Source organism: Aythya ferina (assembly GCF_964211825.1).
Source record: "Aythya ferina genome assembly, chromosome: W".
Lineage (NCBI taxonomy): Eukaryota > Metazoa > Chordata > Aves > Anseriformes > Anatidae > Aythya > Aythya ferina.
This window is the reverse complement of record NC_140313.1, coordinates 7,234,370-7,510,738: the sequence shown is the minus strand read 5'-3', so window position 1 is coordinate 7,510,738 and position 276,369 is coordinate 7,234,370. Positions and strand designations below refer to the sequence as shown.

General features: G+C 44.1%; 1 protein-coding gene and 1 pseudogene across 9 annotated transcripts; both read left to right on the top strand.

Moving 5' to 3' along the window:
• Positions 1–33,025: 33,025 nt before the first annotated feature.
• On the top strand, positions 33,026–142,130 carry LOC311426276 (kinesin-like protein KIF2A). Of its 8 annotated transcripts, none has more exons than XM_084502534.1 (21): positions 33,026–33,064; positions 73,986–74,080; positions 83,247–83,366; positions 83,775–83,829; positions 86,987–87,130; positions 87,653–87,753; positions 92,190–92,285; positions 92,777–92,831; positions 96,192–96,354; positions 100,933–101,023; positions 101,167–101,230; positions 101,621–101,712; positions 101,951–102,093; positions 102,950–103,154; positions 106,192–106,302; positions 116,784–116,851; positions 121,694–121,807; positions 122,634–122,784; positions 124,362–124,463; positions 129,823–129,958; positions 139,692–142,130. In XM_084502534.1, exons 2-21 carry the CDS (start codon positions 74,003–74,005, stop codon positions 139,775–139,777), a joined length of 2,175 nt encoding a protein of 724 aa, XP_084358660.1. In that variant the 5' UTR covers positions 33,026–33,064; positions 73,986–74,002; the 3' UTR covers positions 139,778–142,130. The 8 variants fall into 8 exon arrangements, with proteins under 8 accessions (XP_084358660.1, XP_084358658.1, XP_084358659.1 ...); XM_084502532.1 differs by lacking the exon at positions 33,026–33,064 and adding an exon at positions 33,553–33,838 and having other exon boundaries at positions 87,008–87,130; XM_084502533.1 differs by lacking the exon at positions 33,026–33,064 and adding an exon at positions 33,553–33,838 and having other exon boundaries at positions 121,694–121,777.
• Positions 142,131–217,244: 75,114 nt separating this feature from the next.
• On the top strand, positions 217,245–220,165 carry LOC311426301 (very low-density lipoprotein receptor pseudogene; annotated as a pseudogene). The gene has a single exon. The product of its transcript is annotated as a very low-density lipoprotein receptor pseudogene (transcript).
• The last annotated feature ends 56,204 nt before the right edge of the window (positions 220,166–276,369 follow it).

The window sequence follows — 276,369 nt, the reverse complement described above, 5'->3', positions numbered from 1 at the left end:
GAAGTTGAGTATGTGTATCGAGTTTCTCTTAAAGGAGGAGATCGAATGATGTTGTGTGAGGAAGAGGCGGGAGGCTTTTGGAGACCTGGAGTATTTTTAACCACCACACCAGGAGCTGACCTGGATGTAGCAGTACAGAAAGCAGCCTGCATTCAGGCAATATATGAAAGAGATGAATTAACGAAATCCCCGATGTTAGCTCCTATTGACCCGGTTCGATTAACCCCTCTCATCTGTGGACTCCCTGATTGTCTTCTTAAGATGTTTGTAGCAAACACCCAGGATCACATGCTAGCTGCTTGTAGGGATGATGATAGTGATTGTAGGCAAAATCTGAACTCCCCCATTCCCACCTGGAGTGAATTGGTACAAGACATAGATAAGTACGGACAGTGAATGGGCTGGATAAGTTCTTCCAGTATTAAATCCCAAGACCACTCTTGGCGAGTCCACCAAATCCACACTCAAAATCCCAGATACCCCAAATTCAAAGAGAGGTTCAAACCTAATAGGGAATGAGGTGAGTTGTGGTGTCAGCAAAAAAACTCCTATCCCCGGGGAGGGCAGTGAGCCACTCTGCTCGGTGGGTATTAGCAATTCAATGGCTCTCTAATGAACGCTCTGATCCTATCATTGCTATTCCTGTTGAACCCCAAAAAATATTGGTAAATTTTCTTATTGACACCAGGGCCCAAATGTCAGTAATTACACATGAGACAGCACAAACCCTGAGCATAACACCTGGTCGACACAGGGTTAAATTCACAGGAATTGATGGTGTGGAAAAACAATGCCCCACTGCAAAAATTTCACTCTGGTTGCTGGAGGAACAAAAATTAACCAGGGTAGAAGTATTAGTTGGTGCTGCATACACTAATATTTTAGGATTTGACATACTGCATGGGCGAATGTAGAAACTCCCTGATGGAACTGTGTGGAGTTTCGCGACACATCAAAGGGGTTCAGGCACCGTGAGACTGAGCCTGTTACAAACATCCATACCCTTATTCCCCGCTAAAATCATTAATGTTCAGCAATATCTGTTGTCAGCAGCAGCACTTATGGGGATTGACGGGGTGGTAACAGAATTGGAAGAAAGAGGCATTATTAAAAGGACCCACTCACCTTACAATTCACCAGTGTGGCCGGTAAAGAAACCAACCAGGCAATGGCATTTTACAGTGGATTACAGACAGTTGGATGCTAACACTACACCTTTGACTGCCACAGTTCCAAACATGGCAGAGATAGTGAAAGCCCTCTGTGTATCTAACGGTAATAATAGTGCTAACTACTCCCAAATATTTCTATGCATGGGAAATCAAAGATTGCTATTTCACCCTCTTTCTAACCCTGCCGGTTGAATACAACCGAGCATATTTTATTTTCTTTTGTGTTCACAGGAACCCTGAGCGAACTGTATATGCACAGCTGGAAGATGATGAATCAACAGTTTGGATTAATAATGCTATGCTTTACCCTGACCTTGATGCAATTACAGACCTTAAAGGAAAGTTAGCTACTGTGGCTGCGCATGGAGCTGAGGTGTTTCACCATGGCATCTAACTATGTATTGTCACAGTATAGCACAGTCACTGGAACATCTCAAAACAGAAAGGACCTAAATCTCTCTACTTTAGTTCTACATGGAAACAAAATATTTTCAAAAGATGAATGGAGTTGAATGATTCTCTAAGAATGGCTGAACTTCAAGCCATGTCTGGACAGACGATACAAATTGGTTGCCGAACAACTAACCGATCCACTTATAATCGGCCGACTGAAATTAAGACAGTTTCCAAAATAACTGAACCAAATTTTGATTGCTGGTACAATTTTACTTTCACCAAACCTATAATTGTGTACTGTCTTTGGGGTTACAGAGGCACAGAATTTCTATTTGAATTCATGGTTAATATAGAAACATCATCGACTGCAAAGGATAAGAAGCCTCTGCCCCTGCAGATATTTGAAAATGAACCTACTCAGCCTCCTATTGGTCTAACTCCTTCCGTCTTCAATACAGGTCCTTACATAATTCAACAACAAATTCTCTTTGACTCTAGTTGGTCCCTAAAAGAGGGCCACAGGATGCAACTAGGTTATGAGGTCCTAATGAGTAGAATAACTGCTACTACAGATGACCTAAGGAAATTGGAACAACCAATAAAATCATCCTTATTGGCTTTAGGAGAAAATCAATGGCTTCTATCAAATGTTTTGCCCCATTGGGAACAAATTGAGGAAAATGATCATCAATTAATTGTAAATGCCCTTGGAAAAACCCAAGGCAATACCTCCCTTGCCTTGAGCTGCATCCAAGCGCAGTTATGGATACCATCTGTAGCAGCAGCTATTATTAGAGAGGGAGAAGGAAAAACTTTGCCCACTGAAATTCGAAAATTGATTTGGGATAATGCTTCAGAATTTGAAAAAGAGTTTCAAGCTTGGTGGCAATTAGGCCTTTATACTTACTATAAGTAACGCCACCGTATACAATGTATATCCAATCATTGCAGTAGGACTCAATCAGAATGGAACTATGCTCCTTAGGATAAAGCATAAATTACGGGCCCATAAAAAGGGAGGAAAGTGGCAAACAATTGATGTAAATGCATGTATTGTGCGTGAACAAAAAGGTTTCATTTGTGAAAGTAACACGCTGGAATCCCAAGACATTTGTCTTGACACTGAACAAAATATTTGCCACTTTGAGATACATCCTAATGAAACCCTTGAAACTGTACTTGTATATTTTGGGAAAGGTTGTGTTTGCATGAGAACTCATTGTGATTCTATAGCCATAGATAATACAATGGTAGATACCAGTAATCACTCAAATGTTTGTGTTTGCAATTTTACCAAAATTCTAGGACGTGATTTTAAATACTCAGCTCCTGTCACTTCTTATCAACTTATTGCATCTAATTATATTCTGCTTCATGAACTGCTGCCTACTCCTATTGGAATGAACCTCACCTTGGTGAAGAAATTGCTGGTACATGAGGACCTGAAGCGGCTGATGACACCAGTTCGAGAAAATGGACAAAAGACGCTGATTACTGTCCATCATGATGCACAAGAAATACATTGAGTGATGGAAAGAGTAAAGAGAGATGAGAGACACCGTTGGTGGGACACTTTGTTTGGATGGTCACCAGCTGCCACGGGAATCTTCAACAAGATGCTTCACCCTGTTATTGTTCTGTTAATACTCACTGTATTATGTTTTATACTGACAATTACTTTGTATGTTAAACTCTGGTTTATGATGAAATGTTAGCATCCCTACACAATGTACATACATAAACCTCATCCCAAGAATGTATGTGATATCCCCGACATATTCCAAATGTCGTGAAGCTTGAGCGACTATAGTCACGGGGTGGATTATGTGGTGTAATTGCCCAAAGTAACTAGGAAAATAAAACTAACATTCACATTTTTAAGGAAAAGGTACAGCATTGAAGAGGCTTTCAGGGTAGGGCATAGCTGCATTACCTGAGTGTTCCCTGGGCATCCAACCTTAGATGCTATCGCGCTGGGGAAACTTGGTGTGCTAGCCCTAAGAAACAGCACGGAGTGTAGAGTGGAGTGGAGACACCATGGCTAGGCTCTGTAACCAGGTGGGGACTCGGTTGTTCTTGTGCACACCAAGACCGATAAGCTGCACTTTTGCCACCCTGAGCCAAGGACCTGTCATGTTTTGACAAATGCTGTACCCTAGTGTACTTTTTGCTCATTATAATATCATTATAATACCAAAACACACTTCCATCCCAAAAGCTACCCGCCTCCAAGGTGCGACCACCCCTCACTGAGCATGTGCTCTGAATTTCTTGGAGCCTATTACTTTAAACGGAGACGGGAGAACTTTTCACCAATCATAACTAAGATATGCTTGACTAGAGCCACTCAAGCTCCACCTAAAACATAGAAAATAATATAAATTGGCCCAAGAAAGAGGGAATGTCAGGGAAGATACCACCGTCAGGGGAGATACCATCCCGAGGAAATACAACATCCTTAGGACCTCCTGACTCCTGGGATCAGTCGACGGGCTGAGCCTCTCTTCCCCCCCCCCATTGGGACGCCTTTGGGTGAGATCTGAATACTTGCTTATATCCTTTTAACGCGTTTATTTCTAGGCTGTGCACCTGTAACACCTGTAACACCTGAATATTTCATGCATGATAGCTTGCTTTTGCAGACAGTCACTATCGCCGGCAATCCAAAAGAACCTGATTATCTGTTGCTGTAATAAACCATACTTGATTGCATTGTGATAGCTCTCATTAAATGCAACTAGGGTAAGGGTGGTTATCCGTGATAGTTCAGTGTTCTGAATCCAACCAGACCCCCAGACGGTCAATGCGTTGTTGGTGAATGTCTGAATGGACCCCCATACAGTTAATGCGTTGTTGGTGAATGTCTGAACAGACCCCCAGACGGTTAACGCGTTGTTGGCGAATGTCCAACTGGTTCAGTACCCTGAATCCGACCGGGCCCGTAACGGTTAATCAGCTATACCCCTTAATGCGACAACGGTATATACAGATGCTGGTGCAATAAGTAGAAAGGCCGTGTGTGTGTGGTACGAGAATGGAACTTGGGAGAACTACCTAACTACGGGGATGACGGGATACATTACAAACACTGGAATTGTCTGCAGTTGTTTGGGCTTGTCAACGCTGGATGCATGAGCCAATTAATATTGTTTCAGATTCTCTGTATGTTGTCAACGTGGTGAACCGGATCGAGGATGCCTTGATACGGCAAACTAAGAGGGATAGGTTATTGTCATTATTTCTGCAATTGCGAAATGCCATTCAAGGAAGAACTGCACCCTACTGTGTTATCCATATAAGTAGGCATCAGTTCTCGATCGGGTTAGCAGAAGGTAATTCGCAAGCAGACAAATTGGTGAGTGTAATCACAGCAGAACCTGAAAGTGATTTTACACGTGCACGAGTGTCGCATGAGATGTTCCACCAGAATGCTAAAGGTCTTTGAAGAATGTTTGGACTTACTTGGGCAGAAGCGAAAGGAATAGTAAGAGCATGCCCTTCCTGCAGTCATCATGGACTGGGTGTCCTGGTTTCAGTTAGAACAGAGTTAATTTTCTTCCTAGTAGCTGGTAGAATGCTATGTTTTGGCTTAGGATGAGAAGAGTGCTGATAACACCCCGATGTTGTAATTGTTGCAGAGCAGTGCTTACACCAAGCCAAGGACATCTCAGCTTCTTGCTCTGTCCCGCCAACGGTCAGGCTGGGGGTGCAGCAAGAGCTGGGAGGGGACAGACCCAGGACAGCTGACCCAAACTGGCCAAAGGGGTATTCCATACCATCTGACGTCATGCTAAACAATATATAGGGGTGGCTAGCCAGGGGAGGGGGGCCGGACTGCTTGGGGCTTGGCTGGGCATCGGTCAACGGGTAGTGAGCAATTGCATTGTGCATCACTTGTTTGTACACATTATTATTAGTAGTACTATTATCATCATTGTTTCTATTATTGTTATTATTATTATTGTTATTATTATTTTCCTGTCTTATTAAACTGTCTTTATCTCAGCTCTCGGGCTTCACTTTCCGTTTCTCTCCCTCGTCCCAGAGAGGGAGGGGGGAGGGTGAGCGAACGGCTGTGTGGTGTTTAGCTGCCGGCCGGGTTAAACCACGACAGTCCTTTTGGCGCCCAACATGGGGCTCAAAGGGTTGAGATAACGACAGATCTGACCAGAGTGTGTTAAACTAAAATTGGTATAAGTATTAGACCTGCTTAATAGTTGCTAGTCATAATGCTGATTGCTTTAATCTCAGGTCTGCTGTGCCTGTTTTCCAAATTGAGTATTATAGCACGTTGTTTTCCGTATGTGCTCTCTATCATGTTGTTTATCTTCTCCGGGCCCTGGTTTAAGATCATTATGGTACTGTGTGTTTTAACAGTGGCTTATGAGACGATGAAATTTCTGGTCATGACTCTAACCTGGTATTTGTACTCAGTAACATCGTCGACTCTATACTTTGGAAACCGTATCTTGGAAACTATTAGCAATTATACCTGTTGCCTTTTTTCATCAGGGAGTCAATCTGTGGAGGGGAAAGGGGAAGATATTTTTTCTTACTCGTTCACTCTCCCTTTCTCCTTCACCACCCTCTTATCCTCCGAGCTTGTTACAATAGCTCTCCAAGATGTTGAATATCCTTGGGATACTCAGACCAGCATGGTCTTGTTGTTATGCCTCCTGAATGTGCTTCAGGTTTTGCTTAAAGTTAAACAACTACTTAGGAAGCTCATCCAGAGATCTGTCCTGAGACGGGATAGTTTTGAGTGGCAGGGAGTGTGGGAGGATATGGGCAGGCATCTAGAGCAGTGGGCACCCCCAGGGTTTTGGAAATTCACCCTTGAACAACTGCAAAATCCTCAAAAACTGGCAGAATGCTTGAAAAAAAGGTGTCATGACTCTGGCAGTTCCAAAGTAACACAAATCATTGTAACGTGCTGGGGCCTGGCTCATGCCTATAGAGCTGCAATTGATACTACTATCAACTTAGTGACAGACCCTGTGGCAACTCCAAGTCAGGTGACAGATCCAACGGCCACTCCGACCCCTACGGTGGACTCTACAGCCACTCCAGCTCCTACAGCAGCTCCAGTTCCAGCTCCTGCAGCCACTACAGCTCCTGCAGCCGCTCCAGTTCCAGCTCCTGCAGCCGCTCCAGTTCCAGTTCCTGCAGCTGCTTCAGCTCCAGTTCCTGCAGCCGCTCCGTTTCCAGCTCCTGCAGCCTCTCCAGCTCCTGTGGCTGGGTCAGAGAAACGAGCTGTAGCAGTTCAAGTTGCCCCTGTAGAGAAGGTGAAAAAATGTTATAGACATTCAGGTCATTTAGAACGCAGAGAGTCTTCTGCCAAATCTATGTATAGAGACGACGATGCTGGGCCATCAGGGATTCAGGAGGAGGAAGATGAGGATGCCGAAAAATCAACAGTAACTACCCGAAACCTATACGAGCGTGAGCTACGAGATGTGCAAAAAGATTTTGGTCATTGTATAGGTGAACAGCTTGTCACCTGGCTGCTCCGGTGCTGGGACACGGGAGCCAATTGTGTGGAATTAGACGGCAGGGAAGCCAGACGACTGGGATCTCTTGCTAGAGACGCAGGCATTGACAAAGCAATTGCAGATAGAGCACAATCTCACAGCCTCTGGAGGTGTCTCCTCTCAGCTGTGAGGGAAAGGTATCCCTTCAAGGAAGAACTTTTATGTCTACCAGGCAAGTGGACCACTATGGAGAAGGGAATCCAGTACCTGAGGGAATTAGCCATACGGGAAGTGATTTATGAGGATCCAGACCTCAGACAAACATCCACAGATCCAGATGAAGTCAGGTGTACACGACCCATGTGGCAGAAGTTTGTACGGAGTGCACCATCATCATATGCCACCTCATTGGCAATAACGGCCTGGAAAGAGGACGAGGAACCCACAGTGGATGAAGTGGCTAAACAACTCCGGCAGTACGAAGAAAGTCTCTCCTCTTCCTTACAGGCCTGCGTCTCAGCTGTGGAGAAACTTTCTGAAGACTTCCACCAACACAAAGAGAACCTATCTTCCTCCCCACATGAACAAACCAGTGTCCACCGACCAAAAGAGAACACTTGGGAGAAACTTTCTGAAAAGGTTCACCAACTTGAAGAGAGATTATTCTCCTCCCCACCTGTACAAAGCAGTGTCTCAGCTATCAGGGGTAAGTGTTCATCCACACAAGGAAGACAATATGGTGGGTACTCACCCCATGCCACCCTGTGGTTTTACTTACAAGACCATGGAGAGGACATGAGAAAATGGGATGGAAAATCTACCGTGACCCTAGAGGCAAGGGTACGTGAGTTGCAAAAGAAAACAATCAGGAAAAAGGGATTCTCCGAAAAGTTTGCTGCTCCAACTTCCAGCAGACAGTCCTTCAAACACAGAAACGAAGAAGATTCTGACCAGGACTAGAGGGGCCCTGCCTCCAGCCAGGGGGAGGAAAGGGACAATCGAGTTTATTGGACTGTGTGGATTCGATGGCCTAGCACGTCAGATGCACAGAAATATAAGGCTTTAGTAGACACCGGTGCACAATGTACTGTAACGCACCGCCTGGAACACTATCCTGGGCCTTGAAAAGCAAGTCCTATGGCGACATGGCACCCCAGAAAGAATAGAGTCAGACAATGGAACTCATTTCCCAAACAACCTTATAGACACTTGGGCCAAAGAGCATGGTCTTGAGTGGGTGTATCACATCCCCTATCATGCACCAGCCTCCGGGAAAGTTGAACGATACAACGGACTGTTAAAGACTACATTGAAAGCAATGGGCGCTGGAACATTCAAAAACTGGGATACGCATTTGGCAAAGGCCACCTGGTTAGTCAATACTAGGGGATCTGCCAACCGAGCTGGACCTGCCCAATCAAACCTGTTACGTACTGTAGAAGGGGATAAAGTTCCTGTAGTGCATGTAAGAAATATGCTGGGTAAAACAGTCTGGGCTACTCCTGCCTCAGGAAAAGGCAAACCTATTCGTGGAATTGTTTTCGCTCAGGGACCTGGATGCACTTGGTGGGTGATGCAAAAGAACGGAGAGGTCCGGTGTGTACCTCAAGGGGATTTAATACTGGGTGAGAATAGCCCATGAATTGAATTGTACCATGTTAATTACTATATAATACTGTATGTTATCACTACCATGACTACTATATACTTTATATGAAAATGGTGACTAATTAGAATGTATGGAAAAGAGTGTAACCTGAGCATGACATAAGTGGTATGGAATAAGGGGTGGATAGATGTCCTGGTTTCAGTTAGGACAGAGTTGATTTTCTTCCTAGTAGCTGGTAGAATGCTGTGTTTTGGTTTAGGATGAGAAGAGTGCTGATAACACCCCGATGTTTTAATTGTTGCAGAGCAGTGCTTATACTAAGCCAAGGATGTCTCAGCTTCTTGCTCTGTCCTGCCAACAGGCAGGCTGAGGGTGCAGCAAGATCTGGGAGGGGACAGACCCAGGACAGGTGACCCAAACTGGCCAAAGGGGTATTCCATACCATCTGACGTCATGCTAAACAATATATAGGGGTGGCTAGCTGGGGGACGGGGGCCGGACTGCTCGGGGCTTGGCTGGGCATCGGTCAACGGGTAGTGAGCAATTGCATTGTGCATCACTTGTTTGTACACATTATTATTAGTAGTACTATTATCATCATTGTTTCTATTATTGTTATTATTATTATTGTTATTATTATTTTCCTGTCTTATTAAACTGTCTTTATCTCAGCTCTCGGGCTTCACTTTCCGTTTCTCTCCCTCGTCCCAGAGAGGGAGGGGGGAGGGTGAGCGAACGGCTGGCTGTATGGTGTTTAGCTGCCGGCCGGGTTAAATCACGACACTGGGGTTAGGCTTGGGTATTAATCCACGGGGTGTTAAGGCACTTGAGATATGGCAAATGGATGTAACGCACATGCCAGAATTCGGTACTAAAAGATATGTGCATGAGTCTTGATACCTTTTCAAGATTCATATGGGCAACGGCACAGGGGGGAGAAAAAGCACTCCATGTGTGCAGACATTTGACGGTGTGTTTTGCCATTATGGGAGTACCACAGCAGATCAAGACAGACAATGGCCCAGCGTATGTCAGCAAAAAAATAACATTTATGAAAATGTGGGGAGTAAAGCATGTCACAGGCATTCCATACTCTCCCATGGGCCAAGCGATTGTCGAACGATCACATCAGGTCTTAAAGGAACAGTTAGCAAGACTAAAAGAAATCAAGGACGTCAATGAGCGACTGTCCAAGGCGCTGTTCGTCTTGAATCATTTATGCTTGACCGATGACCGAGACGATCCTCCTGTGAGTATCCATTTTCAAACCATGAATAGGGCAGCACCAAATGTGTTACTACAAATAAGAGTAAATTACCGAGATCCTTCTACAGGAACTTGGAAAGGACCGGTTCCAGTCTTATTCATTGGCCGGGGGTATTTTTGTGTCTCTACAGCGACAGGACCGGTGTGGGTGTCAAGCCGGTTTGTGAAGGCAGCCCGGGATGTCCCAAGGGATTGGGAAGCTAGTGATGGAGGTTCTAACATTGTCAGCAGTGCTTGCGCTCGTGACCAAGATCGAGCCGCAACAAAATCTGTGGGTTGCCTGGGCTAATCACAATGGTATACCATCATTTTGCCTGTCCCTGGCATCACCCATTCCAGAAAAGGAGTACATGAGAAAGATTCAATATGATATCAGTCCTTTCAATCAATGGCTCACTGACTTGTTTGAAACGATGCATAGATGGTTGCTGGGATTAGTCAAAGAGGGATTAAGGATTCTGTTTGTTGTGGTGTTAATCATCATTGCGTGTTGTATTGTAATAAATGTGGTTAAAGGGTTACTTGCAAAACTGTTACATCGGGCTTGGTTTGCTCAAAAAGAAAAAGGGGGAATTGTTAAGGGATTTTTTGAAACAGCAAAGATCCCATGGCTTGCTGCAGCTGAGCAAACCAAGCTACCAGGGCAACTATGAGAAATTCCCATGACAGTGTTCCCACATCGCCAATTGAGGAATTTAGAAAAATATTGTTACCAGCAGCTGGCTTCGAGGACAAGGTCTACGTTGATTAAGGAGGCATTGGGGAGGTATTGGGGAGGCAAGGACAATCCCCAGACAAGGACTGTATATCTCAAAACAAGACACTGGAACTCATGATAAGGAAGCGGCAGACGGACAGAGAAACAAATGTAAGGACTATAAATCTCAAAACTGGACATTGGAATTCATTATAAAGATACAACAAACGGGAGAATTAGCAACAATCAGCTCTTGCAATTAAGAAACATGCCAACTCAGCAGATTCCTGACCAAAGGTGAAAAGTACACTGTGAGGAAGACTCAGGGTCTTCCTCCCAAAGACCCCTGCCCACGTCCCAGAGACCCCTGCCCACAATTCTTGGGAGGCTTTACGCAGGTGCAAGGTGCCAAAAGGCTAATTAGCATGAGAAGCGAGGGAAGGCGGGGATAGGTAATGAATATGCATAGGCGCTTGTAGAATATTGATAGATTGATTGTATAAATTCAAGACTGCTTTCCGCTTTGGGTATGCACGATAGGTGGAGAGATCCCCCGTGCATCCAGCGCTGCAATAAAGAATATACCACTTAAAGGAATTTCGGCTTCGATCTTTGAATCAATCTGGCACCCCAGATGGGACAACCTCTCTGCCGGACCGCAGGACCCGCTGGGGACAGGACTCCCTAGGGTACCCCCGGGATTTCCCGGAGGGACTCCTCAACTGACCGGATCACTGCGGAGGTAGACAAGGACCCCATCATTGTGAGTATATTCTTTATTCTGGTTTGGTTTTCTGGTAGACCGGTCATCTGGAACTGTCTGTAAGTCAGAAGGTGATCTTCTGCGAGGCAGTGTTTGGTATATACTTTGTGGTTAGCACCATAAGTATATGTTTGGGGACCTTAAGGAAGGAGCTCGCTTTAAGGTCCATCTGGAATTGTGTTGCCTATTTCGGTTTTCTGACTCATGGAGTGTGGTATTTAACTCTGGTTATTGTTACTGTGATTTTGGCTATTTTCCTGGTGATAATAGTAGGTTCATGGCGTTGTTATAAGAAAGATATCGTTACGGTGTTACACAGTTCGGTTTTCTGACTTATCGCATGTGGAATTTGACTCTGATTATTGTTATTGTGATTTTGGCAATATTCCTGGTAATAGTAATAGTTTCGTGACATCGCTATTGAAAGATACCTGCGTGCCCACATTTTTGTAAGAGATACGTGTATTCTGAAAGTGTGAACTGGAAAATGGGGGGACAAACAAGCAGTGAAATTTTAAAGAAAAGTGCATTAGGATGTGTTTTGAGTCACTGGAAGGATATCGGAGGATCTGCCGGTGGAAGTGTGAACAGGAAAACATTGATAAAATATTGTAATCAATGGTGGCCGCTTTATAAGCTGGAATGTGGAGAAAAGTGGCCCCTAAATGGAACTTTAAACTATAATATTTTGCTACAGTTAATGTTGTTGTTTGTTTTTTTTTGAGAAGGAGAACAGGATGAAATGTTGTATACTGATGTTGTTTCAGCATCTTGGTGGGAAAAGGTACGGAATTAAGTTGGCCCCTGACTGAGCCTTTGATGTTGGCATTAGAGAAGTACAGGCTGGAGAAAGATAAAGGAAGTGTTAAAAGGGTTGTTGAAAGTGTTAAAGGTGTTTGAAGTTGAATGAGCAGGGAAAGTGGATGTAGGAATGTTAATAGTTCTGCCTCAGCCCGAGACAGAGAGAGATCTTAAAATCACGGGTGTTAGCCCTTTGGGGCAAAGGGATCATGATGGGTCCCAGAGAGTTGTCACGGAAACAGAAAAGCAGTTAACTCTTAAAACAACCTGAGTTCATGTGCGAGCTCAGAATACTGATGGGACCGCTCAGGGAACTGTGGACAATTGCATTCCCCTGACCGACCCCACTGAGACCCTAATCATCCCGAAAATTATGAACAGCTAAGTAAATACTAAAATCTGGACGAATTGGGAATTGAGAATATGCTTCCAACAAGGTCTAAAAGAAACCCCTATGGAATTTTTGGACCAACTCTGAAATGTAATGAAAATAAATAAATAAATAAATAAAACAAAACGGTTTGGACCTGGCTTCGGAGGACAAATTGACTAGCCTTTTCCTAGGGTAATCGACCCCTGATTTCAACAGGAATAACGGGGACCTGGGGAATCTACCCTAGAGGATCCTCCACTGGTTATAATGAAGCTAGGGGAGGAATGGAAGTGAAATTTCTTATTGATATGGGGCAATGTATTCAGTTCTAAATCAAGCATTAATGCCTTTACAGAATGATTATGTTAGGGTAAAAGGTGTAACTGAAAAGGCTTATTTTTGTGAACCTTTGAAGTACAAGTTAGGGAAACAATGGGGCATACACAGATTTTTATATATGCCTAACTCCTCATGGACACTCTTAGGTAGATATTTATTAGAGCAATTAGGAGCAGAAATTGTCTTTGAAAAAGGGAAAATGGAATTAAGAATAGGAGAAGAACAACTAATAAATGTGTTAAGCTTGGCACTAATACAAACTGACCCTAAAAGTGAAATACCTTTAGAGATCACAGATCAAGTATATCCAGGAGTCTGGGCTACCAAAGTCCCTGGAAGAGCTAAAAATGTGACCCCAATAATTATTAAATTAAAGCCAGGAGAGAAACCCATTAAGGTTAAGTAATATCCTTTGAGGATAGAAGATAGGAAAGGAATTAAAGAGATAATTGATAAATTTTTACAGTATGGATTATTGATCGAATGCAAATCAGAATACAATACACCCATATTGCCAATTAAAAAGGCAGATGAAAAAAGCTATAGGCTAGTTCAGGATTTGAGGGCCATAAATAAAATCACTGAGGATATACATCCAGTAGTGGCAAACCCTTATACTTTGCTGACTAAATTAAAGAATAGTCAAGTCTGGTTTACCGTACTGGATTTAAAAGGCGCCTTCTTCTGCCTAGGCTTAGCCACAGAAAGCCAAAACCTATTTGCCTTTGAATGGGAAAATCCTGATTCAGGCAGAAAGACGCAGCTTACGTGGACATTACTACCTCAAGGATTCAAGAATAGCCCCACTATTTTTGGAAACCAATTAGCAAGGGAACTTGAAACATGGATGCCTCCGGACACTGAAGGTGCTTTGTTACAATATGTAGATGATCTCTTAATAGCTACCGAGACTAAAGGGAGTTGTATTCAATGGACTATAAGTCGTCTTAATTTTCTGGGTTTAAATGGATATCAAGTCTCTTGACAGAAAGTCCAGCTGGCTCAACAAAGTGTGACCTATCTGGGATTTGAAATTTCCGGAGGACAACGAGAACTAGGAATTGAACATAAGGAAGTCATTTGCCAGACTCCAGAACCTCAAACAGTAAAGGAGCTACAAACCTTTTTAGGAATGACAGGTTGGTGTCGCCTTTGGATTTATAATTATGGACTATTGGTAAAGCCTCTATGTGATTTGATAAAGATTAATCAGTCAAAGTTAGTCTGGACTGGAGAAGCACAAAAAGTCTTTAAACAACTTAAACAAGAATTGATGATTTTAAAATATCAAGCAATATTAGTAGAACAAGATGATGTAGAAATTGTGGTCACTAACATCGTAAATCCAGCTTCTTTCCTTAGTGGAACTCTGGATGAACCCATAACCCATGATTGTATAGAAACAATGGAGACTGTGTATTCTAATCAACCCAATTTTAAGGAAGAATCTTTAGAAGATGTTGATGAATCTTGGTATACTGATGGAAGCAGCTTTGTGAAACAAGGACAACGTAAGGCAGGGTACGCCATTACAACCACTCAACAGGTAATCAAGTCCAAACCATTACCCCCTGGGACGTCCACCCAGAAAGCAGAGATAATTGCTCTTACGTGAGCACTAGAACTAGCAGCAGGAAGGAAACTAAATATTTGGATAGATTCTAAATATACATTCGGCGTGGTACATGCTCATGAAGCAATTTGGAAAGAACATGGATTGCTGACTGCTCAGTGAAAACACATAAAGTATGCTGAAGAAATTTTAAAATTGTTAGAGGCTGTAAAACAACCAGAAAAGGTAGCTATCATGCATTGTCAGGGACACCAAAAGGGGAACACTGATTTTGAAATTGGAAATCGATTGGCAGAGGCTAAGCGGGCAGATGAAATAACTGAGGTGAAGGCATTGTCTTTGATACCAGACGGTAAAATCCAAACTATATCCAAATTATACAAAAGAAGACTTAAAATTAATTGAAAATTTGAAAGGTAAAATGAAGCCAGATGGATGAGTATATTTAAAAGATAACCGCATAATAATACCCTCTAATTTGACATGGCCCATAGTTCTTACAGAACATAATAAAACACATTGGGGAGCTGGCATACTGCATAAGAGCCTGAGTCAGACATTAGTGGGACAAAATTTATATACAACAATAAAACAAGTAACTCAACAATGTAGCATTTGCTTACACAATAACCCCAATACCAAGAATAGAATAAAATTTGGAATAATTGGTAAAGGAAATTATTCGGGGCAACAGTGGCAAATTGATTTTTCAGAACTCCCTAGAAAAGGGGGGTATCGTTATTTACTGGTTCTGACTGACACGTTTTCAGGAAGGCCTGAAGCCTTTCCCTGTCGAACAAACAAAGCAAGAGAAGTGGTTAAAGTCTTGTTAAATGAAATAATACCATGCTTTGGGATTCTAGTAGCAATGTCTTCTGATAGAGGTTCACATTTTTGTGCGCAAGTGGTAGAACAGATGAGTAAGATTCTAAAGATAGATTGGCAACTGCATACTCCTTATAGACCACAGGCAAGTGGACAGGTAGAAAAAATGAAACATTTAATTAAACAACAAATAGCTAAAATCAGACAAGAATCTAATTTGTCATGACCTCAATCCCTCCCTTTAGCATTACTTAGAATCAGAGTTAAACCTAGAATAAAAGGAAATTTGAGTCCCTTCAAAATCTTATATGGAAGGCCGTATAAGTTTCTATTTAGTGGAGAGGACCTAACGCAGTTAGGATTAGAATATTTATATGCATATATAACTGAACTTCAGAAATAATTAAATAAAGTACATACATTTGTTCTCGGGACCAGGGCTAGACGGTTGGATCAACCAATCCACCCCTTTAAGCTCGGGGATTATATATATATAAAGACTTTTTCAGGACAACCCCTAGAGGAAAAATGGAAGGAAAGTGGACAGGACCATACCAGGTATTACTGACAACACACACCGCCATTAAGATTAAGGAGCAAGCAGCTTGGATCCACAATTCAAGGGTGAAGAAGGCCCTGGCGAGGATATGGACCACCACTCCAATTGGACCAACAAAATTATGGTTTTCCAGATCCTAATGATTGCAGGGGTGTGGTTCTCAGATTCGGGGTGGGCAGTTTGGGATGAGAACTTACACCTGTCCCTGATACAAACAATTTCTCAAGTAATTAATAAGACGAACTGTTGGGTATGCACCCATCTGCCACAGCATGGGAATAAGGGTGTATCATTAATCGGGATTCCCTTGCCTGCTAACTTATCTTGGACTCATTTGTGGGAAAACACATCTTGGGGTTGAAAATATGAAGAAGTTTTGGAACTAGAACTTAGTAGCTTCGTGCCGTTGGAATCTTACTATGTATGTGTACAAAGGTGTAACCCGCCTAAGGGTATGGGAAAACAGGATTGTATAAATACGGGTACTACTTATGTGGGAAATCAGACATCTTGTAATCGAACAATTGATATTAGTACAACTAGCAGTTGAGCAAATTCAACCAGCTGGCCAGTACCAGAAGGAAAAGGGTGGTATTGGCTATGCAATGATACAGCCTGTAAGGTCTTGCCCAAGAACTGGAAAGGAACTTGCACTCTTGGAGCAGTAGTATGTAGTGCCTCAAGGTTACTTGAGAAATCATATCCAGAGAATCAGACGAAAAATTAACAATCCGTTGATAGAGAGACCCACCACTTTTCATAGTTTTGTTCAATGGTTTATCCCATGGTTAGGAGTGAGTGAATTGGAAAAGGCAATGTTAATATTTCTGCAATTATAGAGAAATTAGAGAACAAAACGCTGGATGCTATAAAGGCTCAACAAGAAGAGATATCTAGTTTATCACAGGTAGTATTACAAAATCGGATGGCCCTATTGGCCGCTCAAGGGGGAGTCTGTACAGTAATAAACACAAGTTGTTGTATGTATGTAGATCAGAGTGGAAGGATCTCTATCGACCTGGAAAAAATATGGAAGCAGACAAGGATCCTACATGAGATCAGTAAAGATAATCTTTCATATTTAGTTTAGTTTTAGTGAAATATGGAATAAGTTAACCTCCTGGTTGCCCAATTTCTAATGGTTGAAACGAGTTTTTATTGCTCTAATCGCATTAGTAGTGTTAGGAATATTTGTGTGCCTGTTGTTTAGATGCCTGCTTTGTTGTGTTACTGCGAATAATAGAAGCATCTGATGCAAAAGAATTTGCATGGGAAAAGAAAAGGGGGGATTGATTAAGGAGGCATTGGGGAGGTATTGGGGAGGCAAGGACAATCCCCAGACAAGGACTGTATATCTCAAAACAAGACACTGGAACTCATGATAAGGAAGCGGCAGACGGACAGAGAAACAAATGTAAGGACTATAAATCTCAAAACTGGACATTGGAATTCATTATAAAGATACAACAAACGGGAGAATTAGCAACAATCAGCTCTTGCAATTAAGAAACATGCCAACTCAGCAGATTCCTGACCAAAGATGAAAAGTACACTGTGAGGAAGACTCAGGGTCTTCCTCCCAAAGACCCCTGCCCACGTCCCAAAGACCCCTGCCCACAATTCTTGGGAGGCTCTACGCAGGTGCAAGGTGCCAAAAGGCTAATTAGCATGAGAAGCGAGGGAAGGCGGGGATAGGTAATGAATATGCATAGGCGCTTGTAGAATATTGATAGATTGATTGTATAAATTCAAGACTGCTTTCCGCTTTGGGTATGCATGATAGGTGGAGAGATCCCCCGTGCATCCAGCACTGCAATAAAGAATATACCACTTAAAGGAATTTTGGCTTCGATCTTTGAATCAACGTGACTGCTAATCACAAGGGGGTTGTTTTCTTGCAGGTGGGGTTGTTTTCTTGTAGTTGTTTGTCTGAGTGCTTTTGACCAATAATCTTGTGTGAGACACTATCTGACCCTGTTAAGTTCACTATAAAAGTTAGGCTATTCGGGCAATAAAATGGAGCATGATCTGACCATACTGGTGTCTGTCGTGCTTTCGGCCATGCTTCCTGCAACATATGGCACCCGGACAGGCTGAGACCTGGACAGGCTGACAGACGGAGCAACGCTGAGTGACCTGAGACACACGGACAGACTTCAGAGGCACGGAGAGTCATGAGAGATGCTTCAGGGACATGGACAGCTCTGAGAAACACGGAGAGCCCTGACAGAAGCTGGAACACCTGAGAGACATTGAGAAACTCCAAGCACCAACCCGGACAAAGGACTCGCGGTGAGACGCAGGGAAAAGAAACCGCGGGGAGACGCGGGGAAAGAAACCGCAGGGAGACGCGGGGGAAAGAGACCGCGGGGAGACACGGGGAAGAAACCGTGGGGACGCGGGAAAAGAGACCGCGGGGAGACGCGGGGAAAAAAACGCGGGGAGACACAGGAAAAGAGACCGCGGGGACACGCGGAGAAACAAAGGAATCGCAGAGGGACGCGGGAAATTGACGTCATTGTGGTGCAACGCAGGACATTCGGGATCGAGTTGCTACAGGAGACCAGAGGCATCAGTGGACAACGGCAGACGACCCTCACCGTGTGGCGAGTTGGCACAGCAGCAGGGCGGAGATCACAACCCTGCAGCCTGTCTGACGTAACCATGGAGGAGGAGGCGGCTGTGCAGCTTCTCTCTAGCATTCTCACTATGAGAGGAATATCTTGCAATGCGAAAAAGACTATTTGTCCCCAGATCGGTGTTATAACTATGATCTTGGATAACATTCCGTGGGGTTGCCACATTGTACGAATTACTAATGACAACTTAGCTATATTACTACCTTTATTGCAGTGCAGGAGTGCAGAGACGCAGATTACACTACCAAATGACCACCGGCATGCTCTTTCACAAATAGCTTCTAAGGTTGCAGCCCGCACTGCCTGCAGCCGTACAGCAGACGTTGCACTCTCTTTCCTAATTAGCAATCATGTGTCTCATCCATTTGTGGTGAATGGTCAGTGGCAAAAAGAAAAGGGGGAGAGTGTTATAAATCGCTCAGTCCCAAAATAGGATTATAAACAAAGTTTACAATTTATTAAAAGAATAGAGGTAAGCAAACAGCGCTGGGTGCGTTGGGAGTCTCTGCTCCACTTAGACGCACACCAGTTACATCAAGTAGCTGATTTTTATGCTCCTAGGCTAATACATATTCGTTACTACTTCTAAAAAAAACCCGGGTTATTATAATTAGCTTCCGGGATCCAAACCCTCCTACTGGAGCATGCGCATCAGTCTCCGGTGGTCCCCCTGGGGGTCTCTGGGGGTCTTTCATGCTGAAGGCTCGTAGTCTTCCTCTCAGGTTTTTTTCTTGTCCTTCCCCTTTGTACTCCTTGGCAGCATGTCAAAAGCTTACACAGCGTTCCCTGCAAGTTTTGTCTTCTAGCTGTCCTTCAGCTTCTTTCTTTCTTCCCCTTAATCTCCTGGCCATCTGGCCAGATATCAGGGGCTTGCATAGTGTCCCATTCAGAAGCCATAACAGTTACTAGTTGTTAGCAGTTGTTCTGAAACACCCAGACATCAGAGACTTCAAAGAAAGAACATACAAATACAAATAGCTCTCTATTGACACTTCACGTGTTGTTAAAACATTCCTCACAGGCCATTCACAGGGACACTCCAGTCACATCTATAGCAGCAACCACAAAGAAGGCAAAAAGGCTGTAACTGTTAGGAATAAGAGTTCGGAATAACAAAAGCAAATAGGCTCATGGATTTGAGGAATATTTCTGAAGATTTGATAAATTGACTATAATGAGGGGGAGACTGGGACGCTGGGAGGAAAGGGAAGAAACCACATCTGTGGAAGAATTAAATTGCCAGTGCAGGACCCAGAGACAGACAGAACTGCTCTCTATTGACACAAATTGTTAAATATTCCTTTGCAAGGTACAAGAACTATATACATTAACCATTCTGTTTTTCTTAGACTTGTGGTTATATAAGGGTATGTAAGACAGAAGGTCACATTCATCATACCATGCGGCCCTAGCACTGTTCCATACTGACACGAATCAGATGAACATATATCACAAGAGTAAGCGGCGACAAAGACAGAAACGGTACCAGGAGGATGCCACTGACACTAACAGCACGGGTAGTAGGAGTACTATAAGTAACACAGGTGATGGCAAGTGTGGAATGATAGGGCAGTATTGTCGAGTTCTGGAATGGATTTTCCTACAGATTCAGCCGAAAACGAGTGTTCCATTTTCTCCCATGGGCCAAGTGATGGTTGAACGATCACACCAGGTTTTTAAGGAACAATTAGTGAGATTAAAAGAGATCAAGAACATCGATGAACATTTGTCCGAGGCATTGGGTGTCTTGAATCACTTATGATCACTTATGATCACTATGATCACTTATGATCACTAGGGACCGAGAAGACCCTCCTGCGAGTATTCATTTTCAAACAATAAATATAGCAGCACCACAAATAAGAATGAATTACTGAGATCCTGCTACAGGAACCTGGAAAGGACCATACGGATACAGAAATACAAATAACACCTGTGATTACAATGACACTGCTAGGCAGGGTTTAGGGGTGTATGGCATGGAGACATGGGGTAACAACTATAGTGTTTGGAATAATTGTACAGCTTTGGCCTTACCTCCTGATGTTTTTCTGATTTGTGGGGATAGGGCCTGGCAAGGTGTCCCTGCAAATGCTATTCGAGCTCCATGTTACTTAGATAAACTTATTACATTTGCTCCTAGCTTGTCACAGTTGTGTGAGATCACCAGACATAAATGGGCATTGCTCACACCGGATTGCAATGATAATGTTGAATTGCTTGGTGTTGCAGCTAGAGCGGCATTGGCAATTTTAGTGCCAGGAGTGGCATCTGCGGCCGCACTTAACAACTTAGAAAAATTGGTATGCTGGGCCGAGAAGCAAGCCCATGCCATGACAGAGATAATTGAGGAGATGTTACCAGATCAAAATAGTCTGCGACATGCGCTCTTACAGGATCAAGCTGCTATTGACTTCTTGCTTTTGGCTCAAAGGCATGGGTGTGAGGACTTTGAGGGAATGTGCTGTTTAAACCTTTCTGATCATAATGAGTCAATTCACAAATCCATTACTTTCCTGAAAGAGCACATGAGAAAGATTCAATATGGTATCAATCCTTTCAATCAATGGTTCACTGATTTGTTTGAAACGATGCATAGATGGTTACTGGGATTAGTCAAAGAGGGATTAAGGATTCTGTTTGTTGTGGTGTCAATCATCATTGCGTGTTGTATTGTAATAAATGTGGTTAAAGGGTTACTTGCAAAACTGTTACATCGCGCATGGTTTGCTCAAAAAGAAAAAGGGGGAATTGAGGGATTTTTGAAACAGCAAAGATCCCATGGCTTGCTGCAGCTGAGCAAACCAAACTACCAGGGCAACTATGAGAAGTTCCCATGACAGTGTTCCCACATTGCCCAATTGAGGAATTTAGAAAAATATTGTTGCCAGTAGTTGGCTTCAAGGACAAGGTCTAGGTGACTGCTAATCACAAGGGGGTTGTTTTCTTGCAGGTGGGGTTGTTTTCTTGTAGTTGTTTGTCTGAGTGCTTTTGACCAATAATCTTGTGTGAAACACTGTCCGCCCCTGTTAAGTTCACTATAAAAGTTAGGCTATTCGGGCAATAAAATGGAGCATGATCTGACCATACTGGTGTCTGTTGTGCTTTTGGACGTTCTTCCTGTAACACCTTGGAATACAGAAAAGTAATTCTCTACCGCAAAAACACAACTTTGTTTCTCACAATTCCCCCCTCTTCTTTTCTTACTCCTATTGTTGTTTTTGTACCTCTTCACATACCGCACTTTTGAGTTTTTCCAACATTAAGGTGCAATATTCTTCTTCAGATGTTACGGGGGATGACAGATATACAATGCCATTACTATTACAATACCAACAAATAGTTGTTTGAGCCAATTCTGTTCAGGTAATCACAAAATTATTTTCTCCCAAATGTTTCTAAATCCCCAGGAACTGTCATCTTGAGTTACTCTATGTAGGATCTTGTTGTGTTTTGTTGTTTTTTTTTTTTTGCTTCCTGCAACATATACCCAAATGGCAACTAATTTGTTGTACCACTTTTGCCCCTGTCAGAGGATATAGTTGCTGAAACTCCAAAACAAGGTATTATTTCTTGTATCTTAATTACCTCCTGAGCCTTGGCTGTTCTAGTCAGGAATGCTTCTGGCCATCCTGAAAAGGTGTCAGTTAATACCGATAAATACTGATACCCCCCTTTTCTTGGGAGTTCAGAAAAATAATTTGCCACTGTTTGGAGCTTGATTACTTTTATGCCTGTCTAACAATGGTATACAGATTAGGCCCTATCCATTTCTTACGTCTGACAGGAGTCTCATCCAGAGGCTGAAAACCTGTGCCTTTTATCCCTATCTCTCTACTGAAGACCTGTTCCCAAGAGAGGGATCCCGTCTACTCTGCTTCCTTGCCTTCTAATTCCAGGCTATTAGCCTTGTTATCCCAGCATCGAAGCAGCCAGAAGAGAATTTTCAGGGCACAGCACTATATGGGCTGCTGCAGGGAAAGTTATCTCCATCCCAGCCAGACCCAGTACACACTGATATCACCAGAGACAGGTTTCTGCTTTGAAATTCTGACATCCAAAAGAGTTTAAAATTTCTTCTTTCTCTGCTGCTGTCTCAGTGATTGTGCGAGTTGTGACTGAAGTAATAATTGTCAGGTTTTAGCAAGTGCAGCTTTTAAGTACCTGTTGAGGACACCTATGCCCAGCATAACTTTATAAAACAGTAAATATGAAATAGTTAAAAGAGGAATAGAATGAGTCACACATCTTTTATATGAAGAGATACAAAATGTCCATTTTTGCGACATTTTCCATCTTATGGAGAAGGAACATGCAGATCATTGCATGTCATATTCTGCCATCAGTTATTGGGGAAATGATTCCCTCCAATCATACCCCCTTCTGGGGGTATGTGGGTATAACTGAGGGCAGTACTGAGGTCTGTATCTCCAATCTCACTGAAAAATGTGTTAATTTAGAAATAAAACAAGGCTCTGGGATTTTTTCAGGATCCTATTCAGGATCCTATTAATTAATTTCAAAAGTTCCATTAGCTTGATGAAAGAAAGGCCATAAACTATAATCATCTGCCAGCTGGTGACTTGTGATTTTGAAATAGATTTAGGGACACAGTTTCAGACTCTGGCTTGTTTGCTTTATGGAGGCAGCACAGAGCAACCAGAGAAGATAAAGTGGCCTCCAAAAGCCCTCACACATATCCAATGTTCTCCACCGGTTTCCCACTCCTGTCCTTACCTCTCAATGGAAAGTGCATACCATGTTTCCCTGGTGAGTACTGCAGCACTGGGCCAGCATGGTAAGACATCTTTTAGGAAAGTCCATCTTCTGGCGTAAGCTATATCACGCTACTTTGGCTACAGGAAAGGTCAGTGATGGGGAAAGAGGAAAACAAGCTCTTCTTTTGTATCTGCTCAGCTTCCCAGAGCACCACCTTCATTTTGCTGGGGACCCAGTCATGCGAGGATTTCTTCCAAAACAGCACCATGAAAACAGCGTTACTGGCTCCCATGTTTGTCACATTCCAGCAGCTCCCAGATGCAATTGCTCGGTTTACAAATAAAACCATGTCTTCCCTCAGTCCTAGACTTAAAAATCCAAATAAGTTTGACAGTCAGCCTAAGCTCTTTTTTCTTCACTCTGATGATGACGTGAAAGTGGAATTTCAAAAGTTTCCACAGAAATGCTACCTTACATATTTTATTTTCCTCCTTGATTTAGAGACATAGCCAAACATGAGAGTTTACTGAGAAGCTGACTGTACACAGTAGAGAGCACTGGGAGTCACCAGCATCTGGGACCAGGACTTTGGAGGTGCAAAAACAAGGGAGGAGGGAGCAGCAACCAATGCTGCTCCAGATCCTACTCCTGCTGATGCCACTATCCAGAGTATGTCATGCCAGGTCTAATGCTGGGAGAAGGGGGGACAGTCAGGATGAGGAGTTGAGTTGAACCAACACTGGTGATAGGATATGAGACATGAAGATGAGTGGCAAAGGGGAGTAGTAGAAAAGGAACCACAAAAAGTAGTGAACAGAGTAGATCTTGAAGGTGCCCACACTTATGCTGACGCTCTGGAAAGATGAAGCCATGAAGTCAAGGGCTGCAGACGACAGGGACTGCCTATGGCTATAGAGGAGGAAGGGGAGTCCTGCAGCTGTGTGGGTGGGACCTTGAGAAACTTTGGGAATGTGTAGAGAGTGAACAACATGACAAGGAACACGGGCATGCTGTTTGTGGTGGGACTAATACAGGGACAGGGGCAAGCAGGGGCTCTGAGAGGATGGATTTTGGAGATAGGCATTCCTGTCTTCAGGACTAATAGTGGAGGACGAAAGTTGAAGTATACACAGGATATTCTATGATAAATGTAACTGTTACACAGAGACAAAAGAGTGGCTATCCAAGTCTAATGTGGGTACTTCTCCAAGACAAAACTGAATTATAAAAGATAAGTCTATGTAGTAGAAATTGTGCAGGAAGAACATTGTTCATCACTGAAGTGTAATGGAATTATAGTGAGTAGAAGATATTTTTTTTTCATTCAGTTTAATATGTCTAATATTTATTTGTTTAAACCATTTGTTGTATTTGGTTTTAATTGAAAAACAGCTACATTTTTAAAAGAACATGCATATCTTTAACTCTTTTATACTTAGAAGAGGCTTTCTTAAAGGCATCTGATCTTTTTCAAAGTAGTATTTCTTTGTGTTTGTCAGTAGTGTAAATTAAATGGATAGTGACCAAACTAGAAAGCCAAAATAGTTCTGTTGGATCTTGCTTGCTGCTTTTAGTACCATAATTCCAGCATAACTGTAGTAAGGAATGCCTTCCATGATTCATACCTAAATTTCTCATGTAAAAAATTAAGCTGGGCAAGAATAAGAGAATAAGACCCAGTTTTTAAGCCTAAAAAGTAAAATTGTTAAACTTTCACTCATCTTTTATTTTTCTTTGGCAGTTCATCAAAAGGGTGGTTTACACCAGTCAGAGGCAATATAAATAACAATTAAGTTGTGCCAGACAGTTGCTGCTGTTTAACTTTTTGTCAGTTCCATTTCTGGCTCTCTTGTGCATAGATTCATATAAAAGTATATTGAAAGCCTGCAGGAATTGGGAGCCATAAATTCCTGACTGACTTGCTCCGCTTTCAGCATACTAAAAGCAGAAGCAGGGAGAAGACATGAGGGAAAGAGGGTGATGGGCTGTGGGGAGCTTGCAGCTCTCAAGAAGGGTGGCAAGGTGTCAGCTTTCATTATGTATTACCAGCTGGAGCTTGGATTGGGGAATTAGTTTTAATAGACTAGCTTTGCTGGGCAAAGATGTGTGTTTAGGAGTATTAACTGTGCTGCTGCTCAAGGTGACTAGAAAGCTGTGCAGGAAAGGCAATTTTAAACCCGTGGTGGCTTCATCGGGTTAGGAACCACCCTTGCAGGAGAAACCCAAGGGACAATGTCTAATGAAGTGCCTTGCTTGAAGTTGTGGTGGTTTTACCGTGCTGGGCAGCTAAACCCCACAACCGCTCTCTCACTCCCCCTCCTTTAGATAAGGAGGGGGAGAAGTAAAGCAAAGAACAACTCACGGGTTGAGATAAGGATAATTTAATTAAAGGGAATTAATTATAATAATTAAATAAAGACTACCATGAACTAAACAATTTAACTAAGGGGAAATAAAAGGGAAAGGGGAAAAAGGGAGGAAAACAAACAAACAAAATAAATGAAAGCTATATGGAAGTGCAGAGGAAAGAAATTACTCTCTACTTCCCACAAATGAGCCATGATTGACCACGTCCTTGAAGCAAGGCCTCAACGCACGCAGCCGGTGTTCGAGAGGAGGACCGACGTCTTCTCAACGAGAGCCCACCCCTCCCCTCTTCTTCCTGTTTCCACCTTTTATTGCTGAGTGTGACACCACATGGTATGGAATATCCCTTTGATTGGTTTAGGTCAGCTGCCCTAGTGATGTTTCTCTCCTCACTTTTTTGCCCACCCCCTAGGAGGGTTAGAGAAAGGCCCAATGCTGTGCCACTGCTGCTCAGCAGTAGACACAACACTGGTGTGATAACACTGCTGTTCCAGCTACAAGTACAGAGTACGGCACTGAATGGGCTGCTGCCGGGAAAGTTAACATTCCAGCCAGACCCAGTACAACCTCCACCCCTTATTCCATAACATTTGTGTCACACTCAGATCCCCATACTTTAGCATACAAGCATTCTCATCATTATCCCTTGTCCTTTAACAGGACAAGGATTTAACAGGACAGGATTAATAGGCAGATGTATCTTTTCATTCCATAGGTCTTTCTTGGAAAATGTTCATAAGAACTGTTGATGATTAGGTCTTCATCTGCCAAAGTGGCCACTCAAGGCAGGCGGAGTTGGATGTCTGGACACTAGCACCAGCTTAGTTCAAGTCCTTGTTGCACTGCCCGGCTCCTTGCAAAGTTGACCTGTCGTTGATCCTACAGCATCTTCCTACAACATATAACTTAGATTATAGATTAGTTTTCTCTCAATGTCAAATCTCCTTGAGGCACACACTTGATATCCCCATTCTTTTGCATGACCCACCAGGTATACCCTGGTCCTTGGGCGAAGACAATCCCACGAGTGGGTTTGCCTTTTCCCGAGGCAGGAGCAACCCACACTGCCTTCCCCATCCACCTTCCTATATGCACTACGGGAACCTTAGCTCCTTTCACAGTGTGTAGGGGTTTTGTTTCGGCAGGACCAGCATGGCTGTCAGACCCCCTATTGTTAACTAGCCAAGTGGCTTCTGGTAGATTTGTGTCCCATTGTTTCCACGTCCCAGCACCTAATGCTCGTAACATAGTCTTTAACAGTGCATTGTACCTCTCAACCTTCCCAGAGGCTTGTGGGTGGTAAGGGATGTGGTACACCCACTCAATACCATGCCTCTTTGCCCAGGAGGTAACAAGATTGTTTCGGAAATGACTCCCATTGTCAGACTCAATTCTCTCTGGTGTACCATGACGCCACAATACTTGTCTTTCCAGGCCCAAGATAGTGTTTCGGGCTGTGGCATGGTTTACAGGGTATGTTTCCAGCCACCCAGTAGTTGCTTCTACCATGGTGAGTATGTACCGTTTGCCTTGGCGAGTTTTTGGGAGTGGTCCGATATAGTCAATTTGCCAGGCCTCACCATATTGAAACCCTAACCATCTCCCCCTGTTCCAGGGAGATTTTACCTTCATGGCTTTCTTGATTGCAGCACAGGTCTCACACTCATGGGTAACCTGTGTGATGGCCTCAATGGTCAAGTCCACCCCTCGATCACGAGCCCATCTGTAAGTGGCATCTCTCCCCAGATGTCCTGATGTTTCATGGGCCCATCGAGCTACAAACAGCTCACCCTTACGTTCCCAGTCTAGGTCCACCTGAGCCACTTCAATTTTTGAAGCTCGATCCACTTCTTTGTTGTTCTGATGTTCTTCAGTAGTGCGACTCTTGGGCATGTGGGCATCTACATGACGTACTTTAACATCCAGGTTTTCTACCCGGGCAGCAATATCTTGCCACAGGGTAGCAGCCCAGATAGGCTTACCTCTGCGCTGCCAGTTGCTCTCTTTCCATTGCTGCAGCCACCCCCACAGAGCATTTGCCACCATCCATGAGTCAGTATAAAGATACAATACTGGCCAATTTTCTCTTTCGGCGATATCTAGGGCTAGTTGTATGGCTTTTACTTCTGCATACTGACTCGATTCACCTTCCCCTTCCATGGCTTCCACAACTCGTCGTATGGGATTCCACACAGCAGCTTTCCATTTCCGATGGCTCCCTATCACACGGCAGGATCCGTCAGTAAACAACGCATACTGCTTTCTGTCTTCTGGCAACTCATTGTATGGTGGTGCCTCTTCAGCACGGGTTACCTCTTCTGTTGGCACTCCGAAATCTCTGCCTTCCGGCCAGTCCATAATCTCTTCCAGGATTCCTGGGCGATTGGGTTTTCCCATTCGAGCCCGCTGTGTAATTAACGCTATCCACTTACTCCATGTAGCATCAGTTGCATGGTGTGTAGTGGGAATTTTCTCTTTGAACATCCAATGTAACACAGGTAGCCGCGGTGCCAAGAGAAGCTGTGCCTCTGTACCCACAACTTCTGAGGCAGCTCGAACACCCTCATATGCTGTGAGTATTTCCTTTTCAGTTGGGGTGTAATTGGCTTCTGATCCTCGATAGCCCCGACTCCAGAAGCCCAGAGGTCGACCTCGAGTTTCTTCTGGGGTTTTCTGCCAAAGGCTCCAGGTGAGGCCATGCTCCCCAGCTGCAGTGTACAGTATATTTTGCACAGCTGGTCCAGTACGGACAGGCCCAAGGGCTACTGCACGAGCTATTTCTTGTTTGATTTGTTCAAATGCCTGTTGTTGCTCAGGGCCCCACTCAAAATAGTTTCTCTTTCGAGTCACTCGATATAGAGGACTCACAAGCTGACTATAGCCTGGCACATGCATTCTCCAGAATCCCACGAGGCCTAGGAAAGCTTGCGTTTCCTTTTTGCTAGTTGGCGGAGACATTGCTGTTATTTTATTGATCACATCCATTGGAATATGGCGACGTCCATCCTGCCATTTTACCCCCAAGAACTGGATTTCCTGTGTAGGCCCCTTGACCTTGCTCTTTTTAATGGCAAAACCAGCTTTCAGGAGAATTTGGATTATTTTCTTCCCTTTCTCAAAAACTTCTTCTGCTGTGTTGCCCCACACGAGGATGTCGTCAATGTACTGAAGATGCTCAGGAGCTCCCCCTTGCTCCAGTGCAGACTGGATCAGTCCATGGCAAATGGTAGGGCTGTGTTTCCACCCCTGGGGCAGCCGATTCCAGGTGTATTGGATGCCCCTCCAAGTGAAAGCAAACTGCGGCCTGCATGCTGCTGCTAAAGGGATGGAGAAAAATGCATTAGCAATATCAATTGTGGCATACCACTTGGCTGCCTTTGACTCTAGTTCGTACTGAAGTTCTAGCATGTCTGGCACTGCAGCACTCAGTGGTGGCGTGACTTCATTCAGGCCTCGATAGTCCACTGTTAGCCTCCACTCGCCATTAGACTTTCGTACTGGCCATATAGGACTATTAAAGGGTGAGCGAGTCTTGCTGATTACTCCCTGACTCTCCAGTCGGTGAACCAACTCATGGATGGGAATCAGGGAGTCTCGGTTGGTGCGATATTGCCGTCGGTGCACCGTTGTAGTAGCAATTGGTACCTGTTGTTCTTCAACCTTCAGCAATCCTACAACAGAAGGGTCTTCTGAAAGGCCAGGCAGGGTAGACAGCTGCCTAATCTTTTCTGTGCTCAAAGCAGCTATGCCAAAAGCCCACCGGTATCCTTTTGGATCCTTGAAGTACCCTCTCTTGAGATAGTCTATGCCAAGGATGCACGGAGCCTCTGGGCCAGTCACAATGGGATGCTTTTGCCACTCATTCCCAGTTAGACTTACTTCAGCTTCCAGCACAGATAGTTGTTGGGATCCCCCTGTCACTCCAGAGATACAGGTGAGTTCTGTCCCTTGGTAGCCTGATGGCATTAAGGTACATTGTGCGCCAGTGTCCACTAAAGCTTTGTATTCTTGTGGTTCTGATGTTCCAGGCCATCGGATCCACACAGTCCAATAAATCCGGTTATCCCTCTCCTCTACCTGGCCAGAGGCAGGGCCCCTCTAGTCCTGGCTGGAGCGTCTGCCACTTAATTCTTGCAAATGCACAAATTCTGGCAAATGAGAGGTAGAGGTCCCTTCATCGTGGTCAAGAATAACATCAGCTCTTCTACTGCCTCTGGGGTACTGCCCAATAGAAACTGGAGCAGCATTTCTCTTAGGAGCCCCTCTTCTTGCTGCTGTATTTCCTTTCAGTTCACGTACCCGAGCAGCTAGGGTTGAAGTAGGTACACCATCCCATTTCCTCATATCTTCCCCATGGTCACGCAGATAAAACCACAAGGTGCCACGTGGTGTACGTCTTGGGTACTCTCTCTCTTGAGCAGGCGAATGCTGATTCTTAGTGGCTGAAGTATCACTCTGTCTAGATGAGGGGGAATATACTTTCTCCACAAGCTTGTCAAGTCCTTTAGACAATTTCTCCACAGCTGAGACACAGGACTGTAGCGGAGCAGAGAGATTGTCTTCATATTTTTGAAGTTGGCAGGAGACATCATACATTGTTGGTCCCATCCCCTCATCCCAGTGAATTGCTGCCAGGGTACTGGCATGTGCTGCTGGTGCACTCCGCACAAATTTACGCCACATGGATGTTGTGCACTGGACTTCATCGGGGTCTTGAGGTGTCTGGGCATTGTCCAAATCACTATAAATCATCTCCCGCACAGCTAATTCCCGCAGATGTTGGAGACCTTTATCCACAGTGGTCCACTTGCCTATGTGATATACAATATCTTCCTTATGGGGATATCTTTCTTTGATAGCTGCCAGGAGTCGTCTCCAGAGGCTGAGGGCCTGTGCTCCTCTCCCGATTACTTTGTCGATTACCCTTTCTCTAGAGAGGGATCCCAGCTGCTTGGCTTCATTGCCTTCTAATTGTAGGCTACTGGCCCCAGCATCCCAGCATCGGAGCAGCCAAGTGAGGATGTGTTCACCTGGGCGTCGACCATAATCCTTTCGTATTTCTCGCATCTCACTCAGGGATAAGGATCGAGTGATTTCTGATTCCTTTATGATTTCCGTCTCGTCTTCCTGCTGTTTTTGTGATGGCTCTGCTTTAGAGGTGCCTGCCAATTCCCCTTCTCCCTCCTTCTTAGGAGAGCCTTCTTCCCTTACTAAACGAGCTGACCTCCGTTTCCATTGTTTTGACTTGACTATGGGGGCGACTGATACCATAGTTGGTTGGTCCTCTGGGTCAGCCACAGCATGTGTTACTTGGTCATCAGATTCAGAGACTTCCTCCCTCTCTTCAAGTTGCTGGATGATGTTAAACAGTGTTTGATAGGAATAAACCAGGACCCAGCACAATGCTGCAAGCTGTCGTTCTCCGGCATTATCAGGATCAGGACATACAACTCTCAAACATTCTACCAAGTTTTTAGGATTTAGCACTTGCTCAGGGGTGAAGTTCAAAACTATTGGAGGAGACACTCGTGACAGGTATCTGCCAACATCATCCCACACACCGTGCCACTCACCACGAGACTGTTTCGGGACAGATTCCCAAATAAGTTTTCTAAACAATCGACTAATCTTAGAGAGAAAATGAAACCTGTTATTCAGAATTAGAAATAGCAATACATGGGTTACAGATGGATCTTCAAAATACTCCCAAACTGTTGTAATTAGCCCACTGTGAAAGAAGGGAAAGGTACCATTCCTGATATTATTAATAAACTGGTGTCCAGATGAGAAAAGGAAGGCAGTGTAGTTCTGAATATTCTCTGAAAGATAGTTTCCATGGGACCCAAATGATAACAGCGCAGAGCCTGAATTCCAGAGTAAAACCAAGGTCAGTGCTTGGCAGCACAACGAATTAAAAAAAGTGAACACAGATTGTAGCACTTTGTCGGATCGGATATATAGGAGAAAGGAGAATATGACACGAATTGCATGACATATGAACAAAGCCATTATTATTAACAGGGCAAGGAACATGGTTACTAGCAAGCAAGTGTGTTAGTTGTATGCGTTTAATCAATTCTATTGTTATCTCAACCCTTCGAGCCCCACGTTGGGCGCCAAAAAGGACTGTGGTGGTTTTACCGTGCTGGGCAGCTAAACCCCACAACCGCTCTCTCACTCCCCCTCCTTTAGATAAGGAGGGGGAGAAGTAAAGCAAAGAACAACTCACGGGTTGAGATAAGGATAATTTAATTAAAGTGAAATAATTATAATAATTAAATAAAGACTACCATGAACTAAACAATTTAACTAAGGGGAAATAAAAGGGAAAGGGGAAAAAGGGAGGAAAACAAACAAACAAAATAAATGAAAGCTATATGGAAGTGCAGAGGAAAGAAATTACTCTCTACTTCCCACAAATGAGCCATGATTGACCACGTCCTTGAAGCAAGGCCTCAACGCACGCAGCCGGTGTTCGAGAGGAGGACCGACGTCTTCTCAACGAGAGCCCACCCCTCCCCTCTTCTTCCTGTTTCCACCTTTTATTGCTGAGTGTGACACCACATGGTATGGAATATCCCTTTGATTGGTTTAGGTCAGCTGCCCTAGTGATGTTTCTCTCCTCACTTTTTTGCCCACCCCCTAGGAGGGTTAGAGAAAGGCCCAATGCTGTGCCACTGCTGCTCAGCAGTAGACACAACACTGGTGTGATAACACTGCTGTTCCAGCTACAAGTACAGAGTACGGCACTGAATGGGCTGCTGCCGGGAAAGTTAACATTCCAGCCAGACCCAGTACAGAAGTACAGGAGCCACTGTAAGGAAATGAGGAACATGAAGTGTGTTTTGTTCCTATTAAAGTGGTACAAGTGCATGGGGACAGTTATGAGGCAGGGATAGATGGATGCTGTTGTCACCATGGCCTTGAAACAGTGAACAAGATAAAGGATGTTGATTCTGTAGGCCTTAGCTAGCACAGTTGTACGTTAACGACCCCAAAGATAAGGGAGTAAAAGACTGTATGCATACATAATGGAACCAGCAAGAACTGGCTTGACTGCTGAAGTCTGTCAAAGAAAGGAAGGATCAGGAGTTTAGCAGCGAGGAAGACTTCTGGCCTTCATCAAAAGACCACCAGAGTGCACTGGAGGACCACCCAAGGACTCCAGTACGCATGTGAATAGGGGCGGAAACCTGTTAATGATTCTTCAGAGACCTGATGAATATACAAGAGACTCACGGGAAATGAAATGAATATGTATTTTTCCCACTAATATAAGCACACTGTCAGTAACCCTTAGAGTGTGTGTGTGTTAGGCAGAACTCCCCCACACACCCGGCGCCATAACAAATACCTGCTTAATAACTTTGGTTATTGAGTTTTCACTGTGTCAGCCTTACTTGGACTGAAGCTGCTGGCAGGTTGGGGAGCAAGTACAAAGCATCCTTTTAAGCTGCTCCACTTGGCACAAGGGACCTCTACAAGCAGACATGAGGTAAATTAAGCTATTACACTAAAACTTCAGAGCAGCTCAGCCACCATCTGGTGCCACACAGGCGCCTGTCTGCAAGCCGGGGACAGGTGCGAGAGGTATAGGCTAGCACAGCCGCCCTGCGGCCACGATGAGCACGCCCCGGTCCGGCCCCGGAGCACGACTCTCTCGCCGGGCGTCGGCCCCTCACGAAGAGGGAGTGCCCATCGTGTGCCACTCGCGAAGAGTGGCTGCGAGGGAGCACTGCAGCACGGAGAGTGAGGAGGAGGGCGCGGGATAGGCGGAGCTCGCCATGCGTGGCCCTGCGGCCGCGGGACAAATACACTGGGAACCTCGAGGCAAGCAGCCTCGCTTCAGGCGCCCCAGTGCCAGGGTGCGCGGCGGGAGACCCAGCTGCGCGGGCCCAGCGTCCCCTTCCTCCGAGGTAGGGGGAGGAGAAGATCGCAGACGGCTGAAGAAGGCAATGACGACGCTTCTGCCCCCACCCCAAGCCGGTCCCGCCGTGACGCCACGGCGAAGCTCGCAGGCGCAGCAGCTCCTGGCGCCTGTTGTATCAGGCTGGTGCCTTTTCTCTCTTTCCCCCTCCTCCCTCTCCCCGTCTCTTCTTCCCTCCCGTCCGCCCACCTTTCTTAGAGCCGCCGTAGCTGTGCGCGCGCCTGCTCCGCCTCTTGCGTCGGCAGCGCCTCCGCTCTCTCCGGCTGCCCCATGAAGCGATGGCAGCGGCCAACTTCGGCAAGATCCAGATAGGAATCTACGTGGAGATCAAGCGCAGCGATGGTCAGTGGGGGTTGGCCGGCGGTAGGGGCCTGTGGGAGCGGCCGCAGCCCGTGGCTGGGTACCGCCGCCCCAGTGCGCAGCGGGGATCGGGGAGGGGGCTGCTTGCGGAGCCCATTGTGTGCGTGGGGTCACGGAGGGGCCGGGTCTGGCTCGCGCTGCGATTGTCAGGAGAGCGCTCGTGCTCGGCGGTGGAGCGCGGTTGCGAGCGGCAGCCGTTGGGGACGGGGAGGCTGCGGCAGCGCTGGGAGGAGGCAGGGAGGGGCGGCGGCAGGGGTAGAGGGTTGAAATGTGGGGGGAGAAAGGTGAGGTGAACGAGAGGGGGACGCGTGAGGGAAGTGTGGATGGGCTGGGCTGGTGGGGGAGGGGAGGGGAGGGGAGGGGAGGGGAGGGGAGGGGAGGGGAGGGGAGGGGAGGGGAGGGGAGGGGAGGGGAGGGGAGGGGAGGGGAGGGGAGGGGAGGGGAGGGGAGGGGAGGGGAGGGGAGAGGTCAGGTCAGGTCAGGTCAGGTCAGGTCAGGTCTGAGGTGGGTAACGAGACGCGTGGGGTGTGTCTGGATGGGGGCGATGAGGTGATGGGGGGGAGGAGAGCCTGGGGAATCTTTAGCATGGAGGTGGGAGGGGATTAGATGACGGAGGGAGGAAGGGGCTTTAATATAAAGAAATAACTTTGTTTTCTCTGGCATACGAGCTGTGTTCTCAAAAAATTACACTACAGTATGCACTGACAGAAATGCCTTTGAACACTTCCATCACATGACAGAAAGCTTGATGGTATTATTTCACATGTTCTTTATGATTAAAATATAAGAAGAGTGCTTGCTGTTTATGCCTGAGTTGTTATTTTTCTGTTGGGGATCCAGTGTTTGTCATCTTGCCCAGCATCTCCTGGCAGGAGCGTGTATGTTACTGTCTAGGAATACACATGAATAAAGGATGTGTGTGTGTCACATTTAGTGTGCTAACTGTATTTTGTCTGGATGGGGAGAACTGAATTGGGAAGTTCACTAACTGAAAGGCAGGTCACTTGGGACTTCCACTCTTTAATTTGAGTGGGAATATGTCATCTGTTCCTGGCCTCTGTGAGATCTATGAAACCTACTAAACCAGGGTAGGGTTCTGCTCACATTTTCTTGAAAGTCTTTTAATTTCTTCAGTGTTCAGGAGCTTGCTAAAGAATAATCAAATGATTTTAATGGAAGAAAGACACGGAGGTCAAAAGCACTGAAGTTAGCATGGTTTTGTCATGAGGCAAGAAATGAGCAGCAAGTCTTCATGCAGCTATGTCTCATAGTACAGTTCAACCCTACAATAAAAATCAAATGCTCAGTGTTAGCTGGATGCTGTATTAAACCTAACCCCTCAATTTGTGCTTAATGGCTTGTGTGTCATGTGAAGAATCTGATAGGTCTTGCAGTTATTTGCATAACTCCTGCAGATCTCTGTTTGAGGTTTCAGAAAACCTCACTGTAGCAGTTTGTAAAACTATTTTTCTGAGGCCTGTGTCAACTTCTAATACATGTTACTGACTGTTTTATATATCTTTTGGAAAATAAGGGATGAGAATGCTTTGCTGCATTTTCCACGTTGCAGGGTTCTTCTCTCTTCTAAAATCCAAAGTGAGAACAGTAACTTGAACATAATACTTATTTTCATTACTGTTAACGATTCACATATTTTGCTGTATCACTTATATATGTGATGCAGCATATTAAATATATTACACATCAGTAATATACTAGGAGGATGTTTTTACAACAGTTGTGCAAACCGTTGAGCATTTTTGTTAGCTTGGTCTTTGTGTGAGCAACTACAGTACAGTGTTGTACCAAGGTTAGTGGGTTCCGGCTATTGTGATGTTTGCTTGTTTTCCATTGAGACTGGTGGAAGATATATCTCTAGGTATGCAAAAAGGAACATTTTGAGACAAATATCGAAGTATAGCCTACACTAGATTGCATTTAGATTGCTTTGCCTTTCAGAAGGTGGGTTACCAACCTGGGCTGTGGTTGCACAGGCAATCAAGATTGATTTGTCTGTTTCTAACAAGTGGAGTGTGCCTCTGTCAGCTGTGTTGTTCCTACAAACCTTCTCTCCCATCCACTGTAGTCAATATGTTTTTTTTTTTTTTTCTCCAGATTATTTAATGCATTAATTGCATTAAATTAGCAAACTTGTGGATGTGATAGGTTTCCTCAGCATTAGTGAGTTCAAATGACTCTCAGAGGGTCTGTGACCCCAAAAGTATCAGTGTGTAGGAAATGTATGGCTGGGATGAAGTGTGAAGTTTGATCTCCTTCAACAACCGTGAGCTACCTGGATCTGCTGAACTCAGACCTGTATCCCAGGTAGAATCAGGGCTGTGTATCATACCAGCTACCCTAGGTTGAAAGCACAATTAAAGCTGTTTAAGAATCTTGAGAAAGCAGTTTGTTGGTCAGTCTGGGCTTTTTTTCACATTGTCTTGTCCGTAGGAAGTATTTTTTTTTTAAACTAAATGTTGTTTTGAGAGGTAAGTATAATAGTTCATTAAAATTTCCTTACTTAAGTGTTCATTTGCTGAATAAAATAGGTTTACTTTGTTAATGGGGTCTTTTTGCACTTTTTCCCATCTGTCCATAAGTATGCTAAATGCTTTTCTGAATACAGAGCTTTATTAATTCCAGATAAGTTTTTTTTTTTTTTTTTTTTTTTAAATAAAAAGAAGAAATAGGAGAATAACATTTTTGGTAAAACATCACTGTTAAAATTTGTACTTGTTCACTACAACAAAATTGCAAAGAGATGTAAAACACAATAAATGTGAAAACAAGACCAGAACATTCTGGAAATAAAAGTGACTTATATATTACATTTTTGAGGACTGACACTGCAGAGTTGCTTGCTGTGTATCTGTTTTTTCTCAGTGGGTAAACATTGGTATAAACATTGTCTAGAGTTACAGATAATATTTCCAGTTATAATTACATGGGATAACTTGTTATATTCATGTAATATAAAAGCATATTTAGGTGGTCAGCTAGTTTGGCTTTTTATAATAATTTCTGATACTGAAATTTACTACTTATTTCAGCATAGTTCATGTATGTTGCTTGAAATATGCCTTGATAGTCTGCCTTGGAAACAGGAACTCATTCATTTTAGGTTGTGAATTGCTAACAATGGACTACATTTCCAGTCTTGAAAAATGTGCCTTATCACACAGAAGAGCTAGAGCACTAGAGAGTAGGCCAGAACATAGCTGCAAGACCAGCTGTAAGAGTTTCATTCTGTCCAGATGTTCCTTTTTGAGGTCTAAATATGGACATTTGTCTGATGGTAAATTCCCTCTACTAAAATAATAATAGCCCACTGCTTTGCAAGTGAACTTATACCCATATCTCCACTTCTTGTGCATTATCCAATTAATAATGACAAAGACCTACATAATCATTTGGAAAAATAACATCTCACTTTTTTTTTTTTTTTTTTTCATTAGTTCAGTCTTTTGCTGAAATAGGATAAATCAGTCTTACGCCCTACAGACCTTTAGTAGGCTGATTGGTATTTTTCCTTTACATTTCCAGTCCAGTCATGTTCTGTCATTTTCTTCCTCAGGCTGAAGCACTGGAACAGGTTGCCCAGAGAAGTTGTGGATGCCCCATCCCTGGAAATGTTCAAGGCCAGGTTGGATGGGGCTTTGGGCAACCTGATCTAGTGGGAGATGTCCCTGCCCATGTCCGGGGTTTGGAACTAAATGATCTTAAAGGTCTCTTCCAAACCAAACCTTTCTATGAGTCTATGATCCTATTCTCTCTGTCTTTGCAAATCTGAAATGCTACCTAGAAGAACAGAGAAATTAATTATATATTTGCTCATTTGGAAAGGGGAGGGGGGAATACAGATGGGATTAACCATCAAATGGTGTTAAAAAGAAAGATCACGAGCTTGTGTTCTTGTATTATGGGAAAGAAATTAACTTGAGAACTGTCAGTGTTATAAAGAGAAAACTTAAAAATGATAAAGGAAAATAAACTAGGAACAGTTATCACATGGAACGTGTTACCAGAGGACATGGATGCTGGAAGCCTAACAGAATTTTAAGGAGGATGTTGGTATGGATGGTAGGAATATCCAATTCTATACTTAAAGCTTAAAAAATTTACACCTGCAATTGTAAAAGGTAGTTTCTGTTCTACCTGAGTTTGTAGTTTAAATAACCTCCAACTGATGGGAGACAGGAAGAAATCTTGTCTGAGGCTGTGTTATTTTGTAATTGCCTCTTAGGAATTTTTTTCACTTGTCTCTGAAGCAGCTGGAACTGGTCATGGTCGAAGACAATCCATCTAGTCCAAAAAACTACTGGCAGCTCCTCTATTTATAGGCTTGCCAAAACATCATCATAACTCTTTAACCTTCAAAAATAAAGGAGACTATTTTTTTTTTTTTGTAACAGTAAGGGCTGTGAGGGTTGTGTTTTGTTTTGTTTTGTTTTCTTTAAAGCTCAATGTAGGTGAAATTGATGTTTGTTGATGTTGAGAGGTCTATACCATCCTTTGTGTTTTGGGTAATCCCATATGACGATCTTGACATTTACGTGCAGCTCCCAATAGCAACAATGATTTTATAGTAAGATAGAAGGTATAATGACACTATGAAAATTCATAATGACACTATGAAAATTCTGTTCAGGATTGGGTAGTCACCCTATTTTACAAGCTCTTGAGGGTATATTTAAATGGTAATGTGCTTTTTATTCATTCCTTTGGTGACATATATCTGTTCTTTCCCTGTGATTAAGACTTTTTTGTTACCACATTTAAATCATTTGACCTCATTACCTAATCCCTATGTAAGCCATACTGGTACAATGTGTCTTTGTCTTTCCCTAATGGCCAGATCACACACAGGGCATCAAGTCCTCAAGTTTGCTATTTTTGGTAGAACTAATGGGACCAACATTTAGACTTACTTATCCAGTGTAGGTTCTCATCTTGTTCCATCCAGAATTTCTGGGCACTGTTCCTTAGAGAAGTTTTGACCAGGAGGATGTGTTAAGTTTACTGTGTCATTTTTAAAATGGCTTTATAAGCATTCAGCTCATGATATGCAATAAGTAGATTTTCACTGTAACTTGCTGTTTATGAGGTATTTATGTAGGCCTTCTGTATTTTGTATCAATAGCTCTATTGTGGTTTAACCCTGGTAGGCAGCTAAGTACCACACAGCTGCTATATTTGGTCTAGCACACCCCACACTCCAGTCAAATGTGTTGTCATCTCAAATCCTTTGTGCCTGGCCTGGTTTCAGCGGGCATAGAGTTAATTTTCTTCATATAATCTACTATGGTGCTGTGTTTTGGATTTAGGATGAGAATAATGTCGATACCACGCTGATGGTTTAGTTGTTGCAGAGCAGTACTTACACTAAGTCAAGGACTTATCACTTTCTCACACTGCTCTGCCAATGCACAAGAAGCTGGGAGGGGACAGAACCAGGACATCTGACCCAAACTGGCTAAATGGATATTCCATACCATATGACGTCATGCTGAACAATTAATATGGGGAGGCTGGCCAGAGTGGAGGGGAACTGCTGCTTAGGGAGGTGTTATATATGGAGTGGTAATTCGTGTCGAGAAAATGGTTGATATTAATAAAGAAGGGGGAGATTTGGGAATGTGGCCATGGGGGCTGGAAAATCCCGTGATTGAGATAATGTTAGACTCTTAACGACAAGGCCATCAGGAATATAAAAGAGTTTAGAGGGAACAAAGAAAGGTGATTCAGGAGACTCCATGCAGTCTCAGGGTTTCTTGTTCTCCAGCTGGTTCTCTTGTTCTCCAGCCATTAAGGCATGGATGTTTCTGTGTGTTTGCTGCTGTTGTTACATTCAAAGTTGTCTGACCAATGAAAAGTTGTTTTGAAAAGAACTGCTATGGAGAGAAGGGTATAAGAGGGGAGCCTGCCCTCAAGAAAGAAGAGGAAGAAGAAAAAAAAAGGCAACACGATGAAGTTACATCAATAAAGAAGCAGGAAAAAGAAGTGAAGAGGAACAGGCTGGCAGAATGGAGACCAGGACAGGAACAGGCACGTTGATTGCCTCATGAAGATAGGTTCGGCCAAACTCGGCAAACTGCTCAGAGAAGGTCATACAGAAAGTCGCTGGAAATAGGCGCACTGGAGCTGGAGAGAAGCTCGAGCTGAGAGAAGTGGACCTGTGCACACAACTGCTTCTCGCTGGTAAGCAGTTGCGCATTATGGGGAATCATACGTCCTTAGGAACAAAGACTGTCCTGGTAGCCTTACAGCTTATTCTCCTTATTAACAATTGGACAGTTTATGAGCCTGAAATATGGGACCAAACTGAGGTCAAGGTGTGGGACTCTGCAACTAAAAACGACAAGGTTGCAGTGGGATTGCTTGGCACCTGGCGAGCAATCTCTGAGGCCTTAAAGAGCCATGTGGGAGGACCACAGTCAGGAACATGTGGTTTGCCAGATAGTGAGGGAACTGCAGGTTCTTTTACTGATCCGACTGCTACGCCATCGCCATGGGCCCCTCTGCTGCTACAGCCATCGAAGGCTTTTGCTGTTACAGAATCACAGAATCACAGAATTTCCTAGGTTGGAAGAGACCTCAAGGTCATCGAGTCCAACCTCCAACCTAACGCTAACAGCCCTCCACTAAACCATATCCCTAAGCTCTACATCTAAACGTCTTTTGAAGACTTCCAGGGATGGTGACTCCACCACTTCCCTGGGCAGCCTGTTCCAGTGAACATCGCCCCCTGCTGACCTGAACATGCCTTTTGACCCAGGCCTCTTGGCCTTCACAAGGAGATGGATATGCTTTTCTTCGATCTGGGAAGAATGGGATACATAAGGCCCGAAGAATGGAAAATGGAGACCGTTAAGTCATGGAACTGAAAGGATTGTTTGTTACCTTTCCTGATTGTACATATTTATAGGCATACTCGGGTTTAGTATGTAAAGCAATGTTCTGTATATTTAGAATGTTTGATGTTTGTGTGTGCATGTTGGTGGAGCATAGACTCCCCGCACACCCAGTGCTGTTTACTTGCCTTTTATACCTTTTAGAAATATTTGTTTTATAAATACTACAAAATTCAGATTGAGTTGAGACCTCATTTATAACACAGGGGATGGGCATTGGTCAGCGGGTGGTAAACAATTGCATTTTGCATCACTTACTTTGAACATTATCTTATTATTATTATCATTATTATTATTATTTACATTCATTTTCTGTCCTATTAAACTGTCTTTATCTCAACTCATGAGCTTTTACTTTTTTTCCTCCAGATTATCTCCCCCATCCCACTGGCGGGGGGATGTGAGCAAATGGCTGTGGTACTTTGCTGCTTACTGGAATAAACCACAACAGTCATTTTGGTGCGCAACTTGGGGCACAAAGGGTTGGGATAACAACAGATCTAACCAAAACGTGTTAAAACAAAATTGTTATAAGCATTAGACAAGATTAATATTTGCTAATCACAGTGCTGCTTTTTTTAAATCTCAGGTCTGCTGTCTGTTTTCCAAATTGTTTTGTATAGCATATTATTTACTGTATGTATTCCCTGTCATGCTTTTTATCATTTCTGGGGGCTGATTTAAGGTTATTATTTTGATGTATTGTGTAACATTGGCTTATGATATGATAAAATTGTTGGTTCTTTATAGCTTACAATGATGCATGCCCACATCTGGTGAAGATGTCTTCACCAGGCCATGTTCAACCTGGTGAGGCTCACTTGGGTGCAGTCCATACAACTATGCAACTTCCCAGTCAAGTATTAAAGATGACAAGCAACCTAGCAATCAACACATCATGACTGAGCAAACTCACATCAACAGCTCATGCTGCCCACCTTCTCCCACAGCTCCAAGGTCCTACCTGCTTATCATACCCAAGTGATGGTTTCAGTGACCTCATGTCAGTATCCGCCTACACAGCAGTGTTTACACTAAGACAAGGACTTTTCAGCTTCTCACGCTGTTCTGCCAGTGGGCAGGCTGAGGGTGCAGCAGGAGCTGGGAGGGGACAGACCCAGGACAGCAGACCCAAACTGGCCAAGGGGGTATTCCATACCATCTGACGTCATGCTAAACAATATATAGGGGTGGCTAGCCGGGGTGGGAGGGCCGGCTGCTTGGGAATAGGCTGGGCATCGGTCAGCGGGTGGTGAGCAATTGCATTGTGCATCACTTGTTTTGTACACATTATTATTAGTAGTACTATTATAATAATAATTATAATTTTCCTTTCTTTCCTGATCTAATAACCTGTCTTTATCTCAACCCACAGGCTTCGTTTTTTGTCTGATTCTCTCCCCCCATCCCAGAGAGGGAGGGGGGAGCGAATGGCTGTGTGGTACTTAGCTGCCGGCTGGGTTAAACCACACCAGTTGCTTTTAGCACACAGCATGGGGCTCGAAAGGTTGAGATAAAAGATCTGACCAGAGCATGTTAAAACAAAAATTTTATAAGCGTTACATCAGTTTAATAGTTGTTAATCACAATGCTGATTTTTGTGATCTCAGGTCTGCTGTGCCTGTTTTCCAAACTGAGTTATATAGCACATTACTTAGTGTATGTGTTCCCTCTTGTGCTGCTTATCCTTTCCGGGGGCTGATTTAGGGTTATTATTTTGCTGTACGGTGTAACACTGGCTTATGATATGATAAAATTGCTGGCCATGAGACTAACTTGGTATTTGTACTCAGCATTGCTGTCACCTCCATACTTTGGGAACGCTACCTCAGAAACTATTAATAATTACACGCTTTTGGTGTATTGCCCAGTGATCATTCTATCCCTAGTCTCAGCTTGGTGTCCCCAAAAAGTAGCACTGTTATCCCAGCCCCACATACCCCCATGACAATTACACTCCCATTACAATGACCTGTAGTCATTGGTCCCAGCCAACATGGGTTCACGAGGGGAAGGTCCTGCCTAACAAATTTGATTTCCTTTTATGATAAGATCAAGGGAAGCCATCCGATGTGACCTTTTTGGATTTCAGTAAAGCTTTTGACACAGTTTCCCATAGGATCCTACTGGACAAAATGTCCAGCATACAGCTAGACAAAAGCATCTTACGATGGGTGAGCAATTGGCTGACAGGCAGGGCTCAAAGGGTTGTGGTAAATGGGGCTGCATCAGGCTGAAGGATGGTCACTAGTGGGGTCCCCCAGGGCTCCATTTTATGGCCAGGTCTCTTCAATGTTTTTATAAACGATTTGGATGTAGGACTAGAAGGTGTTTTGAGCAAATTTGCTGATACTAAACTTGGAGGAGTTGTTGACTCTGCTGAGGATGGAAAGGCCTAGCAGAGAGATCTGGACAGATTGGAGAGCTGGGCAATCACCAAACACATCAAGTTTAACACGAGCAAGTGCCGGGTCCCGCACCTGGGACGGGGCAGCCCTGGCTATATGTACAGACTGGGCGACGAGACGCTGGAGAGCAGCCCCGCAGAGTGGGATCTGGGGGTTGTGGTTGACAGCAAGCTGAACATGAGCCAGCAGTGTGCCCTGGCAGCCAGGAGGGCCAAGCGTATCCTGGGGTACATCAAGCATGGCGTCGCTAGTCGGTCGAGGGAAGTGATTGTCCTGCTCTACTCTGTGCTGGCACGGCCTCACCTCGAGTACTGTGTGCAGTTTTGGGCACCACAGTACAAAAAGGATGTGAAACTATTGGAGACTGTCCAGAGAAGGGCTACAAAGATGGTGAAGGGCCTAGAGGGGAAGACGTATGAGGAGTGGATGAGGGCACTTAGCCTGTTCAGCCTGGAGAAGAGGAGGCTGAGGGGAGACCTCATCGCAGCCTACAGCTTCCTTGCGAGGGGTAGTGGAGGGGCAGGCACCTATCTATTCTCTTTAATGACCAATGATAGAACCCAAGGGAATGGTGTCAAGCTGTGACAGGGGAGGTTCAGGCTGGATTTTAGGAAGAGGTTCTTAACTGAGAGTTTTGTCGCACACTGGAACAGGCTCCCCAGGAAAGTAGTCACAGCACCAAGCCTGTCAGAGTTTACAAAGTATTTGGACTGTGCTCTTAGTCATGTGGTCTGAATTTTTGGGTAGACCTGTGTGAAGCCAAGAGTTGGACTCGGTGATCCTTATGGGTCCCTTCCAACTTGGGTTATTATATGATTCTATGAAAATAACTGCTGGATTTGCAAACAGATGCCTAGGAATACTAAAAAGCCCTTGTTTCTGCTATTCTGTTACCAGCAGCAATCGTCTCTGGATTCTCTAGATCTCTAAAAGCGATGGATTTTGCCCAGCCCTGGAAGAGAATAGATTTTGAAGTTGAGCTTCCTACACGTAATCCTGGTTACAATATAACTTGTTATCAAAGGTGTCTTTTAAAAAATACTGATGGAAATTCAGAGAGCAGTAATACTGAACCTAGGTGTGGAAATGTTACCTGTGATGTAGGAAATTATTCATATTGTTCCGAATGTGGTAATTACAGGAGTGCTAATATATATAATGCACACCAAAAACCGCGCGGGAATCATTTGGTAACTGGATGACCAGTCCCGAACTACAAAGGGTGGTATTGGCTATGTGGTAATAGGGCCCGGTAGGTGTTGCCCCTAGGATGGAAGGGAGCTTGCACCCTGGGGGCAATAATTCCAAACATAACCATTGTTGAGGATATTCAAAGCCAAAGCACAGGCATCCTTGGGACCCACCTACCCAGAATCAAGAGGACTTCCTCTAGTGGAGAGAGGAATAGCGTTTCAAAGTTTTGTGAGGTGGTTTTTCCCTTGGTTAGGGGTGAATGAATTAGAAAAAGACATTGTGAATATCTCAGCTGTAGTCAAAGAATTAGAAAATAGCACTCTAGATGCGATCCAGGCACTGCAAGAGGAGGTGACAAGTCTGTTAAAGATGGTATTCCAGAATCTACTGGTACTGGATTTATTACTGGCCTTGCACTTTGCAACTTGCAACTTGCCAGTTGCTGTATGTATGTAGACCAAACGGGGCGAATTGAGACTGATCTCAGAAATATTAGGGAGAAAACCAAGATCTTACATGAGGTGGCCCAAGACGACACTTCGTGGCGATTTAGAGACATTCGGGAAAAATTGACCTCGTGGTTGCCTGGATGGGATTGGCTCAAGCAACTATTTGATAGTATTCTAGTAATAATAGTACTGTGTATTTTGATCTGCTTGCTTATTCCTTGTATTATTCCTTGTATGACATATCAAAAATGTATGTTCTTGGCAGAGACTGTCATCTCCCATGACATCCGAAGAAAAATATTGTGCCCTAATGTTGGAAAAACTCGAGTGGGGGATGTGAAGAGGTTCAAAACCAACAATAGGAGTAAGAAAAGACGAAGGGGGAACTGTAAGAATTAAAGTTATGTTTTTGCAGTGCAAAATTCCACTAACTTTGCATATTTAAAAGCGATTGCACAGGGAATGTTAGTCATATAAAACTGCACATACAGGGCATAGTAACAAGCGTCGGGTAGGTTGTGAACCTATAGTACTCAGCCAATGAGGAATCAAGCATCGGGTAATAGGGGATATAGGGCTACGATACACTTCTGCTGCACACCCCTCCTTGCAGGACACCTGCCATTGCAATTGTGAATAAATCAGCTTCACAAGAGACCCTGTCTTAGAAAATTATTGGGATATTTCTCACAACAATGAACAGATTCCCAGAGATCCAGATGAAGTCAAGTGCACACAACCCATGTGGCAGAAATTTGTACGGAGCGCACTGTTGTTGTATGCCAATTCATTGGCAGTAATGACCTGGGAAGACGTATATGGTCTGAATTTTTGGGTAGACCTATGTGGTGCCAGCAGTTGGACTCAATGATTCTTATAGGTCCCTTCCAACTCGAGATATTCTATGATTCTATGAGTACAGATGCACAAATAACATAATATACCCTCAGTCTAGTCGCGTTCCATGAACTACCATGGCCACACTTAAAGAGTTTGGTCACATTCAATGAGAATTACCACGGCTAGATTGGTCAGTTGTGCAATTCATTAAAGCAACATGTTCACAGGTTCTTTGGATTGCTGGTGATAAATTCACTGTCTGTAAAGCACGTGCAAATCCCAAAATTATGAGTAACACAGCCTGGCTACAAATGTGTTAAAAGATATAAAGAGACTCTATAGAGATTTCTAAGTTTCCTGGGGAGGCACTTGGCATAACCAAGTGTACGAATCTTACTCAAATGCTTTCCAGTGGAGGAGAAGACAGACTCAGCCTGTCGACTGACCCCAGAACACAGAAGGTATCTTTTGCGATGGTATCTTCCCTAACATCTTCTCTCCCTGAAGCTAATTTATATAATTTTCTGTCTTTTAGGTGGAGCTTGAATGATACTAGTCACACATACATTTGTTATGATTGTTGCGAAATCTTCTTGCTTTGTTTTTAAAGGTATAGACTAGAAAAAAAATTAAAGAGCAAGCTCAGTGAGGCATGGTTACACCTTGGAGGCGGGTAGCCTTTGGGATGGAGGTGTGTTCTGATATTATAATATAAGTTAATTTCTAAGTCACCTCAGGCAATTATTCCACACCATCCACCCCATGACTATAGTCACTCAAGATTCAGGACATTTGGAATGTATCGGGTATATCACATATGTCCTTGTGATGAGGATTATCGAGTATATGTACATCTTGTAGGGATACTAGATGAAACATACGTTTCATCATAATCCAAAGTTTGACATACAGGGATACTGTCAATATGAAACACAATACAGTGAGTATTAATAAAACAAAAACAGGGTGAAGCATCTTGTTGAAGATTCCTGTGGCAGTTGGCAATCATCAAAACAAAGTGTCCCACCAACAGTGTTTTTCATCCTTCACTCCTTCCAACACTTGATGTACTTCTTCTATATCATGATGGACAGTAATCAGTCTTTTGTTCATTTTCCTGCACGTGTTTCAGCAACTGTTGTAGTAGTTTCTTCACCAGTGTAAGGTTAATACCAATAGGGGTAGGCAGCAGGTCATGAAGTAGAGTATAACTGGATGTAATAAGTTGGTAAGAGGTGACGGAAGCTGAGTAACTAAAATCACATCCTAGAATTTTGGTAAAATTACAAACACAAACGTTCGAGTGATTACTTGTATCTACAGTAGTATTATCTATGACTATGGAATCACAATGGGTTCTCATGCAAACAGCCTTTTCCAATATATACAAGTACAGTTTCAGGGGTTTCACTGGGATATATCTCAAAGTGACAAATGTTTTGTTCAGTGTCAAGGCAAATGTCTTGGGCTTTGAGAGTGTTACTTTCACAAATGAAGCCTTTTTGTTTGCACACAATACATGCATTTACATCAATCATCTGCCACTTTCCTCCCTTTCGATGGGCCCATAGTTTATGCTCCTTAGGATAGAGTATAGTTTCATTATGATTGAGTCCTAATGCAATAATTGGATATATATTGTATACTGTGGCATTGCTTATGGTAAGTATAAAGGCAATAAATTTATCACTTTCTGCATAATAGGTAAAGTTGACTAATTGCCACCATGCTTCAAACTCTTCTTCAAATTCTGAAGCATTATCCCAAATCAATAAATCGGAGCAACCTGATCTAGTGGGTGGCGTCCCTGTCTATGGCAGGGGGGTTAGAAATAGATGATCTTTGAGGTCCTTTCCAACCCAAGCTGCCATTCTATGATTCTATGATTCTATGATTCTATGAATTTTCAAATTTCAATGGGTAAGGTTCCTCCCTCTCTAATAATAGGTGCTGCTACAGACTGTATCCATAAATGCACTTGGATACAACTCAAGGCAAGGGAAGTATCACCTTGGGTTTTTCCGAGGGTATTTACAATTAATTATCATTTTCTTCAATTTGTTGCCAGTGGGGTAAAATGTCTGATAGGAGCCATTGGCTTGCTCCTAAGGCCGATAAGGGTGATTTTATCAGTCGTTCCAATTTCCTTAGGTCGTCTGTAGTAGCAGTTATTCTACTCATTAGGACCTTGGCATCAATGCTATTTAATATACCTATTCCTGTTCCCAATAATCCAGTGGCATCTCGTGGCATGCGCTGAGATTGTTTGAGAGAACGTCCATGTAACCCTGATAACCAGCTGGTGTAGGCAGTTCTCAAAAAGGTGGTAAATCTTGAGTTGATTTCTGAGATATTAATGCGCAGCACTAGCTCTACCCTTTTTAGATACCAGCTAGGGTTAAAGAGAACCTTTTATTGGCCCACATATTTAATTAGGTAAGGACCTGTGTTGAAGATGGAAGGAGTTAGATTAATGGGAGGCAGAGTTGGTACAATTTCAAACATCTGTAGGGGCAGAGACTTCTTACCCTTTGCAGTTGACATAGATGTTGCTGTAACGATCATAAATTCAAATAGTAATTTGGTGTCTCTGTAACCCCAAAGATGGTACATAATTATAGGTTTGGTGAAAGTAAAATTGTGCCAACAGTCGGAATTTGGTTCGGTTATTTTGTTACAGTCAGTACTATAATTTTTGGGTCTGGAAGAATCAGCATAAATTGTCTTAATTTCAGTCGGCCTATTGTAAGTAGACCCATTAGTTATTCGGCAACTGATTTGTATTGTCTGACCTGAAGTGGCTTGGAGATCAGCCATCCAAAGAGAATCATTACAACCCATTCATCTTTTGAAAATATTTTGTTTACATGTAAAACTGAAGTAGTGAGATTTAGGTCCTTTTTGTTTTGAGATGTTCCAACACTTGCACTATACTGTGACAATGTGACAGTTCCAAGGGTCATTATGAGATGTCACAGTGTCACAGTGAGATGTCTCAGCTCCATGCACAACCACAGTAACTAAGTTTTCCCTGACGGCACGTGTTCCCATAATTCCAGCGTATTTAACATGGGCTTGGGACCATGGCCATTCTGGGTCTTTCTGGCTACAAACCAAATGGGTTTGCATTAAGGTCAGGGTGAAGCATAGTTTTAGCAATCCAAACTGCTGATTTGTGATTCTCCAGCTGTCCACATGCAGTTCACTCAGGATTCCTGTGAACACAAAAGGAAATAAAATATGCTTGGTTGTATTCAACCAGCAGGATTAAAAAGAGGGTGAGATCCACTGGGTGCTAATCCGGTGTACATTTCCTGAACAATCTTTGGCTTCCCATGCATAGGGGTTTAGTTGAGCAGTGTTCTCTGAGTGTTTTCCATTGTGTCTCTTACACTTTCCTGACTTTTTCCGTCTATCAGGATGTGAAACAGGAATCTCTGCTAAGATTTTTGCAAAAGCATTGTGAGCAATTGTGGGGGAATGTTTATATCCTTGAAGAAGCCTATTATAGTATAATAGTATAATCCAAGTATATTGGATTCCTTTTCACGTGAAAGCAAACTGTGCTTTATCCTGTTCAAGAAGAATCATTAAGAACATATCTTTAACATCTAAGGCACCCATCCAAGGATGGGCAGTGACTTGTATCAATGTCACTATTTCTGCCATGTTCAGAACCGTGGCAGTTAAAGGTGTGGTATTAGCATTTAACTGTAATCTACTATAAAATGCCATTGCCTGGTTGGTTTCTTTACTGGCCACACTAGTGAATTGTAGGGTGAATAGGTCCTTTTAATAATGCCTCTTTCTTCCAATTCTGTTACCACCCTGTCAATTCCCATAAGCGGGTAGACTTTGGAATGGAGTTGTGTTTTGGTATTATAAGTTAATTTCCAAGTCACCTCAGGCAATTATTCCACACAGTTAACTGCATCAGAGGCTGAAGTGAGCCTAACTAGGAATGAGTGGCAAAAGCACCCCATTGTGACTGGCCCAGAAGCTCTGTGCATCCTTGGCATAGACTACCTCAAGAGAGGGTACTTCAAGGGTCCAAAAGGGTACTGATGGGCTTTTGGCATAGCTTCCTTGAGCACAAAGATTAAGCAGCTTTCTGCCCTGCCTGGTCTCTCAGAAGACCCTTCTGCTGTAGGATTGTTGAGGGTTGAAGAACAGCAAGTGCAAATTGCTACAATGGTGCACTGGCGGCAATATCGTACCAACAGAGACTCCCTGATTCCTATCCATGAGTTGGTTCATTGTCTGGAGAGCCAAGGAATGATCAGCAAGACTTGCTCGCTCTTTAATTGTCCCATATGGCCAGAGTGAAAGTCTAACTGGAGAGTGGAGACTAATGGAGACTATCATGACCTGAATGAAGTCACGCCACCGCTGAGTGCTGCAGTGCCGGACATGCTAGAACTTCAATACGAACTAGAGTCAAAGGCAGCCAAGTGGTATGCCACAACTGATATCGCTAATGCATTTTTCTCCATCATTTTAGCAATAGAGTGTAGGCCACAGTTTGCTTTCACTTGGAGGGGCGTCCAGTACACCTGGAATCGACTGCCCTGGGGCTAGAAACATGGCCCTACCATTTGACATGGACTGATCCAGACTGGAACAGGGGAAAGCTCCTGAACACCTGAAATATATTAATGACATAATTGTGTGGGGGCAACATGGCAGAAATTTTTGAGAAAGGGAAGAAAATAATCCAAGTCTCCTGAAAGCTGATTTTGCCATTAAACAGAGTAAGGTCAAAGGACCTGAACAGGAGATACAGTTTTTAGGAATAAAATGGCAAGACTGAAGTTGTCAGATTCCAATGGATGTGATAAAAAAAAAAATAACAGCTATGTCTCTGCAAAGTTTCAAAATGGAAACACAAGCTTTCTTGTCACCCCAACTGCTGGTGCTGGGCAGGACTCTCTACACATCATGCAACTGATGCTATGTGAAGTAAGGGTGTTATATCTATCACACAACAGGCTCAAATAGGAAATCTCAGTCTCCCAGGAATCTTGGAAGTGATCATGGACTGTCCCAAGGTCAGGGACTTTGGAATATCGCTAGAGAAGGAGGTGACGTGTGCTGAAGAGGCCTCACTGTATAGTAAACTAGCAGAAGATAAGAAGCAATATGCTCTGTTCACTGATGGGTCCTGTCATATTGTGGGAAAGCATCATTGGTGGTAGGTTGCTGTCTGGAGTCCTACACAAGTTGCAGAAACTGCTGAAGGAGAAGGTGAACTGAGCCAATTTGCATAAGTGAAGGCCATCCAGTTGGCTATAGATATTGCTGAATGGGAAAAGTGGCCAGTGCTCCCTCTCTATACTGATTCATGGATGGCAGCAAATGCCCTGTAGGGGTGGTCACAGCAATGGAAGCAGAGCAACTGGCAATGCAGAGACAAACCCATCTGCGCTGCCACATTGTGGCAAGATATTGCTGCCTGGGTAGAGAACCTGTTTTGTAAAAGTATGCCACATAGATGCTCACGTACCCAAGAGTCCGGCCACTGAAGACCATCAAAATAACCAGCAGGTCGATCAGACTGCTAGTACTGAAGTGGCTCAGGTGGATCTGGACTGGCAACATAAGTGTGAGTTCTTTATTATTTTATTTAACCGTGAATGTGAAACATGCTGCAATCAAGCAAGTCAAGAGGTTAAAGCCACTTTGGTTTGGAGGACAATGGCTGAAATATGGGGAGGCATGGCAGATTTATTATATCACACTCCCACAAACCCGCAACGGCAAGCGCCATGTGCTTACAATGGTGGAGGCAACCACTGGATGGCTGGAAACATATCCTGTGCCCCATGCCATTGCCTACAACACTATCCTGGGCTTTTAAAAACAAGTCTTATGGCAACACAGCACCCCAGGAACAATTGAGTCAGACAATGGGACTCATGTCCAAAACAACCTCATAGACACTTGGACTAAAGAACATTGTACTGTGGGTGTATCGCATCCCCTATCATGCACCAGCATCCAGGAAAATCGAGTGCTATAATGGACTGTTAAAGACTATGCTGAGAGCCATGGGTGTTGAAACATTCAAACATTGGGATACACATTTGGCAAAGGCCACCTGGTTAGTCAACACTGCCAACCAACCCGGACCTGCCCAGTGAAACCTGTTACGTACTGTAAAAGGGGATAAAGTCCCTGTAGTGCATGTAAAGAACACGTTGGTGAAGGCAGTCTGTGTTTATCCTGCCTCAGGAAAGACAAACCCATCGGTGGGACTGCTTTTGCTCAGGGACCTGGGTGCATTTGATGGATAATGCAGAACGATGGGGAAGTCCAATGAGTACCTCAAGGGGATTTAATGTTGGGTGAGAATAGCCAATGATTTGAATCATATGATATTAATTGATATATGATACTGCATGTCATCACTACTATGATTGGTGTATGCCATATTAATAGTATCACAGTAAGAGTCACCCAGATAATGACAAATGAATTTTGATGGAACCAAGCAAATTGCAGTGGTGATAGAACTGGACAAGCGCAACAGTATTGGAACCAGAGCTGGCCTCTGCATGGAACAATCCAACACGATTCATCATCTCTCCTGCCCTGATGGACTGCTATGACAGATGGAACCCAAAGTCATGGACTAAACAAATTCAACGGACATTTTAGAGGGATGACCCATACACCAAAGGAATATCTGTGTGTATATATCAGAAGACAGGAAAGTTTGTGGTGATTAATTGGGATGTACTGGAAAGTTTGAGACCCAAGCCTGACATAAATCATATGCGATAAAGGGTGGGTATTATCCTGGTTTTGGTTAGGATAGAGTTGATTTTCTTTATAGTGGCTGGTATGTTGCTGTGTTTTTTTATTTAGGAGAAAATTCATGCTGAGAACACACTGATGTTTTAGTTGTTGCAGAGAAGTGCTTACACTAAGCCAAAGACTTTTCAGCTTCTCATACTGCCCTGCCAGCGAGGAGGCTGGGGGTGCACAAAAAGCTGGGAGTAGACAGAACCAGGACAGCTGACCCAAACTGGCAAAAGGGATATTCCATACCATATGACATCAAGTGGAATGATAACAACTGGAAGAATAAAACTAGGGGGATGTGGCTGGGGTTGGAGGGGGAGCTACTGTTGTTCAGGGACTTGCTGGGCATCGGTGGCCTGTGGTAAGCTATTGCATTGTGCATCACTTCTTTTATTTATATACATATATATAATTATTATTATTTAATTTACTATTTTTTCCTGTCTTATTAAATTGTCTGTCTCAACCCTTTTTTTCAATTCTCTACCTGTCGTGGTTTAACCCGACCGGCAGCTAAACACCACGCAGCCGTTCGCTCACCCTCCCCCCTCCCTCTCTGGGACGGGGGAGAGAAATGGAAAGTGAAGCCCGTGAGTTGAGATAAAGACAGTTTAATAAGACAGGAAAAAAAAAAAAAATAACAAAAATAATAATAACAATAATAATAATGATGATACAATGGTGATAATACGAAAGTAATAATAGTATGTACAAACAAGTGATGCACAATGCAATTGCTCACCACCCGCTGACCGATGCCCAGCCTAACCCCGAGCAGTCCGGCCCCCTCCCCCCGGCTAGCCACCCCTATATATTGTTTAGCATGACGTCAGATGGTATGGAATACCCCTTTGGCTAGTTTGGGTCACCTGTCCTGGGTCTGTCCCCTCCCAGCTCTTACTGCACCCCCCAGCCTGCCCGTTGGCAGGACAGAGCAAAGGCTGAGATGTCCTTGGCTTAGTATAAGCACTGCTCTGCAACAATTAAAGCATCGGGGTGTTATCAGCACTCTTCTCATTCTAAGCCAAAACACAGCATTCCACTAGCTACTAGGAAGAAAATTAATTCTGTGCTAACTGAAACCAGGACATCTATCCACCCCTTATTCCATACCATTTATGTCATGCTCAGGTTACACTCTTTTCCATACATTCTAATTAGTCACCTATAGTAATCATGGTAGTGATAACATACAGTATAATATACTATTTAACATGGTGCAATTCAGTTCATGGGCTATTCTCACCCAGTATTAAATCTCCTTGAGGTACACACCGGACCTCTCCGTTCTTTTGCATCACCCACCAAGTATATCCAGGTCCCTGAGCGAAAACAATTCCACGAATAGGTTTGCCTTTTCCTGAGGCAGGAGTAGCCCAGACTGTTTTACCCAGCATATTTTTTACATGCACTACAGGAACTTTATCCCCATCTACAGTACGTAACAGGTTTGATTGGGCAGGTCCAGCTCGGTTGGTAGATCCCCTAGTATTGACTAACCAGGTGGCCTTTGCCAAATGCGTATCCCAGTTTTTGAACGTCCCAGCGCCCATTGCTTTCAAGGTAGTCTTTAACAGGCCATTGTATCGTTCAACTTTCCCGGAGGCTGGTGCATGATAGGGGATGTGATACACCCATTCAATACCATGTTCTTTGGCCCAAGTGTCTATAAGGTTGTTTCGGAAGTGAGTCCCATTGTCTGATTCTATTCTTTCTGGGGTGCCATGTCGCCATAGGACTTGCTTTTCAAGGCCCAGGATGGTGTTCCGGGCGGTAGCATGAGGCACAGGATATGTTTCCAGCCATCCGGTGGTTGCTTCCACCATTGTAAGTACGTGGCGCTTGCCATTGCGAGTTTGAGGGAGTGTGATGTAATCAATCTGCCAGGCCTCTCCATATTTATATTTCAGCCATCGTCCTCCATACCAAAGAGGCTTTGACCGTTTGGCTTGCTTGATTGCAGCACATGTTTCACAGTCATGAATAACCTGTGCTATAGCGTCCATGGTCAAGTCCACCCCTCGATCACGAGCCCATCTGTATGTTGCATCTCTACCTTGATGGCCTGAGGTGTCATGGGCCCATCGGGCTATAAATAATTCACCTTTATGCTGCCAATCCAGGTCCACCTGAGCTACTTCAATCTTAGCAGCCTGATCCACCTGCTGGTTGTTTTGATGTTCTTCAGTAGCCCGATTCTTGGGCACATGAGCATCTACGTGGCGTACTTTCACAGCCAGGTTCTCTACCCGAGCAGCAATATCTTGCCACAATGCAGCAGCCCAGATAGGTTTGCCCCTACGCTGCCAGTTGTTTTGCTTCCATTGCTGTAACCATCCCCACAGGGCATTTGCTACCATCCATGAATCGGTGTAGAGATAGAGAACTGGCCATTTTTCTCGTTCAGCAATGTCTAAAGCCAGCTGAATGGCTTTCACTTCTGCAAACTGACTCGATTCACCTTCTCCCTCAGCAGCTTCTGCAACTCGTCGCGTAGGACTCCATACAGCAGCCTTCCATCTCCGATGCTTCCCCACAATACGACAGGACCCATCAGTGAACAGGGCATATTTCTTTTCATTCTCTGGCAACTGGTTGTACAGTGGGGCTTCTTCAGCACGACCCACCTCCTCCTCTGATGATATCCCAAAGTATTTGCCTTCTGGCCAGTCCATGATCACTTCCAATATTCCTGGGCGACTGGGGTTTCCTATTCGAGCCCGCTGAGTAATCAGTGCAACCCACTTGCTCCATGTAGCATCAGTTGCATGATGCGTAGAGGGGACCCTTCCCTTGAACATCCAGCCTAGTACCGGTAATCGGGGTGCTAGGAGGAGCTGCGCTTCAGTACCGACCACCTCCGAAGCAGATCGAACTCCTTCATATGCTGCCAATATCTCCTTTTCAGTTGGAGTATAGCGGGCCTCAGATCCTCTGTATCCCCGACTCCAAAACCCCAGAGGCCGACCTCGAGTTTCCCCAGGTTCTTTCTGCCAGAGGCTCCAGGTGGGGCCGTTCTCCCCGGCTGCAGTGTAGAGCACATTCTTTACATCTGGTCCTGTTCGAACTGGCCCAAGGGCTACTGCATGGACTATTTCCTGCTTGATTTGTTCAAAGGCTTGTCGTTGTTCAGGGCCCCATTCAAACTCATTCTTCTTACGAGTTACTTGGTAGAGTGGGTTTACAATCAGACTGTAATTTGGGATGTGCATTCTCCAAAACCCCACAACACCTAGGAAAGTCTGTGTTTCTTTTTTGTTAGTTGGTGGAGACATAGCTGTTATTTTGTTGATCACATCCATTGGGATTTGACGACGTCCATCTTGCCATTTTATTCCTAAAAACTGGATCTCCCGTGCAGGTCCTTTGACTTTATTTTGTTTTATGGCAAAACCGGCTTTCAGAAGGATTTGGACTATTTTCTTCCCTTTCTCGAAAACTTCCTCTGCTGTGTCACCCCACACAATAATGTCATCGATGTACTGCAGGTGTTCAGGAGCTTCCCCCTGCTCTAGTGCAGACTGGATCAGCCCATGGCAAATGGTAGGGCTGTGTTTCCACCCCTGGGGCAGCCTATTCCAAGTATATTGGACTCCCCTCCAAGTGAAGGCAAATTGTGGCCTGCACTCTGCTGCTAGAGGGATGGAGAAAAATGCATTAGCGATATCAATTGTGGCGTACCACTTGGCTGCCTTCGATTCAAGTTCATACTGAAGTTCCAGCATGTCCGGCACTGCAGCACTCAGTGGTGGCGTGACTTCGTTCAGGCCGCGATAGTCCACTGTTAGTCTCCACTCGCCATTAGACTTTCGCACTGGCCATATGGGACTATTGAAAAGTGAATGAGTCTTGCTGATCACTCCTTGGCTCTCCAATTGACGAATTAGCTTATGGATGGGAATCAGGGAGTCTCGGTTGGTGCGATATTGCCGCCGGTGCACAGTTGTGGTAGCAATTGGCACTTGCTGTTCTTCGACCCTCAGCAACCCCACAACAGAGGGGTCCTCTGAGAGACCAGGCAAGGTAGATAATTGTTTAATGCCCTCTGTCTCTAAGGCAGCAATACCAAAAGCCCACCGGAACCCTTTTGGGTCCTTGCAGTATCCTCTTCTAAGATAGTCTATGCCAAGGATACATGGAGCATCCGGACCAGTCACAATGCGGTGCTTTTCCCACTCATCCCCAGTCAGACTCACTTCAGCCTCCAATACAGTCAACTGCTGAGATCCCCCTGTCACTCCACAAATATAGATGGGCTCTGGTCCTTTATAGCTCGATGGCATTATAGTACATTGTGCACCGGTGTCTACTAAAGCCTTATACTTCTGTGCGCGTGATGTGCCAGGCCATCGAATCCACACAGTCCAATAAACTCGATTGTCCCTTTCCTCCCCCTGGCTGGAGGCAGGGCCCCCCTAATCCTGGTCAGAATCTTCCTCGTTTCTGTGTTTGAAGGACTGTCTGCTGGAAGTTGGAGCAGCAAACTTTTCGGAGAATCCCTTTTTCCTGATTGTTTTCTTTTGCAACTCACGTACCCGTGCCTCTAGGGTCGCGGTAGATTTTCCATCCCACTTTCTCATGTCCTCTCCATGGTCTCGTAAGTAAAACCACAGGGTGGCACGGGGTGAGTACCCACCATATCGTCTTCCTTGTGTGGGTGAACGCCTACCCCTGACAGCTGAGACACTGCTTTGTACAGGTGCGAAGGAGAATAATCTCTCTTCAAGTTGGTGAACCTTTTCAGAAAGTTTCTCCCAAGTGTTCTCCTTTGGTCGGTGGGCACTGGTTGGTTCAGGTGGGGAGGACAATAGATTCTCTTCAAGTTGGTGAACCTTTTCAGAAAGTTTCTCCACAGCTGAGACGCAGGCCTGTAAGGAAGAGGAGAGACTTTCTTCGTACTGCCGGAGTTGTTTAGCCGCTTCACCCACTGTGGGTTCCTCATCCTCTTTCCAGGCCATTATTGCCAATGAGCTGGCATATGATGATGGTGCACTCCGTACAAACTTCCGCCACATGGGTCGTGTACACTTGACTTCATCTGGATCTGTGGATGTTTGTTTGAGGTCTGGATCCTCATAAATCACTTCCCGTACGGCTAATTCCCTCAGGTACTGGATTCCCTTCTCCATAGTGGTCCACTTGCCTGGTAGACATAAAATATCTTCCTTGAAGGGATACCTTTCCCTCACAGCTGAGAGGAGACGCCTCCAGAGGCTGGTGGGTCGTGCTCCATCTGCAATTGCTTTGTCAATGCCGGCGTCTCGAGCAAGGGATCCCAGCCGCTTGGCTTCCCTGCCGTCTAATTCCACACAATTGGCTCCAGAGTCCCAGCACCGGAGCAGCCAGGTGACAAGCTGCTCACCTATACAGCGACCAAAATCTTTTCGCACATCTCGTAGCTCGCGCTCGTTTAGGCTTCGGGTAGTTACTGTTGCTCTTTCGGCATCCTCATCTTCCTCCTCCTGAATCCTTGACGGCCCAGCGTCGTCATCATCTTCGTCATCTCTATACTTAGTTTTGGCAGAAGCCTTACCTGGATTGGCAGAAGACTCTCTGCGTTCTAAACGACTTGAATTTCTATACCATATTTTCACCTTCTCTACAGGGGCAGCTTGCACTGCTACTGCTCGTTTCTCTGACTTTGTTACAGGGTCTGCCACAGGGGTTGGAATGCCCTCTGCAGGGTCAACTTGCACTGCTACAGCTCGTTTCTCTGACACGGCCACAGGAGCTGGAGCAGCTACAGGAGCTGGAGCAGTTGCAGGAACCGGAGCTGTAGCGGCTACAGGAGCTGGAGTTGGAGCTGGAGCAGTTGCAGGAGCTGGGACTGGAGCAGCAGTGGGAGCTGGAGCTGGAGCGGCTTCAGGAGCTGGAGCTGGAGCGGCTTCAGGAGCTGGGACTGGAGCAGTTGCAGGAACTGGGACTGGAGTAGCGGCCGGAGCTGGAACTGGAGCGACTGCAGGAACTGGGACTGGAGCAGCTGCAGGAGCTGGAGCTGGAGCGGCTTCAGGAGCTGGAGCTGGAGCAGCTTCAGGAGCTAGGACTGGAGCAGTTGCAGGAACTGGGACTGGAGCAGCTGCAGGAGCTGGGACTGGAGCGGCTGCAGGAGCTGGGACTGGAGCGGCTGCAGGAGCTGGGACTGGAGCGGCTGCAGAATCCACCGTAGGGGTCACAGTGGCCGTTGGATCTGTCACAGGGTTTGGAGTGGCCGCAGGGTCTGTCACTAAGTTGATAGCAGTATCAATGGCAGCTCGATAGGCATGAGCCAGGCCCCAGCACGTTACAATGATTTGTGTTACTTTGGAACTGCCAGAATCATTACACCTTTTTTTCAAGCATTCCGCCAGTTTTTGAGGATTTTGCCATTGTTCAGGGGTGAATTTCCAACACACTGGGGGTGCCAACTGCTCTAGATGCCTGCCCATATCCACCCATACTCCCTGCCACCCACAACTATACTGCCTCCGGGCAGATCTCCGGATGAGCTTCATAAGTAGTTGTTTAACTTTAAGCAGAATCTGAAGTGCATTCATGAGGCAGAACAACAAGACTATGGTATTCTGAGTATTCCAGAAATATTCAATATCTTGGAGAGCTATTGTGACAAGCTCAGGGGATAAGAGGGTGGTGAAGGAGGAAGGCAGAGTGACCCAGGAGGATACAGGGGTGGTGAAGGAGAAAGGGAGAGTAAGCAAGTAAGGAAAAATATCCTCCCCTTTCCCCTCCACAGATTGACTCTCTAATGGAGAAAAACAATAGGTATAATTGCTAATAGTTCCCAAGATGCTGTTTCCAAAGTACAGAGTCCACGATGTTACTGAGTATAAATACCAAGTTAGAGTCATGACCAGATATCTTATCGTCTCATAAGCCATTGCTATAACACTTAGTACCATAATGGTCTGAAACCAAGGCCTGGAGAGGAGAAACAACACTACAGAGAGCAAATACGGAAAATAATGTACTATAATACTCAATTTGGAAAACAGGCGCAGCAGAGTTGTGATTAAAGCAATCAGCATCATGACAAGTGACTATTAAGCAGGTCTAATCCTTACACCAATTTTAGTTTAACACACTCTGATCAGATCTGCCGTTATCTCAACCTTTCGGGCCCCACGTTGGGCGCCAAAAAGACTGTCGTGGTTTAACCCGACCGGCAGCTAAACACCACGCAGCCGTTCGCTCACCCTCCCCCCTCCCTCTCTGGGACGGGGGAGAGAAATGGAAAGTGAAGCCCGTGAGTTGAGATAAAGACAGTTTAATAAGACAGGAAAAAAAAAAAATAACAAAAATAATAATAACAATAATAATAATGATGATACAATGGTGATAATACGAAAGTAATAATAGTATGTACAAACAAGTGATGCACAATGCAATTGCTCACCACCCGCTGACCGATGCCCAGCCTAACCCCGAGCAGTCCGGCCCCCTCCCCCCGGCTAGCCACCCCTATATATTGTTTAGCATGACGTCAGATGGTATGGAATACCCCTTTGGCTAGTTTGGGTCACCTGTCCTGGGTCTGTCCCCTCCCAGCTCTTACTGCACCCCCCAGCCTGCCCGTTGGCAGGACAGAGCAAAGGCTGAGATGTCCTTGGCTTAGTATAAGCACTGCTCTGCAACAATTAAAGCATCGGGGTGTTATCAGCACTCTTCTCATTCTAAGCCAAAACACAGCATTCCACTAGCTACTAGGAAGAAAATTAATTCTGTGCTAACTGAAACCAGGACACTACCCCATCACACTGGCAGGGAGTGAGCGAAGTGCTCAAACCGAATGCTGTGCAGAAACTGTCCTGGGAGTTCTAGCAACTCAAAGAGGATACGTCCTACTCCCTACCTGTCCTATTAAACTGTCTTTAAACTGCCTGGGGGGAATGAACGAATGACTTTGTGGTGTTTATCTTCCTGCTGGGTTAAACCGCAACAGTGCCCCACATTGGGCACTAGAAAGGACTGTTTCAGTTTAAACCCAGCAGGTAGCTAAGTACATCACAGCCACTCACTTGCTCTCCCCGGGTGGGATTGGGGAGAGAACTGGAAAGTTAAGTGTTGTAATTCATGGGTTGAGATAAAGACAGTTTACTAGGTAAAGCAAAAGCCGCACACGCAAGCAAAGCAATACAAGGAATTGATTTGCTACTTCCCATAACCAGGAAAATCCAGGAAAGCAGAGCTCATTGCTTGTAATGGTTTCTTAGGAAGACAAATGCCATCGCTCTGATCTTCCCTCTCTTTGGAATATTCCTTTGGCCAGGTGGGTCACCTCTTCTGGCTGTCCTCTTGCAGCTTCTTGTGCAACCCCACAGCCTCCTCGCTGGCAGGACAGCATAAGAAGCTGAAAAGTCCTTGACTCTGTGTAAGCACTGCTCTGCAAGAACTAAAACATCAATGTGTTATCAGCATTATTCTCATCCTAAATCCAAAACACAGCACCATACCCGCTACTAGGAAGGTAATGAACTCTATCCCAGCCAAAACCAGGACAAGTTCTTGAAAAACAAGAGTTGAAATCCTAATCTTCAGAGAGTTTTCTCTTCTCTTTTCCATGTTTAATACATGTAGTGGTTTTATGCGGTAAGGTTTTGGTAGCAGGGGGCTACAGGGGTGGCTTTTGTGAGAAGAATCCAGAAGCTGCCCCATGTTAGATAAGGGTCAGTTTCATCTGGCCCCAAAAGGGACCCAAGTGATGGTTTCGGTGACGTCACGTCAGTATCCACCCATGAGCCAACCACCCCATGCCCAAGAACCACATACCGCTCCCAAAACATGACCTGATCGTCCTGGGACAGTTCATGTTAGCTAGGCTGCAATGGTTTCCACTAGGCACGTTGCTCTCTCCAGGAAGACAGTACACACACAGACCGACTACCCGTCCAAAAATGCAGCAGTTCAGGTCACTGGATGCGGGGAGTGTCTGAGCCTGTTGCTGCCATCGGCGGGAGGCAGAGAAACTGCATGCGGGAGGTGCGAGCAGGTGGATGACCTGGTCCGCATGGTGGCGGAGCTCAAGGAGGAGGTGGAGAGGTTGAGGGATATCAGGGAATGCGAGCGGGAGATGGACTGGTGGAGCAACTCCCTGCAGGGCCTCAAGGAGAGGTACCAAGGTGAGACACCCCAAATGGGGGTGGACCCCCTGCCCTTAGCTGTCGGGCAGAGGGAGGGGACCTAGGAGTTGAGGAGGAATGGAAACAGGTCCCTGCTCGACATCGCAGGCAATGCTCTCCCCTTCCAGCCCCGCCTTCCCAGGTGCCCTTACGCAACAGGTTTGAGGCCCTAGAGCTTAAGAGACTGGTGGGTGAGGATGAGGTAGGAAGCCTACCCAGGAGGATGCCTAGGGTGAGGAAGTCAACTCCACGCCTCAGGACTGCCTCCACCAAGACAGAAAGAAGGGTGATTGCTCTGGGAGACTCTCTTCTCAGGGGAACAGAGGGCCCTATTTGTTGGCCTGACCCTACCTGTAGGGAAGTCTGCTGCCTCCCTGGGGACAGGGTCAGGGAAATTGCCAGGAAGCTTCCCAACCTGGTTTGCCCCTCTGACTATTATCCTCTTTTGATAGTCCAGGCTGGCAGTGATGGCATTGAAGAGAGAAGCCTCAAGGCTATCAAACGGGACTTTAGGGGGCTGGGACAGTTAGTGGATGGAGCGGGAGTACAGGTGGTGTTTTCGTCTATCCCTACTGTGGCAGGGAGGGGTACAGACAGGACACGGAAAGCCCACCTGATAAACACATGGCTCAGAGGCTGGTGCCAGCACAGAAATCTTGTTTTTTTTTGACCATGGGGCGCTTTACTTGGCACCCAGCCTGATGGCCGCAGACAGGTACCTATCTCTAAGGGGAAAAAGGATTCTGGGCCAGGAGCTGGCGGGGCTCATTGAGAGGGCTTTAAACTAGGTAAGAAGGGGGACGAGGCTGAAACAAGGCTTGTTAGAGCTGTGCCAGGGGGAACAATGGCAAGGCCAGGGGAGAAGGCAATGGCCCAGCTGAAGTGCATCTACACCAATGCACGCAGCATGGGTAACAAACAGGAGGAGCTGGAAGCCATCGTGCGGCAGGCAGGCTACGACTTTGTTGCCATCACGGAGATGTGGTGGGACCACTCCCATGACTGGAGTGCTGCAATGTCTGGCTATAGGCTCTTCAGAAGGGACAGGCCTCCTTTAGATAAGGAGGGGGAGAAGTAAAGCAAAGAACAACTCACGGGTTGAGATAAGGATAATTTAATTAAAGTGAAATAATTATAATAATTAAATAAAGACTACCATGAACTAAACAATTTAACTAAGGGGAAATAAAAGGGAAAGGGGAAAAAGGGAGGAAAACAAACAAACAAAATAAATGAAAGCTATATGGAAGTGCAGAGGAAAGAAATTACTCTCTACTTCCCACAAATGAGCGATGATTGACCACGTCCTTGAAGCAAGGCCTCAACGCACGCAGCCGGTGTTCGAGAGGAGGACCGACGTCTTCCCAACGAGAGCCCACCCCTCCCCTCTTCTTCCTGTTTCCACCTTTTATTGCTGAGTGTGATACCACATGGTATGGAATATCCCTTTGATTGGTTTAGGTCAGCTGCCCTAGTGATGTTTCTCTCCTCACTTTTTTGCCCACCCCCTAGGAGGGTTAGAGAAAGGCCCAATGCTGTTCCACTGCTGCTCAGCAGTAGACACAACACTGGTGTGATAACACTGCTGTTCCAGCTACAAGTACAGAGTACGGCACTGTATGGGCTGCTGCCGGGAAAGTTAACATTCCAGCCAGACCCAGTACAACAAAAGATGAGGAAAAAAAGGAGGTGCTTAATGCCTTCTTTGCCTCAGTCTTTAGCAGCAATACTGGTTGTTCTCTGCATACCCAGTACCCTGAGCTGGTGGATGGGGATGGGGAGCAGAATGTGGCCCTCACTATCCACGAGGAAATGGTTGGTGACTTGCTACGGCACTTGAATGTGCGCAAGTCAATGGGGCCGGATGGGATCCACCCGAGGGTACTGAGAGAACTGGTAGAGGAGCTGACCAAGCCGCTTACCATCATTTATCAGCAGTCCTGGCTATCGGGGGAGGTCCCAGTTGACTGGCGGCTAGCAAACGTGACGCCCATCTATAAGAAGGGCTAGAGGGCAGACCCGGGGAGCTACAGGCCTGTCAGTTTGACCTCAGTGCCAGGGAAGCTCATGGAACAGATTATCTTGAGTGTCATCATGCGGCACTTACAGGGCAAGGAGGCGATCAGGCCCAGTCAGCATGGGTTTATGAAAGGCAGGTCCTGCTTGAGGAACCTGATCTCCTTCTATGACAAAGCGACGCGCTTGGTGGATGAGGGAAAGGCTGTGGATGTGGTCTACCTTGACTTCAGCAAGGCTTTTGATACCGTTTCCCACAGCATTCTCCTCAAGAAACTGGCTGCTCGTGGCTTGGACTGGCATGCGCTTTGTTGGGTTAAAAACTGGCTGGATAGCCGGGCCCAAAGAGTTGTGGTGGAGTCAAATCCATTTGGAGGCCAGTCACTAGTGGCATCCCCCAGTGCTCAGTGCCGGGGCCGGTCCTCTTTAATATCTTCATCGATGATCTGGACGAGGGCATTGAGTGCACCCTCAGTAAGTTTGCAGATGACACCAAGCTATGCACGTGTGTCGATCTGCTTGAGTGTAGAAAGGCTCTGCAGGAGGATATAGATAGGCTGGACCGATGAGCTGAGGCCAACTGTATGAAGTTCAACGAGGCCAAGTGCCGGGTCCTGCACCTGGGGTGCAATAACCCCAAGCAGAGCTACAGACTGGGAGATGAGTGGCTGGAAAGCTGCCTGTCGGAGAAGGACCTGGGAATATTGGTTGATAGTCAGCTGAATGTGAGCCAGCAGTGTGCTCAGGTGGCCAAGAAGGCCAATGGCATCCTGGCTTGTATAAGAAGCAGTGTGGCCAGCAGGTCTGGGGAAGTGATTGTCCCCCTGTACTCAGCTCTGGTGAGGCCGCACCTCGAGTACTGTGTTCAGTTTTGGGCCCCTCGCTACAAGAAGGACATGGAGGTGCTCGAGCGAGTCCAGAGAAGGGCGACGAAGCTGGTGAGGGGTCTGGAGAACAAGTCTTACGAGGAGCAGCTGAGGGAGCTGGGCTTGTTCAGCCTGGAGAAGAGGAGGCTCAGGGGTGACCTTATTGCTCTCTACAGATACCTTAAATAAGGCTGCAGTGAGGTGGGGATTGGTCTGTTCTCCCACGTGCCTGGTGACAGGACAAGGGGGAACGGGCTAAAGTTGCGCCAGGGTAGTTTTAGGTTGGATGTTAGGAAGAACTTCTTTACCGAAAGGGTTGTTAGGCATTGGAACAGGCTGCCCAGGGAAGTGGTGGAGTCACCATCCCTGGAGGTCTTTAAAAGACGTTTAGATATAGAGTTTAATGATGTGGTTTAGTGGAGGACTTCTTAGTGTTAGGTCAGAGGTTGAACTCGATGATCTTGAGGTCTCTCCCACACTTGAAATTCTTTGATTCTGTGATGTATACATTGCTTCCACTGGACACCTGTTTAAGTATGAAACCCATCTTGGTCTGTATCTACCTGTCATTGTCTAGGTCTCCTCCACCTTGCATCTTCTGGAGAAACTGACTGCTCATGGCTTGGACAGTTGTACAGTTCACTGGGTAAAAGAATGGCTGGACAGCCCCGCTCAAAGAGTCATAGTGAATGGAGTTCAATCCAGTTTGCAGACGGTCACCAGTGGTGTTCCCCAGGGCTCAGCACTGGGGACAGTTTGTTTAAAATTTTTATCAGTGATCTGAATGAGGTGATCAAGTGCACCCTCAGTAAATTTGGAGATTATACCAAGTTGGACAGGATTGTCAATCTGCTTGAGGGTAGGAAGGCTTTGCAAAAGGATCTGAATAGGCTAGATTGATGGGCTGAGTCCAATTGCATGACATTCAACAAGGCTAAATGCTGGGTGCTGCACTTGTGTCACAACAGCCCAATCCAGTGATATAGGCTCATGGAAGAGTGGATGGAAAGTTGCCCAGCAGAAAAGGACCTGGGGGTGCTGGTCGATAGACAGATGAACATGAGCCAGCAGTGTGACCAGGTGGCCAAGAAGGCCAATGGCCTCCTGACTAGGGAAGTGATTGTCCCTCTGTACGTGGCACTGGTGAGACTGCACCTTGAATACTGTGTTCAGTTTTGGGCCCCTCACTACAAGAAGGGTATATTGGATTTCCGTGGCAAGGGTTTGGTAGCGGGGGGCTGAAGGGGTGGCCTCTGTGAGAAGAGTCCAGAAGCTGCCCCATGTTAGATAAGAGCCAGTTCCAGCCAGCTCCAAAAGGGACCTGTCGCTGGCCAGAGCTGAGACAATGAGCAATGCTGGTTACGCCTCTGTGAGAGCATATTTAAGAAAGGGAAAAACTGCTGTGCAACAGCAGCTGGGAGAGAGAGGAGTGAGAAACAGCCCTGCAGACACCAAGGTCAGTGCAGAAGGATGGCAGGAGGTGCTCCGGGTGCTGGAGCAGAAGTTCTCCTGCGGCCCATGGAGGGGACCTGAGAGAGGTAGCTGTTCAGGCCTCTGGCTGCAGGGAGTGCAGCCAGACCGCCTGTTTTCAGGTGGAAGGTCTGCTCGTCATGGTGGCTGAGCTCAAGGAAGAGGTGGAGAGACTGAGAAGCAGCAGGGTGTGTGAGCAGAAGATGGACTGGTGGAGTAATTCCCTGGTGTGCCAGAGGGAAGGGTGCTGGGGAGATGCCCCCTAGAGGATGGTGGAACCCCTGCCCTGTCGCTATCAGGCAGAGGGAGAGGACCAAAAAGACAAGGAGGGTTGGAAGCAAGTCCCAGTTCAGCGTCGCAGGCAACCCCCCTCCCTCCCTTCCTACTTTGCTTCCCCAGGTGCCCCTCCATAATAGGTTTGAGGCCCTGGATCTTGAAGGAGAGGTAGGTGAGGATGTGGTGGAAGGCCTGCCACGAGGTCACATCAGAAGAGGCAGCTGACACCATGCCTCAAGACCACCTCCAAAAATAAAGAAAGAAGGGTAATTGTAGTAGGAGATTCCCTTCTGAGAGGAACAAAGGGCCCAATATGCAGAATTGACCCTCATCAAAGAGAAATCTGTAGTCTAACTAGAGCCCAGATCAAGGTTATCACCAGGACACTCCCCAACCTGGTGTGCTCAACAGAGTACTACCCACTACTGATCTTCCAGATAGGTGGGGAGGAAGCTGCATCCTGCAGTCTGAGGGGAATGAAGAAAGACTTCAAGGCCTTGGGACGGTTGGTGAAAGAGTCTGGAGCACAAGTCATTTTCTCTTCCCTCCTTCCATTCTGGGGTGATGACGTGGGACAGAATAGAAGGATCCGGTCCATAAATGATTGGCTATGTGACTGGTGCTACAGACAGGGATTTGGGTTCTTTGATAATGGCTGGTTTTATGAGACACCAGGCCTGACAGTAGTATGCGAGAAAGATTTATCTCACAGGGGCAAAAGGGTTCTGGGACAGGAATTAGCATGGCTCATTTGGAAAGCTTTAAACTAGATCCGAAGGGGGAGGGGGTTGTAGCTGGGCTTGCACTGGTGGGGCAGTGCCCTAGCAGTGATGAAGACCAGGAGGCCTCCCACCCCCTAAGGTGAAATTGGCATGCTCAGCTTGCTCCCTGAAGTGCCTGCACACCAATGCATGTAGCATGGGGAATAAGCAGAAGGAGTTAGAAATCTGTGTTTGGTCAGGAGACTATGATCTAGTGGCAATTACAGAGACATGGTGAGACAGCTCACATGATTGGAATGTGGTCATGGATGGGTATGTCCTGCTCAGGAAAGACAGGCCAGCAAGGTGAGGTGGCAGAGTTGCTCTTTATGTGAGAGAGCAACTACAATGTATTGAGTACTGTCCGGGGCGGATGAAGAGCGAGTTAAGAGTCTGTGGGTGAGAATTAAGGGGCAGGCTGGCATGGGGGATGCTGTTGTGGGTGTCTATTACAGGCCACCTGTTGTGGTTTAACTCGGTCGGCAGCTACACACCACACAGCCGTTTGCTCACCCTCCCCCCTCCCTCTCTGGGATGGGGGAGAGAAATGGGAAAGTGAAGCCTGTGAGTTGAGATAAAGACAGTTTATTAAGACAGGAAAATAATAATAACAATAATAATAATAACAATAATGATGATAATAGTACTACTACTAATAATGTGTACAAAACAAGTGATGCACAATGCAATTGCTCACCACCCGCTGACCGATGCCCAGCCCAACCCTGAGCAGTCCGGCCCTCCTTCCCCCCGGCTAGCCACCCCTATATATTGTTTAGCATCGTGGGAGGAAATGTGGGGGGAGGACTGGGAGGGACCGTGGGCGGAACAAAGGGTCACGGGGATCCGGGGCAGTCGCGTGTATGGGTATAAGAAGCTATGCTCTGCAGCAATAAATTGGCACTTGAGCTAGACACGTGCGTGTCTGTCTCTGGTGTCCCTGCTTGGGGAGCAGGCGTCCAGGCAGCCAATCGATGTTGTCTCTCGGGCTGGGGTAGCACGGAGAGAGGCAACAAGCATGACATCAGATGGTATGGAATACCCCTTTGGCTAGTTTGGGTCAGCTGCTCTGGGTCTGTCCTGTAGGAGAGGAGCGCTGCTGGATCTTGTTCTCACTAACAAGGAGGGGCTGGTTGAAGCATTGACGGTTGAGGGCAGCCTTGGTTGCAGCGACCATGATATGGTGGAGTTCAGGATCTCATGTGGCAGGAACAGAGTACCAAGCAGAATTGCAACCCTGGACTTCAGTACGGCCAACTTTGGCCTTTTCAAGCAATTGCTAGGGGGAATCCCATGGGACAAGGTACTTGAAGGAAAAGGGGCCCAAGATAGCTGGTTATTGTTTGAGGACTGCTTCTTCCGAGCTCAAGAACAAAGAGCTTTCTGAAACGCCCAATCCCCAAATCAACCCAAGTTGTCTCATCCACCCATTGTTTCAAACTTCTGATTTAGCTATTTCAGTCATAATTTGGTAGTTCTCCAAAGTTCTCCAAAGTAATCCAAAGTTTTATACAAACCAAACCTTTTAGGGCCTGCTGAGGGACAGAAAGGAAGAAAAACCTTAACTGGTATCCCAAATTATCTCACATAACAACACAAGAAAGAGATGTATATTTTTAGCATTTCTTTTATTGTAAAGGCTGCCTAATCTTTCACACCAAGTTAAACCTAAGCAAAAAGAGAGGCTGCAAGGGTCAGGGAAGGTACCAGCAAATATGTGCAGTCTAATGTAGCATTCAGAGGGACAGACTGACTAAAACTCAAATGAAAGTACAGCAAACACAGGGACTCATGAAGCAGCTGGCACCCTAAGCAGCAGTGTTTTCACATCTGCAGCACTTATCTTACTGTGAACATTACATTACACAACCATTTTTATCCTCTGTGCTTGTCCTTTCCCCAAGAATAAGATTCAATTCTCTACTAAAAAAGGTCAAGTAGTATTTTACTTATTAAAAAGAAAAAAAAAAAAAAAAAGAAGAAGAAAAAAACCCAGACCTCTCCCCCTTTCTTTGGATCCTTTCCTCTAGCACTTGCAAGTTTTTATTTCTCTGAGCCGTATTTTTTCCTGAATAAATGCTGCCATTTCTGCTTCTTGAACAGCACTCTCTCAGCACGCCTCAGCCCTACCCCCAAACACAGTGAGAGCAGTCTGGATCCTCACTTCTGGACTTCTGGTACCCACCATGTCAATGTTGGTGCTTATGCTGCAAGTAAACTTGCTTAGGGCAAGTAAACGGTAGCATGAACACAACCACTATTTACACTGTGCTCATTCCATACAATACCCAACATGCACGATGAGCACAGTTCTCACCTTCCTCTGTGTGCATCAGCATAGATTTGGAAAAAAACAGATGTAGGGGCAGGAACCACAGCCATGCCCCTTGTCCTATTGGATGCCACTGAGAAGAGCCTGGCTCCATTCTCCTGACACTCAAACTTCATATATTTATAAACATTAATGAGGTCACCCCTCAGACTTCTCTTCTCCAAGCTAAAGAGACCCAGCTCCCTCAGCCTTTCCTCATAAGGGAGATGGTCCACTCCCTTAATCATCCTTGTGGCTCTGCGCTTGACTCTCTCAAGCAGTTCCCTATTCTTCTTGAACTGAGGGGCCCAGAGCTGGACACAATATTCTAGATGTGGTTTTACTAGGGCAGAGTAGAAGGTGAGGAGAACCTCACCTTCTACTTGCCACAAGTGCACAGTGCTGGCTCATGGTCATCCCTCTGTGCACCAGGAAACCCAGGTCCCTCTCTCCTTCACTGCTCTCCAGCAGGGCAGTCCCCAACTTATACTGATGTCTGGGGTTGTAGTACTGTACAGTAGTGGGTAGTACTCTGTTGAGCACACCAGGTTGGGGAGTGTCCTGGTGATAACCTTGATCTGGGCTCTAGTTAGACTACAGATTTCTCTTTGATGAGGGTCAATTCTGCATATTGGGCCCTTTGTTCCTCTCAGAAGGGAATCTCCTACTACAATTACCCTTCTTTCTTTATTTTTGGAGGTGGTCTTGAGGCATGGTGTCAGCTGCCTCTTCTGATGTGACCTCGTGGCAGGCCTTCCACCACATCCTCACCTACCTCTCCTTCAAGATCCAGGGCCTCAAACCTATTATGGAGGGGCACCTGGGGAAGCAAAGTAGGAAGGGAGGGAGGGGGGTTGCCTGCGACGCTGAACTGGGACTTGCTTCCAACCCTCCTTGTCTTTTTGGTCCTCTCCCTCTGCCTGATAGCGACAGGGCAGGGGTTCCACCATCCTCTAGGGGGCATCTCCCCAGCACCCTTCCCTCTGGCACACCAGGGAATTACTCCACCAGTCCATCTTCTGCTCACACACCCTGCTGCTTCTCAGTCTCTCCACCTCTTCCTTGAGCTCAGCCACCATGACGAGCAGACCTTCCACCTGAAAACAGGCGGTCTGGCTGCACTCCCTGCAGCCAGAGGCCTGAACAGCTACCTCTCTCAGGTCCCCTCCATGGGCCGCAGGAGAACTTCTGCTCCAGCACCCGGAGCACCTCCTGCCATCCTTCTGCACTGACCTTGGTGTCTGCAGGGCTGTTTCTCACTCCTCTCTCTCCCAGCTGCTGTTGCACAGCAGTTTTTCCCTTTCTTAAATATGCTCTCACAGAGGCGTAACCAGCATTGCTCATTGTCTCAGCTCTGGCCAGCGACAGGTCCCTTTTGGAGCTGGCTGGAACTGGCTCTTATCTAACATGGGGCAGCTTCTGGACTCTTCTCACAGAGGCCACCCCTTCAGCCCCCCGCTACCAAACCCTTGCCACGGAAATCCAATATACCCTTCTTGTAGTGAGGGGCCCAAAACTGAACACAGTATTCAAGGTGCAGTCTCACCAGTGCCACGTACAGAGGGACAATCACTTCCCTAGTCAGGAGGCCATTGGCCTTCTTGGCCACCTGGTCACACTGCTGGCTCATGTTCATCTGTCTATCGACCAGCACCCCCAGGTCCTTTTCTGCTGGGCAACTTTCCATCCACTCTTCCATGAGCCTATATCACTGGATTGGGCTGTTGTGACACAAGTGCAGCACCCAGCATTTAGCCTTGTTGAATGTCATGCAATTGGACTCAGCCCATCAATCTAGCCTATTCAGATCCTTTTGCAAAGCCTTCCTACCCTCAAGCAGATTGACAATCCTGTCCAACTTGGTATAATCTCCAAATTTACTGAGGGTGCACTTGATCACCTCATTCAGATCACTGATAAAAATTTTAAACAAACTGTCCCCAGTGCTGAGCCCTGGGGAACACCACTGGTGACCGTCTGCAAACTGGATTGAACTCCATTCACTATGACTCTTTGAGCGGGGCTGTCCAGCCATTCTTTTACCCAGTGAACTGTACAACTGTCCAAGCCATGAGCAGTCAGTTTCTCCAGAAGATGCAAGGTGGAGGAGACCTAGACAATGACAGGTAGATACAGACCAAGATGGGTTTCATACTTAAACAGGTGTCCAGTGGAAGCAATGTATACATCACAGAATCAAAGAATTTCAAGTGTGGGAGAGACCTCAAGATCATCGAGTTCAACCTCTGACCTAACACTAAGAAGTCCTCCACTAAACCACATCATTAAACTCTATATCTAAACGTCTTTTAAAGACCTCCAGGGATGGTGACTCCACCACTTCCCTGGGCAGCCTGTTCCAATGCCTAACAACCCTTTCGGTAAAGAAGTTCTTCCTAACATCCAACCTAAAACTACCCTGGCGCAACTTTAGCCCGTTCCCCCTTGTCCTGTCACCAGGCACGTGGGAGAACAGACCAATCCCCACCTCACTGCAGCCTTATTTAAGGTATCTGTAGAGAGCAATAAGGTCACCCCTGAGCCTCCTCTTCTCCAGGCTGAACAAGCCCAGCTCCCTCAGCTGCTCCTCGTAAGACTTGTTCTCCAGACCCCTCACCAGCTTCGTCGCCCTTCTCTGGACTCGCTCGAGCACCTCCATGTCCTTCTTGTAGCGAGGGGCCCAAAACTGAACACAGTACTCGAGGTGCGGCCTCACCAGAGCTGAGTACAGGGGGACAATCACTTCCCTAGACCTGCTGGCCACACTGCTTCTTATACAAGCCAGGATGCCATTGGCCTTCTTGGCCACCTGAGCACACTGCTGGCTCACATTCAGCTGACTATCAACCAATATTCCCAGGTCCTTCTCCGACAGGCAGCTTTCCAGCCACTCATCTCCCAGTCTGTAGCTCTGCTTGGGGTTATTGCACCCCAGGTGCAGGACCCGGCACTTGGCCTCGTTGAACTTCATACAGTTGGCCTCAGCTCATCGGTCCAGCCTATCTATATCCTCCTGCAGAGCCTTTCTACACTCAAGCAGATCGACACACGTGCATAGCTTGGTGTCATCTGCAAACTTACTGAGGGTGCACTCAATGCCCTCGTCCAGATCATCGATGAAGATATTAAAGAGGACCGGCCCCGGCACTGAGCACTGGGGGATGCCACTAGTGACTGGCCTCCAAATGGATTTGACTCCACCACAACTCTTTGGGCCCGGCTATCCAGCCAGTTTTTAACCCAACAAAGCGCATGCCAGTCCAAGCCACGAGCAGCCAGTTTCTTGAGGAGAATGCTGTGGGAAACGGTATCAAAAGCCTTGCTGAAGTCAAGCAGCACAAGAGGGAACACATACACAAAGTAATGTGCTATATAACTCAGTTTGGAAAACAGGCACAGCAGACCTGAGATCACAAAAATCAGCATTGTGATTAACAACTATTAAACTGATGTAACGCTTATAAAATTTTTGTTTTAACATGCTCTGGTCAGATCTTTTATCTCAACCTTTCGATCCCCATGCTGGGTGCCAAAAGCAACTGGTGTGGTTTAACCCAGCCGGCAGCTAAGTACCACATAGCCATTCGCTCCTCCTCCCTCTCTAGGATGGGGGGAGAGAATCAGACAAAAAATGAATCCTGTGGGTTGAGATAAAGACAGTTTTATATATATAAGAGTTTTTTATATATATATATATATATATATTTCCCTTTTTGGGAGTTGATACAAATAAAACATTATTTAAAGTTCATTTCTACCATATCATGCATGTTTCCCTCTGAAATGCAATGACGTAAGGGATTGCTTGTGCTATGGCTCCTTAAAATAGAGTATCAGAGGAGCAGTTCTATTGGACTTGTATTCTTCAGAAAGTCTAGTTTTTGGTATTAGTGCAAAGCATGGATGTGAACTCACTGTGACACTTGGATCTTGATCTTTTTGTGTCAGCACATGGCTGCTCTGCTCATCTAATCACTCCTTGCTACCATGCCTAGAAAATACGATAAAGTGTGATAGAGGATATTTTAAAAAATAAATTATACTTCATATTTAGTAAGGAAAATCTGTACTCCTACTGGAAGTTTACTGGGTTTGTTCTTCTTTATGGGGGCTTGCTGGCTTGATGTCTTTCACTGGAGAAGTCTTAGCAATGGGATTCTAAGAATTTATGTTAGTGGTGTTTGATAAAGTGATGATTTTTATTATTGTTGCAGGAAATTTAGTTTTAGCTGAATTACCAACTGAATATAATTTTAGGGAGATTTACTCCTATGTCAGGACATTTAATGTTGTATTGTCCTAGAAAGGAGACAAAAAAGCCTTTGTAGAGCACACCACAGTAAACTTTCCTGTCCATGAAAGAATAGTGGTCTTGGAAATGTTATCAAAACTTCTGACAAAAAAAAAAAAAAAGAAAAAAAAAGAAAAAAAAAAGATTTTTTAAGTGGCATGGATTTCACATGGTATTTTTCTTACATACCACTCAATTTTCTGTTTCTTGATTTTTTTCACTTGGGCACTCTTTCATTAGAGCCTCAGCTAATGGATCACATCTATGCCAGTTTACAGTATGTGGCCAGGAACCATCTTTTATTTATTCCCTTTTTTTTTTTTTTAACCTTCTTCTTCCTGCCTCTCTGCATACAGCAATTCAAATAACTTCTGGATTTTCATCTGATTAATAAATATTCATTTGTGTTTCCTTTCTAGGCCGAATTCACCAAGCTATGGTAACATCCCTAAATGAAGATAATGAAAGTGTAACTGTTGAATGGATTGAAAATGGAGATACTAAAGGCAAAGAGGTAAACTTTTAACTATTTTAAAACCTTTCTATTTAAAAAATACAGTGTAGTCTCTATGAATGTTGCTTTGGAATTTGAACTGGAAACAAAGAGATAATATAAATCCTAATTTACTTCATTATTCTTTGTTTACAGACTATTTGGAATAGGAGCTGTTGGGCAAGCATTGTCTTCTGTCGTACTGAATTTGCCTTTCTGAGCTCTATATCATAGCTTATAAACAGTGTTTTTCATCTATTGATTGTGAACTAGATTACAAAGGCTGACCTTGTTATCCCCTTTTTACAAGTAGAAAAATCAAATTTTTGAGAGGGAGAATGACTTGGAGTTCAGACAGGAATTAGCAGGACAGCTAATTAGAAATCCTTTTGTATTTGTTTTATTGAGGAATTCAAGTGCTAGCTTATTTATTTATTTCTCTCTTATTTATTTATCGTCTCTGTGGGAGATGATAATTTATTTTTTTTTTTAAATATGTGAACAGAAAAAGGAGGACCAGAGAAAACATAGGTTCCCTACTTGATGGGGATGGTCACCTCATAAACAAGGACATAGTCAAAGCAGAGACGTTTAATGCCTTCTTTGCCTCCGTCTTCAATGCCGATGATGGACTTTGGGACCCTGGGTACCCTGAGCTGGAGGACCGTGATGGTGGGAATGATAAACTCCCAGCCAACCCTGAATGTGTGTGGGATTTGCTGCTCCACCTGGATCCATACAAGTCCATGGGTCCGGATGGGACTCATCCCAGGGTACTTAGAGAGCTGGCTGACGTCATCACAGGACCTCTCTCAATTATTTTTCAATGGTCTTGGGAATCTGGAGAGGTCCCAGTAGACTGGAAGCTGGCAAATGTTGCGCCAATTTTAGAGAAGGGCAAGAAAGAGGACCCTGGCAGCTACAGGCCTGTCAGTCTCACATCAGGGCCTGGTAAAATTATGGAGAAGATGATCCTTGAAGTTAGTGAAGCGCACCTGGGGGACAATGCTGTCATTGGTCCCAGCCAACATGGGTTCACGAGGGGAAGGTCCTGCCTAACAAATTTGATTTCCTTTTATGATAAAGTCACCCGTCTAGTCTATCAGGGGAAACCATCTGACGTGATCTTTTTGGATTTCAGTAAAGCTTTTGACACAGTTTCCCATAGGATCCTACTGGACAAAATGTCCAGCATACAGCTAGACAAAAGCATCTTACGATGGGTGAGCAATTGGCTGACAGGCAGGGCTCAAAGGGTTGTGGTAAATGGGGCTGCATCAGGCTGAAGGATGGTCACTAGTGGGGTCCCCCAGGGCTCCATTTTATGGCCAGGTCTCTTCAATGTTTTTATAAACGATTTGGATGTAGGACTAGAAGGTGTTTTGAGCAAATTTGCTGATACTAAACTTGGAGGAGTTGTTGACTCTGCTGAGGATGGAAAGGCCTAGCAGAGAGATCTGGACAGATTGGAGAGCTGGGCAATCACCAAACACATCAAGTTTAACACGAGCAAGTGCCGGGTCCCGCACCTGGGACGGGGCAGCCCTGGCTATATGTACAGACTGGGCGACGAGACGCTGGAGAGCAGCCCCGCAGAGTGGGATCTGGGGGTTGTGGTTGACAGCAAGCTGAACATGAGCCAGCAGTGTGCCCTGGCAGCCAGGAGGGCCAAGCGTATCCTGGGGTACATCAAGCATGGCGTCGCTAGTCGGTCGAGGGAAGTGATTGTCCTGCTCTACTCTGTGCTGGCACGGCCTCACCTCGAGTACTGTGTGCAGTTTTGGGCACCACAGTACAAAAAGGATGTGAAACTATTGGAGACTGTCCAGAGAAGGGCTACAAAGATGGTGAAGGGCCTAGAGGGGAAGACGTATGAGGAGTGGATGAGGGCACTTAGCCTGTTCAGCCTGGAGAAGAGGAGGCTGAGGGGAGACCTCATCGCAGCCTACAGCTTCCTTGCGAGGGGTAGTGGAGGGGCAGGCACCTATCTATTCTCTTTAATGACCAATGATAGAACCCAAGGGAATGGTGTCAAGCTGTGACAGGGGAGGTTCAGGCTGGATTTTAGGAAGAGGTTCTTAACTGAGAGTTTTGTCGCACACTGGAACAGGCTCCCCAGGAAAGTAGTCACAGCACCAAGCCTGTCAGAGTTTACAAAGTATTTGGACTGTGCTCTTAGTCATGTGGTCTGAATTTTTGGGTAGACCTGTGTGAAGCCAAGAGTTGGACTCGGTGATCCTTATGGGTCCCTTCCAACTTGGGTTATTATATGATTCTATGAAAATAACTGCTGGATTTGCAAACAGATGCCTAGGAATACTAAAAAGCCCTTGTTTCTGCTATTCTGTTACCAGCAGCAATCGTCTCTGGATTCTCTAGATCTCTAAAAGCGATGGATTTTGCCCAGCCCTGGAAGAGAATAGATTTTGAAGTTGAGCTTCCTACACGTAATCCTGGTTACAATATAACTTGTTATCAAAGGTGTCTTTTAAAAAATACTGATGGAAATTCAGAGAGCAGTAATACTGAACCTAGGTGTGGAAATGTTACCTGTGATGTAGGAAATTATTCATATTGTTCCGAATGTGGTAATTACAGGAGTGCTAATATATATAATGCACACCAAAAACCGCGCGGGAATCATTTGGTAACTGGATGACCAGTCCCGAACTACAAAGGGTGGTATTGGCTATGTGGTAATAGGGCCCGGTAGGTGTTGCCCCTAGGATGGAAGGGAGCTTGCACCCTGGGGGCAATAATTCCAAACATAACCATTGTTGAGGATATTCAAAGCCAAAGCACAGGCATCCTTGGGACCCACCTACCCAGAATCAAGAGGACTTCCTCTAGTGGAGAGAGGAATAGCGTTTCAAAGTTTTGTGAGGTGGTTTTTCCCTTGGTTAGGGGTGAATGAATTAGAAAAAGACATTGTGAATATCTCAGCTGTAGTCAAAGAATTAGAAAATAGCACTCTAGATGCGATCCAGGCACTGCAAGAGGAGGTGACAAGTCTGTTAAAGATGGTATTCCAGAATCTACTGGTACTGGATTTATTACTGGCCTTGCACTTTGCAACTTGCAACTTGCCAGTTGCTGTATGTATGTAGACCAAACGGGGCGAATTGAGACTGATCTCAGAAATATTAGGGAGAAAACCAAGATCTTACATGAGGTGGCCCAAGACGACACTTCGTGGCGATTTAGAGACATTCGGGAAAAATTGACCTCGTGGTTGCCTGGATGGGATTGGCTCAAGCAACTATTTGATAGTATTCTAGTAATAATAGTACTGTGTATTTTGATCTGCTTGCTTATTCCTTGTATTATTCCTTGTATGACATATCAAAAATGTATGTTCTTGGCAGAGACTGTCATCTCCCATGACATCCGAAGAAAAATATTGTGCCCTAATGTTGGAAAAACTCGAGTGGGGGATGTGAAGAGGTTCAAAACCAACAATAGGAGTAAGAAAAGACGAAGGGGGAACTGTAAGAATTAAAGTTATGTTTTTGCAGTGCAAAATTCCACTAACTTTGCATATTTAAAAGCGATTGCACAGGGAATGTTAGTCATATAAAACTGCACATACAGGGCATAGTAACAAGCGTCGGGTAGGTTGTGAACCTATAGTACTCAGCCAATGAGGAATCAAGCATCGGGTAATAGGGGATATAGGGCTACGATACACTTCTGCTGCACACCCCTCCTTGCAGGACACCTGCCATTGCAATTGTGAATAAATCAGCTTCACAAGAGACCCTGTCTTAGAAAATTATTGGGATATTTCTCACAACAATGAACAGATTCCCAGAGATCCAGATGAAGTCAAGTGCACACAACCCATGTGGCAGAAATTTGTACGGAGCGCACTGTTGTTGTATGCCAATTCATTGGCAGTAATGACCTGGGAAGACGTATATGGTCTGAATTTTTGGGTAGACCTATGTGGTGCCAGCAGTTGGACTCAATGATTCTTATAGGTCCCTTCCAACTCGAGATATTCTATGATTCTATGAGTACAGATGCACAAATAACATAATATACCCTCAGTCTAGTCGCGTTCCATCTACCCTTTTTAGATACCAGCTAGGGTTAAAGAGAACCTTTTATTGGCCCACATATTTAATTAGGTAAGGACCTGTGTTGAAGATGGAAGGAGTTAGATTAATGGGAGGCAGAGTTGGTACAATTTCAAACATCTGTAGGGGCAGAGACTTCTTACCCTTTGCAGTTGACATAGATGTTGCTGTAACGATCATAAATTCAAATAGTAATTTGGTGTCTCTGTAACCCCAAAGATGGTACATAATTATAGGTTTGGTGAAAGTAAAATTGTGCCAACAGTCGGAATTTGGTTCGGTTATTTTGTTACAGTCAGTACTATAATTTTTGGGTCTGGAAGAATCAGCATAAATTGTCTTAATTTCAGTCGGCCTATTGTAAGTAGACCCATTAGTTATTCGGCAACTGATTTGTATTGTCTGACCTGAAGTGGCTTGGAGATCAGCCATCCAAAGAGAATCATTACAACCCATTCATCTTTTGAAAATATTTTGTTTACATGTAAAACTGAAGTAGTGAGATTTAGGTCCTTTTTGTTTTGAGATGTTCCAACACTTGCACTATACTGTGACAATGTGACAGTTCCAAGGGTCATTATGAGATGTCACAGTGTCACAGTGAGATGTCTCAGCTCCATGCACAACCACAGTAACTAAGTTTTCCCTGACGGCACGTGTTCCCATAATTCCAGCGTATTTAACATGGGCTTGGGACCATGGCCATTCTGGGTCTTTCTGGCTACAAACCAAATGGGTTTGCATTAAGGTCAGGGTGAAGCATAGTTTTAGCAATCCAAACTGCTGATTTGTGATTCTCCAGCTGTCCACATGCAGTTCACTCAGGATTCCTGTGAACACAAAAGGAAATAAAATATGCTTGGTTGTATTCAACCAGCAGGATTAAAAAGAGGGTGAGATCCACTGGGTGCTAATCCGGTGTACATTTCCTGAACAATCTTTGGCTTCCCATGCATAGGGGTTTAGTTGAGCAGTGTTCTCTGAGTGTTTTCCATTGTGTCTCTTACACTTTCCTGACTTTTTCCGTCTATCAGGATGTGAAACAGGAATCTCTGCTAAGATTTTTGCAAAAGCATTGTGAGCAATTGTGGGGGAATGTTTATATCCTTGAAGAAGCCTATTATAGTATAATAGTATAATCCAAGTATATTGGATTCCTTTTCACGTGAAAGCAAACTGTGCTTTATCCTGTTCAAGAAGAATCATTAAGAACATATCTTTAACATCTAAGGCACCCATCCAAGGATGGGCAGTGACTTGTATCAATGTCACTATTTCTGCCATGTTCAGAACCGTGGCAGTTAAAGGTGTGGTATTAGCATTTAACTGTAATCTACTATAAAATGCCATTGCCTGGTTGGTTTCTTTACTGGCCACACTAGTGAATTGTAGGGTGAATAGGTCCTTTTAATAATGCCTCTTTCTTCCAATTCTGTTACCACCCTGTCAATTCCCATAAGCGGGTAGACTTTGGAATGGAGTTGTGTTTTGGTATTATAAGTTAATTTCCAAGTCACCTCAGGCAATTATTCCACACAGTTAACTGCATCAGAGGCTGAAGTGAGCCTAACTAGGAATGAGTGGCAAAAGCACCCCATTGTGACTGGCCCAGAAGCTCTGTGCATCCTTGGCATAGACTACCTCAAGAGAGGGTACTTCAAGGGTCCAAAAGGGTACTGATGGGCTTTTGGCATAGCTTCCTTGAGCACAAAGATTAAGCAGCTTTCTGCCCTGCCTGGTCTCTCAGAAGACCCTTCTGCTGTAGGATTGTTGAGGGTTGAAGAACAGCAAGTGCAAATTGCTACAATGGTGCACTGGCGGCAATATCGTACCAACAGAGACTCCCTGATTCCTATCCATGAGTTGGTTCATTGTCTGGAGAGCCAAGGAATGATCAGCAAGACTTGCTCGCTCTTTAATTGTCCCATATGGCCAGAGTGAAAGTCTAACTGGAGAGTGGAGACTAATGGAGACTATCATGACCTGAATGAAGTCACGCCACCGCTGAGTGCTGCAGTGCCGGACATGCTAGAACTTCAATACGAACTAGAGTCAAAGGCAGCCAAGTGGTATGCCACAACTGATATCGCTAATGCATTTTTCTCCATCATTTTAGCAATAGAGTGTAGGCCACAGTTTGCTTTCACTTGGAGGGGCGTCCAGTACACCTGGAATCGACTGCCCTGGGGCTAGAAACATGGCCCTACCATTTGACATGGACTGATCCAGACTGGAACAGGGGAAAGCTCCTGAACACCTGAAATATATTAATGACATAATTGTGTGGGGGCAACATGGCAGAAATTTTTGAGAAAGGGAAGAAAATAATCCAAGTCTCCTGAAAGCTGATTTTGCCATTAAACAGAGTAAGGTCAAAGGACCTGAACAGGAGATACAGTTTTTAGGAATAAAATGGCAAGACTGAAGTTGTCAGATTCCAATGGATGTGATAAAAAAAAAAATAACAGCTATGTCTCTGCAAAGTTTCAAAATGGAAACACAAGCTTTCTTGTCACCCCAACTGCTGGTGCTGGGCAGGACTCTCTACACATCATGCAACTGATGCTATGTGAAGTAAGGGTGTTATATCTATCACACAACAGGCTCAAATAGGAAATCTCAGTCTCCCAGGAATCTTGGAAGTGATCATGGACTGTCCCAAGGTCAGGGACTTTGGAATATCGCTAGAGAAGGAGGTGACATGTGCTGAAGAGGCCTCACTGTATAGTAAACTAGCAGAAGATAAGAAGCAATATGCTCTGTTCACTGATGGGTCCTGTCATATTGTGGGAAAGCATCATTGGTGGTAGGTTGCTGTCTGGAGTCCTACACAAGTTGCAGAAACTGCTGAAGGAGAAGGTGAACTGAGCCAATTTGCATAAGTGAAGGCCATCCAGTTGGCTATAGATATTGCTGAATGGGAAAAGTGGCCAGTGCTCCCTCTCTATACTGATTCATGGATGGCAGCAAATGCCCTGTAGGGGTGGTCACAGCAATGGAAGCAGAGCAACTGGCAATGCAGAGACAAACCCATCTGCGCTGCCACATTGTGGCAAGATATTGCTGCCTGGGTAGAGAACCTGTTTTGTAAAAGTATGCCACATAGATGCTCACGTACCCAAGAGTCCGGCCACTGAAGACCATCAAAATAACCAGCAGGTCGATCAGACTGCTAGTACTGAAGTGGCTCAGGTGGATCTGGACTGGCAACATAAGTGTGAGTTCTTTATTATTTTATTTAACCGTGAATGTGAAACATGCTGCAATCAAGCAAGTCAAGAGGTTAAAGCCACTTTGGTTTGGAGGACAATGGCTGAAATATGGGGAGGCATGGCAGATTTATTATATCACACTCCCACAAACCCGCAACGGCAAGCGCCATGTGCTTACAATGGTGGAGGCAACCACTGGATGGCTGGAAACATATCCTGTGCCCCATGCCATTGCCTACAACACTATCCTGGGCTTTTAAAAACAAGTCTTATGGCAACACAGCACCCCAGGAACAATTGAGTCAGACAATGGGGCTCATGTCCAAAACAACCTCATAGACACTTGGACTAAAGAACATTGTACTGTGGGTGTATCGCATCCCCTATCATGCACCAGCATCCAGGAAAATCGAGTGCTATAATGGACTGTTAAAGACTATGCTGAGAGCCATGGGTGTTGAAACATTCAAACATTGGGATACACATTTGGCAAAGGCCACCTGGTTAGTCAACACTGCCAACCAACCCGGACCTGCCCAGTGAAACCTGTTACGTACTGTAAAAGGGGATAAAGTCCCTGTAGTGCATGTAAAGAACACGTTGGTGAAGGCAGTCTGTGTTTATCCTGCCTCAGGAAAGACAAACCCATCGGTGGGACTGCTTTTGCTCAGGGACCTGGGTGCATTTGATGGATAATGCAGAACGATGGGGAAGTCCAATGAGTACCTCAAGGGGATTTAATGTTGGGTGAGAATAGCCAATGATTTGAATCATATGATATTAATTGATATATGATACTGCATGTCATCACTACTATGATTGGTGTATGCCATATTAATAGTATCACAGTAAGAGTCACCCAGATAATGACAAATGAATTTTGATGGAACCAAGCAAATTGCAGTGGTGATAGAACTGGACAAGCGCAACAGTATTGGAACCAGAGCTGGCCTCTGCATGGAACAATCCAACACGATTCATCATCTCTCCTGCCCTGATGGACTGCTATGACAGATGGAACCCAAAGTCATGGACTAAACAAATTCAACGGACATTTTAGAGGGATGACCCATACACCAAAGGAATATCTGTGTGTATATATCAGAAGACAGGAAAGTTTGTGGTGATTAATTGGGATGTACTGGAAAGTTTGAGACCCAAGCCTGACATAAATCATATGCGATAAAGGGTGGGTATTATCCTGGTTTTGGTTAGGATAGAGTTGATTTTCTTTATAGTGGCTGGTATGTTGCTGTGTTTTTTTATTTAGGAGAAAATTCATGCTGAGAACACACTGATGTTTTAGTTGTTGCAGAGAAGTGCTTACACTAAGCCAAAGACTTTTCAGCTTCTCATACTGCCCTGCCAGCGAGGAGGCTGGGGGTGCACAAAAAGCTGGGAGTAGACAGAACCAGGACAGCTGACCCAAACTGGCAAAAGGGATATTCCATACCATATGACATCAAGTGGAATGATAACAACTGGAAGAATAAAACTAGGGGGATGTGGCTGGGGTTGGAGGGGGAGCTACTGTTGTTCAGGGACTTGCTGGGCATCGGTGGCCTGTGGTAAGCTATTGCATTGTGCATCACTTCTTTTATTTATATACATATATATAATTATTATTATTTAATTTACTATTTTTTCCTGTCTTATTAAATTGTCTGTCTCAACCCTTTTTTTCAATTCTCTACCCCATCCCACTGGCAGGGAGTGAGCGAAGTGCTCTGTGGTGCTCAGTTGCCTGTTGTGTTAAACCACAACATCAGGTTATAGAAATAACCAATTGTGAGGTAAAAACACTAAATGTATTTATTGTTTATACTGAAACATAACAGCAGAAATGGAGAGGATGAATTTGTTCTTAGACTCATCTTTTTATATTCTTTTAAACAGATTGACCTGGAGAGCATATTTTCACTTAATCCAGATCTTGCACCTGATGATGATACTGAACCTAGTCCAGAGACACCACCACCACCTATTCCATTAGCCAAAGTAAATAGAATTGTGAAGGTTGGTAGTACCTATGTAATGCGTTCATATTAAACTTACAGGACTTCTGTAATTTTGTTATGTTTTAATTTTTAAATCTAATTTTTGTCTGTGGAGCTACTTGATAAATGTGTTCTCCATTCACCATAGGTAAAAAAGGATTTCTAAAAATTTTCTATGAACAGGTTTGGCAAGGAGGGAGTTGGGGACTAATATTCATATAACAAGGTATAGTTCAAGGAAAAATATACAAAAGAAGGTTGATTTGAAAAAGTACATATAGCAGTCTCCACCCAAGACTCTTCAAGGAGGGATTTGGAAATAATTACCTCTCTGTATTGCTGATGTTGTGTTAGAAACAGAGGTGGGGCTGCAGTTAAAATTTTCAATAATAAGGTGATCAAATAATGGAGATTTCTTTCTTTATAGAGTCGACGAGCTGTGGCACCTATTAAGAATGATACCTCTGCTAGAGATAACAGAGGTAAATGTTATATCTTTCCATTTCAAGGAAGCAAATATATGGGAACATTTTAACGTCCTGCTCATCTAAAATTCTTTAATAAAACTGCATTTCTAATTCAGTATGTACGCATGTGACATAGAACATCATTCCTAGAATTGATGTAGGTACATCATTCCTAGAATTACTTCTATGTGTATTTAGGAATAGGTACTGTATGAATATTATTTATGTGCAAGTTTAAGCAATATAGCATTAGGAGATTTGTGAATTTGTGAATGAACTAAAGGTACAAAAATTTGAAGTTAATTATCCTACAATAAATGATGCATGGACTTTTTCAAATTAAAACATCCTCAGTTTGCTTTAGCTTGAGTGTTTCAATATACTATAAGTAGTGCACTTAGAATTCTTACTCTTTCAATTTTTAAGCTTAATTTTCTAACAGTCTGTGTATAAACATTAATTCAAAGAACATTTAAACCCTACACATTATTTCCCTACAGAAAAATCTATTAAAAATGTGGAATTATCACAGGCGGATAGGTGAAATGAAGTATGTGTTAGATGACTACAGATGTAATGCATCTATAATATGAGAAGAAATAGTTATTGCTTAATGTTCTCATTTTGTCTCCTGTACTGAGCATAATTATCTTGTATTGGTGATGGCAATGATTCTTTCAGACATTAATCTAGTGCCATTTGTGGTGGTTTTACTCAGGTGGGCAGCCAAGTAAAAATGATTCGTAAAAAAAAAAGATTCGTAAAAAAGAGTAGGGAGATAGCAAGATGTGTTGCCTATTACTAACAAGCTAGAGAAGTGAGGAACAAATGAAAGAAACCAGAAAAACCCTCCCCCCCATCCACCCTCTTCCACCTCCTCCCCCCGAGCGGCACAAGGGAACAGGGGTTGTCTTCAGCCTATAGCACTTTGTCTCCACTGCTCCTTCTCAGTCACTCTCTTCCCCTGCTCCAACGTGGGTTCCCTCCCATGGGATGCAGTCGTTCCCAAACTGATCCTGTGTGGGCTTCCCACAGGCATCAGCTCTTCAAGAACTGCTCCAGATATGGGTCTATATACCGGGTTCAATCGGTCAGGAGCAAACTGCTCCAGTCTGGGTCCCCCACGGGCAGCAGCTCCTGCCAGGTCACCTGCTCCTGCGTGGGCTCCTCTCCACGGGCTACAGGTCTGGCCTGGAGTCTGCTCCAGCGGGGGTCCTCCACAGGTCGCAGCCTCCATCGGTGCAGGTCAACCTGTTCCACCGTGGTCTTCTCCACAGGCTGCAGCGTGGAACCCCTCTCCACTGTGGTACTTAATGGGCTTCAGGGGGACAGCCTGCTTTACCATGGTCCTCACTACAGGCTGCAGAGGACTTCTGCTCCGGTGCCTGGAGCACCTCTCCCCCTCCTTCTTCACTGACCTTGGCACCTGCAAGGCTGTTTCTTACTCCACTCTTTCTCCCAGCTGCTGTTTTTAATTTTTTTTTCAAACGAATATGGTCTCAATTTGAGACATTTTATTGATGATCTGTCCTCACATCTATACAAGTTTTTAGAGGCCTAACCTCAAGTACTGTGTGCAGTTTTAGGTGCCACAGTATAAGAAAGACAAAACTATTAGAGAGTGTCCAAAAGAGGACTACAAAGATGGTGAAGGGTGTAGAGGGGAAGATGTATGAGAAACAGCTGAAGTCACTTGGTTTGTTCAGGTTAGAGAAAAGGAAACTAAGGGAAGACCTCATCGTGATCTACAGCTTCCTCACAAGGGGGAGCGGTGGGGCAGGCACGAGGAGGGCGCGACAGGACCCAGTGGAATGGCATGAAGCTGTGACAGGGGAGGTTCAGGCTGGATGTTAGGAAAAGGGTCTTCACTGAGGGGGTGGTTGGGCACTGGAACAGACTCCCCAGGGCAGTGGTCATGTCACCAAGCCTGTCAGAATTCAAGAAGTGTTTGGACAACACTGTCAGGCATATGGTATGATTTTTAGGTGGTCCTGTGTGGAGCCAGGAGTTGGACTCTATAATCCTTGTGGGTCCCTTCTAACTCGGGATATTCTATCATTCTATGTCATTTGTAGTAAATGATCCGTTTTGTATGGATTAACCTTGTAACTTGCTTTTTAATAGGTACTATGCATCTTACTGTTCACAGCCTACCTAAGGATTAGTTCTTTGTTCATCTTGCAATTAAGCTTTTCTCAGCATACGGTCTTGTTTAGTGGAGTTAATTCATGCTGTAAAGTAGATCTCCTATGATGTTTGGGACTTTGTCTTGTCTATCCCATTTGATACCTGTTTCCATAGTTGTCTCCATGTTGTACATTGTACTGGCCTTTGGAATGTCATCTCTAAGCTATTAATCAAAGCTGTTACCTTCACTTTCATGCTTTTCTGTCAGACCTCATTAGTAGCACGTACAAGAAACTGGCCAGCTGAAGCAGAGGTGCTTGAAGCAACTCTTTGAAAAAACAACTTAAAATATTCAGCTCTATCAGAGAGGCTTGCATGCTCACTACTCCCGCTGCATTCACTGGGAACAGATATCACTCTGCATTTTTCGAAATTAGCATCCTTATCACATAGGGAATCCATGCATAAATTTAGGTAGACATGTCAATTGTATCCATATCCCTTTTAATATGGTGTCAAAAAGGTTTGATTTTTCACTTGTAGATTGAGCTGCACTTGGCTGCCTTTCATTTCTATCCCTCTATTCCTCCAGATATTGTAGGCCTCCAGATATTTTATTGTGTGGGACAATTTTCTAATTTCTAGAGACTGCGAAACAGCAGGGTCATTTTCTTGCTGTGTTTTTGGGCATAATCACAATATAAATAAAATTGCAGCACTTACGGACAGCATATCTCCAAGTACATACTATGTACATAATAAGTTGTACTAATTCTGTAGTAGAGTATTTAAAAATATGCTTGGGCAGCATTGGTATTTCATGTTGTGTTGGTATATAACACTAGGATAAAAAAAGGCTGCATACCAAATGTCTTTAATGACATTTGACTTTCCATCTATCTGACAAATAACTTTCCATATGTATATTTCCATATATATGGTCCCCCCTGGCCCCACAAAATTGTTGTGTCTCAAAATGGTCCTTGTTTTATCTTGTCATACTAAAACACTTCAAAACTGGATAGAAATGTTATTTCTAGATCAGCTTTGTGCTTTTCGTCTGCAGTGGTTGGTTCTGCACGTGCACGGCCCACTCGGCTTCCAGAACAATCTTCCTCCTCACAACAGAATGGTAGTGTTCCAGATATATCTCCAGTTCAAGCTGCAAAAAAGGACTTTGGACCCCCTTGTATGTAAACCATGTGTCAAAGATTCTTTCATTCTTGGCATTACATGTACATTCTCTTGGATTATGTTGTTTTCCATAAATGACAAATGGTCTATATACACAATTGTCTGTAGGCTTCCTTACAAAGCTTTTTCAGAGCACTGGGGCACTAGTATTTATAATTTTTTTTTTCCTTTATATTTTTTTAAACCATGAATGTGGTTTGTTTTAAATTGCTTGGGCTTTCTTTTAAAACAAACCAAGAGTTCACATGTATGTGTTCAAGTGTTTTTAAGGGTCACTGTCCTTATATTTTTGGTTGTGTAATTATTGCCCCATTCCCATAATTTAATTCATTTATTCTATAAATTTTAGAAATTAAATTGCAGTAATTATTTTGTACTAATACTGATTTGCTTGAATATATAATTGATATAAATGCATTCTAATTATTGATAAATTAATATAATTGAAGTGTAGTGTAAATACTAAATCCATGCATGTAACACAGAAAATATTTTAAATTATATAATTTTCTTTAAGCACGTAGAAAATCTAATTGTGTAAAAGAAGTTGAAAAATTGCAAGAGAAACGTGAAAAAAGAAGATTACAACAGCAGGAACTTAGAGAAAAAAGAGCTCAGGTCAGTATTTTGTGCTTAGATGGCACTTTTTTCATTCTTAAATACTTTTTATGAACTGATAAACTTCAAAATAAATATTTTCATCCTGCATATAAGTTTGACAAATATTTTTGGTGCATAGTTGCACTCTGCATAGTTGCACTCTGATAACCATTAGATGTTTTTCCCCCTCTTTTGCTCTCTACAGAAATAATTACTTATTTTTCCATGTGTTATTTCAAAATCAAGTGCTGCTGATGGCTATTTCTCAGTGAAAACATATTGATTTAAAAATAATCAAGCCTTTGGCTTTTAGATAGGGCTTTTATTCTACAGGAGATATTTCAACGTTATAAATTGTTCTTTATGATCTTCGATGCTTTGTAGGAGATATATTTGAGGTTAAAAAAAAACACTGTTCAAACTTGAAATCTGTTATGAATTTATAGTTTAGCTTTGCATCATGCAGGCAGCTTGGCAGTGAGTTGTTGGAAACTTTTGTGAAAGAAATGAAGCTGCTAATCCTGTGAGAAAAATATCTGAAAAATATCTCTTGATATTAAATTAGTTTCTGTCACAAAAAGCTTTAGCACAACTAGTAGTATGATCTTGTTGGCAAGCTTGCCTGTATGTGTTAGTATCTTTAAAGAGATGCTACCAATGCACAACTGACTTGAGAAGTACCACCACTAAGTAATTCAGCCAATTTACTTCATGCTTTAATGATGTTTCTAAACTCACCTAAAATGACCTATGCTGAATTCATGTTCTCAAAATTAAACAAATGCAAAACATTAATATGTCTTTAAGTGTGAGGGGAAAAAATGGTTTATATATTAAAAATTCTTTGATATAGTAGTATACCTAAAGTTTTCTCTTCAGCACTTCTGTGAAGACTTCCTTTTCACCTGAGTCTTAAACTTCTGCATGAGAAGGTTCTGGTTGTCTTGATGACCTCTACCAGTGCTTTGTGTAGTCTGTTGTGAAATCCAGCAATAATTAGGCAACTGTCTTCTAGTGGACAAAACCTTTAAATAGAGAAGAACATTAGGGAAATACTTTTTCCATAATAAGCAGCTCAATTTTAGAGGTAACATTTCATCAGTAATTCATTTTGTATGGACTTACTGTAAGTAGTTTTAATTTCACTGTAGTTAGGATTAAGAACTTGAAGGTGCAGTCAAATACTGATTAGCAGGGTGCAGTGTTTTTACCCTGCTGGGCAGCTGAATTCCACCACAACCACTCTCACACTCCCCCTTCTCAAAGGGAAAGGGAGAGAAAATATGATGAAAAGGGCTCAAGGGTTGAGAGAAGGACAGGGATATCACCCACCAATTATCATCATGGGCAAAACAGACTCAGCATAGGGAGATTAATGTAATTTATTGCCTATCACTAGCTGACTAGAACACTGAGAAACTAAAAGCAAACTTAAAAAAAAACCACACAACCATCCACCCTCTTCTACGTCCTCCCCCCAAGCAGCTCAGGGGAACAGGCAATGGGGATTATGGTCAGTCCATAACGCTTTATCTGAGACCCTTCTTCATGGTCACTCTCTTCCCCTGCTCCAATGTGGGGGTCCCTCCCATGGGATGCAGCCCTTCCTGAACTGATCCTACATGGGCTTCCCATGGGCAGCAGCTCTTCGAGAACTGCTCCAAATATGTGTCTGTACCACAAAGACCAACTTTTAGGAACAAACTGCTCCAACATGGGTCCCCCACAGGCAGTAGTTCCCAACAACTCACCTACTCCTTCATGGGCTCCCCTCCACAGGCTGGAGCCTGCTCCTGCAGGGGCTCTCTATGGGCTACAGCCTCCTTCAGGCCAGATCCACCTGCTCCACCATGGTTGCAATATGGAAGTCTGCTCTGCCATGGTACACCACGGGCTGCAAGGGGAACAAACTGCTCCACGGGCCACAGGGGTACCTGGAGCACCTCCTCCCCCTACTTTCTGTGCTGATCTTGGTGTCTGCAGGGCTGTTTCTCACTCCTCACTCTCCCAGCTGCTGTTGCATTGCATTTTTTTTTTCCCTTTTTAAAATATGCTCTCACAGAGGCTCTCACAAACACCGTTGTCCATTGTCTCGGGTTGTCCTGAAATGGTGTAAAAACTCTCAGGAAAGACATTTGAATTATTCTACAGTTTGCCCAGCTCTGGATTAGCAAGGCTTAGGGAGGCTCCATGCGTGAGCTCTTACATCTCTTTTCACCAAGGTACTTGTGGTTTCAGATTTACAGACGAGAGGGCTTATGAGCCTGGATGTAGCATATTTGGATTGCTTCTGCTTTTAGGGGCATCTGGGAGTACTAGAAAAGTTTCCAATGGATTCAAGTCACCATAGGAGTTAACTTAGGACCAGTAGTAGGATCAGCCTCCTTTAACCAATTCAAATCCCTTTAGAGCAGCTGGAGTACCTGCACTGTGCTCTCCAGCATTTTGTATCTGTATAATATTCTATCCATTTGTTTGTTGGACTGCCTTATGTCAGATTAAGAAGCATTGACTGTAATGTATTGTCCTGGTTTTGGCTAGGATAGAGTTAATTTTCCTCCTAGTAGCTGGTAGGGTGCTGTGTTTGGCATTTAGGATGAGAATGTTGATATCATGCTGATGTTTTAACTGTTGCAGAGCAGTGCTTACACTAAGCCAAGGACTTTTCAGCTTCTCACCCTGTCCTGCCAGAGGGCAGGCTAGGGGTGCAGCAGGAGCTGGGAGGGGACAGAACCAGGAGAGATGACCCAAAATGGCCAAGGGGGTACTCCATACCATCTTACATCATACTGAACAATTAATATGGGATGGCTGGCTGGGGTGGGGGGAGCAGCTGCTCAGGGATAGGCTGGGCATCGGTCAGCAGGTGGTGAGCAATTGCATTGTGCATCACTTCTTTTGTACACATTATTATTAGTAGTACTATTATCATTATTATTATTTTCCTTTATTTTCTGACCTAATAAACTGTCTCTCTCTCAACCCACAGGCTTTCATTTCTTTCTGATTCTCTTTCCCCATCCCAGAGAGGGAAGGGGGAGGGGGAGCGAAGGGCTGTGCGGTGCTTAGCTGCCAGCCGAGTTAAACCAAAACATGCACTGTTGTTGTGCATTTGTTTGGTAGTGTTTCTTTTGTGTGAAGATTCTGACAAAAGGTGGGAGTCATTTCTCTTCCTTACAAGTAGATGTGTAGTGAGTCCTTGTGGTGGTTTTGCTCAGGTGGACAGCCATGTTCCACCATGGCCACTCTCTCACTTTCCCTCCTCAAAGTGGAAGGGGGAGAAAATACAATGCAAAGGGCTCAAGGGTTGAGATAAGGATGGGGAGATCGCTCAACAATTCTTGTGATGGGCAAAACAGACTCAAAGTAGGGAGATAGTAAGATTTATTGCCTATTACTAACAAGCTAGAGAAGTGAGAAACAAAGGAAAGAAACCAAAAACACCTTCCCCCATTCAGCCTCATCCACTTCCTCCCCCCAAGTGGCGCAGGGGAACAGGGGAATGGGGGTTGTAGTCAGTCTATAGCACTTCGTCTCCGCTGCTCCTTCTCGGTCACTCTCTTCCCCTGCTCCAACGTGGGGTCCCTCCCACGGGACACACTCCTTCCTGAACTGATCCTGCATGGGTTTCCCAAAGGCAGCGGCTCTTCAAGAACTGCTCCAGATATGGGTCTGTACCAAGGGGTCCATCCGTCTGGAGCACACTGCTCCAGTCCAGGTCCTCCACAGGCAGCAGCTCCTGCCAGGTTACCTGCTCCTGCGTGGTCTAATCTCCATGGGCTACAGGTCTGGCTACAGGTCTGGCCTGGAATCTGCTCCGGCAGGGGTCCTCCACAGGCCGCAGCCTCCTTCAGTGCAGGCTGCACAGGCTGCAGCTTGGAACCCTGCTCCACCTTGGTACACCATAGGCTGCAGGGGGACAACCTGTTCCACCATGGTCCTCACCACAGGCTGCAAGGGAACTTCTGCTCCGGCGCCTGGAGCACCTCTCCCCCTCCTTCTTCACTGACCTTGGCACTTGCAAGGCTGTTTCTCACTCCTCTCTCTCTCCCAGCTGCTGTTCCCCAGCAGGTTTTTTTCCTTGTCTTAAATATGCTCTCACAGAGGCACGAACATCGCTTATTGGCCTGGCTCTGGCCAGCGACGGGGCCCTTATCTAACATGGGGCAGCTTCTGGATTCTTCTCACAGAAGCCAGCCCTATGGCGCCCCCGTTACCAAAACCTTGCCACGTAAACCCACTACAGTCCTGAATTTAAAATTATTTTCTATTATATGGCAACCAAAAATTTTAAAAAGAAGTTATATAATTGCTTTCATTTATGATCAGTAGATTACCTTCATCAGAACATTTGTTGATGTATATTTTATTTTTCTTTTAAGTAAATTTAGAAGGCATTGAAATTAGTCCATTTCATGTAAAAATGTAAGAAATGTTGTTGTTTACCTCCCTAGGATGTTGATGCTACAAACCCAAATTATGAAATTATGTGTATGATAAGAGATTTCAGGGGAAGTTTGGATTATAGACCACTGACAACTGCTGATCCTGTAAGTACCCCAGGCTATGTGGAAATTTTGTGTCTGTATGTTTTTCTGTGTTTTTTTGTTTTTGGTTTTTTTTTTTTCAGTGTATGAATATACTTCTGCCTGTAAACATAAAAAATAAGTAACTTAGTGTATATTAGTATTCTTTATAGCATGGGTTTATTTTTTCAGAATCCTTAAGTGACATTATCAGACCATTTCAATGGTGTATCCACCCTGTTACAGCTTGGTTTGCTTACTGTGTTGCAAGATGTACCATGTACTCTACAGGATCAGATCATTATCTACAGGGAGTTTGGTTATTCTTAATGTATGGTTCTCCCTTTCAGTTTCTTGGTTATTGTGCAAACATGGTGGGCTTTTGTACATTCAGATGACTCCTGAATTGGAAATTTCTTAATTTAAATGATTAGTTAATTAATTCAAAAACAGAGGTAAAATATCCTGCAACTGGAACTGAGGTATAGTTCACTGAAAGATTCTTTCTTTTATAGATTGATGAGCACAGGATATGTGTTTGTGTACGAAAACGACCACTCAATAAAAAAGGTATGACTGCTTAAGATTTTCCAGAATTCTTTCTCTGAAAAGCTGCTTCTGATAGCAATATTATTTGTATTGAAGAGATCTAGAATTACTAATCAATAATGAAACTCTGTTATACTAGACAATATGTATGAGGGACACATATAATTCATAGATTTATCATAACCTGGATGAAGACAGGGAGAAAAGTAGTTTAACTGTCACTATTAGGATCATCATTCATTTAAACTATCTTTTAAGTAAACTCCTGATCGGTGAGCTACCCAATGAAAGCTTTTCTACACATTTTTTTATACATGTATTTTTTTATATATTTTCAAGTGGTCTTGAATCAGATGTTAAGGGAAAAGTTCAGGTGGTGCCTAAATGTTGGTGTCCTGTGAGATGTTAGGTACCCAGGGGTATTCAAGACATCCTATGGCTAGTGGATTACAGACAAACTGGAGACTTGCATCTCCTGGAACTGCAGCTCAGGACTGGGCTAAATACCCTAGAGCATATGAAATGGCACTAAACACCTCTTTTTAGGTACTGGAATCACTCCCTAGTGATGTTTTTGATATATGAGTAGTATTACAACTTACTGCCTGTTCATTAGGCTGGAGTCTGTATTCCAAAAAACCTTTAGGTTTTCAACTCCAGTTTAATCCCAATCTTTCCATGAAGTTCTTTACTTCAGTGGAAAATTGAGAATGGCAAATGTTTGGAAAAATAATTGGAACCTATCTGAATTCAGCACTAATTTAAGCTGATTTTCATCTTGAAAGTTGTTTCTTTCCTTTTATTTTTGTTATATATATTTATTTTTTTTTTGTTATATTCTGTTGAGCTAAAGGACTCAAAGAGCATCACTCTGGCTCTGAAACAACATAGGATACATTTAGAATTTTTATACTGTCAGAACTACATATTGAGAATTTTCTGGAGCAAGCATATCCAGAGGGATACGGGAGAATTGTATAGGAAAGGGAAAACATATGTTGATGTCAGTATATTGTTAGTTTTCTGTTACTTTGCTTTCCTTCCATGTTGCTGCTGCTTCTACATTATTTTTTACTTTTTTTTTTTTTTTTTTTTAGTTTCCTGTATTTTTTCTTTTATTGATCCGAAAGGAATGCATAATCTCAAAAACTGGTTAACTGGAACTATTTTGCACAACTTGTGTAATAAGGTCATTCAACACACAAATCTGGTAGCAGTTCAATTTCTGTTTTAGCATTGGAAGTTATCTGTAATAAAATATGACTTAGAAATCTGATACATTTGGGGAAGAACATTACCTTCTACCTGCACAGAAGATGGACAAAGTGAAATTATAGTAAATGAGAGCAAGATGTCATGAAGCATAAGTTGGAATACAGAAGTGAGATATGATTCTATGCAAGTTGCATACCTTGGGTATTAGTGGTTAGGAGCTATTAAGAAAATATTTCTGAGGAGTTTGTAGGAAGATGAGCATCTGAGTAAAAATGAGGTTGGCACTAAAATTATTTTTTATTTTTAAAAATAAGATATAATAAAAAGGTATTAATGAAATAATCTGTGCTGGGGAGGAACTGTGAAGATAATCCATTACCCCCATGATACAATTTTCTGAAAACGTACTTTATTTCTGAGACTTCATAAGAAGCAGTATGCCACATTTTAAAATTGAAGAGTATGAAAGAATCAGAGATATTAGTATGTAACCCTCCGAAGGGGGGGGGAGGGGGTTGTTTCCTTTATTATTACAATAATAACACATCAAAATATTACCTTTCCTTCTTCATGTTCTGTATTTTGAAATTCTGTAAGGTGTTCAAATCGTTTAATAGAAATCAAGTGTAAAAATCAATTTCTGTCAGTCTCATGCACATGCAAAATCATCACCAAAGACTTCAGGTGTTCTCAGCACCAATCATTTTGTGGATTGACTTTGCAGGAAGTAGGGCTTCAGACTGATATTATAAGATTTTATTTCAGTGGCATATATTTAGAATTGGGAAATGTATGGTGGGTTTCTGAAACACTACTCCAAATTTTCATCAGCAAGTAATACAGGTTGTTATAACAAATAGCTGGGAGTTATAACAAATAGCAGGTAAATGTCTTATTCCAAACAATTTTTTAAGAAATATCAGCTTTTGACTGCTTTAACTAAAAAGCTTTTTCTGTAAATAAGTTACTTTCTTTCATATATTCCTTTTCACCACTGTTCTTTATTTCTTCTCTGTGATTATTGAAGAATAATTGCATTTCATTTTATTGCAGTGCAGTTGAAATTTTGATTATATTGTGACTTGAATGCATACTCGTGTTAGTGTGTAACATCATACAATGGTAACCATTGTGCTGTTTGATCAGTATGTTGAAAAGATTTCTGATGAAAAGATTTCTGATTGAAAAAGATTTCTGATGAAAAGATTTCTGATTGTATAAAGGTACATCTAATTCTTGAACTGCATGGCTTAAGAAATTTTGCATATATATTCAAGTAGGACACATTAGTGATCTTGACCGTACACACAAAGGATCTTTATTTTTGTGCATATCATGGATCTCTGGGTTCTCTGTATTTTGCTGACTCATATCTCCTACAAGTAGCTATAAATTGTAGTGCTGTTTAGTAATTATAACCTGGGAACTCTCAACTGAAATCACTTCTAGATGGCTTTTGTTCTTTCCCAGTGATAGGGAGCATCATTAGCATTTTCAACTTTTTCTGCTTACAAGATTATTTTTAGAAAGGATTTTACTCTAGAGAAATTCTATATTAAAAACGTGAACATTAGATTCCAGAAGGAATATACAAATGGAAATCTCCATGTAGAATGAAAGCAGTATTTTCCTTTTTGGAAACTGTGAAAGCATTATTATAACTTTAGGATTTAAGGAAAATAAAAAGATAAAATTTTAAAATAAAGAAAATTATTCTAAGGATGTTAATTTCTTTGTTTTTTAAGTTGGACAGTCCAAGCGGTAGTAGACTACAGCGTCCAGTTTCTCCAGTAGAGAAGTTATTTATAATAACTCACAGGATATGGCAGTAATCTATAAAAGAGTTCATAAGCCCCAGGAAAAGAAATCCATGGAAAGTGTAATTATAGAATACATAACAAGCTAAAATAAATGATCTTTGGTTTTCTAATCAACTTTGTAACATCTTTCTTTAATTTCTAGCTGTTGGTAGAATAGGATGATTAGACTTCCCAAATGAAATCTGTTACTTAGTAGATTATTAACTAGGTATCAGAAGCCCAAGTTCATTGCACTGTTGTTACTTGGAGGAGCTGTGTTATCTGAGATGTTATAGGAGTGTAAACAATGAAAAAAAAATTAAAAAGATGTGTGTCTAGATAAATATATATTTCACTTATTTTGTAGAAACTTTAACGAAAGACCTTGATGTAATAACAATTCCTAGTAAAGATGTTGTGATGGTACATGAGCCAAAACAAAAGGTGGATTTAACAAGGTACCTAGAAAACCAAACTTTTCGTTTTGATTATGCCTTTGATGACACGGCTCCTAATGAAATGGTTTACAGGTATGTGTATATGCTTTTTTTTTTTTTTTTTTTGGCAAATCAAATCTTTTTTCTCATTTATCTCCCATGTCAGTAACTGTGGGCTTCCCTTGGTCGTAGACTTGACCCCTATTTTCTGTTTTCAGATATATATATTGCTACCTCCATTCTTTTGTCTGTATACTTATAGTTTAACTGTTTATCCTGAATTTTTAATCTGTAATGTCATCTCCATCTCTGTTGAACTCAGTCCTGCTCTCAGTCCTTCTCTAAGCCATGCCATGCCAGACTCATGTGTATTGCCTGCCTTCTCAGACTGAATATTTGGAAAACTATATTGCCACTCCATCTGCCACAGCATTATTTTCTTATTGATTAGTATGTATGCAGCACATGGGGCATGCTTTTGGTCTTCAGGAAACTTGAATATCCAAATAGATTGCAGTTTGGATATAAAATAATTAACTGATGGAAATAAATCAAAAAAAGGTTGGAGAAAAGTACCAACAAACAAGAGCAACATTTTTCATATTGCTAAGATTCCTGAGCTAATTTGTCTGTTGCAAGAAATCTAGCTCATGTAACATGGACCTACATGGGAGCTAATTTATCTTGCTCAAAGTGCTGTAGCTTTCTGATTTTAAAAGCAACATCAACAAAAACACACAGCCCCAAGATATTTGGATCTCCTTTTTTTTTTTTCCTTTATTCTTTTATTTCACAGAATAATGCACACAGCACTTTGAAAAACTTATTTAGAAGTAACTGTCTTGTACCAGTCACTGAATGGATTAGATAAAATAGCAAGCAAGGTCAGACAGCACGGTAGGTCATAATTTTGGAATGCAGTGTAAATATAGTGAAACTTTTTGCAAGGAATATTGATATTAGAAAGGAATTTGATGAAAATAACTTTCCTTATGCTTTGAAAATGCTTCCCATAACCTTAAGGAGTAGTAACAGAAATATTTTAATTCTTGTTTTTAATCCAAAAGCTAAGAAGTGAAAGTTGGCATTGTAGCCTGATTGATGCTGGATGCTAACATGCTGTTGGTAGATAAGAGAAAATACAAAGTAAAAGATTTGTTAAAAGGCCTTGAAAATGAAAATTTGTGTCTTATGCTTGATATAATTAGAATGAGAGCAAAAGGCAAATCAGTTTAGTCACAGAATCACAGAATGGGTGGGAGTGAAAGGGACCTCTGAAGATCATCTAGTCCAACCTCCCTGCTGAGCAGGATCACCTAGAGCACGTTGCGCAGGATGGCATCCAGGCAGGTTTTGAATATCTCCAGAGAAGGAGACTCCACAACCTCTCTGGGCAATCTGTTCCAGTGCTCTGTCACCCTCACGGTAAAGAAATGCCTTCTCCTATTCATCTGGAACCTCCTGTGCTTCAGTTTGTGCCCGTTGCCTCTCGTCCCATCGCTGGGCACAACTGAAAAGGCTCCATCCTCTTGACAGCCTCCCCTCAGATATTTATATACATTAATGAGGTCTCCCCTCAGTCTTTTCTTTTCCAGGCTAAACAGGCCCAGTTCTCTCAGCCTGTCCTCGAATGACAGGTGCTCCAGTCCTCTAGTCATCTTCATAGCCCTCCTCTGGACTCGCTCCAGTAGTTCTATGTCCCTCTTGTTCTGGGGCGCCCAGAACTGGACACGATACTCCAGACATGGCCTCACCAGGGCCGAGTAGAGGGGGAGGATCACCTCCCTTGACCTGCTGGCAACACTCTTCTGAATGCAGCCCAGGATACCGTTGGCCTCCTTGGCCACAAGGGCACATTGCCGACTCATGGTCAGCCTGGTGTCCACCAGGACTCCCAGGACTCTCTCTGCAGAGCTGCTCTCCAGCAGTCTGTTAGTTTAAGAGACTTTCATTAGTGTAAACTGCAGTAAAGATATGCCCTTGGAGATTTCTCTCTAATGTTTGTCTGTTGGCAGCATCTTTTCTTTCTTTATACAGAAGAGCTGTGGGAGAGCCATCTACCTGGTAATGTGTGCCTCTTGCAATAGATTTCCTCCTGCCTAAGAACCAGTTCTTTAATCTCCATCCTTCCTGTTATTCCTCATTTATCTTTGTGAGCATATCATTTAATCGTGAAAGGTATTTTTGGCATACAACATTACCATATTTTTGTATTAATTTTCTTCTGGATGATTTTTATTAGTTACATAATAAATTAATGGTAATACAATCAAATATTAAAAGATGATTGTATTCATACTGAAATAGTAAGTCTCTGGCCTATGTAGTAGTACAGGCTTTTTTTCCTCCCTCAGATGGTACAATATTGATTATTATTTGAAAGATAGTTTGTTTCAAGTTCTCCTTTAATAACAGAATTGAGAGCAAGAATAGGTATCATACTGGACTCTCATAGCGGGGAAAAAAATCCATTTTCTTCAGTAAGATAAAATTACTTGCTATATTTCTATACAGAAATACATTTTTCAGTTTGTCTTGGAGAAATCTGCTATTCTTTTTTTTAGTATTTTTATTTTGCCTAAGCTGCTTTTTAAGTATTTTTGAGTCCTTGAACCACAAATCTGAGTTACAAGTTTTCTTTAATATTAAAAAAAAAATCATGCTAGCTTGCATGGGTATGCATTTTTGTCCTGGTTTCAGTTAGCACAGAATTAATTTTCTTCCTAGTAGCTGGTGGAATGCTGTGTTTTGGCTTAGAATGAGAAGAGTGCTGATAACACCCCGATGCTTTAATTGTTGCAGAGCAGTGCTTATACTAAGCCAAGGACATCTCAGCCTTTGCTCTGTCCTGCCAACGGGCAGGCTGGGGGGTGCAGTAAGAGCTGGGAGGGGACAGACCCAGGACAGGTGACCCAAACTAGCCAAAGGGGTATTCCATACCATCTGACGTCATGCTAAACAATATATAGGGGTGGCTAGCCGGGGGGAGGGGGCCGGACTGCTCGGGGTTAGGCTGGGCATCGGTCAGCGGGTGGTGAGCAATTGCATTGTGCATCACTTGTTTGTACATACTATTATTACTTTCGTATTATCACCATTGTATCATCATTATTATTATTGTTATTATTATTTTGTTATTTTTTTTTTCCTGTCTTATTAAACTGTCTTTATCTCAACTCACGGGCTTCACTTTCCATTTCTCTCCCCCGTCCCAGAGAGGGAGGGGGGAGGGTGAGCGAACGGCTGCGTGGTGTTTAGCTGCCGGTCGGGTTAAACCACGACAATTTTGAATATTTAAAGGAGAAAAAGAGTTTAAATTTTTGGAAGATGAAGATTGCAAATAATGGTTGTAGTAGAAGGAAATTTGGACTGTTTCGGGCTTGGTACCATTTGGAGTTGAAAACTTTATGAAAAATTGTCTGGATAATATCTTTTAAAATAAGGCAAAATACAATCATAAGTCCCTTTTTTTATAAATCACAGTAAATTATTTCAAACTCAACTAAACAGAGATAATGGAGTATGCTTATTAGGTGGATAAGTTTCTTGAAATTTATATTTCAAATATAAAAAGAACAAACAGAAATATGGAAATATCATCTTGAGAACCAAAGTATATGCTTGGAGGAAATTAAAAAAAAAAAAAAAGACTAAGGCTGATCAGGAGTCATCTGGTGCATTTCTGATTTAAAAAAAAAAAAAAAAAAAAAAAAAAGATTATTCTGTTACATTTTGAATAACCCTTGGCTGCTGAACAGGTTGTTTTTTACCCATATTGTTTTTGTAAATTTTGTGTTTGTTGCAAAGTGGAATGATAGGAGCTTGTAACATCTCAGTGTTTCTATAAGCAATCATTCCTTTTTCTGTCATTAAACATATTTTATGAGTAAACACCTGGAGGAAGTTTAGAAAGAGAGACTGTTGCAGAGACTCTTACCATCATTATTTAATAGAGATAACACTCCATTAGGTTACCCTTTGATTTTTGAGATTTTCATGAAGTAACGTTGATAAGCAGCTAGAAGTAGGAGCAATAACTCTATGTGTTTTTTTAAAGTAGAAGTTAATGCTTTAAAATAGAAAAATGATACTTTGGGAAAATATTTTTGACATATCAAATAATACCTCAGGGGTCACTAGATTATTCTGATGAGCTTGGTTATATGTTTTCTTTATCCTTTTCTTAGTGTATGTATGTTCTCAAGATATTAAGAAATGCAATGTTGTTTTGGCCACCTATCTTAGAAAATTAATCTTAAAAGCTGTTTTGAAAAGGAAAAAAAGAAAAAAAAAAGTAGTATTGGCAAAACCTAAATATCTATTCTACTGTCCTTGTTCTGTATCTTCTAATGTGATGTCCTTTAGGTTCTTTAGGGAACTACAGACTCCATGTAGTAAGCTGTGTTGTGTTGCATTATTAAAACAAGTTTTTTGTTTGTTTTTGTTGTTGTTGTTAAATAAATGGGAGACACCTTGTAGCTTTTGTTTAATTGTTTAGGGTATTTTAATGCCTTAGAGCTGTGTTAGCCTCTTTGGTTCAGGAATTAATTTGGAGATGTTCTTTGACCTCTCAAAGTACAGAACCAGTTTTGTCACTTATGGCCACTACCACATGGACACTATACATTTTAAAGTATTTCAGCTTTTCCGTACTGTGTTTTTGCATTTAAGGTTTACAGCTCGACCATTAGTGGAGACCATATTTGAAAAGGGAATGGCCACCTGTTTTGCATATGGGCAAACAGGAAGTGGAAAAACCCATGTAAGTATTTCTTCTACACATCAACAATACACTTAATTAAATTTTAATAAGTTACAAATATGTAAGCTACAGATTTGTGATTTTTATTGTGTATTTTTTGTGTATTTTTTGTGTGGTTTTTTATTTTATTTTTTTTTATTTAGACTATGGGTGGTGACTTTTCAGGAAAGAACCAAGACTGTTCAAAAGGAATATATGCACTTGCAGGTGAGACTTTATTGGTCTGTTGGCTTTTTACAAATTAATTGAGGTCAATACATTTTTGACTCCCTATTATACAGACATAATAGTCTACGTATTTTGCATTACAGTGGAGCTTTAGTAACATAAAAAGTAGTTTCTAGATGTGTAGTCTTTACATGGTAAAGTAAATGTATATATAGATTAATTTAAAAATATAATAAAACTGATGATTGAGTTTATCATTTGGGGTCTTCTTCATCTTCCAACGGCAGTTTAAACTTCAGTGTTTTAGACTTCTTTGACTGACCATATCTGTTATACTTGCAAATTATGAGATGCTGTATAATGTACTATTAATATATTAACAGGTTTATGCTAACTAGATTTCTTTTTATTTTGGAAATATATTCACAGCTCGAGATGTCTTTTTAATGCTAAAGAAGCCAAACTATAAGAAGTTAGAACTTCAAGTGTATGCAACATTTTTTGAGATTTATAGTGGTAAGGTAAGTACCAGATCTTTTTCTGAGGAAGTGTTTTTTCACAAACAAGACTGTGATCTTGTTACATAGATTTTTTTCCTTTTTTGTACCAAAAGCTTTATTTCAAATAATTCTTTACACTTCTCTTCCAATCATATTTTTGCATGGGATGCTTTGCATATTTTGATATGGAATTTGAAACAAGTGTCTTTTAAAACTCCTCTTTAATTGTTCTGTTCCCCCCCCACCCCCACCCTCCAAGGTCTTTGACTTGTTGAACAGGAAGACAAAATTAAGAGTGTTAGAAGATGGTAAACAGCAAGTCCAGGTGGTGGGATTACAGGAACGGGAAGTCAAATGTGTTGAAGATGTTCTTAAGTTTATTGAAATAGGCAACAGCTGCAGGTATCTCCCATAGCTTCTACAAGCTTTTCATTGTAAATTAAAGAATGATAACATCTCTTGATTATTTTTTGTCTCTTCATATCGATGGCTTTTTATTATGCAGTGTGCTTTCTTGATGGTGTTGGCTGCAAATAATAAATCTGCTTGCCTTTTGAATTAAGAGTTTCTCTGTCTCCTAGAGAGAAATAAGAACTGATTTTTCTACAGGATATGAACTGCATGCATTTATGTAACCACTTTACTGGCTTAAATTCACATTGTTTATAATCTGGAATACTACCAGATGTTTTGTTCTAAAAAGGCCTTATACATAGTAACAGAGGTTAAGCATGAAACTTTTTTTTTATTTTTCAGCTTCATTGTTTTTAAAATTAGCCTTTTGCATGGACTGCTGCCTCATCAGACAAAAATGCAATCAGCATTTTATGTGTAAGCTCTCTGATGATCTGAAATCTTTGAAAATCTTGTTATTCTTGTTTTTAATGTTTAGATGAGGCCCTGAGCAACTTGATCTAGTGGGTGGCATCCCTTCCTATGGCAGGGGGGTTGGAACTAGATGATCTATGAGGTCCCTTCCAACCCAAGCCATTCTATGATTCTATGATTAATGGGAAGGTAAAATATTATAAATTTTCCATTTATGTTTGAAGAGATGGAAACAGGTATAGCTGTACTGTGTACATCAGATTATTAGGGTTATATCTCAAGTGTCCATCAATATGTTAGACACAGTCAACATATGTAAGAAGATACAGGACACTGCTCTGAAAAAAATAGTGTTCTGAGGGTAGTGTGTTTAATATGTATGGTCCTTCAGATCTTCATATGTCTTGCCCTTCTCTCCTTTTGTCCAAAGGACATCTGGTCAGACATCTGCAAATGCACACTCATCTCGAAGCCATGCAGTGTTTCAGATTATTCTCCGAAGGAAAGGGAAATTGCATGGTAAATTTTCTCTGATTGATTTGGCTGGAAATGAAAGAGGAGCAGATACTTCCAGTGCAGACAGACAGACACGGCTGGAAGGTGCTGAAATTAACAAGAGCCTTTTAGCACTCAAGGTAACTGAAATGTTTCCACTGAGTTTGTGTAAGTGGAAACCTTCTACATATAATAGCAATGACTATTAAAACGAGTGTTTCTGCAGGCTTTGCTTGTCTACATTGTCTACTGATGTGACAGGTAAAATAATGTATTGATTTTTCCTTTAAATGCCTGAAGGAACATCTGGTAATTACCAAGTAGAAACATTGTGGTATCAACTTTCATGTAGTTTAAAAATAAAAATAAATCCCAGTTCTTGAATGTGAAGACTTTTCTGATAAACACCTAAATGGGGATGAGAGTTAACTTACTTTGGTACTCAGGGTCTGAAATACTAACTGGAAATATTCTTTCTGATCTCAGTGTGTGTACATGTGTTTATTTATATATGTATATATATTTAGAAAATATATATAAAAAAACCTCTATGACATATTTATTTACTGCTGTTAATTAATTCACTGAAAACAACACAACAGCAATATATCCAGAAAAGTAACAAATAGATTAAATTAACCCTTGAAAATTGGGATCCATTTTTGATAGCTCTTCATAACAAATTGTCTGATACAGTTGCTTTATAGATTTTCATACATTAATCCAGAAAACATCAAGAGAGCTAAGAAATATCATGTAAATATTAAATGTGCTTTGTGTTTGTGTGTGTGTGCTTTATAATGTTCTGAAGAGGTTCGGTCTAAATAGTGAAAATGATTATTTGGTCTCAGTTGGGGAAACAGTAATTTTGAATGTCCTAGAACTTATCTCTATTGTTGGTTAGCTTTGCTTAGGTTTAGTACTCTCTGCACTAGTACTGTGCTTTTATATAAAGAATCTAAACCCAAAGTCTCTGTGCTTATTGTATTATCCCCAATATAAACTTGAGAGAAGACTTTTATCTGCCTGTAAGTAGATCCCACAGAACACCACAAAATTGTAATGTGCCATTACAAAATTGTATGGCATGTAGAAAAATTTGAAGCAGCAGTTCCAAAACTGTGTCCTGTTTTCATTTCACATCTAAATAAATAATGCAAGCAACATTGTGTTGACTTTTATCACTTTTTTTTCACGTGTATTTAATTTACTTGCTGATTTTGTGTTGGTTAGTATCTTCAGTGCAATACTCATACAAACATTTTTTTCATACAACTCATCTTTTTAATTATAGTGAGAAGTTCTGCTGCTGCTGTACTGGTGGTTGTGATCTAAATTATATGGAGAAGGGGAAATAAAAATAAGTGGAGGTCTTGCAGAGGTCTAAACAGCAGTACGATAAGATATAACTGTTTAACAATGATGATAATTTTCCATTTTTCATCTATCTCCAAAATCATTACACAGCTTTTTCCATTTAATTTCAACTTGAAAATAACGTCAAAGCTTTTGAATATAAACTAGTATGTTCTGAAGAGTAGCCTTTGGTGCTAATCCAAGACTTGCTACTCACATGTGGATGTCAGTCCTGTCTTAACCCACTCAGGTTTTTGGTAAAAGAAGTTATTTTTATAATGTCTCTACATGGAATTAGTGTTGTCATCTTGTTACCTGGTTTACTGAGCTGTGATGAAAAGAAAAACTAGTTGAAAACTCTATTAATTTAGAAGCTGGCAGTGTCCTCCCATAATCGTTTTACTATTAAGGAGACAATACAATTCTAATTTTTCCAGGAGTGAGCAAACTAAAAATCATTACAGTAAATTAAAATATCATAATGAAACATGTTGGTTGCCATGCCTGCAATTCAACGTATACGTTTGTTACTGTTTTTAGTTTGTAATGTCACACATTAAAAATCTGTTGTCCCTCTTCCTGTCTAATCTACTTTTTTCTTTATGTAAGTATAGTAGTAATGTACAAAAATTTCAAAAATTTCAAAGAATGCACTGCCTTGCTCACTTATGTGTATTGAGTTCTTTTAAGCATTTGTAAGTAATATTCGCATTCAACAAGTTTCAGTCTTTCTGTTTACCTGAGCTGTGTCCATTCTATAAAATTCAGCTGGTGAATTTTTAAATAATCACTTTAGTTAAAGCCAATTTGCCATTGTGTTTGTTCTGTTCTGTATCGTGGCAGTTTTATTCTGAACCCTTTTTTAGTTCTGTTTTATGCTGTTTCACAGTTGCAATGTTTTCTTGGATTATCATTCCACGGTTTCTGGCCTGGCTTTTGTAAGAACCTGTTTCTAGGAAACTTCAAAAGCTTAAATTTAAACTTTCTTATGTAAGAAGCAATTTATTAGCAGATTTTTGGACTCTGAGTGGGCAGAAGTGATGTTAAGGTTATAATGATGGTGGATAGTACTCTTATACTGCTGCTACAGTCGCTTCTATAACTTCTATAGTAATTTCATAGTATTTCTGCACAGTATTTCTCACTGGAAGTCTCTAACTAGTTGTAAATATTAGTTTAGGCTCACACTCTTCTTATGAGTGAAAGAAGAGACATTAACCCTGGTTTTTTCACATGATAAATATTTTAAAACAGGAAATTGCTTATGTTTTCAAGTGTCTACTTGACAACATCAATGTAGAGCTATACTTGCTATGTTTGTGACCTGTGGAAGCTTTCAGAAAGTTTGGGCATTGCTGTTTTCATCTGAGCTGTAAAGAAAGTTAGTGGTAGAGCCAGAATCAAAGCTATTGCTTTTAAATGATAGTTAACTAACACGTTACCATTCACATTTCTTCTGTTGGTGGATGATATAGATCATTCAGGCTTCTGCAGCTGATAGTCAGAAATAGTTGTTAGTCTGAAGATATAACATAAACACTGAATTTGTTGTTGGATACAATACATGTAAATATTTTGGATGAGACTGAAAAAGTTTTAGGTGCCTAAATTCCTTTACAATCCTACCTCTCTACTGAACTTAATGAGAGGTAAAAAGCTTAACACTTCTTGAATCCAAGCTTTAATGTTAAATTAAACATTAACATTGATGTTAGAGGACAGCAACATAAAGCATGTATTATCTGATTTTTGAATTTCATTTGTATTATGCGTTTTTCTCTAACATGGGGTGAATAAATATCAATCTCTTTGTTCTTTCAGGAGTGCATTAGAGCCTTAGGCCGAAATAAACCTCATACACCATTCAGAGCAAGTAAGCTTACTCAGGTGTTAAGAGATTCGTTCATAGGAGAAAACTCCCGTACCTGTATGGTAAGTTTGTTTAGTTAACTGTATGTTTTAACAATTACAAAGAAAAAAGAATCTAGGAATACAGGATATTATGTTAAGAACTGGTCACTCACTGCTGGCAATCTGTTAAGCTTAAAATAAGAAAAGAAGGAGAGAAAAATAAAAAACAATATATTTGGAGGGAGTCTTTCAGAAGAAGTGTCTCAAATAATTTTCTCCCTCCTCTACTTTTTATTGGCCTTTCTTATTGTTCTTCTTTTTTAGTTAGGCACCTAGATGGAAACACTTCTAGACTAGTGTTGTTGGGTTTTTATTGTTTGTTGGTTTTAATGTCTTAATTGTATGAGAGTATTGTTTGTTGAATCGTAATTTTGCAAAAGATGGTGTAAACTGGAAGTATACTGACGAGTCTTTAAATGACAAAGGCAAATTTAGAGTTGGTATCAAAGGCATCAGAATATGCTTTAGGCTGTTGAGGGGACCATAGCTGAGATAGGTGGGATGAATAGTTTTGTATTTTTATAAGCGTGCATTTGCATTGGTCTGAAAAGCGGAATTCTTCTGTTAGGTAGAAAAGACAGATAAAAGCATTGATTTCCAGTGTTTTTACTTGTCCAGCCATAACATTCTACCCTTATGGAAATGCAAACTCTCTATGGTGAATGCTGTTAGGCTTGTTTGTATTACTTTTCACAGACTCCTTGGAATTAGTCTACAGGCCACAGAAATCTGCAGACTCACAGCATGAAAACCATGGTGTTAGGGCAGCCTAGCTGCTAGGTATGGTTCTAGTTTGAAAATTGTGGTAAAATAGTATTTTTTTAAATTAATCTTTTATTCTTCTTCAGTTTTCTAATGAAAATACAGGATTGTTTTCTTTCCACTGAGACATGACTTCATAAATTCAGGATCAGAAAGCTAAACTGTGCATCTCTAGCTAATGTATCCACAAAACTGAAGAAAATTTGGAAAGTAAACCTTGTGGGAACTACTCTCTGTACATAGAAGAATTAATATTTGTGAATGTTTCATGAAGTTCTGAAAAATCTGAAGCTTTTTTATTTATTACTTTTCTCATAGAGTTGTAATAATGTTTCCTGTTTTTAATAATGTTTCCTGTTTAAATGCATAAGAATGCCATCAAGAATAACCCATGATCTATGGGTGTTTAATTCCTGATAAAGTTCATGTTCCTTATTTTATATTCAATATAGTTCTGAATTAAGGAAAAGAATCGCCTCTGAAAGCGAGTGGAAATATGACTGAATTATTTTTCTTGTTTATACAACTACAGTCATATTACAATTAAGAAAATGAACCTACAGTACATCTTTACTATTCTTTGAATTGAGCTCTCACATTTGCAGCACCCATTCCTGCAATAGCTAGATAGATGCAGAAGAAAGCTGCCTGTCTACAGATCTGACAGGTTTCTGAACATTATATATTGAATTGAGGGAAGTGTAGGAGATACTTTAGCCTAGAATTACCTCCAGTTCTTTTCAGTTCCCTGGAAAGAGGAGAGATTTGCACTGCAGTGGCCAAGTGGTGGAAAGAGTAGATAATGGTCAGCAACTTCACCCATCTTCTGGGTCTTCCTTTGCCTCTTGTATCAAGACAATTTATTCAGCCTTTCACTCTGGTATTTACAGCTGTCTCTTTAGCAGGGTGTGCCTGATTTGTAAGCACATTCATATTTAGGTTTTATTTTGTACACTGGCAAAACTTTACTCTCAAAATATACAGGGAAAGAAATGGCAAATCATTATGGTTTATAATAGCTATAGTTGAACGGTCTCTTATTAAATTAAAAGAGTACTTATTCTGAGGGTTCAGTGACTGCTTTTTTGCAGCTGAGATATAATATTAGCTGTGGTGCTTAGAACTTCTAAAATGATTGCAAAATAGTTTAAAAATAAATTGTTTAATTTCAGGTTTCTACAGTTAACTGTAGGGATCACTGATATGTTCTCTAGAATAGGGTCTACTTTATATGAAGTAATATGAAAGCATAGAAGAACTTCATAGGTATAGTAGTGTTTCAATTATTACAAGGTAACACATAGATAATGGTATTATTTACTCCAAAATATTTTAGCCTGTTACAGGCAAAATAAACTAAAGAGATTGCAACAGAGAAATATTATGCCGATTTTGCTTATCAGTGAGGCATTTATTGTAAAGGAATTCCTTAACGAGACAAAGATTTGATCCAATATTCTAATGTGCAAATAGATTAAGACATTTGCAAATATGCTGGTATTTTTCAATGTGGAAAGCATATAAAAGGATGGAGTAAAAACTTGTGATTTTAACTTATTAAGAGATTCTTGAAATGTCCTGGTATAAAATATTTTGCCTTTTTCATTTGCTTTCTGACATACTTTCTGACATACTAAGTGGGATGTTCAAATAAAATTTCTTTGGTAATTTCTACACTTAATTCTTATTCAGCTTTGACTTTCATAGTTTAGACTTCCTGTTCCAGTTTTACAAGTTACATGTTCAGGGATGGAGCATTCTCCTCTGTATATAAGGTTAAAATATGATTCAGAAACCTATTTTTTGAAGATAACTTCCACATGGACAGTTATGACTGGGATCTGCTTCATTCTAAACAAATACAGAGATGTACAGTCAACATAAACTGTTTGATTTGAACATTATTAGTTCTTGCAGTTGCACTGAAGTTCTTCTCCTCTAATAGTTTCAAAGATCATTTGAAGTTGGTTTTGAAGAGTTACATATTAGCATAATGTATCGTCTCAACTTTGCAGGGTAGCTACATACAATAGTCCTTTTTAACCAGTTCTGTATCCTTAAGATGCTACATCCTTGACATGCTGCAATCATTACTGAAGTTCCAGACTGCCCAGTCCTCCAGGTTGGGAGTAGGAACTTGGAGACTTGAGTGTCCCAAATGGGATGTTGATCCCACTGTAATGGCTTATAAGCAATACTGGTAGGGAGAACGGTGATGGCTGGTCTTAAAGATATTCCTTTCTGTAGTGCAACCTTTTCCATTCTACTCAATTGGAATTACGAATGAGGAAGCGAGCTATGCAGAGGTCAGTCATAGAATCATAGAATGGTATAGGCTTCAAAAATCATAGAATTTTGTTGTGGTTTAACCCAGCAGGCAGCTAAGCACCACACAACCAATCACTCACCCCCCCTGCACCCCAGTGGGATGGCGGAGAGAATCAGTGGGAAAAAAAGTAAAAGATTGTGGGTTGAGATAAAGACAGTTTAATAGGACAGAAAAGGAAGAGAAATAATAATAATGATGATGATGATGATGATAATAATAATAATATGCACAAAGCAAGTGATGTGCAATGCAATTGCTCACCACCCGCTGACTGATGCCCAGCTCAGCCCCAAGCAGCAGTCCCTACCCCCTGCAGCCAGCCACCCCATATTAATTGTCCAGCATGACATCACATGGTACAGAACATCCCTTTGGCCAGTTTGGGTCAGCTGTCCTGGTTCTGTCCCCTGCCAACACCTGGGGTGCCCCCAGTCTGCACTGGCAGGGCAGTATGAGAAACTGGAAAGTCTTCGACTTAGTATAAGCACTGCTCTGCAACAATTAAAACATCAGTGTGTTATCAACAATTCTCACCCTAAATCCAAAAAACAGCACCACACCAACTACTATGAGCAAAATTAACTCTATCCTAGCTGAAACGAGGACAATATCTACCCCTTATTTCATACCATTTATATCATGCTTCGGTCCAACACTTTACAATACATTACAATTAATCACCACTTTTTGTACATATTTATATAGGTGTATATATATATATATATATATATAAAGTGTCCACTAAGTTTGTTTAGTCTGTGACTGACTTTGGGCTCCCATTTGACACAACAGTCTTTCAGGACAGAAGAGATGGTGTGTAATTTTGGATCAGCTGGACGTCCTTTGCAGGTCCTTTGACCTTAATTTGTTTTATGGCAAAACCAGCCTTCAGAAGGATTTGGAATATTTTCTTCCTTTCTCAAAAGCTTCTTCTCCTGTGTCACCCCACACGATCATGTCATCAATGTACTGCAGGTGTTCAGGAGCTCCTTGGCTCTCTGGATGATGAATTAGCTTATGGATGGGAATCAGGGAGTCTCGGTGCAATATTGCCACTGGTGAACAGTTGTGGTAGCGATTGGCACCTGCTGTTCTTCGACCCTCAGCAACCCCACAACAGAAGGGTCCTCTGAGAGACCAGGCAAGGTAAACAGCTGCTTAATCTCCTCCCTATTCAAGGCAGCTATGTCAAAAGCCCACCCTTTGGGGTCCTTAAAGTACCCTCTCCTGAGGTAGTCTATGCCGAGGATGCATGGAGCCTCTGGGCCAGTCACAATGGGATGCTTTTGCCACTCATTCCCAGTTAGACTTACTTCAGCTTCCAGTACAGTTAGCTGTTGGGATCCCCCTGTCACTCCAGAGATAGAGATGAGTTCTGCCCCTTGGTGACCTGATGACATTAGGGTACACTGTGCGCCTGTGTCCACTAAAGCTTTATATTTCTGCGTTTCCGGTGTGCCAGGCCATCGAATCCACACAGTCCAGTAAACCCGACTGTCCCACTTCTCCCCCTGGCTGGAGGCAGGGCCCCTCTAGTCCTGGTCAAAGTATTCATTACTCTGGAGGACTGCCAGCAATTTTCCCAGAAGACCTCCCCCTTTTGTGATTGTGTTTCCTTGCAACTCATGTACCTGTGTCTCTAGGGTCGAGGTAGATTTTCCATTAGGAGGAAAATTAACTCTGTCCTAGCTAAAACCAGGGCAAGTTTCAACCCCTCTGGTTCTAATTTAAATATACCCTCTTTCAATTTAAAGCCATCCCCCCTTGTCCTATCACTACGTGCCCTTGTAAAAAGTTCCCTCTCCAGCTTTCTTGTAGATCGCCTTTAAGTACTGGAAGGCTGCTGTAAGGTCTCCCTGGATCCTTGTCTTTTCCAGACTGAAAACCTCCAATTTTCTCAGCCTGTCTTTGTAGGAAAGGTGCTCCAGTCCTCTGATCTTCTTTGTGACTCTCCTCTAGATGCACTCAAACAGGTCCATGTCCTTATATTGGAGGCCCCAGAGCTGAATACAGTACTCCAGGTGGGGGTCTCACGAGAGCCGAGTAGAGGGGAAGAATCAACTCCCTTGACCTGCAGTCCGTGCCTCTTTTGATGCAGCCCAGGATATAGCTGGCTTTCTGGGCTGAAAGTGCATATTTCTTTCCAACCCCTACAATTCTGTGATTCTGTCTCTAGGGAACCTGCCTTGACAGGGAGTTTGGACCTGATGATCTCTCAGGGTCCCTTCCAACCCCTACAATTCTGTGATTGCCAGCTCATGTCAAGCTTCTTATCAACCAACACCCCCAGGTCCTTCTCATCAGGGCTGCTCTCTATCCACTCTCCACCCAGTCTGTATATGTGCTTGGGATTGCCCTGGCCCAGATACAGGACCTTGCACTTGGCCTTGTTGAACTTCATGAGGTTGTCTGTCAATCACCTGGAGGTGACTGGTGACATGTTGGCTGTCACCAATCACCTCCTTATTTTCCATATGCCCAAACGTGTTTTCCAGGAGGATCTTCTCCATGATCTTGCCAGGCACAGGGGTGAAACTGACTGGCCTGTGGCTCCCCACATCTTCGTTTTTTCCCTTTTTAAATATGGGGGTTATGTTTCCCCTCTTCCAGTCTGTGGGAACTTCACTAGACTGCCATGACTTCTCAAATATGATGGACAGTGGCTTATCAGCTACATCTGCCAGTTCCCTCAGGACCCACGGATGCATCTCATCAGGTCCCATGGACTTGTGTACCTTTAGATTCCTTAGCTGGTGTTGAACCTGATCTTCTCCTACAGTGGCCAGTTCATCACTCTCCCAGTCCCTGCTCTTTTGCATTCTGGGACTTGGGCTATAGAGCAAACTAGGTCTCTTGCTGGAGAAGACTGAGGCAAAAACGTCATTGAGTCCCTCAGCCTTCTCCATATCCTGGGTGTCCAGATCTCCCGTTTCCTTTGAAAGAGGGCCCACAGTTTCCCTAGCCTTCCTTTTATCACCAATGTACCTATAGAAGCCTGTACCTATAGGCTTCCTTTTTGTGTTAGTTTAGTCAGCAGTTCCTTGTTCATCCATGAACATACCTCCTGATGTTTTTCCTTGACTTTCTCTTTGTTGGGATGCATCCCTCCTGAGCTTGGAGGAGGTCACCCTTGAATAGAGACCAGCTTTCTTGGGCCCCTCTTCCCTCCAGGGCTTTCATAGAATCATTGAATCATAGAATATCCTGAATTGGAAGGGACCCATAAAGGTCATCGAGTCACCTCCTGGCACCACACAGGTCTACCCAAAAATTCAGACCATATAACTAAGAGCACAGTCCAAACACTTCTTAAACTCCAACAGGCTTGGTGCCGTGACTATGTCCCTGGAAAGCCTGTTCCAGTGCCCAACCACCCTTTTGGTGAAGAACCTTTTACTGATATCCAGCTTGAACCTCCCCTGTTGCAGCTTGACTCCAGTTCCTTGGGTTCTATCATTGGTCACTAAAGAGAACAGATCGGTGCCTGCCCCTCCACTTCCCCTCGTGAGGAAGCTGTAGACCACTTTTCCAGACTGAACAGACCAAGTGACCTCAGCCGCTCCTCGTATGTCTTCCCCTCTATGCCCTTCACCATCTTTGTAGCCCTTCTCTGGACACTCTCCAATAGTTTCATGTCCTTTTTGTACTGTGGTGCCCAGAACAGCACACAGTACTCGAGATGAGGACACACCAGCGCAGAGTAGAGCGGGACAATCACTTCCCTCGACCAACAACTAGCAATACCATGTTTGATGCACCCCAGGATAAGGTTGGCCCTCCTGGCTGCCAGGGCACACTGCTGGCTCATATTCAGCTTGCTATCAACCACAACCCCCAGATCACTCTCTGCGGGGCTGCTCTCCAGCGTCTCATCGTCCAGTCTGCACATATAGCCAGGGTTGCCCCTTCCCAGGTGCAGGACCCGGCACGTGCTTGTGTTAAACTTGATGTGTTTGGTGATTGCCCAGCTCTCCAATCTGTCCAGATCTCTCTGCTAGGCCTTTCCATCCTCAGCAGAGTCAACAATTCCTCCAAGTTTAGTATCATCAGCAAATTTGCTCAAAACACCTTCTAGTCCTACATCCAAATCATTTATAAAAACATTGAAGAGACCTGGCCATAAAATGGAGCCCTGGGGTACCCCACTAGTGACCATCAGCCAGCCTGATGCGGCCCCATTTACCACAACCGTTTGAGCCCTGCCTGTCAGCCAATTGCTCACCCATCGTAGGATGCTTTTGTCTAGCTGTATGCTGGACATTTTGTCCAGTAGGATCCTATGGGAAACTGTGTCAAAAGCTTTACTGAAATCCAAAAAGATCACATCAGATGGTTTCCCCTGATAGACTAGACGGGTGACTTTATCATAAAAGGAAATCAAATTTGTTAGGCAGGACCTTCCCCTCGTGAACCCATGTTGGCTGGGACCAATGACTGCATTGTCCCCCAGGTGCGCTTCGCTAACTTCAAGGATCATCTTCTCCATAATTTTACCAGGCCCTGATGTGAGACTGACAGGCCTGTAGCTGCCAGGGTCCTCTTTCTTGCCCTTCTCTAAAATTGGCGCAACATTTGCCAGCTTCCAGTCTACTGGGACCTCTCCAGATTCCCAAGACCATTGAAAAATAATTGAGAGAGGTCCTGTGATGACGTCAGCCAGCTCTCTAAGTACCCTGGGATGAATCCCATCCGGACCCATGGACTTGTATGGATCCAGGTGGAGCAGCAAATCCCACACACATTCAGGGTTGGCTGGGAGTTTATCATTCCCACCGTCACGGTCCTCCAGCTCAGGGTACCCAGGGTCCCAAAGTCCATCATCGGCATTGAAGACGGAGGCAAAGAAGGCATTAAACGTCTCTGCTTTGCCTATGTCCTTGTTTGTGAGGTGACCATCCCCATCAAGTAGGGAACCTATGTTTTCTCTGGTCCTCCTTTTTCTGTTCACATATTTAAAAAGCCCTTTTTATTGTCTCCCACAGACCTGGCCAGCTTCAACTCTAGTTGGGCTTTGGCTGCACAAATTTTCTCCCTACAAAGACGAACAGCATCCCTGTAGTCCTTCCACATTGCTTGATCCTGCTTCCAGCAGCCATAGGCTTTCTTTTTGTGCCTAAGGTACTCTGACACAAAGTACAAGTACTTTGTCCCATGGTACTCTACGAAGCCGATCCCTGAATAGGCCAAATTCTGCTATCCCAAAGTCCAGGGTAGCGAGCTTGTTGTGTACTCTCTTCACTGCACTCAGGATCCTAAACTCCACCATCTTATGGTCACTGCAGCCGAAGCTGCCCTTGAGTTTCACATTCCTCTCCAACCCCTCCCTGTTAGTAAGCATGAGGTCCAGCATAGCACCTCTCCTCCTTGGCTGCTCTATCACTTGGAGAAGGAAGTTGTCATCATTGCATTCCAGGAACCACCTGGATTACCTGTGCCCTGCTCTGCTGTCCCTTCAACAGATATTGGGGTGGTTGAAGTCTCCCATGAAGACCAGGGCTTGTGAACATGAGGCTGCTTCTATCTGTCTGTAGAGGTCCTCATCTGGTCGGGTGGCCTGTAGCAGACCTTTCACTATGTCACCTGTCCCTGCCCTCCCTTTAATCCTGACCTATAAACTGTCAGTCAGATCCTCATCCTAGGCAGAGCTCCATGCCCTCCAGGTAGTCATTGACATAGAGGGAAACACCCCTTCCTCATCTTCCCTGCCTGTCTTTCCTGAATAGCCTGTATCCTTGCATTCCAGCACTCCAGTCATGGAAATCATCCCACCACGTCTCTATGATGCCAATAAAATCATAGCCCTGTAGGTGTGCGCATGTCTCTAACTCCTCTTGTTTATTCCCCATGCTATGTGTGTTGCCTAGAGACATTTTAGTTGGGCCCCTGATGAAGCTGACTTACTGGCTGGAGTTTCTGGAATTACTTCATGCTGCTCTTCAGGTGCTCTTCTGCTGACTTGTGAAGTCCTCCTGTCCTGCCTGGACTGGGCTTGTTGGGGCATGAGAACATGTGACTTAGTGGGTGTTTCTTTTCAACAGAGTCTTGTGCCCTGAAGGTAGTATCATGGCTGTGGGCACCTACAGTGGCACTTCCCTATAGCTGTTCCTTATACACTTGAAGACGTAACAGTCTCCTGGCATTATGGCAGTTGCCACATGTTGTATACTGTGAACAGTAAACTGATGAAAGTGATGCATGCACCTTTCATATAAAGTGACTTCGGAAAGATTTTAGGAACATGTAGATTTTTGTTAATTAGTATCCACAATGCTTTATAAAGAGACATGCAATCAAATGATCTTTTCAAATCTACAATTATTTTCATTAGCAACTGATGCATACCGGTATTAGAGATTTAAGCAGTGTATGTATTAGCAAGCTCTTTAGACTTTCTAACCCCTTCCCATAGTATATTTTTCCTTTCTCCCCAGTAGGAGAAATTCCTCTCAGGATGACTACCTGTGATCTTGTATGGTAATGTCAGCAGCAGGATGAAACAAAAGACCAGGATTATCTAATCTTCATCAGTTTCAGTCTCCTGATGCTGTGCTGCCAGCAAAAATGGTAGTGTTTAGGATCATAGAGATGTTTTTCCTGGGTAGTGCCTCTATGACTCTCCTGAAAGGAGCAGAGATTAAAAAAATGGACTACTGAGAGAAGCTAGGACAAATCATGATGCCACTGTTGCATGATCACTGTTTTTATTTTTGCTGAGTGTTGAAAAGAAGGTGAGATCTTCAGGGTATTTTATTTAACTGGAAAAAGAAAGACTTACAGATCCCAGATATGTCTGATAATAATTTATCTATCAAGTGTTATTTACAGATAATTTCTAGTTCAGAAAAAGAAAACATCTTTATTTAGGAAAATACCTAAACACATGCTTATCTTTAATATCATTAAGTACAGTTTTGGACTATAGCCAACAAACAGATCTCTTAATCAGTATGCAGTCTGCTTGAATGGAGAACAGCTTTTGAAGATGCATATATAAAAATAATATCTGGTAATCATATGCAGGATGCATTAGACTTATTTTCTACTGAGTTGCATATTTCCTGTTTGAGGAGCCTTATTTTTTCAGTTAGAGTTTTGCATTTACATATTATGCTACCAAGCTGTCAGATGTCGGAAATTGACTGAAATTTCCATGAATTCTTAATGTGTCAGGTATGGTTAAAAAAAAAAAAGAAAAAAAAAAGGTTTGACTTGACAGACTTGACATCTGTTCTTGAGGTGTCATTGTATTGGGACAGCTGAACAGAGTAGATTTTTTTGTAGATCTCAAATGAAACGGGATTAAAAAAAAAAACCACAAACAAAACACAACAAAAAAAAACCTTTATTTAACTTCATCTACCCCCTTTTCTTAATGTGTGCAAATTATTAATGTGTGGCTTGTTTTCTGCAGATTGCTACAATTTCTCCAGGGATGGCATCATGTGAAAACACTCTAAATACATTGAGATATGCAAATAGGTATGGAAAATGTTATTGCTTGTAGCTATCCTGGCTGTTGATCACTGGAGTTTAGAATACTGTTGTTCCATGATGTGTAATTGTTTCAGCCATTTATTTAGTCATTTTTTACAACCATTACAGTAGAATCAGTAGAAATTGCATTTAAGCCATTATCATAGAATCATGATAGAATGATTTGGGTTGGAAGGGACCTCAAAGATCATCTTGTTCCAACCTCCCCTTGCCATAGGCAGGGACATTACCCACTAGATCAGGTTGCTCAGGGCTTCATTGAACCTGATCTTGAACACCTCCAGGGATGGGGCATCCCACAACCTCTCTGGGCAACCTGTTCCAGTGCCTCACCACCCTCTGAGTGAAAAATTCCTTTCTAACCTCTAATCTAAATCTCCCCTCTTTTAGTTTAAAACCATTCCCCTTTGCCCTGTCATTATCTGACTGAGCAAAGAGTCACTCTGCATCTTTTTTATAAGTCCCCTTTAAGTACTGAAAGGCTGTAATGAGGTCGCCTCAGAGCCTTCATTTCTGTAGGCTGAAAAACCCCAGCTCTCTCAGCCTTTCATCGTAGGAGAGGCGCTCCAGCCCTCTGATCATCTTTGTGGCCCTCCTCTGGACCCGCTCTAACAGATCCACATCCTTCTTGTGCTGGGGGCTTCAGACCTGGATGCAATACTCCAAGTGGGGCCTCACAAGGGCAGAGTAGAGGGGGACAATCAGCCCCCTTGACCTGCTGGCTACTCCTCTTTTGATGCAGCCCAGGATGCAGTTGGCCTTTTGGGCTGCAAACGTGCACTGCTGGCTCATGTCAAGCTTATCATCCATCAGAAACCTCAAGTCCTTCTCTGAAGGGCTAGTCTCAATGAGTTCTTTCTCCCAGTCTGTACTCATGTCCAGGATTGCCCTGGCCCAGGTGCAGGACCTTGCACTTGGCCTTATTGAACCTCATTAGGTTCATGTGGGCCGAATTCACAAGCTTGTCCAGGTCCCTTTGGATGGCATCTCATCCTTCTATTGTATCAACCACACCACTCAGCTTAGTGTCATCTGCAAACTTGCTGAGGATGCACTTGATCCCACTATGTCATTGATAAAGATATTAAACAGTACCTGTCCCAGGAAAGACCCCTGAGGGACACCACTCATCACTGGCCTCCACTTGGATATAGATATCATAGAAATCATAGAAACGCAAGGTTGGAAAGGACCTACAAGTTCATCTAGTCCAACCGTCCTCCTGTCACCAATACTAAACTATTAAATCATCTCTTGTAGCACCTGGCGGTGCTTCTTGAACACCACCAGGGATAGTGACTCCGCCACCTCCCTGGACAGGCTGTTCCAGTGCCTGACCACTCTTTGAGAGAAAAGGTTTTTCATGATATCTAATCTAAACCTCCCCTGGTGCAACTTGTGGTCATTTCCTCGAGTCCTAAGTCCTAATAGAGCCATTGACCACCAGTATCTGTGTTTGACCTTCAAGCCAATTCCTTATCCACTGAACGGTCCACCCATCAAATCTATATCTCGCCAATTTGGAGACCAGGATGTCATATAGGTCCATGTCAAAGGCCTTGCAGAAGTCCAGGTAGATGACATTGGTCAGTCTTCCTTTGTCACCTGATGCAGTCACTCAATTGTAGAAAGCCACCAGACTGGTCAGGCAGGATTTGCCCTTGGTGAAGCCGTGCTGGCTGTCTCAGATCACCTCTTCTTGCATGTGCCTCGACACTACTTCCAGGAGGATCTTTTCCACAATCTTGCCAGGCACAAAGGTGAGGCTCACCAGAGGTGGTTATAGTCTGCAGTGCAAGGAGTATGGAAGACGCCACTATTAGTTTTGCCCCTGCTCTGGAGGCATCTCCAGATTCCCTAGAGTGCTGGCTGAGATACCTTCCAAAAAGCACAGAATCACAGAATGGGTGGGAGTGAAAGGGACCTCTGAAGATCATCTAGTCCAACCCCCTGCTGAGCAGGATCACCTAGAGCACGTTGCGCAGGATGGCATCCAGGCAGGTTTTGAATATCTCCAGAGAAGGAGACTCCACAACCTCTCTGGGCAATCTGTTTTCTGTCACCCTCACGGTAAAGAAGTGCCCTCTCATATTCAGATGGAACTTCCTGTGTTTAAGTCTGTGCCTGTTGCCTCTTATCCTATCACTGGGCACTACTAAACCATCTGTCCCCATCCTCTTGACACCCTCCCCTCAGATATTTATGCACATTGATAAGATCCCCTCTTGGTCTTCTCTTCTCCAGGCTAAACAGGCCCAGTTCTCTCAGCCTGTCCTCGAATGACAGGTGCTCCAGTCCTCTAGTCATCTTCATAGCCCTCCTCTGGACTCGCTCCAGTAGTTCTATGTCCCTCTTGTTCTGGGGCGCCCAGAACTGGACACGATACTCCAGACATAGCCTCACCAGGGCCGAGTAGAGGGGGAGGATCACCTCCCTTGACCTGCTGGCAACACTCTTCTGAATGCAGCCCAGGATACCGTTGGCCTCCTTGGCCACAAGGGCACATTGCCGACTCATGGTCAGCCTGGTGTCCACCAGGACTCCCAGGACTCTCTCTGCAGAGCTGCTCTCCAGCAGGTCACTCCCCAGCCTGTACCGGTGCTTGGGGTTATTCCTCCCTAGGTGCAGGACCCTGCACTTGCCCCTGTTGAACTTCATGAGGTTCCTCTCGGCCGATCCCTGCAGCCTGTTGCTATCCCTCTGAACGGCAGCACAGCCCTCTTGGGTATCCACTACTCCTCCGAACTTTGTGTCATCAGCAAACTTGCTGAAGGTGCACTCTGTTCCATCGTCCAGGTCACTGATTAATGTTGAAAAAGACTGGACCCAGTACTGACCCCTGGGGGACACTGCTAGCTACAGGCCTCCAACTAATTTCTGCATCACTAAGCACAACCCTCTGAGTTCTGCCATCCAGCCAATTATCAATCCAACTCACTGTCCACTCATCTAGGCTGCACTTCCTGAGCTTGTCTATGAGGATGTTATGGAAGACAGTGTCAAAAGCCTTGCTGAAGTCAAGGTAGACCACACCCACCACTTTCCCCTCATCTACCCAGTTAGTAATCTCATTGAAGTGTAGCAGACTGGTCAAAAATGACTTTCCTTTGCTGAATCCATGCTGACTATAATGTGCTTTTTCATCCTGTTAGCATGCTGTTGCCAGCCTATTTGATGTATATCTGCTAGCTTATTTTTATCAAAATTCTGCAGTTGCTGTGTCCCAGCTTTTGTACTTTCTAACTATAAGCAAATATCTGAGACACCTAAGTAAAATCTGGCTAATCCAGCAGTGACTTTATAATATACATACAGAAATAAGCATCTCCAGAGGCTGAGTCAGCACCTCTGAGACCTGTACTACTCTCTGAAAGCGTTAGCCTATCTTCAGCAATTGTAAAAGGAGCCTTTTCCAGATGCAGTTCTGCTTAATTTCACATAGATGGGGCAATCTTGTGTGTGCTGCAGTGAGAGTTGCTACAGTTTTCCAGCAAGACCTGGAGTTCACAAAGCTAGCACCTAGGCCATCAGTAATCCTGCTGTGTTTTTTTTGTTTGTTTGTTTTGTTTGTTTGTTTGTTTGTTTTTGTTTTTTGTTTTTGTTTTTGTGTGTGTGTGCGTGTTTTGTTTTGTTTTTCTGGAAAAGGCTACCACCTATTGGTCTGGAATCGGATTTTCTTGCCCAAATGAAAGATAAGGGCAAAATTGTGTCTGCTTCTGTTTGTCTGGGCACTCCTTACTGTCACTAATGGGCAAAAAGGGCTGCTATAAAAGCTTATCACCAGTTCCTCTTGGAATCTGAATTTGCCCCTGAATCAAGGGAATTAGTAGCAAGCCTGTCTGGCTTGGACTGGTCTGTGTAATTTCCTTCCTTGTGAAAATGAGGCATCTATTCTAGTCCCCTGTATTAATGTAAAGGAGGGAGTTTTGTATTCATGAAGACATATTGGATCTTCCTGTCCCTTATAGCCTACGCATTGCTGAAATCACTCCAGAAAAAGACACTGCAGAAAAATTAAATACAAAAACAGTTGTGCTGAATCTGTTTCTTCATCTTGGTATCACTTTTGTATGTTGTTACAGGGTGTTGTGGTTTAGCCAGGCAAGCAGCAAAGCACTACACAGCTGTTTGCTCACGCCCCCCCCCCCCCAGTGGGACAGGGGAGATAATTGGGAAGAAAAAAAGGTAAAAGCTGATGAGTTGAAATACAGTTTAGTATGAGATAAAAGGAAGAGAAATAATAATAGTAATAATGATGATAATAAAAATAATAATAGAACATACAAAGCATGTGATGCGCAATGCAATTGCTCACCACCTGCCAACCAATGCCCAGACAGCAGCCTCTTCCCCTGCCCAGACAGCCCCCCAGGTTTATTGTTCAGCATGGAGTCATAAAGTATATGATATCCTTTTGGCTACTGTCCTCCATCTCCAAGGCAACTATGCCAAAAGCCCACCAGTACCCTTTTGGGTACTTGAAGTTGAGGTGGTTTTACTCAGGTGGGCAGCCAAGCTCCACCTAAGCCACTGCAGCCATTACTCAGACATTATTTACTGCACTAACTAAATTTTGGAATTACTCTTCTGAAAACATTGCTATTGTATTCTCCTGCAGATTAGTAGTGCTGTTTTTTTCCAGGTCTGTTAGTGACCTTTATTTGCAGAAAGTTTAAGTAAGTTGATGCTTTTATTTGTGTTTTAATTTAAACATAATTTATTAGGTTTTTAAACTATAAAAGAAGAATACTTAAGAAAGAGTTGTCATTTTAACTGTGTTTATGAGGTCATTTTTTCTTAATTTGATGCTGTATTTTGTTACTGCAGAGTAAAGGAATTTGGAATTAGTCCTTCAGACATTCCCTTCTCACAGGGTAGTGGCAGTCGCTCTGATCTCTCTCCTTCCTATGAGTATGATGACGTTTCTCCTTCAGTCACCAGGTCTACTTTATTCTATACATCAAATCTTTATTTTGAAGTTTTTATTTTATCTATGTATTTTTACAGACCAACCTTTCACATTATTCCCCTTACCTTGAATCATGCACTTTTTTTTTTTTTTTAATTTTGTTTGGCAGGTGATGGTTCTGCATGATCTTCAGTCATCTTCCCAGTACTTTGTTCATCCTCCTTAAACATCTACCCTTTGTATCCAGGCTTGCTATTTTCCTTCATACATTTAAAAAATAGAAAAGAAAAGAAAAGAAAAGAAAAGAAAAGAAAAGAAAAGAAAAGAAAAGAAAAGAAAAGAAAAGAAAAGAAAAGAAAAGAAAATGGTGATGTCACCTTTGTATATTTAGTGAACCAAATCTGACAAGTCTGTTTAAGATATTTTTGCCTTTGAAATTATCTTAGTTTAAGGTTATATTCATTATTATTTCTTTAAAACACAGATGGGTGCACAGAAAAAAGAAAAATGGTCAAGTTTTGGGCATTGAATGAACTTTTCTATCATATATTATTTACTGTTAAGGAGTTCATGTTGAGGAGATTTTTGCCCTCAGCATTTTAATGAGTAGTAAGATTTCATTTTAAAAATTACTTTTGTTAGAAAATGGACTTCGATCCAATTTAGTTGAAACTGAATGGTCCATGGTTTTTACAAGTTGGACTAATGTCTTCTTGGCACATTAAATTTGTGAAGGTAGCATCATCATCCATGTTAAATGAATTAAATTGTATATAAACCCATAGAGATTTATTTTTGGTGGTAGCTACTTTGCACAGGAAGTTATTAATTTGAAAATGAAATATTTTCTGATTGTAGGGTGAAGGAGCTGACAGTTGATCCTAGTGCTACAGGGGATATCCGTCCCATTATACACCACACTCACAATCAGATTGATGACTTGGGCACGCAGTGGAGCATGGGGAGCTCTCCTCAGAGAGATGATCTCAAACTGCTATGTGAACAAAATGTGAGTAGTTTACAGCATTATATGTAAAGAGATGAAAATAAATACCATGGTAGAAAAAAAAAACACAACAGAGCAATGTATATTTATAGCCTGTAATCAGTATAATTAAGTATATACAACATGCATCTTCACCATCTCACTTTATAGTTCATTCCCATACAGGATTTAAAAAGAAAAAGGTTTCTTGAAGGGTGAGAGGAATATGTTTTATTTTTCTTTATCTTTCTCACTGATTAGGATTTTAAATGTCTAGAAAGTGTCTAGGCACTGATGTTTTTAGGTATGCATATTTTCCAGTATAGCTTCATCTTGCATTAGACAGTTAGAAGTATCCTTTGTATGTTTTATTTAAAACACTTGTGGTTTTGAGCATTATTTTCCATGCATCCAACACCCATTTCAAGTGAGTTTGCCTTTCTATGCATTTAGGAATCTGGCTGCCCATCATTCCTCTTACAGACATCCTGATTTTCATGGAGTGAAACTCCAGTGCCCTGTTTGGGGGAGAACCACACCACGTTCCCAAAATGTCTCCTTGGACTGAACGAGTAGGGAGCTGGGGCTGAAAGGCATCTTCCAAAGGACATTTTTCCCTCACTGTTAATTATCAGCAATTGTCCTGGTTCCTTAAATGTTCGATAGGGATTAAAACTCAGTTTGTGAAAAGTCGGTGAAAGATAGAAAAGAAAAATCTATACTATCCTAATGTATTTTTCTCAAGATTCTCTTCCTTCTCAAACACTTCTTCGTGGTCTTTGCTGTATTTCTCTCATTTTAGTAATGGGCTCTAGAACATGCTATGTAATTCTGAGTTTCCCACTGGACAGACAGATATTCTTTCATATAACATTTTTTCATTGTTCATGTGGAATTCAATTAAGCTTTACAATGTATATTTTAAAAGATTTCAAAGGTGTGGTATAAGGAACCATAATGTCTTGCTAAAAAATAAGTTGCAAACTATCTAGTGCTTTCCCCTTTGATTGTTGATTATTGTCTACAGAAGTCCTGTTTGTTCCAGTTTGTAAATCTATGCTGTGCATTCTTCTAATGTATTAATTACTATGTATTTTTTAGATTTTTCACTTTAGGTTTATTTTTTTTTTCTAAGTATGACTTTAATTTTGATTTCCTGAAATGTATTGAATGTGTTCTCTTTTCTGAAAATTATCGTCTGTCTTTTGTGGCACGCACAACAAAGGCCCTGACAGAAAACCTAGTTTTCTGTAGGTGTTAAAACCTACTAAAAATTACCATTATTCCCTTGTTACTTTGTCTTCCCACTATTTTAACTTATTCTTCTAATGTGGAATATTCTGTTTTCCAGTATTCACAAGGATGAGTGGCTGGAAATATTTAATGAATATGAACTAAATTTAACTCTGTTAACATTTTTATTTTTATTGCCCTCTCCCCTCATTTCTGGAGGTTTTTATGTCAGAAGTATAAAATTCTATTTTTGACAAGCTCTGCTTTATGCATATTTCTTTTCATGCTCTGTGATAGGATGGAACATATTCAGTATATTTCCTGTAGCCACAGTTCTTTCCAGACTAACAAGCTTTTATTGTTTTTAGGAAGAGGAAGTTTCTCCACAATTGTTTACTTTTCATGAAGCTGTGTCACAAATGGTAGAAATGGAAGAACAAGTAGTAGAAGACCACAGGGCTGTCTTCCAGGTAAAGGATGGAGCTTTGCTTTGTTTTATCCTAATCCAGGAATTCAGATTTTCCCAAGTAAAGCACATATCCCGCATATAATGCAGGATATCATCTGGTCATTCCTCTGCAGTTAGGGTTTTCTAAATTGTTTTATTACACTAACCCCATTGTAGCAAACAAATAGGGACAGATGTTTAGATCTCATAACCACTAATCTTCATCCCCAGGATGAAAGAGAAGCATGTTTTTCTATCATCCCAGAAATCTAGTAAAAATGTCTTTTCTTTCTTTCCTTTTTTTTTCTTCTCACAAGCATTCCTAAATAGACTGTTCACTCTAAGAAAAGTTGCTATTTTCTTCTTACTACTGAGATATTTTCTGTTTTAGTCCTTTTCCAGCATTAGCGACTGTGTTTTTTCTAGTTGCAGGAAGTTCATTCAGATTGGTCTTGAACTTTTCATTTCTATGATTCATTCTATGATTCTATGATTTCATTGTCTAATCTATGCCAGTATTCCTATTTCAAAGCTGGAAATTAATAGTAATGTCTCTATCAGAACCATTTCTGTTGACAGTTTGGTCATCTCCCTCTGAGATCCAGAAGAGACATATTTTTCTAACTGCCTGTTTGCTTCCTTTTTACAGATACATAAAGGTTTTCATTCTAGTCAGGGTCTTTGGAAGGAATACTGCCAGTAGTGCAATGCTGGTCAGTGCCATGGATCCTTTTACATTCACAAAACAAATTGTAATAATAAGTATGAATTACTAGTTTTCAGAAGGAAATGTGAGTTGCTTCTGTTCATAACCTAAGAGTCTTTAGGCAGGCTGTCCGTTTGGCATGTCTACTGCAAGAGAATAGCAGAACATTAAACCTGTAGGGAATACACAGATCTCCTAATGTAGGCATCAAACTTAATGGAACATTGATGTGTATTCATGCAATATAGTAAGATACTAAATAAAACATTTTACAACAGATGTAGAGATTTAGTTATGAAACACTAGTCCCGAAGACACAAAAGTGTGAAAGTCTTATGCCATAGCTGTGTCCTAATGCTTGGGACTTCTAGAAAGACAAGTTGCATTAAAGATGTTATTGCCTCTGTGTGTCCATCTGACCTTCTGCTGGCGATTACTGCTGCTCACAGCAGTCACTAGAAGGAAATGTGTTTGAGCCTCAGCTCCCTTAGTTCACAGCATGGCTTGTTAGTTTATGCCATGGGTGGAGGTGGGCTGCACCAATACAAAATCTACAAGCTGTACCAGGCAGAAGTTGTTTTCTGTCAGCTTTCTTCTGGAAGCTGTTGATTCTGGGATATGAAATATCCTATCCTGACAAAAATGCCTAAAATACACCAATGGAATAAAGTGTGCTCTGGACATGTCTGTCTTCCTGTGATTCTTGAATGTATAAGTTTACATTATATGAGATGAATCCTGTCCCGATGTTAGCTCCATCTGTGCGAAAAAGCATACATGGTGTTTGGATGATGCTTTCGATATTACTTGGGCTACTGAGCACAAAGGGGAAGAGCTAATTTTAGCATTTCAGGCCCAGCATGCCTAGAACTGTCAGCTGCTTTCTCTTTTACAATCAAAGCATTTCTAATGAGATCAGTTCTCCTGATCTTAGCTTTGCATGGTTCTGTAAGCTTTAAGCTCTTGGTTGCATTCTTTGATGCAAGACTATTTTTTAAAATTCCTCTTTTTTGGTAATATTTGGAATGCAAAGGTGCCCAAGAGCTGGTTTAACCAACCTTTACAGTACTCTTGTCTATGTGGGGAGTTAGCACATGCAATAGAGAGTTTAAAATAGCTCTTCTTTTTCTCTCAAAACTGGTTTTGAGTATGGACAGAATTATCTTTGCTCCATGACTGCAATAACAACACCGGGATTGTAGTCAGTGGAAACCATCCTGAACTTAAAAATGAAGACTGACTTTAGAACCACATAATGTTATGTTTGCTGATATGGCTGTTATAATTAAGAAACTATGTAGAAAACACACAACTTTGCTGAATTGGGAATAAGGATTCATTTTAGGATTGAAATCTGTTATAATGAGGTGACTAGACAGTATAGAAATGTGTTCATTTTGAGAAAAGGAGTAATTCAGCTCTTTGTCATGAAACTAGTACCTTTGCTAATGCATTTCATAGAATCATAGAATGGTTTAGGTTTGTGGTAGTTTTACCCTACTGGGCAGCCAAACTCCACCGCAACTGCTCTCTTGCTCCTCCTCAGAAGAGGGGGGTGGGAGAAGAAAGTATGCTGGAAAGAAAAAAAAAAGGCTCACAGGTTAAGATAACGATAATTTAATTAAAGGGAAAAGGAAGAGGAAAAAACAAAACAAAAACAAAAAAAACAAAAACAAAAACAAAAAAACAACACACACACCAAAAAAAAAACCAAAAAAAAAAAACAAGCAAAGGCTGCATGGAAGCACAGAGGGAAGGAAAAATGGAAAAATGTATTTTCTACTTCCATTCAATGAGTGATATTCGGCTACATCCTGCTACATCCCGGGAAGCAGGGCCTCAACATGCATAGCAGTTGTCTGGGAGCAATTGCTCTGCTCAGCAATAGAAAAAACATTAGGTGTGATACCAGTGCTGTTCTAGCTACAAGTGCAGAGCACAACACTGTATGGGTCACTACAGGAACAGTTAACTCCATCCCAGCCAGACCCAGCACAACCTCCGCCCCTTATTCCATAACATTTGTGTTACACTCAGGTTCCACATACTTTAGTATATTGGTATCACCAATATACTAAACCACTTATCACCACTGTTCCCTGTCCTTTAACAGATATATATAGGCACTTCTTTTCATTCTGTAGGCCTCTCCCAAAATGTCAATAAGAACTGTTGATGATTTAGGCTTCATCTACCAAAGTGATCACACAGGACAGTCAGAATAGGATTTCTGGATGCCAATGCCAGCTTAGCTCAAGTCGTTGCTGTACTTACCCAGTTCCTTGCGAAGCTGACCTGTTGTTGGTTCTGCAGTGTCTTCCTACAACACAGGGAAAGGAGGAGGTACCATTCCTGATATCATCCACAAACTGACTTCCAGAGGAGGAAAAAGAGAGAGTGTACTTGTTAATATTCTCCAAGAGATAGTTCTCAAAAGACACAGATGACAGTAATGCAGGGCCCAAATACCAGATTAGGCTCAAGGCCAGTGCTTTACAGAACAGCAAACTGAAAAAAAAACAAAACAGACACAGGCTTTAACAAACTCTCCAATCTGCTACAGAGTAAAAGGGAGAACATGGCAGATCACATAAAACAGTATGACATAGAAAAATATTAACAGCAATCCAGACAGCATTGTGACTACCAACTGTAAACTAAATTCTAATTGCAAGTTCCCTCTAAAGCACTCTGATCACATCTATTGTTATCTCAACCCTTCAAACCCAATGTTGGGCACCAGAAATGACTGTGGTGGTTTTACTCAGATGGGCAGCTGTGCTCCATCACAACTGCTCTCTCACTCCCCCTTCTCAAAGGGAAAGGGGAAGAAAATACAATGGAAAGGGCTCAAGGGTTGAGATAAGGACAGGGAGATCACTCAACAATTACTGTCATGGATAAAACAGACTCAGAGTAGGGAAATTATTATAATTTATTACCTATTACTAACAAGCTAGGGCAATGAGAAACTCCAAAAACCTAAAAACACCTTGCCCCCACCTCCACCCTCTTCCACCTCCTCCCTCCTAGTGACACAGGGGAACAGGGAATGGGGGTTGCAGTTAGTCTGTAACGCTTTGTCTCCGCTGCTCCTTCATGGTCACTCTCTTCCCCTTCTCCAAGGTGGAGCCCCTCCCACAGAATACAGTCTCTGCCAAACTGATCCTACATGGGCTTTCCATAGGCAACGGCTCTTCAAGAATTGCTCCAATAAGGGTCTATACTACGGGGTCTATCCGTCAGGAGCAATGGGTCCCCATGGGTGGCAGCTCCTGCCAGATCACCTGTTCCTGCATGGGCTCCTCTCCACAGGTCAAGTCCAAAGTCTGTTCAGGCAGGGGTTCTCCACAGGCCGCGGCCTTCTTCAAGTCAGATCCACCTGTTCCACCATGGGCTCCTCCAAAGGCTGCAGGGTGGAGATCTACTCCTCTGTGGTACACCATGGGCTGCAGGGGGACAACCTGCTCCACCATGGTCCTCTCCACAGGCCACAGGGGACTTCTGCTCCAGCACCTGGAGCACCTCTCCCCCTCCTTCTTCACGGACCTTAGTGTCTGCAGGGCTGTTTCTCACTCCTCTCCCTCCCAGCTGCTTTTGCGCAGCAGTTATTTTCCCCTTTCTTAAATATGTGCTCACAGACACAACCACCACTGCTTATGGATTTGACTCCAGCTAGTGGTAGATCCCTTTAGAGCAGGCTGAAACTGGTCCTTATTTAACATGGGGCAGCTTCTGGACTCTTCTCACAGAGGTCACCCCAGCAGCCCCTCTGCTACCAAAACCTTGCCATATAAACCCAATACACCTACCTTTTATTGTTGAGTGTGATATCATATGGTATAGAATATCCCTTTGTGTGGGAGTGTGGCCCCCACATGGTTTGTGATAACATTGGACTCTGAGCTATGAGGCCATCAAGGAATGTAAAGAGTTTAGAGGGAACAAAGAAGAGTGATTGAGGAGACACCTTGCTGTCTCTGGTTGCTTGTTCTCCAGCCATTAAGGCATGGAAGTTGCTGGGTGTTTGCGGTTGCCAGGCAAAGTTGTTGACCAATGAATAGTTAGTGGAAAAGGAGTGCTGTGGGGCTAATGGTATAAGAGCAGAGCCTGTCCTCAATATGTGGATGCAACATAGGATAATGAAGTTATGTCATCAATAAAGTAGCAGCAGTTACTGATCCTGAAAGAACTCTGGTGTCCGTGTGTTCCTTACTCCACACCTTTGGTTGGTTTAGGTCAGCTGCCCACCCCCAGCCTGCTGGCTTTTGGAGGAGGAGGGGCGGGGATTGGAGGGAGTCCTGATGCTGTGCCAGTATTGCTCAGCAATAGACACAACACTGGAGTGATACCAGTGCTGTTCTAGCTAGGAGTGCAGAGCACAGCAATGCATGGGCTGCTGCAGGGAAAGTTAACTCCATCAGTCCCAGTCCCAGTACAGGGTTTGAAGGGATCTCAAAGATCTTATAATTCCAACCCCCCTGCCAAGGCCAGGGACACCATCCACTAAACCGGGTTGCCCAAAGCCCCATCCAACCCGGCCTTAAACACTTCCAGGGCTGAGGCATCCACAACTTCTCTGGGCAACCTGTTCCAGTGCCTCACCACCATCAAAGAATTTATTCTTATTTACTTGTTTTTGTTTTTTGTTTGTTTGTTTCTATTTTTTATCTAGGAATCTATTAGATGGCTGGAAGATGAAAAAGCCCTTCTTGAGATGACAGAAGAAGTGGACTATGATGTGGATTCTTATGCTACACAACTTGAAGCAATTCTAGAGCAGAAAATTGATATTCTGATCGAACTTAGAGGTAGATTGCTTTTAATTAATTTTGTGTGCATTATTAGCAGTTTGTAGAGCATGCTTATATTTTGGGATTTTTTTTCCTCTTATGCTGTCCTTTAATGCCCTGTTGAAGTAATACTTATTCTTCTGCCAAGAGCAAGTTCACATCTGTATTCTGTTCATTCCAGTTTAAAAGACTCCAGGAAGTAGGAACTTGTTCCTGCATCTTTCTTTTTCTTTTCCTTTGTTCCAAAATGATAAAAGGAGGGAAAATAAAAGCCAAAAGAACTGTACAGGAAAAAAAATAAGGTAATGCAATGAGGAAAAATTAGTTGCAACTCCCACCTCCTGCTCTGTTGCACTCTTTGGTGTAGCAGGGAGCCTGCTGTCATTTTTTTTTTTTTTAATTTGTGCTTAAGAGTTGCATCAAGCTCTGAGTAGCTTGTTTGTTAGTGTATTTTTTTCTTCAGCAGCCTTTCTGTCTGAATTTTACCAGCCTCTCTTTGTTGAAAAAAAAAATGCAGTTAATTAGTGCCTGTTCCACTTGTCATCTAAAATCATCTTGTCAGCTTGATACCTCATGGAGATTAATTTTTCATTTTAGATTCTGTATATCTTTGCACTCCAGCAGGCAAGTTACACTGGTGAAAATTCAAGAATTTTTGTTGGTGGTTTTTTTTTGGTGTTTTTTTTTTTTATTAATCTACATTAGAAAATTCCTTATAAGATAAAATCTTAGATTTTTCTCAGTCTGAGTATCTACTGTAGGTTATAAGAATGCATTAAGCAAATCAGATGTGGCCTGCTCAGCAAAGAATTGGTTGTATGTTCCTTTGCTTCTTACAAACTAAATGGCAGCTTCCTCTTCAGGAAGAGACAATTTGAGACACCAGCAGTGAGAAAACACAGTTTAGGTGATTCTCTGTTCTTCTAAAGGTTATTAGATACCTCTTTTGAAACAAGACACTGGAGGTAAAGGTTACCTAAGAGATCCTCATGTCTTTACAGGCAGGATGATGCTTCCATAGCTTTACAGAAGGGAAGTCAAAGATTCTCCCAGTAACTTCTGTGTTCTGCTGGTGGCACATAATGGTCACTGCATATTTCATTTTTTTTCTCCTTTCACTTTGGAACTAATTTCTTCACGCTGTCACTATGTTTTCCTTCATCTTCTTGGACCTGTCACAGGAGAGTGGGGCGAAGAGGAATAGAAATATGAAGGAATGCCATGCTTCCTTTCTCAGGTTTCTCCCTCTCTCCTGATAGTTATGTGATATATGGCATAATAATTCGTGTCAAGAAAATGGTTGATATTAATAAAGAAGGGGGAGATGTGGGAGTGTGTCCATGTGGGTCGGCAAGCCCCATGGTTGATGATAACATCAGACTCTTAACGATGAGGCCATCAGGAATGTAAAAAAGTTTACAGGGAACAAAGAAGGGTGATTCAGGAGACGCCATGCAATGTTCTGTATATTTAGAATGTTTGATGTTCGTGTGTGCGTGTTGGTAGAGCATAGACTCCCTGCGCACTCAGTGCTGTTTGCTTATCTTTTATAAATATTACTAAATACAGATTGAGTTGAGACTTCATTTATAACAGTTATGATTAATTTTTTTTAAATGATGTGTTTATCCATTTACAGTGAAAAACTTCAAAAATATAATCACAAAATGCATTCATAGGAAAATCATAGAATCATTGAATAACCTGAGTTGGAAGGGACCCACAAGGCTCATTGAGTCCCAACTCCTGGCTCCAGAAAGGACCTCCCAAAAATCAAACCGTATGTCTGACAGTGTTGTATAACACTTCTTGAACTCCAGCAGGCTTGGTGCCGTGACCGCGTCCCTGGGCACTGGTTCCAGTGCCCAACCACCCTCTTAGTGAAGAAACTTTTCCTAATATCCAACCTGAACCTCCCCTGTCACAGCTTCATGCCATCCCCTCGGATCCTATTGCTGGTCACCAGAGAGACAAGATCAGTGCCTGCCTCTCTCTTCCCCTCATGAGGAAGCTGTAGGCTGCCATGAGGTCTCCCCTCAGTCTCCTCTTCTTTTGGCTGAACAACCCAAGTGACTTCAGCCGCTCCTCATACATCTTCCCCTGTAGACCTGTTAGCTTTCGTGAAGACACATAACCAGAGTGATTATATGAAGGTGCTTTTATTAGGCGCCAGAAGTTAGGGGCATGTCTGCCCAAATCTAACTTCGTCCGATTTGTTCACTCACATTCTCTTTTATCTCCTAAAATATTACATATGCATTAAGTTTTTCAACACATCTATGCATATTCATTTCCTAGCTCCACCTAGCCCCGCTTCGTATGCTAATTATCTTATCAGTCCTTCTGCGCTTGAGTAGTACTCTCTGGTGGTCGTCTGGGTGGTCATTGGGATGAAGTAAGAGGTCTTCATCAGAGTTGAACTTTTTACCTCATCTACTTGCGCATGCTCTATGAGCCCTTGGTCTCAGTCCAAACCTTAGTTTCCAAACTATTCATTCACCTAGCAATAATGTCCCAGATACCCATAATATTTTCCTAACTATCCTTTGTTTAGATTAAATTGAGCATTTATGGTATGCATTGCTAGTAGCAGTACTGGTTTCACTGCCAAGACACCTGTTACTATGTTAACATCTACCAACATTTCCCCCCTTTGAAAGTATTTCACTCCTTCAAGGAGGGCAAATGCTTTCACTAACTAATTAAAATGTCTCACACACAGCACACACCAGTAACATAATCAAGAAAATTACAAAGATTAGGGTTGTCACAACATTCCATAAATCTGAAATCCACTACTTGTGCTTTATGTCATTTGCACTTCTCTGGTCAGGTTCATTTAATCTGGAGTGGATGCCATCTTTAACCCCTGGATTACTCAGGTTCTCTTAAATTATCATATGCCGGTAGAGAGTATTGAGGATGTGGGTCCATATGCCCAGCAATGGTCTGCATCACTTTCCGGTTCCAGGTTGTCTTCCTTAGGATCAGACTTTTCAGCATTACAAATGTTAACCAAATTAATACCCCTACAATTACCAATATAATTACCATTTCCAGTAAGGATTTAGCCCAATTACTAATATTCCATCCACTAAAAATTTTATCCAAACAGCTTGTTGTCATATCTTTCTCTTCCTGTTCTGCATCTTGTTCCACTTGAGCCAGTTGTTCTATGTCATGTTCTACATCAGCAGTCATATTTGGAATGTGGATGCAGCAATGATCAATACGATCTTTTAGAAATCCGCATACTCCATGTTCCTTTAATAACAGTGTATCTAATGCCAATTTTGTAGCACCATTTTAGTTGTAGCTTGTAGTTGGATATTAAGATCTCTAAAGCCTTCTTTTGTGGCTCTCGCGAGCCTACTTACTTGTCCTGTAAGTTTATAAATCATTTCCCTATTTCGATAATTAGCTATCTGTGCAAATAGAGATTCTAATGCCCAACTGAATTTTACTCCATCCGAGGGTTCATGCCATATATCTTCATCTGCCCCTTCTAAAATTCTTTTTGCTCTACTAATTTGTAGGGTTTCCAATTTTCCTTTAAAAGGAGATTTTTTTCCATATTGGACAGTGTGGGAAGTCCTAAAGTTATTTCTTTTACTTCCCCATTTATCGGCAGGTGTGTAGTCCAAGTTCCATCCCTGGCTGCCCATACAAATTGTCCTGGACTTTGTACAGTAGTATAGTTACAATCTGCTGTGATTTGACTTACCTGGCTACTTCTTTCCGAATTATACTTAATTCCTCGGCAAGCACATCCTGCCCTAATAGCTATCAATACTGGGGGTAAGTGCTTGATATCTTCATTATTACTGTCACAAGTATATTTCTTCTCACAGATCCACCAAGCTACCTCTTTTGATTCTTGTTTACCACTGCTGTCAACCCGGCTTACTGTATAAACCTGATCAGTTCCATTCTGCTTTCCCTGCCATTTAATACACCATGATGTATTCCCTCCATACTGGAATTTCTGCAGTAAACTCACTGTCCAAGCACTATCCCATCCTTCTTTACACTGAATTGTTTTATTTCCTTCTACTTGGGGCAGTGGGGAGGTTATTATACCCCACTCAAGCGGGTCCCCTGCTGCTTTTGGAATGGGCATACAAGCAGTAATTCTATCAGTTCCTTTCATTATGGCAAAATCTTTAATTAATCCTACCAATAAATTCTCTGCCTGCTGCCTGTGTGGGATCTATATCACTTGTGTCCATGGTACTTGGTCCTCCCTTTTTCTTTTAGATCCTTTTTGTCGGGCTACCAATATTCCTTTATCCAATTTTGGATATACCAATATTTCTCTTATCCCATAATCTGTGCTATTTTCATGTATTACTATGCACCGGTAGTTTCCCTCATTGACATTAGTAACATTAAACAGGGTTAGGATGGTAGTTCCTCTCAGTTGTTGGCCCAATTCTAGGGTATTACTTACGTACGCCTTCCCCTTCCATCCAGCTTTCAATCCTGTATTGTCCCTGGATGTGTTTACGTATATTTCCTGGCTTTGTCCGAAGTCATTTATTTTCTCCCAGACCACCTGTAGAGAGCTAATTGTTATTGGTTTATCGTCTTGCATTCCACATTCCAAGGTAACATTTCCTCCCTTAAATATTTCCTTTTTCTTATACTTTTCTGGTATTTCTAGAAACCCAATTACAAGATATTTGCACAAAACAATTGCTGCTATCATTACCGTTATTAAGAACCCCAACATTGTATGTTTATACGCGTCTCATCTGTAGTTTTGTATCTCCGAATGCTCACACTGACCAAAGTTCAGGAACCTTTTTCACCCGAGTATAATGAATCCAAGCATCCACCCCTTCTACCTTTACAGCTGTAAAAGTAGTCAATAATACTTGATAAGGTCTAGCCCACCGTTCTTTCAGGGGTTCTTTGTTCCAATTTTTAATGTACACTCAGTCTCTGGGATGAATATCGTGGACAGGATTTTCCAGTGACAATGGTCGGTTTCACACCAAAACACTCTGAAGTTGAACTAAAGTTTTGCTAAGAGATAATACATAATTATAAACATCCTGGTTCCCTGTTATGTGCATATTAGGATTTGGTTCTGGGGATTCATAAGGCTTTCCATACATAATCTCGTATGGGCTTACTGACATTCCACTCCTTGGCTTTATCCTTATTCTCAATAAGGCTATAGGCAAAGCTTGTGGCCATTGTATTTTGGCTTCCTGGCAGATTTTACTAATCTGTCCCTTTAGTGTTTGGTTCATCCTCTCTACCTGTCCACTAGATTGGGGTCTCCATGCAGTATGTAAATTCCAAGAAATTCCTAATAGCCGGCTTACATCTTTAACCACAGATGCAATATAGTGCGGTCCCCTATCCGAGGATATTCCTAACGGTACCCCAAACCTCGGAATAATTTCCCGCAATAACCACTTTACTGTCTCTTTAGCTTGATTGGTGTGGCAGGGAAGGGTTTCTGGCCATCCAGAAAAGGTATCAACCCCTACTAACAGATATCTATATCCCCTAGTCCTAGGTAACTCTACAAAGTCAACTTGCCAGTAATCTCCCGGTTCTATTCCTATTCTGACTCTTCCCATTTCAGCATGTTTTCTTGCTACTGGATTATTTTTCAGACAAATCTCACACTTTGACATTACTGATTTTGCCATTGTTAACATATGCATAGAGATAATGCTACATTTCAAAAATGTTACCATTGCCTCTGCGCCCCAGTGACACTCATTATGTTTTGTATGAAGTATTTCTTGCATCACCAAGGGGGGTATTACTATCTGGCCCGTAGTGGTTACATAACATCCATCAGAGTTCTTTTGGGCCTTTAGGAGATTTGCTAATTTCTCATCCTCTGGTGAATATCTTGGTTCCTTGGGAAGATTAAGACGAGTGGGGCCTACCTTGAGTGGTACCAAAGCCATCACTTTCCACACCTTCCAAACAATTTGTCAAGCTGCTCAATCTGCCAACGGATTCCCTTCTGATATCTTCGAGGTTCCTCCTTGATGGGCTTTACAGTGCATAATAGCCACTTGTTTTGGCTTATGTACCGCATTTATCAAATTTAACACCTCCTCTTGATATCTTACATTGGCCCCTTGTGAAGACAACAGCCCTCTTTCTTTCCATAATGTTCTATGAACGTGGACCACTTCAAAGGCATACTTTGAATCTGTCCAAATATTTACCATCTTTCCTTTACTCAGTTCCAGTGCTCGAATTAGGGCTATCAGTTCCGTTCGCTGTGCTGATGTTCCAGGTGGTAAAGATTTTGCTTTGATTACTGTTTTCAGGGTTGTTACTGCATACCCTGCATATCGTGTTCCATTCTCCACAAAACTACTACCATTAGTAAAAAGTTCCCAGTCATACCTTTCAAGGGGTACATCCTTCAAATCTTCGCGGCTAGCATGAGTATGTTCGATTATTTCCACACAATTGTGTTCCAATGGTCCTTCTTCGGGAACAGTTCCTAGAAATACTGCTGGATTTAACAGGTTAGTCATTTTCAAGGTTACATCATCTTGTTCAGTTAGTATTGCCTGATATTTCATCATCCGGCTGGGTGACAACCAGCGGCCCCCCCTTTTGCTCTAAAACGGTTGTTACCATATGTGGTACAAAAACTTCAATATGTTTTCCCAAGGTAAGTTTCCTTGCTTCCTGGATTAAGAGAACTGTTGCTGCTACTGCCCACAAACGTGAGGGCCATCCTGCACTTACAGCATCCAACTGTTTGGGAAAGTATCCCACAGGTCTTTTCCAGCTTCCCAGTCGCTGAGTTAGTATCCCTAATGCTAGTCATTGTCTTTCATGTACAAATAACTGGAAATCTTTTGATAAATCTGGTAGACCCAAAGCTGGTGGCTTCATTAGAGCATCTTTAAGTTTCTTAAAAGCTTCTTTTTGTATTTTTCCCCAAATAAAATTCCATGCCTTCTGAGCTTCATAAAGGGGCTTAGCTATGAGTCCGTAATCCATTATCCATAATCTGCACCACCCAGCCATTCCTAAGAAGGCCCTTATCTCATGGAGATTTTGAGGTTCCAGGATAGCGCATATAGCTTTTATTCTCTTGATGCCCAGACTTCTTTGTCCCTGAGAAATCTCACCCTCCAAATATGTTACAGTCGAGCAAACTATTTGTGTTTTTTTTTTCTTTTGAATCTTTATAGCCGCCCATTCCTAACTGATTTAAAATCTCAATGGTTATTTAGGTGCAGAGCGACTCATTCTCTGTGGCAATCAAAATATCATCTACGTATTGTAACAACAAATACTGACTTCTGGGTACCTGTATTTATCCTTGCGTTGTCCAGATCTCCAGTTCCTTGGCCAGCTGGATTCTGAAGAGGGTCAGGCTATTCTTGATATCCTCTCTTTCACTTTCTATAGCTGCCCTTAACACCATAACTTTTTCTGTTGAGTCCATTAATGTATCTAATATTACTTGAAGGTCATCCCAGTCCAGATTCTGGGTTTTAATGATCATTTTCATTACCCTAGCTACTTTATCCGTGTTTTCCTGCTACGTTCCTGCTGCTTGTTTCCAAATTACTAGGTCTCCTGGAGTAAACTTTAACATACATGTATACTGGCCCTTCTGTCCCTACTCCTTGTCTAAGTGGAGCAATTATGTTTTTATTTTGTCTTATTCCATCTTTCTCTCTTATCATGCATTTGGCAGCACCTTTCTGGTCTCGTCGTTGGGTTCTATATGATACCGGGGTAGCTGAAGCTACCGCTCCTTTTTCTTCTCCCTCCTCCCCCCACTGTCCTTGCTTTCTTCCCTGACAGCCTGCCCTTGTTCTAATGGGGCTGATGGTACTACTTCCAAATCTGTATTTCCATCGTCCCGTCTATAATACATACCATTCTCTAACCTTTGATGCCCTATACACCGCTTTTCTCCTGTGCATGCTTTACATTGGTCATCAACAGTTATTTTAGCCACCATTATCCTGCAAGTGCATTGCCACTCAGGCTTATCTCGCAAATAGAAAAATAGTTCTACATACGAAATCTCATCCCACTTGACTTCTCACTTACAAAATAACATTAATTGTAAGATAGTATTGTATTGCAAGGTTCCATTTCTTGGCCAACTCTCTTGATCTTCTAGTTCATACTGTGGCCACCAAACATTACAGTAATCAACTAGTTTACCTTTTCGTAACTCCTGTCCAAAGCCTCCCTCCTTCCAGTGTGCTAGTAAACAGCCCAAAGGGGAAGATCGTGGTACAGGAGTATTGCCGCCCAGAATACCTTTAAGTTTTTCCATTTGTTATAGCTATAACCTTTTACCAAACCAGACCACTGATGCTGAACCTGCAGCACTTTCGCGACTGTCTTACGGACATAATTTTTGTCCATAATTACGGACATACGCCTAGGCTTAACCCGGGAATTCCCTAGCCCAACTGTGTGTGGCTTTCACTGTGTCTGACCAGCAGGCTCCCAGACCAGATCTGTACCAGTTACTAGAAAGCACCTTTTCTCTTACCCTTCTAGAGGTACGCTGTGAGCAGCGGGGTCAGTTGCGGCCGATGGCTCCCCGAGAAACTCCTCGGTGCCGGCTGGAGTGTGATCAGTTCGTGAGCTGCCTCAGCAGTGCCCACAAGGTCCCATCTGGATCACCAAAATGTTAGTGTTCACAAAGACACAACCACAGAGTGATTATATGAAGGTGCTTTTATTAGGCGCCAGAAGTTAGGGGCATGTCTGCCCTAATCTAACTTTGTCCGATTTGTTCACTCACGTTCTCTTTTATCTCCTAAAATATTACATATGCATTAAGTTTTTCAACACATCTATGCATATTCATTTCCTAGCTCCACCTAGCCCCGCTTCGTATGCTAATTATCTTATCAGTCCTTCTGCGCTTGAGTAGTACTCTCTGGTGATCGTCTGGGTGGTCATCGGGATGAAGTAAGAGGTCTTCATCAGAGTTGAACTTTTTACCTCATCTACTTGCGCATGCTCTATGAGCCCTTGGTCTCAGTCCAAACCTTAGTTTCCAAACTATTCATTCACCTAGCAATAATGTCCCAGATACCCATAATATTTTCCTAACTATCCTTTGTTTAGATTAAATTGAGCATTTATGGTATGCATTGCTAGTAGCAGTACTGGTTTCACTGCCAAGACACCTGTTACTATGTTAACATCTACCAACAGACCCTTCACCATCTTCGTAGCCCTCCTTTGGACTCTAATAGTTTTATGTTTTTCTTGTATTGTGGCACTCAAAACTGAACACAGGACTCAATGTGGAGCTGCACCAGTGCAGTGCAGAGAGGGGAGCACAAAATAGGGGAGAATGTTGTTGATCATACACTAAGATACAATTTTGTCTGCTTTTAAGAATGGTTCAGAAGCTGCTGGGAAGGAAAAGAAAGTATGCTGTGTATATCTTCCTGTACTCTGTAAGTTAGAAGCAGAATTTAAGCAGAAACAAGTTACATACTGGGAGTGCAGTTGTGTAGTTTCCAAATCTATCCTGCCTAGAGACAGGGGTAGCATCTAAGAAGGGACTAAGTTGCTAAATAACTTGTTTGTATGGTGAGTACTGAATTTAAGCTTATCTTAATCCTCTTGGAGTTTCTTGTAGCTTCAGCTGTTTTTGTGGAGGAATTTTCTGTGTTGTGCATTAGGGCAGGGTTGTGGAGTTCAGGGCTTAGTTTCAAGATCTTTGTTGGGTACAAGCACATCAGTACTCATTCTCTCTTTTTCATTAAAGATAAAGTGAAATCTTTCCGAGCAGCTCTACAAGAGGAGGAACAGGCCAGTAAACAGATCAACCCGAAAAGACCACGTGCCCTTTGAAATGGGCCTTTGCTGCTAAAGGAATCCACAAACCCTTACTGCTGTAGCATACATTTGTTACAAAACCAGTGGCCGTAAGAACTCAACTACTTGCAAGTGTGAAAACATTAGAAATGTCTGTGGAAATGTCCTGTTTCTTATTCACCTGAATTACATTTTTGTTTTTGTGTGAAATGCTCCTATGACATCTACGAAATGCTTCTAGACCAGTCAGTACAACCATGCAGGGTTCAGATCCATGAAGCACTTTGTTTAAAATATTTCATTTATTCAAATTGTGAATTTTACTTTTGGAAATATTTGCCAAGTTTTTAATAATGAAGTAGAACTGTGGCCATTAGAAAGTCACTATATTTCCTTTTAACCGTGTTCAGTTTTGTTACAAAGACTAGCTGTGCAGTTCTAAATTGTGTTTGCGTGCATGCACACCTCACTCATGGTCGTATATAATTTCTCTTCTACAGACAGCTGTGCTTACCTCTTCCCATTCTGTGCCTTGATGAAGGCTACTTAACTCTAAACATCCTCTTTCTGAAGCACAGCCTTAATAAACAACATTACTTAGGCAATATTAATTACTTTTAGTCTGTGTGCATTTTTAATGTGCTTTGAGACTTTTTTTTTTGGTAGCTAGATCATTCATTTCACAGGATGTGCCACATCACTTGAACAGAAACTGCAAGAGCTGTTAGAGTGGACAAACAGCTGGACATTCCATCCTCCTTGTAAAAAATATGGAATCTAGATTTATTTGAATACCATAAAGAATGGTTATGCAATTCAAACATTTTTTTTCAAGGAAAAAAAGAATCAAAAAACAAAAATATAAATTAGTTGATGTATAAAAAGGTTAATGTTTAAGTACTGAGGAGAGTTGTGACAGGATAATGCTGATATGTAGTATGTGGTATGGGATGATAATGCTGTCAGAAAAAAGGTACAATCTGAGCTCTGTATATGGATAGGATAACTATCAAAGTTCAAGGATCCAGCTAAAGAAATACATATTGGCTTTTCACCTACTGTTAAAATTTGGCTTTTGATCCATGACAAACTTACATGTACATTAACTGTAGTTTGCAGGCAGTTTGAGTAGCTTTGTTGCTTTTTTTTTTTTTAAAAAAAAAGCAGTTAATACCTATATTTCCCTTTATATACAGTGCCAACAGATGAAAAGAGGGGTGAAATTGCATCATTTGAGGATTTGCATATCTCTACCTAGTGCTAGTTGAAATCTCTCAAGTATCAAGTACCTGAATTCCCACAATGATTGCATATCAGCACTTTTTAGTTGGTGTCACTCAAGTTACTTTTCCAAATCAGTATCCAAAAGATTGACTTTCACATAAGAACTTGTCAAATGAAGAGTTATAGACCCCTCTAGGAGTTTTCCCTGTTTCCAGTCTTCCTATCGTCAGACTTTCACTTGGAACTGTTTAAACATTACTTGTTGAAAACAAACCTTGTTCATTTGAGCCAGACTGGGAGGGAAATAAAGGGAATGCAATGAAAAACAAGATAAATGAGACAGGAATTCTCATAGTGTTTAATGTTTGCATCTCCTATAAGAAGCTCTTGTCGCATCGTGGTTAAAAATCAAAAAAAAAATCCTCCTGTGTGTAAACATGAAAAGTGAAACAACAATGTAGATTTTACATAATGTATTGAATAAATTAAGCTATTAACTGAATTACAGATGAGAATTTACTTCTATGAAGAGTCTGTTCTGCTTTGGGAAGGGGTACACTTTGTAAACACATGCAAGTTGTTGCACTACTAAAAAGGCCTCCGATTTCAGAATGAGTATTTACTTCTGGAAATGGCCATTCTGTGCAAATTTGTAAGGTAGGAAGATGTTCCTCAGATCCCTATCCTGACTTTTGTTTTGCAGCAGATCTCAAAGAAACATCATGGCTGGTCAGGTACCAGATGGAAGTCAAAATTATGTCTAGAGGCTGTTAAGAGACCTTTGTGATAGAGCCTGCTGTAAATATTAGATTAACACTGAGACTGAAGCAGTGAGAATTAAGATAAGTAAACAATTGATATGGCTGGTTACACCACTTGAATTCCTGTAACCCATTGCTCTGATGGGCTGACATTATTTGTATAGTACTCTGAGAAGCATATACTGTTTTGTGCGCTGTAAAACAAAAACATTTATAAAGAGCATGATGCAAAGCTCCTACATTTGTTCCTTCTGTGTTGGTCTGTGAGTGTTGCTGTGGCTACTTAACCATCACTCAAATTGTTTTGATAGGCAGTGAAGCAGTACTAGAGTTGTTAAATGCCTCTTTCAGGATGCCTGCAAATTCAAGTACACTTGAATAAAATTAAGTTGAATTTTGGAAAAGGTTTTGGTAATGTTTCTTCTCTATTTATTGTGGTTTTATGGAAAAAGAAATGCCACCCATGAAACAGATGACTCATGTTTGTTAATACAGAGTTAGGCCTTTACCCCTGCATGATGCTATAAAGTTAATAATTACTGTTTTCATGAATCATAAGACAAATCAAAGTAGATTTTTCTTTTGATGGCCGTGATACAAAGTTAACACAAATTTCATTGGGAAAATTCTGCCTTGTCCTTAATAAAAAATATATGACTGTGCTGGCTTTAGCATCCTGGGTAACTAAACTACACCATAGCCACTCTCTCACTCCCCCTCCTCAAAGGAAAAAGGGGGAGAAGATACAATGGAAAGGGCTCAAGGGTTGAGATAAGGACATAGAAATTGCCAATTACTGTCATAGGCAAAACAGACTCTGAGGGAGATTAATATAATTAATTGCCTATCACTAGCAGACTGGGACAGTGAGAAACTAAAAGCAAACTAAAAACACCCTCACTTCACCACCCCACCCCCCCCAAGTAGTGCAGGGGAAGGGGGATTGTGGTCAGTCCCTAAAGCTTTGTCTCTGCTGTTCTGTCTCCTTCATGGTCACTCTATTCCCCTGCTCCAGCATGGGGTCCTTTCCATGGGATGCAGTCCTTCCAAACTGATTCTACATGGGCTTCCCAAAGGCAGCAGCTCTTCAAGAACTGCTCCAAATATGGGTCTGTACCACAGGCTCCATCCTTCAGGAGCAAACTGCTCCAACACAGGTCCCCCACAGGCAACAGCTCCTGCCAGATCACTGCTCCTGTGTTGACTCCTCTCCATGGGCTGCAATTCCAATGCAGAGTCTGCTATGGCGGGGCTCTCCATGGGATGCAGCCTCCTTCAGGTCAGATCCACCTGCTCCACTGTTGGCTCCTCCACAGGATGCAGCATGGAGATCTGCTCTACTATGGTCCTCTCCACAGGCTGCAGGGAAACTTCTTCTCTGGTGCCTGGAGCACTTCCTTCTTCACTGACCTTGGTGTCTGCATGGCTGTTTCTCTCACATTTTCTCACGCCTCTCTCCTAGCTGCTGTTGCACAGCTTCCCCCCCCTTCTTAAATATGCTTTCACGGAGACGCAACCACCATTGCTCATTGGTTTGGTTCTGGACTTTTCTCACAGAGGCCACCCCTGCAGCTCCTCCACTACCAAACCCTTGCCACATAAATCCAATAAAATAATCCAAACTGCATTATTGAATCCAAACTTCACTGAAAGCTTTGATCATTTTAGATCCTCAGTGATCCTCAGTGACTTGAGAGACAAAGTTATTTTCTTATGAAAATAGCTGCCTTACTGTACAGTTGACCAAAAAAAAAAAAAAAAAAAAAAAAAGAAAAATCATCTGCCCAGTTGCTAACTTTCTGCTGATTCCTACAAGGGGTTTGATGGCAGTAAGGGGGGGGGGGGAGGGAGGAGATGATAGTGGTAATTTTAGGTACCTCAATGATGCTTTCATAACTATCCCACACCCAGCCCATAAGATAAATGTTCTTGTTTCTGAAAAACACTTATTTGGATTTCTCTAATGGAAGCAGGTTACTAACAGATCTGGAATGCTGGTAGGTACCAGAGGACAAATGGAAGAGACCTTCATTTCAACTCAAAAGAAAGTTTTAAAATATTTTTTAATTATGTTATAATTTCTTGCTAATTTATATTGCTGATTAGGTCATTTCCAAGACATACTGGCTGGCAAAGAAGTTACAAAAATACCACAAAAGCAGTCATTGTTCAAGTGCTATAAAAAATGTTACAAAGGTTATACTAGAAGCTACTATTAATTTTGCCATTTTAGAGATGTAGGTATATTTCCAGCACAGTTATTTATATTGTATCCTACCAGGTTTACCACATCTTGTTAAAGAGTAATAGCTGCATTAATTGTTATGCTGAGGAATTTTATCTTTAATTAGGAGAGGATTCCTGTTCCAACTTAAATTACTGACCAGAAGAATAGAATATAGTAATCAATTAGCATAATTTGGAAATTTTAGTATAGATCAAGGCCTAATTCTCAAGACAGATGGATAGGGAAGGGCTGCATAAGTCTCCAGAGAAATTACAATAACCAATTCTGTTATTAGAGCTATTTTTAGAAGATACATAAAAGTACCTAGTACACAAGTTACAGAAGTAGAAATCTTTAGTTTGTTCTGAATACTGTAAGCAGCAGTTGAAATATATATAAGGTTTATATGCTTTGTCATGTTTAGGACTGGGAAGCAAAAATTGTCTGATATTCAGAGGAAACCAGGGTTAGTACTTTCCCTATGTAACCCAATACCAATCTGTACAACATTGGTATAGAAGGAGGTACAACTGAAGAAGCTTAAAAGGAAGGCCTAAAGAGAAAAGATTTACCTAATGAAGTCATCTATATTAATTGAACAGGCTCGTTTTTCAGAGTAATCAGTATCTTAGGATTGTCTGTATTTTCACCACAATTTTGAAGTTTTCAGGTATTTCCTGTCAACAGAAAAAGATGCAAATTACTTTTCTATTTGTAGCATAGAATAAGGTTAATTTAAACTATCTATTCTTTCCCTGCTTTTAGAAGAGTTCTTCTTTCATGAGATAAGCTGTATTTTTTCTTCTTTTATGGATTGTTTTCTCATTGTCTGAATTTTTGTATCTCAGCTCATTCACTGTAAATTAATCACCAGCACTATTGCTAAGCAGACAAAAAAAATTCTTACTAGCTTTTTGGGAAAAAGTCAGGCCTTGAGACATGTGCAGCCAAGATATTAACAATATCCTCAGATATTTTTTTTCCACTGTAATTTAATGACCCTTTTAGATTTCTCTTTAATAACAGTTAAATTCTTCCCTTCCTGAAATTCTCTTAGAAAGGCTTTAACATATTAAGCTTTTCAATTCTGATTTTTTTTTATTCTTATGTTAGTATTTAGGTCACAGTACACAGGAATAGAATTTAATATATTAAAAAGGAACAAAGAATTTGGTAATTATGATCCAGAAACTGCTCTACAGCTCTTGACCTGAAAGGAATACAAGTCTAGAATGAAAACTGAACTTGTTTTTTATTCAACTGATTCTTAATCTTTACAATAAAAATAAAATAATATAATTAAACTACAGAGAGCTGTTCTTTTTGAACAACTGCCCAGTAGAGTTTTCTTCTAAAAAGTTTCATATGCTGAGGTCACAAACTCTTCTGATAAGTTCTCCATCGTGATTTATCCCAGACTCTGCTGGCATGTATATAACACTGCTAGACATTTGCACAAAAGAAATGGTTAGCTGGATGGACTCTGAAACTCTGATAAATTTACCTCTAATAAAAGTTATTTAAAGGCTACAGAGAGTATTTTGTTTATCCTAACAAAGGCTATCCTTACTAGACAACCACATTCCTGAAATTAAAATGTTCAATGAAAGGAACATACAACTGCTATAAACAAGAACAAACACTAATGACAATTTCACAACAATACTGAACACAAAAATCTTTCAGGAAAGTATCTTTCTTAATACAAAAACCACTCAGCCTTGGACAAAAAAAACTTCACCCACAAAAACATTTCAATTGTTGTTTTTTGTGCCTAGGCACTACTGGCTAGATCTTAATTGCTGAGAAGGCAGATACTTCAAGAAAATCTGGCTAATGCTGGGCAAGGCTGAAATGGTCTTGAAGATCGAAGTATTTTAAAAATTAACTTGAAGAATACTATCCTATAACGTCTTATCTTCAGATGACTCTGTATTGTCTATGAAGAGTCCTCATAGGCACTCTTTTGATCATAAGTAACAAACTCATCAGCTGGAAGAGTCTCTAGGAGATGGGAAGTACTATGAAAGGAGCATTATGAGTAACAACTCTCCAACTGACATGGAGATGGTACTTCAGCCTTGTCAGAAATACTATAAGAAAGTCATAGAATATTCCGAGTTGGAAGGGACCCACAAGGATCATCGAGTCCAACTCCTGGCACCACACAGGTCTACCCAAAAATTCAGACCGTATGACTAAGAGCACAGTCCAAACGCTTCTTAAATTCCAACAGGCTTGGTGCCATGACTATGCCTCTGGGGAGCCTGTTCCAGCACGCGAGCTGCACCTAAATTGATGGTGGCACATACAGGTAATGTACTAATGCATGCCTGATCAGTAGAGGAGTATTTTGGTGTTCTGTAAATGCCAATGGATACTTAGTAGTGAAATCAGCATAAAGAAAGTAAAAAGAAAAACAAATGAAATTAAATACTGTTATTAGTATGTAACATTAATATTAGAGTATCCAATGCTTTACCTGGAAGTTGATAAGTGGTGGTTTGTTCTTTGGCTCTATTCTGATAACGCTGGATTCAACTTTGGGGTGAGGTCTGAAGTTGTTCTTTCCAGCCTGTTAGAAGTTAGACAGTTGCACGAATAAGCAGAAAATCCTCACATTCTTCTCTCTCTGATAGCTTTGTAAGCTAACACAGAATAACATACCTTCATCAGATCATCCACTCAAACTAATAACTAAGTATTAATAAAAAGTCTGCAGTATAGATCCTGGTTTTACAACCAAAGTAAAAATTCCCTTTGAAACATAAGTATTTCACACCTGAGAGTAAAGGAAAGAAGAAAATAAATTCTAAGTTGTCGTGGTTTAACCCGGCTGGCACCTAAACACCACACAGCTGTTCACTCACCCTCCCCCCTCCCTCTCTGGGACGGGGGAGAGAAACAGGAAAGTGAAGCCTGTGAGTTGAGATAAAGACAGTTTATTAAGACAGGAAAATAATAATAACAATAATAATAACAACAATGATGATAATAGTACTACTACTAATAATGTGTACAAACAAGTGATGCACAATGCAATTGCTCACCACCCGCTGACCGATGCCCAGCCTAACCCCGAGCAGTCCAGCCCCCTCCCCCGGCTAGCCACCCCTATATATTGTTTAGCATGACGTCAGATGGTATGGAATACCCCTTTGGCTAGTTTGGGTCACCTGTCCTGGGTCTGTCCCCTCCCAGCTCTTGCTGCACCCCCAGTCTGCCTGTTGGCAGGACAGAGCAAGAAGCTGAGACATCCTTGGCTTGGTGTAAGCACTGCTCTGCAACAATTAAAACATAGGGGTGTTATCAGCACTCTTCTCATCCTAAGCCAAAACATAGCATTCTACCAGCTACTAGGAAGAAAATTAACTCTGTCCTAACTGAAACCAGGACATAAGTCTAATCAACTTTCAAGTCAAAAGCAGTTATGTTGTCCATAGGTTCATGCCCAGTGCACCCTGCCAATAAGCGCACAGAATCAGAATTCACACAAAGGTCTTTTAATTATTTAAAGACATAACTCTGCAGAGTCAGGTGCTTGGCAATCTTTTGCAAAGCAAGCACATCTCTGGCTTGAATCACCATCATTTATACCCAGCAAACTTGTGAAAACTATCTCTCTGGCTACTTTTGATTGGCTGTACCAGCTCACCTAACTTATCTCTACTGAGTTTGTGCATTACAGAGGACCAGCAGGGGTGGGGCACAAAATCCCACATTAGCATACATTATCATGTTGATAGGTGTGATTTTAATATGTTAAGGACCCTTAATGAGCAAATGGTTACCATAGGTCAGTCTGGAATCTTCCTGCAGCTGTTTTCTCCTTCTTGTTTTTTACCTTTCATCCCCTATCTTCTCTGCTTCTGCTAGCTCAAGGCTACCAGTCTCTGTTTCCTCCAAGGTTTCCTTATTTTCTCAGCTAAAGACTACACAAGCTACAAGCCTCCCTTTTTTCTTCAAGGTTGCCTTGCTTTTTCCCAGCTTTGGGAAAAAGTTAGAAAACACAGGTTTTTCCCCTCAGCACTTAAAGCAATGAAAGTCTATCATACACATACACATACTCCCTTAATTAGCTCAAACTCCATTTAAAAACAAATCAAAAAGCAAAAAAACTACACTGACACCTTAGTGAAACCATCCAAATTTCCTTAAAGTTACAATAGAATTTGATTCTTTATACTGGTAAATGGATAAAGATCAAAGAGATGAAGGCTAGTCTCAGAGCTGAGTGCATGACTATATCATAGCAATAATCAAAATGATTTGTTAAGTCCTTCAAATCCAAATTCTCTAGCTCCAAAATCTGACCAGTAATGTCACTAACATTAGTGCTTCACTGAGAGAAATGAAGAAATGCTGACATGGAAAAACACATGTAAGTACATGGACAGTTACATTTTTCCAGGCAATAGGAAACATCTTGGCTTCAGTTCTACCCTTAGCACCCATACTTCCTAACACAGGAAGACATTTGAAATGTTACCATGCCCTGCTTATCCATGGAATAACAACTAGTTATAATTCTAGAGGAAACAGGTGCAACTGCTTTTTTCCATCAGTTGGACTCTCAGTTATGCCAAGACTAAATTTTCTCCTTGTGTATAATATGTTGACATTAACTAAATCACAAAATGGTTGAGGTTGGAAGGGACCTCTAGAGATCATCTGGTCCAACCCCCTGCTCAAGCAAGGTCACCTAGAGCACGTTGCGCAGGATGGCATCCAGGCAGGTTTTGAATATCTCCAGAGAAGGAGACTCCACAACCTCTCTGGGCAATCTGTTTTCTGTCACCCTCACGGTAAAGAAGTGCCCTCTCATATTCAGATGGAACTTCCTGTGTTTAAGTCTGTGCCTGTTGCCTCTTATCCTATCACTGGGCACTACTAAACCGTCTGTCCCCATCCTCTTGACACCCTCCCCTCAGATATTTATGCACATTGATAAGATCCCCTCTTGGTCTTCTCTTCTCCAGGCTAAACAGGCCCAGTTCTCTCAGCCTGTCCTCGAATGACAGGTGCTCCAGTCCTCTAGTCATCTTCATAGCCCTCCTCTGGACTCGCTCCAGTAGTTCTATGTCCCTCTTGTTCTGGGGCGCCCAGAACTGGACACGATACTCCAGACATGGCCTCACCAGGGCCGAGTAGAGGGGGAGGATCACCTCCCTTGACCTGCTGGCAACACTCTTCTGAATGCAGCCCAGGATACCGTTGGCCTCCTTGGCCACAAGGGCACATTGCCGACTCATGGTCAGCCTGGTGTCCACCAGGACTCCCAGGACTCTCTCTGCAGAACTGCTCTCCAGCAGGTCACTCCCCAGCCTGTACCGGTGCTTGGGGTTATTCCTCCCTAGGTGCAGGACCCTGCACTTGCCCCTGTTGAACTTCATGAGGTTCCTCTCTGCCCAACTCTCCAGCCTGTCCAGGTCCCTCTGAATGGCAGCACAGCCCTCTTGGGTATCTGCTACTCCTCCGAGCTTTGTGTCATCAGCAAACTTGCTGAAGGTGCACTCTGTTCCATCGTCCAGGTCACTGATGAATAAGTTGAACACTGGACCCAGTACTGACCCCTGGGGGACACCGCTAGCTACAGGCCTCCAACTAATTTCTGCATCACTAAGCACAACCCTCTGAGTTCTGCCATCCAGCCAATTATCAATCCAACTCACTGTCCACTCATCTAGGCTGCACTTCCTGAGCTTGTCTATGAGGATGTTATGGAAGACAGTGTCAAAAACCTTGCTGAAATGAACAACATCCACTGCTTTCCTCTCATCTACCCAGCTAGTCATCTCATCATATAAGGCTTTCAGATTGCTTAGGTTTGATTTCCCCTCGCTGAATCCCTGCTGACTACTCCTGATCACCTTCTTAGCCTCCATGTGCTTGGAGATGACCTCCAGGATCACCTTTCCAGGGATGGAGCTGAAGGTGACTGGCCTGTAGCTTCCTGTGTCATCCTTCTTGCCCTTTTTGAAGACTGGTGTGACATTTGCTTTCTTCCTGTCCTCAGGCACCTCTCCTGTTCTCCACAACCTTTCAAAGATGATGGAGAGTGGCCTAGCAATAACATCCACCAGCTCCCTCACCATTTGTGGATGCATCTCATTGGGGTTGATGGATTTGTAGGTGTCAAGTTTGTTTAAATGATCTCTAACCCAATCCTCCTTGACCAAAGGAAAGTCCTCTGTGTGAATCAGTACAGGAAGGCAGCAGGAACAACCACAGACTCATTGCTAAAATGTGAAGAGTAGATTTATTCTTGTTACCTCACTAACTGAGGGATCCCTGAAGCAACACCCAAGCAGAAGCACACAACTGGGGACACAGGAACCGCTAAACAGTGTCCATGCCAGGAGATCACTGGCCTGTTGGTTTCGCCTGTTTTTAATCAAGGGTTTGTGCAGGTGCAGTTTTTACCACCATGCTATGATCCTCACTGCGCTTCTTTGATCTTCTCTGTACCAAGGCCTGGAGCTCAAGCATGTCTAATAGGGTGCCTCTGAGCCCACCAAACGGCTATGTTAGTTAACCCATTCCTCCAAACACCTTCTTTCTCCAGACTTCCTCTCTTGTCTCTAGGAGCTGAGATTCCCAAGGGCTGGTCTTAGCAGTAAAGACTGAAGCAAAAAAAAAGCATTCAGTAACTCTGCCTTCTCTGTATCCTTCATTACCAGGGCACCTGCCCCATTCAGCAGTGGGCCGACATTTTCCTCAGTCTTCCTTTTGATACTGATGTATTTGAAGAAGCCCTTCTTGACATCCCCTGCCAGATTTAATTCCAAATGGGCCTTGGCCTTCCTTGTTGCAACCCTGCATACTCTGAGAATGTCCCTATATTCCTTCCAAGTGGCCTGTCCCTTTTTCCACATGCTGTAAACTTCCTTCTTCTGTCTGAGTTTTGCCAGGATCTCCTTTCACATCCATGCACTTCTCCTGCCCTCTTTACTTGCCTTCTTGCTCACAGGAATGCATCAGTCTTGAGCTTGGAGGAAGTGATACTTGAATACTGACCAGCTCTCTTGGACCCTCTTTCCTTCTAGGGCCTTGACCCATGGGTTCCTCCAAGCAGGACCCTGAAGAGGCCAAAGTTTGCTCTCCCAAAGACCAGGGTCGCAATCCTACTTTTTGCCCTGCTTCCTCCTCACAAGATCCTGAACTCCATATCATGGTCACTGTAGCCAAGGCTGCCCCCAACCTTTACATCTCCAACCAGCCCTTCTTTATTTTTTAATACAATGTCCAGCAGCACACCTCTTCTTGTTGGCTCCTTGACTGCACCTGTGTCAAGAAGTTATCATCAATGCACTGCAGAAACATCCTGGACTGCTTATGCCTAGCTGTATGGTCTTCCCAGCAGATATCAGGGTGGTTGAAGTCTCCCATGAGAACCAGGGCGTGTGATTGTGAGACTTCTTCCAGCTGTCTGTAGAAGGCTACATCTACTTCCTCTTCCTGATCAGGTGGCTTGTAGCAAACACTCACAACAGTGTAGCCTGCCCTTTAATCCTTACCCAAAAGCTCTCAACTCGCTCTTCATCTACTCCTAGGCAGAATTCGATGCATTCCAGTTGCTCTATCCATTTTAATGAGGACCTCTCGTTAGGACCTCTCGTTAGGACCTCTCGTGAGGACCTCTGATCCAGCTGCAGCGAGGGTTCCTGGCAGGGAAACGGAGCCAACCCCGACCCCCCCCCTCCCGCAATAACACAGCACAGAGCCGTTTGGTTGGAGCCGCAGCCGCGCATAGTAACTTCAGTTACTATGTTTGCAGTAGCAGATACTGAAGGGAAAGCTTCCGCCCACCCTGACAAGTGATCTACCAAGAGTAATAAGTATTTAAATCTATCTACTCTAAGGAGTTCTGTAAAATCTACCTGTACATTTTGGAAGCATTGAATTCCTGGTTTTTGCCCCCTTTGGGCCAACAGCAGATAATTTTCCTATTTACACAGAATCACAGAATCACAGAATCACAGAATTGTCTAGGTTGTAAGAGACCTCAAGATCCTCGAGTCCAACCTCTGACCTGACACTAACAAGTCCTCCACTAAACCATATCCCTAAGCTCTACATCTAAACGTCTTTTAAAGACCTCCAGGGATGGTGACTCCACCACTTCCCTGGGCAGCCCATTCCAATGTGTCCTAGTTTCAGTTAGGACAGAGTTAATTTTCTTCCTAGTAGCTGGTAGGGTGCTATGGGTTAAACCACAACACAATGCCTAACAACCCTTTCAGTAAAGAAGTTCTTCCTAATATCCAAACTAAACCTCCCCTGGCACAGGTTTAGCCCATTCCCCCTCATCATATTGCCAGGCATGTGGGAGAATAGACCAATCCCCACCTTGCTACAGTCTCCTTTAAGGTACCTATAGAGTGCAATAAGGTCACCTCTGAGCCTTCTCTTCTCCAGGCTAGAAAACCTCAGCTCCCTCAGCTGCTCCTCGTGAGACTTGTTCTCCAGACCCCTCACCAGCTTCATCGCCCTTCTCTGGACTCGCTCGAGCACCTCCATGTCCTTCTTGTAGCAAGGGGCCCAAAAATTGAACACAGTACTTGAGGTGCAGCCTCACCAGAGCCGAGTACAGGAGGACAATCACTTCCCCAGACCTGCTGGCCACACTGCTTCTTATACAAGCCAGGATACCGTTGGCCTTCTTGGCCACCTGAGCACGCTGCTGGCTCATATTCAGCCAACTCTCAACCATCACTCCCAGGTCCTTCTCCGCCAGGCAGCTTTCCAACCACTCATCTCCCAGTCTGTAGCTCTGCTTGGGGTTATTGCGCCCCAGGTGCAGGACCCGGCACTTGGCCTTGTTAAACTTCATGCAGTTGGCCTCAGCCCATTGGTCCAGCCTATCCAGATCCTCCTGCAGAGCCTTCCTACCCTCGAGCAGATCAACTCACGCACCTAACTTGGTGATGTCTGCAGACTTACTGAGGGTGCACTCGATCCCCTCATCCAGATCATCGATAAAGTTATTAAAGAGGACTGGCCCCAGTACCGAGCCCTGGGGGATGCCACTAGTGACCGGCCTCCATCTGGATTTGACTCCATTCACCACAACTCTTTGGGCCCGGCTATCCAGCCAGTTTTTAACCCAACAAAGTGTACGCCAGTCCAAGCCACGAGCAGCCAGTTTCTTGAGGAGAATGCTGTAGGACACTGTGTCAAAAGCCTTGCTGAAGTCAAGGTAGACCACATCCACAGCCTTTCCCTCGTCCACCCAGCGCATCACTTTGTCATAGAAGGAGATGAGGTTTGTCAAGCAGGACCTGCCTATTATAAACCCATGCTGACTGGGCCTGATCACCTGGTTGCCCTGTAAGTGCCGTGTGATGACACTCAAAAGGATCTGCTCCATGAGCTTCCCTGGCACTGAGGTCAAACTGACAGGCCTATAGTTCCCCGGGTCTACCCTCTAGCCCTTCTTATAGAGGGGCATCACGTTTGCTAGCCGCCAGTCAACTGGGACCTCCCCCAATAGCCAGGACTGTTGATAAATAATGGAAAGCGGCTTGGTCAGCTCTCCCACCAGTTCTCTCAGTATCCTCGGGTGGACCCATCTGGCCCCATCGACTTGCGTACATCTAAGTGCCGTAGCAGGTCGCCAACCATTTCCTCATAGATAGTGAGGGCCACATTCTGCTCCTCATCCCCTTCCACCCGTTCAGAGTACTGGGTATCCAGAGAGCAACTGGTTTTGCCGCTAAAGACTGAGGCAAAGAAGGCATTAAGCACCTCTACCTTTTCCTCATGTCTTATAACTAAGTTTCCCCCCGCATCCAGTAAAGGATGGAGATTCTCCTTAGTCCTCCGTTGTTGAGGGATTTCTGAAACATTGAAGATCCCATGACTTGCTGCAGCTGAGCAAACCAAGCCACCAGGACAACTATGAGAAGTTCCCATGACAGTGTTCCCACATCGCCCAATTGAAGAATTCAGAAAAATATTGTTACCAGCAGCTGGCTTCAAGGACGGGATCTAGGTGACTGCTAATCACAAGGGGGTTGTTTTCTTGCAGGTGGGGTTGTTTTCTTGTAGTTGTTTGTCTGAGTGCTTTTGACCAATAATCTTGTGTGAGACACTATCCACCCCTGTTAAGTTCACTGTAAAGGTCAGGCTATTCGTGTAATAAAGAGGGTGAATGATCTGACCATACTAGTGTCTGTCATGTTTTTGGCCGTTCTTCCTGCAACACTCCATTTTGCGTTGACGTATTTGTAAAAACATTTTTTCTTGTCTTTAACGGCAGTAGCCAGATTGAGCTCCAGATGAGCTTTGGCCTTTCTAATTTTGTCCCTGCACTGCCTCACAGCATCCTTATAATCCTTCTGAGTGGCCCTCCCTCTTTTCCAAAAATTATAAACACTCTTTTTTCTCCTAAGCTCAAGCCACAATTCTCTGTTCAGCCAGGCCGGTGTTCCCTGCCGGCTCGTCTTTGGGCACGTGGGGACAGACCGCTCCTGCACTATTAAGATTTCCTTCTTGAATAGTGCCCAGCCTTCCTGGACTCCTCTGCCCTTCAGAACCGCCTCCCAAGGGACTCTGCCAACCATTGTCCTGAACAGTTCAAAGTCGGCCCTCCAGAAGTCCAATACAGCGGTTTTACTGGTCCCCTCCCTGGCTTCTCCAAGAATGGAGAACTCTACCATTTCATGGTCACTCTGCCCAAGACAGCTCCCAACCACCACATCTCCCACCAGTCCTTCTCTGTTTGTGAACAGAAGGTCTAGCGGGGCACCTCCCCTGGTAGGCTCACTAACCAGCTGCGTCAGGAAGCTATCTTCCACGCTCTCCAGAAACCTCCTAGACTGCTTTCTCCTAGACTGCCGAGTAAAGCGCCCCATGGTCAAAAAAAACAAACTTTCTGTGTTAGCACCAGCCTCTGAGCCACGTGTTTATCAGATGGGCTTTCCGGGTCCTCTCTGTATCCCTCCCTGCCACCGTAGGGATAGACGAAAACACCACCTGTACTCCCACTCCATCCACTAACCGTCCCAGTCCCTGAAAGTTCCATTTTATAGTCTTCAGGCTTCTCTCTTCAATGCCATCACTGCCAGACTGGACTATCAAAAGAGGATAATAGTCAGAGGTGTGAACAAGTTTGGGAAGCTTTCTGGCAATGTCCCTGACCCTGTCCCCAGGGAGGCAGCAGACTTCCCTACAGGTAGGGTCAGGCCGACAAATAGGGCCCTCTGTTCCCCTGAGAAGAGAGTCACCCACAACCTTTTGACACACTACACAACTCCTGCGTACTTGTTCAGTCAGAGTATATATATATATTCCTACAGATTCTTATTTCCATATGTAGTGGGTTTACGTGGCAAGGTTTTGGTAGCAGGGAGCCATAGGGGTGGTTTCTGTGAGAAAGATCTAGAAGCTGCCCCATGTTTGGGAAGGGCCCCATTGTTTTCCAGATCCGAGCCAATAAGCGATGTTGTTTTGCACCTCTGTGAGAGCATATTTAAGACAGGGAAAAAACGCTGCGCCACACAGCAGCCGGGAGAGTCAAGGGAGTGAGAGAACAGCCTTGCACCAAGGTCAGTGTAGAAGGAGGGGGAGAGGTGCTCCAGGCGCCAGAGCAGAAGTCCCCTGCGGCCTGTGGTGAGGACCATGGTGAAGCAGGATGTCCCCCTGCAGCCCATGGAGTACCACGGTGGAGCAGGGTTCCACGCTGCAGCCCGTGGAGGAGACCACGGTGGAGCAGGTGGCCCTGCACCGACGGAGGCTGCCGCCTGTGGAAGACCCCTGCCGGAGCAGATTCCGGGCCGGACCTGTAGCCCGTGGAGAGGAGCCCACGCAGCAGCAGGTGACCCGGCAGGAGCTGCTGCCCGTAGGGGAGCCAGGTTGGAGCAGTTTTCTCCTGAGGGATGGACCCCGTGGTACGGACCCATATCTGGAGCAGTTCTGAAAGAGCTGCTGCCTGTGGGATGCCCACGCCGGATCAGTTCATCAAGGACTGCATCCCGTGGGTGGGACCCCACAGCACAGGGGACGAGAGTGATCGACAAGGAGCGGCAGAGAAGAAGTGCTGTAGACTGACCATAACCCCCATTCCCCCGTTCCCCTGCGCTGCTCGGGGGGAGGAGATGGAAGAGGGTGGATGGGGGGGGAAGGTGCTTTTGGTTTGCTTTTTCCTTTGTTTTCTCACTTCTCTCGCTTGTTAGTAATAGGCAATAAATCTTACTATCTCCTTATGCCGAGTCTGTTTTGCCCGTTACAATAATTACTGCGTGATTTTCTCGTCCTTATCTCAATCCTTGAGCCCTTTTCACATATTTTCTCCCCATTCCTCTTTGAGGAGGGGGAGTGAGAGAGCGGCTGTGGTGGAGCTCGGCTGCCCACTCGAGCGGAACCACGACAGATAGACAATACAAATGAGTTGCCAAATAACTAATGGGTCTACTTACAATAGGCCTACTGAAATGAAGACAATTTATATTGACTCTTCCAGACCACAAAAAAATACTGAGCATGACAAAATAACTGAACCAAATTCTGATTGTTGGCACAATTTTACCTTCACCAAACCTATAACTGTATACTGTCTTTTGAGTCATGGAGGCACCAAATTGCTATTCGAATTTATGATTGATACGGCGATATCTGCATCTATTGCAAAGGATAAGAAGCCTCTGCCCCCGCAAATATTTGAAAATGCACCAACTCGGCCTCCCCTTAGTCTAATTTTTTCCATCTTCAACACAGGTCCTTACATAACTAAAAATATGGGACAACAAGAAGTTCTCTTTAACCCTAGCTGGTCTCTAAAAAGGGTAGAGCTAGCACTGTGCATTAATAGCTCAGAAATCAACTCAAAGTGTACCACCATTTTGAGATCTGCCTACACCAGCTGATTATCAGGGTTACATGGACGTTCTCTGAAACAATCTCGACACATGCCACTGTGGGAAAGGAATTTGCAGGTGGCTTCACGCTGTTTCACATGTCCCTGAATTAGAGATAATGAGGAAACAAGCAGTAGAAACAAAAACTTGAGCAAGGTTGAGATAAAGTAAATTGGTTACAGTGTTAAAGACCAGCTTTGGGCAGTGGCCAATTGCTGGCTGGTTCAAGCGGAACCACGACAGTCTTTTTTGGCGCCCAACGTGGGGCTCGAACCCACGACCCTGAGATTAAGAGTCTCATGCTCTACCGACTGAGCTAGCCGGGAGAGTCACCAAAAAAAGACTGTCGTGGTTCCACTCGAGTGGGCAGCCGAGCTCCACCACAGCCGCTCTCTCACTCCCCCTCCTCAAAGAGGAATGGGGAGAAAATATGTGAAAAGGGCTCAAGGGTTGAGATAAGGACGAGAAAATCATGCAATAATTATTGTAACGGGCAAAACAGACTCGGCATAAGGAGATAGTAAGATTTATTGCCTACAACTAACAAGCGAGAGAAGTGAGAAAACAAAGGGAAAAAAAAAAAAACAAAAGCACCTTCCCCCCATCCACCCTCTTCCATCTCTTCCCCCCGAGCGGCGCAGGGGAACGGGGGAATGGGGGTTATGGTCAGTCTACAGCACTTCTTCTCTGCCGCTCCTTGTCGATCACTCTCATCCCCTGTGCTGTGGGGTCCCACCCACGGGATGCAGTCCTTGATGAACTGATCCGGCGTGGGCATCCCACAGGCAGCAGCTCTTTCAGAACTGCTCCAGATATGGGTCCGTACCACGGGGTCCATCCCTCAGGAGAAAACTGCTCCAACCTGGCTCCCCTACGGGCAGCAGCTCCTGCCGGGTCACCTGCTGCTGCGTGGGCTCCTCTCCACGGGCTACAGGTCCGGCCCGGAATCTGCTCCGGCAGGGGTCTTCCACAGGCGGCAGCCTCCGTCGGTGCAGGGCCACCTGCTCCACTGTGGTCTCCTCCACGGGCTGCAGCGTGGAACCCTGCTCCACCGTGGTACTCCATGGGCTGCAGGGGGACATCCTGCTTCACCATGGTCCTCACCACAGGCCGCAGGGGACTTCTGCTCTGGCGCCTGGAGCACCTCTCCCCCTCCTTCTACACTGACCTTGGTGCAAGGCTGTTCTCTCACTCCCTTGACTCTCCCGGCTGCTGTGTGGCGCAGCGTTTTTTCCCTGTCTTAAATATGCTCTCACAGAGGCGCAAAACAACATCGCTTATTGGCTCGGATCTGGAAAACAATGGGGCCCTTCCCAAACATGGGGCAGCTTCTAGATCTTTCTCACAGAAACCACCCCTATGGCTCCCTGCTACCAAAACCTTGCCACGTAAACCCACTACACCATAGCACAGTGTCACACATTGCTTGAATTCCCCAATGACCCTCTTGATGTGAAACAATATTTTAAAAAGTTAATATTTGCCTCATTAGCACTGTATTCAGCATTTCTCTCCCCTCAGGGAGTATCTATTTTTCTTTGGACTTCGTGACTTCTAATTCCTTAAAAACATCTTCGTCTTAAAACTTTTTACTTTTTACTTTTGGTTAGGGGTAACTCAACAATTCCCTGAATCCTCTCTGGATTTACTCTTCATTCACCCTCAGACACTAGATGTCTTAAATATTTTACTTCTCTTTCTATGAATTTTAATTTATTTTCCAATACTTTCAAGCCCTGTTTTCCCAGAAAGCTGAAAAGCCAAAAAGCTTGTTAGTGGCTTCCTTCATAGCTGTTTTCTCCTGTCCTGACAATAAAAGATCATCCACATATTGTAACAGTAACACCTCCTCTGAAGGTTGGAATTACTCGAAAATTTGTTCTAGAACTTGCCCAAATAAATTGGTGACCCTGTAAACCCCTGAGGTAAAATTGTCCATCTGTATTGCTGCTTCTGCCCCATTTCAAATATTTCCACTCAAAGGTAAATACATGTATATCTTTGCCCTCAGGGTCTGAGAGCACCCCATTAATAACACCATTATTCTAGGCTAAAAATTTACAATTTGAATGCCCAATTTCATTATCAAATCCTTTCCCAACAAGTTAGTCCCTGCCTCGGGTGCATACAGTAATACAACTTTGTTTCTCACAGCACTTAGATGTACACAAGTCGATGGGGCCAGATGGAATACACCCGAGGATACTGAGAGAACTGGTGGGAGAGCTGACCAAGCCGCTTTCCATTATTTATCAACAGTCCTGGCTATTGGGGGAGGTCCCAGTTGACTGGCGGCTGGCAAACGTGATGCCCCTCTATAAGAAGGGCTAGAGGGTAGACCCGGGGAACTATAGGCCTGTCAGTTTGACCTCAGTGCCAGGGAAGCTCATGGAGCAGATCCTTTTGAGTGTCATCACACGGCACTTACAGGGCAACCAGGTGATCAGGCCCAGTCAGCATGGGTTTATAATAGGCAGGTCCTGCTTGACGAAACTGATCTCCTTCTATGACAAAGTGATGCGCTGGGTGGACGAGGGAAAGGCTGTGGATGTGGTCTACCTTGACTTCAGCAAGGCTTTTGACACAGTGTCCTACAGCATTCTCCTCAGGAAACTGGCTGCTCGTGGCGTGGACTGGCGTACACTTTGTTGGGTTAAAAACTGGCTGGATAACCGGGCCCAAAGAGTTGTGGTGAATGGAGTCAAATCCAGATGGAGGCCGGTTACTAGTGGCATCCCCCAGGGCTCGGTACTGGGGCCAGTCCTCTTTAATAACTTTATCGATGATCTGGATGAGGGGATCGAGTGCACCCTCAGTAAGTCTGCAGACATCACCAAGTTAGGTGCGTGAGTTGATCTGCTCGAGGGTAGGAAGGCTCTGCAGGAGGATCTGGATAGGCTGGACCAATGGGCTGAGGCCAACTGCATGAAGTTTAACAAGGCCAAGTGCCGGGTCCTGCACCTGGGGCGCAATAACCCCAAGCAGAGCTACAGGCTGGGAGATGAGTGGTTGGAAAGCTGCCTGGCGGAGAAGGACCTGCGAATATTGGTTGATAGTTGGCTGAATATGAGCCAGCAGCGTGCTCAGGTGGCCAAGAAGGCCAACGGTATCCTGGCTTGTATAAGAAGCAGTGTGGCCAGCAGGTCTAGGGAGGTGATCGTTCCCCTGTACTCGGCTCTGGTGAGGCTGCACCTCAAGTACTGTGTTCAATTTTTGGGCCCCTCGCTACAAGAAGGACATGGAGGTGCTCGAGCGAGTCCAGAGAAGGGCGATGAAGCTGGTGAGGGGCCTGGAGAACAAGTCTCACGAGGAGCAGCTGAGGGAGCTGAGGTTTTCTAGCCTGGAGAAGAGAAGGCTCAGAGGTGACCTTATTGCACTCTATAGGTACCTTAAAGGAGACTGTAGCAAGGTGGGGATTGGTCTATTCTCCCACATGCCTGGCAATATGATGAGGGGGAATGGGCTAAACCTGTGCCAGGGGAGGTTTAGTTTGGATATTAGGAAGAACTTCTTTACTGAAAGGGTTGTTAGGCATTGTGTTGTGGTTTAACCCATAGCACCCTACCAGCTACTAGGAAGAAAATTAACCCTGTCCTAACTGAAACCAGGACACATTGGAATGGGCTGCCCAGGGAAGTGGTGGAGTCACCATCCCTGGAGGTCTTTAAAAGACGTTTAGATGTAGAGCTTAGGGATATGGTTTAGTGGAGGACTTGTTAGTGTTAGGTCAGAGGTTGGACTTGGTGATCTTGGAGGTCTCTTCCAATCTAGATGATTTTGTGATTCTGTGATTCTGTGATTCTGTGAAATGAAATGGGAGACAGTTCATGCAGTAGCCCTTGGGCTAGTCTGAGCAGGACAAGATGGACAAGCCCGGGGAAACTCGATTTCGACCCCTAGTGTTTTTGAGTCAGGGATACAGAGGATCTGAGGCCCACTACATTCCAACCGAAAAATAGTTATTGGCTGTTAATGAAGGGTTTTTATCTTCATCAGAAGTGGTTGGTACTGAAGCACAGCTCCTCCTGGCACCGTGATTCCTGGTGCTGTGCTAGATGTTCAGAGTCCCCTCTACACATAGAAACATAGAATCATAGAATCATAGAATATCCCAAGTTGGAAGGGACTCATAAGGACCATTGAGTGCCATGACTATGTCCCTGGGAGCCTATTCTAGTGCTCAACAGCCCTCTCAGTGAAGAACCTCTTCCTGATATCCAACCTGAACCTCCCCTGTTGCAGCTTGACTCCAGTTCCTTGGGTTCTATTATTGGTCACTAAAGAGAATAGATCGGTGCCTGCCCCTCCACTCCCCCTCGTGAGGAAGCTGTAGGCTGCAATGAGGTCTCTTCTCAGCCTCCTCTTCTCCAGGCTGAACAGGCCCAGTGACCTCAGCCGCTCCTCATACATTGTCCCCTCTAGGCTCTTCACCATCTCTGTTGCCCTCCTCTGGACACTCTCCAATAGTTTCATGTCCTTTTTGTACTGTGGTGCCCACAACTGTACACAGTACTTGAGATGAAGCCACACCAGCACAGAGTAGAGCGGTACAATCACTTTCCTCGACCAACTAGCAATGCCATGCTTGATGCACCCCAGGATACCGTTCGCCCTCCTAGCTGCCAGGGCACACTGCTGGCTCATATTCAACTTGCTGTCAACCACAACCCCCGGATTCCTCTTTGCAGGGCTGCTCTCCAGCGTCTCATCGCCCCCAGTCTGTACATATAGCCAGGGTTGCCACATCCCAGGTGCAGGACCCAATACTTGCTCTTGTTAAACTTCATGCGGGTGGTGATTCTCCAGATCTCCAATCTGTCCAGATCTCTCTGCTAGGCCTTTCCACCCTCAACAGAGTCAACTACTCCTCCCAGTTTAGTATCATCAGCAAATTTGCTCAAAACACCTTCTAGTCCTACATCCAAATCGTTTATAAAAACATTGATTGAAGAGGACTGGCCCTAAAATGGTGACCCCACTGGTGACTGGATGCCAGCCTGATGTGGCCCCATTTACCATAACCCTTTGAGCCTGTTAGAAATGGCTCATTCTTCAAAATAGGATTAAATAAAAAAAATATGTTTTATTAAAAGAATAGAGGTAAGCAAACAGCGCTGGGTGCACCGGGAGTCTCCGCTCCACCAGGACGCTCACCAGTTACATCAAGTAGCTGATTTTTATGCTCCTAGACTAATACAGATTCATTACTACTTCTAAAAAAAAACCAGGTTATTATAATTAGCTTCCGGGGTCCAGTCCCTCCTACTGGAGCATGCACATCAGTCTCCTCTAGGGGTCTCTAGGGGTCTTTCATGCTGAAGGCTCGTAGTCTTCCTCTCCGAGTTTTTTTCTCGTCCTTCCCCTTTGTACTCCCTTGGCACCGTATCAAGTTTATAGAACATTCCCTGCAGGTCTTGTCTCCCAGCCGTCCTTCAACTTCTTTTTTCTTCTTCTTAGTCTCTTGGCCACCTGGCCAGATATCAGAGGCCTGCATAGTATCCCATAACAGTCACTAGTTGTTATCAGTTGTTCTGAAACCCCCAGACATCAAAGACTTCATACAAACACAAATAGCTTTCTTATTGACACTTCACCAGTAATTAAAACATTCTTCACCAGCCATTCACAGGGACAGTCACACCTATAGCAGTGCTAAGTTAATCTCGAAGAAGACAGAAAAAAAGGCTGTAACTGTTAGAAATAGAAGTCCGGAATAACAAAAGCAAACAGGTTCATAAATTTGAGGAGTATTTTCTGAAGACTTGATAAATTGACTAGAATGAGGGGGAGACTGGGACACACTGCATCTGTGGTTCAAGAATTAAATTGCCAGTGCAGGGCCCAGAGGCAGACAGGACTGTTCTTTATGGACACGAATTGTTAAAACATTCCGAACAAGCCCTACCCATCAGCCAATTTCTCACCCATCGTATGATGTTTTTGTTTAGCTGGACATTTTGTCCAGTAGGATCCTATGGGAAACTGTGTCAAAAGCTTTACTGAAATCCAAAAAGATCACATCAGCTGGTTTCCCTTGATCAGTGAGATGGATGATCTTATCATAAAAGGAAATCAAGTTAGTCAAACAGGACCTACCCCTCGTGAACCCATGTTTGCTGGGACCAATGACTGCATTGTCCCTCGGGTGCGCTTCAATAACTTCATGGATCATCTTCTCCATAAGTTATCAGGCACTGACGTGAGACTGACAGGCCTGTAGCTGCTGGGGTCTTCTTTCTTGCCCTTCTTGAAAATTGGCCAAAAAACATTTGCCAGCTTCCAGTCTACTGGGACCTCTCCAGATTCCCAAGACCGTTGAAAAATAATTGAGAGAGGTCCTGTGATGATGTCAGCCAGCTCTCTAAGCATCCTGGGATGAATCTCATCCGGACCCATGGACTTGTATGGATCCAGGTGGAGCAGCAAATCCCGCACTCATGCAGGGTCGGTTGGAAGTTTGTCATTCCCACTGTCATGGTCTTCCAGCTCAGGGTACCCAGGGTCCCGAAGTCCATCATCATCGTTGAAGACGGAGGCAAAGAAGGCATTAAATGTCTCTGCTTTGCCTATGTGCTTGTCTGTGAGAAGACCTTCCCCAGCAAGTAGCAGACCTATGTTTTCTTTGGTTCTCCTTTTTCTGTTCACATATCTAAAAGAAACTATTTTATTGTGTCCCACAGACATGGCCAGCTTCAACTCTAGTTGGGCTTTGGCCACACGAATTTTCTCCCTACAAAGGCGAACAGCATCCCTGTATTCCTTCCTCGTCACCTGGACCTCTTTCCAGTAGCCGTACACTTTCTTTTTTCATCTTTTTTCGACATTTGATAAAGTTGCACAGCCATAGCAGTGATGGAAACAGAACTGGCTTCAGCATGCAACAATCCAACACCACACACCATCTTCTCTGACCTGAAAGACTGTTATAATAGATGGATCCCAAAGTCATGGACTAAACAAAGTGCACAATTAGACGATGGCCCATAAACTAAGGAAATGAAATTTGTATGTGTGGGTATATATATTATATATATATATATATATATATATATACAGACAGGATTAGTAGTGATTAATTAGAATATATGGGAAAGTGTAGGACCCAAGCATGAAATAAATGGTATGGAATAAGGGGTGGATATTGTCCTGGTTTCAGCTATTTTTCCCTTTTTTGACTGGCCCGGAGGCTCCATGCATTTATGGCATAGATTAGCTCAGGAGCTGGTACTTCAAAGATCTAAAAAGACTGGCATAGCTGCTAGGAGACAGAGGACATTAAACAGTTGTCTATCTTTCCTTGTCTCTCAGAGGACCCTTCTGTTGTGGTGTCTATGAGGGTCGAAGAAAAGCAGGTGCTGATCATTATCTCAAGAGTGCACTGGCAGAAAAATCTCAACAGCCGAGACTCTCTGATTACTATCCATAAGCTGATTTGTCGACTGGCAAGTCAAGGAGTGATCAGAAAGACTCACTTGCCCTTCAGTAGTGCCATATGGCCAGTGAGAAAGTCTAATGGCAAGTGGAGGCTAACAGTGGACTATCACGGCCTGAACGAAGTCACACCACTGCTGAGTGCTGCAGTGCCAGACATGCTAGAACTCCAGTACGAACTGGAATCAAAGGCAGCCAAGTGGTACGCCACAACTGATATCGCTAATGCATTTTTCTCCATCCCTTTGGCAGCAGAGTGCTGGCCACAGTTTGCTTTCACTTGGAGGGGAGTCCAATACACCTGGAACCAACTGCACCAGAGGTGGAAACAGCCCTACCATTTGCCATGAACTAATCCAGACTGCACTGGAACATGGGGAAGCTCCTGAACACCTGCAATACTTTGATATCATCATTGTGTGGGACAACAAAGAGGAAGTTTTTGAGAAGGGGAAGAAAATAGTCCAAATCCTTCTGAAGCCTGGTTTTGCCATAAAACAAAATAAAGTCAAAGGACCTGCACGAGAGGTCCAGTTTTTAGGAATAAAATGGCAAGATGGATGTCATCAAATCCCAATGGTTGTGATCAACAACATAACAGCTATGTCTCCACCAACTAGCAAAAAAGAAACCCAAACTTTCCTAGGTATCGTGGGGGTTTGGAGAATGCACATTCCAAATTAGTCTGATTGTAAGCCTGCTCTATCAAGTGACCCATAGGAAGAACATTTTCAAATGAGGCCCCAAGCAATGACAAGCCTTTGAACAAATGAAACAGGATATAGCTCATGCAGCAGCCATTGTGCCAGTCCGAGCAGGACAATATGTAAAGGGCTGTTCTCCTTTCCCCTTCACCAAGACAGGGATGCCTTCTTTGTAAACTCTTTGCCTTTGAGAGGAAAGCTCTTTGCCTATTTCCTGTGAGGAATACTGGCATAGCATTTTGCTAGCACTTTTATCATATATTAGCACTGTTGCACTAACTGTGTTTATCAACGGCTATTCCATATCTATTATATCTGTCGCCTTATTAAGTATGTTCCACTTTCTGAAACTTTCTCAGTGAAAGTCCTTAGAAGGGTTCTGAAACATGCAAACATTGTACTCTAAGTCCCCTTTAATGTGACAATGCCATATGAGCATAAGAAATTTAATATATTGCCAGGTTCCTGCTTTGCTCTTGTAAGATGACTAAAACTTTCCATGCAATCTGAAGACTATACTAACAGCACCCAGTAACTTTGGCTTAAAGAAAAAATATTTTTTTAATCTCTTTGGGAGCCACACAAGACACATTGGCCTTTCTCTAATTCCTCTATGCCTACACTCTTTTTCACAGCTGAAAAACAGAACCCAACATATCCCCAAATCCAAGAGACCCTTTGTCCTGGTTTTAGCTAGGACAGAGTTAATTTTCCTCCTAGTAGCTGGTAGGGTGCTATGTTTTGGATTTAGGTTGAGAATAATGTTGATAATACACTGATGTTTTAATTGTTGAAGAGCAGTGCTTACACCAAGCCAAGGATTTTTCAGCTTCTCTCTCTGTCCTGCCAACAGGCAGGCTGGGGGTGCAGCAGGAGCTGGGAGGGGACAGATCCAGAACAGCTGACGCAAAGTGGCCAAAGAAGTATTCCATACCATCTGACGTCATGCTAAACAATATATAGGGGTGGCTAGCCAGGGGGAGGAGGGCCGGACTGCTCGGGGTTAGTCTGGGCATCGGTCAGCAGGTGGTGAGCAATTGCGTTGTGCATCGCTTGATTTGTACACATTATTAGTAGTAGTACTATTATCATTATCATTGTTGTTATTATTATTGTTATTATTATTTTCCTGTCTTAATAAACTTTCTTTATCTCAAATCACAGGCTTCACTTTCCCATTTCTCTCCCCCATCCCAGAGAGGGAGGGGGAGGGGGAGCGAACAGCTGTGTGGTGTTTAGCTGCCGGCCGGGTTAAACCACAACACCCTAACAAGACTATTACTACTAAGAAATGAAAGAAAGGTAAGAGCCCTCAAAAGTTTCTATCTTTCCAAATCACTTGGGAACTGCTAAGACTGACTGTATCCCCTGACTGTAATCACTGATATTTCACTATGGATGGCAGGATGTTAACAAAAAAACAGAGGAACAAAGGATCAACTTCTGCTTGAAAATTATATGAATAATGTTAACTAACATAAGGAGTCTAAATGTAGTTTGGCTGGACCACATAAAAGAGTTTAATTCAGTCTCACATTCAGAGAGAACACAGGCACCACTGAATAATGTCATATTTAATGTAAGATTTACAGAATTAAGGTACGATTTTATCTCATCGACGACCTTGATGAAGGAATAGTGTCTGCCCTCAGCAAGTACACTAATGACACAAAGCTGGGAGGAGTGGCTGACACGCCAGAAGGCTGTTCTGCCATTCAGCAAGACCTAGACAGGCTAGAGAGGTGGGTAGGAAGAAACCAAATGAGGTTTACCAAGAGCAAGTGTAGAGTCCTGCACCTGGGAAGGAACAACCGGATGTATCAGTACAGGCTGGAGGACGACCTGCTGGAGAGGAGCTCTGAGGAGAAGGACCTGGGGGTTCTGGTGGACGACAGGTTGACCATGAGCCAGCAGTGTGCCCTCGTGGCCAAGAGGGCCAATGGGATCCTGGCATGCATTAAAAGGAGTGTGGCCAGCAGGTCAAGGGAGGTGATCCTCCCCCTCTACTCTGCCCTGGTCAGGCCCCACCTGGAGTACTGTGTCCAGTTCTGGGCTCCCCAGTACAAAAAAGACAGGGATCTTCTGGAGAGAGTCCAGCAGAGGGCCACAAAGATGATACGGGGCCTGGAGCATCTTCCTTATGAGGAAAGGCTGAGAGACCTGGGTCTGTTCAGCCTGGAGAAGAGAAGACTGAGAGGGAATCTCATCCATGTGTATAAATACCTGAGGTGTGGGAGACATAGGGATTTGGCCAACCTCTTTTCAGTGGTTTGCTGTGGACATCCTTTCCAATTTAAATGAAATCAGTGTGAAAGCAGAATCACGGTAAATTATTCAGTGTGGACATGTCTTTATCAGAGGAGTGCTTTGTAGTGTTGTGGTGCTAAAAATGAGAAATAATCTGTATATGGGATGTGCTAAGTAGCACAGTGCTCTGCAGTATGGAGAACTAGAGAAACACCTAGCAGTGCAAGGTGCCAGCTTGAGTCTAGTAATGTGTACCATGAAATAGCTGGGCATTAAACACTGCAAGAGATGGTGCAGTAAATTGTGTAAGAGTGATAGAGAGCCCTGTGGAACAGAGACTGGGGAATATGACAGATACATTATTAGTGTGTGGCTCACCAAATACATCCGGAAATTCTAATGAGTGCTTAAAATGAGAAAAGTTCTTCATCCTTGCCATAAAACTCTGGAGATCCCATTCTTATCTGTGTTTGTATTCTAATGGTGATCCACTGGACAATGATAATCTTTTTCAATTATTCCTTACTAAAAGATACTGACATATGCGATGATCAGAATACATATTCTGTTAGATGTTACATAGGTTGGTTGGGAAGGGGAAAATCTCTTTCTGTCTTTACATGCTTAATATAAAATTGGATAAACTGTAATCTCTTTGAAGAGGCAACTCCTTCACTGCTCTCCTACACAAACAGTACGTTCTTCTCCCTTTAATTAAATTATCCTTAACTTAACCCATTGAGACTTTTTTTCTTACCAGCATACTTTCTTCTCCACCTATTCTACTGAGAAAGGGGAGTGAAAGTGGTTGAGGTGAAATTTTGCTGCCCAGCAGGGTAAAAACACCAGAACTATCTCCTATTTAAGTTCTTCAAAGACTTGTCATTGCTCAGGGCTCCATTTGAAATCATTCTTCTTCTGGATCACTTGATAAAGAGGGCTTACAGTCAGACTGTAATTTGGAATATGCATTCTCCAAAAATCTACACTGCCTAAGATAGTTTATGTTTCCTTTTTTTGCTAGTTGGTGGAGACATAGCTGATTACATCCACTGGGATGTGGCAATGTTAATCTTGCCATTTTATTCACAGAATCACAGAATCACAGAATTTCTAGGTTGGAAGAGACCTCAAGATCCTCGAGTTCAACCTCTGACCTAACACTAACAGTCCCCAATAAACCATATCCCTAAGCTCTACATCTAAACGTCTTTTAAAGACCTCCAGGGATGGTGACTCCACCACTTCCCTGGGCAGCCTGTTCCAATGTCTAACAACCCTCTTGGTAAAGAAGTTCTTCCTAACATCCAACCTAAAACTCCCCTGGTGCAACTTAAGCCCATTCCCCCTCGTCCTGTCACCAGGCACGTGAGAGAACAGACCAACCCCCACCTCTCTACAGCCTCCTTTAAGGTATCTGTAGAGAGCAATAAGGTTGCCCATAAGCCTCCTTTTCTCCAGGCTGAACAAGCCCAGCTCCCTCAGCTGCTCCTCGTGAGACTTGTTCTCCAGGCCCCTCACCAGCTTCGTCGCCCTTCTCTGGACTCGCTCGAGCACCTCCATGTCCTTCTTGTAGCGAGGGGCAAAAAAATTGAACACAGTACTCGAGGTGCAGCCTCACCAGAGCCGAGTACAGGGGGACGATCACCTCCCTAGACCTGCTGGCCACACTGCTTCTTATGCAAGCCAGGATGCCGTTGGCCTTCTTGGCCACCTGAGCACGCTGCTGGCTCATATTCAGCCAACTCTCAACCATCACTCCCAGGTCCTTCTCTGCCTGGCAGCTCTCCAACCACTCATCTCCCAGCCTGTAGCTCTGCTTGGGGTTATTGCGCCCCAGGTGCAGGACCCGGCACTTGGCCTTGTTAAACTTCATGCAGTTGGCCTCAGCCCATTGGTCCAGCCTATCCAGATCCTCCTGCAGAGCCTTCCTACCCTCGAGCAGATCAACTCACGCACCTAACTTGGTGATGTCTGCAGACTTACTGAGGGTGCACTCGATCCCCTCATCCAGATCATCGATAAAGTTATTAAAGAGGACTGGCCCCAGTACCGAGCCCTGGGGGATGCCACTAGTGACCGGCCTCCATCTGGATTTGACTCCATTCACCACAACTCTTTGGGCCCGGCTATCCAGCCAGTTTTTAACCCAACAAAGTGTACGCCAGTCCAAGCCACGATCAGCCAGTTTCTTGAGGAGAATGCTGTAGGACACTGTGTCAAAAGCCTTGCTGAAGTCAAGGTAGACCACATCCACAGCCTTTCCCTCGTCCACCCAGCGCATCACTTTGTCATAGAAGGAGATCAGGTTTGTCAAGCAGGACCTGCCTATTATAAACCCATGCTGACTGGGCCTGATCACCTGGTTGCCCTGTAAGTGCCGTGTGATGACACTCAAAAGGATCTGCTCCATGAGCTTCCCTGGCACTGAGGTCAAAAAAAATTCCTAAGAACTGGATCGCCTGTGCAGGTCCCTTGACTTTCCTCAGTTTTATGGTGTCGTGGTTCTGCTCAAGTGGGCAGCCGAGCTCCACCACAGCCACTCTCTCACTCTCCCTCCTCAAAGAGGAATGGGGAGAAAATATGTGAAAAGGACTCAAAGGTTGAGATAAGGACGAGAAGATCACGCAGTAATTATTGTAACGGGCAAAACAGACTCAGCATAGGGAGATAGTAAGATTTATTGCTTATTACTAACAAGCTAGAGAAGTGAGAAACAAAGGAAAGAAACCAAAAGCACCTTCCCCCCCCATCCACCTTCTTCCACCTCCTTCCCCCGAGCGGCGCAGGGGAATGGGGAAATGGGAGTTATGGCCAGTCTACAGCGCTTCTTCTCTGCCACTCCTTCTCTGTCACTCTCGTCCCCTGTGCTGTGGGGTCCCACCTACGGGATACAGTCTTTGATGAACTGATCCAGCGTGGGCTTCCCACAGGCAGCAGCTCTTCAAGAACTGCTCCAGATATGGATCCGTACCACGGGGTCCATCCCTCAGGAGAAAACTGCTCCAACCTGGATCCCCCATGGGCAGCATCTCTGGGTAGTGATGGATCCCTTTGGAGCAGGATGAAACTGGCTCTTATCTAACATGTGGAAGCTTCCAGACTCTTCTCACAGAGGCCACCCCATCAGCCCCCTCCCCAACCCCCCCCCCCCCCCAAGTAAAAAAAATACAACCTTGCCACTATAAATCACCTCCAGCATGGCTAATTCCCTCAGGTACTGGATTCCCCTCTCCACAGTGGTCTACTTGCCTGGTTGACATACAAGATCTTCATTGAAGGGATATCTTTCCTTCACGCCTGACAGGAGTCGCCTCCAGAGGGTGAAGACTTGTGCTCCTTTTCCAATTGCTTTGTCAGAGCCCCCATCTCTAGCGAGGGATCCCAGCCTTCTAATTCCAGGTATTGGCCCCACCATCAGAGCAGCCAGGTGACAATGTGCTCACCTGGATGAAAGCTGAAATATTTTTGCTTATTTCACAGCTCACCCAGGGATAGGGATCGTGTGGTTACTGCCTCGTTTAGGAGTTTTGCCTCTTCCTCCTCCTGTTCTTGTGATGGCCCTGCTTCAGATTAACATGCCTCACCCAATTCTTCCTCCTTTCCCCTCCTAGTATATGTTCCTTTTCTTCACAAATGAATTTCCTTCCCCTTCCATTGTTTCTTCTTGAATATAGGGGTGACTGATACTAACACAGGTTGGTTCTCTAGTTCAACCACATTGTCTCTCGGGGGGTCGGATTAACTGCAGTGAGTGCTGTGGGAGTTGCATTAGCTGTAGTGTGTTTGTCAGGACTTGGATTAGCCATAGTGCTTTTGTGGAGATGGATCATATCAAGAGGCATTCTCTTCCCCTTGAGGGTGCTGAATAGTGTTTACTTTTGTTTGATAAGTGCAAGCTAGACCCCAGCACAGTATGACGAGCTGTAAAACTCTGTCATTGCAGGGTTGGGGCATACCTTTCTTAAACATTCCATCATTTTTTTAGGATTCCACACTTCTTCAGGGGTGAATTCCAAAACCATTGGAAGTGACAATTGTTATAGATACCTTCATTCATTGTGATGGGTAACTTCATTCATTGGCTCAGCTCTGGCCATCAGCAGGTCCCTTTGGAGACTGCTGAAACTGGCTTTTATGGGGCAGCTTCTGGACTCTTCTCACAGAGGCTGCCCCTGCATCCCTGCCCCCCAAACCCTTGCCATGTAAACACAATACAGTGGTTTAGTGATAGTGTTAGGTGATGAATGGGCTTGATGATCTTATGAGTCTTTTCTAACCTAAATAATTCTGTTTCTAGAATCATTTCTCTTCTTTGGAGTGACAGGATGATGAAATAGAAAAATGGAGCTTTACATCTTCTATTTCACATTTCTTTGCCTGGATTTAAGAAGTAGGATGCAACTATTAATGTTGATGCAACATAGTCACTAACAGAAGGATTTAAGAATTACTATCCTAAAGTGTATAACTATCTATAAATAGGATTAATAGCAAAGTGAAAAAACTGCTAGAAACCTCAAAGTAACTGATAACAGTATGAGAGAGAGCCTTAAAGCCCTCAAAATTTACCCTGACCATCATTTCTCAAACACCATTTCATTTGCAATAACTTCTTTAAAACATAAACCTTACAAAAAGTCTAGCCAGTCCACAAGTAGAAGCTTTTCAAATTTTAAGATTCAGACTAGATGACAAGAAGGTCTTTCAACAAGCCCCCTGCCAGATGTCCCCTTCTCTTGTAGAGAAATCTTTTCACCTGTTAACAGTTGGTTAGACATGATATTCAGCACTTCTTATCAGGCATAAAGATGTCATGTGCAGTTTTATTTATGATACACATGCTACTCTGCTAATTATCAAGTCTCAAGTGTCTGTTTAAACAACACATTGCTATAAGACTTTTTATTTGATTAAAAAAACTCAGAAGAACAGCAGTGCTAGAAGACTCTTTTCTACTTGCATTGCTAATGAAATTTTATTAGTAAAGAAAGCAAGCATTTGAATATAGTTGCATAGAAATTATTTTTTAAGTAAAAATTTCTCTTGTCTTTGTGTAAAGGAAACATGTCCCTGTAGATGACACAGAAGCGACAAAAGAAGTTTTACAAAGAACAAGATGGATGAGGAAACACCCAAACCTGTCTTTGGCTCAACTTTTCAGGGATGTACAGGAGGTAGAACGAGATTTCTGTGTGCTTAGGACATCTTGAACACTAAGCTGTGATGCATTGCTTTTAATATCATAGTTTCACTCTTGACAAGATCCATGCTACAAGCTCATTGTTGAGAGGAATGGGTTAAAAGCAGAAGATTAGCGAGGAGGATGGGATGAGAATGGAAGACTGTCAAATTCGTTCAAGTGACCTTGCAGTATGTAAACAGCAAGAGGAAGACTAGGGATAATGTGGGTCCCTTGCTGAATGAGGGGGGTGTCCTGGTCATGGGAGATGCTGAGAAGGCATAGATACTGAATGCTTTCTTTGCTTCAGTCTTTGCTTCAAGGACACTCCCCTGGGACTCCTCGCCCCTGGCAATAGGACAAAGGATCTGGGAAATGGAGGGCTCCCCCCTGGTGGACGTGGGAGTGGTTCGGGAGCGTCTGAGTGGGCTCAACGCACACAAATCCATGGGTCCCGATGGTATGAATTCACGTGTGCTAAGGGAGCTGGCAGACGTGATTGCCAAACCGCTCTCTATTATCTTTGAAAGGTCCTGGAGAACGGGTGAGGTTCCTGAAGAGTGGAGGATAGACAATGTCACTCCGGTCTTCAAGAAGGGCAGGAAGGAGGATCCAGGAAACTACAGGCCAGTCAGTCTCACCTCTGTCCCTGGAAAGGTATTGGAGCAGCTTGTTCTGGATGCCATCTCCAAGCAATTGGAAGAGAAGAAGGTTATGAGGAGTAGTCAGCATGGATTCACCAAGGGGAAGTCATGCTCGACCAACCTCGTTGCCTTCTATGATGGCATCACCAGCTGGGTATCACAGAATCACAGAATCACAGAATTTCTAGGTTGGAAGAGACCTCAAGATCATCGAGTCCAACCTCTGACCTAACACTAACAGTCCCCAATAAACCATATCCCTAAGCTCTACATCTAAACGTCTTTTAAAGACCTCCAGGGATGGTGACTCCACCACTTCCCTGGGCAGCCTGTTCCAATGTCTAACAACCCTCTTGGTAAAGAAGTTCTTCCTAACATCCAACCTAAAACTCCCCTGGTGCAACTTAAGCCCATTTCCCCTCGTCCTGTCACCAGGCACGTGGGAGAACAGACCAACCCCCACCTCTCTACAGCCTCCTTTAATGTACTTATAAAGAGCAATAAGGTTGCCCCTGAGCCTCATTGGGTAGATGGGGGGAGAGCAGAGCATGTCATCTACCTTGACTTTAGCAAGGCTTTCGATACTGTCTCCCATGACATCCTACTAGCAAAGCTGAGAAAGTGTGGGGTAGATGAGTGGATGGCAAAGTGGGTTGAGAACTGTCTGACTGGCCGAGCTCAGAGGGTGGTGATCAGAGGAGCAGAGTCTGGCTGGAGGCCTGTGACTAGCGGTGTTCCCCAGGAGTCGGTGCTGGGTCCGGTCTGGTTCAACATCTTCATCGACGACCTTGAAGAGGGAATAGTGTCTGCCCTCAGCAAGTACGCCGATGACACAAAGCTGGGAGGAATGACTGACACGCCAGAAGGCTGTGCCCTCGTGGCCAAAAGGGCCAATGGGATCCTGGTGTGCATTAAAAGGAGTGTGGCCAGCAGGTGATCCTCCAAGGGAGGTGATCCTCCCCCTCTACTCTGCCCTGGTCAGGCCCCACCTGGAGTACTGTGTCCAGTTCTGGGCTCCCCAGTACAAGAAAGACAGGGATCTCCTGGAAAGAGTCCAGGGGAGGGCCACAAAGATGATACGGGGCCTGGAGCATCTTCCTTATGAGGAAAGGCTGAGAGACCTGGGTCTGTTCAGCCTGGAGAAGAGAAGACTGAGAGGGGATCTCCTCAGTGTTTATAAATATCTGAGGTATGGGAGACAGAAGGATGTAGCCAACCTCTTCTCAGTGGTTTGTGGGGAAAGGACAAGGGGCAATGGCTGCAAGTTAGAACACAAGAAGTTCCGCACTGACATGCATAAGAACTTCTTCACGGTGAGGGTAACGGAGCATTGGAACAGGCTGCCTAGGGAGGTTGTGGAGTCTCCTTCTCTGGAGATATTCAAGGCCTGTCTGGACGCCTACCTGGGCAGCCTTCTCTGAGGAACCTGCTTTGGCAGGGGGTTTGGACCCGATGATCTTTCGAGGTCCCTTCCAACCCCTGCAGTTCTGTGATTCTGTGATTCTGCAGCTGGGAATGCATAAAGTCTGGGGAGCGGTAATGTAGAAAAACTCATAGATTGTACCTATTTCTGTTTATGCTCTGTGTGTTTGGCAAGTGGTGCATCTGTGTATAGATAATATAGGTGTCTGGTAGACTTGGAGGCACCCTAGCAAATGCACTTGAGCTCCCTCAGTACAGAGATCAAAGATGCACATTGAGCATCATAGCATGGTGGTAAAAACTACGCTTGTGCAAACCGTTGATAAGCAGGTGTAAACAGCAGGCCAGTGTTCTTTTAGCATAGACCAAGCTTAGTGGTGCCTGCGTACCCACTTGTGTGCCTCTGCCTGGGTGTTGCTTCGGGGATCCCCTGGTTAGCAAGGTAACAAAAATAAATCTACTTTTTTATCTTAGCTGTGGTTCTGTGTTTGTTCCTGCTGCCTGCCTGTGTTGACACTGACGTTGACCAGATATTTTTTTCTTTGACTTACAGGATATGGGAGAAGGGATTTTGCCCAAGACATGCTCCCAGGTCTCTCTCTTCAGAGGGGATGTGAGATGGAAAGAAAAGACAGGGGAAGGGCCACCATGGACCGCTGCTATTGCAGTGCTCAGCAAAACAAGATTACTTTTTTGCTGGTCTTTCACTAACAAAATTAATTCACATTCTAATCAGCTATGTAGAACAGCATTAACAAATGTTTCCTTATTTTGAGAAAATGAGAATAGTGATAAGTTACAATTATGCAACCATGGGTGTTCTTTCATTCAGATGTATTTTGTGTCTTTCCTGCAACATTTACATTCATACTGAAAACTAACATGGAATTTCTTTATTTCATTATTACATTCATCTTTGCATTATCAGCAAAATATAAAAATGTAATATATTTTGTTAATGAAGGGAACTGTATGGAAATGCTGTGTTACCATTTTCATCTACAAATGACTTTTTTGATAAAATAATGCCTTTGTAAGAAGAAAATGTGCTTGTACGTTGACTGCACTGTAACAGAAACTGTATTACAGTATTTTAATCACATCATCTCCAGAAACTGAAGCTATTCTTACACATTCTCTTATAATAGTTAGAAATCAATTTTCTTGGTAATTTTATGTGATGAATACATTTTGTTTATGTTTCTTTCCAAATGAAAACAAGTTTCTTTCCAGTACAGAGCACCCTAATTTGGATTTACATATGGAAACTGTAATTAAGGACCCCAAAGAAGCAATGCATGTTACCTCACTGTTCTGCAGAAGCTAACAAACCTTTCATCTCGCTAGGGATAATTAGTGTGGGCATAAGGCACTATTAAATCATAGAATGGCTTTGTGTCCTGGTTTCAGTTAGAACAGAATTAATTTTCTTCCTAGTAGCTGGTGGAATGCTGTGTTTTGGCTTAGGATGAGAAGAGTGCTGATAACACCCTGATGTTTTAATTGTTGCAGAGCAGTGCTTATACCAAGCCAAGGACACCTCAGCCTTTCGCTCTGTCCTGCCAACAGGCAGGCTGGGGGTGCAGTAAGAGCTGGGAGGGACAGACCCAGGACAGGTGACCCAAACTAGCCAAAGGGGTATTCCATACCATCTGATGTCATGCTAAACAATATATAGGGGTGGCTAGCCGGGGGGGAGGGGGCCGAACTGCTCAGGGTTAAGCTGGGCATCGGTCAGCGGGTGGTGAGCAATTGCATTGTGCATCACTTGTTTGTACATATTATTAGTAGTAGTACTATTATCATCATTGTATTATTATTATTATTATTATTATTATTTTCCTGTCTTATTAAACTGTCTTTATCTCAACCCACGGGCTTCACTTTCCATTTCTCTCCCCCGTCCCAGAGAGGGAGGGGGGAGGGTGAGGGAACGGCTGCGTGGTGTTTAGCTGCCAGCCGGGTTAAACCACGACAGTCTTTTTGGCGCCCAACGTGGGGCTCGAAAGGTTGAGATAACGGCAGATCTGACCACAGTGTGTTAAACTAAAATTGGTATAAGTATTAGACCTGCTTAATAGTCACTTGTCATAATGCTGATTGCTTTAATCTCAACTCTGCTGCGCCTGTTTTCCAAATTGAGTATTATAGCACGTTATTTTCCGTATGTGCTCTCTGTCATGTTGTTTATCCTCTCCGGGCCCTGGTTTCAGACCATTATGGTACTGTGTGTTGTATTAGTGGCTTATGAGATGATGAAATATCTGGCCATGACTCTAACCTGGTATTTGTACTCAGTAACATCTTCGATTCTATACTTTGGAAACTGTATTTTGGAAACTATTAGCAATTATATCTGTTGCCTTTTTTCATTAGGGAGTCAATCTGTGGAGGGGAAAGGGGAAGATAATTTTTCTTACTTGATCACTCTCCCTTTCTCCTTCACCACCCCTGTATCCTCCTTGATCACTCTCCCTTCCTCCTTCACCACCCTCTTATCCTCCGAGTTTATTACAATAGCTCTCCAAGATATTGAATATCCTTGGGATACTCAGACCAGCATAGTCTTGTTGTTCTGCCTCCTGAATGCACTTCAGGTTCTGCTTAAAGTTAAACAACTACTTAGGAAGCTCATCCGGAGATCTGCCCGGAGGCAGTATAGTTGTGGGTGGCAGGGAGTATGGGAGGATATGGGCAGGCATCTAGAGCAGTTGGCATCCCCAGTGTTTTGGAAATTCACCCCTGAACAACTGCAAAATCCTCAAAAACTGGCAGAATGCTTGAAAAAAAGGTGTCGCGATTTGGGAAGTTCCAAAGTAACACAAATCATTGTAACATGCTGGGGCCTGGCTCATGCCTATCGAGCTGCCATGGATACTGCTATCAACTTAGTGACAGCTCCTGCAGCCGCTCCAGTCCCAGCTCCTGCAGCCGCTCCAGTTCCAGCTCCTGCAGCTGCTCCAGTCCCAGTTCCTGCAGCCGCTCCAGTCCCAGCTCCTGCAGCTGCAACCGGTCCCAGCTCCTGCAGCTGCTCCACCTCCGGTTCCTGCAGCTGCTCCAGTTCAAGCTCCTGCAGCCGCACCAGTTCCAGCTCCTGCAGCCGCTCCAGCTCCTGTGGCTGGGTCAGAGAAACGAGCTATAGCAGTGCAAGTTGACCCGGCAGAGGGTATTCCAACCTCTGTGGCAGACCCTATAACAAGGTCAGAGAAACGAGCAGTAGCAGTGCAAGTTGACCCTGTGGAGGGTATTCCAACCTCTGTGGCAGACCCTGTAACAAGGTCAGAGAAACGAGCAGTAGCAGTGCAAGCTGCCCCTGTAGAGAAGGTGAAAAAATGGTATAAAGTTTCAGGTCGTTTATAACGCAGAGAATCTTCTGCCAAATCTAGGTATAGAGACGACGGAGACGACGACGACGCTGGGCCATCAAGGGTTCAGGAGGAGGAAGATGAGGATGCCGAAAAATCAACAGTAACTACCCGAAGCCTAAATGAGCGTGAGCTACGAGATGTGCAAAAAGATTTTGGTCGTTGCATAGGTGAGCAGCTTGTCACCTGGCTGCTCTGATGCTGGGACACTGGAGCCAATTGTGTGGAATTAGACGGCAGGGAAGCCAAGCGACTGGGATCCCTTGCTAGAGACGCAGGCATTGACAAAGCAATTGCAGATGGAGCACAATCTCACAGCCTCTGGAGGCGTCTCCTCTCAGCTGTGAGGGAAAGGTATCCCTTCAAGGAAGAACTTTTATGTCTACCAGGCAAGTGGACCACTATGGAGAAGGGAATCCAGTACCTGAGGGAATTAGCCCTACGGGAAGTGATTTATGAGGATCCAGACCTCAGACAAACATCCAAAGATCCAGATGAAGTCAGGTGTACACGACCCATGTGGCGGAAGTTTGTACGGAGTGCACCATCATCATATGCCAGCTCATTGGCAATAATGGCCTGGAAAGAGGATGAGGAACCCACAGTGGATGAAGTGGCTAAACAACTCCGGCAGTACGAAGAAAGTCTCTCCTCTTCCTTACAGGCCTGCGTCTCAGCTGTAGAGAAACTTTCTGAAGAGTTCCACCAACTTAAAGAGAATCTATCTTCATCCCCACCTGAAGCAACCAGTGTCCACCGACCAAAAGAGAACACTTGGGAGAAAATTTCTGAAAAGTTCCACCAACTTGAAGAGAGATTATTCTCCTCCGTACCTGTACAGAGCAGTGTCTCAGCTATCAGGGGTAGGCGTTCATCCACACAAGGAAGACGATATGGTGGGTACTCACCCCGTGCCACCCTGTGGTTTTACTTACGAGACCATGGAGAGGACATGAGAAAATGGGATGGAAAATCTACCGCGACCCTAGAGGCACGGGTACGTGAGTTGCAAAAGAAAACAATCAGGAAAAAGGGATTCTCCGAAAAGTTTGCTGCTCCAACTTCCAGCAGACAGTCCTTCAAACACATAAATGAGGAAGATTCTGACCAGGATTAGGGGAGCCCTGCCTCCAGCCAGGGGGAGGAAAGGGACAATCGAGTTTATTGGACTGTGTGGATTCGATGGCCTGGCACGTCAGACGCACAGAAGTATAAGGCTTTAGTAGACACCGGTGCACAATGTACTATAATGCCATCGAGCTATAAAGGACCAGAGCCCATCTGTATTTGTGGAGTGACAGGGGGATCTCAGCAGTTGACTGTATTGGAGGCTGAAGTGAGTCTGACTGGGAATGAGTGGGAAAAGCACCGTATTGTGACTGGCCTGGATGCTCCATGTATCCTTGGCATAGACTATCTTAGAAGAGGATATTGCAAGGACCCAAAAGGGTTCCGGTGGGCTTTTGGTATAGCTGCCTTAGAGACAGAGGGCATTAAACAATTATCTACCTTGCCTGGTCTCTCAGAGGACCCCTCTGTTGTGGGGTTGCTGAGGGTCGAAGAACAGCAAGTGCCAATCGCTACCATAACTGTGCACCGGTGGCAATATCGCACTAACCGAGACTCCCTGATTCCCATCCATAAGCTAATTCGTCAATTGGAGAGCCAAGGAGTGATCAGCAAGACTCATTCACCTTTCAATAGTCCCATATGGCCAGTGCAAAAGTCTAATAGCGAGTGGAGGCTAACAGTGGACTATCGTGGCCTGAACGAAGTGACGCCACCACTGAGTGCTGCAGTGCCGGATATGCTGGAACTTCAGTACGAACTTGAATCGAAGGCAGCCAAGTGGTACGCCACAATTGATATCGCTAATGCATTTTTCTCCATCCCTCTAGCAGCAGAGTGCAGGCCACAATTTGCCTTCACTTGGAGGGGAGTCCAATATACTTGGAATCGACTGCCCCAGGGGTGGAAACACAGCCCTACCATTTGCCATCGACTGATCCAGTCTGCTCTGGAGCAGGGGGAAGCTCCTGAACACCTGCAGTACATCGATGACATTATTGTGTGGGGTGATACAGCAGAGGAAGTTTTCGAGAAAGGGAAGAAAATAGTCCAAATCCTTCTGAAGGCCGGTTTTGCCATAAAACAAAATAAAGTCAAAGGACCTGCACGAGAGATCCAGTTTTTAGGAATAAAATGGCAAGATGGACGTCGTCAAATCCCAATGGATGTGATCAACAAAATAACAGCTATGTCTCCACCAACTAACAAAAAAGAAACACAGACTTTCCTAGGTGTTGTGGGGTTTTGGAGAATGCACATCCCAAATTACAGTCTGATTGTAAACCCGCTCTACCAAGTAACCCGTAAGAAGAATGAGTTTGAATGGGGCCCTGAACAACCACAAGCCTTTGAACAAATCAAGCAGGAAATAGTCCATGCAGTAGCCCTTGGGCCAGTTCGAACAGGACCAGATGTAAAGAATGTGCTCTACACTGCAGCCGGGGAGAACGGCCCCACCTGGAGCCTCTGGCAGAAAGAACCTGGGGAAACTCGAGGTCGGCCCCTGGGGTTTTGGAGTCGGGGATACAGAGGATCTGAGGCCCGCTATACTCCAACTGAAAAGGAGATATTGGCAGCATATGAAGGAGTTCGATCTGCTTCGGAGGTGGTCGGTACTGGAGCGCAGCTCCTCCTAGCACCCCGATTGCCGGTACTAGGCTGGATGTTCAAGGGAAGGGTCTCTTCTACGCATCATGCAACTGATGCTACATGGAGCAAGTGGGTTGCACTGATTACTCAGCGGGCTCGAATAGGAAACCCCAGTCGCCCAGGAATATTGGAAGTGATTATGGACTGGCCAGAAGGCAAATACTTTGGGATATCATCAGAGGAGGAGGTGGGTCGTGCTGAAGAAGCCCCACTGTACAACCAGTTACCAGAAAATGAAAAGAAATATGCCCTGTTCACTGATGGGTCCTGTCGTATTGTGGGGAAGCATCGGAGATGGAAGGCTGCTGTATGGAGTCCTACACGACGAGTTGCAGAAGCTGCTGAGGGAGAAGGTGAATCGAGTCAGTTTGCAGAAGTGAAAGCCATTCAGCTGGCTTTAGACATTGCTGAACGAGAAAAACGGCCAGTTCTCTATCTCTACACCGATTCATGGATGGTAGCAAATGCCCTGTGGGGATGGTTACAGCAATGGAAACAAAACAACTGGCAGCATAGGGGCAAACCCATCTGGGCTGCTGCATTGTGGCAAGATATTGCTGCTCGGGTAGAGAACCTGGCTGTGAAAGTACGTCACGTAGATGCTCATGTGCCCAAGAATCGGGCTACTGAAGAACATCAAAACAACCAGCAGGTGGATCAGGCTGCTAAGATTGAAGTAGCTCAGGTGGACCTGGATTGGCAGCATAAAGGTGAATTATTTATAGCCCGATGGGCCCATGACACCTCAGGCCATCAAGGTAGAGATGCAACATACAGATGGGCTCGTGATCGAGGGGTGGACCTGACCATGGACGCTATAGCACAGGTTATTCATGACTGTGAAACATGCGCTGCAATCAAGCAAGCCAAACGGTCAAAGCCTCTTTGGTATGGAGGATGATGGCTGAAATATAAATATGGAGAGGCCTGGCAGATTGATTACATCACACTCCCTCAAACTCTCAATGGCAAGTGCCACGTACTTACAATGGTGGAAGCAACCACCGGATGGCTGGAAACATATCCTGTGCCTCATGCCACCGCCCGGAACACTATCCTGGGCCTTGAAAAGCAAGTCCTATGGCGACATGGTACCCCAGAAAGAATAGAGTCAGACAATGGAACTCATTTCCGAAACAACCTTATAGATACTTGGGCCAAAGAACATGGTATTGAGTGGGTGTATCACATCCCCTATCATGCACCAGCCTCCGGGAAAGTTGAACGATACAACGGACTGTTAAAGACTATATTGAAAGCAATGGGCGCTGGAACATTCAAAAATTGGGATATGCATTTGGCAAAGGCCACCTGGTTAGTCAATACTAGGGGATCTGCCAACCGAGCTGGACCTGCCCAATCAAACCTGTTACGTACTGTAGATGGGGATAAAGTTCCTGTAGTGCATGTAAGAAATATGCTGGGTAAAACAGTCTGGGCTACTCCTGCCTCAGGAAAAGGCAAACCTATTCGTGGAATTGTTTTCGCTCAGGGACCTGGATACACTTGGTGGGTGATGCAAAAGAACGGAGAGGTCCGGTGTGTACCTCAAGGAGATTTAATACTGGGTGAGAATAGCCCATGAACTGAATTGTACCATGTTAATTACTATATAATACTGTATGTTATCACTACTATGACTACTATAGGTGACTAATTAGAATGTATGGAAAAGAGTGTAACCTGAACATGACATAAATGGTATGGAATAAGGGGTGGATAGATGTCCTGGTTTCAGTTAGAACAGAATTAATTTTCTTCCTAGTAGCTGGTGGAATGCTGTGTTTTGGCTTAGGATGAGAAGAGTGCTGATAACACCCCGATGTTTTAATTGTTGCAGAGCAGTGCTTATACCAAGCCAAGGACACCTCAGCCTTTCGCTCTGCCCTGCCAACAGGCAGGCTGGGGGTGCAGTAAGATCTAGGAGGGGACAGACCCAGGACAGGTGACCCAAACTAGCCAAAGGGGTATTCCATACCATCTGACGTCATGCTAAACAATATATAGTGGTGGCTAGCCAGGAGGGAGGGGGCTGAACTGCTCAGGGTTAAGCTGGGCATCGGTCAGCGGGTGGTGAGCAATTGCATTGTGCATCACTTGTTTGTACATATTATTATTAGTAGTACTATTATCATCATTGTATTATTATTATTATTATTATTATTATTATTATTATTATTATTTTCCTGTCTTATTAAACTGTCTTTATCTCAACCCACGGGCTTCTCTTTCCATTTCTCTCCCCCGTCCCAGAGAGGGAGGGGGGAGGATGAGCGAACGGCTGCGTGGTGTTTAGCTGCCAGCCGGGTTAAACCACGACACTTTGTTTGGAAGGGACCTCAAAGATTACATAGTTCCAACCCCTCCAGTGTAGGCAGAGACACCACCCACTAGATCAGGTCATCCAGGGCCTCATCTAACCTGGTCTCGAACACCTCCAGGAATGGGGCATCCATAACCTCTCAGGGCAACCTGTTCCAGTCCCTCACCACCCTCTGAGTGAAGAATTTCCTCCTAACCTCTCATCTAAATCTCCCCTATTTTAGTTTAAATCCATTCCCCTTGTCTTGTCATTATCTGATTGAGTAAAGAGTTGCTCTCCATCTTTTTTATGTCTGTGGCCACTAGTATGTGGCCACTAGTATGCCCATTGGTATGGCTAGAATAATTGCTGTTCCATAGATAACTTGGGTATATTTACACTGTACTATACAGACATAGTCAATGCCATTTTTTTATGGTAGCTCCATTAACTTTTTTCAAGAACTTCATAACACAGAAAAATCTTTTAAAATTATTTTAATTTGTGTTCATCTTTCTTTCTTACGTAGGCAAACAGGAATTTAGCATAGAAGACTGTATTCAGGCTAAATCACCATAGAAAGCAAACCACTACAGAAGGCTTCCTTCATATTATTTTTCTCATATTTTTTTCTCAGCAGTAGAAAGTTTGAGTAATACATCAGGCATAATCCTCCTATTATTGCTAATATCAGTACATCTTTAATGGACCTAGCAATTTCATGAAATTCAGTATAATTGGACAGTCAAGCACAGACAGACAAGTCAAGCACAATGCTGATTTTAACTGCCCTGATCAAAAGCTCTGATACCACCTTAAAAAATCATTGCTGCCAGTCCCTATCATACCCTGGCTTCTTGGGATGTCAGCATAACTGGTATGTTATGATGGATGGTTATAGGCTCTTTAGAAGGGATAGGCAGGGCATGTGAGGTAGGTGGGTGGCTTTACTGGGTCTGGCTGCAATGGAGTTAACTTTCCCTGCAGCAGCCCATACAGTACTGTGCTCTGCACTTGTAGCTAGAACAGTACTTGTATCACAACAGTGTTGTGTCTACTGCTGAGCAATATTGGCATAGCATCAGGACTTCCTTTAAGCCCCCCAGAGCCAGCAGGCTGAAATTGGGCAAGAGGTGAGGAAGGAATATTACAAGGGCAGCTGCCCTAAATGGGATATTCCATATCATATGCTATCACAATCAACAATAAAAGGTGGAAAAAGGAAGAAGAGGGGAGGGGTGGGCTCTCATTATGAAAAAGTCTATCCTCCCGAACACCGGCTACGTGCATTGAGGCCCTGCTTCAAGGACGTGGTCAAGCATCGCTCGTTGGTGGGAAGTAGAGAGTAATTTATTTCCTCTGCATTTCCACATGGCCTTTGCTTGTGTTTTTTGTTTGTTTGTTTTTTCCTTTCCCCATTTCCCTTTTTCCTTTAGTTAAATTATTTAATTATTAATAATTTTCCCTTAATAATTATTTTCCATTTAATTAAATTATCCTCATCTCAACCTGTGAATTGTTTCTTTCTTTTTTTTTCCTTCCCTCTTCTTTTAAGGAGGGGGGGTGAGAGAGCCGCTGTGGTGGAGTTCAGCTGCCTAGCAAGGTAAAATCATCAGAGTGGCACTGTATGTAATGGAGGGGCTGGACTACATGGAGCTCACAGTTGGCAGTGACATCGTTGAGAGCATCTGTGTAAGTATTAAGGAACAAGCAAATAAAGGGGATGTCGTTATGGGAGTCTACTATAGAACACCCAGCCAGGATGACAACACTGATAAATTATTCTTTAAGTAACTAAGAGATACCTCTGGATCAGAAACCCTTGACCTTATGGGGGACTTCAGCTTGCCAGACATAAACTGGTAATACCACACAGCTCATACAAATAGGTCCAGGAGATTCCTAAAACACCTTGATGATAACTTTTTGGCACAGGTACTAAGGGAGCCGACTAGGAAAGGTGCCCTCCTAGATTTTTTCTTTGTAAATAGAGAGCGTCTTGTGGGTAAAGTGGTGATTGGTGGTCATCAGTCATAGTGACCATGAAGTAGTTGAGTTTAAAATCTTTGGTGATAGGAGGAAAACTGCCACCAAAACTTCAACCCTGGATATGGGGAGAGCATGCTTCAGGCTGCTCAGGGAACTAGTTAATAAGGCCCTCTGGGTAATTGCTTTTGAAGACATTGAGGTCCATCGGTGCTGGTCATTTTATAAATACCATCTCTTAAGAGCACAGGAAAAGGCAATTTCAAAATATTGGAAGTCAAGCATAATTGCATGCAGCTGTATAGTATTTTTATAATCAGTAAATACTGCAGGAGGACTTCTGAAAGACTAGATGCCTCTAAGAGACATTGCTGACAGTCTTTAAGTGTTGCATAACAGGAGTGACTGACAGCCTTAGGCAGACAGAAATTACAAATTCTGTGTGTCATATATGGTTTTATCTCCTCCACTGATATGAAACTTTATTTTTTTGCCCAGAAGACCTTCTTAGTTATATTGTGGGTGATGTTCTGTATACATTTCCCTAAGTGACAAAGCTGACTTAAGTGACTCCTTTCCCTGACTACTCATGCCATAAGGCATCACTCCTCAGCTATTTTTGTACAGCATAGTGGGATCCCATTGCAAACTGAATCACTGAAATCATCCAAGTTCAAAAAAGAATAAATGATCAACAAAATTTTGGGGGAAACTTCTTCCAGTGGCCCAGGCTGCTGCACAGCTCAATGATTCTGGCAGTGACAAAAGTGAGGTGACAATAATTTGCAATGTAGAAATAAGAACATATAAGAAGCAAAGCATAGGGATTATTTTTTTTTTTTATATCAGCTGGAATATACTTGGGAAATTAACTGCAACTATGCCCTCCCTTCAGATATTTATACACATTGATAAGATCCCCTCTGTCTTCTCTTCTCCAACCTGAACAGGCCCAGCTCTCCTAGCCTCTCCTCGTATGATAGATGCTTCAGTCCCCTAATCATCTTAATAGTCCTCTGCTAGACTCTCTCCAGGAGTTCCATGTCTCTCTTGTACAGGGTAGCCCAGACCTGGACACAGTACTCCAGATGTGGCCTCACTAGGGCAGAGTGGGTGCATCAAGAATGTCATTGTTAGTCGATTGAGGGGAGTGAGTGTCCTGCTCTACTCTACACTGGTGCGGCCTCAAATTAAGTACTGTGTGCAATTGGGCACTGCAATATAAGGACTTAAAACTATAGGAGAGTGTCCAGAGAAGGGCTACAAAGATGGTGAAGGGTCTAGAGGGGAAGATGTATCAGGAATGGCTCAAGTCACTTGGTTTGTTCAGCCTAGAGAAAAGGAGACTGAGGAGAGACCTCATCATGGCCTACAGCTTCCTCACAAGGGGGAGTGGAGGTGCAGGCGCTGATCTCTTCTCTCTGGTGTGAGAATTGAAGTTGTTTTATTTTCAGTGGAAAATTCCACTAACCTTGCATCTTCAGAAGTGATTGTGCAGGCATAAAAGTGGCATAACAGTGGGGAGCATGTAAAGCAGATAAGGGGACAGTGGAAGGTTCCACTGTCCCAAAATAAGGACGATAGCTAAGAAAAACAAGATGAGCAGTGCAAAATCAGTACAAACAAAAAATCACAGGCCCTCTAGTCATGAGAGAAGAAGGGAAAAAAAAAAAAGGAGAAATTAATGGTTGGTCAAATAAAATTGTACATATATGGTATAGTAATAAGCATCAAGTAGTTTGTGAACCTGTAGTACTCAGGGGAGGAAATAAGCATTGGGTAATAGGGAATATAAGGTTATGATATACTTTTGCTATACACTCCTGCTTGCAGGATGCCTGCCATTGCAATCATGAATAAAAATGATACTTCACTGAGATACTCGCCTGAGCCTGTGTTACTGGCTTCAGATTGCTTCTTACACTGGTGACCCGTGATAGGACCCAAGGGAATGGCAAGAAGCTGCAACAGGGGAGGTTCAGGTATTATGAAAAGGTTCTTCACTGAGAGGGTGGTTGGACACTGGAACAGGCTCCCCAAGGAAATAGTCATCGCACCGAGCCTGATGGAGTTCAAGAAGTGTTTGGACAATGATCTCAGACATATTGTCAGTTTTTTAGGTGGTCCTGGGTGGAGCCAGGAGTTGGACTTGATGATTCTTGTAGGTCCCTTCCAACTCGGGATATTCTATGATTCTACTGGACTTAATTTGAAATAGTGAATTTGCTGTAAAGGGTAGGAATGACAAAAACTGACTGAAGGAGTGCAGTGGGCCTAAAAGGGTTATTTCAAAAGCTTTAGCATAGAACTAAGATGATTTGATTCTATCGTCTGTAAAGATGCAGGATACAATAAACAATGGGAATGTGCCCAGGCTTTCTATATTGCTGAAATGATCATATGAAAATGCTGAAAAAGGGTATCTGTGAAAGCACAGAAGTATGTTTGCACCAAAGTAACAATCAGAAAAAGATACTCTAAGGTGTTTAAAAAATAATTTAAAATTACTCCAGTTCTTTCACATGAATTTAACCTGCATCACTGCAGAAAACAGGCAATAATGAAATGCTACCTGAGAAAAGGATATGATTCATTCTGCTGCTTATTTTGCACTGTTTGTTTGTTACTGAATTTACTAGGAATATACTGCTTTAGTCAAACAACACTTTTTTTAGGGACATTAAAAAAAATCATAGACAAACTCTCTGTCCTGGTTTCAGCTAGGATAGAGTTAATTTTCCTCCTAGTAGCTGGTATGGTACTGTGTTTTGGATTTAGGATGAGAATAAGGTTGATACCACACTGATGTTTTAATTGTTGCAGAGCAGTACTTACACTAAGCCAAGGACTTTTCAGCTTCTCATACCAACCACCCTGCCAATGAGGAGGATAGGGTTGCAAAAGGAGCTGGGAGTGTTAAACCACAATTAGCTGGGTTAAACCACAACACTCTCATAGGAAGAATCCACTTCAGAGCCTTGTTACATATGAACATTTTCATAGTTAAGAAGCGGAGAGAGTATCTATTGGAATTCCTCTCTAATTCTCTGTCTTTCAAGGCCCAAGAGGATATGAAGGAAATAAGTTATTAGGACAGAAATAATTTCTTTTATTGTAAAATTGAAATGCAGTTTAGGATGAGACTATAGGAGACAAAATGATTTAATTCCAAAAAACAGCAAGTTTTATACAAAAAAGTATAAAACACACAATAACTTCTGTAATTATAACAAAGTATTTTAAAACCATGATACTTTTGGCACTTTGGTAAACAATAGGGTGAAACCAATGTCCCATTAAAGTCACATGGACAGGTCTAGGATTTTGTTCTGCTGTATTAGATAAGAAGACTATGTTACTAAGAGTTTATTACAGCAGTATAGTGTGCATGCATTTAGAGCTACTACAGTAAAACTGCGTATTTATAAATGTCCAGGTTGTGGCTACAAATTTTATGATATAAACAGAGGCATACAGTAAGTCTTAACAATTAGTTATCTTCAAAAAAAAACAAAATGTTACCATAAAAAAATATTTATGATTAGATGCAGGCAAGAATCTTGTTTAAGTGTTAAAAGCTTTCAAAAATGAGTCTGGGAAAAAAAAAATCTTCTTTCATCTAAAATGGCTCACAAGCTTTTGAATTTATCTTAGCACCAGTACACCTTATCTAAAATGCTTAACTTTTCATGCAGCAAAATCCCCCATATATATTCATTCAAAGTCCCAAGATATTTGGATTTACTTTCTACATATTTGACCCAACTTAGATATATGCCAAAACAAATAGCCAGATCTGACTATGGTAGACAACATACAAAACAATTAATCATCAGTAAACAGGGCATCTCAAAAACTTCACTGCTGCCAGCCTAGAAGTCCTTGCCAGGCTGACAGTAAGAAGGTAAAAAAAGAGTCTGGAAATTTTTAGAAATATAAACAAGGAAAACAGAATGTACAGCTTACAATATTTTCACATGAAGAACATTTCAAAATATGCTCAAGGAAAAAAATGAACATAAGAAAGGGTTATTTATGAATCATTGCTCTGAATAATGCAAAATGAACTGTAATTTTTTTTGACAAAACACTGTATTCTACTTTGAGATCACAATATAAATAATCCTTTCTGAAAAATACAATAGATTTCAAATTTGAATGTGATAATCTAATACTTCCCACTAGTATTAACATGTTAGTTAAAGATGGTTTTATTTTTAATTATCTCTACTGAAAGTAAGAACTGATACTATTTCCTACTTTGCATTTTCTAAAACAGTAGGAAAAAAAGGAGAAAAACAAAATAATCTTACTAAACTTCAGTAGAGGACAGATCTCATATAAGAGTATCCCACATTATTCAGGACTCTCAAGTGAGGTCTTGCAAACTTCCCAATGTTAACTAAAAAGAGCACTGAACAGTGTCCTGGGATATATCACAGCCTGTACTGGTGCTTGGGGTTATTCCTCCCTAGGTGCAGGACCCTGCACTTACCCTGGTTGAACTTCATGAGGTTCCTCTTGGCCCAACCCTCCAGCTTGTCCAGGTCCCTCTGAAAGGCAGCACAGCCCTCTGGGGTATCAGCCACTCCTTCCAGCTTTGTGTCATCAGCAAACTTGCTGATGGTGCGCTCTGTTCCATTGTCCAGATCATTCATGAATAAATGTGGAAGATAGCTTCCTGACGCAGCTGGTTAGTGAGCCTAGCAGGGAAGGTGCCCTGCTTGACCTTCTGTTCACAAACAGAGAAGGACTGGTGGGAGATGTGGTGGTCGGGAGCTGTCTTGGGCAGACTGACCACAAAATGGTAGAGTTCTCTATTCTTGGCGAAGTCAGGAGGGGGATCAGTAAAACTGCTATCTCGGACTTCCGGAGGGCTGACTTTGAACTGTTCAGGACAATGGTTGGCAGAGTCCCTTGGGAGGCAGTTCTGAAGGGCAGAGGAGTCCAGGAAGGCTGGGCACTCCTAAAGAAGGAAATCTTAATAGCACAGGAGTGGTCTGTCCCCACATGCCCAAAGAAAAGCTGGTGTGGAAGAAGACTGTCCTGGCTGAACAGAGATCTGTGGCTAGAGCTTAGGAAGAAAAAGAGGGTTTATGACCTTTGGACAACAGGGAGGGCCACTCATGAGGACTATAAGGATATTGTGACGCTGTGCAGGGACAAAATTAGAAAGGCCAAAGCTCATCTGGAGCTCAGATTGGCTGCTGCCATTAAAGATAACAGAAAATGTTTTTATTAATACATAAACACAAAAAGAAGGACTAAGGAGAATCTCCATCCTTTACTGGATGCGGGGGGAAACGTAGTGACAAGAGATGAGGAAAAGGCTGAGGTGCTTAATGCCTTCTTTGCCTCAGTCTTTAGCGGCAAAACCAGTTGCTCTCTGGATACCCAGTACTCTGAACGGGTGGAAGGGGATGGGGAACAGAATGTGGCCCTCACTATCTATGAGGAAATGGTTGATGACCTGGTACGGCACTTGAATGTACGCAAGTCGATGGGGCCAGATGGGATCCACCTGAGGATACTGAGAGAACTGGTGGAAGAGCTGGCTGAGCCACGTTCCATCATTTATCAACAGTCCTGGCTATTGGGGGAGGTCCCAGTTGACTGGTGGCTAGCAAACGTGACGCCCATCTACAAGAAGGGCTGGAGGGCAGACCCGGGGAACTATAGGCCTGTCAGTTTGACCTCAGTGCCAGGGAAGCTCATGGAGCAGATTATCTTGAGTGTCATCACATGGCTCTTCAGAAGGGACAGGCAGCATGGAAGGGGTGGTGGTGTAGCTCTCTACATTAGAGACAGTTTTGATGTTGTGGAACTTGAGGCTGGGAATGATAAGGTTGAGTCCCTATGGGTTAGGATCAGCGGGAAGTCCAACAAGGGAAGCATCCTGGTGAGGGTCTGTTATAGACCGCCGAACCAGGATGAGAAGACTGATGAAGAATTCTACAGGCTGCTGGCAGAAGTTGCAAAATCGTCAGTGCTTGTTCTCATGGGGGACTTCAACTTCCCAGACATATCCCGGAAGCACAACACAGCCCTGAGAAAGCAGTCTAGGAGGTTTCTGGAGAGCGTGGAAGATAGCTTCCTGACGCAGCTGGTTAGTGAACCTACCAGGGGAGGTGCCCCGCTAGACCTTCTCTTCACAAACAGAGAAGGTGGGAGATGTGGTGGTCGGGAGCTGTCTTGGGCAGAGTGACCATGAAATGGTAGAGTTCTCCATTCTTGGAGAAGCCAGGGAGGGGACCAGTAAAACCGCTGTATTGGACTTCTGGAGGGCCGACTTTGAACTGTTCAGGACAATGGTTGGCAGAGTCCCTTGGGAGGCGGTTCTGAAGGGCAGAGGAGTCCAGGAAGGCTGGGCACTATTCAAGAAGGAAATCTTAATAGCGCAGGAGTGGTCTGTCCCCACGTGCCCAAAGACGAGCTGGCAGGGAAGACCAGCCCTGCTGAACAGAGAATTGTGGCTAGAGCTTAGGAGAAAAAAGAGGGTTTATAATTTTTGGAAAAGAGAGAGGGCCACTCAGAAGGACTATAAGGATGCTCTGAGGCAGTGCAGGGACAAAATTAGAAAGGCCAAAGCTCATCTGGAGCTCAATCTGGCTACTGCCATTAAAGACAAGAAAAAATGTTTTTACAAATACATCAACGCAAAATGGAGTGTTGCAGGAAGAACAGCGGAAAACACGTTTAGATGTTGAATTTAGTGATATGGTTTAGTGGAGGACTTGTTAGTGTCAGGTCAGAGGTTGGACTCGATGATCTTGAGTTCCCTTCCAACCTAGATAATTCTATGATTCTGTGATTCTGTGATGCTCTGCAGGGAAGTAGTCAAGGCACCAAGCACGTCGGAGTTTAAGAAATGTTTGGACTATGCTCTTAGTCATATGGTCTGCATTTCTGGGTAGACCTCTGTGGAGCCTGGATTTGGACTCGATGATCGTTGTGGGTCCTGTTCAACTCAGGATGTTCAGTGATTCTTTGTAAGTAAAAAAAAAAAAAAAAAGGCCATGTGGAAGTGCAGAAGAAAGAAATTACTCTCTACTTGCTACCAACGAGCGATGCTTCACCAGGTTCTTGAAGCAGGGCCTCAGTGCACATAGCCATTGTTCAGGAGGACAGACATTTTCACGAGAGGACACCCCTCCCCTCTGCTTCCTTTTACTACTTTTTATTGATGAGTTTGACATTATATGATATGGAATATACATTTTAGTTGTTTTAGGTCAGTGTTGTGGTTTAACCCGGCCGGCAGCTAAGCACCCCACAGTCGTTTGCTAACCCTCCCCCATCCCAGAGAGGGAGAGAATAAGGAAAATGAAGCCTGTGTGTTGAGATAAAGACAGTTTTTTAGGACAGAAAAGAAAGGATAATAATAATAATAATATGTATAAAACAAGTGATGCACAATGCAATTGCTCACCACCCGATGACCGAAGCCCAGCCTATCCCCGAGCAAGTGGTCCCCCCACCCCAACCAGTCCCCCATATTAATTGTTCAGCATGACGTCAAAGGGTATGGCCCTTTGGCCACTTTGGGTCAGCTGTCCTGGGTTTGTCCCCTCCCAGTTCCTGCTGCACCCCCAGCCTGCCCACTGGAAGGACAGAGCGAGAAGCAAGCTGAAAAGTCCTTGGCTTAGTGTAAGCACTGCTCTGTAACAACTAAAACATAAGCGTGGTATCAACATTATTCTCATCCTAAATCCCAAACAGAGCCATACCAGCTACTAGGAGGAAAATTAACTCTATCCTAGCTGAAACCAGGACAATACCCACTCCTTATTCCATACCATTTATGTCACACTTGAGTTACACCCTTTCCAATGCATTTCAATTAATCACCACTTTTCATACATGTATATAAAGTGTCCACTGAGTTTGTGAAGTCCATGATTGACTTCAGGCTCCATCTGTCACAGCAGTCTTTTACAGTAGAAGAGATGGTGTGTGATGTTGGATCGGCACATGTTGAGGCCCATTATGGTTGCATCACACCACCATGCTTGTCCAAGTCTATCAAAATTCATTCATTATTATCTTCGTGGCTGTTACTGTGATACCATTAATACGACATTGACAAATAGCAATCATGGTAGTGATGACATGCAGTAATATATAATAATTAGCATAATACAATTCAGACCAAATTATATAATAATTAGCATAATACAATACAACCAAATGCTTTCTATAGATTTTTCTATCAAGCACCGTAGACATTGCAATAAGCACGGTACAATAAGCAACAGGGTGAAAATCACATGCAGAATTACGATTGTAAAGTAGCATGCCTACTAGAATCTACATCAGTCAACAAGCCACTAAGCACTAGTGTTGCAGGAAGCACGGCCGAAAGCACGACAGACACCAGTAGAGTCAGATCATGCTCCATTTTATTGCCCGAATAGCCTAACTTTTATAGAGAACTTAACAGGGGTGGACAGTGTTTCACACAAGATTATTGGTCAAAAGCACTCAGCCAAACAGCTACAAGAAAACAACCCCACCTGCAAGAAAACAACCCCCTTGTGATTAGCAGTCACATAGACCTTGTCCTTGAGGCCAGCTACTGGTAACAATATTTTCCTGAATTTCTCAATTGGGCGATGTGGGAACACTGTCATGGGAACTTCTCATAGTTGCCCTGGTAGCTTGGTTTGCTCAGCTACAGCAAGCCATGGGATTTTTGCTGTTTCAAGAAATCCCTCAACACACTAGGGACATTGCTTTGTAGCGATGCTCCTTCTTACTCGCACAGCACAATCACACAGTCACACAAAGAGGCCTCTTGTACTTCTCATTCATTCCACAATAAAATATCACTTAAAATCATTTGTCCGTGGCTTCAGGAGGTCCTTGTCTACTCCCGTGGTGAGCAGCTGAGAATGGAGACCCCTCCGAGGAAAATGCTCGGGGTGCACCTAGGGGCGTCCGTTCCACAGTCTATCCCACAGCCGTGCAGAGCGGCTCCTGGCGCAAGGAATGATGCTATTATAGTTTTGTGTAATTACACCAAAGAGATGCATTGCAATAAGGAGCAAGTGTAGCATTGACGATTTGTTTCATGATTTGTTTTTTGCACGAGCAAAAGAACCTTACACATGCTGTTGCTGTTACACTTCCCAGGATATCTAATTCCTGTGGCTCTAGGGGCGCTTGCGGTAAGTAGACAGTCCACCCATCCCAGCTGTTTACTGCAGCGCTCCCAGTCTTTAATGGCAATTGGTATCCACTGTCCATCTGTCTGATTATTTCAGTCCAATCTTTGTTATCTGCCGGGATCCCCACCAGACATGTCATAAACGGGTTGTTAGCACTAGCCAGAGACAGGCACATAGCTTCTTGTCCTGTCATGTTGGCAAGGGTGACCCAGATGTTGCGGTGTGGTTGGATGGAGACCCAGGGCTGGCAATAACCGATGACAGTGGCGATTGTGAGGAGGAGGCCAACCATGGCCTTATCCCCCTTGCTGGTACCCATCTTGGTCCGTGACCTGTGGAGACACAAGCATACCCTCAACCCCAAGTTATTAGAGGTTGAGGTCCCTCCCAAAGATCTGTATTTATTTTTTTTTTACCATCACTAAGGCCTGCTCTGATTGTGGCACCCGTGACAGCGCGGAATTCATACTTTTGTAATGTTTTACTATGGGCAGTACCTCTTCATGAGGAAAGGGTAATAATAGGTGATTCATTACGTAAAGTGACTTTCCCAACCTGTTCTGTGGTGTTTCCTGGGTGTCTCCCTCTTTTTGTTTATTTAGCAGTGCTTTCAAGGTGTGATGTGTGCACTCAACAATGGCTTGACCTGTGGGGGAATGAGGAATGCCTGTGATGTGTCAGATACCCCAAGTCTGAAAAAAGGTTTGAAGGGAGTGACTACCATAGGCGGGGCCATTGTCGTTTTTTATTTCCTTTGGGATGCCTAGCGCTGCAAAAGCGACACGGCAGTGAGCCTGGACATGGCAACTAGTTTCACCCACCGCACCTGTTGCCCAAAGAGCATGAGAGACAAAGTATCTACCGATACGTGAACATATTTCAAGCAACCAAATTCTGGAATATGCATTACGTCAGTCTGCCATAACTGTAAGGACCGTAGACCTCTATGGTTTACCATTAAAGATGGAGTCGAAACATGTTGTTGACAGTCAGGACGTTTGGACAATCAATTTGGCATCAGTGATTGATATAGTGAATTGTTTCACCAAGACTTTGGTGGATTGATGGAAAAAGGCATGGGATAACCGTGCTTGCTCCAGCACCTTAGGCACCAGGGCAGTCAGGGTCATATTAGTTAGTTGGTCAGCGCGTGCGTTACTTTCTGCAAAAATACTGGGTAACGTGGTGTGTCTTCGCATGTGAATAATACAATACAGGTGTGCTCACTGCTCTACCAAAAATAATAGCTCTTTACATTTTGGAAACCAGTTTTCTTTTGGGATATGTCTCAAATGTGCCCTCTCAATGCACTGCGCGACACCTACAGCATATTGCGAGTCTAATACAATATTCAAAGGTACTAGTTTTTTTTTGTTTGTTTGTTTTGTTTTTTTCCTTTTTTCCTTTTTTTCTTTTTTTTCTCTTTTTTTCCCCTTTTTCCCTCTTTTTTTTTTTGTTTTAATTTAACACATTTTTATTGAGAATGCAGCACAGATACTTTCCCTAAAACAATTACTTCAAAACCATTATGAACATAAATTGTCAAAAATATGCTAACAAATTTACTTAAATACATGCATTTAAAAAAAAAAAATCTGAAAAAGAAATATTTAACATCCTAAGACACATTCACGGTGTAATTTCTCCATCATTTATGGTTTTTATCTCTAACACAAGAGGACACAAGTCTGAAAATCTGCATATATTAAGCTATCACAGAGCATAGAAAATATATGAAAATATCTACTAGCATTTGGCACAATGCAAATATTCTATGCCAAGAGAGAGAAACTGTAATCTTTTGAGCTACACAGATTGTTATTCACGTGAATTGTGATGGTACAACAGCAACTCTTGTTTTAGTTGGAAAAACCCAAAGGTGATGAGCAGGGGACACGGTGGTTTGTGAGAAAGCATGTTTAGGTATTTAGCCATCTAATTTAGCTGGATAAAGAACAATGTAATGTTTTCCTGTTGTTAAACATTGTCATCTGTATCGCTGGCACACAAATTATTTGTACTGGAGCAAACCATTTGGAATAGCATATGCCAACACAAATGTGCCTTTACCAGCAGCCCTTTTAGATTGCAGCGATGATTCACTGAAATCAGCCTGGCGACCCCCGGAGAGGGTCGCCAGGCTGTCGTTCTATGTTACCCAGGGCGGCTAATTCGCACCCTTCTTTCCATTTTTGCTCCCAGAGTAATTTTTGTGTTGGCATTAAAATCAGCGCAGCTATCTGACGGCAATCGTACAGCACCAACAATTGGCCAGTCATAACATTTTCTAACAATGACTGAGTAAATGGTGCATGTAATCCATATGTAGTCACAGTCTTACTTAATTCTTTAATTAGGTCCCATTGGAAGGCATGATATTCATTTGGACTGTTGGGTCGCACCTGCACCAGGAAAGCCATTCCTACCCGGTCCCTGTCCTTTAGCGCTTCCCGGTACACCTGCTCCCATTGTTCCTGCAGGTCAAAAGCTCGGGCCCCCAGGGAGGCATTATGGGGGGTAGGCAAGGTGGGAGCTGAGGGGGTCAGCGGGGAGGTTGCTCTGCGGCGGCAGCGGGGAGGGGCTCTGCGGCAGCGGTCTGTGGCCCTCTTCCTTGTCATCCCCCAGGTCTATCAAATTGCACCGCTCTGGTGACCTTGCAGGCTCTGATCTCAGTTCAGTACTTCCTCTTCTGCCTGCCATGATCTTAAAGTCTCAGTCACCAGCTGCCACTTAGTCATCACATCAGCAGCATTAGTATCCCCACTGGATGCTGCTTCCCATATTTTTTCCCCCACTTGGTCCCAAGTTTTTACATCAAATACTGTGGCATCCATTGAGGGGAACTCTTGTTTTCGCAAAATTTTCAATAATAGCTTTATCTTAAATGGATTGTTTTTTACTCCCCTTTCTATCAGAATTTGGGTTAGTAGTTTCAATATAGCCTCTTCCTCTGCTAAAAGGCTAGGTCCCATGATTAATGCCCAGCTGCTCACCTGTGCTTCAGGTGATGTCCTGGGGTTGAAGCTGCAGTCCAGCTGCGAGCTTGACTCATTTGGTTGGGTTCCCTTCAGATGCTCGTGCAGCGTGGCTCCTCCCCTATCACGTTGGGGTCACCATTGAAGGGATACAAGACACAGACTCCTGATGGCTCCTGAACAGGAGACATTCATTGCCCTTTTTCACTACTACATATACTTTCCCGATAGCCCCACGTGCTGTCCACGCGCCCAAATTCGTCATACCGTTGGTTAGAGACCCTCAGACACATGCCTTGAGCCAGCCAGCAATTGGCCACTGCCCAAAGCTCGTCTTTAACACTGTAACCAATTTAATTTATCTCAACCTTGCTCAAGTTTTTGTTTCTACTGCTTGTTTCCTCATTATCTCTAATTCAGGGTGTCCTGGTTTCAGTTAGAACAGAATTAATTTTCTTCCTAGTAGCTGGTGGAATGCTGTGTTTTGGCTTAGGATGAGAAGAGTGCTGATAACACCCCGATGGTTTAATTGTTGCAGAGCAGTGCTTATACCAAGCCAAGGACATCTCAGCCTTTCGCTCTGTCCTGCCAACAGGCAGGCTGGGGGTGCAGTAAGAGCTGGGAGGGGACAGACCCAGGACAGGTGACCCAAACTAGCCAAAGGGGTATTCCATACCATCTGACGTCATGCTAAACAATGCATAGGGGTGGCTAGCCGGGGGGAGGGGGCCGGACTGCTCGGGGTTAGGCTGGGCATCGGTCAGCGGGTGGTGAGCAATTGCATTGTGCATCACTTGTTTGTACATATTATTATTATTTTCCTATTATCACCATTGTATTATTTTTATTGTTATTATTTTATTATTATTTTGTTATTATTATTTTCCTGTCTTATTAAACTGTCTTTATCTCAACTCACGGGCTTCACTTTCCATTTCTCTCCCCCATCCCAGAGAAGGAGGGGGGAGGGTGAGCGAACGGCTGCGTGGTATTTAGCTGCCAGCTGGGTTAAACCATGACAGTCTTTTTGGCGCCCAACGTGGGGCTCGAAAGGTTGAGATAACGGCAGATCTGACCACAGTGTGTTAAACTAAAATTGGTATAAGTATTAGACCTGCTTAATAGTCACTTGTCATAATGCTGATTGCTTTAATCTCAACTCTGCTGCGCCTGTTTTCCAAATTGAGTATTATAGTACATTATTTTCCGTATTTGCTCTCTGTCATGTTGTTTATCCTCTCTGGGCCCTGGTTTCAGATCATTATGGTACTGAGTGTTGTAGCAATGGCTTATGAGACGATGAGATATCTGGTCATGACTCTAACTTGGTATTTGTACTCAGTACATCGATGACATTATTGTGTGGGGTGACACAGCAGAGGAAGTTTTTGAGAAAGGGAAGAAAATAGTCCAAATCCTTCTGAAAGCCGGTTTTGCCATAAAACAAAATAAAGTCAAAGGACCTGCACGAGAGATCCAGTTTTTAGGAATAAAATGGCAAGATGGACGTCGTCAAATCCCAATGGATGTGATCAACAAAATAACAGCTATGTCTCCACCAACTAACAAAAAAGAAACACAGACTTTCCTAGGTGTTGTGGGGTTTTGGAGAATGCACATCCCAAATTACAGTCTGATTGTAAACCCGCTCTACCAAGTAACCCGTAAGAAGAATGAGTTTGAATGGGGCCCTGAACAACCACAAGCCTTTGAACAAATCAAGCAGGAAATAGTCCATGCAGTAGCCCTTGGGCCAGTTCGAACAGGACCAGATGTAAAGAATGTGCTCTACACTGCAGCCGGGGCGAACGGCCCCACCTGGAGCCTCTGGCAGAAAGAACCTGGGGAAACTCGAGGTCGGCCCCTGGGGTTTTGGAGTCGGGGATACAGAGGATCTGAGGCCCGCTATACTCCAACTGAAAAGGAGATATTGGCAGCATATGAAGGAGTTCGATCTGCTTCGGAGGTGGTCGGTACTGAAGCGCAGCTCCTCCTGGCACCCCGATTGCCAGTACTAGGTTGGATGTTCAAGGGAAGGGTCTCTTCTACACATCATGCAACTGATGCTACGTGGAGCAAGTGGGTTGCACTGATTACTCAGCGGGCTTGAATAGGAAACCCCAGTCGCCCAGGAATATTGGAAGTGATTATGGACTGGCCAGAAGGCAAATACTTTGGGATATCATCAGAGGAGGAGGTGGGTCGTGCTGAAGAAGCCCCACTGTACAACCAGTTACCAGAGAATGAAAAGAAATATGTCCTGTTCACTGATGGGTCCTGTCGTATTGTGGGGAAGCATCGGAGATGGAAGGCTGCTGTATGGAGTCCTACGCGACGAGTTGCAGAAGCTGCTGAGGGAGAAGGTGAATCGAGTCAGTTTGCAGAAGTGAAAGCCATTCAGCTGGCTTTAGACATTGCTGAACGAGAAAAATGGCCAGTTCTCTATCTCTACACCGATTCATGGATGGTAGCAAATGCCCTGTGGGGATGGTTACAGCAATGGAAGCAAAACAACTGGCAGCGTAGGGGCAAACCCATCTGGGCTGCTGCTTTGTGGCAAGACATTGCTGCTCGGGTAGAGAACCTGGCTGTGAAAGTACGTCACGTAGATGCTCATGTGCCCAAGAATCGGGCTACTGAAGAACATCAAAACAACCAGCAGGTGGATCAGGCTGCTAAGATTGAAGTAGCTCAGGTGGACCTGGATTGGCAGCATAAAGGTGAATTATTTATAGCCCGATGGGCCCATGACACCTCAGGCCATCAAGGTAGAGATGCAACATACAGATGGGCTCGTGATCGAGGGGTGGACCTGACCATGGACGCTATAGCACAGGTTATTCATGACTGTGAAACATGTGCTGCAATCAAGCAAGCCAAACGGTCAAAGCCTCTTTGGTATGGAGGACGATGGCTGAAATATAAATATGGAGAGGCCTGGCAGATTGATTACATCACACTCCCTCAAACTCTCAATGGCAAGTGCCACGTACTTACAATGGTGGAAGCAACCACCGGATGGCTGGAAACATATCCTGTGCCTCATGCCACCGCCCGGAACACTATCCTGGGCCTTGAAAAGCAAGTCCTATGGCGACATGGTACCCCAGAAAGAATAGAGTCAGACAATGGAACTCATTTCCGAAACAACCTTATAGATACTTGGGCCAAAGAACATGGTATTGAGTGGGTGTATCACATCCCCTATCATGCACCAGCCTCCGGGAAAGTTGAACGATACAACGGACTGTTAAAGACTACATTGAAAGCAATGGGCGCTGGAACATTCAAAAATTGGGATACGCATTTGGCAAAGGCCACCTGGTTAGTCAATACTAGGGGATCTGCCAACCGAGCTGGACCTGCCCAATCAAACCTGTTACGTACTGTAGATGGGGATAAAGTTCCTGTAGTGCATGTAAGAAATATGCTGGGTAAAACAGTCTGGGCTATTCCTGCCTCAGGAAAAGGCAAACCTATTCGTGGAATTGTTTTCGCTCAGGGACCTGGATATACTTGGTGGGTGATGCAAAAGAACGGAGAGGTCCGGTGTGTACCTCAAGGAGATTTAATACTGGGTGAGAATAGCCCATGAACTGAATTGTACCATGTTAATTACTATATAATACTGTATGTTATCACTACTATGACTACTGTGGGTGACTAATTAGAATGTATGGAAAAGAGTGTAACCTGAGCATGACATAAATGGTATGGAATAAGGGGTGGATAGATGTCCTGGTTTCAGTTAGAACAGAATTAATTTTCTTCCTAGTAGCTGGTGGAATGCTGTGTTTTGGCTTAGGATGAGAAGAGTGCTGATAACACCCCGATGTTTTAATTGTTGCAGAGCAGTGCTTATACCAAGCCAAGGACATCTCAGCCTTTCGCTCTGTCCTGCCAACAGGCAGGCTGGGGGTGCAGTAAGAGCTGGGAGGGGACAGACCCAGGACAGGTGACCCAAACTAGCCAAAGGGGTATTCCATACCATCTGACGTCATGCTAAACAATATATAGGGGTGGCTAGCCGGGGGGAGGGGGCCGGACTGCTCGGGGTTAGGCTGGGCATCGGTCAGCGGGTGGTGAGCAATTGCATTGTGCATCACTTGTTTGTACATATTATTATTATTTTCCTATTATCACCATTGTAACATTATTGTTATTATTGTTATTATTATTTTCCTGTCTTATTAAACTGTCTTTATCTCAACTCACGGGCTTCACTTTCCATTTCTCTCCCCCGTCCCAGAGAGGGAGGGGGGAGGGTGAGAGAACGGCTGCGTGGTATTTAGCTGCCAGCCGGGTTAAACCACGACACAGGGACATGTGAAACAGCGTGAAGCCACCTGCAAATTCCTTTCCCACAGTGGCATGTGTCGAGATTGTTTCAGAGAACGTCCATGTAACCCTGATAATCAGCTGGTGTAGGCAGATCTCAAAATGGTGGTACACTTTGAGTTGATTTCTGAGCTATTAATGCACAGTGCTAGCTCTACCCTTGTTAGAGACCAGCTAGGGTTAAAGAGAACTTCTTGTTGTCCCATATTTTTAGTTATGTAAGGACCTGTGTTGAAGATGGAAAAAATTAGACTAAGGGGAGGCCGAGTTGGTGCATTTTCAAATATTTGCGGGGGCAGAGGCTTCTTATCCTTTGCAATAGATGCAGATGTCGCCGTATCAATCATAAATTCGAATAGCAATTTGGTGCCTCCATGACTCAAAAGACAGTATACAGTTATAGGTTTGGTGAAGGTAAAATTGTGCCAACAATCAGAATTTGGTTCAGTTATTTTGTCATGCTCAGTATTTTTTTGTGGTCTGGAAGAGTCAATATAAATTGTCTTCATTTCAGTAGGCCTATTGTAAGTAGACCCATTAGTTATTTGGCAACTCATTTGTATTGTCTATCTGTCGTGGTTCCGCTCGAGTGGGCAGCCGAGCTCCACCACAGCCGCTCTCTCACTCTCCCTCCTCAAAGAGGAATGGGGAGAAAATATGTGAAAAGGGCTCAAGGATTGAGATAAGGACGAGAAAATCACGCAGTAATTATTGTAACGGGCAAAACAGACTCGGCATAAGGAGATAGTAAGATTTATTGCCTATTACTAACAAGCGAGAGAAGTGAGAAAACAAAGGAAAAAGCAAACCAAAAGCACCTTCCCCCCCATCCACCCTCTCCCAACCTCCTCCCCCCAAGCGGCGCAGGGGAACGGGGGAATGGGGGTTATGGTCAGTCTACAGCGCTTCTTCTCTGCCGCTCCTTCTCGGTCACTCTCGTCCCCTGTGCTGTGGGGTCCCACCCACGGGGTGCAGTCCTTGATGAACTGATCCGGCGTGGGCTTCCCACAGGCAGCAGCTCTTTCAGAACTGCTCCAGATATGGGTCTGTACCACGGGGTCCATCCCTCAGGAGAAAACTGCTCCAACCTGGCTCCCCTACGGGCAGCAGCTCCTGCCGGGTCACCTGCTGCTGCGTGGGCTCCTCTCCACGGGCTACAGGTCCGGCCCGGAATCTGCTCCGGCAGGGGTCTTCCACAGGCGGCAGCCTCCGTCGGTGCAGGGCCACCTGCTCCACCGTGGTCTCTTCCACGGGCTGCAGTGTGGAACCCTGCTCCACCGTGGTACTCCATGGGCTGCAGGGGGACATCCTGCTTCACCATGGTCCTCACCACAGGCCGCAGGGGACTTCTGCTCCGGCGCCTGGAGCAGCTCTCCCCCTCCCTCTACACTGACCTTGGCACGTGCAGGCTGTTCTCTCACTCCCTTGACTCTCCCGGCTGCTGTGTGGCGCAGCGTTTTTTCCCTGTCTTAAATATGCTCTCACAGAGGCGCAAAACAACATCGCTTATTGGCTCAGCTCTGGAAAACAATGGGGCCCTTCCCAAACATGGGGCAGCTTCTAGATCTTTCTCACAGAAACCACCCCTATGGCTCCCTGCTACCAAAACCTTGCCACGTAAACCCACTACACTATCCTGAAATGGCTTGAAGTTCAGCCATCCAAAGAGAATCATTCCAACTCCATTTATCTTTTGAAAATGCTTCATCTCCTTGTATGACTAGAATGGAGAGATTTAAGTTCTTTTTGCAGTGTTCCAACACTTGCACTATGTTGTAACAAGTATATCTTGTCTCATCCCAAGTATAGCCATGGCTGTTTCTGTTGAACCTTCTCTGGGGCTATCTTCAACCCTTTTGCTTCCAAAGTATCCCAAATAAACTTTAAATCTGAATCCTGGAAGCATTCTGGCCTACCAAACCCAATGTTATCCATAGAATGGTAAATAATTACGTCACACCATGCTGTCCGAATTGGTTGTAGTGCCCAGGCCACATATAATTGACATAATGTAGGGGAATTCCTCATTCCCTGTAGAAGCACTAGCCATTCATAGTGCTTTGCCGGGGTTGTTTGTTAATGGAAGGTACCGTAAAAGCAAATCTTTGACAGTCCTGTGCCACCACATCTGGTTGCCTGGACTGACTGATAAATTTAGCATATGGTTCCCCAGGGGCGTGTTCTACAGATGTGAATGGAGGTGCTTTCTTTTCCCCTGGGAGACTAAGAAGAGCCCTCAGTGCGAGCTGCACAGCTGTTTGGTGAATAATCGCAGGGAACTGCAACTGAATCTGGGTATTGAGATAAGGACCCATCCCTGTTAACAGCTCTGCAGTAATCCCATACAGAGGGTCCCCCGGTTGACGCAGTTGACCTGCTTCCCCCTGTGGTAACTGCAACCATTCCCTTTCAGACAATAATAGTGGGGAAGGAGTTAACAATAAGCACGCCAAGTTTCGACAGTCAAGTGGACACATTGGTTTTGCCTGAAAAATACATTGAATTATCTGTTGAGCTGCCTGGGATTGTAATCCATAGTCCAAAACAATTTTTCGAGCTTGTTGTAGAAGCTTGCAGTCATGTGGCTGCCACAACCCAGTGCCTTGCACAGGGTTGATAATAATAGGGCAGGCCAAGGATGTAGCATGCCTATGCCCCTCTATGAAAGCATCACGTATGACATTGGAGCACCTGTCCCTCCTTGGACAGATGGAATCTGCTGTAACAGCCGACCTTGACATGGCCAGGGGTGGCCCAGCAGTCTGGAGGGTGCCCTCAAGCATGCTCATTATTCCTCCTGAGGAAGTGGAATCCAGGTGGTGGGAACGGAACCTGGCACTCAGATCATCAGAGGAGCCGGCTCTGTCCAAAGACACTTGTTGCAAGGTGCTCACAGTGCAATGGTTCCCCTCTAGTGAAGACTGGAAAGTCAAAACCTCAAGGATTTTTGTGAGCTCAGCTGGAGGGTCCAGAGACACAGGATCAGAACACCCTAACCTGTGTTCAGAGCTTATGGTTGAAAATATGTCTTTTTCTGCAGAGAGATTCCAGCTTGATGGGTCAGACATGAGCTTCAGTGTGTTCTGAGAAAGCAGAGATTTGTCCTCTCCATCCTCAGTGAAGGTGTCATTGGCAAGGACGATGCTTGTTGTAGAGAAGACACGTTTGGTAGGTCTTGTTTGACATAGCTGCCTGAAACCAGGTGCAAGAAGCATAGATTTCACAGAATCAGAGAATCACAGAATTTCTAGGTTGGAAGAGACCTCAAGATCATCGAGTCCAACCTCTGACCTAACTAACAGTCCCCACTAAACCATATCCCTAAGCTCTACATCTAAACGTCTTTTAAAGACTTCCAGGGATGGTGACCTTCCACCACTTCCCTGGGCAGCCTGTTCCAATGTCTAACAACCCTTTCGGTAAAGAAGTTCTTCCTAACATCCAACCTAAAACTCCCCTAGCGCAACTTAAGCCCATTCCCCCTCGTCCTGTCACCAGGCACGTGGGAGAACAGGCCAACCCCCACCTCACTACAGCCTCCTTTAAGGTATCTGTAGAGAGCAATAAGGTCGCCCTTGAGCCTCCTCTTCTCCAGGCTGAACAAGCCCAGCTCCCTCAGCCGCTCCTCGTAGGACTTGTTCTCCAGGCCCCTCATCAGCTTCGTCGCCCTTCTCTGCACCCGCTCAAGCACCTCCATGTCCTTCTTGTAGCGAGGGGCACAAAACTGAACAAAGTACTTGAGGTGCGGCCTCACCAGAGCCAAGTACAGGGGGACGATCACCTCCCTAGCCCTGCTGGTCACACTGTTTCTGATACAAGCCAGGATGCCGTTGGCCTTCTTGGCCAACTGAGCACACGGCTGGCTCATATTCAGCCGACTATCCACCATCACTCCCAGGTCCTTCTCTGCCTGGCAGCTCTCCAACCGCTCATCCCCCAGCCTGTAGCTCTGCTTGGGGTTATTGCGCCCCAGGTGCAGGACCCGGCACTTGGCCTTGTTAAACTTCATGCAGTTGACCTCAGCCCATTGGTGCAGCCTATCCAGATCCTCCTGCAGAGCCTTCCTACCCTCAAGCAGATTGACACACGCACCTAGCTTGGTGTCATCTGCAAACTTACTGAGGGTGCACTCAATGCCCTCATCCAGATCATCGATGAAGATATTAAAGAGGACCGGCCCCAGCACCGAGCCCTGGGGAATGCCACTAGTGACTGGCCTCCAACTGGACTTGACTCCATTTACCACGACTCTTTGGGCCCGGCTATCCAGCCAGTTTCTAACCCAACGAAGCGTGCGCCAGTCCAAGCCAAGAGCAGCCAGTTTCTTGAGGAGAATGCTGTGGGAGACGGTGTCAAAAGCCTTGCTGAAGTCAAGGTAGACCACATCCACAGCCTTTCCCACGTCCACCCAGCGCGTCACTTTGTCATAGAAGGAGATCAGGTTTGTCAAGCAGGACCTGCCTTTCATAAACCCATGCTGACTGGGCCTGATCGCCTGCTTGCCCTGCAAGTGCTGCGTGATGACTCTCAAGAGGATCTGCTCCATGAGGTTCCCTGGCACTGAGGTCAAACTGACAGGCCTGTAGTTTCCCAGGTCTGCCCTCCGGCCCTTCCTGTAGATGGGCGAATCTTTCTGGTCTGTCTTCTCAGGTAAAGAAGCCTGTGTTGCTCTGGACTTCAGAGAATTACAGCTCCAAAGAGATTTAAAGGGAGAAATGCTGGTCATACCTTGCAATGTATCCTGAAGGGCTTTAATTTGCTCCATTAGCCTCTGATTACAGTTTTTCAGGTGGTAGTTTTCTAGCTCAAGCTCTCTCAGCTTAAATGTTACCCACTCTTTGATCTTGGCAGCTTTCTCTTGAACAATTTTGACTTCCTCAGTCCTCAGCTGTTTCTGTTTTGCTAGCTGAGTCTCCAGTCTGTTAATCAGGTCTTCTTTTCCTTGCACTGTACCCATTAGCTCCTTCAGTGAAGGTCGATTTTCGCAAGCTGCTGCTGCACCTCTCATTGGCGAAGCATCCCGAGTGGATTTATTGCTGCCTGGCAGAGGCACAGATGCTGGCAGCACAGCTTTATCAAGATTTTCCGGTGCAGGGGGTGGGGAGGGCAACCCCCAATCTCCATCAGCACTCTTCTCCGATAGTCCCTTAGTTTTTCTGCCACTTTATTCCTTTATTTAAGAGGTCATACCCTGAACCGGGGTGGGTGCAGGAACCGACGATAAAAATCATGTCAGCTGCATTCCTGAGGTCTCAGGTTTCATACTCAGCGGTCTGTCAGTCCTAGACGGTACTGAGAAAGCTTGCGCTGCCACCATAGGCAGCTGCCGTTCAGTTTTTATACCGCACAGCACGTTAAGCACTGCAAGCCAGGTCGTACATAGATCTTTATCGAACTTTCTGCTTGTGATGGTTGTATCCCGTAAATGATCTCCTACGAGCCGCCACTCATCTGGGCTAAAAATTAGAAGGATTTTATTTAGAAAACCCTCCTTCTGGGCCCAGTGGCGATAATTGTAGAGTGATCCCCATTGAGGTACACTTGAGGAGCCCTTGAGGTACACTTTTTCATTTATCAGGGAACTAGCTTTCTGAGAAGCTCTGACTCTCCTATTCTGAATTTATAACAGCAATCTCTCATCCTTCTTCCAATCTGGATATTCCTATTTGAAGTGGCCAGCCTGGCCACACTTAAAACATATTCTCAAAGCCTGTCCCTGCTAGGATTTAGGCTGCAACACAGGTAGCTTTCCTTGTCTGCCATTCCTTCATCTCTCTTCCTCTCCTTTTGCATCCTGGGCCCGACTCCTCCCCAAAGTCCCTCTATCTCCAACCCTCTGCCTCACTACCCAGTATGCTGTGAATACTATTTGTTTCACTCTCTGCTTTTCCTTCTCATCTCCCCTCCTGGCATGCACCTTCATACTACCTACACTGTTCACTCCATCCTCCCACCTTCTGGAGCTTTTTCTGTGTATCTGGCCAGGCTTTAATCACAAAATGAACTTTAAAGAGCTCTTGGGCTACCGGGTCCTCAGGATTCATCGCCGAGTACTTTCTAATTCTGACCCTGAGTCTCTCATGTGATTTCTATGCCGTGGGTTGTTATTATCACAGTTAGATGAGCAGATACTTCTGCTCTATCGGAATTACTCTTGGTCGGGAGGGGGGGGTGTTAGTTCTTTCCCATTCTTGCATAGCTGCCTGCTGAATCATTCCCCTCCTAAACATTCTTCTCCAGGGAATAACATACTCAAGACTGACATTCCCCCCCCCCCCCGGAATACAAATTAGGCCTTGGAAATTGATTTGACTGTTCTGCTAGGCCCTCAATTAAAGACTTCATTTCCTTCTTAAAACTCCTAACCTCTCTGCTGGTAAGGGGGGAGTGGCACCAGCCCCACATCAGCCCTGCACAGCCCTGCCGGGACCCTCCCACCTCCACTCCTGCCAGCCCGACTTCTCCAGGGACAGTGTCAATTGCAGTCCCTGCCTCCCCTCCTGGAGCTGCTGCTGCTGCTGCCTCCGGTGCAATATTAGGATTATAGGGAGCATAACTTGATTCCTCCTCTGAAAACGGAACCTTATTGATCACATATAAATTTCACACCTGAATTGTCATCAGACCCGTATTTTGGCCAAAATACTGAAGTTCCTCTTATTGGCTTTTTAGGACAGTCAATTACACAATATTTAACCATTTTTCTTTTATCTTTTTCCCTAGTTTTTGGATTATCCTCCCAATTCCTTATCATTCTCCCCAAAGGACTATCTTTAGGCAGAATCCTGAGGTCTCCACCCCCACCCTGCTGACTCTTTGAACCCTTAATCCCCATCTCTTCCTGACATGCTGCTGTGGACTTTACCACCCACAGGGTACCACACGCCTTCACCTAGGATTAGGACAGAGGTGGGGCATACTGCTGAACACCTCACTTCACCGTGCTCAGGGTACTGTACACCTAAGGGCCCAAACCCTCTAGACTCTCTTTTACTTGTCTCTCTTTCGCTTCGTCCCTCTCCAGCCAAGGGGACTTCCTTCCTCCCCTCGTAGGTCTACAGAACCTTGTGAATCGTGACTCCACACTCGCTTCGCACTAAAATTGTATCCCATTCACACTCCACACAAGAGTCTCCCCGAACCCAACCTGAGGCAAAATATGGTAAAGTTTGCCTTACCTCAGTCTGTGCATGGCTTCCCGGTCCGGGTTATCAGCAGTAATCCCTGTGCCTGTACCCGATCCAGGCTGGACTATATCTGGACTGTGTCTGTGTATGTGCTGGCCTCCCTTCTCCCCAGAGCTTCGCAGAGCCTGTCTTCAGATTAACAGTCTCGGCCATACCGAGACGATCCACCACCCCCGACGGGACTGCTGAAATCAGCAGGGTGCACTTTCCTGTCTGTGGTGGCAACAAATTTTTGGCAGGCAACAAGATCCCGGACAAGCCCCCAAACTGTGAGAAAAATCTCAAATAATTTTCTTCAGACAGGATCTTCTGTGAAGCTATTTTATTTGTGATTGCAGTGGCGGGCGTCCTGCCAATTAGGAGCGCATTATAGTAAACAAATCATAACCTTTTCTTCCCTATTACCTGCCGCCTCATCACCTCCCCTGTTTCCTCATTGGCTGAGTACTACAGGTTCACAAGCTACTCGACGCTCCTCTATACCATACATGTTTTTTTTTTTTTTTTTTTTTTTTCAACCCATTAATTTCTCCTTTCTTATGTTTTGAGACCTTGTGATCATTGTTTTACTGTTCTCACACTGTTCATCCCGTTTTTCTCAGGCTTCCACCTTATTTTGGAAGAGTGAGGCCTTCTACTGTCCACATATCTACTTAGCATTTCTCTTTGTTATGACTACACAGATACCTTTGAATACAGAAAATTAGTTCTCTACTGCAAAAACACAGCTTAGTTTCTCACACAGCACAAGAAGGATGTGGAGCTCTTGGAATGGGTCCAGAGGAGGGCCACTAAGATGATCAGAGGGCTGGAGCACCTCTCCTATGAAGAAAGGTTGAGGGAACTGGGCTTGTTTCGCTTGGAGACGAGAGGGCTCCGGGGAGACCTCATTGCGGCCTTCCAGTACTTGAAGGGAGCGTATAAACAGGAGAGGGAATGCCTGTTATATGTGTTGATAGTGATAGGACAGGGGGGGAATGGTTTTAAACTAAGACATGGGAGATTTAGGTGAGATATTAGGAGAAAGTTTTTCACTCAGAAGGTGGTGAGGCACTGGAACAGGTTGCCCACAGAGGTTGTGGATGCCTCATCCCTGGAGGCATTCAAGGCCAGGTTGGAAGCAAGCTCTAGTGGGTGGCAACCCTGCCCAGAGCAGGGGGGTTGAAACTAGATGATCTTTAAAGTCCTTTTCAACCCAGGCCATTCTATGATTCTATGATTCTATGAAATACAACTTCTTCATTAGGTCCCACCAGTGTATTTATCAAGGGCTTTGGGCGGTACCATCTTTCTGAGAACCCCCAACTCCCGTATTCTGAATTTATAACAGCAAACAATCTCTTCTCCTTCTTCCACTCCAGATACTCCTAATTGAAGTGACCATCCTGGCCACACTTAAAACATCTTCTCAAAGCCTGTCCTTGATAGGATCTAGGCTGCAACACAGGTAACTTTCCTTGCCTGCCATTCCTTCGTCTCTCTTCCTCTCCCTTCCATCCTGGTCCGGACTTCCCCTGAAAGTTTATTATTCCATCTACAACCCTCTACTTTACTACCTGATCAACTGTGGAGACCACTAGTTTCACTCTCTGCTTTTCCTTCTCATCTCCCCTCCTGACGTACACCTTCTGGGCCTCCCGCTGGAGGGTCTCCAGTGACTGTTCACTCCATCCTTCCACCTTCTGGAGCTTCTTCTGTATATCCACCAGGCTTTAGTCACAAAATGAACTTTCAAGAGCCCTTGGGCTACTGGGCCCTCAGGATTCATCGCTGAGTACATCCTCATTCTGTCCCTAAGTCTTTCCAGAAAGTCATTAGGGGATTCCTCCTTTTGTTGTTGGACTTTAAATGCCTTGACGAAATTCTGGAACTTTGGTACTGCTTCCCTAATTTCCACTGTTATTATATCCCTTAAATCTCTCCTATGATTTCTGTGTTGTGGGTTGCTATTATCCCAAGCAGGGTTGGCAAGTGAATATTTCCGCTCTACTGGATTACTCCCTGTCCTGGGGTGTTGTTTCTTTCCTTTTCTTGCATAGTTGTCTGCCTAATCATTCCCCCCTCTTCTCCAGTGAAGAACATACTCAAGATTGACATTTCCCTCCCCAACCCCCGGAATATAAATAAGGCCTTAGAAACTGATCTAACTATTCTGATAGTCCTATAGGGTCCTCAATTAAAGGCTTAATTTCCTTCTTAAAACTCCTAACTTCCCTGCTGGTAGGGAGGGGAGTTCACATAATTTATTTGCCCAGATCCAATTGGGACCTCCCTAAGAGGATACATAGAAGTGTTAGCACTGTTAGTATCAGGGAAGAGGAAATTCTCAGTATCTCTTCTACATTGTTCTAATTCTTGCCAAAGCATAGAATGCACTCCTTCTCTAGGGACGGTGTTAATTGCAGTCCTGGAGTGGCTGCTGCTGCCGCCAGTGCAATATTAGGATTATAGGGAGGAGGTAATTTATCCAAGGGTTTCCATTAACCCATCCTTCCCTCTGACTCCTCTTTCTCCTGGTCCTGACCCTTTTTCAATAAAAACTGACTTACGCCCTGCACCCAGCAAGCAACATAACTTGACTCCTCCAAAAAAGGAGTCTTATTGTTTATGTATAAATTCAAAGCCTCACAAACCCAATCTTCATCAGACCTGTATTTTGGCCAATTAAAACATCAGCATGTTATCAGCACTCTTCTCATCCTAATCTAAAACATAGCACCCTACCAGCTACTAGGAGGAAAATTAACTCTGTCCTAACTGAAACCAGGCCAGGCCTCTTGGGCCATACAATTACACAATACCTAACCATTTTCAGCAGAAGTGTAGCATAGCTCTATATCCCCTATTACCCGATGTTTGATTCTTCCCCTGTTTCCTCATTGGCTGAGTACTACAGGTTCACAACCTACCTGATGCTTGTTACTCTGCCCTGTATGTACAGTGGGACCTTCCACTGTCCCCTTATCTGCTTAACATACCCCTGACTTTTATATCTGCGCAGTCATATTTGAATATGCAAGGTTAGTGGAATTTTCCACTGCAAAAACACAACTTTAATGCTTACAGCTGTGAGGGTGGTGAGGCACTGGAACAGGTTGCCCAGAGAAGCTGTGGATGCCCCATCCCTGGAAGTGTTCAAGGCTAGGTAGGATGGGACTTTGAGCAACCTGGTCTAGTGGTAGGTGTCCCTGCCCATGGCAGGAGGGTTGGGATTAGATGATCTTTAAGGTCCCTTCCAACCCTGATCATTCTATGTTTCTACATATCTGTCGTATCTAGATCAATATGATATATATAACTATGTAGATATCTATATAGGTATATACAATATAGATATGTCATATGTTATTAAAATATATAGATATATTGAGGTATAGATATATATATTGAGATATCTATAGATTTAGAGTTATATAGATATATATATACATTGAGTTTGGTAATCATATTTTAAAAACATCAAGTAAATTTAAATCTACAGTCCTTTCATGTTGTTAGTGTTCTTTGAATATACTCAAATTTTATTTCTCTCTGGCTAAAGCTTTATTAAATTTCTTGTTGAAATTCTCTTAACCTTAAATTACAAGTTGACTTTAATAGTTTGGGTATGTATTTAGAAATTTATAGTTGGTAGGTTTAATATGGACTACCACCAATGTGGATATATAGGAAAAATGAAAAGAAAGTCTCATTGTTTTATGACCATTATCGTTCTTCCTTATCATCCTAAATGATACAATGCAGTAGCATAGCGTTGATAAACACAATAATAATGAAGAAACTGTTCTGGGGTCACATGCAATATGAAGTCATTGGTCGTTTGGGTAATTAGTTTTGCCTGTGTTTAAAGAGAAATGGCTGTGCTTTGATAATAAGGAGCCAGAACCTGTAAGGACATGACAAGGCAGATTTTAATTTACATAGGAAATGTATTTTCCCTTGAGCAGTGTCACTTACTTTCCTTTTTTCTCGAAGGAATTGCTTGTGATTTATTCCTCTACTGTTCTTCAACATTCAACTAGAACACATTCTTGGAATACATTGTTCTGGATGGTGCAGAAGTTAAGACTTCCTACTTCTCACAAATGTTTATTTCAAATGATGCAGATCATTTAGTAGTAGAAGTATAATAATTCTGGTTGTTGTTTGACACAGGGCTTTGAAAGCACAACTAGCATTTGATTTGAAAAACTGGATTAAAAACAAAACACCTGGGACGTTCCCATCCACCTGCATTGGAAGCTTCTTCTTCTCTGTAAGAACATCAGCACACACACAATTCATGTGATATTTAGAACAACTGCAGTAGCAGATACCTTTGGTGAAACGAAGGTGGGAACAAATTTGAGGTGAAAAGAGAAAGATCAGGAACCACCTAAAGGGAATCTGCAATTGGTTTAAGAAAGTTTCCAGTCTCCTGTCCTCCTCTTCCTGCAAGAGGTTTATACCCTCTTACATATTCTAAATGCAGAATCAGCATAATAGTAATAGTAATAATTCAGAATAATAATGTTTTGCAACTTTAAAGGCCATTAATGTGAGAAAAAAGATAAACTAGCATGGTCCATGCTAAATATCAATTTGTGATGTTTGTACAGGGTCTAGATATTTTCCTTTGTCGGTCCCCTGTCATTGCTACCTTTATTATTATGCATAGCTCATAATTGCTAAAGGCAGTTTTAGCTAGAAAGTGCTTTAGTTTATGATAACTTTACATAATCTACATTTACCAGATACTGATGAATTTTATTGTAATTACAAATATATTAAGGAAAATGCGAATGGATGGATAGTGATTCATAACCTTGCATTGCACATAGTATTTAGACCTAAGGTGTTTTTTATATTCCCTTAATGTATATGTTTTTATGAACTCCAGTATCATTGTTCCAAAAGGGAGTTAACCTTTTTCAGTTGTTTATTTGAAGCTGTGGGAAGGAAAAATATATTTTCCAATAAAATTCATATTTCAACTTGACTTGTCCATGCTAGCATGTTTTAGATGATGATTATGTGTAAATATAGAAAGTCTGGGAGTGTTTTTATTTTACCCTGGTATGGAAAGAAACTGGTCAAATCATGACTTTATATCCTAAGGAAAATAAATAGATGAGTGACATTGTATTAAGCCAAATGGTCAAGTTTTATGTGATAAAACTTAGAATACTTTTTTGTGTTGCTTGAGGTATAATTTATGTCTATACACTTAATCTGGAAATAAGACACAGATCTAATCCAAGGCCCATTGAAATCTGTGAAAAACCTTTAGTATTGTCTGGCTCCATTTTATAATCTTAGATCATTGTTAAAAGTAAAGGATATGTCCCCACCTTAAATCATTTTTCCAGTCTTTCCCAGAGCATCAGTCGCATCAGTCATGGAGCAGATCCTCCTGAGAGTCATCACGCAGCACTTGCAGGGCAAGCAGGCGATCAGGCCCAGTCAGCATGGGTTTATGAAAGGCAGATCCTGCTTGACGAACCTGATCTCCTTCTATGACAAAGTGACGCGCTGGGTGGACGTGGGAAAGGCTGTGGATGTGGTCTACCTTGACTTCAGCAAGGCTTTTGACACCGTCTCCCACAGCATTCTCCTCAAGAAACTGGCTGCTCTTGGCTTGGACTGGCGCACGCTTCGTTGGGTTAGAAACTGGCTGGATAGCCAGGCCCAAAGAGTCGTGGTAAATGGAGTCAAGTCCATTTGGAGGCCAGTCACTAGTGGCATTCCCCAGGGCTCGGTGCTGGGGCCGGTCCTCTTTAATATCTTCATCGATGATCTGGATGAGGGCATTGAGTGCACCCTCAGTAAGTTTGCAGATGACACCAAGTTAGGTGCGTGTGTCAATCTGCTTGAGGGTAGGAAAGCTCTGCAGGAGGATCTGGATAGGCTGCACCAATGGGCTGAGGTCAACTGCATGAAGTTTAACAAGGCCAAGTGCCGGGTCCTGCACCTGGGGCGCAATAACCCCAAGCAGAGCTACAGGCTGGGAGAGGAATGGTTGGAGAGCTGCCAGGCAGAGAAGGACCTGGGAGTGTTGGTGGATAGTCAGCTGAATATGAACCAGCAGCGTGCTCAGGTGGCCAAGAAGGCCAACGGCATCCTGGCTTGTATCAGAAACAGTGTGACCAGCAGGGCTAGGGAGGTGATCGTCCCCCTGTACTCGGCTCTGGTGAGGCCGCACCTCAAGTACTTTGTTCAGTTTTGTGCCCCTCGCTACAAGAAGGACATGGAGGTGCTTGAGCGGGTGCAGAGAAGGGCGACGAAGCTGATGAGGGGCCTGGAGAACAAGTCCTACGAGGAGCGGCTGAGGGAGCTGGGCTTGTTCAGCCTGGAGAAGAGGAGGCTCAGGGGCAACCTTATCACTCTCTATAGGTACCTCAAGGGAGGCTGTAGTGAGGTGGGGGTTGGCCTGTTCTCCCACGTGCCTGGTGACAGGACAAGGGTGAATGGACTTAAGTTGCACCAGGGGAGTTTTAGGTTAGATGTTAGGAAGAACTTCTTTACTGAAAGGGTTGTGAGGCATTGGAACGGGCTGCCCAGGGAAGTGGTGCAGTCACCATCCCTGGAAGTCTTTAAAAGACGTTTAGATGTAGAGCTTAGGGATATGGTTTAGTGGGGACTGCTAGCGTTAGGTCAGAGGTTGGACTCGATGATCTTGAGGTCTCTTCCAACCTAGAAATTCTGTGATTCAATATACTAACCATTATGGTAAATATATATAACTTCATGTCCACCATTCTTGCTTCTTCTTTAGTATCAAAAAACCGTCTCTGACCACACAGCTAGTATCGCAACATACATACTTAAATACAAAAAGACCATTTGTCTCTGACCCAGTGTTTACAGACGAAGTAGCCAGTGTTAATTTGATATGGTTTTTCTGTGCTGGACAGATGTTGGATACTCAGTGCTTACCAAGCTGTAGACTTAATTTTCAAGAGGATGATTGTTCCTCGAAAAATCTGGTAGAAAAGGCTGAAAACATCTGAAGTGTCATCTCTTAAATGATATACTATTTTAATTGTCATAATGAAAATAATTCACAGAATAATTACTGGCTTTCACTGTTAATGGTGAAGGACATTTTAAAAAATATATACACACTGAGTTGTACCCTACTACCTTTTTGAAAGTCTGCTGTGTTCAGGGGAGACTTCCACTGAGGCAAATTTTTCTGTGGTGTTAAAAGACGAAAGATCAGAGCCTGAATGCTTACTGTTCTTCCAAACTGATAATTTTGCTTGGTTATTCATCTGAGACTGCAGCTGATCATCTAATACTATCTACAAACTAATTATACTAAGCTGTTTCATTTCTGTTAGTTCCGAATACAAGTTCCAAAAATGTAAAGTGAAAGAAAAGCAAATTTAATTTACTTGAAATAGTTTTAATGTGATAATGACCAGCAGGAGGAAGAGTCTTCCCCTAAAGCCTGAGGAGCCCTTACAGAACTTATTCAACCCTCTGGAAAGACCACTTGGGGGTTGGAGGGGGGGAGTTGAGTAAGACAGCCTGATCTGCTTCCCACATCCTGCATAACAACTAGTCCAACTAAGAAAAGTAAGAAAAGTCGATGGGTGATAGTAGTAGGAGACTCTCTTCTGAGAGGTATGGAGACACCCATCTACTGACCCTATCTGCTCTTAAGAAAAGTCTGCTGCTTACCTGGGGCTCATGTCAGGGATGTCAACAAGAGACTGCTGTGGAGTAATTGCCTAAAGTGACTAGGAAAATTAAACTAGTATTCACATTTTAAAGAAAATATACAGCACTGAAGAGGCTTTCAGGGTAGGGCATAGCTGCATTACCCTAGCGTTCCCTAGGCTTCCAACCTTAGATGTTGTGGTGGTTTTACTCAGGTGGGCAGCCAAGCTCCACCACAACCGCTCTCTCACTCCCCCTCTCCTCAAAGAGGAAGGGGGAGAAAATACAACACAGAGAACTCGAGGTTTGAGATGAGAAAGGTTTAATTAAAGGGAAAGGGAATGGGGAGGAAAAACAGAAACAAAAGAAACAATCAGTCCGCGCGGAAGCACAGAGAGAGAAAAAATTATTCTCTACTTCCCATCAGCGAGCGGTGTTCGGCCACGTCCTGGGAAGCAGGGCCTCAAACGCATAGTGGTTGTTCAGGAGGAACAGCCCCCTCCCCCACGAGAGCCCCCCCTTTTATTGCTGAGTGTTGTTGAGGGATTTCTTGAAACAGCAAAAATCCCATGGCTTGCTGTAGCTGAGCAAACCAAGCTACCAGGGCAACTATGAGAAGTTCCCATGACAGTGTTCCCACATCGCCCAAATGAGGAATTCAGGAAAATATTGTTACCAGTAGCTGGCCTCAAGGACAAGGTCTATGTGACTGCTAATCACAAGGGGGTTGTTTTCTTGTAGCTGTTTGTCTGAGTGCTTTTGACCAATAATCTGGTGTGAAACACTGTCCACCCCTGTTAAGTTCTCTATAAAAGTTAGGCTATTCGGGCAATAAAATGGAGCATGATCTGACTCTACTGGTGTCTGTCGTGCTTTCGGCCGTGCTTCCTGCAACATATGGCGCCCGAACAGGCTGAGACCCGAACAGGCTGAGGCCGGGACATCAGAGCGGCACCGGGACATCGGAGCGGCGCCAGGACAGAGATCCGAGGCACACGGCAAGCCGACCACCGCACAGAGAGAAGCATTGAAACACCCTACTAACCAACCTGGGCAATGGCCTCGGGGTGAGAAAAGGAATCGCGGAGAGACACGGAAAAAGGAATCGCGGTGAGACGCGGAATCGCGGAGAGACGCGGAAAAGGGAATCGCGGAGAGACGCGGAATCGCGGTGAGACGCGGAATCGCGGAGAGACACGGAAAAGGGAATCGCGGTGAGACGCGGAATCGCGGAGAGACGCGGAATCGCGGGGGGACGCGGGAAATTTGAAGTAATCGCATGAAATTGAAGTAATCGCGGTGCGATATGGGCCATCCGTGATCGAGTTGCTACGGGAGACCAGAGGCGTCAGTGGACAATGGCGGCCGACCCTCACCGTGTGGCGAGTCGGCACAGAGCAGAGGGGTGGAGATCAGGACCCTGCAGCCTGTCTGACGTAACCATGGAGACAGCGGCAGCAGCGGCTGTGCTGCTTCTCTCTGGCATTCTTTTTATAAGAAGTTATCTTGCAATGCAAAAAAAGACTATTCGTCCCCAGATCGGTGTTATAACTATGTTTCTGGATAACATTCCGTGGGGTTGCCACATTCTACAGACTATTAATGACGATTTAGCTCTATTGCAGGGCAGGAGAGCAGAGACGCAGATTACACCGCCAAATGACCACCGTCAGTCAGGCTTGTTCACAAACAGCTTCTAGGGTTGCAGCTGGCACGGCCTGCAGCCGTATAGCAGACGTTACACTCTCTTTCCTAACTAGTAATCATGTGTCTCACCCATTTGTGGTGAATGGTCAGTGGTAAAAAAGAAAAGGGGGAGAGTAAGGGGCGACAAAGACAGAAACGGTACCAGGAGGATGCCACTGACACTAACGGCATGGGTAATAGGAGCAGTATAAGTGACACAGGTGCAGGACGGCGGTGGGTGCTGCCGCGCTGCGGGGCACTCTGCCTGCTGCTCGCCCTCGCCGGCCTGTGCACTGCTGCCGACGGTGCTAGAGCAAAATGTGAAGACTGCTTAGATGGCAGTGATGAGAGTGCTTGTGTGAAGAAGACGTGTGCTGAATCTGACTTTGTGTGCAACAGTGGTCAGTGTGTGCCAAATAGATGGCAGTGTGATGGGGATCCGGACTGTGAAAATGGGTCTGATGAGAGTGCTGAGCTGTGTCATACGAGAACATGCCGGGTAAATGAAATCAGCTGTGGTCCTCAGTCAACCCAGTGTATCCCAGTGTCCTGGAAATGTGATGGTGAAAAGGACTGCGACAGTGGAGAAGATGAAGAGAATTGTGGCATTGTGACTTGTAGTGCAGCAGAATTCACATGCAGTAGTGGGCAATGTATTTCCAAAAGCTTTGTCTGCAATGTTCAAGATGACTGCAGTGATGGTAGCGATGAGCTGGAGTGTGCACCTCCTACCTGTGGTGTTCATGAGTTTCAGTGCAAGAGTTCTACCTGCATCCCTATCAGCTCGGTGTGTGTTGATGATGCTGACTGCTCCGACCACTCGGATGAATCTTTGGAGCAGTGTGGCCGCCAGCCTGCACCTCCAGTGAAGTGTTCTACGAGTGAGGTGCAGTGCGGCTCAGGTGAATGTATCCACAAGAAGTGGCGATGTGATGGAGATCCTGATTGCAAGGATGGAAGTGATGAAATTAACTGCCCTTCTCGGACCTGCAGGCCAGACCAGTTCAGATGTGAAGATGGGAACTGTGTCCATGGGAGTAGGCAGTGCAGTGGTGTGAGAGACTGTCTGGATGGCACTGATGAAGCAAACTGTAACAATGTTATTCAGTGCTCTGGACCTGGCAAATTCAAGTGCAGAAGTGGAGAATGCATAGATATCAATAAAGTGTGTAACCAGCAGAGAGACTGCAAGGACTGGGGTGATGAGCCCCTGGAGGAATGCATCATAAATGAATGTGACTGTCCAGCTGTGTTTGAGTTTATAGACAAGAGAAACTGTGGAGACATTGATGAATGTCAAAACCTTGGTATCTGTAGTCAAATGTGTATGAACCTGAAAGGTGGCTACAAAAGTGAACGTAGCCGTGGATATCAGATGATTCCTGCTACAGGAACCTGGAAAAGGCCATACTGGTACAAAGACACAAATAACACCTGTGATTGCAATGACGCTGCTAAGCAGGGTTTAGGGGTTTATAGCATGGAGACAAGGGGTAACAACTACAGTGTTTGGAACAATTGTACAGCTTTGGCCTTACCTCCTGATGTGCTTCTGATTTGTGGGAATGGGGCCTGGCAAGGTATCCCTGCAAATGCTATCAGATGTCCATGTTACATAGATAAACTCATTGTATTTGCTCCTAGCTTGTTACAGTTGCGTGAGATCACCAGACATAAATGGACATTGCTTGCATTGGATTGCAATGATAATGTTGAATAGTGTGGGGTTGCAGCTAGAGCGGCATTAGCAATTTCAGTGCCTGGAGTGGCATCTGCGGCCGCACGTAACAACTTAGAAAAATTGGTATGCAGGGCCGAGATGCAAGCCTATGCCACAACAGAGATACTTGAGGAGATGTTACCAGATCAAAATAGTCTGCGACATCTGCTTTTACAGGATCAAGCTGCTATTGACATCTTGCTTTTGGCTCAAAGGAATGGGTGTGAGGACTTTAAGGGAATGTACTGTTTAAACCTTTCTGATCATAATGAGTCAATTCACAAATCCATTACTTTCCTGAAAGAGCACATGAGAAAGATTCAATATGGTATCAATCCTTTCAATCAATGGTTCACTGACTTGTTTGAAACAAAGTGTAGATGGTTGCTGGGTTTAATCACAAGGGGATTAAGGATTTGGTTTATGGTGGTGGTAATCATCGTTGTGTGTTGTAAGTATAGCTAAAGAGTTACTTGTAAAACTGCTGTGTCAGGCTTGGTTTGCTCAAAAGAAGAAGGGGGAATTGTTGAGGGATTTCTTGAAACAGCAAAAATCCCATGGCTTGCTGTAGCTGAGCAAACCAAGCTACCAGGGCAACTATGAGAAGTTCCCATGACAGTGTTCCCACATTGCCCAATTGAGGAATTCAGGAAAATATTGTTACCAGTAGCTGGCCTCAAGGACAAGGTCTATGTGACTGCTAATCACAAGGGGGTTGTTTTCTTGCAGGTGGGGTTGTTTTCTTGTAGCTGTTTGAGTGCTTTTGACCAATAATCTGGTGTGAAACACTGTCCACCCCTGTTAAGTTCTCTATAAAAGTTAGGCTATTCGGGCAATAAAATGGAGCATGATCTGACTCTACTGGTGTCTGTCGTGCTTTCGGCCGTGCTTCCTGCAACAGAGTGTGACATCAGGTGTTATGGAATATCCCTTTGGTTGGTTTAGGTCAGCTGCCCTGGCAATGTCCCTTCCCCATCACCTGCCCACCCCCAGCCTGCTGGCTCTTGGGGGCTTGGAAGGAGTCCTGATGCTGTGCCAGCACTATGCAGCAATAGACACAACACTGGAGTGATATCAGTGCTGTTCCAGCTATGAGTGCAGAGCACAGCACTGTGTGGGCTGCTGCAGGGAAAAGGTGACTCCAGTTCAGACAGACCCAACACACCAACCCAGGCCATTCTATGATTCTCTGATTCTGTGATTTTATGATCAACAGTTTTGGATCATAGCAGAGAATGTCATTGGTAGTTTCATATCATAACAAAAGGATGGTGATTCTCCAGCTTTTACCAGCTAGCATAGAAGAGACATGAAAGCAAAGAAGATGCTAAAATAAAAATATATATATATATATTTTTTTTTTCCCAGAAGACAGCACTAGTTCACTTTCACAAATCCCTAAGTTGAGGTTAAAAAGAACCAACAACCAACCAAAAAAACAAACCAAAACAAAAAACAACAACAAACAAACAAACAAAAAAACACACAGTAGATTCTGTGCAGAGTACAGCACTGTGCGGGCTGCTGCAGGGAAAAGGTGACTCCAGCTCAGACAGACCCAACACATACCGCACTGGGAGAACCTGGTGTGCTGACTCTAAGGAACATTACGGAGCGTAAAGCAGAGTGGAGACACCGCGGCTAGGCTCTGTGACCAGGTGGGGACTCAACTATTCTTGTGCACACCGAGACCGATAAATTGCACATTTGCTACCCTGAGCCAACGACCTGTCATGTTTTTGACAAATGCTATACTCTAGTGTACTTTTGCTCATTATAATATCATTATAATAGCAAAACACACCTCCATCCCAAAAGCTACCCGCCTCCAAGGTGCAAGCACCCCTCACTGAGCACGTGCTCTGAATTTCTTGGAGCCTATACCTTTAAACAAAAGCGAGAAAACTTCACCAATCATAACTAAGATATGCTTGACTAGAGTCACTCAAGCTCCACCTAAAAGATAGAAAATATACATTGGCCTAAGAGAGAGGGGATGTTAGGGAAGATACCATCGTTAGGGAAGATACCACCATCAGGGGAGATACCATCCCAAGGGAATATACCATCTCGAGGACCTCCTGACTCCTGGGATCAGTCAACGGGCTGAGTCTCTCTTCCCCCCCCCCGCATTGGGACACCTTTGGATGAGACGATTATACTGTGTGTCTCCACAGAAACTTAGAAATCTCTATAGAGTCTTTGTGCCTTTTAACGCGTTAATAGCCAGGCTGTGTACCTGTGTATTTCATGCATGCTAGCTTGCTTTTGCAGGCAGTAAATTATCACTGGCAACACAAAGAACCTGTGTACCTGTTGCTGTAATAAATTACACTTAATTGCATTGTTTCTAGCCATGATAGTTCTCATTGAACGCAACTATAGTAAGGGTGTGTTGTGTTGTTGGTGAATCTGTGACCGTGATAGTTCAGTACCCTGAATCCAACTGGACCCGTAACAATTAATTGGCTACACCCCTTAACGCGACAACTGCCAAGCCTCATACAACCTGAAGACTATTATCCACCGCTCCATTTGACATGGGCATCAGGGATGCAGCCAGGAGCAGTCTGAGGAGTATCAACTGGGATTATAGAGCCTTGGCAACAGCAGTAAAAGACTCAGGAGCACAGGTAGTTTTTTCCATCAGTCCTCCCGGTCAAAGGAAAGGGATGGTCAAATCTGGCAAATTAACAAATGCTTATAGGACTGGTGCCACAGACCAGGGTTCAACTACTTAGACCACGGGACTTGCTTTGAGAAACCTGGTCTGATGGGGGTTTATGGGGTCCACCTGTCAGAGAAGGGGAAGAGCATTTTTGGTCATAGGCTTGCCAAGCTGGTGGAGACAGCTTTAAACTACTAAAGTTGCTGGGGGAGGGTAACCTTAATCCATGCTGCTCCTTCCAGTTTGATGTCAGTGTCAGTGATAGATGTCCAGAGCCTGGAGAAGGGCCGTGCGTCAGCAGGAAAGCACCTGAAGAGCAGCACAAAGGAACTCCAGCCAGTAAGTCAGCTTCATCAGGGGCCCAACTTAAATGTCTGTATGCTAATACACATAGCATGGGCAATAAACAAGAGGTCAGAGATGTATGTGCACCTGAAGGGCTATGACCTCATTGGAATTCCGGAGATGAGGTAGGATAGCCCCCATGACTGGAGTGTTTGAATGGAAGGCTATAGGATCTTTAGGAAGGACAGGTAGAGGAGATGAGGAAAGGATGTTGCCCGCTATGTCAATGAACACCTGGAGTGAATAGAGCTCTGTCTGGGGATGTATGAGGAGCTGGCAGATAGCTTATGGGTCAGGATTAAAGAGAGGGCAGGGACAGGTGACATTATAGTGGGGAAGTATTGGTTTTACAATGCAAGGTTTTGGTAGCGGGGGGGCTGCAGGGGTGGCCTCTGTGGGAAGAGTCCAGAAGCTGCCCCATGTTAGATAGGGACCAGTTCCAGCTGGCTTCATCCAAAAGGGACCTGCCATTGGCCAGAGCCAAGCCAATAAACGATGTTGTTTGCGCCTCTGTGAGAACATATTTAAGAAAGGGAAAAACTACTGCACAACAGCAGCTGGGAGAGAGAGAGGAAGGAGAAACAATCCTGCAGACACCAAGGTCAGTGAAAAAAGAGGGGGAGGAAGTGCTCCAGGCACCGGAGCAGAAGTTCCCCTGTAGCCTGTGGAGAGGAGCCCATGCAGGAGCAGGTGACCTGGCTGGAGCTGCTGCCTGAGGAGGACCCCAGCTGGAGCAGTTTGCTCCTCACAGATGGACCCCATTGTACAGACTCATATTGGAGTAGTTCTTCAGGAGATGCTGTGTGGGAAGCCCACATAGGATCAGTTTGGAAAGGACTGTATCCCATGGGAGGGGTCCCATGTTGGAGCAGGGGAACTGAGTGACCATGAAGGGGTGGTGGAGATGAAGCATGATGGACTGACCACAAGCCCTGTTCCCCTATGCCATTCAGGGGGAGGACATAGAAGGGGGGGGGAGGGGGGAGGTGTTTTAAATTTGCTTTTAGCTTCTCACTGTTCCAGTCTGCTGGTCTGCTGTGGCCGGCAGCTAAGCACCACACAGCCGTTCGCTCACCCTCCCCCCTCCCTCTCTGGGATGGGGGAGAGAAATGGGAAAATTAAGCCTGTGGGTTGAGACACAGACAGTTTATTAGGACAGAAAAGAAAGGAAAATAATAATAATAATGATAATAGTACTACTACTAATAATATGTACGAAACAAGTGATGCACAGTGCAATTGCTCACCATCCGCTGACCGATGCCCAGCCTATCCCCAAGCAGTTGGTCTCCCCCATACCGGCTAGCCACCCCTATATATTGTTTAGCATGACGTAAGATGGTATGGAATACCCCCTTTGGCCAGTTTGGGTCAGCTGTCCCGGGTCTGTCCCCTCCCAGCTCCTGCTGCACCCCTAGCCTGCCTGCAGGCAGGACAGCGTGAGAAGCTGAAAAGTCCTTGGCTTAGTGTAAGCACTGCTCTGCAACAATTAAAACAGCAGGGTGTTATCAACACTATTCTCATCCTAATCCAAAACATAGCACCCTACCAGCTACTAGGAGGAAAATTAACTCTGTCCTAGCTGAAACCAGGACATGGTCATAGGCAACAAATTACATTAATCTCCCTACGCTGAGTCTATTTTGCCTGTGACGATAATTGTTGAGTGATCTCCCTGTCCTTATCTCAACCCTTAAGACCTTTTCATCATATTTTCTCCCGCTTTCCCTTTGAGGAAGGGAAGTGAGAGAGTGGTTGTGGTGGAATTAGGCTGCTTAGCAGGGTAAAACCACCACAGGGGGGTCTGCTACAGGCCACCTGATCAAGAAGACCAAGCAGATGAGTCCCGCTATATACAGATAGCAGCAGCCCCACATTCACAAGCCCTGGTCCTCATAGTGGACTTCAACCACTCCAATATCTGTTGGAGGTATGGCACAGCAGGTCATAGGAGGGACACTGGGGCCAACAGCCAGGAGTAAGAAGGCAAGGAAGCCAAGCAGTTGAGGTCCCTCTCTAGGGAAAGGGTCATTGACAGAGAAACTAGGAGAGAGGCACAGGTTCTCAGCCTCTGGAGGCGACTCCTGTCAGGCGTGAAAGAAAGGTATCCCTTCCATGAAGATATTGTATATCAATAGCTAAGTGGACCACCATGGAGAAAGGTCTCCAGCACCTGAGAGAATTAGCTGTGCTGGAGGTGGTTTAAAGTGATTTGGACAATCACCAGACACCTAAAGATCCCGATGAAGTCCAGTGCACACCATCCACTTAGAGAAGTTTGTACGGGGTACACCATCATCACATGCCATTGCAGAATTGGAATGATGGGATGGGACCAACAGTGGATGCTCTGTCCAGGCAGCTTCAGCAATATGAAGAAAATCTCTCTGCCCTACTATAGGCCTGCATCTCAGCTATGGAGAAGCTGTCCCAACAGGTCCACCACCTTGAAGAACATATATCTCCTTCCTAACTCAGATGGAGCAATATTTCAATGCTCCATTGCCATTGCTGGAACTGTGCATAGCCTTGCGACTGCACACAGATCTCCAATTCTTGCTGTTTGTTTCCCATACTATGTACATTAGTATACAAGCATATCAGGGAACTGAAATGCTTATCTCTCATGCTGCATGTGTATTTATAGAAACACTTGAGATGTCTTTCATTCAACTCAGCCTCTTGAGGGGAAGACTCAAGGACCTCCCCAGCATGCAGTTCCTCAAAAATTGGTGTGCAGTCAAATCCAGTTTAAAGCCCCGTCAATCAGCCCTGCTAACTCCTGGGCAAAAATCCTTTTCCCCCCTCAAAAAAAGGTGCTCCCCATCAGGAGTCAGTAGTCTCGACATCATGTAGACCTTCCCATGATCAAGAAACTTGAAACTGTGTTGGTGGCATCAGCCTCGGAGCCACGTATTGATCAGCTGGGTCTGCCTGTTCCTTTCAGTATTGATCCCCGCTACTGGAAGGATGGAGGAAAACACTACCTGTGCATCCTTCAACCAGTTGCCCCAAAGCCCCTTTTGATTGCTCTTGGGCTTCTCTTTGCCACCTCATCCCTGACAACTTGTAAAACATTCAATAAAGGGTAATAATCAGAGGGGTGTACCAGGCAAGTGACTTTCTGAGCGACATCTCTTACCTGTGCCCCAGGGAGACAGCAGACTTCCCTATGGGTCATGTCTGGACGACAAATTGATCTTAATCAGGAGTCGACTCCTTGAGTGAATTCTGGATGCCTGGGGAGACCCAATTCTGCTAGGGGAAACAAGAAGATCCCCTAACAAACATGTCTCAAGGATGGCACTTCCTGAACTTGGAAGACAGTAGCATTACTTGCTTTTTTTTGGAAATATACAAAGGAGGGAAATGTTTATTAGATGACTTTCACATTATTTAAATCATGAAATATTTGCATTTTGTATCATATATTTACATATATGATCTGTATTTTCTCTCTATATATATTTTATCAAGCCCATCTGATATATAATGCCTTTAACAAAGGCTCCACTGTATCTCCGTACTGCTTAAACTATGCTTGCCTGAGCAACTTTGAAACTTTGGTATGGACGAAAAGGATAAGAAAACCTTAAGCTTTGTTAATAGTATGCACAAATAGATCAGAAGCCTTGGGCCTTGCTGAGTACTGTGATTAAAACCCGCTAGGACCAGTTTAGGACCAGATAACTGGGAAAAAGAGATGAACCATCTGGGGTGTCCCACACTATGCATGCATTAAGGTAAGAGTTCAACTAGAGGACACCAAGAAAACAACCACTAGAGGGTCTCAAAGACCCCTAAAGACCACAGACCCATTTAACAGCACATGCCCAAAGGGGCAGACACTACGTAAATGATTTCAGGGTAAAGTATTAAATACGTATATGTCTTATGGGAAAACTTTTGCATATGTATATGCCTGCAGTGCATATAAGCTGAAGAGTTTTTGAGCCAGATATGCACGCTAGGAGGAACTATCACCCGTGCATCCAGCGCTGCAATAAAAAGAAAGCCTGCTTTCTAAAACTCCAAAATTGGGTCTGAGAGAGTTTCTTCGACTGGCTTTTATGGTAACATATAGAGGACATGGGACAATTACTTCATAGTTTGCATTGGCTGCTTGTGCATGCTTATAAGCATTTCCACTGTCTGCAGCAAAAACTATTCTAATATTTGCTGTCTACAAATTCCTGATACACAAAAAATGCTCACAAATACCACAAGGAGGAGTGAATATGTCTGGAATTAATTTTGTAAGCATTTAAACAAAAGTATTCATGGAAACTCAGTTTCATTTTTCCAGCTACAGTCAGATTCTGTGCACAAATAATTTTTAAAACCCAAGGGAGTTACAAGCATAAAGAGGGAGTTGAGTTTTTTGTTTTAAACTCTACCTTTCAGATTCCAGCACTGATTTTTCTTTTCTGAAATTTAAAATCCTAACTGTCAAAAATGTTGTTCCCTCAAAAGTGTAACAATGACACCACCACAACCCGCCCCCCCTCCCCCCGTCCCACAAATGCACACATCAATAGATCAGAGTAAAACTGCAATGGAATCGCACATCAACATGTTTGTCTGTCTTTCTAAATCATTAATTAAGTTTTCATAGTTGACAGGTTCATGTTAAGATCCAGAAATTTTTATGCATTACTTCATATATATTATCGTGCATGTACAATACAACAAAATAACCAAGGAGTCCTGGTTTTTTATCTTTTTTTTTTTTTTTTTTTTTTTTTTTAATTTTCTGGAAGGCTTGCATTCTCTGAGGTGCTCCTAAAAAGAATTCAAGCAACCAGTAAGTCGACTGTCATGCAACTGTAATCCCCAGTCTACTTTTTAGCTACTGTGACCAAGGGCCCAGATCACCACAGCACAGCTGGGTAATACTGTTTTAGCTTTATTGAAAAAACAGTTCTTGAGCTGTGAGAGACTATAATAAAGCTAAAGCCAGGCAAGACAGGAAATGTAAAATCAAAGACAGAAGTTAGGTTAAAAATAAGAAACTCGAAGACCAAAGAGAAAAATACCAACATGAAAAGTATGAAGAATTGAATGAGGAAAAAAAAAAAAACAAAAAACACCCAAGAATATGCATATTAAGCAAGGCTGAGGATCAGCCTGTTTCTGGGTTGAGAAAGACTGACATATCCCCACCTGACTGACAGCTGTCCAGACAGCAAAGACCCAATGGGGGCTTGATCTGTTGGAAAGATATGATAAGCTATTGAACTAGCATGTGTGTGAATGAAAAGCCCAGCATCCCCAAGGTTTTTTCATTATGATTAATTCATGGAAATTCTGCATAGTAGAATGTAAAATTGTACACAGCATGTAATATCTTCTGTGAATTTCTTTACTTTTTTCATGTTATCTATTTTTCCTTTTTTTTTTTTTCTTTTTTTTTTTTTTTTTAATTTTAGGCTGGACATCAGGAAGAGGTTCTTCACTGAGAGGGTGGTCGCACACTGGAACAGGCTCCCCAGAGAAGAAGTCACTGCACCAGGCCTGCTGGAGTTCAAGAAGCGTTTGGACTGTGCACTTAGTCACATGGTCTAAAATTTTGGGTAGACCTGTGTGGTGGCAGGAGTTGGACTCTGTCGTGGTTTAACCACACAGCTGTTTGCTCCCCCTCCCCCCTCCCTCTTTGGGATGGGAGAGAGAAATGGGAAGGTGAAGTCCGTGAGCTGAGATAAAGACAGGAAAATAATAATAACAATAATAATAATAAAAATAATGATGATAATAGTACCACTAATAATAATGTGTATGAAACAAGTGATGCACAATGCAATTGCTCACCACCCGCTGTCCGATGCCCAGCCTAACCCTGAGCAGTCTGGCCCCCCAAACCCTCGCTAGCCACCCCTATATATTGTTTAGAATGATGTCAGATGGTATGGAATACCCCTTTGGCCAGTTTGGGTCAGCTGTTCTGGGTCTGTCCCCTCCTAGCTCTTGCTGCACCCCCAGCCTGCCTGCGGGCAGGACAGAACAAGAAGCTGAAACGTCCTTGGCTTAGTGTAAGCACTGCTCTGCAACAATTAAACCATTGGGGTGTTATCAGCACTCTTCTCGTCCTAAGCCAAAAAATAGAATTCGACCAGCTACTAGGAAGAAAATCAGCTCTGTCCTAATTGAAACCAGGACATCTATCCACCCCTTATTCCATACCATTTATGTCCTGCTCAGGTTACACTCTTTCCCATACATTCTAATTAATCACCATTTTCATCTAGGATATATATAGTAATCATGGTAATGATGACATACAGTATTATATAATAATTGACACGATACAATTCAACTCATGGGCTATTCTCACCCAGTATTAAATCCCCTTGAGGTACACACTGGACCTCTCCATTCTTTTGCATTACCCACCAAGTAATACAGAATACAGGTGGTGGCCAGATACACAGAAAAAGCTCCACAAGATGGGGGGATGTAGTGAACAGTCACTGGGGACCCTCCTGTTATAAATGAGGTCTCAACTCAATCTGAATTTTGTAATATTTATAAAAGAAATATTTCTAAAAGGTATAAAAGCTATAAAAGGTATGAAAGGCATCAAACATTCTAAATATACAGAACATTGCTTTACATACTAAACCCGAGTATGCCTATACATACGTACAATCAGGAAAGGTAACAAACAATCCTTTAAGTTCTATGACTTAACAGTCTCCATTTTCCATTCCTTTTCTTGATTACTTAACAGTCTCCACTTTCCATTCCTTTTGAACAATATGTCTTGCTTTAAGTTGTCAAGCAACTCGGCCTTCAGGCCTTATGTATCCCGTTCTTCCCAGATTGAAGAAAAGCATATCCATCTCCTTTTCAAGGCCAATAGGCCTGGATCAAAAGGCACGTTCAGGTCATCAGGGGGCGAAACAGCAAAAGCCTTCGATGGCTGTAGCAGCAGAGGGGCCGATGGCATAGCAGTCGGATCAGTAAAGGAGCCCGCAGCTCCCTCACTGTCTGGCAAGCCACACATTTGTGATTGTGGCTCCATGTGGCTCTTTAAGGCCTCAGAGATTGCTCGCCAGGTGCCGAGCAATACCACTGCAACCTTGTCGTTTTTATTTGCAGAGTCCCACACCTTGACCTCAGTTTGGTCCCATATTTCAGGCTCATAAACAGTCCGATTGTTAATAAGGAGAATAAGCTGTAAGGTTACCAGGACAGTCTTTGTTCCTAAGGACGTATGATTCCCCATCAGCGGCAGTTGTGTGCACAGGTCCGCTTCTCTCAGCTCGAGCTTCTCTCCAGCTCCGGTGCGCCTATTTCCAGCGACTTTCAGTACAAGCTTCTCTGAGTGGTTTGCTGAGTCTGGCCGAACCTATCTTCATGAGGCAATCAATGTGCCTGTTCCCGTCCTGGTCTCCGTTCTGCTAGCCTGTTCCTCCACCAGGGGCCTCTCCATAGGCCGCAGGGGGGCTTCGGCTCCAGCACCTGGAGTGCCTCTTCCCCTCTGCTTCTGCTCTGACTTTGGTGTCTGCGGGGAGGTTTCTTGCTCCCCGCTCTCCCAGCTGCTGTTGAGCAGCAGGTTTTTGTTTGTTTGTTTGTTTTCGTTTTCTTGGATGTGCTCTCACAAAGGCACGGACTGTGTTGCTCATGGCTTGGCTCTGGGCAGCGGAGGGCCTCTTTGGGGCCGGATGAAATTGTCCCTTATCTGCCACGGGGAGGCTTCTGGGTTTTTCTTGCAGGGGCTGCCACAGCAGCCCACCTCCCCGAACCTTGCCACCAAACCCAATACATTGGGGCAGCTAGGTCATTGCTGGCTTGTAAAGTATCAGGGAGTAAATTAGCTAATGAAACCCTAAACAGTGGTGGGGGTAGAAGGGGCTGGGATAACAGTACCACTTTTGGTGGATACCAAGCTAAGACTAGGGGATAAAATGATCACTGAGCAATTATTGAGCAATTATTATAAACAAATTTTGTAGGCGACTCCCTTCTAAAGCGGGAAAAGGATGAGGTTGAGGGTCTGGACAGTAGTCCAAACCCGGGAAGCAACCCTGCAAAGCGTGTCAAGACTGGGGGAAGTACTGAGCATAGGGATTGGGGCTGGGCGGAGCACTGCATCACAACCAACGCTACATAAAAAGAGCGGAGAGTCCTGGTGATTGGGGACTCCTTGCTGAGGGGCACTGAGGCTCCCATTTGTCACCCAGATAACCTATCCAGAGAGGTGTGCTGTCTTCCTGGGGCACGTGTCAGAGACGTTAGGAAGGCTCTGCCACAACTTATTAAACCGGAGGACTACTATCCTCTTGGTGTCATTCAGGTTGGATCCCAGGAAGCTGCAACTAGAAAAATGAGGAATATTAAAAAGGACTTTGCATCCCTGGGAAGGTTGTTGAAGGGATTGGGGATGCAGGTAGTGTTCTCCTCTGTCCTCCCTCTGGGTGACCGGGACCCAGAAAGAAGGAGGAGAACGGGACAGGTGAATGGCTGAGTGGGTGGTGTCTGGACCAAGGCTTTGGGCATTTTGATCTTGGGCAGCCCTTTGAGAAGCCGGGTATATGGGCTGCTGACCGACATCAACTCAGCAAGTGAGGCACAAGGGTGTTGGGGAGAAAGCTCTCTGGACTGATTACCAGGGCTTTAAACTAGGTTTGACAGGGGAAAGGAGGGAAGTTAGAAGTGACAGAGAAGGGCTGGGGGAAGTTGTCATTGCTGTCACTGTTGAAGACAGTAGGGAAAAAACTCTGAGTTGTCCTATAGGATCGTCCAAGGGCTCCTCAGAGAAGGTAATGATCCCGATCCCCTGTCCAGTATCTTCTTCTTGCATCCCTCTAGGGGTAACTGTGCCTGCTGCTTCCCTAATGTGCCTATATACCAATGCGCAAAGCATGGAAAATAAACAGAATGAGCTCGAGATCTGTGTTTGGTCGCAGGGCCATGATCTCGTTGCAATCACAGAGACGTGGTGGGACAGCTCACATGACTGGAACACTGTCATGGAGGGCACTCAGACGCCCTCCATGGCATCTTTAGGAAAGACAGGCTGGGGAAGTGAGGGGGGTGGGGTTGCCCTTTATGTGAGGGAGCCCAGTGTACCCAGATCCACCTGGGGGAGGGTGAAGGACAAGTGGAGAGCTTGTGGGTGAGAATTAAGGGGTGGGCTGGTATGGGGGATACTGTTGTGGGGGTGTACTACAGGTCACCAGATCAGGAGGAGGAGGTAGATGAGGCCTTCTACAAGCAGCTGGTATAGCCTCATGATCACGGGCACTGGTTCTCACGGGGGACTTCAATGTTCCAGACATCTGCTCGGTAAGCAACTCAGCCAGGCACGTGCAGTCCAAATGGTTCCTACAATACACAGAATCACAGAATCACAGAATTTCTAGGTTGGAAGAAATACGTTGAAGACAATTTTCTGACGCAGGTGGTGGAGGAGCTGACAAGGCAGGGGGTGCTTCTGTACCTTGTCCTTACCAACAGGGATGAGCTTGTTAGGGATGTGAAGGTTGGCGGCAGCTTGGGATGCAGCGACCATGAGATGGTGGAGTTCAAGATGGAACTTAGTGGAAGAAGTAAGGCTAAAAGCAGGATTGCAACCCTGGACTTTCAGAGAGCCAACTTTGACCTCTTCCAGGACCTGCTTGGGAGTATCTCATGGGCTAGGTTCCTAGAAGGCAAGGGTGCTTGTGCGAGCTGGGCTACATTTAAACAGGACTTCTTCCAAGCTCAGGATCGGTGCATCCCTAAGAGTAGGAAATCGGGGAAGGGGGTAGGAAACCTGTGTGGATGAGCAAGGAGCTCATCAGCAAAATCAAAAGGAGGAAGAAGAAGTTCTATGAAATGTGGAAAAAGGACCTGTCCTCTTGGGAGGAGTATAGATGTGTTGTCAGGGCCTGCAGGGACGCGATGAGGAAGGCTAAAGCCCACCTAGAGATGAGGCTTGCGAAAGAGAGAAAAGGTAATAAGAAGGTTTTTTTAAAGTATGTAAACGCTAAAAGGAAGACTAGGATAATGTGGGTCCCTTGCTGAATGAGGGGGGTGTCCTGGTCACGGGAGACGCTGAGAAGGCATAGATACCAAACACTTTCTTTGCTTCAGTCTTTGCTTCAAGGCCTCTCCCCCAGGACTCCTGGACGCTGGAGGGAGGAGAGAGAGTCTGGAAGTGGAGCTCTCCCCCCTTGTTGACAAGGGAGTGGTTCGGGAGCATCTGAGTGGGCTCAACGCACACAAATCTATGGGCCCTGATGGGATGCATTCACGTGTGCTAAGGGAGTTGGCAGAGGTGATTGCCGAACCGCTCTCTATCATCTTTGATAGATCATCTTTGAAGATCCTGCAGAACAGGAGAGGTGCCTGAAGATTGGAGGATAGCCAATGTCACTCCGGTCTTCAAAAAGGGCAAGAAGGAGGATCCGGGAAACTACAGGCCAGTCAGTCTCACCTCTGTCCCTGGAAAGGTATTGGAGCAGCTTGTTCTGGATGCCATCTCCAAGTAATTGGAAGAGAAGAAGGTTATGAGGAGTAGTCAGCATGGATTCACCAAAGGGAAGTCATGCTCGACCAACCTCATAGCCTTCTATGATGGCATCACCAGCTGAGTAGATGGGGGGAGAGCAGAGCATGTCATCCACCTTGACTTTAGCAAGGCTTTTGATACTGTCTCCCATGACATCCTACTAGCAAAGCTGAGAAAGTGTGGGATAGATGAGTGGACGGCAAGGTGGGTTGAGAACTGTCTGAGTGGCCGAGCTCAGAGGGTGGTGATCAGTGGCACAGAGTCCGGCTGGAGGCCTGTGACTAGCAGTGTTCCCCAGGGGTCGGTGCTGGGTCAGGTCTTGTTCAACATCTTCATCGACGACCATGAAGAGGGAATAGTGTCTGCACTCAGCAAGTACAATAAAGACACAAAGCTGGGAGGAGTAGCCGACATGCCAGAAGGCTTTGTTGCCATTCAGCGAGAGCTGGGCAGGAAGAAACCAAATGAGGTTTAACAAGATCAACTGTAGAGTCCTGCACCTGGGAAAGAACAACCGCACATATCAGTCCAGGCTGGGGGATGACCTTCTGGAGAGGAGCTCTGAGGAGAAGGACCTGGGGGTTGACAACAGGTTGACCATGAGCCAGCAGTGTGCCCTCATGGCCAAGAGGGCCAATGGGATCCTGGCGTGCATTAAAAGGAGCGTTGCCAGCAGGTCAAGGGAGGTGATCCTCCCCCTCTACTCTGCCTTGGTCAGGCCCCACCTGGAGTACTGTGTCCAGTTCTGGGCTGCCTGGTACAAGAAAGACAGGGATCTCCTGGACAGAGTCCAGTGGAGGGCCACAAAGATGATACAGAGCCTGGAGCATCTTCCTTATGAGGAAGGCTGAGACCTGGGTCTGTTCAGCCTGGAGAAGAGAAGACTGAGAGGGGATCTTATTGTTTACGAACCTTAATTGTGGGAGACAGAGAGATTTGGCCAACCTCTTTTCAGCAGTTTGTGGGGATAGGACAAAGGACAACTGCCACAAAATGGAGCACAGGAAGTTGCACAGCAACATGTGAACGAACTTCTTCACGGTGAGAGTGACGGAGCACTGGAACAGGCTGCCCAGGGAGGTTGTGGAGTCTCCTCTGGAGATATTCAAGGCCTGTCTGGACGCTAACCTGGGCAACCTGCTCTAGGGAGTTGGACCCGATGATCTCTTGAGGTCCCTTCCAACCCCTACAATTCTTTCAATTATTATTCTTCAATTATTTACCTTTCTTTTCTATCCTAAGAAACTGTCTTTATCTCACCCCACAAGCTTTCACTTTTTTTTTCCCCAGTTCTCTTCCCCCATCCCACTGGGCCGGGGAGGGGGGGAGCAAACAGCTGCTGGCCAGGTTAAACCACAACGACATAGAGCATCAGCTTAAAAATTCATGAAATTATGCATGTGGGAACAAAAAATGTTATTTTTGCACCAGAATTGGTAACATAAGCATAGGAAGTACCAGACTCGCTGCTTCTTGGGAATGCCCAATGTACTGGGGGGGGGGGAAGGCGGAGAAAGGCAAGTACTAAATTGATGTTCAACAGAAAAGCATTTACTGGGTCAATAAATAATGAGGGAAATTTTATCTGTTCTACACCAAGGAAGCCACTGGGGAGTCCAGGCAATGTGTGACGCTGTATTAAGAAAATATATATGTGTAGGCATGTATATCATAGCTAAGCGGGTGTGTAATATTTGCATAACCTGCCAATGAGTGAATACGAAGGCTCTGTGGAAACAACCTCTGGGTGGACGGGACCCAGGACTTTGACCTTTTCAGAGCATACAAGTATATCTTACTGAATTACCTCAAGTAGGTAGATTTAAGTAGTTGTTAGTATTATCTGACTGTTGTAGTTTAACCCAGCCGGCAGCTAAACACCACACAGCCATTTGCTCACCCTCCCCCCTCCCTCTCTGGGATGGGGGAGAGAAATGGGAAAGTGAAGCCTGTGATTTGAGATAAAGAGAGTTTATTAAGACAGGAAAATAATAATAACAATAATAATAATAACAATAATGATGATAATAGTACTACTGTTATAAATGAAGTCTCAACTCTGAATTTAGTAACATAAAAGAATATTTATAAAAGGCAAGTAAACAGCGCTGGGCACGCGGGGAGTCTATGCTCTACCAACACGCACACCCAACCGTCGAACTTTCCAAATATATATAGGACATTGCTGTTACATATTTACAAGAAACCCGAGTATGCCTATACATATGGATATCCTATCCCCGCTTCATATTATAATTCTCTTTGTGGTGGTCGTTGTGGGTGAAAGGCTCACGGTTTCCCCATCACCATTAGCAACCTTTTGTTCCAGACTGCAGGAGCGGCTTCGACTGTCTCCCTCTTCTTCTGCACGTGCTCTGCCCACCACAAGGTTCCCAAAAGCAACAAAACGTGATTGCTTTGCCCCTTTCGTTAACACTTGAAACCACACTAAACAATAAATGTTAACAGTTTTAACCAGCAACCCCCCCAGCAACTTCCATGCCTTAACAGAGGGGAAAACAAGCAATCCCAGATGGCAGGGCGTTGCCTCAATCACCCTTCTTTATTTCCTCTAAACTCTTTACATTCCTGATGACCTCATCGTTAAAGAGTTTGATGTTATTACCAACCACGAGGCTTTCCGACCCCCATTGCCACATTCCCAAATCTCCCCCTTCTTTATTAATATCAACCATTTTTCTGACACGAATTACCACTCCATATATAACACTACTAATAATAAAGTGTACAAATCAAGCGATGCACAATGCAATTGCTCACCACCCGCTGACCAATGCCCAGCCTAACCCCGAGCAGTCCAGCACCCTCCCCCGGCTAGCCACCCCTATATATTGTTTAGCATGATGTCAGATGGTATGGAATACCCCTTTGGCCAGTTTGGGTCACCTGTCCTGGGTCTGTCCCCTCCCATCTCTTGCTGCACCCCCAGCCTGCCCATTGGCAGGACAGAGCAAGAAGCTGAGATGTCCTTGCCTTGGTATAAGCACTGCTCTGCAACAATTAAAATATCGGGGTGTTATCAGCACTTTTCTCATCCTAAGCCAAAACATAGCATTCTACCAGCTACTAGGAAGAAAATTAGCTCTGTCCTAACTGAAACCAGGACAGACTCGATGATTGTTATGGGTCCCTTCCAACTTGGCAGATTCTATGATTCTATGATTCTATGATTCTGATTATATGCATCATATACAGGGATTTCAGGAAAGGATCATTGCTGTCAGGCCCAGCAGCAGCAGTAGAATAGGAATGTGAAGTTGATCTCTGTCCTCTGTGTAAAATAACAGTGGTATTAAAATAACAAATAGATTTGGATTATATTTGCCCTTTTCCTTGCATAAGAGAACTTAGTGTGCCATTTGGACAAAGGGATGAGAACAGGAACTTGAGTTGCTACCAGTGGAGAACATTTTTGCAACGTTAGCTGAAAATGCCTGGATTTTTTAATTACTTTTTTTTGCAATCTAAAGCCTAATCTCCTTACTGAGAAGGTTTTGTTTGTTTGTTTTTCTCTGCTCTCATGAAGTCTTGAGCTGAAGAAAACAAGGAAACCTTGAAGAAAACAGGGAGATTGGTAGCCTTGAACTAGCAGAAGCAAGGGAGATAAGGGATGAAAGACTACCCTAGACTTCGGGAGAGCAGACTTTGGCCTCTTCAGGGATCTGCTTGGTAGAGTACGATGGGACAAAGCCCTAGAGGGCAGAGGAGCCCAAGAAATCTGGTTAATATTCAAGGATCACCTCCTCCAAGACCAGGAAGGATGCATCCCAACAAAGAAGAAGTTGGGCAAAAACACCAGGAGGCCTGCATGGATGAACAAGGAGCTCCTGGCCAAACTCAAGCAGAAAAAGGAGGCCTACGGAGGGTGGAAGCAAGGACAGATAGTCTGGGAGGAATACAGAGAAATCGTCCAAGCAGCCAGGGATCAGGTTAGGAAAGCTAAAGCCCTGTTAGAATTAAATTTGGCCAGGGACATCAAGGGCAACAAGAAAAGCTTCTACAGGTACATCAGTGATAATAGGAAGACTAGGGAAATTGTGGGCCCTCTCTGGAAGGAAACTAGAGACCTGGCTATCTGGGATACAGAGAAGGCTGAGGTACTCAATGACTTTTTTTGCCTCAGTTTTTGCCGGCAAGAGTTCTAGCCACAAAGCCCAAGTCCCAGAAAGCAAAGGCAGGGACTGGGAGAATGATGAACTGCTCACTGTAGGAGAAGATCAGGTTTGAGACTGTTATAAATTAGACCACACAATTTACTGGTCTATTGAAATTATTTTATTAATCAAGTAAGCAGACACAAGCAAAACAGCGCTGGGCGGCTGGGGAGTCTCCGCTCCGCAACAGCACGCAACTTCCCTTTCCAGGGTTGCTGTTTTATAGCAGTCGAATTCCGGCTTATCAGGACTTGTTGAACTGGCTGAGGCTGCGCAGTCTATTGTTGAGAGGGGGGTCATTGTTCCTCTGCTTCGTGTTCAGGTGGGGGAAGTGAAGCGGCAAAAAGGATGTCTTGTGGTAAGGAATTTCACAGAGTCTGTTTTCACTCAAGGATGTTTACCCAACACCCCCTCCTGCTATCTACTTGCTTAATCCTCCCCCTTATCAAGGCCATTAAATTGTACAACCTTATCTCCTCAGCAGATTCTCCAAATTCCTCAAAGACAATGAACAAACCCCCACAGAGACCAGATAAGGAATCTGAAGGTGCACAAGTGCTCTGCAGCAACTAAAAACTTCAGTATGTCATCACCACTGTTTTCATCAAAAACCCAAAACACATCATTGTATGAGCCTCTACAAAAAAAAAATAAATTAACTCTGTCCCAGCCAAAACCATGACAGTCCATAATAAGAAAGACAAAGAGCTTGCACTTCTCTTTTGTGATAATTGTGATGTTTTGGGGTGTTTTAATCTTTCTTTGCTTTTATTTTTGTAATAAACCACTAATAGGCAAACAGAAGTATTTGCAGTATAAGAAGTTTTATCTTTATGTGATTGTTTCACTTGGCACTCCCCCCAAGTAAATCTTAAAGTTTAATGACCAACTATATATTAAAATTCAAATATATATATATTTTTTGGTATCTTGACAAAATAGAAAACTACAAGAAAACATGAAGAGAATCCATTCTATCACAAACTATGCAACATTATGGCATGTAAGAATTATGTATGAATGTGCAATATGATATTTTTCTTTAAATAAACTTTTTGTTAGAAAATTAATCCATTAATGTTAGAAAAATGATGCAGCTCATTTGGTGAGAGTAACCTATGATTAGTACTCCAATTAAAACTGAAAGCTGTCTTAGGCAGTAGACATCTATGCTATTACTTATGTGTTGATGTTCAACCCCATTTGTCAGACCAGGTAGTTTTTTAAGGAATACTTTCTATAGTGCATTACCACTTGGTAAGTAAATCCCATAGCTTCTAGTCAGAGAACAATTAAATGCTGTATTTACTAGTTCTGATTCAACCCAACAAGACAATTTGATCAAAAAATGTACATTACTGAAATTGAATGAGATCAGATATATCCTTTGTCTATAGCAAAAATCCACTATAGTTTTCACTTTGGGTTTGTACATAGCGGCTGCTAAGATAATGTTTTAATAATGTATCAGACGTGCTATAAATTGTGTGAAATAAGAATGAGAAGGAATAAAGAAAGTGTAGTTGTGCAAGGTTAATATACCCCCATTTATTTGTAAATAGCAATGTAGCAAGGTATACAAGCTTGGAAGTCTTCTATTTCAGTGGGCTTTGAGACATAGCATTATATCTTGTTTCCTGACCTTTCAGCATAAATAGTAGTGTTGTTTGGTATTGACACTAAGACAAGCAGAAGATCATGCATCTGCAGTAACTTCCTATTTATTTATACATCCTACTTTGTGATGCTCTAGGTGTCCTCTCCTCCTCTTCATCTAGCTTGGTGGACTGAGAGACAAACATTGTATAACTATCCATGTCGCTAGCCTTCCCACAGCTCTCTTCTTATTTTAAAATTATGAATAGGTCCTCTGTCAATGAGACCAGCTAAGGAAGCTAAAGGTGCAGAAATCAATGAGACCAAATGATATGCATCCACAGGTTCTGAGGGAACTGGCAGATGTAGTTGCTAAGCCACTATCCATCATATTTGAGAAGTTATGGCAGTCTAGTGAAGTTCCCACTGACTACTCTGTCAATGTAGCCCTTCCATTTACCGGTTTTGCTTTTATTTTCAAGCAGTTAATGTGGAAAATAGACACATATTCTCTCCCCACCTAAAAGAAAATTGCATAATTTGGCTGTACAGATTGTTATATAGGTACTGCTACTGAAGAAGTATGTCTATTCCTTATGCATAGGAACAGTTTGTTTCAGCTATGGAGTTATGCTGATCATAAACTGATTTTTATTTCCATCTGTTGTTTTTCTGTATAAGGAAATCTAAACCATTTCAACTTTTTCAGTTTTGTTTTCTTACTAATAAAATATAACTGATCATAATTCATGAAATATCTAAAGTGCTTATCATGGTAATATCTGATGTGTTCCTTAGGAATTATGGGAAACTCAGTCAGAAGTAATTAACAAAACAGCTTTGAAATAGTTTTATAGAAGGGTGACATCTTACAACAGACTGGGTTCATGATTTGAGGCTGTTGTTTCAAATATTTTTAAACTAACATTTGCTATTGATGATAATTAATTTGATCTTTGTTTTACCGTTTTTCCTCTTGTTTCTCAAATAAGTACAAAGAAAAGGAGATTTCTTCCCTGGGATCAGGTTATAAAAAAGATGAATATTCGCAGAGTATTTTTTAAGTGCATTACTACATATATTTTTTCTTATTTTCCACATCTTGCACTGAAGGACCCTGTACACACTGTGCCATTGCAGCAGTTTGTCTATGAGAAGTTAAAGGCACAGCAGGAATTACTGGGAGAACAAGGTTTCCATGCACTTAGGGAAACCATGGATACAGAAGTAGTTGCACAGCTACAAGAACTTTTACAAGGCTTCTAAATTAGCAGAAACAAGATTTTATATATCCAATTTCCCTTTCAAAGATATGAAAAAAATCTAGCTTTCCCTCTTGTATGGAAGAGCCTACTGAAAGCTGAAAATAACGTGTTAAAAAAGAAAATAAAAAGCATAATGTTGTTGTTTGCTTTCTTTTTCGATTTTTTTTTCTCCCTGTATGGTTGAAAGAATAAATTTAAACTGTCTCCTGGCTGGAATTTACAAACTGTTTTCATGACTGTGTGCAATTTTTTTTTTTTTATTTTTCCGTAAAGAATGATAAATCGTATAAGGAAATACGTATATTTTTTTCCAATTTTTATTTCACAAAACTTGGCATTGTGGTTAGCAGCTATTAAACTGATGTAACACTTATAAGAATTTTGTTTTAACATGCTCTGATCAGATCTGTCGTTATCTCAGCCCTTTGTTCGCCAAGTTGTGTGCCAAAAAGACTGTTGTGGTTTAACCCGGTGTCCTGGTTTCAGTTAGAACAGAATTAATTTTCTTCCTGGTAGCTGGTGGAATGCTGTGTTTTGGCTTAGGATGAGAAGAGTGCTGATAACACCCCGATGTTTTAATTGTTGCAGAGCAGTGCTTATACCAAGCCAAGGACATCTCAGCCTTTCGCTCTGTCCTGCCAACAGGCAGGCTGGGGGTGCAGTAAGAGCTGGGAGGGGACAGACCCAGGACAGGTGACCCAAACTAGCCAAAGGGGTATTCCATACCATCTGACGTCATGCTAAACAATATATAGGGGTGGCTAGCCGGGGGGAGGGGGCCGGACTGCTCGGGGTTAGGCTGGGCATCGGTCAGCGGGTGGTGAGCAATTGCATTGTGCATCACTTGTTTGTACATATTATTAGTAGTAGTACTATTATCATCATTGTATTATTATTATTATTATTATTATTATTATTATTATTATTATTATTATTTTCCTGTCTTATTAAACTCCCTTTATCTCAACTCACGGGCTTCACTTTCCATTTCTCTCCCCCGTCCCAGAGAGGGAGGGGGGAGGGTGAGCGAACGGCTGCGTGGTGTTTAGCTGCCGGCCGGGTTAAACCACGACAGTCTTTTTGGCGCCCAACGTGGGGCTCGAAAGGTTGACATAATGGCAGATCTGACCAGAGTGTGTTAAACTAAAATTGGTATAAGTATTAGACCTGCTTAATAGTCACTTGTCATAATGCTGATTGCTTTAATCTCAACTCTGCTGCGCCTGTTTTCCAAATTGAGTATTATAGCACGTTATTTTCCGTATGTGCTCTCTGTCATGTTGTTTATCCTCTCCGGGCCCTGGTTTCAGACCATTATGGTACTGTGTGTTGTATCAGTGGCTTATGAGATGATGAAATATCTGGCCATGACTCTAACCTGGTATTTGTACTCATTAACATCTTCGACTCTATACTTTGGAAACTGTATTTTGGAAACTATTAGCAATTATACCTATTGTTTTTTTCCATTAGGGAGTCAATCTGTGGAGGGGAAAGGGGAAGATAATTTTTCTTACTTGATCACTCTCCCTTTCTCCTTCACCACCCCTATATCCTCCTGGATCACTCTCCCTTCCTCCTTCACCACCCTCTTACCCTCCGAGTTTATTACAATAGCTCTCCAAGATATTGAATATTCTTGGGATACTCAGACCAACATAGTCTTGTTGTTCTGCCTCCTGAATGCACTTCAGATTCTGCTTAAAGTTAAACAACTACTTAGGAAGCTCATCCGGAGATCTGCCCAGAGGCAGTATAGTTGTGGGTGGCAGGGAGTATGGGAGGATATGGGCAGGCATCTAGAGCAGTTGGCATCCCCAGTGTTTTGGAAATTCACCCCTGAACAACTGCAAAATCCTCAAAAACTGGCAGAATGCTTGAGAAAAAGGTGTCACGATTCTGGCAGTTCCAAAGTAACACAAATCATTGTAACATGCTGGGGCCTGGCTCATGCCTATCGAGCTGCCATGGATACTGCTATCAACTTAGTGACAGACCCTGCGGCCACTCCAAGCCCTGTGACAGATCCAAAGGCCACTGTGACCCCTACGGTGGACTCTGCAGCCGCTCCAGTCCCAGTTCCTGCAGCCGCTCCAGTCCCAGCTTCTGCAGATGCTCCAGTCCCAGTTCCTGCAGCCGCTCCAGTCCCAGCTTCTGCAGATGCTCCAATCCCAGCTTCTGCAGCCGCTCCAGTCCCAGCTCCTGCAGCCGCTCCGGTCCCAGCTCCTGCAGCCACTCCAGCTTTGGTTCCTGCAGCCGCTCCAGTTCCAGCTCCTGCAGCCGCTCCAACTCCAGCTCCTGCAGCCGCTCCAACTCCAGTTCCTGCAGCTGCTCCAGCTCCGGTTCCTGTAGATGCTCCAGTTCCAGCTCCTGCAGCCGCTCCAGTTCCAGCTCCTGCAGCCGCTCCAACTCCTGTGGCTGGGTCAGAGAAACGAGCTGTAGCAGTGCAAGCTGCCCCTGTAGAGAAGGTGAAAAAATGGTATAGAGATTCAGGTCGTTTAGAACGCAGAGAGTCTTCTGCCAAATCTAGGTATAGAGACGACGGAGACGAGGACGACGCTGGGCCATCAAGGATTCCGAAGGAGGAAGATGAGGATGCCGAAAAATCAACAGTAACTACCCGAAGCCTAAATGAGCGTGAGTTACGAGATGTGCGGAAAGATTTTGGTCGCTGTATAGGTGAGCAGCTTGTCACCTGGCTGCTCTGATGCTGGGACACTGGAGCCAATTGTGTGGAATTAGAGGGCAGGGAAGCCAAGCGACTGGGATCCCTTGCTAGAGACGCAGGCATTGACAAAGCAATTGCAGATAGAGCACAATCTCACAGCCTCTGGAGGCGTCTCCTCTCAGCTGTGAGGGAAAGGTATCCCTTCAAGGAAGAACTCGTATGTCTACCAGGCAAGTGGACCACTATGGAGAAGGGAATCTAGTACCTGAGGGAATTAGTCCTACGGGAAGTGATTTATGAGGATCCAGACATCAGACAAACATCCAAAGATCCAGATGAAATCAGGTGTACACGACCCATGTGGCGGAAGTTTGTACGGAGTGCACCATCATCATATGCCAGCTCATTGGCAATAATGGCCTGGAAAGAGGATGAGGAACCCACAGTGGATGAAGCGGCTAAACAACTCCGGCAGTACGAAGAAAGTCTCTCCTCTTCCTTACAGGCCTGCGTCTCAGCTGTGGAGAAACTTTCTGAAAAGGTTCTCCAACTGGAAGAGAATCTATCGTCCTCCCCACCTGAAGCAACCAGTGTCCACCGACAAAAAGAGAACACTTGGGAGAAACTTTCTGAAAAGGTTCACCAACTTGAAGAGAGATTATTCTCCTACGCACCTGTACAAAGCAGTGTCTCAGCTATCAGGGGTAGGCGTTCATCCACACAAGGAAGACGATACGGTGGGTACTCACCCCGTGCCACCCTGTGGTTTTACTTACGAGACCATGGAGAGGACATGAGAAAATGGGATGGAAAATCTACCGCGACCCTAGAGGCACGGGTACGTGAGTTGCAAAAGAAAACAATCAAGAAAAAGGGATTCTCTGAAAAGTTTGCTGCTCCAACTTCCAGCAGACAGTCCTTCAAACACAGAAACGAAGAAGATTCTGACCAGGATTAGGGGGGCCCTGCCTCCAGCCAGGGGGAGGAAAGGGACAATCGAGTTTATTGGACTGTGTGGATTCGATGGCCTGGCACGTCAGACGCACAGAAGTATAAGGCTTTAGTAGACGCCGGTGCACAATGTACTATAATGCCATCAAGCTATAAAGGGACAGAGCCCATCTGTATTTGTGGAGTGACAGGGGGATCTCAGCAGTTGACTGTATTGGAGGCTGAAGTGAGTCTGACTGGGAATGAGTGGGAAAAGCACCGCATTGTGACTGGCCCGGATGCTCCGTGTATCCTTGGCATAGACTATCTTAGAAGAGGATATTGCAAGGACCCAAAAGGGTTCCGGTGGGCTTTTGGTATAGCTGCCTTAGAGACAGAGGGCATTAAACAATTCTCTACCTTGCCTGGTCTCTCAGAGGACCCCTCTGTTGTGGGGTTGCTGAGGGTCGAAGAACAGCAAGTGCCAATCGCTACCACAACTGTGCACCGGCGGCAATATCGCACTAACCGAGACTCCCTGATTCCCATCCATAAGCTAATTCGTCAATTGGAGAGCCAAGGAGTGATCAGCAAGACTCATTCACCTTTCAATAGTCCCATATGGCCAGTGCGAAAGTCTAATGGCGAGTGGAGGCTAACAGTGGACTATCGTGGCCTGAACGAAGTGACGCCACCACTGAGTGCTGCAGTGCCGGATATGCTGGAACTTCAGTACGAACTTGAATCGAAGGCAGCCAAGTGGTACGCCACAATTGATATCGCTAATGCATTTTTCTCCATCCCTCTAGCAGCAGAATGCAGGCCACAATTTGCCTTCACTTGGAGGGGAGTCCAATATACTTGGAATCGGCTGCCCCAGGGGTGGAAACACAGCCCTACCATTTGCCATGGGCTGATCCAGTCTGCGCTAGAGCAGGGGGAAGCTCCTGAACACCTGCAGTACATCGATGACATCATTGTGTGGGGTGACACAGCAGAGGAAGTTTTCGAGAAAGGGAAGAAAATAGTCCAAATCCTTCTGAAAGCCGGTTTTGCCATAAAACAAAATAAAGTCAAAGGACCTGCACGAGAGATCCAGTTTTTAGGAATAAAATGGCAAGATGGACGTCGTCAAATCCCAATGGATGTGATCAACAAAATAACAGCTATGTCTCCACCAACTATCAAAAAAGAAACACAGACTTTCCTAGGTGTTGTGGGGTTTTTTAGAATGCACATCGCAAAGTACAGTCTGATTGTAAACCCGCTCCACCAAGTAACCCGTAAGAAGAATGAGTTTGAATGGGGCCCTGAACAACCACAAGCCTTTGAACAAATCAAGCAGGAAATAGTCCATGCAGTAGCCCTTGGGCCAGTTCGAACAGGACCAGATGTAAAGAATGTGCTCTACACTGCAGCCGGGGAGAACGGCCCCACCTGGAGCCTCTGGCAGAAAGAACCTGGGGAAACTCGAGGTCGGCCCCTGGGGTTTTGGAGTCGGGGATACAGAGGATCTGAGGCCCGCTGCACTCCAACCGAAAAGGAGATATTGGCAGCATATGAAGGAGTTCGATCTGCTTCGGAGGTGGTCGGTACTGAAGCGCAGCTCCTCCTGGCACCCCGATTGCCAGTACTAGGTTGGATGTTCAAGGGAAGGGTCTCTTCTACGCATCATGCAACTGATGCTACAAAGGCAACTCATGGGCTTCACTTTCCATTTCTCTCCCCCCTCCCAGAGAGGGAGGGGGGAGGGTGAGCGAACGGCTGCGTGGTGTTTAGCTGCCGGCTGGGTTAAACCACGACACCCGGCAGCTAAGCACCCCACAGCCTACGCTCACCCTCCCCCTTCCCTTTCTGGGATGGGGGAAGAGAATCAGGGAAACGAAGCCTGTGTGTTGAGATACAGACAGTTTATTAGGTCAGAAAAGAAAGGGAAATAATAATAATAATAATAATAATAATAATAATAATAATAATAATAATAAGTACAAAACAAGTGATGCATAATGCAATTGCTCACCACCCGCTGACCGATGCCCAGCCTATCCCCGAGCAGCCGGTCCCCCCCAACCCTGGTTATCCACCCCTATGTGTTTTTAACATGATTAAGATGGGATGGAATACCCCTGTTATAAATGAAGTCTCAACTCAATCTGAATTTTGTAGTATTTATAAAACAAATATTTCTAAAAGGCAAGTAAACAGCGCTGGGTGTGCGGGGAATCTATGCTCTACCAACACACACACACGAACATCAAACATTCTAAATATACAGAACATTGCTTTTACATACTAAACTCAAGTACGCCTATATATACGTACAATCAGAAAAGGTAACAAACAATCCTTTAAGTTCCATGACTTAACAGTCTCCATTTTTCCATTCCTTTTCATGATTACAAACAAGTCTACATTTTCCATTCCTTTTGAACAATATGTCTTGCTTTAAGTTGTCAAGCAACTCGGCCTTCAGGCCTTATGTATCCCATTCTTCCCAGATTGAAGAAAAGCATATCCATCTCCTTTTCAAGGCCAATAGGCCTGGGTCAAAAGGCACATCCAGGTCATCAGGGGGCGAAACAGCAAAAGCCTTCGATGGCTGTAGCAGCAGAGGGGCCGATGGCATAGCAGTCGGATCAGTAAAGGAGCCCGCAGCTCCCTCACCGTCTGGCAAGCCACACGTTTCTGACTGTGGTCCCACATGCCTCTTTAAGGCCTCAGAGATTGCTCGCCAGGTGCCGAGCAATACCACTGCAACCTTGTCGTTTTTAGTTGCAGAGTCCCACACCTTGACCTCAGTTTGGTCCCATATTTCAGGCTCATAAACTGTCCAATTGTTAATACGGAGAATAAGCTGTAAGGTTACCAGGACAGTCTTTGTTTCTAAGGACGTATGATTCCCCATAAAGCGCAGCTGCTTACCAGCGAGAGGCAGTTGTGTGCACAGGTCCGCTTCTCTTAGCTTGAGCTTCTCTCCGGCTCCAGTGCGCCTATTTCCAGCGGCTTTCAGTACAAGCTTCTCTGAGTGGTTTGCTGAGTCTGGCCGAACCTATCTTCATGAGGCAATCAATGTGCCTGTTCCCGTCCTGGTCTCCATTCTGCTAGCCTGTTCCTTTTCATTCCTTCTTTCTACTCCTTTTTATAAATAGCTCAGTCCCAAAATAGGATTATAATCAAAGTTTACAATTTATTAAAAGAATAGAGGTAAGCAAACAGCGCTGGATGCGCCGGGATTCTCCGCTCCACCTAGTCGCACCCAGCGCTGTTTGCTTACCTCTATTCTTTTAATAAATTGTGAACTTTGATTATAATCCTATTTTGGGACTGAGCTATTTATAACAACTTGGGGCCTCATCTGAGATGGTTTTGGTTCCTGGATTTTAATCTAGGAGAGGCGCCACACCATTTGGTGGTTTCTGTCCGGAACCAATGCCATCTTGAACCTGAATAAAGGTAAGCAAAGATTTTGATTTTTATGAGCTCCCTTGCCAGATGCAGAATTGTTTTTGCCTGTAATTCTGCGCGCGAAGATCCAGACAAAGATGACAGAGTCGTAAGTGTTTAAGGCGTATACCGTTCGGTTGGGTGGGATTCGGTTGCCTGTGTGTGTGTAAGAGTATGACTGAGATGGAATGTAGTTCTGAAGCGAGTGTGGAGGTCTTCTAACTGTGGTTCCAATCTCCCGCAAGGGACTTGGCCGGTGAAGGAACGAAGCGATTCCTATAGGATCCGTGGGTGGGTGATAGGTCCTAAACCCCCTGCAAGACACTCTTACTAAGGTAACCAAGGGCTGTGGGAATTGCCGTAGTAAAATTCCTAGATGTGTCAGATTAAGTCAAAGACCAAGGACCAGAAGGAAGGGAGCGAAATACCAGATATACCACCAGAAAGTCCGTTAGGAATAATGATTGGAAATTGGAACAATAGGGGCCCCAGAAAAGGAAAAAGTAAACTAAAAATGGTTCAGTATTGTATGATAGAATGGCCAAAGGAGCCTTTAAGACCACATGTTTTCTGGCCTGCTTTTGGATCTTTTGAAGACTGGATCTGCCAAACTTTAAATATCTATGTTAATTCAAAAAAACCTTTTTGCCGGGAAGAGTGATTATGCAAAATTATGAATTAGGACTTCAAGTCCAGTCTCAATATTTAAACTAAAAACAAATGAGAATTCTGAAGAAGAAGAAAAACAGGAGAAAGCAAAAAATGATGAATGGGAGCCATTGGATAATTTGCCACCTCTATATCCTAATAATACACTCCCTGTGACTCCCCCTCCAGTGGCCGTAATATCTCCAGCAGTACCACCGTTGTCCCTGCCTCCACCACTAACAGCACTGGAATTAGACCTGCCTCTGGCTGCATGTACAAGAAGTAGGACTGTCGTATCTGAGAAAGCTTCTCTATATCCATTAAGAGAAGTACCCCTCGGAGGCAATCAGGGAGGCATCGGGTTCGTGGCAGTCCCATTAATTACCACAGATGTAAGGAATTTTAAGAAAGAAATGGGGATCCTATTAAATGACTGTGGTGTAATTGCCTGAAGTAACTAGGAAAATAAAACTAACATTCACATTTTTAAGGAAAATGTACAGCATTGAAGAGGCTTTCAGGGTAGGGCATAGCTGCATTACCTGAGCGTTCCCTGGGCTTCCAACCTTAGATGCTATCGTGCTGGGGAAACTTGGTGTGCTCGCCCTAAGAAACAGCACGGAGTGTAGAGTGGAGTGGAGACACCACGGCTAGGCTCTGTAACCAGGTGGGGACTCGGTTGTTCTTGTGCACAAAGCTGCACTTTTTGCCACCCTGAGCCAAAGACCTGTCATGTTTTGACAAATGCTGTACCTTAGTGTACTTTTTGCTCATTATAATATCATTATAATACCAAAACACACCTCCATCCCAAAAGCTACCCGCCTCCAAGGTGCGACCACCCCTCACTGAGCATGCACCCTGAATTTCTCGGAGCCTATTACTTTAAACGGAGACGGGAAAACTTTACACCAATCATAACTAAGATATGCTTGACTAGAGCCACTCAAGCTCCACCTAAAAGATAGAAAATAATATAAATTGGCCCAAGAGAGAGGGGATGTCAGGGAAAATACCACCGTCAGGGGAGATACCATCCCGAGGAAATACAACATCCTTAGGACCTCCTGACTCCTGGGATCAGTCGACGGGCTGAGCCTCTCTTCCCCCCCCCCCATTGGGACGCCTTTGGGTGAGATCTGAATACTTGCTTATAAATCTCTATAGAGTCTTTGATCCTTTTAACGCGTTTATTTCTAGGCTGCGCACCTGTAACACCTATAACACCTGTATTTCATGCATGCTAGCTTGCTTTTGCAGACAGTCACTATCACTGGCAATCCAAAAGAACCTGATTATCTGTTGCTGTAATAAACCATACTTGATTGCATTGTGGTAGCTCTCATTAAGTGCAACTATAGGGTAAGGGTGGTTATCCGTGATAGTTCAGTGTTCTGAATCCAACCAGACCCCCAGACGGTTAACGCGTTGTTGGTGAATGTCCGACTGGTTAAGTACCCTGAATCCGACCGGGCCCGTAACGGTTAATCAGCTACACCTTAACGCGACAATGACCCTCTCGGAGTAGCTGAAAAACTGGACCAATTCCTAGGTCCTAATACTTATACCTGGGAAGAAATACAGTCCATTTTAAGAATCTTATTTACTGCTGAGGAAAGGGGAATGATCAGGCAAGCCGGAATGAGGATTTGGGAAAGACAAAATCAAGCAGGACCCCCAGGAGACCAAAAATGGCCAAATGTGGATCCCCACTGGGATCATCACAAATCCCCGGGAAGACAAAATATGAGAGATTTGAGAACAATAATCATACAGGGAATAAGGGAAGCGGTTCCACGAGGACAAAACATTAATAAAGCATTTAATGAACAACAAGGAAAAGATGAATCTCCAACAGAATGGTTGGAGAGATTAAAGAAAAGCCTACAAATGTATTCGGGAATTGATCCGAATACAGCAGTTGGAACCGCACTCCTTAGAACACAATTCGCAGCTAAATCCTGAGGGGACATAAGAAGAAAATTAGAAAAGCTAGAAGATTGGCAAGAGAGAGGGTTAGAAGAATTACTTAGGGAAGCACAGAAAGTATATGTTAGAAGAGATGAGGAAAAACAAAAAGCAAAAGCCAAGCTCTTTGTAGCAGCAGTAAGAGAAAGTCAGAAAAAGACCTTGTCCGGGGAGAGAAGAAAAAAAATAGAAAAAACCCCTAGGGGTCAGCCTTGTCGAGGGAAATCGACAATTCCCATCTGTTACTATTGCAACAAGAAGGGACATGTTCAGAGGAACTGTCGTAAGCGGGAACAAGATGAGAAAATGTTCAAAGAAGAATAGGGGTGTCAGGGGCTATATCTTCTGGGGACTTCAACATCAACAGAGCCCTTGATAAAATTATTAATTGGTCCCCATAAAGAGGAAGTCTTATTTTTAGTAGACACAGGGGCTGAAAAATCCACTATTCAAAAACTTCCAAAAGGAATAGAAGAAGGGAAGAGTTACATGTCTGTAATAGGGGCAAAAGGAGAGCCCTTTAAGGTTCCCGTTTTAAAAAATGTCGAAATAGAAACAGATAAAAAAATCTGTCTTAATGGTTTATTTTTGCTCCCTGAAGCAGAGTACAATTTACTAGGAAGGGATTTGATTTTAAAATTAAACTTAAGCATTCAAAGCCAAGGGGATAAATTGCAGATTAAATTATACACTTTAACACAAAAAGATGAAGAATTCATTAACCCTTCAGTGTGGTATAAGGAAGGGGAAATTGGAAAAATAGAAATGAACCCCATAAATGTTCAAATAATGGATCCACACCGTCCAATTAGAATTAAACAATACCCTATACCAATTGAGGGTCGAAAAGGATTAAAACCCATAGTTGATAGACTTCTGGAAAAAGGAACTCTAGAACCATGCATGTCACCTCATAATACATCCATCCTCCCTGTAAAGAAATCAGATGGGTCATACAGAATGGTACAGGACCTGAGAGCTGTAAATCAGCGAACAATCACTAAATTCCCTGTGGTAGCAAATCCTTACACTTTACTAAATCATGTCTCTCCCAAACATACTTGGTATAGCATAATAGATCTGAAAGATGCCTTTTGGGCCTGCCCTCTGGATGAAAAATCCAGAGATTATTTTGCTTTCGAGTGGGAGGACCCTGAAATGGGATGGAAACAACAATTAAGGTGGACTGTGCTACCACAGGGGTTTACAGAGTCACCAAATCTATTTGGACAAACTTTAGAAAAAGTTTTACAAGATTTTGCATTACCCGGGTAGGTAAAATTATTGCAATATGTGGATGATCTATTAGTAGCAGGAGAAACTGAAGAGGGAACCCGAGAAGCTACTATTAAATTGTTAAATTTCCTGGGAGAAAAGGGATTAAAGGTGTCTCGATCAAAATTATAATTTGTGGAACAGGAAGTAAAATACGTAGGACATTGGTTAAGTAAGGGAAAAAAGAAGTTAGATCCTGACAGGGTATCTGGGATCCTATCTTTAAGACCCCCACAAACTAAAAAGGAAATCCGGCAAATATTGGGATTATTAGGATATTGTAGACCATGGCTTGAAAGCTACAGTGAAAAAGTTAAATTCTTATATGAGAAATTAATTAATAATCAACTTAAGTGGTCTACAGAAGATGATCAAAAATTTGAAGAAATGAAAAAGGCATTAATACAAGCACCTGTATTGAGCCTTCCGGATCTGGAAAAACCTTTTTATCTCTTTGTGAACACATCAAACCAGACGGCATATGGAGTTCTTACTCAGGACTGGGCAGGAATTAAGAAACCCGTGGGGTATTGTTCTAAATTACTTGATCCAGTAAGTAGAGGGTGGCCTGCTTGTCTCCAAGCTTTGGTCTCTAAGGCATTATTAATAGAGGAAGTTAGAAAGATCACTTTTAATGCTCCCTTAAAAGTGTATACTCCACACAATATCAGAAGTGTCTTACAACAGAAAGCGGAGAAATGGTTAACAGACAGCCAGATCCTAAAGTATGAAGCTATACTAATTGACTCCCCTGACTTAGAACTAAGGGTAACTTTTGCTCAGAGTCCAGCACAATTTTTGTTCGGAGAAACCATCAGAGGAATTACAACATAACTGTTTAGAGGTAATTAAGACCCAGACTAAAGTAAGACCCGATTTAAGATATACTGAATTAGAGAAGGGAGAAGCACTATTCATAGATGGCTCTTCCCGAGTAGTAGAGGGAAAAAGAAAATCAGGATATGCAATAATTAATAAACACCTGGAACCTGTGGAATCAGGACCCTTGAGTCCATCATGGTCAGCTCAGGCTTGTGAGCTGTATGTCCTATATAGGGCCCTGGAACTATTAAAGGGGAAAAGTGGAACTATATATACAGATTCTAAATATGCATATGGGGTGGTTCATACCTTTGGGAAAATTTGGGAAGAAAGAGGTTTAATTAATACTCAAGGGAGGAATCTTATACATCAAGAATTAATAATAAAAATTTTAAGGGCATTAAGAGAACCAAAAGAAATAGCAGTGGTACATGTAAAAGGACACCAAAAAGGATTAGATTACCACACCAGAGGAAATAATCTAGCAGATAAAGAAGCTCAGGAAGCAGCCTTGAGAACTCAGGATGCTAAAATTAACATAGTACAGGAGGAAGAAAGACGAGAAGGAGAAGAAAAAAAGTTTACTCCTGAAGAACAGACAAAACTGGAGAAAATAGGTGCTAAATTAGAACAAGGAAAATGGACATTGCCAGACGGGCGAGAGATATTACCAAAAGCTTATGCAAGGCAAATATTGGAACGTTTGCATACACAAACACATTGGGGTACAAAAGCATTAAGTAATCACTTACTTAAACAATTTGGTTGCATAGAGGTTTTTGAAATAGCAAAGCAAATCACACAAGGTTGTTTAACTTGTCAGAAGATAAGTAAGAAAATGTTTCGACAAGCAGCTGCGGGAGGAAGAAAAACAGCTTATAGGCCTTTCGAGACAGTACAAGTTGATTTCACTGAATTGCCCAAAGTGGGGAGGATAAAGTATTTATTGGTAATAGTAGATCATTTAACACAATGGGTAGAAGCTTATCCCGTAGCACAAGCTACAGCACAAATGGTGGTAAAAATTTTATTAGAACACCTGATACCTAGATATGAGATAATCCAGTACATTGATTCTGATCAGGGCACACACTTTACTTCTAAAATAATAAGATTATTATGTCAATCATTAGGTATTCGGTGGGAATATCATACTCCGTGGCACCCACAAAGCTCAGGGAAAGTACAAAGACTGAATCAAACAATAAAACATCAATTGGCTAAATTAATGATTGAGACACAAATGCCCTGGACAAAATGCTTACCATTGGCACTTCTAAATGTAAGAACTAAACACACAGTGAGACTGGATTATCACCATATGAAATGTTATATGGTATGCCTTATTCACAGGGAATGCCTCTGGGAAACAATGTAGTTGAGGATCGTAGTATTGGGAAAAGATTGCAAGAGCTAACAGAAATTGGAATAATGGCTCAGACACCACCTTTAGGATTTGCTATTCATCAAATACAACCAGGGGACAAGGTCTTAATAAAAACTTGGAGAGAATAATCATTACACCCCTGGTGGGAGGGACTGTACCTTGTTTTACTTACCACTGAAACAGCTGTAAAAACAGCAGAAAGGGGTTGGACCCATGCATCCAGAGTAAAAGGACCAATAAATACCAAAACTTGGAGGGTTGAGTCTGCTCCTGGGGAACTGAAATTAAAGCTAAAAAAGAACTAATGTTCTGGCAATAAGGCTCTGCATAAATTATGGATGCCAGAAGAAGGGGACAAGCCTGAAGGGAGGAAAGGGAGAAGGCAAGACCGGGGCAGGACTCTCCACTGCGGTGTGTATAGTCTACCGAGGGAGGCAACCCCTATGGGTATTGACTGCCGAGTGAGAGGGCCTCGACCGGACTTCTCCCGCACTAAAGCCAGGTTGTCCCAGGAAAAAGAAACAAACAAGCAAACAAAGATATATGTATATAATAAATAAGATTTTTTTAACCTATTGTAATTAGTTTTCCAGGAGCTGGATCACCCTCAAAGGCTGAACAGTAACCCAAGCTCAAATTGATCCTGGAAGTGGGCCCAACCCCTTGATTGAAGGCATTTCTCACACCCCCACGATACTCCCTGGACGACGCAGAAGGATGTTATACTTCCTGGTACTATTTTTACAAGGGCAATTAAGCCATGGGAATAACTTTTTCATTCTGGGGGAGGAAGTGGCCAAGGCTTTTAACCTTAGCAATTGCTGGGTTTGTGGGGGACCAGGGGGAGCTGAAAGTTGGCCCTGGGTAGCTGGCCCGGTTGAACCTAAGTGGTGGGTTAGTAATTTGAGTGAAGTTCATAATGGTACACAATTCTGGAAAGAGGAAGAAGGCCTGTGGCAATTGCACTCATCAGAAAAAGGTATATACTGTTTAAACAGAACAGGAACAGTAAAGGTGGGAAAAAGCATTTGTAAATGGACTCTATCTCCTGGATATGATTGTACTGATCCTGAATGTGGACCTATAAACTGTACAGCAAGTAAAAGAAAATGGAATGCTACACATGTCCAGCTGAAAAACGGGACTTGGCTGAAATGCTCATATAAGAAATTTTTTGGACCTGGATGTGAAGCCATGGCAAGAGCACAATCAAAGGGACAATTTGACGTTCAAATCCTGAGTTGTCAGCGTGATAACACCACTAGGGAGCAGCATGTGGTAAGAGTCTACCGCTGGAGGTGGCAAAATGAGAATGGGACACAAGTGTTCTTTAAACATTTCTGGTCAGCTCGTAATATGACAAGTCGTGAAGGAGAACTTAGTTGTAATTGTGAGTGGGAATCTAGTGCGGGAGCTTGGAGTTGTATATATACAAGTACTAATGGGACAAACATTGTAACAGGACCACTTGGTAATGAAAACACTTTGTATTTTCACGCCCCAAGGAATAAAAGAGAATGGGACGGTCCTTTTCCAAATGGGATGTGGGCTCTAAAGGGACATTATTGGGTGTGTGGCAAACAGGCCTATAAAAGGCTACCAAAGGACTGGTCAGGAATATGCTGTGTGGGGTACATAAGACCCTTGTTCTTTTTATTGTCACAAATACAAGGAAATCACTTAGGAATAAAATTATATGATGATCTGAATAGAGAAAAACGATCTATTGATGCTTTCTTAGCCAGAGGTAGTGCTCAAAAATGGAGAGAAAATGAATGGTCCCCTGAAAGAATCATACAGTATTATGGACCAGCTACCTGGAACCGGAATGAGGTAATATCTGGAGCCCGAGAACCTATTTATAATTAGAATCGAATAATCAGGTTGCAAGCTGTCCTCGAAATAATAACCAATCAAACAGCGACAGCTTTGGATCTTTTAGCTGACCAGTCCACCCAGATGAGGAATGCTATTTTTCAACATAGAATGGTTTTAGACTATTTACTAGCAGAAGAGGGGGGTGTGTGGGGGAAACTAAATGATTCTAATTGTTGCTTACAAATTGACGATAATGGGAAAGTGGTTAAACAGATAACAGAAATTAGAAAATTGGCCCATGTCCCAGCACAAACTCGGAAGGGTATGGATTGGGATTTATTTTCATGGCTGCCTGGTGGACCATGGGTTAAAAGGATGTTATTTTTATTTTTATGTGGTGTAATGATGTTATTATTCATACCTTGTATGATACCTTGCTTTATATTATTGATACGCCGGATGATAAATAGTACATTTGTAATGACTTCATTAAAAAAGGAAGGGGATATGTCAATTATGATGCTTAAGAATTGGACCCTCCAAGAACGGACTGATGAAATCCAGTTATTAATGACAAAAGTTGAAAAAGAGACATGAATTGAGGATATTAAAAAGAAGATAAGGGATTGTGAGGAATGTTTTAACAATTCGTGTGAATAGAGAGCTTGAAGGAAAATGTATTCGTATGTTCTTTCCTTGAAGTCTCTGATATCTGGGGGTTTCAGAACAACTGCTAACAACTGCTAACTATTATGACTTCTGAATGGGACACTATGCAAGCCCCTGATATCTGGCCAGGAGATTAAGGAGAAGGGAAAAGCTGAAGGACGGCTAAAAGACAAAGCTTGCAGAGGACGCTGTGCAAGCTTTTGACATACAGCCAAGGAGTACAAAGAAGAAGGACAAGAAAAAAAAGCCTGAGAGGAAGACTATGAGCCTTCAGCATGAAAGAACCCTAGAGACCCCCAGAGGGACCACCAGAGACTGATATGCATGCTCCAGTAGGAGGGTTCAGAACTAATTATAATAACTCCGTTTTTTTTAGAAATAGTAATGAATATGTATTAGTCTAGGAGCATAAAAAAATCAGCATCTTGATGTAACGGGTGTGCAACTAGGTGGAGCGGAGACTCCCGACGCACTCCGCTGTTTGCTTACCTCTATTATTTTAATAAATTGTAAACTTTGATTATAATCCTATTTTGGGACTGAGCTATTTATAACATCCTTTATTGATGACGTAACTTCATCTTGTTGCCTTGTTTTTTTAACTTGAGGACAGACTCAGCTCTTATACCCTTCTCCCCACAGCAGTCCTTTTCAAAAACAATTTTTCATTGGTCAAACAACTTTGCATATAACAGCAAACAGCAAACACCCAGCAACTTCCATGCCTTAATGGCTGGAGAACAAGCAACCCTGAGACTGCATGGAGTCTCCTGAATCACCCTTCTTTGCTCCCTCTAAACTCTTTTACATTCCTGATGGCCTCATCGTTTAGAGTCTGACGTTACCATCAACTACGGGGCTTGCTGACCCCCATGGCCACACTCCCACATCTCCCCCTTCTTTATTAATGTCAACCATCTTCTCGACACGAATTACCACTCCATATATAACACCCCTCTGGCCAGTTTGGATCTGTCCCCTCCCAGCTCCTGCTGCACCCCCAGCTTGCCCGCTGGCAGGACAGAGCGAGAAGCTGAAAATTCCTTGGCTTAGTGTAAGCACTGCTCTGTATGGGCTTAGTGTAAGCACAGCACTGTATGGGCTGCTGTAGGGAACGTTAACTCCATCCCAGACAGACCCAGTACAGGCCCCAAATTAGCCAGCTTCAGATGCACTTGTGTTTGCTAAACATAAATTGTCCTTTTATTTTTACTTTATAGCGAATATAAATTTCATCCTTACTTTGTATTACTTTTTCTTTCCTTGAATTCAGTCTTTAAAAACAAAAACTAACTAAACTAAATATTTACAAATGGTTTATTATCCTTGTACTGCTAAGGTCTTTTCTAATTATTTTTCAGTGGTATTAAAGAATCCAGAGGAATATAAGAGATAAAACTGAAGGTTTCAATTACGGTCAGGAAGGTCTGGGAGGAACTCTCATTATTAAGATGTCTGTCCTCCCAAACAACTGTTTTGCATATTAAACAAATGCTTTGCATATTAAGGCCCTGCTTCTGAGTAGATTTTTTTTTTCTTCTGATATTGTATAAATTCACTTTAGGATAGAATAAATCTCGTGGTTAAAACTTAATGAGAACAAAATAGATGACATCTTGTTATCTGTCGACCTTCTGTTATGTTGAAGCATCTCGTTAATTGAAACATCCCGTTATCTGTCGACCCTCAGTTAGGCTGAAACTTGAGCCAACTTGGCATTTCTGCAGCTTGGAAAACAACTGATTCAGCCAACTTGGCATTCTTTAAGCAAAAGGTGAAAAGTGCATCACAAGGAAGACCTACGGTCTTCCTCCCAAAGACCACTGGGCATCGGTCAGCGGGTGGTGAGCAATTGCATTGTGCATCACTTGTTTGTACATATTAATATTACTTTCCTATTATCGCCATTGTATCATTATTATTATTATTGTTATTATTATTTTGTTATTATTATTTTCCTGTCTTATTAAACTGTCTTTATCTCAACTCACGGGCTTCACTTTCCATTTCTCTCCCCCGTCCCAGAGAGGGAGGGGGAGGGGGAGCGAACGGCTGCGTGGTGTTTAGCTGCCGGCCGGGTTAAACCACGACAAACCCGCTGAGTAACCAGTGCAACCCACTTGCTCCATGTACCATCAGTTGCATGATGCGTAGAGGGGACACTTCCTTTCAACATACGGCCTAGTACCAGCAGTCAGGGTGCCAGGAGGAGCTGCGCTTCAGTACCAGCCACCTCCGAAGCAGATCGAACTCCTTCATATGCTGCCAATATCTCCTTTTCGGTTGGAGTGCAGCGGGCCTCAGATCCTCTGTATCCCTGACTCCAAAACCCCAGGTGCTGACCTAGAGATTACCCAGGTTCTTTCTGCCAGAGGCTCCAGGTGGGGCCGTTCTCCCCGGCTGCAGTGTAGAGCGCATTCTTTACATCTGGTCCTGTTCGAACTGGCCCAAGGGCTACTGCATGAACTATTTCCTGCTTGATTTGTTCAAAGGCTTGTCGTTGTTCAGGGCCCCATTCAAACTCATTCTTCTTATGGGTTACTTGGTAGAGCGGGTTTACAATCAGACTGTAATTTGGGATGTGCATTCTCCAAAACCCCACAACACCTAGGAAAGTCTGTGTTTCTTTTTTGTTAGTTGGTGGAGACATAGCTGTTATTTTGCTGATCACATCCATTGGGATTTGACGACGTCCATCTTGCCATTTTATTCCTAAAAACTGGATCTCTCGTGCAGGTCCTTTGACTTTATTTTGTTTTATGGCAAAACCGGCTTTCAGAAGGATTTGGACTATTTTCTTCCCTTTCTCGAAAACTTCCTCTGCTGTGTCACCCCACACAATAATGTCATCGATGTACTGCAGGTGTTCAGGAGCTTCCCCCTGCTCCAGAGCAGACTGGATCAGCCCATGGCAAATGGTAGGGCTGTGTTTCCACCCCTGGGGCAGCCGATTCCAAGTATATTGGACTCCCCTCCAAGTGAAGGCAAATTGTGGCCTGCACTCTGCTGCTAGAGGGATGGAGAAAAATGCATTAGCGATATCAATTGTGGCGTACCACTTGGCTGCCTTCGATTCAAGTTCGTACTGAAGTTCCAGCATGTCCGGCACTGCAGCACTCAGTGGTGGCGTCACTTCGTTCAGGCCACGATAGTCCACTGTTAGTCTCCACTTACCATTAGACTTTCACACTGGCCATATGGGACTATTGAAAGGTGAATGAGTCTTGCTGATCACTCCTTGGCTCTCCAATTGACGAATTAGCTTATGGATGGGAATCAGGGAGTCTCGGTTAGTGCGATATTGCTGCCGGTGCACAGTTGTGGTAGCGATTGGCACTTGCTGTTCTTTGACCCTCAGCAACCCCACAACCGGGGGGTCCTCTGAGAGACCAGGCAAGGTAGATAATTGTTTAATGCCCTCTGTCTCTAAGGCAGCTATACCAAAAGCCCACCGGAACCCTTTTGGGTCCTTGCAATATCCTCTTCTAAGATAGTCTATGCCAAGGATACACGGAGCATCCGGGCCAGTCACAATGCGGTGCTTTTCCCACTCATTCCCAGTCAGACTCACTTCAGCCTCCAATACAGTCAACTGCTGAGATCCCCATCTCACTCCACAAATACAGATGGGCTCTGGTCCTTTATAGCTCGATGGCATTATAGTACATTGTGCACCGGTGTCTACTAAAGCCTTATACTTCTGTGCGTCTGACGTGCCAGGCCATCGAATCCACACAGTCCAATAAACTCGATTGTCCCTTTCCTCCCCCTGGCTGGAGGCAGGGCCCCCCTAATCCTGGTCAGAATCTTCTTCGTTTCTGTGTTTGAAGGACTGTCTGCTGGAAGTTGGAGCAGCAAACTTTTCAGAGAATCCCTTTTTCTTGATTGTTTTCTTTTGCAACTCACGTACCCGTGCCTCTAGGGTCGCGGTAGATTTTCCATCCCATTTTCTCATGTCCTCTCCATGGTCTCGTAAGTAAAACCACAGGGTGGCATGGGGTGAGTACCCACCATATCGTCTTCCTTGTGTGGATGAACAACTACCCCTGATAGCTGAGACACTGCTCTGTACAGGTGCGGAGGAGAATAATCTCTCTTCAAGTTGGTGAACCTTTTCAGAAAGTTTCTCCCAAGTGTTCTCTTTTGGTCGTTGGACACTGGTTGGTTCAGGTGGGGAAGAAGATAGATTCTCTTCCAGTTGGTGGAACTCTTCAGAAAGTTTCTCCACAGCTGAGACGCAGGCCTGTAAGGAAGAGGAGAGACTTTCTTCGTACTGCCGGAGTTGTTTAGCCACTTCATCCACTGTGGGTTCCTCATCCTCTTTCCAGGCCATTATTGCCAATGAGCTGGCATATGATGATGGTGCACTCCGTACAAACTTCCGCCACATGGGTCGTGTACACCTGACTTCATCTGGATCTTTGGATGTTTGTCTGAGGTCTGGATCCTCATAAATCACTTCCCGTAGGGCTAATTCCCTCAGGTACTGGATTCCCTTCTCCATAGTGGTCCACTTGCCTGGTAGACATAAAAGTTCTTCCTTGAAGGGATACCTTTCCCTCACAGCTGAGAGGAGACGCCTCCAGAGGCTGTGAGATTGTGCTCCATCTGAAATTGCTTTGTCAATGCCAGCGTCTCGAGCAAGGGATCCCAGTCGTCTGGCTTCCCTGCCGTCTAATTCCACACAATTGGCTCCAGTGTCCCAGCATCAGAGCAGCCAGGTGACAAGCTGCTCACCTATACAGCGACCAAAATCTTTCCGCACATCTCGTAACTCACGCTCATTTAGGCTTCGGGTAGTTACTGTTGATTTTTCAGCATCCTCATCTTCCTCCTCCGGAATCCTTGATGGCCCAGCGTCGTCCTCGTCTCCGTCGTCTCTATACCTAGATTTGGCAGAAGACTCTCTGCGTTCTAAACGACCTGAATCTCTATACCATTTTTTCACCTTCTCTACAGGGGCAGCTTGCACTGCTACTGCTCGTTTCTCTGACCTTGTTACAGGGTCTTCCACAGAGGTTGGAATACCCTCTGCAGGGTCAACTTGCACTGCTACAGCTCGTTTCTCTGACCTTGTTACAGGGTCTGCCACAGAGGTTGGAATACCCTCTGCAGGGTCAACTTACACTGCTACAGCTCTTTTCTCTGACCTTGTTACAGGGTCTGCCACAGAGGTTGGAATACCCTCTGCAGGGTCAGCTTGCACTGCTATAGCTCTTTTCTCTGACCCAGCCACAGGAGCTGGAGCAGCTGCAGGAGCTGGAGCAGCTGCAGGAACCGGAGCTGGAGCGGCTGCAGGAACTGGAGTTGGAGAAGTTGCAGGAGCTGGGACTGGAGCGGCTGCAGGAGCTGGGACTGGAGCGGCTGCAGGAGCTGGGACTGGAGCGGCTGCAGGAGCTGGAACTGGTGCAGTTGTAGGAGCTGGAACTGGAGCAGTTGCAGGAGCTGGGACTGGAGCGGATGCAGGAGCTGGGACTGGAGCGGCTGCAGGAGCTGGAACTGGAGCACCTGCAGGAGCTGGAACTGGTGCAGTTGTAGGAGCTGGAACTGGAGCAGTTGTAGGAGCTGGAACTGGAGCGGTAGCAGGAGCTGGGACTGGAGTGGCTGCAGGAGCTGGGACTGGAGCGGCTGTAGGAGCTGGGACTGGAGCGGCTGCAGAAACTGGGACTGGAGCGGCTGCAGGAGCTGGAACTGGTGCAGTTGCAGGAGCTGGGACTGGAGCGGCTGCAGGAGCTGGGACTGAAGCGGCTGCAGGAGCTGGGACTGGAGCGTCTGCAGGAACTGGAATTGGAGCAGTTGTAGGAGCTGGAACTGGAGCGGCTGCAGGAGCTGGGACTGGAGTGGCTGCAGGAGCTGGGACTGGAGCGGCTGCAGGAGCTGGGACTGGAGCAGCTGCAGGAGCTGGAACTGTTGCAGTTGTAGGAGCTGGAACTGGAGCAGTTGCAGGAGCTGGAACTGGAGCGGCTGCAGGAGCTGGGACTGAAGTGGCTGCAGGAGCGGGAACTGGAGCAACTGCAGGAGCTGGAACTGGTGCAGTTGCAGGAGCTGGGACTGGAGTAGCTGCAGGAGCTGGAACTGGAGCAGCTGCAGGAGCTGGGACTGGAGCGGCTGCAGGAGCTGGAACTGGTGCAGTTGCAGGAGCTGGGACTGGAGCGGCTGCAGGAGCTGGGACTGGAGCGGCTGCAGGAGCTGGGACTGGAGCGGCTGCAGGAACTGGAATTGGAGCAGTTGTAGGAGCTGGGACTGGAGCGGCTGCAGGAGCTGGGACTGGAGTGGCTGCAGGAGCTGGGACTGGAGCGGCTGCAGGAGCTGGGACTGGAGCAGCTGCAGGAGCTGGGACTGAAGTGGCTGCAGGAGCTGGAACTGGAGCGGCTGCAGGAGCTGAGACTGGAGCGTCTGCATAGTCCACCGTAGGGGTCACAGTGGCCGTTGGATCTGTCACAGGGCTTGGAGTGGCCGCAGGGTCTGTCACTAAGTTGATAGCAGTATCCATGGCAGCTCGATAGGCATGAGCCAGGCCCCAGCATGTTACAATGATTTGTGTTACTTTGGAACTGCCAGAATCGTGAAACCTTTTTCTCAAGCATTCTGCCAGTTTTTGAGGATTTTGCAGTTGTTCAGGGGTGAATTTCCAAAACACTGGGGGTGCCAACTGCTCTAGATGCCTGCCCATATCCTCCCATACTCCCTGCCACCCACAACTATACTGCCTCCGGGCAGATCTCCGGATGAGCTTCCTAAGTAGTTGTTTAACTTTAAGCAGAATCTGAAGTGCATTCAGGAGGCAGAACAACAAGACTATGGTGGTCTGAGTATCCCAAGAATATTCAATATCTTGGAGAGCTATTGTAACAAGCTCGGAGGGTAAGAGGGTGGTGAAGGAGGAAGGCAGAGTGATCCAGGAGGATACAGGGGTGGTGAAGGAGAAAGGGAGAGTAATCAAGTAAGAAAAAATATCTTCCTCTTTCCCCTCCACAGATTGACACCCTAATGGAAAAAAACAACAGGTATAATTGCTAATAGTTTCCAAGATACAGTTTCCAAAATACAGAGTCGACGATGTTACTGAGTACAAATACCAAGTTAGAGTCATGACCAGATATCTCATCGTCTCATAAGCCATTGCTACAACACTCAGTACCATAATGATCTGAAACCAGGGCCCGGAGAGGATAAACAACATGACAGAGAGCACATACGGAAAATAATGTACTATAATACTCAATTTGGAAAACAGGCGCAGCAGAGTTGAGATTAAAGCAATCAGCATTATGACAAGTGACTATTAAGCAGGTCTAATACTTACACCAATTTTAGTTTAACACACTCTGGTCAGATCTGCCATTATCTCAACCTTTCGTGCCCCACGTTGGGCGCCAAAAAGACTGTCGTGGTTTAACCCGGCCGGCAGCTAAACACCACGCAGCCGTTCGCTCCCCCTCCCCCTCCCTCTCTGGGACGGGGGAGAGAAATGGAAAGTGAAGCCCGTGAGTTGAGATAAAGGGAGTTTAATAAGACAGGAAAATAATAATAACAAAATAATAATAAAATAATAACAATAAAAATAATACAATGGTGATAATAGGAAAATAATAATAATATGTACAAACAAGTGATGCACAATGCAATTGCTCACCACCCGCTGACCGATGCCCAGCCTAACCCCGAGCAGTCCGGCCCCCTCCCCCCGGCTAGCCACCCCTATATATTGTTCAGCATGACGTCAGATGGTATGGAATACCCCTTTGGCTAGTTTGGGTCACCTGTCCTGGGTCTGTCCCCTCCCAGCTCTTACTGCACCCCCAGCCTGCCTGTTGGCAGGACAGAGCGAAAGGCTGAGATGTCCTTGGCTTGGTATAAGCACTGCTCTGCAACAATTAAACCATCGGGGTGTTATCAGCACTCTTCTCATCCTAAGCCAAAACACAGCATTCCACCAGCTACTAGGAAGAAAATTAATTCTGTTCTAACTGAAACCAGGACACCCTTCTTCACTGATCTTGGTGTCTGCAAGGCTGTTTCTCCTTCCTCTCTCTCTCCCAGCTGCTGTTGAGCAGCAGTTTTTGTTTTTGTTTTTGTTGTTTTTTTTTTTTTTGTTTGTTTTTGTTTTTGTTTTTGTTTTTGTTTTTGTTTGTTTGGTTGGTTGGTTTGGTTTTGGTTTTGTTTGTTTTTTTCCCTTTCTTAGATATGCTCTCACAAAGGCGCAAACAACATTGCTTGTTGGCCCGGCTCTGGCCCTTATCTAACATGGGGCAGCTTCCGGATTCTTCTCGCAGAAGCCACCCCTATGGCCCCCCCCCTACCAAAATCTCGTCACGTAAACCCACTACAGGGGGTCTGGGGGGTGGAGAAGGCTCTTTTGTATTTTGAGATTTTCCTTTTAAACTCCGATCTTTCACCTTGAAAGTTGAAGTGGACTTCCATAGAATCATAAAATGGCTCAGGCTGGAAGGGACCTTAAAGATCATCTAAATCCAACTCCCCTGCCATGGGCAGGGCTGCCACCCACTAGGTCAGGCTGGCCAAGGCCCCCTCCAGACTGGCCTTGAACACCTCCAGGGATGGGGCATCCACAGCTTCTCTCGGCAACCTGTTCCAGTGCCTCATTACCCCTACAATGAAGAATTTCTTCCTAATGTCTAGTCTAAATCTATCTTCTTTTAGTTTAAGACCATTCCCCCTTGTCCTATCATTATCTACCTGAGTAGAGTCCTTCTCCGTCTTTTTTATAAGACTCCTTTAAGTATTGAAAGGTTGCAATGAGGTCTCCCCAGAGTCTTCTCTTCTCCAGGCTGAAAAGCCTCAGCTCTATCAGCCTTTCTTCATAGGAGAGGTGCTCCAGTCTTCTGATCATCTTTGTAGCCCTCCTCTGGACTCGCTCTAACAGGTCCACATCTTTCTTGTGCTAGGGGGCCCAAACCTGGATGCAGTACTCCAAGCGGGGCCTCACAAGGGCAGAGTAGAGGGGGGCAAACTCCTCCCTCGACCTGCTGGTCACAACTCTTTTGATGCAACCCAGGATGCAGTTGGCCTTCTGGGCTGCAAGTACACACTGCTGGCTCATGTTGACTCTTTCGTCCACCAGAACCCCCCAAGTCCTTGTCTGCAAGGCTGCTCTCAATGAGTTTTTCTCCCAGTCTGTACTCCTGTCTGGGATTGCCCCGACCCAGATGCGGCACTTTGCACTTGGACTTGTTGAACCTCACGCGGTTCACATGGGACCACTTCTCCAGCCTGTCCAGGTCCCTTTGAATGGCATCTCTTCCTTATTTCATATCAAACGCACCACTCAGCTTGGTGTCATTTGCAAACTTGTTGAGGGTGCACTCAATCCCATCATCTACGTTGATTAAGATATTGAAAAGAACCGGTCCCAAGACCAACCCCTGAGGTACACCACTTGTCACTGGTCTCCAATTGGACAAAGAGCCATCGACCACCACTTCTGGGTGAAGCCATCGAGCCAGTTCCTTATTCCCTGAATGGTCCGCCCATCAAATCCATAACTTTCCAACTCAGAGATTAGGATGTCGTGTGGGACATGTCAAAGGCCTTTCAGAAGTCCAAGTAGATGACATCGGTCGGTCTTCCCTTGTCAACTGATGCAGTCACTCCATCATAGAAGGCTGCCGTATTGGTCAGGCATGATTTGACCTTGGTGAAGCTGTGCTGGCTGTCTCGGATCACCTCCTTGTCCTGCATGTTCCTTAACATTGCCTCCAGGAGGATTTATTCCATGATCTTCCCAGGCACAGAGGTGAGGCTCACCAGTCTGTAGTTCCCCAGATCCTCCTTTCTACCCTTTTAAAAAATGGGACTGATGTTTTCCAGTCTCCGGGGACTTTGTCTGACTGCCATGATTTTTCAAATATGATGGAGAGTGGCTTGACAACTACATCAGCCAGTTCCCTCAGGAGCCTGGGATGCACGTCATCGGGGCCCATAGACTTGTAGTTGTTAAGTTGCATCAGGAGGTCTCAAACTTGCTCTTCGCTTATAGTGGGAGGGACCTTGCCCCCCCCAGCCCTCATCTATGGGTTCAGGGAAATGAGAGACATGGGAAGCCTGACCTTTAGTGAAGAATGATGCAAAGAACTCGTTAAGTACCTCTGCCTTCTCCACATCTGTCGTTACCAGTTCTCCGTCTTCATTTGTCAGAGGCACTACACCTTCCCTAGTCTTTCTTTTGCAGCCAATGTACCTGTAGAACCCCTTCTTGTTATTCTTTGCACCCCTCGCCAAGTTTAGTTCTGTCAGTGCCTTGGCTTTCCTATGCTATGCTGATATGCCACCAGAAAAAAGGTTATAAAACTCTGCTGGTAATAGTAGATCAATTGTTTGGATGGGTGGAAGCTTTCCCCACAAGAAAGGCCAGCTTAAATGGGGTAGTTAAGGCTCTGTTAAAGGATATGATTCCACAATATGGAGTCCCACAAACGATTGAATCAGACAGGGGGACTCATTTTACAGTTGGCCTCATAAAACAACTTTATAAAGTATTAGGGATCGAACGGGACCCACAAACTCCCTATCACCCACAAGCCTTGGAACAGGTGGAGTGAATGAATCAAACGTTAAAAGAGAAAATAGAGAAAAAATGTATACATAGATTAAAGTGTCCGGAGTCCCTGAACTTAGGCCTATGGGATGTCTGGAATGCTCCAAGGCAACCCCTTAGGCTAACAGAAGCCAAAATTCTCTTTGGTAGACATTTAGCTACACTAGGAACTTTTATCCCAGCTAAGACCAGCCTGTTGGATGGAGATGAATGAGTAATCCAATACGTAATGTACTTGCAAAAAACAATTTGAGAGCAATCATAAATATGCACCATGGTATCAGCTGGTACCACCCAGATTACAGGTGCATGATATACAACCGGGGAATGAGGTAGGAATTAAAATGTTTTCACAGAAAACCAAGCTAGACCCAAAATGGAAAGGACCGTATATGGTCGATGATTTGCACAAATTATTAGAGCATATATGAGACAACAAACAGAAAATCTTAATCACTGTCCATCATAATACAAAGGAAATACACCGTGTTCTGGAGAGGGTTAAGAAAGATGGTGGATACCACCGGTGGGAAGTACTGTTGGGATGGTTTCCCACCATTACCGGGGTTCTAAATCTTATGTTACATCCAACCATTGCATTGATAATAATGTTAGTCTTAGTGTGCTTGCTTGCTATAATCCTCTATGTACGTGTGTGGAGATTATACCTAAACATCCAGAGGCAAACTGAATGTTTGAAATATATGTATTGTAGAAGGCAGGGATACTCATAAAAATGAAGGGGGGACAATGAAAGGGAAACAAGATGCTGGTATGTAAGGAATTCAGCTAACTATCGTTTCATGTTAGTAGAGTAAATTTAGTGAAGCCTTAGGCCACAGTATGAGCTCTGCATCACCTGAACCTCGTATGCAGTGGTGATTGAGCAACAGCGAACTATACAAGGCACTGTATAGGGGCCTGGGTAGTGCCATTGGGGAAGGGGGGATGTGTTGACCAAGGATGGTGCCAGATCAGAGCCTGTCCTGATAACAGAAGCCACCTTGCCTTGCCCAGGGAGATAACTAAAGCCATCCTGCCATGCCACAAAGAACCGCCAATCTGAAGGAACATGACATATATGTGTTGAGAGCTGATTGGACTATAGTGGACAAAACAAGTTCTAACTGAAACCAGGACATGGGTCTTTGAAACTGTGGTGGTTTAACTGTGCTAGGCAGCTGAACTCCACCACAACTGCTCTCTCACTACCCCTCCTTAGAAGAGGAGGGGAAGAAGTAAAGGAAAGAACAACTCATGGGTTGAGATAAGGATAATTTAATTAAAGGGAAAAATAATTAATAAGGAAATATTATTATTAATTAAACAATTTAACTAAAGGGAAAAAAAGGAAAGGGGAAAAGGGAGGGGACAAGGGAAAAAAAAAAAAAAAAAAAAACACAAAAAACACACAACAGAACAAAACAAATAAAGGCTGCGTGGAACTGCAGAGGAAAGAAATTTCTACTTCCCACAAATGAGCGATGCTTGACCACGTCCTTGAAGCAGGGCGTCAACGCACGTAGCTGGTGTTCGGGAGGAGGACCGACGTTTTCACAACGAGAGCCCACCCCTCCCCTCTTCTTCCTGTTTCCACCTTTTATTGCTGAGTGTGACATCATACGGTATGGCATATCCCTTTGGTTGGTTTAGGTCAGCTGCCCTGGTGATGTTCCTTTCTTACTTTTTACCCACCCCCCCTAGGAGGGTTAGAGAGAGTCCTGATGCTGTGCCAGCACTGCTCAGCAGCAGACACAACGCTGGTGTGATACCACTGCTGTTCTAACTACAAGTGCAGAGCACAGCACTGTATGAGCTGCTGCAGGGAAAGTTAACATTCCAGCCAGACCCAGTATAACCTCCACCCCTTATTCCATAACAGTTGTGTCACTCTCAGGTCCCCCATACTTTAGCATATAAGTATTCTCATCACCATTGTTCCTTGTCCTTTAACAGATTGATAGGTAGGTATATCTTTTCATTCTATAGGTCTTTCTCAAAAAATGTTCATAAGAAGTGGTGATGATTTAATCTTTATCTGCCAAAGTGGTCACTCAAGGCAGGGGGAGTTGTATGTCAGGATGCCAGCCCCAGTTTAACTCAAGTCGTTGCTGCACTTGCCCAGTTCCTAGCAAAGTTGACCTGTCGTTGATCCTGCAGTGTCTTCCTACAACACATAACTTGGATTAAAGATTAGTTTTCTCCCAAGGTTAAATCTCCTTGAGGCACGCACTTGATATCCCCATTCTTTTGCATGACCCACCAGGTATACCCCCGTCCTTGGGTGAAGACAATCCCACGAGTGGGTTTGCCTTTTCCCGAGGCAGGAGCAACCCACACCGCCTTCCCATCCACTTCCCCACATGCACTACAGGGACTTTAGCTTCTCCCACAGTGTGCAGGGGTTTTGTTTCGGCAGGACCAGCACGGCTGTCAGACCCCCTATTGTTAACTAGCCAAGTGGCTTCTGGTAAATTTATGTCCCATTGTTTCCACGTCCCGGCACCCAATGCTCGTAACATAGCCTTTAACAGTCCATTGTACCTCTCAACCTTCCCAGAGGCTTGTGGGTGATAAGGGATGTGATACACCCACTCAATACCATGCCTCTTGGCCCAGGAGGTGACAAGATTGTTTCAGAAGTGACTCCCATTGTCGGACTCAATTCTCTCTGGTGTACCATGACGCCACAGCACTTGTCTTTCCAGGCCCAAGATAGTGTTTCGGGCTGTGGCATGCTTTACGGGGTATGTTTCCAGCCACCCAGTAGTTGCTTCTACCATGGTGAGTATGTACCATTTGCCTTGGCAGGTTTGTGGGAGTGGTCCAATATAGTCAATCTGCCAGGCCTCACCATATTGAAACCCTAGCCAACTCCTCCTATTCCAGGGAGATTTTACCTTCATGGCTCTCTTGATTGCAGCACAGGTCTCACACTCATGGGTAACCTGTGTGATGGCCTCAATGGTCAGGTCCACCCCTTGATCACGAGCCCATCTGTATGTGGCATCCCTCCCCAGATGTCCTGATGTTTCATGGGCCCATAGAGCTACAAACAGCTCACCCTTATGTCCCCAGTCCAGGTCCACCTGAGCTACTTCAGTTTTTGAAGCTCGATCCACCTCTTCGTTGTTCTGATGTTCTTCAGTAGCGCGACTCTTGGGCATGTGGGCATCTACATGACGTATTTTTACATCCAGGTTTTCTACCCGGACAGCAATATCTTGCCACAGGGTAGCAGCCCAGATAGGTTTACCTCTGCGCTGCCAGTTGCTCTGTTTCCATTGCTGAAGCCACCCCCACAGAGCATTTGCCACCCTCCATGACTCAATGTAGAGATACAGTACTGGTCATTTTTCTCTTTCGACAATCTCTAGGGCCAGTTGTATGTCTTTTACTTCTGCATATTGTGAGAAACTAAGCTGTGTTTTTGCAGTAGAGAACTAATTTTCTGTATTCCAAGGTAGTTGTGTAGTCATAATAAGGAGAAATGCTAAGTAGATAAGTAGACAGTAGAAGGCCTCACTGTTCCAAAATAAGGTGGAAGCTTGAGAAAAACAGGATGAGCAGTGTGAGAACAGTAAAACAAAGATCACAAGTTCTCAAAACAAAAGAAAGGGGAAAAAAAGGAAAAAGGATAAATTAAAGGGTTGAAAAAGAGTAATTGTACATGTATGGTATAGAGGAGCGTCAAGTAGCTTGTGAAGCTGTAGTACTCAGCCAATGAGGAAACAGGGGAGGTGATGAGGCGGCGGGTAATAGGGAAGAAAAGGTTATGATTTGTTTACTATAATGCGCTCCTAATTGGCAGGATGCCTGCCATTGCAATCGCTTCACAGAATAAATAGCTTCACAGAAGATCCTGTCTGAAGGAAATTATTTGAGATTTTTCTCACAGTTTGGGGGCTCGTCCGGGATCTTGTCGCCTGCCAAAGATTTCTCGCCACCACAGACAGGAAGGTTCACCCCGCTGATTTCAGCGGTCCTGTCAGGGGTGGTGGGTCGTCTCGGTATGGCCAGCGAAGGACCGAGACTGTTAATCTGAAGACAGGCTCTGCAAAGCTCTGGGGAGAAGGGAGGCCAGCACAGACATACACAGACACAGTCCAGATATAGTCCAACCCGGATCGGGCACAGGCACAGGGATTACTGCTGATAACCCGGACCGGGAAACCCTTGCCTCGGGTTGGGTTCGGGGAGACTCTTGAATGAGACACACTTCTAGTGCAAAGCAAGTGTGGAGTCCTGATCTGCAAGGTTCTGTAGACCTGCAAGGGGAGGAAGGAAGTCCCCTTGGCTGGAGAGGGACGAAGCGAAAGAGAGACGAGCAAAAGAGAGTCTCGAGAGTTTGGGCCCTTAGGTGTATGGTACCCCGAGCACAGTGAAGTGAGGTGCTCGGCAGTACACCCCACCTCTGCCCCAATCCTAGGTGAAGGCGTGTGGTACCCTGTGGGTGGTAAAGTCCACAGCAGCATGTCAGGAAGAGATGGGGATTAAGGGTTCCAAGAGTCAGCAGGGTGGGGGTGGAGACCCCGGGACTGCGCCCTTTGGAGAGAATGACAAGGATTTGGAAAAACAACCCAAAATCTATGGAAAAATATTAAAATACATATAATTTAAACATTGTTTGACTGTGTAATTGTCTGTCCTAAAAAGCCAATAAGAGGAACTTCAGTATTTTGGCCAAAATACGGGTCTGATGACAATTCAGGCATGAAATTTACACGTGAACAATAAGGTTCCATTTTCAGAGGAGGAATCAAGTTATGCTCCCTATAATCCTAATATTGCACCGGAGGCAGCAGCAGCAGCAGCTCCAGGAGGGGAGGCAGGGACTGCAATTGACACTGTCCCTGGAGAAGTCGCACCAGGGAGTGTGAAGCGGCAGGAGCGGAGGCGGGGGGGTGGGGTGGGGGTCCCAGTGGGGCCGTGCAGGGCTGATGCGGGGCTGGTGCCACTCCCCCCTTACCAGCAGAGAGGTTAGGAGTTTTAAGAAGGAAATGAAGTCTTTAATTGAGGGCCTAGCAGAACAGTCAAATCCTTTTCTGAGGCCTAATTTGTATTCCGGGGGGGGGGGGGAATGTCAGTCTTGAGTATGTTATTCCCTGGAGAAGAATGTTTAGGAGGGGAATGATTCGGCAGACAGCTATGCAAGAATGGGAAAGAAGTAACACCCTCCCCCCCCCGACCAAGAGTAATTCCGATAGAGCAGAAGTATCTGCTCATCTAACTGTGATAATAACAACCCACGGCATAGAAATCACATGAGAGACTCGGGGTCAGAATTAGAAAGTACTCGGCGATGAATCCTGAGGACCCGGTAGCCCAAGAGCTCTTTAAAGTTCATTTTGTGATTAAAGCCTGGCCAGATACACAGAAAAAGCTCCAGAAGGTGGGAGGATGGAGTGAACAGTGTAGGTAGTATGAAGGTGCATGCCAGGAGGGGAGATGAGAAGGAAAAGCAGAGAGTGAAACAAATAGTATTCACAGCATACTGGGTGGTGAGGCAGAGGGTTGGAGATAGAGGGACTTTGGGGAGGAGTCGGGCCCAAGATGCAAAAGGAGAGGAAGAGAGATGAAGGAATGGCAGACAAGGAAAGCTACCTATGTTTCAGCCTAAATCCTAGCAAGGACAGGCTTTGAGAAGATGTCAGTCCGTGGTGCTTCGTTTCCACTGATCCTTCATGGTCACTCTCCCCCCTGCTCTGGTGTGGGGTCCCTCTCGTGGGGTGCCAACCTTCCTGGGCTGGTCCTGTGTGGGTTTCTCCACAGGCAGCGAAAAATGGGCTCTTTGGGAGCTGCTCCAGGTGTGGGTGTGTGCCATGGGGTCTGTTCATCAGGAGCGGGTTGGTCTGGCTCAGCACCCCCTGGGGTCCACTCCATCCCCCCGATCACCTGCTCCTGAATGGGCTCCTCTCCACGAGCTGCAGCGTGGAGATCTGCTCTGCTGTGGTACACCATGGGCTGCGGGGGTCTGCCTTCCCCACCAGGGGCCTCTCTGTGGACCGCGGGGGGGCTTCAGCTCCAGCACCTGGAGTGCCTCTGCACTGCACTCCCCCTCCTCTGTACTGACCTTGGCGTCTGCAGGGAGGTTTCTCACTCCTCACTCTCCCAGCTGCTGTTGTGCAGCTTTTTTTTTCCCCTTTTCTTGGATGTGCTCTCACAGAGATTTAAACTGCATTGCTCATGGCTTGGCTCTGAGCCACGGTGGGCCCCTTTGGAGCCAGCTGAAACTGGCCCTTGTCTGCCATGGGGCAGCTGCTGGATTCTTCTCACAGGGGCTACCACACTTCAGCCCCCTCCGCTACCAGAACCTTGCCAAGTGAACCCAATGCACTGAAGCAGCTAGGTCATTACTGGCCTGTAAAGTATTAAGGCTTAAATTAACTAATGAAACCCGAAATGTGATGGGGGTAGAAGGGACTGGGATAACAGTGCCACTTTTGGGGTACACCAAGCTGAGACTAGGGATAGAATGATCACTGTATGCACCCGAGGCAGGGACTAACTTGCTGGGGAAGGATTTGATAATGAAATTGGGCATTCAAATAATAAATTGTTAGGCTGGAATAGCGGCGTTATTAATGGGGTGCTCTCAGACCCTGAGAGCAAAGATATATTTGCCTTTGAGTAGAAAGACCCTGAAATGGGGCGGAAGCAACAATACAGATGGACAATTTTGCCAAAGGGGTTTACAGGGCCACCGATTTATTTGTGCAAGTTCTAGAACAAATTTTGAGTCAATTCCAACCTCCAGAGGAGGTGTTACTGTTACAATATGTGGATGATCTTTTACTGTCAGTGTTATAAATGAAGATACAACTCCGAATACTGAATTTAGTAATATTTATAAAAGGCAAGTAAACAGCGCTGGGTGCGTGGGGAGTCTGAGCTCTACCAACACGCACACACGAACATCGAATTTTCTAAATATACAGAACATTGCTTTTACATACTAAACCCAAGTATGCCTATACATATGTACAATCAGAAAAGGTATCAACTGAAACATAAACATGGCAAAGTTTTAAAAGGCAAGTGTTTAACAAACAATCTTTTAAGTCTATTACTATTAATGTCCATGACTGGGGAGCATAGTTGGAGTTGGTAATCCTCGTTGAAGTGATCCCATATCTTCCATGACTTCATTAATTTTTCTCAGATCATGTAACAGTCTACATTTTCCATTCCTTTTCTTGATTACAAACACCGGAGAATTCCAGGGCTAGTCGTGGGAACAATATGTCTCGCTTTAAGTTGTTAAGCAACTCGGCCTTCGGGCCTTATGTATCCTATTCTTCCCGGATCAAAGGGAAACATATCTGTCTCCTTTTCAAGGCCAAGAGGGCCTGGATCAGAAGGAACGTTCAGGTCACCGGGGGGCATAACAGCAAAGGCCAGCGATGGCGGGGGGTCTGATGGTGTAGCAGAAGGATTGGTGGAAGAGCCCGCAGCTCCCTCACTGTCTGGTAAACCACACATTTCTGATTGTGGTCGCACATGGCTCTATAAGGCCTCAGAGACTGCTTGCCAGGTGCCGAGCAATCCCACCGCAACCTTGTCGTTTTTAGTAGCAGAGTCCCACACCTTGACCTCAATTTGGTCCCATATTTCAGGATCATAATCATAGAATCATAGAATATCCCAAGTTGGAAGGGACCCATAAGGATCATCAAGTCCAACTCCTGGCACCGCACAGGTCTGCCCAAAAGTTTAGACCATGTGACTTAGTGCACAGTCCAATCGCTTCTTAAATTCAGACAGGCTTGGTGCAGTCACTACGTCCCTGGGGAGCCTGTTCCAGTGTGCAACCATTCTCTCGGTGAAGAACCTCTTCCTGATGTCTAGCCTAAACCTCCCCTGCCTCAGCTTAACACCATTCCCGTGGGTCCTATCACTGGTGTTTACAAAGAATAGGTCACCTGCCTCTCCACTCCCCCTTGCGAGGAAGTTGTAGACCGCAATGAGGTCCCCCCTCCGCCTCCTCTTCTCCAGGCGGAACAGGCCCAGTGCCCTCAGCCGCTCCTCACACGTCTTCCCCTCTAGGCCCTTCACCATCTTTGTCACCCTCCCCTGGACACTCTCCAACAGTTTAATGTCCTTCTTGTACTGTGGTGCCCAGAACTGCACACAGTACTCGAGGTGAGGCTGGACCACTGCAGAGTAGAGCGGGACAATCACCTCCCTCGACCGACTAGCGATGCTGTGCTTGATGCATCCCAGGATATGGTTGGCCTTCCTGGCTGCCAGGGCACACTGCTGGCTCATATTCATAAACTGTCTGATTGTTAATAAAGAGAATAAGCTGTAAGGTTACCAGGACAGTCTTTTTTTCTAAGGACGTATGATTCCCCATAATGCGCAACTGCTTACTAGCGAGGGGCAACTTTTCATTGGTCAAACAACTTTGCATATAACAGCAACAGCAAACACCCAGAAACTTCCATGCCTTAACGGCTGGAGAACAAGAAGCCAGCTGGAGAACAAGAAACCCCAGACTGCATGGAGTCTCCTGAATCACCCTTCTTTGTTCCCTCTAAACTCTTTTACATTCCTGATGGCCTCATCGTTAGGAGTCTGATGTTATCACCAACAACGGGGCTTGTCAACCCCCATGGCCACACTCCCACATCTCCCCCTTCTTTATTAACATCAACCATCTTCTTGACACGAATTATTACTCCATATATCACAGATTTGCACCCAGATGCCTAGAAAGACTGAAAAGGCCTTGTCCCTGATTGCTATTTCCAGCAGCAACTGTGTCTGGATTCTCTAGATTTCTAAAAATGACAGATCATACTCAGTCCCGGGAAGGAATAGATTTTGAAGTTGAGCTCCCTACTGTGGGAATAGAAATGTTGTTTTTGCAGAGTTACATTGTTTGGAGGGAAGGAATGTGGTATTGAGATATACTTAAAGTGATAAGAAAGCTTAGCAGGGGACCTTGTAAAATGCAGACAACCAGACTCCTTAGGACAATTAGGTGAAAATCACGGTATTAAGTCAAGTCAGAAATGGTGTTAAGTCAAGTGAAGAAACATTACCACTTCTAGCAGTAAAAACGTCAAAAGAAAAAGAAATTTGAAATTTAACAGGCCGGCAACTGAAGGCCATGCATTGTTTGTGAAGCATCGGATAGATTGTGAACCTGGATTACCCACTCAGTGGGGAAACAGGGGAGGGTCCTGTCATCAAAAAGTATATAAACTGTGTTTTGGAACTAGTAGGTGCGCTCTCCTGCTTGTGGGGTGCCCGCCATTGCAATCGCGAATAAATTACTACTTCACTGAGATCCTCGCCTGAGCCTAAGTTATTGGCTACGGAGTGTTTCTCACACTACACGTAGGCCTGGCTACAATATACTGTGTTATCAAAGGTGCCTTTTAAACAACATTGATAGAAACTCAAGGGGCGATATTACTGACCCTGGGTGTGGAAATATTATCCATGAAGTAGGGAATAATCCATACTGTACCAAATATGGTAGCCACGGGAATGCTAATATACATAATGCACAGCAGATACAACATGAGAATCCTGTAACCAGATGGCCTGTACCGAATGGCAAGGGGTGGTACTGGCTATATGGCAATAAAGCCAGGAAGGTGTTGCCCCTAGGATGGAAGGGAGCTTGCACCCTGGAGGCAATAATTCCAAATGTAACTATTATTGAAGACCCACAAAGCCAAAGCCCCCTTGAGACCACATGCAGAATTAAGCAGACTTCAGATAATCCTCTAGTAAAATTCTCTGGCATTTCACAGCTTTGCAAGGTAGTTTTTACCTTGGTTAGGGGTGAGTGAATTAGAAAACACTATTGTAAATAGCTATAATTGAAGAACTAGAAAATAAGTTGGATAAGTTTGCAAAAATAGTACTCTAGAATCAAATAATATTAGATTTATTAAGAACCTCATTAGGAGGAGCATGCACTGTAATTAATACTAGTTGCTGTATGTTCGGTTGTGTGACTGTGTGTAGGGGTGTGACTGAGATGGAATTTAGTTCCAAAGCTAAGAATTCGTGGGTGGGTTAACCACTTGCAAGACACCTCTAGACACAGGCACAGCCACAGATTCGGAACCTCTTTGAGGGTTCCAGGGATTC

Bases quoted from the DNA above. Each gene is read 5' to 3' on its own strand.
- LOC311426276 (XM_084502531.1), top strand. From the start codon at position 33,775: ATGGCAGCGGCCAACTTCGGCAAGATCCAGATAGGAATCTACGTGGAG. The intron at 33,839-73,985 runs GTCAGTGGGGGT...TTTCCTTTCTAG, and splicing joins GGAGATCAAGCGCAGCGATG to GCCGAATTCACCAAGCTATG. The intron at 92,832-96,191 runs GTATGACTGCTT...CTTATTTTGTAG, and splicing joins ACGACCACTCAATAAAAAAG to AAACTTTAACGAAAGACCTT.